Below are 288,358 nucleotides of genomic sequence, written 5' to 3' on the forward strand. Positions count from 1 at the left end.
AATTTTTCCGGGTCCTCTTCATTACCGAGCGCTTCAACGCCTCAAAATCCGACATCTCCAGAAAGGCCTCAAGTACTCCGATCAGATTCCTCTTTCAGAGGAGGCGAGGTGGGAGATGTTATGGTGGCTGGAACATATGGAATCGTGGAACGGTCGAGCCCTATTCGGCACCACTCCGGAGGTAGTGATCGAATCCGACGCCAGTCGGTGGGGTTGGGGAGCCCGATGCGGTCAAGTGTCGACGGGCGGCCGTTGGTCTCCGGAAGAATTGAACCTTCACATCAACTGTCTGGAGCTATTAGCGGGCTCCTTTGCGATTCGTTGTCTCTCTCCCCGCCAGACAAATTGTTGCATCCTTCTCCGCATGGACAATGTGTCGGCGGTTCGATATGTCAACAAGCTGGGAGGGACTCGGTCCCGTCTTCTGGCAGAAATTGCCAAGGATTTTTGGCACTTTTGCCTTCAGAACAGTCTTTTTGTGGTGGCGGAATATCTTCCAGGGTGCAGCAACCAAGTTGTGGATTGGAATTCCAGACATCTCCGAGATTTCAGCGATTGGCGGCTTCACCCTCGAATGTTTCGATTGTTGGACAGGTTATGGGGCCCTTGCCAGATCGATCTGTTTGCCTCCCGACTCAACAAACAAGTTCCGGACTTTTTCAGCTGGCGTCCGGATCCAGAGGCTCTAGCCACGGATGCTTTTCTGCAAGTTTGGCCTCCAGTGCTGTGTTATGCGTTCCCTACGTTTCTAATGATTCCCAGGGTATTGGCCAGAACCAAATGTTATCGCTCAGAATTGATTCTGATCACTCCTCTTTGGAGGGCACAAGCATGGTTCCCGGTACTTCTAGAAATGTTATGTGCAGTTCCGGTTCTTCTTCCCCTTCGTTGGAATCTGTTGTTAGACCCTCTCCAATCTCCGCATCCGTTGATAACATAAGGTCAACTACGGCTGGTCGCTTGGCGAATTTCGGGGATCGTTGAAAAGTCCCTGGCCTTTCGGGAGACGCTACCAGATTTATCAATGAGGCTTGGTCTCCCAACACACACAAACGTTATGCTACAGCATGGAAACGATGGTGTGATTGGTGCTCTTCACGGGATGTGGATCCCTCTGCAGCAGATGTCTCCTTGGTAGTGAACTTCTTAGCGTCCTTAGCCGCTTCAGGTCTTGCTTATCGTACTGTTAATAATTTTCGATCAGCCATCTCGGCAGGTCACGTGGCCCTTGAGGGCAAACCGCTTGGTGAGCATCCTTTGGTGTGTAAATTACTTAGGGGTGTCCGGTTGGTAAAACCTCTGTGTCCTAATTATTCCGAGCTCTGGGATGTCTCCATTATACTTCGTTTCTTGGATTCCTGGCCTGTCAATCAGAGTTTGTCTCGCAAACAGCTTTCTGCCAAACTAGCGATGCTACTTTGTTTGGTATCATGTAAACGCGTATCTGATATTCATGCTCTTGATCTAGCGGGTCGTAGTTTTTCCCCTGAGGGTGTTACTTTTTTGGTCACTAGACGCACAAAAACTAACACCACTTCTGTCACATATCCCGCGTTTCCTGCCAATCCCAAACTATGTGTGGTACAACGTATCCGAGATTATGAGGTAAGTACTGCAGGTTTTTGTCAAGATTTGACTGGTCAATTGTTGATTGCTCTCCAGAAACCTTTTCGTCCAGTGACCCCAGCTACACTGGCACGTTGGGTGCGTTGGCTCATGAGCGAAGCTGGTATTGATGTTTCCAAATTTGGTGCGCATTCTGCTCATGGTGCTATGGCATCTAAGGCTTTTTCTAGGGGAGTCACTTTAGTGGACATTATGAAGACTGCTGATTGGTCCTCTGAATCTACATTTAAAACTTTTTATTATAAACCTATTGTAAATGTTGCATCTGTTGTGGTGGCACAGCTTTGAACAAGAATAATTGGAGCCTCCGGTCCTGACATAGAATTAAAAATTTGCAAACATTCGTGACAAGAATTTTCAATTCTATTAAGGACACGGAGGCGAGGATTATCTCACCCATTCTCAGTATTGTACTGTTTGATTTGCACTGTTTTATAATGCATTGTATATTTATGCTCATGTTTTTCCCCACCTTTTTTGGCTATATCCCTTCTTGGGAATATGGTATTATGGCTTTCTATTTCATTTCCAGGTTCTGATCTCAAGTGAGCTCTGCTGCCCTGTTTTCATCTCAACAAAGGATCTTCGTCGTCTTCTAGGACATTCTGTTCCTTTTAAGTTGTCTTCACGTTCGTTGCTGCCTTTGGCCTTTGGATTCTTTTAGTTGGATGGACTTTAACAGTTTCCTTGCGTTCCAGACTGTGACTATATTTTGCCTTAACTTTTCACACAAAGAAAGAGGAAGTGGTATTCTCTTGTGCTGCATTTAATTGCGAACTTTGCCTACCTGCTGGGGGCCTTTCATTTGTTGTCCTGCTGCTGGCGCTGTCACCGCCGTTCCTGGGTGCCTCTTAGCTGTGTGTCTCCCCTGCCGCCGCCACAACCTCTCGCGGCCGAGAGCGGGGGGAGACTACAGCCCCCAGAGTGCTTTGCGGGCCCTGACGCCATCCACGCGCCCGGAGGCGCATAAAAGAGCGTCGCTCCTTTCGGAGAGTGGGAATCATTTAATTGCGAACTTTGCCTACCTGCTGGGGGCCTTTCATTTGTTGTCCTGCTGCTGGCGCTGTCACCGCCGTTCCTGGGTGCCTCTTAGCTGTGTGTCTCCCCCGCCGCCGCCACAACCTCTCGCGGCCGAGAGCGGGGGGAGACTACAGCCCCCAGAGTGCTTTGCGGGCCCTGACGCCATCCACGCGCCCGGAGGCGCATAAAAGAGCGTCGCTCCTTTCAGAGAGCGGGAATCATTTAATTGCGAACTTTGCCTACCTGCTGCGGGCCTTTCATTTGTTGTCCTGCTGCTGGCGCTTTCACCGCCGTTCCTGGGTGCCTCTTAGCTGTGTGTCTCCCCCGCCGCCGCCACAACCTCTCGCGGCCGAGAGCGGGGGGAGACTACAGCCCCCAGAGTGCTTTGCGGGCCCTGACGCCATCCACGCGCCCGGAGGCGCATAAAAGAGCGTCGCTCCTTTCGGAGAGCGGGAATCATTTAATTGCGAACTTTGCCTACCTGCTGGGGGCCTTTCATTTGTTGTCCTGCTGCTGGCACTGTCACCGCCGTTCCTGGGTGCCTCTTAGCTGTGTGTCTCCCCCGCCGCCGCCACAACCTCTCGCGGCCGAGAGCGGGGGGAGACTACAGCCCCCAGAGTGCTTTGCGGGCCCTGACGCCATCCACGCGCCCGGAGGCACATAAAAGAGCGTCGCTCCTTTCGGAGAGCGGGAATCATTTAATTGCGAACTTTGCCTACCTGCTGCGGGCCTTTCATTTGTTGTCCTGCTGCTGGCGCTGTCACCGCCGTTCCTGGGTGCCTCTTAGCTGTGTGTCTCCCCCGCCGCCGCCACAACCTCTCGCGGCCGAGAGCGGGGGGAGACTACAGCCCCCAGAGTGCTTTGCGGGCCCTGACGCCATCCGCGCGCCTGGAGGCGCATAAAAGAGCGTCGCTCCTCCCACGTCGCGGGACGCGCGCGGGCGGCGCCGGGCTAAGCCCGGGCCAAGGGCGGGACCGTCTGTGGCCATCAGGGGCCGGAAGAGGCCGGGCTGGGCCACAGCTCTTAGTTTATCGATACGGACCATTGTTCACGTGAGACTTTGCCATACCGTGGCCCTTGCCTGACCTTGTGTTGGAGTAATTATAAATGATATTGAGTAGGTTCCTCTCAAAATCAGGACATCCTCATTAGCGCTGTTGCCCCCTTTTGGTTTATTACTGTTGTATTAATTGTAATACCCCACTACTGACCATGCCCATTGGCAAACATGAAAAATCTGCAGCTGGAACTGGTCCAATCGACAACTACCTAGTAAAAGTGGTTAACAAAATCAATAATGACCGGAGAGCTTCTCTTGGTAAAGGGGGCCTTCCTGTCTCTCCTGACATTATCTCCAATTCTGCGGTTGGTAGCCCATATGAGGATACAACTGGTATGAGCACCCAGCCTGTCATATCGGTTGAAGCTCAGGTTTACCCTGAGCCTCTGATGGATTTTCTGGATACAAACTCTATTGATCTAGAGGAAGCTCCCCCTAGTCCTAGACCTGTGAGAGCTTGTAGGAAACAACCGAGCAAAAGGGGGGGAAAGCATACCAAAAAAAGAGTGGAAGCTCTGCACCAAGTCCCAAATAGTATTGCCCATGGAACCGTATCGCAGGAAGGTAATAGCTCAGCTTGTATTAATTTATCACCAGACCAATTTGCATTACTAGTATGTACCCTGGAGGCCAAATTTGAAGCTAAGCTAGCCGAGCACACCCAATCCTTAATGCTTCAAATAAATACGGCTAACATGGAAGTTAAGAGGCTTGGAGATCTCATAGAGAATCTTTTGTCTGGTAGTGAAAGATTTAAGGCACTAGCTACGGGTTTTGCTGCTGTCTCCGAGGGCACAATATGTGATTCTTCTCAGCAACCCACCCAGTGCCCCGTTATACCGGAAATCACCCCCTTTGACTCTATACCACTTAACGGTTTAGTCAAGCAATCTTCTATGGGACAAGGAGGCACATCAACCCTTAGACAGAGATCAAATATTGGCTTTACTAATCTTCCTCCAGACTGCGCGCCATACGTGGTTGTCCTGACAAATGTGCCCGCCTTAGAAAATCAGCATGCCCAGCCCCATGAGGAAACACATGAGTCTTTAAAAAATAAAACTGCGTCTTGGCTCAATAGAAGATGCGGTTTCCCGACATACCTCGCAGACCACATTTTATCTACTAGAAGGACGAAGTGGGTTGGCCCATCCCGAAAAAGCTGTAGTGGGGATTGTGTTATAGTTAATCTTAGATACCCCCAGCATGTTAATACAGTCTTGCTACGTGCAGCTTCTTTGGTGGGTGATGCTAACAGTGTTTGTGTGCGCCCGCTGGGCTATTTTTATACGCACCTAATTAGATCCCCGAGCCGTGTGAGATTCAGACCATTTATTCCCAGGGAGCACCAGACGCCTGTAGCCCCTCAAGTGTCTAATGTTGATAATCATTGTGGGTATGGTCCTAACATCACCACCCATAATAGATTTGGGGCACTTTTGGGCCTGGAGGCCTGTGATTGACGAGAGGTCCCTGAGATTCAGGGAAGTGCCAGCCCGGCTGATTTGGGTTACCGAGATACTGTAGAACCAATAATGAAACATGGAAACTCACAAATTAATTTTGATAGCACTGTAATTGATACAGGGGAAATGGTAAAATTGCTAAGTTGGAACATCGCGGGCTTACGGACTAAAAAGAATGACAGTGGCTGGCTAAATATTCTTAAACAATATGATATTATAGCCCTCCAAGAGACTTGGGATAAGGACTGTGATTTCTGGATTGATGGTTTTACTTCCTATTTTGTTCCGGCCCAGAAATCTATAGCCGGAAGAGATAGGGGTGGTCTCATGTTTTTTATCTCAGTAAACATTATAGGAAGACTTAAGAAGGTTGTATGTACTTCCTATAATTGCCTTATTCTGGAAGTAAGTCTGGCAAACAACACCAAGCTTATATTAATTAACTGTTATAATTCACAGCAAGAAGAGTCTCCTAATGAGCACATTCACTGGCTGTCAAAATTTTTAGAATTCTATAAGGACAATCAATCCACTTTTTGTTATTATATCCTGATGGGTGATTTTAATGTGCATTTATGTAATCTAAATTGCCATTATAGAGATGAGGATGGCCCACAATTCACAACCCCTCAACATTTTGAACATAGTTCCAAAGGGGAAGCCTTGGAGTCCCTTTTGACTAACAATGAACTGTATGAAGTAGGGTTCTCGGACAAGAATTTCTGTGTCCCCACGTATGATGCTAGGGACTGCGAATCTATTATAGATTACATATTTTTATCTGCAGGGCTTTTAAGGTATGTGATTTTTTATAATGCTTTACGTTCCTGTTTTAGTGATCATAACCCGGTGGCAATGATATTAGCTCATGTTTTCCCCCTTATGGATAAACCAGCTCTGAGACCTGCCTTAGTTACCGTGAAAGCTAAAGATCAGGGGAGGAGATTAAAATGGAGTAAAGTAATCCCTGAAGATTTTTTTAAGTCAATTACCTTAAAGGTTGGCCCACATTTAAGCATATGTGCTGATCCGCCATCTTATGGCAGGGATGTAATAACTGCTTTCGAAGCTATTTGCTCACAAGTGGCCAATGAACTCACTACGAAAGGCAGTGTTAATAAAAGTAAACCTGCCTGTGGTTGGTTTAATCATAATTGCTCCGCAGCTCATAATCGACTTAAAAAAGCCCTTAATGACAATCCTAGAAATAAAGGGCTAGTTATCCTCTTAAGGAAAGAGTATTCGCAAGCAATTCAGGCACGTAAAAGGGAAATTAAACAAGATGCATGGGTAGCCCTAATGGATAAAGCAATTCTGAAAGATAGCTCTAAATTTTGGGAAATTATTAATTCCCCTTTGCTATCTGGCTCTCAGAATTCTGGGCTAGAATTGAATATCTCTGAGGAGGATTGGTTAGGTCACTTTGAAAAAATCTATGGGAGTAACCTTGAGCTGGAATCTTTTGTGGTACCAATTTCTAGTCCTCCCCTCCCCCTTATTAGCTTTACTATTGAAGAGGTGGAGAAAGCTATCGAGGGTACGGCCGGGCGCAAGGCGCCAGGCCCAGACGGGGTGCCTTCTGATATGTATAAGGCTGACCCTAAGTACTGGGCTAAAATATTGTTAAATGTTTTTAACTCTGCGGCCGTATCAGCTCTCCCGAAGTCGTGGTCCCAATCGATTATAATTAAGGCTCCCTGTTTTCCGTTTTTACTGATTTTTACAGATAAATACAGACAGAAAACCATTTATTTTCTTGTCTGTATTTATTTTTAAATGCGGATAAAAACGGAAATTGGGTGCTTTTTGAATGATTCTAAATACACTTTGCCATAAAACTTAAATCTGGTAGTAAACATCTGGCACACTCCAAGATACAAGTAACGCTGAACGGCCTGTCCCACACAAAATACTGGCTGCGCCCAGAGTTTGCACCAGGTGGGATGGGATCGTCCACTCGTAAAATCGATATAAAGCAAGGATTTTGACTTCAGGGTGTAATTATAGCACCCGGGAATTCTGTGCTACATGTACATGCGTGCAGTGTGTGGTGACGGGGCTTGTGAAACGATATTACACCCATGCCAGGGATCTAGTCAGGTGGTATGTTAAGTACAGTGCATACCAACATTATAATTAACAAGACAAGCCCGGCGCAGAAAAAAGCTAACGAGGAGGGAGTGGGAGGGGCTTTCACTGAAAGTGACACGGCAGTGAAAGGAAAACAAACAAGCCCGTCGGAGCGTGGCGCGCGCGCTTAGCGGGGCGGGGGAGTGCATTTCAGGCGGGGGAGCGGACCCTTTGAAGTGCTCCCAAGAAGCAGATTGCATGGCGGCACGATGCACGTGATTGTGCGCGTGCTAGCCATGCAATCCGCTTTTTGGGAGCACTTTTCAAACCCGCTTTCTATAGTCTCGCTTTGCGATCGCTTACGCGATAGCAAGGTCGAGACCTAAAAATGAGTTTAGAGCTCGGTTTTTGTTCGTGCTATGTTATTAAACTACCAAAAATTAAATGCTGATTGTCACCATACATGCCAATAGTCCGATTCGGGCAGATAGCATCTGCTTCTTTCGAAGTCAATGGGGAAAATACATTATCCCAACTATTTTTTATTTCCCACTTGCTTGCTCTAAAATGTTGGTATGCATGTTGTTTGGGCTGTGAATTGAAGAGTGACACTCTTGAACGAACGTTGAATGGGAGAGAGTGTGGCTTTACGGGTAGAGCTGGCTGCTTTGAAGCTGGGGAACCGGGTTCGAGCCTCGGCGTTGACTCTGTGATTCTGGGCAAATCACTTAATCTCCCCGTGCTTCCCAAAAATGAATGTGTTGTTGTGTAACGTAACTGGTGCTCGTGTAGAGCGCTCCAAAAGCTTCGGGTCAAGTTCGAGCTATATAAATCTGCAACAAATAAAATGTTGTTTAGGTTGTAGTGAGCCACACAGCTCTGCATGATGTCCTGCTAATCCCCACGAAACCTGATGGCTGAGCACAGCCGCAAAGATATAAATAAAAGAAAAGAGGACAGTTGGAATGTCAGCCCCAACTGTATTGCACTATCCGTGTCTTATTGCCCAGCCTGCTAGCCTAAATCACGGCTCCGCTTAGGCTATCACAGGTGCCACCGAACAAAGAAAGATTAGGTAAGCGTCTCTTTGCATAAACAAAAGACTTTGGGCAGGGTCTAGGACAGATCCAGTCCTCTTTCTATTACTCTCACTCCTGTCTTCTCTCGCCTCATTGTACATGGCCTCACTAAGGGTGTGTCCTCTCTCTATATCGATGCCTACTTCCGGTGGTGACAGGAAGTGCCGCGGTGCTGGGGCTGTCATGGCAGAGGTATGCCCCGCCGCCCCCCCGGGCCCAAAGGAGAAGAAATCACTGCGGCGGCGGCTCTTCCCGCCCCGGCCCCGCGGCTCTGCCTCTCTCATGGGCCGCGTCTTACGCACCCTCACCACCCTTTCCCGGCTAAGCTCCGAGACCCCTCCAGGCACTCCACCACCCACACCTCCCGGACCGCCATCCCCCCGGCTCACCCCTGAGCCAGGTTCCCCGCGCATCCTTGACCCCCCTCGGACCCCGGGGTTGTCCGGCCTGAAGAACCATGGAAACACATGCTTCATGAATGCAGTGCTGCAGTGCCTGAGCAACACCGACCTTTTCGCTGAGTACCTGGCGCTGGAACAGTTCCGGGGGGCGCGGGGGCTTGAGAGCTCCGAAGTGCGCTTGGAGGGCCTGGACGGGCTCGATGGCTCCGAGTCTCTGGACCAGTATCGGGGCAGCACCGGGGGGCGCGGGCCTGAGGTCACCGAGCAGCTGGCCAGCCTCCTGCGCAGCCTCTGGACCCTGGAATACACCCCGCAGCACAGTCGCGAGTTCAAGGTGATGAGGAGAGGGGACCGAAGGGGCGGGACATAAACTAGCCATGTGCTTGGCTCTCTGTGTCAACATATCCTCTTCTACACGGTAGATGAAGTTTAGTCCATACATTGCCAGTGGCATATATCTCTCGTCACCCAGCCATTAATCTTCCAGCCATTCATATTGTTTAAACTGATATGGTTGGCCCATTGCCGCGGGGCCCTCCACTTCGTTCTGCTACTATTTGGTTTGCTTGTCTTCCATGACCTTTCGTTAAGCTAGTGTGCCTCCCCGCTTCCTTCCGATCGCTGCCCACTTCTCTGCATCCACCTGATCCCTCCCGTTATCCACTCTAATGCTTCGGTGTGTTTTGGTTGTTATTTAGTCAAACCTTGCTGTCTGTCTCCTTAATGCGCTCGTCCTTTTCATTTTGTTTTTGTAATATTGGGAGTCTCACAATTGCAATGGGCTCCTTCTGTGATGGGTTCCTATGCCTTTTGACAACCTCGCTGTGTTGTCAGTTGTCCATATTATAAAATATTTATGGCAGTTGAACTGGCTTAAACTACCTGAGATGACCATCGGTCTTCATTTTCTGAGTCTTAATTTAATGTATAGACACCTGTGTCTGTTACTATTATATTTAGAAACAAATTCATAAAGGAAGTGCTTCTTTCCTTTAGGAATGTTTGTTGTTCAGATGACTTATGTTTTGATCATTCAGCAATGAGTCTCCCACAGATAATCTACCCCAGTTGACTGGCTACATGTAAGCTTCATCTGGCTTTCAAACAAGCTCTAACAAATCTCCTCCACAAATTAGAGCTTCACGCTGTCAAATTAGCCTACAGTCAACCAAGAACGTTGTACGAAAGGTCGGATCTTTGTCATGCATTTCTATGAGACACTGCAATTTTTTTCTCCAGGTCTTCGTACCAGCCCTATCTTGCAACTTTCACAAAAGTGCATAGACTTCTTGTGTTCCACAGACATTTTCATGGAGTCTGAAAGGCAGTTAGGGACTTTGTTTTTCACTCAGCTCCTTATTTGCTAGCCTTTTAGACTTCCCTTTGCTGATGTTTAATTTTTAGACGAGTGATCTTACTCTTGCTATTATTCAGCTTGTATTACAACCTATGTATAGTTTTGTTCTGAACCTGGATATGATTTGCAGATTCACCTATGTTTTATTCTTTCATTCCTTTGTGTTTAGTATTCGTTTCTAAGTGGGTTCTGTTGTGAATTGCTCCAACAATGGTGGCAACTTTGCGCTATAGGATAGAGCAGTAGTAAATTCAAAGGCCAAAGAAGAGATGGAAACAGAGCAGTCTTTACGAAAGTGAAAGTATTTTTCTGTGAGTGTGTAGAATACTATACTTTTATGTCTTACATGAGTAGAGATATTGAAGGGTTACATGCATAGCTCAGTAAGACTGTAAATTCATGTCAAGTATTCCTGTCTATCCTCTGTTTTGCCCTATTTGTTTTTGGTGATTGCGTTTATTCTTTGATGCATTAGGTAATCGGTTAACTATTTTTGTCTGTGCAGATCTCCATGATAAGTTTGACCTTGAAACCTGAAAAATAGTATTTTTTCCTAAAATACTGTACTTCCTAAGAGCAATTCCCCTGTTTTTCTTTTCTCGAATTTTTGGTTAAAGAAATTTGAAAGCATATTAACACAATTTATCTGGGCATATTCAAGACCAGGGAATTCGATTCCTGCCAACCTTCAAACACAGTATTATAAAACCTGCTTTGAGCTTTATTTCACTCCTTATCGGATTGCTAAATGGGAGAAGGGGAAAGGTGTGCATTGCCCACGTTGTGCGTTGCATAAAGTAGACTTAGTTCCATGTTCGCTACATGTAAAGAGCTTGGGAAGTTAATTATAGAGATTAATGAATTTCTAAAGGGGAAACTACAATTGCAAATTGCTGTAACCCCTCCCTTAATATTATTGGGCATAACTAATCTGAGAGTAGAGGATGGAGGCGCCCTTGTAAGCATATAAATGGCTGTTTATGGATTATGCATAGCCTCAGCTTGGCTGGACCCTGCTCTTCCCTCGTTCCAACAATGGCTAGCTCGATTATTGGTGACCTGTAATCTAGAGATAACTATATATATGCGAAAGGGAGATAGGTCTAGAAAGAAAGGGATAGGAATTTGAAAGTGCCTTGACAATTGGGTTGGACATTCAGCTGTCTAATTTACACTTGTGCTAAGTTTATATATTATTTTGCTTTATAATTGGAGGATGAAAATAGAAGCAAGGGCCGTCATCCCCATTAACAATATATCTGCTATATATACTACACTATTGCACTTTGAACCTGCTGCTAAAAGATTGTCTGGCCAATAGGGCTGAATACTTGGCTGTTAAATTGCACTAGCACTTTGTGGATCTCTTATGCTGCCATATAACTGATGTATGAAACCAGAATTAAGCATGGCTGCCAGTCTCACTAGTATTATTTCTGCTGCACATACCACACTATTGCACTCTGAATTCTCATTATATCATCTTTTGGCAGCAATTACAGGAAAACTGAAAAAACAACGGCTGACCAAGGTTAAGCACTTAAATCCCAATCAATTAGGGAATTGTAAGCGCGCTACTCACCCATGAGAGTCTCAAGGCGCTGAGGAGGGGGGTCCGCAGATCTGTTTAGCCGAAGAGCCAGGTCTTGAGTCTTCCTGAAGGTGTTCAGGGAGGGGGCGCGTCTGATGTCTGCCAGTAGCTCATTCCAGGTCTTGGCTGCAATGTGAGAGAAGGATCTTCCGCCTGCTCTGGCTCTGTGGATGCACGGGGTTTCGGCCAGTGCGAGGTTGGAAGATCGTAGGTTTCTTTTGGGTACGTGGAAGTTGATTCTGTCGTTGAGGTATTTGGGTCCATTGTTTTGTAGAAGTGAGTGAGGATTTTGAAAGTGACTCTTTTCTCCACGGGGAGCCAGTGGAGACTTCCTAGGTGTTCGCTGATGTGTTCGTGTCGGGCGATGCCGAGGATGAGTCTGGCGGCGGTGTTCTGCATTGTCTGGAGTTTGCGGAGTAGGGTCTTGATGCCGGCGTAGAGTGTGCTCCAGTCTGCAAGGGTGACTGTCTTCCTTGTCTCGGCGGGGGGGGCGGGATCCACTTGAAGGTCTTGCGGAGGGTGTTGAAGCAGCTGGAGGTGACGGCGTTGACCTGTCGGTTCATGGTGAGTGATGAGCCGAGTACGATGCCGAGGTTCTTGGCTTGGTCTGAAGGGGTAGGTGGACTTCCGAGGGCAGTCGGGCACCAGGTGCTGTCCCATGCAGAAGGGGTGGTGACAAGGACTTCTGTCTTCTCGGCGTTGAGCTTCAGGCAGCTGTTGGTCATCCAGACTGCGACGTCTTGCATTCCTTTCTGGAAGTTGAGTTTGGCAGTAGTGGGTTCTTTGGTGAGGGAGAGGATGAGCTTGTTTCGTATAGTGAGGTTCGTTGCAACTACTCCCAGCACCCTCTGTTGATAGGTGCCACTGGTATGAAAGAGTTTATTGAAAAGGAAGGTGCACCAAAAAAATCATTCAGAAGAGCAAGTTCAGTCCGTCAATCTTCTTTATTCAAAGTAATATTTAAAAACTGGCACACAGCCAGTTTTTAAATATTACTTTGAATAAAGAAGACTGACGGACTGAACTTGTTCTGAACCTTCATTTTGAATGAAATCTTTTAGCAGCAAGTTCATAGTGTCTTTTTTTTCTTGTTGTTGAATTTTCATACTGACTATGAAATTCTTGTGATGCACACACCGCACTATTGCATTTTGAATCTGTTGCTAAAAGATGAATTGAAAACAGTGGTGCTTTTAAGCCAAACTTTTCAGTTGTGCAACAAAAATCCACAGTGCCTCTTTTTTTGTTGTCGATTATTATCCACACTGCCTATGAAATTGTTGTGATGTATTAAAATGCAGGGAAGGGTGGGAGGGGAAAGGCTACTGGGTTTGCATTGCAGTATGTGTGGGGGGAGACAAATTGTTTTCTGTATCTTACTCAATACAAATATTTTTAAATAAAGACCTAAAAACTGATGTCAGCCAGGAAAAAAAAGATTGAATGTAAACCAATCTTGAATTACCCTTGCCCTATGAGAGTTTTAGGTAGAACATGGCAGTCTGGTTGTTTAATTTTGGGTGATCTGATGAGGGAGGTGTTTGGTATTTAGGGGGACAGAAATTAATTGTATGTTTATTGTGCGGCAGACTGCAATGTTGGAATTGGAGGTAAGCTTTGTGTAATGCAGCCTCATGCTGCCCAAGTAACCTCTAGCAGCTAGGTTCAGGGGCTCAAACTGGTTATGGCTATTGAGTACAGTGTTATTCTACAATCCAGTGACAGTATTGATACATTGTGCTGACAAAAGAGGTATGTTTACTGCTATGGTGCCTCATGAGGCACAAGCACCGTTTGGCTTTGGGTTATGGCCTAGGGTAGGCTTCTCCAACAAGTAGCTTGTGAGCTGTTAGTAGCTCCCCAACTACCTAAAAGTAGCTCTCCTGTGCATAGCCCAGTATAATAATTTAGAAGTTTGTGATTGGTTGAAATAATATATGTATATAAAAAATTATAAGCATGTATTTGAGATGAAAATGTGTGTATTTTCAGAACTCGGAAGCTGATGTATGGAGAAAAATGATTGAATTTCCAAAATGTATTTAAAGCTAATAATTGAGTGATAAGTCATAAAGCATAGGGGAGAATTGTTAGTGATTACTACCTTAGAAACAGAGACATTGCAGCTATGGCTATTATATATTATCCACGGAGAGGCTTTCCATATTGTCAGAAAATGTTTTCATATTACTGCTGGCAACTGCGCCTGATGAACTGAGGTGGTTGCTAATGGTAATCTTGTATATGGTTGCTAAACACAAGTAGGATTGCGAGTGCACACCTTCCCTTTAAACAATGTTACAGTTTTAGCTGTGACTGCTAATTAATGCGTGCAAAACAGCGCTGTGCTCGTCCCCACACAGATTGCATCTATGAACTAGAGGGCAACAATTGCGTCTCCAGCTGCTGCACTGCTGAAGTGAGGAAACCATCCTCGTAATTGAACCATACTTTTACATTTTGACCCAAGTAATCCATAGTAATCCAATCAATGTTTCCCATTTTTGTAATCCATATACTTCAATGATTGTTTAGTCACTCCAGAGACAGCCAGGTGAAATTAGAATGTTTTAATTTGCATTTTCAAATGTCATATGTTGCCCAAGCTAAAACATGGACACGTGCTTTCAACATTCCTTCGAACAAGACAAAATGAAACCCAATGCATTTCGAACTCTTCATTAGTTCTTCATCAGGGGTCCTGAAATAAATTAGAAAGGACCACGTAAACAAATACCCAAAAATACAAACCATATATTACTGTTTATGAAATAATTCAAATATAACCCATATACCACCTGCTACTAAACTCCCCCCACTAAACCCTCGCGTAACATGAATAAATAAAATCGAATTAACATGAAATATTGCCTCACAACCCCTTGATATTACAAGCTGCCTAAAATCTAACAGTGTTACCTAAGAACCGCAAATGCAGGAGGTCACGGGGTTTCAGTTTAATTAAGGACTCATTGGGAAAATGTGTGTAAGGAGGTTTTAAGAACGGTTTAGGAGGGAGGGAGAAGCTGTTTTTTACGTTGTACAAGAATGAAGACACGCAGTTGAGGCCACCGGTTACGGTAGCGAGGTAAAAGATGTACTGTTTAATGATATAAATGATACAACAGCAAGGGGTGTGGGGAGGGCATTTCATCGGTATTTAGTCTTCGTTTCTTGTGATGAACACACGGGAGGTCGAGTTAGTGGAGGAAGGGTTCTTAGGTAACACTTAGATTTTAGGCAGCTTGTAATATCAAGGGGTTGTGGGGCAATATTTCATGTTAATTCGATTTTTATTTATTCATGTTACGTGAGGGTTTAGTAGCAGGTGGTATATGGGTTATATTTGAATTATTTCATAAACAGTAATATATGGTTTGTATTTTTGGGTATTTGTTTACGTGGTCCTTTCTAATTTATTTCAGGACCCCTGATGAAGAACTAATGAAGAGTTCGAAATGCATTGGGTTTCATTTTGTCTTGTTCGAAGGAATGTTGAAAGCACGTGTCCATGTTTTAGCTTGGGCAACATATGACATTTGAAAATGCAAATTAAAACATTCTAATTTCACCTGGCTGTCTCTGGAGTGACTAAACAATCATTGAAGTATATGGATTACAAAAATGGGAAACATTCATTGGATTACTATGGATTACTTGGGTCAAAATGTAAAAGTATGGTTCAATTATGAGGATGGTTTCCTCACTTCAGCAGTGCAGCAGCTGGGGACGCAATTGTCGCCCTCTAGTTCAATCGTGTATATGGTGCCACTAATGTCTTCCTAACTGTTATAGGCATTGTTACAACACTAATTATTAGTAGCTCGTGGTGATTTTCATTGAACATAAGTAGCTCTTATTACAGAAAAAGTTTGAGACCCCTAGTTTAGGATTTGCTTCCCTGAGACAGTCTTGATGTGATGTGCTCCCTCTAAATGAGCATTCCGAGACACAGGCAACTTTTGGTGGTGGGCTAATTTCCCTGTTCTTTGCTGCCATAATGGGTACCCACCCTGTGGTGATGGAGGTGGGCTTGTAGTTCTTAGACCTCATTTGCATAGATGTTTTATCATTCTCTAATTATGCTCCTACCAATTGCTTTACGGGCCTTACGATGCACAGATATGGAGAGAGTGTGATTTCTGTTGTGAGGCCTCGTAAGACAGGTAGCTATAGTGGTTTTGTTCCCAGCTTTGTGCCCCATGAGGTACGGGCTCCCTTTTGGAGACGATTATGCTTCCTCTTGTATGACCAGTGACTCACAGCGTCCTGTTTGGTAATGAAGGTTTTGAGAATCCACCCCTGCCTTGGCTGGGGCCCACATGACACATAAACCGTTCAAATGCAGGCACGTTCTGTTGAGAGTTAGCTTCCTTCCTTGGCAACATGTCATTTTATTAATGGCCTCTTTCTGTTCCCTGGCTTTGACCCCCCTGAGAGAGAGGAATCTTATGGCGTCGGCGGTTTTACACATCACAAAGATGAACATCCATAAACATGTGCTATCTTCTACATGAGACAGCTATTTTGGACATGTTAGTTCTTCAAAGATATGGTAAATAATTTGAGTGTTTACATAGACAATACTAATTCGATAGACCTTCAGGTTGACCTTGTAGTGGACAGCATAATGTGCCATCTGTGTTGGTAAAATACTTGAGTTCGTTCCTTTAGCCATCACTAGATATTGATTGACTGCCTGATAAATTCCCGACTGGATTACAGTCCTTGACTTTCGCTGTTATTACCAAAAGCTAGACTTTAGCAGCTTTACTTTGTGTAATATTCAGGAGTTCGCATCGCTGCCTGCTTCAGAAGAAGAGGCCATTGGACAATTGTCTAGTGTAACCTGTACTAGGGGGGGGGGGCACTGGAATTATGAAGCAGAGAAGGACCAAATTAAAATTATGCGGCAGGGTTGACTGAGTAATGCCGCAATAAAAAGCAATGTATGTGACTTAATGGAACAAATTGTGTGATAGTATGACTTCATCAGGTTGTCTTTTTTAAATTTTTATTTTTGTACACGTTAACTCAGTGTGGCTAAAGGTTTCACCTCATTATTACAGGTTTAACACCCAAATACAGCAATAAGCAACATAAAGGTGCCCTGTCACTTTTTGAGGGGTCTTCTAATGTGCATTATTGTGTTGCCGTGTTTTTAATAACTTTTGATCCGTTTGAGACAGAAACATTTGTTATTTGTTCAAATCTGCAGCTTATATAGCAGATCAGGGGATTATGTGTAGGGCTCCCGGTTTTATGGTATATATATTTTTTAATATTTCCATCTGTGTTTATCCATATTTATTTTTTGACCATCTCTTTGGTGTTTATCAATATTTATTTAGTGTTTTGAGAATAAATGAGGCTGTAAAATGATATATTTCCATGTATTTTAAAACTCTTTGAAGTGCACTCATACATGGCTGCCTGTCATGTTTTAGCAAATTAAGCAGCCACGTATAACAAAAGACTACACTCGCAGGTACATATTAATGCTATAGTACAAAATATATGTTAGCATATGCCTGTATTTAAGAAAATCTCATCCTGGTTTTTAACTCTCCATGCTGTCTATCTGCTCGGCTGTTGTCTGGAATTTATGAAAGACAGCATGGAGGGTCTCTCAAAAAAGCACCATTTTCAGTATTTTTCAGCTTTTAAAAATAAATACCGGTAGGAAAAATATTGCAAACCTGCAAATTGACCAGTAGATGGTGGATTAGATGGCAAATTCATAACTATGCGGAAAACGCAATAGCTGCAGAACTCCATAATTCTAGTGGCCCTACCTATACTGGCTCTTGGTATAAGACAATACTCCTGCTAAATGCCTCTTGTCTGCTCCGCAGATATGGATCAAATCGTATACCACATATCTGTTGGACAAGATAATGCCCACCAAAGGTCTTGAGATCAGTGGGCTGAAATAGTCTGTCCTTCCTTAGTTTCAAACGTTCTCCTCCAGGTGTTGTGGTTTCGCCTTGATATTATCCTGTGTAAAACTGATTTCTGCCATCTTAATCTTTTGGAAAGGTGTTTGCGATTATTTCAAGCGTATTGGCACCCCAAGACAGTCCAGGTCTCTATTACCAGAGCGTTAATGGAACAGTAAAATTGATTACACCACAATAATTTTATCTCCAGATGCTAAGCAGCACTTGGGTTGTTTGTTCTGTAAGGTCCTGTGCAGGGCCAGTCAGGATTATACGTCTGTTTCAGCCTCGGTCTGCACACCATGCCACTTAACTTTCCATGCAAAGATGCCACTGTGCCATCCACGTTAGTATGTACATGCACAACATAGGCACGTCAGTAATTCGGGTGTCGAATTAGTCCTACCAGCCTCCTACTGGAAGACAGCTACAGTATGCCCATCAGAATCCTCCCTCAACTTTAGTCCATCCTCTCCTGTGTGGCCGCCACAGCCACTTTATTGTGCTATTTTTTGCTTTTCTTTGTTCTGTAATTTGCAGCATTAAAGTCGCTGCAGTGTTTATTTGACACCCCCTTACTGTGCATTTTTTAAACGTATTTATTATATATATTGATGCTTTGTAGTGTTGTACTTTGGAACTGCGGCAGTCAGTGGAGCACTGTGCAATGAACCTAAATCACACGAGAAAGTATCTGAATTCAGGAAAGATTCTGGTCTGTACCTTCAAATATGCAATTCGAGAAAACAAAGGTCCCACTAATTGTAAGCATTACAACGACTACAGAAATGCTTTTGAGGAGACAAAACTACAGACCAGTGAGATATTTTCCACTGATATTCAGACTGTTTGACAATAAAATGTAGGCAGAATTGGTCTGCTATCGGTCCGTTGGGGCTTGACATTGGAGGTTATTGCAGATTTCTAACCCCCTGCATTGTGATCTCACATCCAGTTTTGAATGTCCCAATCTGTAGGTCCTAGAGACGTGTTAAGGTGTGTTACATGCTGTTCTGAGATCCAAGCGGTTTCATTGAGATAAGGGTCTGGTGAGAACCAAGTTTTCATTAGTTCTTCCTATAGTTTCGTGTATATATTGATTATTAAAGGCTGAGTTTTGATCTCTGCCTAGCTCTGTGTGTTGCTGTTGATTTTACTGATCCAGCATCGTAAAGTGTATTTGCATATGGTTTTGCAGGAAAGACTTGTTCGATTGGACTATATAATTCTCTTCTCCAGTCATCATTTCACAGTAATGTGGAGTGCATCGCAGTGGGTGTGTTGCTGTTAATTGTGCTGATACAGCATCTTACAGTGTATTTGCATCTGGTTTTGCAGGAAAGTCTTGATTTACTGGTCGATATAATCCACTTCTCCATGCATCATTTCACAGTATTGTGGAGTGTATTGAAGTTAGCCGTCTTGAATTGTCAGTGAGATCTTTATATCCTGTCTCGCTGCAGTATTTGTAGATGTTCACCAGCCTCCTTTCTGTGGTTCTTGCTAGCTGCTTATTACCATGGTGTTCAGTCTTGAAGCTCTCTCTATGCCTTGGATTAGCTTTTCTTTAGTGTGTACACTAAACTTATGGCCTGACAATATGACCTGCTTAATGTTCTGAGTATACAGTGTTGTCCTTGCCCTGCTGCAAGACACTGTAGCAGCCCCTGAACCAATGTATTCACTGTATGTTTTGCGGTGTCATGATTGTAATGATCCAATCTCTCCTAGAGCTATTTCTCTTTGTGCATGTATTTTGTTCCCTTGGACTTGACTATTGAAAGCTCTCCCTGGAGGCTTTTTGTTCTTCTCTCTGTGCCAGAAGTACTCTTTATAAACTGTCATTGTTTTCAGACATAATGATAGGGCTTGCCTAGGAACTGGTCTGAGCAGCCATCTGCATGTTCCAGCAGTAACCTCTGATGCAGCTATTTGCGTTCCTGAGAGTATTGTGGCAGGATCTTGCGTCTGGTGAAATATAATGACAGAGATGGAGAGGCACGTGATCAATTGCTTTAAAGGCCACGTTCGTTGGAGATCATTTTAAAAAAAAAAACACAATCTTTTAGCTTATCACATTGGTTGCCTCTACCCACACCTCCTTTCCGCTTTTAAGGTCACCTTATCGTTACGTGTTGTCTGCTCCCTTACCATGGCGTTTCTCGAAAGGCTTTAGTTCCATACTTCATTTCACTTTCCCTTTGTAATATTGAAAGGCCTTTTCTGATTGTGGTAAAGTAGTATGTATGATCAAGTGCAGTCTGTCGTTGAACATGAATCAAATATTTGACTGTCACTGATGATTCTTATTAACACAAACATGTTTTCATAGTATATTTGGACAAAACTGCATATTCATCTTTCTGAAGCCCCATATTTCATGTTGTGGCAGATAAAAAAAAAATAAACACTGTTATAAGGGGTACATGGTAAATTTGGCCATCTATGCTGCCTTGCAGGAATAAGGGTGTAAGCACGGATGCGGAATATTCAAAACGTTGCTGCGACACACCCGCCTGTAGATCTGTTTATTTCAGATATAAGAGCCAAAAGCACAAGGGCTTTCAAGGTGATCCGAAATGATAACGGTTGAAAGGAGGAGCAAATGTCTTTCCTTGCCATGAGTCTGTCTAGTTGAGCATTTTGCTCTATTACAGTCATTAAGGACTCCTGGAATAGTTGGATTTAGTAATTTATGGTCCTGTGGCTTTTAATCCATAGCAGATTGTAGGATAGAAGTAACTGCATCTGTTCTGGTAATGCTGTCAAAGTGAGTTGCTGATCTTAGTTTAATGGGTTTATTTGCCCATTTATACTTTTCCTTTTATCAGTTTTTAGGTCGAGTCTGGGCAGTGCATGCGCTGCTCTGCGAGGCATGCTGTGTTGAGGTATGGAATAGAAGCTCCACCCATTTCCCGCTCATCTTTTCAGTTGGCTCCTGTTACTGTCATTTCGAAATCGTTGCTTTTCATTAGTGAATAGGCTTAGTAGTCCCTCCTTGGTGCCGCCTTTTCTGCATTTGTAACCTCCCATAAAGACTAGACTTTTAATTGTGGTGTTACGCGGTCTGCTTTATGTAGTCAGTGAGCGCTATTTTCTTTAACCCCTTCCCCGCTCATGACGGAACCGTTCCGTCATGAGCCACGGTTGCCGTGTGCTCATGACGGAACGGTTCCGTCATGACACGCCCGTTGGCGGCCGCTCCGCCTACGCGGCGCTGTTTCCCCGCCTGTGCGGGGGGACAACGCAAATGGGCGGAGTCATGACGGAACCGTTCCGTCATGAGCACAGGTCAACCGTGGCTCATGACGGAGCGGCTCCGTCATGAGCACAGGCCCGCCGCGCTGCCCCCCTGCCCCCCCCAGCGCTGCAGCGGAATGTCCGCAGCAGCGAAGGGGTTAATGACTTACCTCTATCCCTCCCATGACGTCGCAACACGCCACCCGCTTTTATATTATTTGTTATGTATCCATTTAATTTATAGCGCGGTCCGCTTTACCTATAGTGGCAGCGCTACAGAACATTTCTTTAATAATTGGTTCTTTTGGGGTGAAAGTGCCCCATATAGCTCTTTCACTTTAATGTTGGCCACGCCCCTTTCTTTAGACGCTGCTTACTGTAACCTGAATAGAGCGAGCAGCATCTAAAGAAAGGGGCGCGGCCGCCATTAAACAGCCTTGCATTTGTAAGAGTTTGAGTTATTAGCATTAGAAATGACAATGCCTTTTTATATATGTGTTGCTTTTAAAAACACATAAATAAAAGGCTTTCTCATTTACAATGCCAATAGCTTAAATTCTCGCATATGGGGGAAAAATGCTTGTTTTTGTATAGATGTGTTTCTATGTATACTAATGTCTTTTTCTTTCATTTTTTTTCATGGTGTTGAAAATAATTGTGACCCAGTAACACTTTATTTAGCATAGTTGAACCAATTATCAAACGTACAGCAACCGGTATATTAGGAAAACACTCTTTGCTGGCTCACAAATTGCGTGCAACAATTACTCGACACAGTGAAACATCCCTCCTAATACTCACTGGCCCTTTCAATGTGATTTTGATCTTAGTACACACATTGAACTCGTGGCGTTTTTGGTTTTGATTAAACCAGTTAAAAAAAATGTGTAAAATGCCATAGCATAACCAGTATTTGCAAATGCACAGGACCTAATATGATGTTTAATAAGGATTGAAGGAGTCCTGTCTCCTCCCCGCACTCATCAGCTGTAATAAATTCCATATCTCACTCAACACCTCTGTATATACAGTGTATGTGTGTAGTGTTTAATTCTTTATATTTATCTATCCTTTATTGTACTCCTTAGTTTTGCTATGAATGCGATATTGGTTACAAAGGCTGGTGTCTGAGCAGTTACTCTAAATATCACGTTTTTTGATAAAGATTGGTATTTTTCAAAGATTTTCAGTATGTGGTTCCCAGAAGTTATTAATAATAGTTCCATAATTCTATAAATACAATAATCCTCTCCCCTATGTTCCACCAGCCTTTTAAGAAGGGTTGCATTCTAGATTCAACAGTGTAGAAGATTTGGCTATCTGTTCACTAGAATGTTACATATTATTTGGAAAGCAAATGTTAACCTTTGCTTTCCAAAAGCTTAATCTCTGGTTGTGTGTTTATTCTGGAATGAACTTTCTGATGTTTGCCTGCAGATTATTTATATGGATGGCTATGGGTAAAAGTCTGCTTTGCTGCTTGACCTTGCTTTCAATGACCATTTGTTATTGTATTGGAAGTGATGTCTTCACGTTTCAATATTTTGCCTGGTGTACTGGTTCACTGGCGGGAAGGCCTACTGCAATGCTCTTAATCAGAGTGCAGTATTATACCAACTGGCCGCAATATGATCTCTTACTACATCTAGTTTTACTCGGTCTGCTTAATGTTTAGGCCTCTCCCAATGACTGCTTTTACCTGTCTGTTGTCTAAGACCTTTTTTGTGCAATACCAATACATAGCGTGAACTTTAGTTCAGTCCATTCTTTGCTTTGATAGTTTAACTTGCTCATTATTTGATGGCTTTCCTTCCTCCTGTTGTGTTTGTCCCTTCCTCGGAGCACAGCTACTTTATCATCTTTTTAATTATTGATTTGTATCCTTCCACACATCAAGAAATTATATTTTTATTTAAATTTTGCTCTCAATTGAAGTGCATGTGTTTTCATGCTCTTCCCCATGTGCTGCTTACCACCTCGCATTTTCACCCTCTCCTTGTTCCACACTCCTCCCGGGCTGTCCAAAAAAAGAGCAGTAACAGGTATATTTTTGCTGCGGGTTATCTAAAAAGCAGCCTTTATTGGGTTGGTTTTATTGTCTTCTTTCCACACGATACATGAAAACCCAAGTCTTTTCACACAAAGTTTGTAATCATGGCACTGGGGCAGCGGTGGACTGCTGCGCTCGTCAGCCAGTGTTTGAAGCAGAAGGTGTACTTACGAGTGGCGCAAGCATTTTTTCTAGTTCAGACTCCGCCGTGGCGGGCTTTTTCCTTGAAATGATGAAACTTACTTATTCACTGTATCAGATAACTATTATGTTCTTTTAGGCACCTACAAATAGCCTTAAGCTGTGCCCCATGCTCTACGCTTATAAACTTTGTTTAGCCTTTTCTGTGTGAAGAATATTTGATCTAAAAAAAAAAAATGCCGTATATAATTGAAAATCTGAAATTCAGCGTTCAATTTAGAGATACCTCAAGATGTGATTACTTTAACTTTAGTATTTTGAAATGTTCTTTTTTTACCACTGCTTAACAAACAATCATTAGTTAAGCCAGTAGTTTAGCATTCATAAATGCACGTGACCTATGAGCATTACCAGTACTTGTAGTGTTTGTGCCCATCGACAATACTTTATCTCTGTATCTTTTATTACTCCGTATCTCTTTTACCCATCCTTTCAGGGTAAGGTAGCAGAGATTGTGGGTGATCCTGATCTTTGGAAGGTATTACGAAATGAGTGGGCTATATTCATCTCTCTTCATTGATTAGTTTAGGATACATTTTATTTCCTTGAATATCATGAATACTTTTTAGTGATTGTGGAGATATCTGTGATTTTCGTGACTTCCTGCTTTACCTGGATTCACCTAGGACAAAGGCAAACGTTTTCCTTCTTTAGCGTGCATGCATGAACATTTGCCAGAACTGAATTTCCTAGAGCTAATACAGCTACTATTCGTGTGTTCTTCTAGCTAGGATTATGCCTTGTTCTACAATATGTTCATTTAATACACACAAGTTAGATGCTTTAATATGGCACGTTGAACTTTCCCTCGTCTTTTTGAATCAAGCTTTAGTCCTTGGTACAGAGATTCCTTGCATGAACAGTGTGTGTATAGAAGAATTGCTTCAGAGGTCTGCCTTTTAATATTGGTTGTTATTCAGAACACTGCTTGAATGGCCCAGAATGACATTGGAACAGTTTAGAATAGTCTTGTTCTAAATGCAGCTCGGAAATGGGCTGCCCCCCCCCCCCCGCACCCCCACGCCAGCGTAGCACTAGACTCTACGTCAAAGCACTGTACAGTTAAATTATGGGGATTTATTGGTTTGTGCATTAGTGCAGTTTAGGAATGTACCAGCATGATTAAGAGATATTTATGGTTGTACCACCATTTTTCGAAGCATGTACGGGTCGTTATGTGCTTCAGAGCAGTTCATTTGATTGCATTTTTTCAGAGCAATGCATTTGGTGGTGGACTGTGCTGTAGCGAGAAGCTTGAGAGGTTGGTCAAAGAAAGCCTCAGATGGACTTCTTAATCCAGTTCAACTAGCTCACTGTCAAGTCTTTGAAACTCTGTCACGTCTTTGAAACTGTCACTTGCACCACATCCCAACTCTGAATGATTCTTATGACTGCTAGTATTTGTCAGTGACTTCTTCAATGGGCCAACATCAGTTTTTGTTGGCAGGTCCTAGCCTTAATTTAATTGAGCAACAACGAAAGTGAGCCTCCCTTGGCACCAATACAAATATACCTAGAATAGTACTTGCAGTATTTAAACACAGGATTCCAGAGAGACTGGAAGCTCTTTAATGCTTGTAAGAAGGGATTGAGTCACGTGAGCTTGTTAGCTTAAAATCAATGCAAGTAAAGGCCCCTTAGTGTATTGTGCGCAGCCATTAAATTAATGGAATGAAAGATCATTTTAGCAAAAGGAATTAATACTGAGGACGAAAGTCTGAAGCTGTAGCAGGCAGCTGTCTCGTTGTGCATTTTATTTGTTCCCCAAGGAAGCTCCCTCTTTGTTTTTACTTGGGAATCTTTGCTCACAAAAATCCTATAGTGCCCCTAAACCGCTCTCCTGGAGAGCCCTAAAGGATGGTTTTGCTTTTGCCCACCAGTGATTAATTTCTTTCGCCCGTTATGGGTCGCCTGCTGGTTTGTTAGCGTAACTCCTCCTTACATTGCTCTGAACCCATCACATTGCTCTAAAGTGCAACTTGGCATGACTTGGCTTCAAAATACAACATAATTCTTAATTTGTCCATAATGCATGTAAAGTAACGCTGCTCCTCCCTCAACAAGTTTAATTTAAATCTTGTCAAATGTCATGTTTGATTTTTGCGTGTCCATCACAGTTACACATAGCTTAGCCATGGGTTCTGCCAGCCATTCCAATAGGTAGCTCAGATCTGCAAGAACGTGTTATTCATCCTTGCCTTGTTACACCATGCTGCATTCATACTCATTTGTTCGTGAATTTTAGGTGCACCAGGAGCTTTCGGGCACTGGGTAGTTTGTGGGATCCAGTTCCTGAGATTTAGATTTGAAAGTGGAAAAGATGGATTCTCCCGCTATAAGTTCAGCCTAGTGACTTCCTTGAATTTGAACGAATTCCAGTGTTTTCCACACTGTCTTTTCAGAAACGTAAGGAATATTCTCAGCAACCCATTCAGCAGTTGTTAGTGTGCTGCCGCCTTCCATACAGCTGACCTCTTGGGTATGCAGTGTGCTGAACAAATGCGACACTTCCATATTTTACTCTGATGAATCGTGCTTTTACCTTTCTTAATGTCCAAATCGTCTTGTGAATCTTGAGTGTTCTTTAAGTGGTGGCTGGCGAACTCTGAAATTGGTGGGTGTAATACTTGGCAGTAGTTCTGGTAAGTGAGCAAACAAAGCCAGCCCAATCTTGTCTAGGGGGTTCTATGGGGTTCTCCCGCTTGAGAAACGTAAAAAAAATAATGGGGTAAAGTAGTGCATTTTTAAGCAGAATTTTCACATAAACTTACAAAAAAGGCACAGGATGTAAAAAGCATGTTTCATCAAGAGGGGCGTTTAAGCTATGCCCTGCCACTTGTGAACCACCACAAAATGTCCTTGACCTCTGCACAAAAGACTATGTTTAGCAGTGGTCATGAAAGCACAGTTACTTTTTTCTTCAACACTAACTGTGCACATGCTTCTCTGAGCTGCTGGTGACAGGAGGATGATGCTTACCACGACCTCATTCTCATTTTTTGTATGTAAACTTAGTCTTGTGTGACCCCTTATATGTTAAGAATTATCTCCTGTCAGCCAATGCCAGCATTTTACCATTGGTTCTCCCTTATGCCAAATTAAACCTACAAAATCCCAGTTATAGAATTCTGCCACCGTACATGAGTGATCCATATGCTAAAAATAACCTCCAGTGTGACACACAGAACCAGCTTTTTCTCATGGCTTGGTTCTCGCCAACCTGACACCCTAAGCCAAGAATTATATTAAGTATGCCATGGCCAGCGGCAGACTTGCTAACAAACACTCTTATCCACTCATTTTGTTTCACTGTCCTACTCGCGTCCACTCAAACTTACACCCACTCACAAACAAACATACTGATAACTCTTACTTATACAAGTACACTTAAACTTTCGCACTCTCTAACTCTCACTCAAAGCTGCTGGCGTATATGGTGTCCACTTTAAAGTGGTATAGAGGGGTGCTGCTTTAAAAATGAGCGTTCAGTAAGCTCCTAAGAGGTCTGGACCTGTTTAAACAGCATCTGCTGCACTATTGATGTTTATGCCACTCACTCACTGCCTCCCACACTTACTCATTCTAACTCCTTCACTGACTCTTTACACACACTTTAATTTATTCTTACTCACTCTCCTACTTTCACACACTAACTCCGACTTTCGCTCTCATTAACCCCCCACTAACATGTAGTTGCTCTGTTTCACCCTCACTCAATCTCATTCACTCTGAATCATTCACTCAAACATCCACTGGAGATGTGTGTGTGTGTGTGTGTGTGTGTCGCTGTATGACGAATCTTGACGAAATGTTAAAAACTATTGGTCCACTCACCTCAGCTGCTGTGTTGAATGTTTCGGGGGTAATTCGTCAACCGGGGACAGATGATTTAAAAAAAAAAAAATGCGGGGTGGTCCCAAAATGCGTTTCTCCATGTTAATTTCCATAGGAAAATGTGGACATGGCTACAGCCCGAACAGCTGAACGGGATTACACCAAATTTGGCAAAAAGGTAGCTCTTATTTCAGAGAGCACTCTTTTTTTAGGTCTCGCTGAGCCAGCGCATGCGCTGCTCTGCGAGAAATTTAGTGTGCGGGTTTTCAAAGGGCTGCCACCGCTTTTTGGTGGCCTAGCGCTTGCGTTCACGCGAGTGTGCACGCGCGCAGCCGCCATCTGTCTTTGATCGCGATCACTTTCACAGGCCGCGCGGTCGTGTCACTTTCACGGCCGCGCGCCCAATGCTTTTTGCTCTTATGACTGTCATTCATCATCTCATTTCCCGCCTCATGCCTGTCACTGTCTTGTAAATGTTATCTCCACATTATGACCTTGTGTCTGTTATACCCAACTCAGGTCTGACATTCCCATCCAATGTGTTAGATTTCAGCCTTTTGTTTGTCCTGACTGATTAATGTTTGCTCTTTTTGCCTCGTGCCTGGCATTCCCGTCCTGTGTGTGACATTTCTAGTGTATATCTGTTGTTCTTAAACCAAGTTAGGCATTCTTTCCACGTGCATGTCATGCCTGCCTTGGATGCGGTATTCCTAAACAGGACTGGCATTGCTGCCTCGTGCATGCCTTAGTGCCGCGAGTCTGGTGTTCTCCGCTCAGGCATGTCATTCCTGACTTGTGTCCATCATCCCCACTTACGACAGTCATTCTCACCAGCGCCTCGTACTGCTGTCTTACGTCTGTTATTGAGATCTTGTTTCCAACATTCCTGCCTCTGGTATTTCAGTCCCAGCTCGTGCCTGGCATGTCACCCTTTTCTCTGGTATTTCCATATCACGTCTGGTATTCCCACCTTTAGTTGGTCATTCATGTATCATGATTGTTGTTTGCTCTCACCTTGTGCCGGCCATTACCACCTTCTGTCTGTCATTCTATTGTATAGTTAGTGCATTACGTAACCCGATAAAGCACTCAAGGCGTTTGAAAATAGGTAGAACTATACTTTGTAAAACTAAAAGGGATAAGAGAGCGTGTCTGTGATGTGGCCTTTATGGGTCTTCTCAATGCCCTGCATCTGGCCCAGAGTTGCGCTTTTGACTTTTTTTGTTGCTAAATGAATTGAAGGTGAAATGATGGAAGGCTGGTGTGCTGACGGATGTGAGATGCTGTCATGCAGGCGGTCACTTCCAGCAGCAGTGATTCATGAGGCCTGTGAGCCATCATGCAAGAGGTCTTGCAGACAAATGCATACCAGATGATAGCTCACTCGAGGGCTAGTGGTGCAAATCTGTTTTGCTACATTTTCTATCCCAATGTTATTTTATGTTGTGTTATGTTATGTTGCGTTACGTTATATTACGTCATGTTAACTTTAAAAAGTGTCTCTCTGACTGTCAGAAGTCTGCGGATTCGATGTAACCACCTTGGGGCTACAGACGCTGACTAATAAAGCCTTCAAACTCGAAGACGGAAACGAAAAGTGCTTTTACTGTCAGGCTGATGCGGAGTATGCTAAACGCTGATTTTTCGACACTAGATACTGAATGGCCTTATCACCTGGTTCATTGCACTGAGGCAATTGGTTCTCAGACTTTTGTGTACTCCAGCCTCCAAGCTGTGTAATTCGAGGCTCCTATTTGATGAATTGCTATCTTTTCTGCTTTAAATTTAGGCGGGGGCCAGTTAAATCTCGTGAAATTTCACACATTTTACCTTACGACTGTAAAGCAAAATGCCCGAGATTACACCACCTACAACATTTTGATCGAGTAAATATCCCATTGCAGAAGCACGAGGTTAGCAAGGCAACTGAATACGAGTGGCTAATGTTTAACTCACAACCAATTTTGTGCTACCTTCTAACACGAATTGCATCCTCAGTCACACCCATTTCGGATGCGAGATGCTAGACTGGCATTTAACAAGATTTCGTTAAAAACAAAAACACGCATTGGCATAGCCAATAAGTCTCGCTTTTGGGACCTTATAAGTATTTAGGTATGCAGCACAATATCCTTGGTGCAACAACAGTGACTGTTGCATGGCTAAACACTTATAAGGTCCCAAAGGCGAGACCTATTGGCTATGCCAATGCTTGTTGTTAAATGGTGTAAATCCATTCAGTAGTTCCCGAGAAATGTAAACATTTCTCAGATATACAAATATTGCAGCGGAGGATCCCCAAACCCTCCTGATCTCAAACCTGCAATCTGATTGGCTGCCAACAGTTCCAACCAGGAACTGTTGGCAGCCATCTTGTGACTCAATTGAACCGTCACTAGGAAAAAAGTTCAAAAACATTATTTAAAAAAAAAAATTAAAAAAAGGGGGGCAGGGTAGAAACACCCTAACCCTCTAGGCCTGGTCATGGGGTCCTCAAGGGCCCAAAAAAGCATTTTTCGGAAAACCTTTCAGCGGGATTTGCGAATCCGACTGAAATGTTTACAAAAATCGAAGCGCGGGCTGCCACGCTGCATTTTCTTGAACCCCCCGGACGGGCTAGGTCCCAGGGGGCAATTATCTGAATAGATGCAGGGGCCGCCAAAGCCCCGGAGCTCTTTAAAAGCAAAAAAATGTTTGGGGGGGGGGGGGTCCTGCAGCCCCGGGGACCTCCATCGCCCCGGAGCTGAAGTAATGTAATGCATGGGTGTCCACGCCCCCCCCCCCCCCCCCATCCCTGCTGCCCTGGGCACCACCACCTCCCCGGAGCAAGATTTCAACATGCGTGGGGGCTCCAGCGCCCCCTTCATGCAGCCCCGGGGACCACCACCTCCCCGTGGCTACAGAGAAGAAGGAGCCCTCGATGGGTCTGGGGACCGCCAAGGTCGCTCCAGCAATGTCCCGGGGCGCCCACATTGCAGTCTGCTATGGCATGGTGGGAGCGCTACTCCCGCCATGCCATAGCAAACACTTTTTCGCTTCATGGAAGCAAAAGTAGGAAAAATGCTCTCGCTTCCAGGGAGCGAAGCAGGATTGCTTTTGGGCAGAGGGAGCTGCATGTTTGCATCTTTCTCTACCCAAAAGCAATACCGGCTCCCACAGGAGGCAGTGTGCCAGCAGGGACTGCGGGGGCCTTGAGGCTCCCCCTGCGGTCCCCAACGACCTGGCCATGCCTTGGGGGATAGGGTCCCTGGGGCAATATCGGCCTTATGAGGGGAGCCCTCAGGCCTCCCTCCAAAAAGAAAATACAGACCCTGGGGGATGGGGTCCCCAGTGCCGAAAATGGCCCGGGTAGGGGGGGCCGCGCAGGCCCCTACTCATTTTTATATATAAAAATAAATATAAAGGATGTGGCAATGCCCTGAGGGATGGGGTCCCCGGGGCAATACTGGCCCCCGGGAGGTGGGCCGCGCGGCCCCCTTCCAGTCTTTTTTTCTTCTTTTAAATGGGTCAGGCCAGGGGGGATGCAGTCCTCGGGGCCCAAAAAGTATCAAGGGAAGGGGGGGGGGGGGTCCACACAGCACCCCTTTCTAAAATCGGGAAAAAAACTGAAGCCGGTAACTTGCTGGAGGCCCGCCGCCTCTGCACTACTCTACAAACGCGTCTCCTAGCGCGCTCTGGGTTGGGGGATGAAGTCCCCTTCGATGCGGAGGGTCCTTAGGGGCCAACTAGCCCACATGTTACCTCTAGTAAGCCCCCACACAGTGGGATTGGTGAGAGTTGGCCATGCCCCTTTTTACACCACAATGGAAATGCGCCTCTTGCCGCACTGCTGGTGGGGTGGTGAGGTCCCCTTGTGTCCTGAGATTCTCAGGACTAAAGTGGACTTCATCCCCCCCAAGCAGAAAAGTGGCAAAAGGCCCGTTTACAGAGTGGTGTAGAAAGGGGGTGTGGTCTCTGACCACCTCTCAGCAATCCCACTGTGTGGGGCTTACTGGAGGTAACAGGTAGGCTAGTTGGCCTGTAAGGACCCCGAGCAGCGAAGGGGACTGATTCCCCCAACTAAGATTTCACCAGGAAGTGCATTTGCAGAGTGGTGGACAAGGGGACGTGGCCTGGTATCAGAACTACTCAATCCTGCTGTGTGGGATTTACTGGAGGTAATAGGATGGGTAGTTGCCCCCCCAAGGACGTTCTTGGGGCCAACTACCCCACCTGTTACCTCCATTAAGCTCCACGCAGTGGGATTGCTAAGAGGTATTTGGAGGCCACGCCTCCTTTCTTAACCACTCTGCAATTACTGGTTGGGGGATAAAGTCCACTTTACTTCTGAGGGACTTTGGGGGCCAAGAAGCCCTCCTGGTAACTCCTCTAAGTCCTACGTAGCGGAATTCCTGAGTTGTGGTTAAAAGCCCAGCCCCCTTTCTCCACCACTCTGCAAACGCGACTGCTAGTTTAAAAAAAACACCTTAGAAATTCACTGAAAAAACCACAGGTTTCACGGACGTTCTAGTTCGGAATTAGCATTTCAAAAAACCTTAGAAATTCATGGAAGAAACCAAAGGTTACAGGAATGTTATAGTTAGGCTGACATTTTACTCGTACAAAACCAGAGAAATTCAGCCGTTCTAGTTAGCTGAGCTAACTATAACTTGCGCCCCCGCAATGCGCTGCTTATGACCTCACCTTTTAAATCACTCATGACATGGTCAGTGACATCATCATGACATCTCAAATGACATCACTGGTGATATCAATGATGACATCATCCACAGCATCTCTGACGCACCCACTCACACACCTATAGAGTCTTTGATACAGCCATTGCCACTCCCACACAACCATTCACAGAGCAATACCAGTACTTGCACACCCACTCACTGATTCATGGATCTACACACACATCCGCTCTCTCACCCATACTGCCACTCTTAGACCCACCCACCCACTCACTAATACTGCATTGACATTCACGCATACAGCCATACAGGCGCTCACACACTGAGTAAGTCCCCCATAGAACTGTTCACACACACCTAGACACTCATCCATTCAATCATACAGCCACTTACCCAAACAGTTACACACACACCCACCCACTTACTTACTCATACAAATAGTCACACATATCCACTAAGCTATGCAGACCCTGACAGAAGCATGCTCTCATCCATGTAGCCACTCGCATTCACTCATGCATAGTCACTCATATACCCCGTCACTCACGTATACTAGCTCTCACGTACTCGGTTACTCACCCATACTGACACATGTATTCAGTCACCGACACAGTTATACAGACACTCACTCACCCATACATCTTCTCTCACATGCAACAGTACCTCATACTGCTACTGAGTCACCCACTCACTGATCCATACAGGCAGTCACACACCTCTTCACCCAGAGACAGCCATAGACTTAGTCAGACAACCAATTAATCACCCATATAGCCATTCACATACCCACTAACCTACTTCTACACCCACTTAGACATTAACAGGCAGACAAATACATACATTCACACAACCAGTCACTCACCCATACATTGACTGAGACACCTAATCACTCACTAATGCGGTCAGTCACGCACCCACTAAGTCATCCATAGTCACTCATACATCCACTGATTCAACAATACACCTTGTTAAATATGTTTAACACTCCTAAACTTTGGGGAAAAAAAACAGTCAATGGATGATGCCATCAGTGATGTCACTGACCATGTCATTTGTGATGTAATATGTGAGGTCATAAGCAGTTCATTGCGAGGGCGCGAGTTCTAGTTCGCTCAGCTAACTGAAACGGCCAACTTTCTCTGGTTTTGTACGAGTGAAATGTCAGCCTAACTATAATGTCCGTGTAACCTTTGTTTTTTCAGTGGAAAAAAATCATTTATTGCTTCTTGTGCTTGCAGCTCCTTCTTTCTAGCAGCAGAGTTGAAATCCGACACTGGACATTAGAACTAGCTTGGCATGATTCTCCACCAGGAGCCAGACAGAGCAGCGGGTCCAGGTTTCAAAAGGGGAGAAGACCCACCCCAACCCCTCCTGCGGCTTCTTGATCGGAATGGAAGAACGGCCTTATCAGAAGCCCAGACAGGTCTCTTGAACCTACCCTGGGTGCTTTTTAGGTCTTGGCGAGATTTATTGATTTTGAGGAGTTTTAGTAAAGGTCTATAAGCCCCCGCCCCTCTTTTCCATTTGCTGGCGTCACCGTTTATGCTAAACTGTGGCCAGCCATTGGAAAAGAGCTTTGGATGTTGCCTCTCTTTGGCTTTACCAGACGGCCCACTTGAACGGGCTTGCCTGCTTTCCGTGGGTCGCAAAAGGTTTCTTATCTTTATGGGGCCATGTGTTTAAGCACATGGCCCCATAAAGACAAGAAATCGTCGGCAGCGTGGTCCTCCTTCGCGTATTTTTTTTTGTGTGCAGCGTTTGAGGTCACAGCGCGCGATATGCTGACCGCGCGTATTTTTTGTTGTTGTGGCGTTTGAGGTCGCAGCGCCTGATATGCTGCCAGGAGCAGTTGCTGCTATCAACGCGCTTTGGCTTCTTTGCTGTTCACTCCCTCAGCCAGTCTGCTCGCCTCCTCTATTGGCACCTTCCCTCCCTCGCACGAGGGGGCAGGGCTTAGGGTCAATCTTAGCGAGTGAAAAAAAACAGAGGACTTGGAGCGTGAACGTGGCGGAGCAACCGGTTCCTGCGGCGGGTGCTCAGGTGAACGGGAGCGTGCCCGTGCTCTTCTGCTTGTCGGTCTTCGCCTGGCCCTCTGCCGTGCCGCACAGCTTCGGGTATGAAGTGTTGATCCAGAAGTTCCTCAGCTTGTACGGAGAACAGATCGACCTGCATTGCAAATTCGTCATGCAGCTCTTCGCTGACTAGTGGGGCCAGTACATCGACGTGCCAAAGGGCTTCCTGGTAAACAAGAGGTGCAAAGTGCTACTTGTGCCCCTGCAGATCCAGGTGAGCGCCCGCCTTGTCTTAACGATGTCTATTTGGGGCCTGACAGCTCCCTTGAGACCCACCTCAGTGCACCTGGTGGTCAGGTCTGCCCAGCCTCCAGGATCAGATGGTTCTGTAGTGTCCTGTGCTCACTGTCCCTGAGACCAACGTCATGTGCCCCCTTACTGGGTGACATCCTTGTAGTGTCACGTGTGTCACTACACTCCCGGCTCCCTCGTACCAGTGTTGGTGCCTCTACAAGTGAATGACTGTCCCTCTAACTGCTGTAAATACCCCCCCCCCTCCCCGGGTCAAGAGGTGTGCCCACGAAATCCACGATTGTGCCTTTTCAGCTCCAAATCGGTGGCCATCATACAGGTCTTCATATGCCTGCATGTCCATCCAAGGTGCATCGTATGCTCCGGTCAGTGCACTGTCCAGTCCAAATCTCGGCTGTCCATCTGCAGTAAGTGCTCTTTGTCCTCCAGTCTCTATAATGTCCGTGTCCTGCAGGTTCATCATTGCGCCCTCCAGTCCAGCTGTGCGCATCTTGACCTCTGTGCTAGTGTCTTTCAACAATGCGGGTCCCAGGCGGCACTGATGCCCACATGGTGCCAAGGTGATGGAGGCTGAGACAGCACAATGTGGTCTGTTTACTGTTTGTAGTTGAGCGCAACATGGTATATTTGGAAAAGCGCGTGTTCCAATGACTCTTCAGTCTCTGTCTGCCAATTCCGATTGGGATGCTGTTGGATCCTGTTGCTTTCTTCTCATAAACTTAGCAATAATTGTGTCTGTGAGAAGGAAGTGATGGAAACAGTCCGATTAAAGCCACGTAGGCAGTACAGTGTTTTGGGAAGCAGTCCTCATTTGCCTCTTCCTTAGCCAATGGGGGGGAGGCAGAGCCCTTTTCTATCCCAAACCTCCCACCCACCCAGCCGGTCCCCTCCCTCCCCCCTCTCACTTCTTTTCAAGATCTGTTTGGAGGCAGCTTCTCACTAAATGTTGGTGGGACTGCCTGTAAAGAGGAGCTCCGAGACCCCCAGAGCGGCCCTTTTTCTCTCCACTCTTGGTTTTCGATGTCAGTCCGTGCTGTTAAACAGTGGGTGTGTTTGCCTACTTGGGTGTGGTGATGGGTGAGTGAATAAATTGTTGCTGGTGTGTTTGTCGTGCTGTATGCGCATGTGTTTGTGCTGCTCGTAATGTGTGTTGTCTTGTAGGTGGGTGGTGTGACAGTTTATCTAGTACTGGCATTGTGTAGTGTGAGCTTGTATGTGGTGCTTGGCTCATTGCGTGTGTGTTTGTAAAAGTCTGTGCAGCCCTGGTGGTCTGTGTTGGTGATGTGCGTAATGCTGGTTTAAGCTTAGTTCAAGTTAATTATATATATGTGTGTGTCTGTGTGTGGTAATCGTGTCTGGTGATTGTGTAGTGTGATTGAGTAGTGCGTGAGCGTCTGGTGATTGTGCAGTGCTTTCCGTGGTGTGCTGTCTGGGATGGTGCCGGGCTGTGTAGTGCTGCGCAGTTCTGTGTGCGGGTGTGTAGTGTAGCGCCGATATGCAATGTGCAAGAGGAGACCCGGCTACTGCCACGCTGCCTATGGCCTCAAGCAGATCTCCAAACTAGGAGGGTACGGGAGGTGCCCGGTGGGAGGAAGTGACGCACTTCTTCAAGTTGCTGAAAGTTGTCTTTCTCTCCCGCTTCCGTTCCAGGATGCCGAGCTCCAGATGGTTTGAGAATGTCCCGTCTCCTAGCATTAAACGAGCATTTACAATGCAACGGTCTCGGCATTGTTAAAGTTAGAGCTATTGGCATTGCTCATGACAATGCCGTTTCTTTAAATGTTTTAAAAACAAAAAACATAAACAAAAATAATGTCATGAGCAATGCCAATAGCTCTAACTTTACCAATGCCGAGACCATTGCATTGTAAATGCTTGTTTTTTTTTACTTGGGTACAGAAATTTCAGACTTGCACCCTGGTATTAATATTGACTAAACTACTCCCCTGTGTCAGATGTACATCACAGGAGCCCAAGCCAGAGTGCTTAAAGTTACCTATCCTAGCCCCCTGTAGCATGCCCCACCTCCCTGCCATTTTATTCAACACTAGATTTGGCTGCCAACAGCAGTGTTTTTTTTTTTTTTCTTCAGTTTTATATAGTGCAAACTCGACTCTAAGGTATCCGAGCACTGTACAGGAGCACCAGCAGCATTACAGACGGACACATTCATTTCTAGGCACAAGGAGATTAAGTGATTTGCCGAGAATCACAGGATGTGTGAAACTCCCACCAGACTCAAACCTGGTTCCCCAGCTTCAAAGACAAAAGTCAGCCACTCTAGCCTTTAAGCCGCCTCGAGTCTGCGCTTGCTGCGAAGCAATTTTCTAACCGCCCTAGCCCTTTACAAAACTATACATTGAGATGGAAATAAAGTGCCCTTTGGTACCAACCAGTTAGCCTCCAATGTTTCGTTAGTGGCCTTAGGCAAGTCGAGTATGTCCTGATTCCTTCCATGCTCAGTCCCATCAGTACTTGAAGCTCTCAAGATGACGGCCGAAGGCACGCTGAGAGGGGTGAGTGGCTCGCTGCCTTGGCCTCTCGGTTCCCCATTCCTCCAGCTGCTGCCTTCTCAGCTGCTCTTGGCATCCGACAGCCATCTCTCTGCCCTGCCCTCCTGTCCCTCGCAGCCCATTCACGAAGCTCCCTCTGTCCACTCTAAGGCCGCACCATGACTGTATCGCTTTTCGCATCAAGACCATGCTATGTAAATATGTACTATTTCCCCTCCGTCTGTATATACCCCCTCATGGTGTCCTAAGCTGCACTGCTCAGCATAGCCACTTTTAACACTACCCCTCCCCTGAGCTCTCTCGCTTGGCAGCCGTCCTTGTAATCAGTGGAGGAAGAGGATTGTGGCGATGAGTCCAGCGGAGTGGGCTGTCTAATCACCCTGAGGGACCCCCGCCGCCCCCCTTCCTCGCACACAAGTGTGAGAGATCCTGCCGGGCTGAAAGTAGGGAGAAAAGGGGGAGTACATGGAGAACGGAGGCTGTCACTGGGAGCTGCTCACTACACCCTGGGGCCCCTGCGGCTGAGGGGGGCTTGGCGTGGGAGGGGTGACACCGCAGACTGGACGCCTTGGAGGAGAAGTGAGTGTGCAGTGCCCCTCTTCAGGGTGGGCACCTCGGCCCCGTCTGAGCTAAAACACGTCTCTCTGTGGGTGGCCGGATGGAGAGGGCGACGGGGGCCCCACGCCCCTGTGATCGACCACTTCAGTACAGCTGCAGCGTTGTTCCCTGCCCCATGTCAAGAGGGGGGCTGGGCTTTCAGCCAATAGAACTAAGCATGTTGGGGACTCGAGTTTGTCTATAACTAAACTAACAGCTCACATGTACCACTGTGCCAGCTGCTGTTGGTAAGAGTCGGTGATCCATTGCAAACGTACGTGGTTCACGTCAATGCATCTGGTTCAAAGTGAATGGCGACTACAACCCCCAGAATGCATTAGGCTTTTTCAAGTTCCGCAGCGCTGATTTTGATTTTTGTCTGTGTTCTATCTGTATCGTTCCTCCCCCGCGGTACACGGACCTTCAAACACCGATGCAAGAGAGATGCATTTATATTGAAAGAAAGCGACAAATGATGTACATTCGTATTTTGATGACCAAGAATTAATGCTGTCCCCTGGTAACCACGGAGGCCGGCTGGGGTGTCTAAAGCGAAACTGGAGTCTCCGAGTCGGACGTCCTTGCACAGTAAACAAGGAGGAAGCTGCGAGCTGCACGAACCTGATGCTGGACACCACCGCCTTTCTCCGAGGCAGAGCAGAAATGCCTCGGAGAAACGCAGCGTCCTTTTCGGATTCGGGGGCGTGTTTTGCTGTTATCTCCTCCAGCCATTGGCTGGAGGAGATAACTGAGACTTTCTGCAAAAAACACGCCCCCCCGATCCGAAAAGGACGGGGCATGATCTGAGTGACGGGACCTCTTCTCCAATGGCTGGCCAGCATTCAAGAGGCCAGCCAATGGAGAACAGGGGAGAAGAGGGGCGGGTTCAAGCCCCTCTTCTCCAAGTCATTAAATCTCTCGACTTCCGGTTCTGCCTTCGGCAGACCGGATGGTCCCGAGACCTAAAAAGGTGCTCCTTTTAAAAAAAAAAAAAAGCATTGAAAATGTAATAGGTCTCGCCTTTGATTAAGTTAAAGCCATTTGCTTTGCTATTCAATACCATTAACAAAGCAAATGGCTTTAACTTAATCAAAGGCGAGACCTTTTGCATTTTCAATGCTTGTTTAAGATCCTCATTGGCATCATGGATGCATTGGTGTGAGCCCTGAGAGACCCATTTTAGCAGATAAGCTGTACTAGCTGAGTTATAGTGAATAGATCTACTAAATGTTATGAACTATGCCTTTGTGAGGGGACAAAGTTAAAGTACACCCTCACACCTGTGCAATCCAGACCTACAGAGTGCTCTCTTTTTGAACATCACTCTGTAGATGGACTGTGACCCAGCCCCCTCCTCCACCTGTCATCAGGAGCCTGGAAAGGCTAAGAGAGCTGACCTGCTGGGAGAAAGCATTCATGAAGACGCAAGTCGTCTTTTCCTAAACACTGCTAAATTAAACAATTGGCAGAGGCTCAGGCACGTTGTGTCTCAAGTGCTAGGGCTGGGCACCGACACTCCAGTTGATGAACTACCACTGTTTTCTTGGTCATTTGCAATTGTACACTTTACCTAGCTTTCCGTAGACTGTTCAGATTTTCTGATGCAGCTATCCTCGCATGGTTTCTAGGTTACAACAGCCCGACGTTCTATTGATGAAGCAGGCCGTTAAGAGGAAATGTCAGACCTGGGTTATATAGGCAGTTGCCTACTTTGTTTTTTATTGTGCCTAGTTCTATATACTGATAGTATTGTCTGCACTCCTCCTTTTTTTATTTTTTTATTTAAAGACCAGCGATATGAGAGAACCTTCACCGCCTATGTCTGGGATTGGGCTCTGGTGTGACAAACGTCTGGGACTCTTGAGAGCACCCATGCAGGTCTCAGAAATATTTCTTCTGTTAATCTTTTTTCTAAACTTATCTCTGTTTTCTATTCATTTTGTTTTTATTATTCCTTATTTGACCCTCTGATACCTCATTGCCAAAATCCCATATGTCTTGTAACATGCAAACAAATAAAAAAGATGGTTGATTTTTGCCTACAAATTACAAACTATTTGTTGCTTATTGAAAACTCTCATGTAGAACATAGTTTTGTTTGTTTTTTAAATGCAGATGGTGGTTTCTAAGAATGCACTGCAGTACAAAGGGAACTCCCAGCACGACGCGCAAGAATTCCTTCTCTGGCTATTAGACAGGGTGCATGAAGACCTTAACAGTGTTGTCAAGCACAATGGGGGACCACCCATTAAGGTAAGAACCGCCGCTAATGTATAGGTGATTGATCAGAGAAGCATATGGGATTTGTGGAAAGACTAGGGTGTGGACATCTCGGATGATATCCGTGATGACAACATCCAGTCATTGTGACTGAATCCTATATATATGTTGGAGTTGAGGTAATTGAACATACTACACTTCTGCTCCGTTTTCTATCACAGTCAAGTGATAATGGACATAACCTTTGACACCGCATTCTGGATGTATAGTATAATTTGTCAAGTCATCTACGTTTGGTGGATTTGACCTTATTTTTTTTTTTTAAAACAATGGTATTCACCCACCTAACTAATGTCTCCATAGACTTTAATGGGGTTACCCCCTTTTTAAACGTTGTCCATGCTCCAAAAAGAGCTCATACTGTATTAACCTTAACATCATCACCCTCTTAAAGACTTGACATGAACCCCCAATGTAAGTCTAAAGGTCGACAAATGATGCATTTGACACTGGAAACACTTTGTCAGTCCCTGTGGACAGCCCTCCATAGTTTGCTTAAATAAAAGGGACAGTTTCCTGAGATGAGCACAGTGGCATTAAACTTTAAAGCTGTGCCTACAACTCTGGTATGCATTAAACCACTTAAGTAGATAACCTTATATCCTACAGTATTCAACAATCTGCAGTGCCTAAAAATCATTAGCGAAGTTGGTAAATTAAAATCCACGCCCTATAAACATCCTTGTTGCACCGAATTTGCCCACAGCACTGTATTACAACTATGTAACGTAGGCACGGGCCCAGGCATCCACTGGTGGAAAAGTTATTGTCGACAGAAGTCTGTCAGTAGTGTAACTACCTCCTTCCAGTACTTCCCAATTTGGGGGCAACCCCACATCATGTGACGAAAATCTGTACACTCTATGTTGCATCGCGGGCACTGTGCTGTGACCGTGCCAAAGTATGTGTTAATTTTTGCCAGGGTGAGGTACGCCCTATGCAGTATTAGAACTTTTCAACGCTCGTTCAACCAACTCGGCCCACACATTCTCAGGGATCTCTTCACCCAAGTCCCCTTCCCATTTCTTCCTCAGCACCAGCAATGGAGTCAGTGTCTTGTGTGGGATACGCCTGTATAGGCAGGTGACCGCCTTAAAGGTTCCCCTCTGCCAGTACAACATATTGGCAAGCCTTGAAAGTCCTGGGTTCAGACAGCCCTTCTCTCCAATGCTTTTGGATGGCCGCGACAAGGGCCGAGTGGAGTAAAGTCCCTGCGGGACAGGTCATACCTGTCCTGCAATACATCGAAGGGGAGCAGGGTGCCATCCTCCGAGGTCTCTTAACATACCCAGACCCTTCTCCCTCCAGTCGGTCAGCGCAGCCCAGCTGCCCCCATAAGGAAGAGCAGCGCACATGGCCAAAGGGATCTCAGGGGCATAGGGACGCGCGATCTGCGCTCTCCTGTGGCTTCTGTTCCAACACAGCCAAAACGTCCGCAGCTCAGTGGTGAGTGTCTGGAGCTTCAGCGGCAATTGTAAAATAATTTGAGAGAGAACTTGTCCAGGGACCCGCCAGTCGACCCACTCGTCCGGTCCTCGAAATTCCAACGCCACTGCCTGGGTAAGCCACTGCAGCTGAGCTGCCAAATTATACGTCTCAAAATCTGGCACCGCCAATCCCCCTTTTGCCTTCGGTCTCAAAGTTTTCAGTGCCACCCTCCGTCTCCCGGCAGCCCAGAGAAAACCCGTGAGCATCGATTAAAGTGGTTAAAAAATTGACGCAGGGATCTAGACTGGCAGGGTTCGAAAATAATACAGTAACCTGGGGAGGGCCACTATTTTAAGGAGGGCCACCCGGCCAGTCACTGAGAGAGGCATCGACCCCCAAAGTTCCAAGTTACTCTTAATGCCCCGGATGGCTCTACCCACATTACCCTCCAGTAAGTTTGCCTTCTAAACACGGGTCCCCAGGTATGTCAAGCAACGTTATTCCCATTGCACCCCCTCCGTAGTTAATGGTCCCCCATCCGACGGGGCAGTGGGGAACAGACAGGACTTCACCCAGTTCACCTTGAGTCCCGTGACCTCCTCAAGATCCTGGAGTAAGCGTTTCGCTCCGATGAGGGCGTTGGCCGTATCCGCTAGAAACATGAGTAAATCATCGGCATAGAGCGCAATGGGATGAATGCGTCGTTATACACAAAGCCCCGGGTACCGCCGTCCCGGGCCGCTAAGGGCTCCATGGCCAGGACAAATGAAAGCTGGGAGAGCGGGCATCCCTGCCGCGTCCCACGGCTAACCACGCAGGCATCTAAGATCAGACCCCCTGTTCTAACCCGAGCGGTGGAATATTTGTATAACAGTGTCTTCCACTCCACAAAGGCATCCCCCAAGCCAAAGCTGCGCATGACTTGAAATATATAAGGCCACTATAAACTGTCAAATGCTTTCTCTATATCGACTGCTAAGATGGCAGCGAGAGCCTTCGGGTAGGAATCCGCTTCCAGTAAATGAAGCAGGCGCCTCACATTAATGGCAGTGTTCCGTGCCCGAATAAATCCCGCCTGATCTCTATGCACTAAGTCGGTCATGTGTGGGAGCAGCCGAGTCGCCAAGATCCGACTTAAGATCTTATAGTCAGTGGTAAGCATGGACAGCGGGCGATAAGCAGTCCTATCAGAAGGCAACTTCCCCGGCTTCAGCAGTGGAACAATAATAGCTTCACAAGTGGTGGCAGGCAGTTGTCCCGTGCACCGTGCCTCATTGTAAAGGATCACTAACTTAGGAGCCAAGAGATCAATGTAGGTCAAATAAAACTCGGATCGGCAGGCCATCCGCCCCAGGGGTCTTGTTCCTCGCCATATGCTTGATCGCTCCTGGGATTTCCCCCAGTGTTATATCCTGGCCTAACCGCTTCACCTGCATCCCATCCAGTTTCGGAAGATCAGCTGCGGCTAAAAACTCCCCAAGAACCTCATCATCCAACGCCACTTTACTTTGAAATAGAGTTGTGTAATGAGCAAGAAACTGATCATTAATCCCCTTCTAGGTATACTAATAGCATATTCATATGGGACAAAAGATGTATGGGGCATGCCCTCAAGTGTCTGCATGCTTCTACACCCTGTTCATCATCAATGCCAGTATATAGAGAGCTTGCATCTAAAGCCATCAAAATATACTCACTAGTCCATTCAATACCTACCACTGTCCTAAGAACATCTTTTTCAGTAAGAGGGCAGGGTGTGGACAAAGTCCCTCAAGAAATAATCATTGTATCTGGATACATTTTGTGTCCTTGAGGAAACAATAGGTCTTCCAGGTGGATTAGTGTTTTTTTAATGGATTTTCAGAAGAAAGTAAAAGATAGGAAGAACCGGATAGTTGGATTTCAAATAGAAAGATTCCTCCAATTCTAATATCCCTCTGTCTTTCCAATTAGCGAATGATACTGGGATAATTATATGCCCGGCAGAGAAGAGTGGCAATGTTGTTGTTATGGATTATGAAATGTGTACTAAAGAAGCATTCAGTTAAATATTATGAGAGGATCAGTAGGGAGCACTAGAAAGGTTCTTTGCTTGATGTATGGGAACGCCTTTCAAGTAGGAAAGACCGATGTTTCAATCCCTGTATATTCCTATCTGGGGAAATGAAGGACATTGCACTATTCATGGGTATATCCAAGATAGAACAGTCATGTGATGAAGGCTTGACTCTGAAACACGTCAGGTGCCGACTTAGAATAGACGTTAATTATTGAGCTTCACCTCCAACATGAAAAATGTGTGGTTCAACACACACATCCACTCATACACCGATAGAGCTACTCCCACACCTACTCACTCACCATACAGTCAATCACACAGCCACTTACTCACCCATAGAGTTTCTCTTTCTCTCTCTCTCTCCCTCCCTCTCCCTCTCCCCCTCTCCCCCTCTCCCCCTCTCCCCCTCTCCCCCTCTCTCCCTCTCTCTCCCCCTCTCTCCCTCTCTCTCCCCCTCTCTCTCCCTCTCTCTCCCTCTCTCTCCCTCTCTCTCCCTCTCTCTCCCTCTCTCTCCCTCTCTCTCCCTCTCTCTCCCTCTCTCTCCCTCTCTCTCCCTCTCTCTCCCTCTCTCTCCCTCTCTCTCCCTCTCTCTCCCTCTCTCCCCCTCTCTCCCCCTCTCTCCCCCTCTCTCTCCCCCTCTCTCCCCCTCTCTCCCCCTCTCTCCCCCTCTCTCCCCCTCTCTCCCCCTCTCTCCCCCCCTCTCCCCCCCTCTCTCCCCCTCTCTCCCCCTCTCTCTCCCCCTCTCTCTCCCCCTCTCTCTCCCCCTCTCTCTCCCCCTCTCTCTCCCTCTCTCCCTCCCCCCCCGGGAGGGCTTCTTTGCACCCAAGGTCCCTCCGGAGTAAAGTGAAGTTTATCCCCCAACCAGTAGTGCGCCACGGTTGCTGAGTGGTGGTTGAAGGGGGTGTGGCCTCCGAAGACCTCTTAGCAATGCCGCTGTGTGGGACTTACTGGAGAGAACAAGAGAGGAAGTTGGCCCCCAAGGACATCGTTGGGGGCCAAGGTTCCTCCAGTAGGTCCCACACTGTGGATTGATGAGACCTTGTAGAAGGCCACGCCCCCTTTCTCCACCACTCTGCAAACGCGCCTCCTGTTGCACTGCTGCTTGGGGGAAGAAGTCCACTTTTGTCCTGAGGCTCTCAGGAGGCAAAGTGGCCTTATCCCTCACCAGCAGTTCGCCATTAGGCACATTTGCAGAGTGGTGGAGGGGGTGTGGCCTCCGACCACCTCTCAGCAATTGTGGGGGCTTACTGGAGGTAACAGGAGGCCTTGTTGGCCCCTAACAACCCTCAGCAGCCAAGGGGGCTTCATCCCTCAACCAGCACATCGCCAGGAGGCGGGTTTGCAGAGTGGTGGAGAAGGGGGTGGTTCCTGCGAATTGCTTGCTTTTTTTTCCCTATTTCTATTTTTTAAGGAAGCGCGTCGCTCGACCCCTTTTCTGGACCATTTTGGGCCTCTGGGACCCCACCTACCCAGGGCCAAAATCAATTTTTAAAATGGACGAGGGGCCACGTGGCCCCCATCATGGGCCGTGCTCTGCCCTGTGGACCGCTACAACAAAGGGTTTGGGGCGGCATAACCCCCCTAACCCCCTCCTAGCCATAGATGGCCATGGGGACCGCCACCCCCCACCCCTCCAGGGCCAGCTCCTGCTATGTCCCGGAGTGCCCACCCCAAGGGCATAGCTGTTTGCTGTGGCTTGGGGGAATTTTAACCACTCCCACCAAGCCACAGCAGACGCTCTGCTTCCAGCAGATGAGAGCAATGAAAATGCTTTCACTTGCTGGAAGCTGAGCATTCAGCTGTTTCCTTTCCGGCTGTCAAGCGAGCAAGGAAACTGACAAATTGCTTTCACACACAGGGAGCTGCATGTTTAGCAGCTCCCTGTGTGTGAAGAGGCAGAATAAAGGTCATAAACGAGCAGCCAGTCAGAATAGAGGACGGAGACGAGCATCTAGAGGCAAAATAAAGGTCCGAAACGAGCAGAAAGAGGGAAAATGAAGGTTAGACGAGCGGCAAATTAAAGCTTGGAAACTAGCAGAAAGAGGCGGAATAAAGGTCTGAAACAGGCAAAAGCGGCAAAATAAAGCTCAAACGCGCATGCTGAGAATTAGTCTGAGCCTCTCCCCCTTTCTCAACCACTTTGCACAGGGGCCTTGTGGCATACTACTAGTTGGGGGAGGAACTCCCCTTGGCTGCTGAGGGTTGTGCAGCTGCTGGCGGGTGCCAGTCCAGTCTCGTCACACTCCCTGCGCGTGAAATGATGTGACGAGTGCACCAATTGAAAACAAAATTCAGCACCGCGCTTTATCAGTAACTCCGCATTCCCCGCGGAATTCAGAGTTGCTGAATTCCATAAACTCCGCGAGCAGAGTGCAATTTTAAGCCTAGGCCTAGAAAAAACAAAGGTTACAGCGATGTTAGATATGAAATAGGATTTGAAAAACCTTAGAAATTTACTGAACAAGCCAACGGTTACAGAGATGTTATGGTTAGGCTCACATTTCACCTGTACAAAACTAGTGAATTTGAGCAGTTCAAGTTACCTGAGCTAACTATAACGTACGCCCGCAATGCACTGCTTATGAGCTCACATATCACTCATGACATGGCCAGTGACATCTCTGATGACATCATCCACACAACCACTCACACTCCTGTACGACCTCTAATGCACCCACTCACACATCCATTCACAGACTCGTACAAGTACTTACTCAACCACTCCACTAAAGAGCCACTCGCCCACCTATACAGGCACTCGCACAACCACTCACTCACCTATACAGCTGCTCACACAGCCACACATCCACCCATACAACTACTCACACACCCACTTATTCACCTATTCAGCCATCCACCCACCCACCCATCCACCCATATAGCCTCGCAACACAACCACTCACTCACCCATACAAGCACTCAGACACACACAACCACTTACATACCCATTTGCACATCCATCCAAGCACCCCCACATCTGCTCACTCACCCATACAGCCTTTCACACATAGAAACACTCCACTACAGCCCCTCGCACACCAGTTCACTTAATCAAACAGCCACTCACCCATAAAGCCACCTAAACACCTAGACACCCACCCATCCACTCACCTATAGTCACGTACACACCCACTCATGCATACAACCACAAACTCACCCATACAGCTACCGACACACACACTCACACAGCTAACACACCCACGTATACACACATACAGCCACTCGCACACCCATGCAGTCACCCAGACATCCATTCACACTCAATAACACAGCGACACGCGTAATATGTTAGAAATAGTATCACTCAGTAGTACAGAAAGTATACTATTTTAACTTTTGTATATGTTTTAACGCTCATAATCTTTTAGAAAACTCAGTGGATGATGTAATTTGAAATGTCATTTGAGATGTCATCAGTAATGTCCCCGACCATGTCATGAGGGATGTAATATGTGAGGTCATAACCAGTGCATTGCAGGTTTGTAAGTTATAGTTGGCTCAGGTAACGATAACTACTGAATTTCACTGGTTTTGTACGAGTGAAATGTGAGCCTAATTAGAACATCCCTGTAACCTTTTGTGTTTTTTCAGTGAAATAAATATATATAATCTGCAAACCTTTAATGCGGGTAACGTATGGCTACCTTTACTTATACAAATTAACTGTTAATAACAAGTTCACTTAGAAAACAGTTAAAGAGGTAGGATAACCCTGATTGTAGGAAAGGGGCGTAGACCGCCATTTCACAGATCTATATTGTGTCTTGGGAGAACCACACTTAATATAACCATAAAGGCCTGGTTTTGTCTGCAGAGCCCAGGGCAAAATCTCACTCCACTACATTTAATCCTTCAGCTGTCTGACCTGGATTATGATCATCTCCAGCAGGCTTTCTTGAATATGCTACAAGACTGCATGGCTATTTTGAAAGTGACGCAAAGCATCTTTCTACCAGTTCTTCATGTGCTTTCAAACTGATTCGGTAGCGTAAAAACTATCATCCCAGAACATAGCAGAATAGACTGAATTAATTATGTATTTATTTGTTTTACATTATTTCTTCAATTTCCTGAAACCTAGCAGCCTTCTTCGATTAAAGTTCAGCAGGGTGAAATTGCAACCTGTAGGCAAAAGTCCTTCTCGGACTATCCTTTTCAGAATTCCGCTCATAAAGGACTTCTTTGAGTTCCTTAGAAAAGGTTATCCTCTAAATCTTTTCAATACCATTGACCCTTCCTTTAAATCCCCTTTGACGCATTGCATACATTTGACATTCAGCCTGTCTCATGAAAAATTGCCTTTTTAGTGCCTATTAAGTAGCTTTGCGAATGGCTTCTTCAATTATTTCTGAAAGCACCATATCCAGCAGAAAGATCATTCCTTACCCTCTTGCTATAGGGGATGAATGTATACTCTTTTCACTGTGTATCATTGTCAGTCGACATTGCTGAAGACAGAGAAATGTTACTTATCACAGAAAAATAGAATTACAAGTAAGTAATTATTTGTTTACCGAAGATGTCCAGCCTAGCAATTTAGAGTAATTTAATAATTTAGTGCATTTAAGTAACTTTCTTTGATGTAGGAGTTGATACGTTTAAAAAAGTACATGTACGTGTTGGATCTGTGATCATGAATTAAAAGATAAGAACATTCTTGCCTTCTAAAAGTGAAAGCTGCAAGTACTTTATTTATGGCGTGAAAATTAGTGTTGCAAATGCATGTCTTACATGCCACCACCCTTTATTTCCAGCCACCGTTGGAGGAGGAGCCACCACCGGACGGCCCATCCCTTCCAATTGCTGGGACATTTGTACAAGAACTTTTCCAAGCACAGTACAGGTAATCACGAATAACTTTGTTCTGTGTGCAGGTGTTATTTGTCTTCAAGTCCTCCTCTCACTCTTTTGTAATGATTGTAAATTCTCAGCTAATTTCTCGAGTCACACGCCTCCCTTTCTGTGTACTTGCCACCATCACCTCACCTGGAAATCCTCCATTTCATTTAAATCTAGTTTCCTTTAGTCCTGTTCTGGCGTTAGTCTACCTATTGCAGGCTGTTTGGATTAGCACTTATAGGTATTCTTGTTTCAGGAGCAACTAAGGTGAGTACATTGCATAAATGTGCACTGCTGTGTTACTCTATTTACCTTCAGAATAATGTTATTCTTCTTTGGACGTTGGATAACATGCCCACTCTTGTCTGCTCGATATTGTGCAGTTGTTTGGCTTCTGTCTACATGTGCTGGTTGGTTGGTTTCACCTAATGCATTGATATTTTGAGTGCTGTATTTTTTCAAAGGAGTATATAAGGTGTTGAATACTTGTACTTTGTTTCTCTTTCGGGTCACTGGTACTTGGAGCTATCCTGTTTCTTTATATTTAGCAGCATCAAGTTTTCTTAGTTGTTCGTTTTTGGTCATAGGTCTGCTTTGACTTGCTTGCTCTTTGTAGTGTATCTGATGGCTCCTTTCTTGTTTAGTCTGTCAATCAGAACGGTCCTATTTTATGTATGCACTGTTTCCCGTATTCTTGTCTTTAGTTTAAATCTTTGGAAGCTCCCATTCAAAGTCTGTTTTCTTTTTCATTGGATCCGTGGTGTGATCTTTATTTTGCATTTTTCAAGTGTTTTGGTTCTTAAACCTTTGCTCATTCTTTAAGGTCAGAAGTCATTTTTTTATCTTGAGTTTATTTCTTAAGTTTATCTGGTTTATGCATTCACTCTACTGGGATTTCATAATTGGAGAGTATTGGTTGTGTTAGTGTTTTATTTGTTTGGCATTTGGATTCACCACTGTTTTTATTTATTATTTTACACATTCTAATGTAGCTGGAAATGTTCCTTTTGGCCTGGTAAAAATTGATTTACCTTGAATGACCATAGTATTTTCTGCCAGCAGAATTAAGACTGCAGCTTGTTCATAGCTCTCTCTGCCTACTGATGTTCTACGTGCATCTAATATGCTGGCTTTAGCTTCCCAGTCTCACTTTTGCTCGATTTCCAGCATACGTCTTTAAATTGATATTTGCAGTTCAGAAAAGGTTTGATATCTAGCTTTTAAGCCAAGTGTGATATTTCACAAGTTCTACCTCACTGCAGACATTCAACAGCCTCAACGTTTCACTGCTTTTAAGAATGATCTGTTAGACCTCAAAGTGACCAGTTAATCTGTGTATAAATTATTTTTTAAAATATATTTAATCGCAGGATATTTGTTCCATGTGGGCCCTTGGGAGTTCTCTCAATTGTTTGCAACTGTGAGGATAGATGCTTAAAAGTGACTGTTGTGGCAACTGCTTACGATATTGGGGGAAGAAAGCTGTCCCCAGTACCAGAGGATCTGGCTGTTGCTGGCTGCAGGGGTGGCCAAGTGAAACAGCAAGTGCATTGGGAAGTGTGGGTCTGTCCAGACTAACAGACTAGAAATCCAATCTAGATTGGTGCTAGAGGGCAGAAAAGGTGTTCTATCAAAGCAGGGGCTGTCCCAGGAAGTGGGAAAAGGAGCAGGGAGCTTGGCGAGCCTAGAGAGGATATTGTCTGGGGGGGATCAAGATCCAGGGGGACCGACCACTCTGAATGCTGAAGGGGTGACTGCCATGCCATAAGTGATGGGCTGTAAAAAGTGTCCCTACGGTTATAGTTAACGTTCTGCTTTAAGATTGCCATTTTCCGAAAGCTATGTATATGCTGAGATACTAGTCATATCTTTATTTACATTTTCTGTGATGAGCATGGTTTCAATAAAACGAGTTTAAAATAAAAAAAAAGGTGACTAGATTTGTGGCACCCATAGTGCCAAGAGTTCTTCATTCTCTGGCCACTAGTGCCTAATACACCAGTGATTCAGATGCCACGATTGAGTGTTGTGACTCTGACCGAGGCTTCTAGCTATAGCCTACCTTTTCACCTCCATGGCTGCTAGCTTGTAGATATTTTCAACAGTGGCATGTGAGATTTTAGGTTGACGTATCAGGCTAGTGGTTTTCTCATTGCTCGGACCCGTTTACAATCTAATTCTTGCCACACACTGTTGAGGAAGCAGCACACAGTTTGAATTCACAAATTAGATTGCTTTCCCAGTTACAGTCTCCTCTCGGGCACTACAGCAGACTGCTGTCTTAATTTTATATCTGGAATGTTGACCGAGCATACTTATCAAGTAATTGTCCAGTGCCGTTTTGATTTAATTTCTTTGTAACCATGTGCTAAGTGGCATGGTTTTACTGAAAGTCTCTCAAGAGCTTTCATAAAATGTTCAGTTTTCCACTTAAATAAACCATTCAACTTCCAGGAACGTGGCACTTGCTAGGTGGTTGTGGTAAGTGAAAAGAATGGTAACATAGAGAAGTGCGTTGTGGGGTGAGTGAGATTTGGGAATAATAAAATCCAATTGTAGTTAACCTGTTACTGTAATTATTCTAAAGTGGCACATTAAGTGGTTTGAAAAAATCATAGCATGTTCTCCTCTATATGCTACAGTGTTTTAAAATGGTTTATCTCCTTTTATTGAAAAAATCATAGTATGTTCTCCATTATATGCCTCAGTGTTAGAGACCTGTAGTTTCTCCTTAGTATTGTGTTTTGGGGTGCTTTTGTTCCATTTTTTTTTTCTCGGTTTTCCTTTCTATGTTCTTTGCGTGTTCTTTTCTCTTTTTTCCTTCGCTTGCTACCTTTTTTCTTTTCTTTTGCCTTGTCTTCGTTTTTGTCTTTCTCAGAAAAACTGACCTTTGTTTTGTGTAAATTAGTTTGGTGCCTTCTGTTTCATTCCAGGTCTTCCCTGACGTGTCCTCATTGCCAGAAACAGAGCAATACGTTTGATCCCTTCCTTTGCATCTCTTTGCCGATCCCACTGCCTCACACACGGTAAGAGTTCAATTGTTTCTGGTCTAGGCAGCGCACTGTCTCATACAGAAGAAACTGTGCTAGCCCATCCACGAGTGCCTGTCCGCATGGAAGGCATAAATTATCCAATTTAGATTTCTTTCGACAATCGGGCTAGCCCATTTACAATGTTTTATGCATTCTGTGCATTCCAGTGCTACAGTGGTCTCTAGTTTGTACATCTAAATAGGGGTGGGTGATACATTCCACTCCACCAGCAGAGTTTGCAGTGTTTTGCTAACTCCATATTACGCTTGTAACGCAGACTTCTGGCTAATCTCCGCCAACCGCCGTGTGGCAGAGTTTTTTCTCCAACGGTAAGTTGGTGTTCTCTAGTGAGATTTTCTCAACGTGGGTGGTCGCGACCATTCGCAATGAGAGAGCTGCCACGCTAATTGAAAAAAGAAGCAGCACTCTGATGCGCCATGTTGTGCCGTTTGTTCTGATTTTCCAGTGCAGAACAAGCTCCATGCGCTAAAAAATCGGCACACAGTGCCAATTCCGCCCACGGAGTAAAACCTGGAGTTCCACCCACTCCTGCATCTTAGTGCCACCTAAACATTATTTGATTTACACCTTAGTCGCCTGAATATCTATAAACTATGTATTTCACTGCCTGACTCCCTTTTCTTTTACTCTCTCATTCAAAGCTAGTGTTTTCGGTTTGTAACCAGTAGACCTCATTGTGGCAAAAATTTGCAAGGCTATACCCCTATTGGTAGCGAGTTGTCATACTTGATCCACTCTTTTTTACCCCTTACATGTGACCACCTGCACATCCTCACCAGGCACCATTCAATATCCTATTTTGCTTAGGCATGAGATGTAATTCCTAGTCATTCGATGTCTCTGGTTTTCTGTTATGCCTTGGGTGTTTTTACTCAAGGATTTCAATCCAAGTCGTCTGCTTTTGCCATAATGTGCGTAATCCTCTCAATTTTAGTAATGTCACAGACACTATCAAAAGAAAGTATGAGCCTAAGCCATTTGCCAACCTCCGTTTATAGATCTATGTCCTCCCCTCAGCCCTCTGATCACAAAAAACGACTTGTTTTTGCACCTATTTCTTGTCTAAGAGTTCAGAATATCCTTCACCCAAGTAACACCCCCCTCCTCCGAAGCAACACATTTCTACCATTAGATATATTTTCATCTATGCAGTTTCCTTAGCCTTCTCAAGTGTAGCCTTTGCAGAACTGCAACATGACCCAAACCTTAATTTTTAGTACTATTTAAATTCAACTTGAAAAGATGCTGCTGAAACACTTCTGTTCTTCCACCCTAAAAAGTGCGTTACCATAAAACTAGACTTATTGGCATCAATAAGAGGGATTTTAAAGTCATGGCTTACTAGGGTTTGCCAGAACATGAGTGGATCTTCTCAGCCTTGCATTGTCACAATGCACCTAGATGTCCCCACATGCATCAATTTTGAGGGTGTGCATTGGGTTGCTCTCACTGTAACTTAAGTGTGTGCGTTCCTGTACGTTTCAGATAGCGGATATTGCTTGGATCATGAAGGCTGCTTTGCAGGTGAGGGAGATAATGTCATGGGTAAAGGCCTTTATTAATCACCCTTACCTCTGAATAAAACGGTTTGTTGATGACACTAACAAAAAAGTTGATTGAAACAATTAAAATAAGCACGTCCTAAAAAGATTTCTGCAAAAATTATTTAGGACTGTACCCTTGTTTCAGAGACGTTAGCTTCATGGAGTAGAACAATTACCTAGCTGCTTTTTGCTTTATCATTCTGCTCTAAAACCAGCTGCTGCCTATTTACTCACCTTTTATGTGGTTTATTTTCTTTTAGGTGAGAATCCAAGGGGAGTAGAGCACATTTTAATTTTATTTTATAAAAGGATCAGCTTACAAAACAAGCATTTGCAATGCAATAGGTCTCGCATTTGGACTAGTTTTAGCTATTGGCGTTGTAAATGACAATGTCTTTTACCTATGTGTTTTGGTTTGGAGTGTAGTGGATGTATGTGTTGTGGAATGGAATTATGTGGGTTGTATTGAAATTGTTGTGGAACTGTGTGGGGTGGAATTGTGTGGTGTGGATTGTATTTGTGTAGTGGAATTATGTGGCATGATGAATAGAATAAGGTGAGCACTGCACAGAATAGATATAAAGGAAGATAGAGAGGGATAGGTAGTTTGTGTAGGAAGTGGTGAATTAACCCGAGAAAGAGGAGCAGAAAGAGTGTGCGAGAAACAGAGAAAGAAGGGGATAGCAGGCACAGATTTCCGTATTACTTGCAAAAAACGGCAAAAGTTGCAAAGTTTTACATAAGGTGGCCTTTTGCCTGCACGTAGGGACTGTTTGTGATGCTTTTTGGCCTGGGAGTAATTTGCTATTTAATTCCCTGGTGAGTGTTGAGACATTCATAAAAGCTCCGCAAGGTATGCAACCGTACAAAACACAAGTTACGCATAACATGATTTTATGGTACTTGCTATAAACACATCCGGTGACCGTGCCACTTGCGAGAGGAAACTACTGTCATAGCCACGGGGAGGCTCCGTGAACTGCATGAACACCAGTACTCACGCACTGCGTGACATTCTACACACCCCTAACTCTAAATTACCAGCATTATATGACTTAGAATGAAAGGACTGAGCTCACAATCTTCTATTTGAAATTGGCTGCAATGTTAAACAAGCAGGGGGGAGGAGGAGGAGGAGGCAGCCGCAGCCCGAAGAGAGGGAGCCAGCGGCAGTACCAGGTGAGCCCGCAAGAGTAAAGGAGAGCGTCTGTGAAAGTTAAAGGTCTGAGCCAGGGAAATGCGCATTGAGATTAAAAACAACTAATTAAAAATGCCAATTGTCTCGACAGGGAGTGTGGCGTAACATCCTGAGCTGCCAACTTTGGAACTGGGTTTGAGTCTCGGCGTTGGCACTCCCATGGTGAAACATGAAAGCGGGCATGCCCATTCCAAAATCACACACGCTACCTCCTCGGAAGTAGTGAATAAAATGAAGCATGAAGCACGGTGCCTGTCAATGAAGTTGTGCTGATAAAACAAAATAAAGTTGATTTACACACTTGTTGGAAAATGCAAGCGCGGGCACCGTGCAGATAAACAAGCCGAGGGGTAGGGTTTCCCTCCCTTCCCCTCCGCTTATTGTAAATGGATTTGTCTGCACTTGTATGGGCAGACAGGCATGACTCTTTGTTTTTACATTTCTGGACGGAGCATACACGAAGTTGTTAACGTAACAAATTGTGTCGTTGGTGCTGGAAGTAGAGCTTTGTCCGTCTGATCTCAAGTCGGTGATACTGTCCTGTAGCCATGCCGGTGAAAATGCACGTTGTCTACTGGTAAGACGGCGCAGCTGTGGGTGGAACTGCAGCAGGGTCTGGTGTGAAATGCAGCAAGATGGGGTGTGAAACAGGGCGCTGTGAGCGTTTACCTTCACGCTGGATCCGCTGATGTGAGTGTCCGCCTCCATGCTCTCTCCGGTCCTTCTTGCACTAGGGGGCCTGCAGCTTGTATATGGAGGTGGGCTTTACCGGAGCCCCCGGGGCTTGGCAGCATTCTGTAACAAGCATTATGGGTGTTGTAGTAAATAAATATAAGGCCACGGCGATTGCTGCTTGTTACTCTTTGGGAGGTTTTGTATAACCAGCAGGAGGCGCGTAAACGTGCGGCGCCAGCTATACAAGTGCACATCCACTCGCTTGCAAGTGAATCTAACGCCGTGGTACGCGTTCACGGGCGCGTTCACAATTGCAGTCCGTCCTGCGCGTGCACATGTCCTGTCTCCCTTCCGAAGCAAGTTAGTAACAATAGATGTCGCTAGCGACAGCGCTTTCGCGCTGCGTCGCTTGGCGAGACCTAAAAACTCCATAATGACAAGTGTCTTACCAAAAGGTTATTTGTGAATATTTTCAAGAGTTTTTCCTCTTTAAAATAAGCACTCTGGGATCCTGTACAAAGTTTTAAATTATATGTGTATGATTTTAGTTATCATACCCCTTTGCATAACTAGAATTTCAGTTAAAAAACTATTGCCTCTTAGATAAGACTTTACTGAACATCACCTGAACATCACTGTCTCTAGGTAGATCTTCAGTGCTTGGTTTCTCGTCAAGAAAAAAAAACTTCCTTTCAAAATGGGGGTCTTGAGAGTGGATTGAGGAGGATACGGAGGGGGGTCGCGAGTAATTTTTGTGCAATCATAGAGTGCTTTTGGGGGTTGCTAGGGGAGTATTTGGGCCAGTAGGATGGGCCACCGGGACATCAGAGGCAAACTGCCCCAGTGGTTGAGGCCCAGTAGTCCCTGCTTTCCCTGCGTCTCCCAATCCTTCCTTCCTCACTCCAGACGGGGTCTGACAACATAACACTTAGAAATTCTGTTATACCACATGCTTGTATTCTGCACGGACTATATTGCGTGTGTGCTATGTATGACATTTGGTTGACAAAGCAAAAGAATAGGTCATGTAGCCCTCCCGCGCATCTCTTTATCAGCGAAGTAGGCAGATCTGCACACAGCCTTAACATTCCTGACAGGTACATTTAGGGACAAGAAATTATTGCATCAGTTACTTCCTTTTAGTTCAACTAAGCAATGCTGGCTCCCTAGCCAAGTATTAAAATCTATACATGAAAAGAGCCAGTTCACAGCTATCAGACCTAAGTTCATCTACTCTTGATCAGTCAACAAGCTCTTTGTGCTGATTGATGACTTTTGCCCCAAGACTCTTCTGAATTTTACATCACGAAGGGGCACAGTATCCTTAACTGGTATTGGTGGTATGCCTGCCATTTTCACAAATGTACATATCTACAGTCATAAGTACGGATCAGTGAGACTGTCCTGATGAGGCCTTGGATATCTTAGTTGAGCAAATATCGTTGACAGTTCTAGGAAGGCACTCTACTGCTTGATTAAAAACGTTGGACTCCTACTGAGGTAAAATGAACTTTGGAGAAAATCTAACAATTCCCTGAAATAATTCGGCTTCTTCATTTCCTAGTCTGCTCCTGTCATGAGTGTGGACTTTTTACATGAACTCGAGGACAGAACGTTAATGCTGATAATGGAGTCATTTTTTATTTATTTATTTATTTTTTCACACCAACCAAAGACCGGTACATACAATATATAGTCACTGTGAGAAATGCCCCTTCCAATGTAGACATGCCTTTCTCATAATGCCATTCACCCCTTGGCAAAATGGGGGTCCATGCGAAAAATAATCATTATACATTTCCTGGAAATAATGAAAGGTCAAGTTAAGCATCGGGTGCAAGCCAACAGTGTACAGGGAGCGGGGGATGGAGAGACCCAGAACATTACCCCTAAGGGGGAGAAGCCAGCACCCCTGCCGTCAAATGGGCCATCAGTGCCTGTCTGTCCCTCCGGAGTTCCACCGTTGGTGAGATGCAGATGTCCCCTCTGTATATATTCCATTTCCCCCACTTCTGGTCCCACTTTTTGGGGCAGCCTCTACTCTTGAATACTGCTTTCTTGGCCACCATGACAGTATCCATGTCTTTTGCCCATTCAGCCAGGTGCGGAAATGTGGCCACCCCCCAGTGTTGTGCAATATTCCGCTTCGCTATAATAAAACCCATAGAGGCCCATGTCTGTTCAGCCTGCGTGAAATCGGACGCCCCCCCCATATGTTAATTAGGCACAATTGGGGTGACAGTTGAAGGGATTTACCTCCTGCTCTCCCAAGTTGGCGGGCGATTTTCACCAAGTAGTCGTGCATGTGTGGGCAGTCCCATAGGATATGGAAAAAAGTACCCTCCTGATTGCAATGTCGGAGGCAGAGTGGATCGGGGCACCTGCCCAGCCGGAACAGGAGTTTGGCATCGAAATATGCCCGGTGAAGGATCTTGAGTTGGAGCAGGTGCAAGTGCATAGGGATGGCTATTTCTCGGGTGAGGCTAGAGCGTCCCACCACATGTCATCCTCTATTTCACCCAGATCTTTCTCCCACCCCTCCCTAAGTTTCAACATCGGGTCGGGGCGATTGTTGACCAACTTCTTGTAGGTTAATGAGATGGCCTTACGGTCTATGGGATCCAGCAACAGGCGGTCCTCCAGAGGGGACGAATCGGGGAGAGGACCATCTTGAGGCAGGGCTGAGGACACCGCGTGAGTAATCTGCAAGTACCTGAACGTCTCCGATGGAGCCAGTTGATATTTAGCGTGGAGCTCAGGAAACGATGCCAGCCTTCCCTGAACCCAGATATCTCTGATCGTGGAGATTCCGATCAAGTCCCACTTGTCGAACCCTGGACAGGTGCTGAGATGACCTAAAATATCAGGCTCCCACAGGGAAGTAGCTTTCGTCAGGCGCCTGTGCCATCCTAATTTTCTAGTGACTTCATGCCAGACCTCAACCGTGCGTGCAGTGGGACCTGTCAAATTAAGTTTGCGGGGATTGGTGTAAAGTGCTCTGTTGTAACCGCCCGTCCCAGGAGCCAGTGATCCGTGCGAAATTTAGGCTCGTCGCGGGACTCAAACACCCAGCGATTGACCACCACCAATTGGGACGCCTGGTAATACAGTCTATGATCCGGTAGAGCGATGCCCCCATCATACCAACCCATGCTAAGTTTGATCGTTGCGATGCGCGGCGTGCGGCCCTCCCAGAGCAGTCCCCGCAATATTCCATTGATCTGAGAGAAGTAAGAATCTGGGATCGGGATAGGTGTGTTCTGTAGAGCATAGAGAAAGCGTGGGAGCGCTAGCATTTTAAAAAGGGTTGCGCGGCCGAGAAGAGTTAACGGAAGAGAGCGCCAATGCACAACGTCAGATTTGCAACGCTGAAGAGATCCGAGTAAGTTGAATTCGAAAAAGAGCTCAGGGTCAGGAGTAACGAAAATGCCCAAGTACCGAATACCCCAAGGTGCCACTGGGATATTAAATCCCCAAGGATTTGCCGGGGGGAAACCCCATAGCATATATATCTGGGACTTAGACCAATTTATTTGGTATCCAGAGTGAGCGCTGAATATGTGAAAGATGTGGAGATCCCATTGCAGCGACCGTGCAGGGGAGGCCAGGCATAAGAGGATATCATCGGCATACAGGGAGATGCGGTCTTCGTGAGATTCCGTCCACTTAAGTCCCTGTATCTCCGGATCACCTCGGACTCACACCGCGAGTGGCTCCAAGACAAGGGCAAAAAGCAGTGGTGATAGGGGGCAGCCTTGTCTCGTGCCGCGATGAAGCGAGAAAGTAGCGGAGCGATGATTATTGACAACAACGTGAGCCATAGGTTATGTATACAGTAGCCGAATCCAACAAATGAATTTGGGTCCAATCCCCAAACGGGCCAGAACGGCGAAAAGAAAATCCCACTCGATGGTGTCAAACGCCATTGAGGCGTCCAGCGATAAAAGAATCGCATCTTCCTCTATGGTGTGAAGCCTGTGAAGGACACCATGCACCCGGCGTAAATTCCAAGCCGTATTCCTCCCCGGCATAAACCCGGACTGATCGGGATGGACCAAGTCAGCGATAAAGTGGCGAAGACGGTTCGCAAGAAGTTTGGCCAGAATCTTCGCCTCAACTGTCAACAGGGATATGGGGCGATACGATGTGCACTCCTCAAGAGGTTTGTTCGGCTTATGAATGACCACTATAGCGGCAGTACGGATCTCATCGGGTAGCACACCTGACTCAAAACATTTTAGTATATAGATTAAGCAAATGGGGAGCCAATAGTGTTGACATGGGCTTAAATAGCTCAATGGGAAGCCCGTTGGGGCCAATAGCCTTCCCGGATTGAACATCCTGAATGGCCTTCTGAACCTCCGTCACTGTAATGTCTGCCTCCAAGGTCTCTCTGTCCTGCGATGAATTAGTAGGTATATCGAGCGTAGCCAGAAGATCAGGAGATAGGGAGTCCTGAGAATTGGAGGAGCCAGTGTATACCTCCTCGTAGTGACTAGCAAATATGTTGACTATGCGTTGGGGGTCAGTAATTAAGGACATTTTAAGCTGTAATTGTGAAAAATATTTTTGTACTTTAAAAAAAATGTAAATTTTTTTGGGGGTGTAGCTTTGACTGCACGATATGATAGTTTTTTAATTTATCCCCAGAGGCTCCTTTTCTTTCTTTGCACGCAGTCCTGTTATCAGTCAGTGTTTATCAAGCTCATATTGGGTTGGGTGGTTGAAGACTGAATGTGCTGGGAGGCATTTTGTATCCCACCTAGCCTCACTCTAGAAGTGTCAAAACCCTCAAAGTGGAGCAGTCTTGTCAACCGCAGTTCTGCAGGTAAGTAATATATTTATGATGACATACTGGAGCTACCTTGCAACTTACTCAACCAAACAGTTCATCTTGATCACCAGCTCTTGTATTTTGTACACAATGCATACATCCTAACCCATGCTTCTCTGCAGAAAAACAAAATGGCACCAGTGGTTTTCTTTTGCCCATCCGGAACACTCCCTGTTTGCGCCCTTGATGAAACTGCCCTAACTCCATTCATTAAAAATCAACCTCCAACACAGTAAGTGTATACATCTTTGCAATCAGTGATTGGTGGCAGTGTATAAAGGATTCGGGCTCTATATAGTCTTACGTAATTTTACTGGAGTTAAAGTGATACTCCGTAATTTAACGGAATAGCCAGTGCTTCATGCAGTCGATGCCTAGAAGCTAGAAACTCGGGTGATGTGTGCCCTATGCAAATTCTTTATAGATTTTAAATAGCTCAAAGAGCACTATATGGAATAGGGCCAACATTTGTAAACAAAGATATCCAACTCGCTGGTCTAGATGAAGCCTCTGGTCCAATATACTCTTACAGCTGAAAGTGCCATGTTTCAGCAAAACCCAACTCGAAATTTGCTCTTTTTTAGTCCAAGCCTGCAAACTATGGAACTCCTTCTCTATGCCACTAAGGAAATTATTAAACCATCTCACTTTCCAGAAGGCAGTAGGAAATGGCAGTTTCAATTTTCATATTCAAAATAAGTGATAGAATGCACTCCTTTTTTTTTTTCTTTTTTTTAAAAAAGTTAATATCATCATGAATGTTTTGCTCATGCCTGCATACTCAGCGCATGCCTTGCCCCAATGGCACGCTTGTGTTAATCCATAAGATATGGAGCGCCGTTACGCCCCAGTCGCACAGAAATGTCCATAAAGACGCAAAAATACTCAATTTCAGTAATGTCGTTCATATTTAACCATTTAATTGCAATTTCATCCAATATCTTTTCGTTTCTTTCTCCATCCACATGTAAGGTTTCATGCTTTTCCAGTGCTTCTAATGCTAGAGATATGCCCATCCAGGCCTTTTTCTAAAGCACGTGGAGAAATGCATTGTTCATCCTAGGCAGTCTTTTCCACTTCAACCCATGTATTTCGGGCTTAATAGCCCTTCTTCATGGGTAACTGCAAATTTAAAAACCACCATTACTTCTTTTTATCACATTAGACATGTAACATGATCTGTACTTCTCATTTCGTTGTACAAGACCTCTAAACTATGCATTACAGAACGTAACCCTTCATCTATCAGTGCTCTCTTTTTAAACCCACACCCACTTAGTTTTTCTAAAATTATCCCAAAGTATATCTCCTTTGTGCCTTGCTGATCTATGTTCACCTGTGTCAGACTCTGTGACTAATTATCCATACCGTGTAACCACACTGAGAAACAAAAACAAATTTTAAATGTTCCTGCAAAAGTCTTTTTTCTCCACTTCACAGTAAACTAAAATTATCCGCTATTCAAAACCTCCACTATACCATCTCCTGCATGACCCCCCCCCCCCCCCATTTAGACTCCACCGACGTAACTGCTCCCTCCTGGATAAATTCCAAACTCCCTGTGTAACCACACCATATATACTTCAATTCAACCACACCATCCTCCAAACACAGAAACAAACCAACTTTTCAAAAGTACAGGCAAAAACTTAATCTCACCCTCAACAGAAAAACAGACTTGGCTGCTTTCCAAACCACCACCGCAAAAGTGTTCAACTACCATCTCCCACGTGACAACCTCCATTTCCAACCACGGACCTGACCACTCCCTCCTATCTGCATACTGATTATCGACGTGACTCTAACTACCCAACCAGAAACCGCTTGTGCTGCACAGAATACGAATCCCATGCTTTCCTCCAGTTAATGTGCTGCTGCATATGTTTAACTATTTACACATTAGATCAATGTTTTACATATCATTAATCACATGCCAGTAGAAGATATTTACAGTAAAAAACGAATGATCTTAAAAACACTCTGATGGTTCTCATTGAACAACATCAACTCCCTCTTGTGAACGTGATGTTCCGCCTTACATGTGACATTACATTTTTTTTTCCATTTAATCCATAATTTTCCTTGGTGCAAACAATCAAAGGGGGCCATTATACATTTAATAGCCAAAATAGGTGATAGAATGCACTCCTTTTTACTTTTTTTCACAGTTACTATCATCCAGAATGTTTTGCTCAGGCGTGAATACTCTGTGCATGCCTTGCCCCAATGGCACGCTTGTGTAAATCCTTAAGACATGGAGCGCCGTTTCCATTTTTATACCTCAAATGATCTTTAATCGAACCACAACACGTTCCCCTATCAACCACTGAACTACTGTATCCAAAGAGCAAGGACAGTATAGTAAACCCTCCACATACACTATAAGCATGAGAGCCCCTATCACCAGTGTCTAGTTTAGCACAACACAGCCAGTTTGAGTCCTGGTCCTCAGCCAACTCTATAATCACAAACCTCTCCAGCTAGACATAAGTCTGCTAGAAAGCGCTCTGATCAGTTGGAGTCTGGCGATGCCACTCTACTAGCAGGTTACACAGATGCAAGGTAACGCAACATGTTGTTGTGTTCTCCCTTTAGAGTATTGTTCACTGATAGTCTATGTCCGGCCTCTGGGTTATATATATGCACCAGGGCTGGTTTCTTCTCTTCAAGCCTTTAGCCAAACCCATGAGCAAATGAGTGGTACTGCTGAGCCATAATCTTCCCGTTCCTTCCTTTTAAAGAACATAAACCATACTATACTTTGTTTCATTTATACGTTTATGGTCCATAAGTGTATGGACCGTAAGACTTATGTCTATTCCCAACTCTGTCCAACCACTAGGCATCAGTTACATCAATATCTCTGCTTCCTTCCCATAGGATCTCCACAAATGTGACATTGTACATTGCTGCAGGATTTTGAGTGGTTACTAGGCTGTGCCATGCAGAGCCCGGCTAAAAGTTGTGACGTTTTACCATGCCTTTCCATTTCTGGCAGTGGCAGTATATGTCTGAGTCCATGTCTCAGGACATGATCCCTCGCTATAATTTCACCACGCCCCTATTTAGCTCTCATATGTGTGCAGTCATTGGGCCTGAAGCTTGCCTGCAGCACTTTTAATTCTGATCAGTCCATTCTTATTGGCAAACCAACAGTATTATAGGTTTCTTCAAATTCTTGCTGCTTCTTTCTAGCACAAACTGTAATAATGGGTCCAGTAATTATAAGCTTGATCTTAACATTTTCCAGCAGTGTTAGTTCCAGGATATGTCCATTTCAGCAGCTTTTCACCTCCTCCCTGATTACACAGTATATAAATACCACTACGTACTTAGTTTTGCTTTCCCTGTCTTTTAACAATGCCTTCCTATTCATGGTTTAATTTCTGTAAGGTTTAACAAAGTTTCTTGCCCTCTATCTTAATTTTCATGTTTTACTTGACTTCTCCTACAATTTGAGCTGCCTTCAGTCATGGAAACAAGATCTGTAGTCAGAGGACAAGAAGTACAGTCTGGAGATTCAGTACAGCTGCGAGCTGCAGGTGCAAAGCAAATATTTTCTTTTACGTTGCACTAACAAGAAAATATTATTTTGTACCGTTGCGGAGTAAATGGATATACAGACAGTGCCTTTTGTGCTCTTTGGATCTCTTTTTCCGTCTCCTAGTTGGAAATGCACAAAATGGAGGCCAGCCTAATTACAAAAAAATGGTAAAAAGTGTAGAAAGATATATTTAAGAATTTGAAAATGTCGACCTAAGTTAAAACATTAGAAAACAATTTTTTTTGTTGAAAAATTGCCTTTTGTAATACCTTCCTCTATTTCTTAATCCTGCTGAGAACATGGTGAAGTAGCTCTTTCCTACACAACCTAGAGGAGGGCAGCAACAGCACAATCACACTGCCTTAACATAGCCAACTTAATACCACAGCCCTTGCACTCTCAGTAGCATTGTTTTTTGCACTCCCAAGTCATGGGTTGAAATTCTAGCATGCTTAACAGACCCTGTAATTCTTCATGACCTGTATCGCGTGAGTTGTGACAAACAGAAAAATCTGTATGTTTTCAGTAAAGCACTGTATTTGATACATTTATTCTGTTAACGCTGCACATTGATACTGCAAACTATCAAGCCTTGTGTGAGCTTGTGCACCAATGCATACAGTTAAGATGACCGGCTCTGTTTAATGTATAATTTGAATGTGATATGCCTCTGAAGCACTGCATACTGTTAGGATATTGGGCTCTGTAGAATGTATTACACCCTTGTAAATTGGTGCATACTAATAGAAATGCAGGCTATGTGAAGCAGCCCATATTGTTTGTATCCCAAGTCCTATGTGGAATGTGACAACTCATTTAGGCATATGGCCATGGGCTGCAGAGGTGCTCTGGGAATGGGTGCGCTGAGCATGCCACAGCCCAGGGATCATGCATGTTTGGGGGCGTTGCATGCGGTCCCCTGGTATTGTTGCAGTCTCAGACCCATGCCTATTGTCTCACTTTACTGCAGGCCCTTGTATGTTACTGTGGTATACCAGGGGAAATGCTCGCATTGCATGCGCATCGGAGTGGCTGTCCCGCTGTCTGGAACAGTGGCCCGGCTGCGAGAAGCGGTGTCTATGGAGACCAAAATCCCCCCGGATCAGGTAAGGGTAATCCCAAACCCAAGTGCGAGTTTTCAGCCCAAGCTTTGAGGATGGTACACATCTAGGAGGGCATGTCTTACATAACATATTGAGTACAACACACACGGGGCGATCTAGAATACAATGAGGACAAACCACCTAGCGTTCCCCTGTGACACATAGCCGCAAGTCTGGACAAAACAGAATTTAAGGCAGGGAGCCTGATGCTTTCAAAAATGCAAATAAGCACAAGTTGCTTGCCTTTCAGATTGTAAATGTTGTGGAATGGCCGCATCTTTGACATCTTGTGACTAAACTTACGCTACCGGCATTTGACAACAACAGCACTGTGTTACTAAACACAAAACATACTTTAGTATTTGTCAATAACACTAGAAAGCCTCATGAACGACTTGTAATTTCATATTGGCATGGAAAAGGCCCCAGCCGGTTGCTCTGCCCTAGTGGAGTAGTTATGATCCAAAACATCATTGTATGGTGGAAGGTTTGTGGTCCGAATATGCAACATTCTACACCACGCCAGGAATTGCCTTGGTGTAGCTCAGCATCATGTCATGTGAACTCAGTTTTGTACTGTGGAAATTGTTGCCGTAGTGTAGAATGTGATGAAATCTCCATTTTAGACGATGGCCATTCTGTATGTTACCATTACCTCACAGTCTGTACTTTGAGAGATGTTACATCCCAGCTAAGTATTTACATCAAAAGTATGTTTTTAATTGTTTTACGTTGTGGGCCTTGACTTCGCAATTAAGTATATTATATGGATTGTATATATGTTTAAAAAAAAAAATATATATATATATATTTGCACACAGTCATATGTACACACACTTCAGTGCATCTATACACCCTTTCAAAAACACGTTTGAACAAATTTGCATTCAAATTCAAGAAAATTAATGCATTATATGTAATTAAGTTTAAAAAATGAAATGTATATTTCTTAAAATTAATATTTGTTAAAGAATAATATAGTTCAGTAAGCATTGGTATTTTAAACATCTTTAATTTAGTATACAGTCTTTAAAAAGTAAATTTTAATTGTTATGGGTTTGAAGGTTGGCAAGGGGATTTTGGAGTTCAGAGATTAATTGTTTTTCGGTGTGGTTTGGTTTTTTAGGGATCAGTAGTTTTTAGTAATGGTAATAAGTTCTTAGGGTTCAGCGATGTGTATTATATAGGGATAGTATGGAGTTTTAGGGTTCAGGAATGGATAGTGTATGGGGTATTATGGGATTTTAGAGTGCAGCGAGTAGCACACAACTTCAGAACCCATAAAGGATTAGAGGTGCATTAGTGTATTATACATGTTGAAAAACAAATATATTTTAAAATGTATGTATACATTTACAAATAAATGCATATATTTATATATTAAGTAGATTTGTATATGTTGTAAAGGGTTTATACTACTTAGCATGCGAGGTAAAGGCAGTTTGGATGTAAACCCTGATGTAAAGGCCCTTCTGATGGTAAATTGGTGGTATAAAGTCATTCCTGATGTAATGACCATGATGTAATGATACCAGATGTAACAACTTGTGAAGTAACTACTAACATTCGGTAATTCTTGTTGCTTTCCTTAGTTATTAGACAGGGACTCTGTAACATGCAATTGGTATCGGTAGATGTGTGGGGCACGCTGTTCACCTCGCTGCAGTATGAACTCTGTGTTTTGTAGGGTTTTACTTGTGGTTTTATGCTTTTACGAACATATGGGACTTCAATTTACTTTAATGTTGTTTGAATTTGCTGCCCAGCATATCAAGACTACTTGAAAGTGTGAAGCTGGTGCTCATCATCATATCATCTTGTGCAAAACTGCAGTGTAGGTGAATAAAGGACTGACTGGGTCTCCCCCAGGAATCTTCATTTGTAATAGATCACATAATTGTGACAATAACTCCATGAAAACAAAGACTTCTGTGTTCTACCCTAGCTGTTATCTTTAGGCAATCCTCCAATAAGATTCCCTTCCATGCCCAAATCAGGGACGTGGAATTTAATAAAATATCTACTTGTCCATGCGGCAGGCTGCTTCATAAATATACTTGTCCTGTAACAAAATCCACATTTCCGTTTGCCCCATGTAATGCGGCGACAAATTATGGCAGCAATCTCATATTGTAAGAGCTGTGATATAGCCTCTCTGATTATGCCAGGGCTCATACCACAAGAGTTTGAATACTAGCAATTCCCTTAGCCACGTTTCCGCAGATCTATATTCTGGAGCTGAAGATAGTGGTAAACAATAGTTCCATGGTTGGAATGCTCCTTTGTGTCCCTGCAAATCTGCTAACTTGCATGTTTTAAGGGTTTTCACCAACTTTGCTCTAATTTTTTCCCATACTGAGAAAGGTTGGAAATGTACACCTGGCATTGGCAGACGTAAAACTTCTTCCGGGGTTGGGGAAAAAGTGGTTGGAGGGAAAGTGAACTTGCAAACACTCATATGTTCTCATGAGCAAATATACACATTCATATTTGCTCATGCTAAAATGTAGTTCACAAATACTTTCTAGGAGTAATATTTCTTGGCCTACTTCTGTAAATTCTTGAGAATTCAAGAACGCCGTATATCTGCACTTAATGCAACGACATATACCATGGGTGCACTTTTGAAACTTTCTTTAATAATTGGGCATCCTAATTAAGTGTGGCGTTTACCATGACCTTTTGTGTTGATTAAACTTCTCTCTCTCTATCAGCTGGCTTCACTGTGAGTGACAGTATTCTGCTCTTTCACAAAGAGCATATCAGCACACAAAGTTTTGTTAAGTGCCAGAAACTACTGTGGCAATGTGTTCTTTTTGAGTCCAAAAACATTTTTTGATTTTGCCAATGTTTGTTATAATGGTGAGGGCCAGGCAGCTCCCACACCTAAAAGATTTTCCCAAAAAAACCATGCCAAAACAAGTCACGCATTGACAAAATCAAAAGGCTGGCCACCAATTTCAGACCTACTGGCTTTGCCAGTGTTTATTTTTGTTTCACAGAGTCTTATTGAAACTGGTTACACTGATTTTCCATTATGAATATTTTTGAGAAAATACTAGCATACATCAACACAATTTACTAAATGATGCTGCAAAGAAATGGTACCTAAAATTGTACTATGGTTTAGCGAAATGCTTTTTTTTCCTACTTGCATTTTTTGTGAACATTTTATTCTGAAAGCAAAGAATCATCAATCTTGCTTTCAAGCTTCTGCAGATATTTACATCTAATCCGAGAGCATTCTGTGAGCGTTATACAGAGCTTCATATTGCTAAACTTTGAAGACGTGCGTACACATTGTTATACTGGAACCACTGTCAGTAGTGCAATCTGAGCTTACAACATTTACTTATAGCGCGCACCCTAATAATAAAGGTTTTGCATAAATGAACCATAAACACAAGTTTTAACAGCTTTACCACATGGACACAAATATTACCTTAACTGCAGACAATGCCCTTCCCTGATCCATAATGTGGTTCTGTAAACTGGCAGGCAAAGGGTTTGTGCTGTAGGGGGTCGGGCCTACTTGTACCAAGGACAAAATACACATGAAAACTTGTTGCCCTTGACCCCAAATAATATGCCCTGGGCGTCTTGCTAAAGGAATTCCCCATCCCTGCAAAATATATAAACATAATGTTGTTTTACGACTATGTAGATGAAGGTGTTTTATTGGCACTAGAAGATCTTTAAGGAAAAGTTTTTATTGCTCTTTCCTTGTTTCAACATATGGTTGATGCTGTTTCTGTGTTGTTTCAAGCTTTGCCTGTCATCCATAAGTTTAACTGGTCGCTCCTGTCTTTTGCTTTTATCCTTTGCTATCAGAGTGGTGTGTTTTGCTCGTAATAGCTGACTGCAACCCTTGATATAGCGAGTTCCCATTTAGAGTCTTCAACCTTATGTTGTAATTCTAGTACACTAGATGAGATGCTGTCTCTTTCTGGTCGTACAGGGAAGTGACTGCCCTAACCATTTTGAGACTGCACAGTGCTTAACGTTCGAGGCATATGAGCTGCAGATTACACACTGTACATATATTGCCATCTGGTGTTGTGCCCGGATGTTTGCACTTGTTTTTGTCTTGGAAAGTCTTTGGAAGTCACAAGGTATGTGACTCCTCCTTTGGATCATAGTGCGCATGGGCTTCGGCTCCATCCTCAGATTGTTTTTTTCCGCCATTGGGCTTTGGATATGTTCTCGTGTTCCAGCTCGAAACCGTTAACGGTTTCTCTTTGAAGCGCAATCCTTCCCATCTCAACAGTAGTGTGCGTTTCCAACCACACACGCCCTTCCACTCGAAGTCTTCGATTCCGGCCATTGACGAAGGCCTTCGGGCCGACCAGGGCCTCATCTCCGGCTCATGGAAAGGACGCCATTTAAAAAGTGTCCTCTGTGGGTCGAAGTTTCCCCACACCGACCTACATGAGGTGTGCAACCTCTGCCTTTCACCGGAGCATGAGGCCAGGGACTGTCCAGCTTGTGCCTACTTCCGCTCCAAAAAGACCATCCGGAACGGAACAATGGAGCGCTCGTCATCTTCGATCCCCGACGACATCTTTCAAGAGGGCGTCGATGTTCCGGAGCAGGGTCCAGTCGAGGGAGCCATCATCAGCGCCTCCGAAGCAGACGATTCAGACGTCGAAGACATCACTCCAGCTCAAAGGGCCGTGAGTACAGACGTCGACCCCGACCCACCCACCCCCTCCACAATGTCGAAAAATGCTTTGGTACCACCCCCATCTTCGGGCCCGGGTGCACACCGAGACACTGCTTCCCATGCCCCGCCTTCGGGCCCGGTAAAGAAGCCTGCAAAGCATTTAGGTGACTCGGGCTCGAGTCAGCCTACCCTCGGTACCGACAAGCCAACTCCGGCACCGAAGAAAAAGGCGTCTTCGACCTCATCCACGCCGACCGCTGCTCCCACACCGAAGTACTCGGCATCAAAGGTCGGCACCAGCTCTCGGGCACCGACAACACCCTCGGAACCGACTAAAAGCCACCCACCGAAGGGCCCCGACACTTGCAAATAGAAAACCTCGGAACTGAAAAAACAGCACCCGGTTCCAACTCTCAAAGACACTGCAAAACCACACGGTTCTCTACCACGGGAATCCCCATCATAGTCGTAAGCTACGCTACCACATTCCCCGGTTAGAAATATTACAGATTTCATCCATCTTTACCCAGGATCGTCTATTTCTTTCCATAAAAATGACCTGACCTATCCTGTGGGTCATGATGGGAAATTAGGAATACTGTGAGGCCCTTGAAGGCACACTGCCAGTTTTCCATTCCTATGCTTTATATTGCAGGCTATTGGCTAACAATGTCCCACATTCATATCGTTTAAAAAAGGTTTGTGAAGGATTCTTTTCTAACGGTGCCTAATTTTATATGAAGGACTTCGTTTTAAAATGAAAATTAAATTAGTCAATTTTTAGCCTTTTTAGGATGCAAGCATACAAGTAGTGTACTACGGTACAAAGATATACTTATACATGTTTTAAAGGTGTTATGTGATTATGCGCTTGCCCGGGACTGTTCAATGTTTAAGATTATGATGAGGATTCCCCTGGAAGAGAATTAATATTACAGTTGGGAAACTATTCCTTCTGTCAGAAAATTGATTTCAGAACCCCTCAAATTACATCTGCCTTTTAGTAGCTATCTGATAACTAATTCTTAGACTAGTGTAGCTGGCTATCTAAGACATCAAGAGTAGAGAAATGACAACTTTAAGAGTGGGTGTCCCTTTGTTTGCCTCTGATCTTTTAGAATATCTCATTCATTTACAAGTTACCATGTCTCATAAATGCAGTGGCCCATTTTCAAGAAATTGGAAAATGTATTGGATCAATAATATTTGGTCAGTTGACCTCTGCATATTCATTGGCTAATTCCTTTTTGGAGAAGCAGCTTTTTACTGTCAGAGGCTCATAGAAAAGTTTTTTTTTTCTAAAGGAACAGTTATTTTGAAGCACTGTTCTCAAGCTGATGTGCTGTGAATTGACGATTAATTCTATTTAAAAATGCAACTTGAAAACTCTGAAATTGATACGATGGAAGATCGTGGTGATATATAGAAAATAGGATGTCTGTGAACTCCTCCGAATTAAGACTGGACTGGTGTTCTGCGCAGGGACAGATTTTATGTTGAGGAAAGGTGAGGAGCTCAAATTTCTTAATTACTTTGTGTCCCTGGTCAAAGCTCACAGTCAAGCTAAAAAAAAAAAAACCTCTACGATGAAAATCTTTATATGAGTAATGACAATTACTAATAAGTAATTTAGTGTCACTAAATATTAATTCTGTGTGGCGAGCGTTCTAGTGACCGTGCAAGGCCTGATGTAGTACGAATTGTGAGCCTCTCTTAAATGTAAATTATTTTCTCCTTTAACAGCTTTTAAAGTTTTGTAAACGGTGCAGTGCTCAGAAATGGTCACCGGGGTTTGTAGTCTACATGTCTTAGTGTGCGTTGTCTCACAATGTGGCTCAATAAAATGTAATTTAATTCTGGTCAGTGATATTATTTTTACACATTGTTTTCAGAACATGTGTGCAGCATTGGATATTGACATATTTACCCATCGTACCTAAGTGCATGAATCAGGTGGCACTAAGCTTTATGAAAGGAAAAATATGCTTATCTGATAGCTGTAAGATTTTTAAAAGCTTCCCCTGGGGGAGCATTGTAATGTGTTATTTGTGTATATTGAGTGAAGCTCTTGTTTCTGCCAGTTCGGGGTGTCCTGATGAGACCCCAACCAGTATAAAAGTACTTCTGTCTCTAGAGATGTATACATGGCGTAAAGAAGGCAAACTACAAACAAGACTGACAATCTGCAGCTTTATACTTAGTGATTCCATCCCAGGTGCTAAGCAAGAGAAAACGTATGGGTAACCTGTGGGTTTAACAGCTGTACACAGTGCCATGTCTTTCAATAGTTTTACGTATGCTGCTGTGTTGCAAACACACATGATAGCTGTGCTGTTTTTTCTGTTTTCTGTTTCAGATAGTGTTAACTGAGATGTATTTCGATGGGTTTCATCGCTCCTTCTCAGATACAGATGATTTGGACACAATCCACGAAAGTGACACTATCTTTGCCTTTGAAACACTTGAAATCTTTCGATCTGATGGAGTTCCGACACCTCGAGGTACAGTGACTTTGTTGCTCTTCTGCAAAGTAGCATTACTTGTTAAGTGACTGGTGTATAGAAACACTACACCAGGAAAATTTGTGGTGAGTCCATTGTTCTACTCTTTGTGTTTTGGCTCTACAGGGTGGTGCTAAGGTGTGCATCAGGAATGAATAGCTTAGACCTAGAAACTAGATAGGCTCCCACTCCCTCTTCACTGAATAATGGGTTGACATTGTTTTTGGCGTATTACTTTGGCAAGTCCTGCACCTTGTGAGAAAGATTCTGAAATACTTGGCTATTCTCTAGGAATTATTTACTCCCGTTTCTACTGAAGATTATATGTACTATGACTATTTTGAACTTGCCCTCAATGGTTATTTTTCCTTTGTGGTCTATTATGTGTTAAATTATTATTCTTATATAATGCTTTTACATTGCTTAGTAACCTAAGTCGGAAAGAGATTGGGGTTATAGGTTGATCCCTCATAGGGCCAATACTGTGATGTGCTCCAGGTTAGTAATGTCTTAGGTTGAGTAGTAGAGTTTCAGATGAGGGATTTATCTGAATAGCAAGGTGAGGCAGGATAATTTATAAGCTTGAGTTTGTAACCAGAAGGTGGGGCCGCCTGTGAACGAAGGTTGTCTGTGCAAAGTAGAGGGAGAATGCTCTTGGACAGATTTTCATACAGGACATAATGTTGAAGGATGTTTGAATGAGTACAGTTGGGGATACAGTGATACACACGTTGCAGCTGTGTGGCCCTCCGGGTCATTGACTAGTACTCTGAAAGAGTGAAAGGTGAAGTTGAGTAAATCTTGTTTCTGTAGATGGGAATTGAGCTGTGATATTGTGGACTGTGAAAAAGGATGCAATGAATTTGGGATGCTTTGAAATTAAGGAATTAATCTTCTGATATAAGCTAGAGCCTGGCCACAATGTAGTGAATGTCTCATAAGCATTCGCTCTTCTACCAGTTGAGAGACAGTTGGTGAGGAAGTGATAAGAGATACATTTTGGAAGAGACGTGTAGCTCTTCAAAACTGATTTAACTCCCATTGAGAGAAACAGAAGGGCCAGAGGACTGTGTCTCGGACTATGCCAACTATTTAACATCTAGGCATAAAGCTGAAAACAGCAGGAGAGTTGGGCTAATCCATGTGCATTGCTGGCAATGCTTCCAGAGCATGTCCTTGTTAATCATATTGAAGGAGGTGGCGAGAAGAATGAAGGATAATGGGTTGTGGGGGAAAGGTTTTGCTATAAATATAGATACTTGTGAGAGCCGTCCCAGTGAAGTTCGATCTGCCGAACCCCAGCTGCAAAGGATCATAACGGTGACTTACTGGGTAAGGCTTGGAGGGTGTGGATGGTTTAGCGATTGTATTGTATGGGAATGAAGCAGGGAATGCAGTTCAAATTAAGAGTGGTTAAATAGGGGGCCTAGGTAAGAGTGTAGAAGTGGGTTTCACTTTTGAGGATTTCGGAAGCTGAATGTTTGAGGTGCAGATAAAGCATTAGCTAAGTGGAGAATAGGGATTTTCTCTTAATAGAAACATTGTATTGTATGTCTCAATAACAAAAATAGAGTACACACAGTGCAGGTCCTCCAGGGGAACCTTTCGAAGTCGTGCTGGAAAATCCGTAATCGGTCTCCCCCATCATCCCATAGTATGATCACCATCGACCCCTATCCCATACCCTTGAGTTTTCTTTGCGCACCCACATGCTACATAAATTGTCTATTCCCGTTTAGCACACTCGTCCATGCCTGCTCTCCAGTCTCTCATTTGGGGGGGCATCAAGCCACTTCCAGTTTTTGGCAATGCCCCTCTTCGCCATTAGGGCTCCCACCGTCAACAGGATAGAGCATACTTAGCTGGGGATGTAGCAAGGGAGAGAGAAGAATGTGGGGGATATGTGGTTGGTATCTCATAGAGAGGGAATATAGGTGCGCCTTGAGTGTAGATCATTGTTTTGCAGTCATTCATAGAGACCATGAATTCTATCTAGTGTAGGGATTGTAGCCGGGTGATGAGCCTATCGACGATGTCTGGAAGGAGCAAATGAGAGACTGAGAGTTGGCTGTAATTGTACAGGTGAATGGGGAAAGTGCATCTGTGATTGAAACATGTGACCCGGAGTTAAGATGGAGCTACAATGCACATAGCATGATATTGAGGGTAGGATACATTGAAGTTTGAGCGGAATGAGGTAAAGGGATTCCTCAGTGGGGCAGGTTGAGAGGCAGACATTAATTGGTGTACACATCGCTGTTGAGAAGGGATAGGTGAGAATTTTCATTTAGAATGGAGAGTGGAAACTGGGTTAACGTGATGTCATGTGGAAGGATTTCAGAAAAGGCGATCCAACGGGGGAGAATTTTTGTCAGTTGAGAAGGGCAAATATCAGTGGTTACAGTGATGAAGTCAAGGTGTAGAGTGGTTTGTGTGGAGTGTTAGTCAGTTATACTGTCAAACTAAGGTACTCTGAACCCTGTTTGGTTTGACCAGAATTTGCTGGCAGTGGGATGGATCCTGTAGGAAGCCTGCTCTGTATATGCCACTAGGTGGTTATACCGTGCACAGATTTCAGGGGTTCCCCAAAAGTGTACATGGCTCAATGTAAAACCCGAAGTGCTCTTTTAGTCGTAATGTGGGAAAGCAGCCTTAGGACTTACACAGAGAAGTGGAAGACATTTACTGCACAACATCGACCAATAATTGGACACATGACTCAAAAAGGAGATCCACAACAATTTTAGACAAATATACTTTTCTTTTATTTTAAGACCAAGATCTCTGCAATTAGGTAAGAACATTTTTTAATAAAAATACTTTAGACTTTCAAAAGTCGACACTTAAAACTATTTCTGAACAGTTTAATGTGATCCCATGGTGAAAACAATATTGCGGTTAATAAGTATCACACTTTACTGTTCCAGTCTTTGGGACCAATAGTCATTAAGGGGCAAGGTTCCGGTGATTACCAAAACACCACCACCAGTGGCATGAGGGGGGGGCAAGGTGCAGAGGTCAAAATCCGAGTTCGGCCCAATGCGTTACAATGGAGACTGGGAGTACGCAAAGCCACACTGCTTGCAGGTAAGTAGATTGGTTGCAGGAGCCAAGCTTTGGGGGTTAGAGCAAGCACAGGGGGGGGACCCACAAAGCAGCACCAAACATACACCACCGGCAGCTCAGGGGCTGCCAAATGAAGGGTGCAATTTCAGCGTTGGGCGCCTGTTCTGCTCGGGTTTTCGGATCAGATAGAACCCGCTCATCAGAGCCTCTCTAACCCAGCCAGAACGTTACCCTCTCCCTAGGGCCTATTCACAACAAGTAACCACAGATATATACCACCTAAGGACAGGGAATTCCTACTATATATATATATATATATATATATATATATATATATATATCTAGACCTCTTATAATACAAGTGGCGGCCTCGCGATCCCAGACGGATCCAGGACTTCCTACCCAGACGGCAGCCTCAGCCTCGCGGTCCCAGACGGACCCAGGACTTCCTACCCAGACGGCAGCCTCAGCCTCGCGGTCCCAGACAGACCCAGGACTTCCTACCCAGACGGCAGCCTCAGCCTCGCGGTCCCAGACTGACCCAGGACTTCCTACCCAGACGGCAGCCTCAGCCTCGCGGTCCCAGACGGACCCAGGACTTCCTACCCAGACGGCAGCCTCAGCCTCGCGGTCCCAGACGGACCCAGGACTTCCTACCCAGACGGCAGCCTCAGCCTCGCGGTCCCAGACGGACCCAGGACTTCCTGCCCAGACGGCAGCCTCAGTACAAGTTCATCCTATGATTACCATAACATACAACTATTTATCAGATCACACAAGAACTGCCAGTTTGAGCACAACCTGTTCTCTGGTTCGAGGGGCTCCTCTCTCCCTTATTCAGTTACCACTTACCTGATCAGGGTTAACATCTGTTCATGTCAAGTCACAGCTGACTAGAAGAATAGGCTACCCTCTTATACAAGAACACGCAGCACATGTTGATTCACTGCAAACTGGATACTTTATTACTCATTACACATACAATCACATAACATTACGATATAACACATAACCTGCAAGGAAAAGTGTAAGATTAAGTTGTACACTCTAATAAGAAAGGGTCGACATCACCTTAGTAGTATGTAGCCTGCACTCAGTGGTCATCTAGGCTCCCTTCTCGTCTGTGCCTCGGCTCGCCTGGAATCACCCTTCTCCGAGTCACTGGGACCTCTTCCTTATCGGCTACTCTCTCCTCTCTGGCTATTCTGTTAGGAAAGCATCTGTCTCTCGATTCTTCTCCGCCTTCAAGATGGCGTCTGTCTTCCCTGGAATAAGTAGTAGCTCTACTGCTAACGGCTAGATGCCGCCTACGGACTGAACATGTAACTGCCTCAGACTTTCACTAATATAGAGGTGCATTTCCTCATGGAAAATTCCGGCCCGTAACCTGCCGCCCACCAAATTCTTGTACCTCCCCGTACCAAGGACACGTTCCCAGCCGGCCGGCCTGATGTAGTGTCTTCGGCATGAAGAAAAATACAATCCTTCGATAAGGGCCGGCCTGAACCGGTTCTCTCCAAGCGAATAACACCTCATAACTAAAACATAACTCTTGACCTAGAAGAATCCCAAGCTGCCGGAGCAGAAAGAAAGATGGAGTCTCTCCCGTTTGAGGCCTACCAGGCCTGAATTCAGCACGGCTCCATGAAATACCCTCGCTACAGGACAGGTTATCCCTAATACTAACAAATCTATCCCCTAGGATATGTGTGCAAGCCCTGATCTATGGGGAAGAACACAGGATCATGTCGAAGTGCCTAGTAAATAGGCTCCATTCACTACACTAACCCTTAGACTTGGATGGTAAGAGACTGAAGTCACACTAGTCACCCTTAACACAAAAAAGGCCGGGAAAATCGAGCAGTACATTTCACCCTTGACTTCAGTCTATTATACATTCATTAAACAGAACTAACATCGGTGGAAGAATAATATGAAACAAAACTAACTGATCTATGTCTAGTACCAAGTGTGCAGAATTGAAGTAGTGAAGGAATACACTGAATAAAGCAACAGATAGAAATCAAAACAGCGATAGTAATCAGAATACCTCCTAATATTTGACGTAACAGATATAAATCAGGTAACCAATTAAAGAGCCAGTCAAACCAGCCCTGGTCAATGTGTTTTCTAACTTCTTCCGTCAAGTCATGTAACTTGTCAATATGAGCGCGAATGGATTGTGTATGATCAGACAAGTTAAAACAACAAAGACCCTCAAAATCAGAACAATCGTGTCCATGTTTAAGCAAAAGATAATCAATGGCCGCTCAATTTTGCAAGATAGCCCTACGTTCACCCTGGGCGTCTAATAGCATGTCAGACAGGACTGTAGAAGTATGATTAATGGATTTTACCATCCAGCAGGCCATTTTCCCAATAGATTTGGCATTATAAACCGCCAAAGCAGGAACACCAATAATTGAAATAGCCAGGCTAAGGTATTCAGACTTGGAATATAAATGCAAGGACGAGTCACAATCCTCCTGTAACATCACTGCATCTCGAATCACACGAGAATTGGCATTCGGATGTGACGAGAACATCAGTAAACTGAGTCTCGTAATGGCACAAGGGCCTCCAGAAATATTTGCGGGGACATATGGCCAGGAAGTATTACCATATGAGAAAAGCCATCCGGCAGGTAGTAACATCGTGCGATAATGACTGGGGGTAACTACCAAACTCTTGCAAGTCATATTGTTCTGGACAGAAGCACATGTTTTCGGTGTCCTTTGAAAGCACAAAGTTCGCTCATGAAGGGTAAAGGAAGTAGCACCTTTCAATTTTAGACGCAGACATTCAGAAATTGCACTAGGATTACACGTAAGGGAAAAAACACAAATCTCCTTGTGTGATATTATAGGTAACTATTTGGGACTGGATGGGGGGTATCTGGTCTGGTAGTTCAGTACATAAGGGGCAATACGCATGGGTAGCAAAATCGCCCAGAAGAACATTGGGGCGAGCCTTTGAAATATTAAAAATATGAGTCAAAGTTTCTAGCGAAGCAGGGACAGCAACCAGACAGGTTGCCAAGATGTCGTGTACAGATCTCATCGGTGTCAAACAGAAGTGAGGGGCATCAGTCACCCTTTTGCCAGTAAGGTCCAAAAGTTCGATGACGAATCCCACGCAGCGAAGGAGTGCGACACTCTGGTGCGTAAATCATCCCGGGTTGACGGGATCCCTCCTCTCTCGTCGAACCAACCCGAAAATAGTCCGACGCCGACACATCCTGCAGCAACAGTCCAAAGAATGATCTGAAAGAGAATCAAATACAGGCATTATTCATTCTAGTAAGTAACATTTGTCAGCCGGGACCGCTTCCCAGCTATCTTTCCCTGGTCTCATAACTAAAATGGTATTGTCGTGACCGGTGGCAATGACTTCTGCTTGTTCAGGGGGATTCTTAGGCGACTGCACCCAAACCCTGGCCCCAGGGTTATCTGTGGAGCCAAAACCTTTCTGGCCTCGTACAGTTAGCAAAGTTGGGGCAGTGCCTTTTGTGATCTCTCCACTGAAAACAGGCATTATGAGTAATTGAGCCACTCGGTCAGTTTGATGTATCAGTAAGTCAACCTCACTGCTATTCAGTAGGAGCACCTTAATCTCTCCCTGATAATCACTGTCAATGATTCCTCCAAGCACCTGAATGCCTTTTACAGCCAGCCCCGATCTAGGGGCGATTAATCCGAAATTCCCGGGTGGTATATGAACACCAACACCGGTCGCGATGATGACCCGATCTTTACCTTTTATAACGGTGTCATCCATGGCATGCAAGTCTAAACCTGCCGACCCTGGGGTCGCTCTACATGGAGCCAAAGCTCCGGGAGTAATTTCCCAGTACATCACAGTCTCTCTGATTTCATTTGGCTGAGCATTAACATTCGGAGGAAACAAACGCATAAGTGGAGATTCAGCATTTAGAAAAGGACGGTTATTCAAAATTAATAGCGCTTGGGGCAAAAAGTCTCGCCAATTCTTATACTTGTCATCTGTCAATTTGCGCAGTTGCTCCTTCAGCAGACCATTCAATCTCTCCACAAGACCCGAGGCCTGTGGATAATATGGGATATGAAATACCCAGTCAATATTGTTTTCCACACAGAATTCCTGAACCAATCTTCCACGAAAATGGGATGCATTATCAGATTGAATTTGGAATGGCACACCATAATACATCATAATCAATTCCAATGTTTTAATGGTATTCAATTGGGTAGCTTGCTTACAGGGAAGGGCTACCAACAGGCCACTGTATGTATCAACAATAGTGCAAACATATTGACAATTCCTACTCATGGGAAGTGGACCGATGTAATCAATCTGCCAAATTTGAGCGGGCAGTTTCCCGCGATGTAAATGACCTTTAACAATTTGGGGCACTTTGCGCTGTCTGATATGCTGACAAACGGGACAATGTAAAATAACATTTTTGATTAAATCTAGGGGAATATAAATTCCTCGATCAGCAGCCCACCTGCTAGTGGCTTTCTCTCCAAAATGTCCTGCCTTCTGGTGGGCCCATTTCGCCAATCCCGCAATATCAGAATCTTGCCTGTCCACCACTGCCTCAGCAATTTTAGATTTCTCATCTGCAATGTTATGAAAAAATTTGTCAAGAGAATCTATCGGGGTGTGAGTATCCACATGGAAGATTGTAACAGTACTCTGTGGGAGCATCTCCCAAATCTCCTGCCATAATTCTTTTCCCCACAATTCTTTTGAATGCAATTTCCAATTATGGGAATGCCAAGTCGGTAACCAAACTGCCAGTCCATTGGCAGTAGACCAAGAATCGGTGAAAATATGACGTGTGCCAGGTAACTCTTGTTTCAAAACTTGATAAACAGCATAAAGTTCAGCAAATTGACTGCTCTTCCCTTCACCAGTTGTGCTCAGCAGTTTTTGTGTAATCGGATTATAGGACACCGCCTTCCAGTGCCGTTTCGTCCCTATGAACCTTGCTGAACCATCCGTAAACCAGACATGGTTTCTGTCCTCTGCGGACAAATCATCAAAAGGTCTACCCCACTTGACAGGAGACTCCTGTACTAAAGGTACGGAACATTCACTCTCAGTCTCAGTCGATGGCGCTCGCGCCACCTGCTCATGTAAAGATGCAACTCCTTTTTGTCCCACACGCGCCCTGTCTTGTATATACCATTTCCATTTAATCACACTTGCCTCTTGAGCATGTCCAATTCGGTGAGTTTTCGGCGAACTCCTAACCCACTGCATGATAGGAATTTCAGGTCGCAAAACTATATCATGTCCCAAAGTCAATTGCTCGGTATCCACCAGAGCCCAATAACATGCAAGTAACTGTTTTTCAAAAGGTGTATAACGCTCACCAGCATCAGGTAACTTTTTGGTCCAGAAACCTAACGGTACTCTACTCCTGCCTTGCTTCTGCCACAAACTCCAATTCGCATAAAGGCCCTGTACAGACACATTTAAATCCACATCACCATCACGTACGGGCCATAAATCCAAAGCATGCTGAATTGCCTCTTTTGCTAGGTTGAACGCATCTTGCTGTGGTTTATCCCATTCAAATGCATTCTTTTTACGAGTGACACGGTACAAGGGGGCTAATATTTGACTCAAATGAGGAATATGCTGACGCCAAAAACCAAACAAACCAATGAAGCTTTGGGCTTCTTTCCTATTCCTCGGAACTGCAAAATCAAGAATTTTCTGTTTAACCTGAGGGATCACTTCACGGTGTCCTTCATGCCAATTAATACCCAAAAAATTTACAGCCTGGGACGGGCCTTGTAATTTATCCGGGTTGATTTCCCAACCTTTCTCACGCAGGCACTCAATGACTCTGTCCAATTGGGTCTGAACTTCCTCTTGTGTTTCGCCTTGGATCAAAACATCATCAATATAATGACACATCTGAATTTGTGGATGAACCGGTACCTCAGCCAAATGCTCTGCCACCAGCCGGTGACATATCGTAGGACTATGCACATAGCCCTGAGGAAGACTTCTAAACGTCATCTGACGCCCATTCCACGTAAAACTGAACTGTTCCTGACACTCAGGGGCAATCGGAATCGAAAAGAAAGCATTAGCAATATCAATGGACGCATACCATGTACCTGGATGTTTTTGTATTCTTTCAATTAAAGTAATGACATCCGGTACTGCAACAGTCAAAGAGGGTGTGTGTTTGTTCAATTCTCGATAATCAACAGTCATGCACCAAGAATTATCACTCTTGCGTACAGGCCAAACAGGATTATTCCAAGCAGAAGTAACTGGGGTTATAACACCTGCATCCACCAACTCCTGAATAGTGGTACTAATCTCCTCATGACCACCTGGAATACGATACTGCTTCTGACAAACCACTTTTGTCGCCTGAGGAACTTTTATGGGGGGCATTCTTAAACGACCAACCCGTATAGGCCTAGACGATATATAATGCGTAGTTCCAAATTGGTAACATCCATCATCTAAATGCAAAGTCATTCCTTTCAAAATATCAATTCCAATTATGAATTCTAAGAGTGGCACCACTAGTACAGAGTATTCTTTTCTAGGGATTCTACCTATTCTCATTTCAAGTAAAGTTTGAACTGCCGGAGTTTCCTTTCCACCTAATCCAGTAATTGTAAAAGGCTGACCTGTAAACTTCTTTGATTTTCCATGAATAAGAGTGGCCTCCGCTCCTGTATCTACCAATGCTCGGGCCCTTTGGATTTTACGATGTCTCCAATAAATATCAATATCTACATAGGGTCTATTATCTCTGTGAGCCCATCTGTGTACTGGAGCTTGACCTATTTCCTAGTCATGCTTACTGCATTCTGTGTACCAGGATAAATCAGGATAAAGACTTTCACGTTTCTTAGGTATCGGTACCTCCTGTTCATATCCATTCCCAGTACGAAATGGATTCGTGTCTTCTGCATTGTACTGCGGGTTTCGATCGGCCAAACTATGACGATCCTCTCTCCTCCTCAACTCAGGGGATTGATCCCTATCATCTCTACGTCTGCTGTAAACATAATCATTTCTCCCCCTTTCTCTTACCTCCTCTCTCTCTCCGTCTCTCTCACGACGGGGGGACATATCACGTACATAACGTCGATCATCACGACGAACAGAGCGCCCACGGCGGTCGTCATCACCGCTACCGTCAGAACCACCACGATCACACTCAGTCGTCCGAACACGCCGGGCACCCTCCTTCCGATCCAAGCCACGTTTGCGAAACAACTCCCACAAACGAGCAGTAGTCTCACCGTCAATGTCCTCCCTCCGCACACCATCGGCCAGAAGACCAGAAAAGATATCACGTCTAGTAAGTTTATTGTCACCAGGAGTACGAGTGTCGGGCCGGGACTGACGTTCAGGTTTAAACCACTCACCCAACTCACCGAGTTGGCGTACCGATTCCAATACCGTAGATAACACGTTACCAGTCTGATTAATCAATAAAGTCATCATGACCTGCTTATAGGCAACAGGGGAAGAACGAATGATACGATTCCGCACAGAAGATGTCAACAAACCATCAAGCAACCTGTCAGCAGTACCCAGAAAAATTGCCGTTTTCATCACCTCCTCCTTGAGACGTTGTGCAGCGTCGCGCAAAGTATACCACGGTTTGTCATTCACAGGCCAATCAGACTCAGTAGGATACTTTTGATTACAACCCTCAGTCGCCAATTGAAGTAAAGAAATTTGACCACCACCATTATAGTTACGAAAATGATCCTGTACAGTAGAATCCGAACTCAAGGAACAAAACTTCAAACAATCGCCATTATCTAACATAATGCCAGCAGCGCCCAGTTCATAAAGGCGCACCATCCATGCGAGCAAGGTCTCACCAGCTCGCTGCCGAAATCGCTGCAAAATATCACTAATTTCTTGTTGAGTAAACTCCTCTAAAGAGTCTAAAGAAACACCCTGCGGAGCAGCGGGAGACTGCTGAAACTTCCGACAAACTGGATGCGCCGAGACCGCGGGATGAGCATCACAAGGAGCTCGACCAGTACACGTAGAGGAACAATCAGTGGAAGAAGCATCGACCCCACTCGAAGAACGAGCGCAATCACGGGGTGCACCATCAGAGGCGCAAGAAGCAGATTTACAAGCACGGCCGGAGCGAGAGGACTCGCGCTTGGCAGACTCCTCACCCGAGGAAGGAGAATCACTCGAGTTCCAGATATTACCATCCCATTCATCAGGATTCCAATCCAGTCCGGCTTTCGCCACGACCAGACGCACCTTCCGCGTCGAAACCCGACCACGCCGATTCTTGTATTTATAACGAGCAATTCGCACAGCCGCTCTCTCGGCAATAGTTTGGTACGTCTCAAGTTTGTCAGCAAGCAACTTATTTTGACACCGTAACAAAGTATGAGCATTCTGAATCTCAACAAAGTTCGCTTCCAAATCCTTATGCAAGTTCTGCAACTTCAACAACCTCTCATGGAGAAGCCTGTACGCAGACAGAACAATCCAACCTCTGCGCCCTAAAATGGGAAGCTCATCACCCTTAGATACCGGCGCCTTCTGTAAGCAAGTAATCACATTAGCCGGCTCCGCCAGCTCCAAAAAAGAATTCCAATTCTCACTCAAACCAGTAGAATCAGCCCACTCACGGGCTAAGGCTTCATAAGGCGTTGAATCCCATCCGGGAATATCAACGGGCAACTTAAAAGTAGATTTAGATTTTCTAGAAAACATCGTGAAAAAGAAAGAAGAAAAGAAAGGAAAAGAAAAGAAAGAAGAAGAAAAGCTAGACACACAAGTATACCACAAAGAATATACAAACAAAACCACGCACACGCCGAAAGCAAACACGATACAACACGACGCACACAGGTTTCGAAAACGGTTCGTGACGCCAAATGTTCTGCTCGGGTTTTCGGATCAGATAGAACCCGCTCATCAGAGCCTCTCTAACCCAGCCAGAACGTTACCCTCTCCCTAGGGCCTATTCACAACAAGTAACCACAGATATATACCACCTAAGGACAGGGAATTCCTAATATATATATATATATATATATATATATATATATATATATATATATATATATATATATATCTAGACCTCTTATAATACAAGTGGCGGCCTCGCGATCCCAGACGGACCCAGGACTTCCTACCCAGACGGCAGCCTCAGCCTCGCGGTCCCAGACGGACCCAGGACTTCCTACCCAGACGGCAGCCTCAGCCTCGCGGTCCCAGACGGACCCAGGACTTCCTACCCAGACGGCAGCCTCAGCCTCGCGGTCCCAGACGGACCCAGGACTTCCTACCCAGACGGCAGCCTCAGCCTCGCGGTCCCAGACGGACCCAGGACTTCCTACCCAGACGGCAGCCTCAGCCTCGCGGTCCCAGACGGACCCAGGACTTCCTGCCCAGACGGCAGCCTCAGTACAAGGTCATCCTATGATTACCATAACATACAACTATTTATCAGATCACACAAGAACTGCCAGTTTGAGCACAACCTGTTCTCTGGTTCGAGGGGCTCCTCTCTCCCTTATTCAGTTACCACTTACCTGATCAGGGTTAACATCTGTTCATGTCAAGTCACAGCTGACTAGAAGAATAGGCTACCCTCTTATACAAGAACACGCAGCACATGTTGATTCACTACAAACTGGATACTTTATTACTCATTACACATACAATCACATAACATTACGATATAACACATAACCTGCAAGGAAAAGTGTAAGATTAAGTTGTACACTCTAATAAGAAAGGGTCGACATCACCTTAGTAGTATGTAGCCTGCACTCAGTGGTCATCTAGGCTCCCTTCTCGTCTGTGCCTCGGCTCGCCTGGAATCACCCTTCTCCGAGTCACTGGGACCTCTTCCTTATCGGCTACTCTCTCCTCTCTGGCTATTCTGTTAGGAAAGCATCTGTCTCTCGATTCTTCTCCGCCTTCAAGATGGCGTCTGTCTTCCCTGGAATAAGTAGTAGCTCTACTGCTAACGGCTAGATGCCGCCTACGGACTGAACATGTAACTGCCTCAGACTTTCACTAATATAGAGGTGCATTTCCTCATGGAAAATTCCGGCCCGTAACCTGCCGCCCACCAAATTCTTGTACCTCCCCGTACCAAGGACACGTTCCCAGCCGGCCGGCCTGATGTAGTGTCTTCGGCATGAAGAAAAATACAATCCTTCGATAAGGGCCGGCCTGAACCGGTTCTCTCCAAGCGAATAACACCCCATAACTAAAACATAACTCTTGACCTAGAAAAATCCCAAGCTGCCGGAGCAGAAAGAAAGATGGAGTCTCTCCCGTTTGAGGCCTACCAGGCCTGAATTCAGCACGGCTCCATGAAATACCCTCGCTACAGGACAGGTTATCCCTAATACTAACAAATCTATCCCCTAGGATATGTGTGCAAGCCCTGATCTATGGGGAAGAACACAGGATCATGTCGAAGTGCCTAGTAAATAGGCTCCATTCACTACACTAACCCTTAGACTTGGATGGTAAGAGACTGAAGTCACACTAGTCACCCTTTAACACAAAAAAGGCCGGGAAAATCGAGCAGTACAGCGCCCAATGCTCTTTAATGGAGATTCTGTTTTTGACAAACAGGCTGTAGGCGTTACACAAGAGGTTGCAGAAGGGAGACCAGCGGCAACAGAGGTAAGTAGAGATGTAGGGGCACCATCTGTTCAGCTCAACAAGGCCCAAGAGCTTTGGGTGCAGGGGTGCTTTTCAACGTCCGAGTCTTCTTACCGGAGCCGGTCACGGGAGCCTCTGAATTCACATTGCAGGCGCTGTCGTGGTCAGGACTGCTGGGGGAGACCTCACAGCACAGTTAAGCCACTCTGTGTCCGGCCATGGGTGTTGGGTGCAGAGTGGGCAGGAGACGTGGATCCACCTGGACCCGGGGAACTGGGAGTAGATTTATTTTGGACAGGGCCTCTGTCCTCTGGAGATTGAAAGTCTTTTTCCACAGGCTCTAAGGTGAGGGAGAATCAAGACCATCGTGCTTAGAAGAAGAGGTAGGATAGGTTAATACTTTAGATGTGGAGGGAGGTGCGAATAGTAAGAACTTGAGGTTTTTATTGGAATAGAGAGCAGGAGTAAGTGGACAGGGATGAGGTAAACGTGAGAATCTGGTGGTAGTTCAGGGACAAGACAAGGCACAGAAGAATAGCAGAAGACTGCTGAAGGGAAGGCTGTAGAAGGAATTTGTGATGGAGGTGATAGATGACCTTGTGTGCAGTCCTTATATCTGCTTGTTGGTGGAGCCAACTTTTGAAATTAGTTTGTGGTTGAGAATGGACAGAAGAGTTTACTACACGGGTGGGGGGAATAATTGCACATTCTAAACTACCTGACACCCTCCTCTCTATTTTAAACTTTCTAACCATGGGAGATCTGCACTTTAATACCAACTGATATCCCAGCATTGTAAGTTTTAGGTCTTGCTTGACAGATCAGCTTTGCATTGACGTGATGAAATAAAAAAAGGAGCTTTCCAGAGTATTATATAGAAGTACTGCAGTTCCGACCAAATGTTGGCTTGTCTCCTGAGTGCAGCTTTGATTTGGCCAAAACTGCGTGCTTCCACCAGAAAGAATGCTTAACATCCAAGCAGCTGTAATCAATTGTTTATCAATTCCTTTTGTCATCCACTCAGAAAGATCTTAACATGTCACTCCTTGCAAATTGTTTTTATTTAATTTTTCTTTGAATTCCAGGTTTTCTAGTTTAAAGGTTTATGGGCTTGAGATACATGCGTGTAGAGGCTTTTTAGGCTTCTTGTCTCCCTTTTACTTATTAATCTCTCTACATAAGCCCTGTCATTTTTTACATTGTCAAATTTTACTTTGTGAGTCATTACATCAGCGTAAGTACATTGCAGTTTTTTAGATCTATGGTGCCTTGACTTTGCAAGTAAATATTATTTCTAGCTTTATATCGCAGGTCCAAAAATTGATTTTAATTTTTAGTTTTAATTTAGAATTTAGTTTTTAAAACTTGCAATACTCTTGTGTTTAATTACAAATTAATTTAATATACCAAGTTTAATATAGTGTCATTTTAAGTTTGTCTCTGAACCCTAAAAACTCCTTAGTACCCCTAACTGCTACCCTTCTCTTAACACTACACACTCCTTACTATGAATCAGTGCTACCCTTTCTGCATCGTAAAATGCCATTACTACCCCCCCCCCCCCCCCCCGGATTCTACCCTTCCCTGAACCCTAAAAACCCCTTACTGTTTCCCAACCCTGAATCTTAAAAAGCCCTACTACTCTTTAATGCTACCCTTCTCTGAAATCAAAACATCCTTACAATCCCTTAATGCAGCCCCTGCCAGAACCCTTAAACCTATTTGCCACTCTTTAACACTATCCTTCCATGGAGCCTAAAACCCCCTTACTGCCCTTTACCGCTACCATTCCCTACACCCTATAAAGCATTTACTACCCCTGAATACTACAATACCAAAGCGAAGAAAAACATTTACTGCTCCTTAATAATACTCTTCCTTGAACCCTAAAATCCTTTTACTACCCCTATGCAGTGCATATTCCAATACCCTGAAAAAATTTTCTGCAACATCTCGGGACAATAAAAACCCTTTGTAGCTCCTAACGCTACCCACCCCTGAACACTGAAATCTCTTACCACCCTTAAACCCACAACTCCTTACTACTTCTTAATGCTCACTCTGGGTGAAATAATGTGAATACCCAGGAGTAGAATTACTGATTCCTACAGTAAATTCTCATTTCCAAGTGAATCTTATAGGTCCCAGTTTTGATCCCTGTTTCTATTGCCACCTCCCTGCCTGCAGGTATCCATGCCCCTGGTATCAGTAGACTGAGGTAGAATTACCAGGTAATATCCAGGATGTTGTCATAAATGGTGTTGAGCAACATTGAAAAAACATACCTCTTTAATTAGAGCTACAAGAACATTTTTTGGGCATTAGTGGAAGTACTTACAGGACTGTGGTGTATGGTCTGCTTTCATGTACTGTGGAACTGAAGTGCATTGCCATTTGGGCAAAATGAGCACCTCGCCACTAATAGAGCCCTTTACATAATGTACTTTTTTTTTGCTGTTATACCACAACCAGTAATCACTTTATTACAGCAAATTTAGAGATAAGTGTTGGCATTGTTTCAGTCATTTTTTCAGAAACTGTTGGTATATAATTAGCACCAGCTTTTTGCTTGTGCTCTGCTACTTATCGGCACAGAGTGTAATACTGTTCTCTAAATCCCAGAATAGTTAAATGCACTAAAAACCACTTTGCACACACTTCAGTGGATATTTTTACTGCTTCCCATACGCTTTTAATGACCCCAAAGGTAGTATGTCCATGAATGACAAAATACACCAAATGTTACCAAACTTTCATAACAATAGACTATCTGTGTGAGGTAAACTTCCCTAATTAGGGCGGGCTTCACCGTGCAGCTGCCTGTAGGACATATTTTTTGCTTTTCTTTAAAATATACGTTCGAGGCATATGAGCTGCAGATTATACACTGTGCATAGATCGCCATCTGGTGTTGGGCCCGGATGTTTGCAGTTTGTTTTTCCTCTTGGAAAGTCTTTGGGAGTCACGAGGTCGGTGACTCCTCCTCTGGTTAGTATTGCGCATGGGCTTCGGTTCCATCCTCAGATTGTTTTTTTCCGCCATCGGGCTCGGATGTGAAACTTCGCGCTCCGGTTTCGAACTTCCCAGTTCACCGATCGACGCATAAATCCTCGCTCATCGAGCTTCTTCAAAGACATAAATCATCTTATTCATCTTCTCTTCGGCACTTCTTCGATTCCGGTCGTCGACGGTGGCCTTCGGGCCTATTCCGGCTCCGGTCTCGGCTGATGGAAAGAACTCCCTTCAAGAAGTGCCCTCGATGTGGGTCCAAGTTTCCCCACACCGATCTCCATGAGGTGTGTAACCTCTGCCTCGCCCCAGAACACGACGCCCGAGACTGTCCCGCCTGCAAGTCTTTTCGCTCAAAAAAGACGATTCGAGATCGACGGGCTAGACGCAACATGGCGCACTCCTCGACCTCCGCTCCAGTCGACATCTTCGGGGACGACGTCGAAGCTCCGGGACAGCAGGACATCGAACAGGAGGACGACGACCTTGTCAGCGCTTCCGAGGCCGACGACTCAGATGTGGAGGACATCACCCCGGAGCAGCGGGTCGTGAGTACAATTCCCCCTCCCCCGCCGATCCCGAAAAAGGCTTCGGTCACACCTTCGCCTTCGGGCCTAGGCAAGACCAAGGACACTGCTTCTGACACCCCACCTCCGGGCCCGGTGAAGAAGCTTTCTAAGCATTCCGGAAGCTCGGGCTCGAGCCAGCCGGCCACCGGTGCCGACATACACTCTTCGGCACCGAAGAAAAAATCGGCCTCCACCTCCACACCGACCTCGACACCGAAGTCTTCGGTGCCAAAACCTGCTCCGGTGCCGACCAAACATCATAAGACCCTCGGCACCGACACTCCCGTGCCGAGACCCCCTTCGGCACCGACCAAAAAACCGGAGGTTCCCAGGAAGCACGGCTTCGACAAACCTAAGAAGCTGCCGGCCCCGAAACAGTCGGCGCCGACCGATCAACCGGGGTCACAGGCGCTTTTCACGCCGGATCCTTTGCAGAAAACCCTCACCAAGGATCCAAAGACTGGACACTTGACATTGTCTTCCAAAAAGAGACACTTGGACAAGCCGGCTCCACCTCCAAAGAGAAAGGACATTGCTACCTCTCCTTTCAGGGTGCCTTCCCCACCTCCTCCACCCTCTCCACCTCCACCCCCTCCACCTCATCGTTCCCCCACCTTGTCCCGGACGATTTGGGGGACCCTTACTTTGATCCAGCAGATGTGCCACAAGATCCCACCCCTACTGGATCCCCAGACCCATGGGATAATTATAACAATCCGGACATCCCAGATGTCCCACAGGATGACCTTTATCCATCTAGGCCATCCCCTCCTGAAGATTCCTTGGGTTTTCACCACTTGCTACAAAGGGCGGCACACTACCACGGGGTGGAGTTACATACCGACCCAGTGGAGGAGGACTTCCTCCTTGACACCTTCGATGATACACATAGGTCCACTGCCATTTTACCTATGTTAAAGGGCGTAATTAAACATGCCCCTGAGGTTTTTAAAGACCCAGTCAGGGCCAGGGTCCTAAACCCTCGGATAGAAAAGAAGTACAAAGCCGCCCCCACAGACCCTTCTTACTTTAAGGGCCCTGCACCATTAGATTCCCTAGTGGTATCCACAGCCAGGAAGCGCTCAAATTCTCAGGCGTCAGGCGAAGCGCCCCCACCTGATAAAGAGTCCAAGCTCCTAGATGCGTCAGGGAAGCGCACAGCATCACAAGCGGCCAATATATGGCGTATTGCCAATACGCAAGCACTGTTGGCACGATACGACAGGGCGCATTATGATGAGCTAGAGACCATCATGCACCATCTCCCTGAAAAGTACAAGACTAGGGCTAATGAACTTATTCAAGAGGGTAAAACAATAACTAATACCTCGATACGATGTGCCCTAGATGCGGCAGATACAGCCTCCAGGGCTATAAACACCAGTGTCCTCCTCCGTCGCCATGCCTGGCTCAGGGTTTCAGGGTTTAAACCAGAGGTTCAAGCCTCTATACTAAATCACCCATTCGACCAAGATCATCTATTTGGTCCTAAAGTAGATGAAGCCCTGGAAAAAATGAAAAAGGATACAGACACGGCGAAATCTATGGGGGCCCTACAAACACAGACTCCCAGGCGCTCCTTTCGCCGTTCTTCCTTTCGGGGCACGGGCAGAGGCTACTCATCGGACAGTGCATCCACGTCCTATAAATCCCCCCCTCAGTCTACCTTTACAAAAGGTTATCAAAAAGGCGGATACAGAGGCAATAATAATAAGGGCAGAGGCAAAACAAATACCGCACGCTCTGCCACACCTCCTGCCCAATGACTTTCCCCCGCTCCCTCCAGACCATTCCACTCCGGTCGGAGGCAGGCTACAACATTTCCTTCACGTCTGGGAGACCATCACCTCAGAAAAATGTGTGACACAAATTATTCAGTCAGGGTATTGCCTAGAATTAACATCGATACCCCCCAACTTCCACCCAGGCACCGCCCTATGTCACAAGAACATACTGCGCTACTGACACGAGGTGGTCTCCCTCCTCCAAAAAGGAGCAATAGAGCAGGTCCCCATAAATCAACGAAATTTAGGGGTCTACTCCCTGTACTTTCTGATTCCAAAGACAGACGAGACCCTAAGACCTATCTTGGATCTCAGACCTCTAAACACTTACATTCATTCGGACCATTTTCACATGGTAACCCTCCAACAGGTTCTTCCAATTCTCTCCCAGAACGACTTTCTCACCATTCTGAACTTGAACGACGCATACTTTCACATTCCAGTACACCAATCTCACAGAAAGTACCTCAGGTTTGTGGTAGACGGACACCACTACCAGTTCAAGGTGCTCCCGTTCGGGGTAACAACAGCACCAAGGGTGTTCACCAAGTGCCTGGCAGTAGTGGCTGCACATCTCAGAAGACAGCACATTCACGTCTTCCCCTATCTGGACGATTGGCTCATAAAAGCCACGTCCGACCAACAGTGTGTGCACCATACCGCTGCTACAGTCCAACTACTTCACCAGCTAGGCTTCACGGTGAACCATCAAAAATCCCACCTGGTACCATCACACACAAAACAATATCTCGGTGCCACCATAGACACCTCAAAGGCCATAGCCTATCCCAATCCTGCCAGGATTGCAAAAATACAGGCGCTGCGTCAAAAATTCCTATCCCAACACTCTCTCCCAGCAAGAGTGTTTATGCAGCTCATAGGGATGATGGCCTCTTGCATCTTTATAGTGCCACATGCAAGACTCCAAATGCGCCCACTCCAAGAGTGTTTGGCGCACCAGTGGAACCAGGCCCAGGGGCAACTGACAGATCTGGTGTTGGTAGACGGTCGCACCCATCGCTCTCTGCAGTGGTGGAACACCACAAACCTTTCCAGAGGTCGACCGTTCCTGGACCCGGTCCCACAAATAGTCCTAACGGCAGATGCATCGCTCTCCGGTTGGGGAGCTCATCTGTTACATCTCACAGCACAGGGCACATGGACGCCACAACAGAAGTTACTCCACATCAACCATCTGGAGTTACTGGCAATCTTCCTTGCCCTAAAATCCTTCCAGGCGCAGATTTCAGGCAAGGCAGTCCCCATTCGCACAGACAACATGACTGCCATGTACTACATTCAAAAACAGGGGGGCGCACACTCTCCACAGCTCTCTTAGTTAGCACAGAGCATATGGAGATGGGCAATTCCACAAACGATTTTTCTCCTGGCCCAACACGTCCCAGGAGTACAAAACACCGTGGCAGATCTGCTAAGCAGACAGACACAGCAGATGCACGAGTGGGAACTTCATCCACAGGTTCTTCACCCGTTCTTTCAGAAGTGGGGGCATCCACACACAGACCTATTCGCCACCCACGAAAACAAAAAATGCCCAAGCTTCGCCGCCAGATATCCACACCCATTGTCCAAAGGCAATGCAATATGAATGAACTGGTCAAACAAATTTGCATACGCTTTTCTACCTCTCCCACTAATTCCATTAGTGGTCCGGAAGCTGCAGCAGCATTCCCTAACCCTAATCCTGGTAGCTCCAACATGGGCCAGACAGCCGTGGTACACCACGCTGCTGGAACTCTCAGTGGTACCACACCAAAAGCTACGCCTCCTAACCCAGAACCATGGAGCGATCAGGCACCCGGATCCAGCTGAGCTCAACCTTGCGATCTGGCTCCTGAGGTCCTAGAATTTGGATACCTTAACCTTCCCCCTGATTGCATGAACATTATCAGGGAAGCTAGACGCCCTACTACTAGGGCGTGCTATGCAGCAAAGTGGAAAAGATTTGTTATTTACTGCCACAAAAACACGATCAATCCTTTAAATGTATCCATACAACACATTATATGTTATTTACTCCATTTACAAAGGTGTAACCTAGCATATACCTCCATTCGGTTACACCTCGCTGCCATTGCTGCCTATTTACAGAACAGACAGCACCTCTCACTTTTCAAAGTACCTGCCATCAAAGCCTTTATGGAAGGTCTCAAAAGAGTAATTCCACCCAGAGTGCCACCCTCACCTGTTTGGAACTTGAATGTAGTTCTCACACGGTTAATGGGACCCCCTTTCGAACCATTACATAAGTGCGAGCTGCAATTCCTCACATGGAAGACAGCTTTTCTAGTGGCCATCACTTCCCTCAGACGGGTTACTGAAATACAGGCACTCACAATACAGGAACCTTTTCTTCAGATGCATCACAACAAGGTTGTACTCCGCACCAATCCCAAATTTCTACCCAAGGTCATTTCTCCTTTCCATCTAAACCAGTAAATCGGTAGAATTACCAGTCTTTTTCTCGCAACCCCAAACAGTTGCGGAAAGAGCCTTACACACACTGGATGTTAAAAGGGCTTTACTTTACTACATCCAGAGAACACAACCTTTCAGGAAAACCAAACAGCTATTTGTTTCCTTCTCCCCACCACACAAAGGCAACCCTATTTCCAAATCAGGGATAGCTAGGTGGATTGTAAAATGCATACAGATTTGCTACCACAAAGCAAAACAGACGCTATCGGTTCCCCCTAAAGCCCACTCTACAAGGAAGATAGGGGCTTCTATGGCTTTCCTAGGGAACATACCACTAGATGACATCTGCAAAGCAGCGACATGGTCAACACCACACACCTTCACAAAACATTATTGTGTAGATGTGCAAACCAAGCAACAAGCTAGTGTGGGCCAAGCTGTACTAAAAACACTGTTTCAGACAACTGCAACGGATGCCGGTGGTCGCCGCTAGGGTTGGGTACTGCTATATAATCTATGCACAGTGTATAATCTGCAGCTCATATGCCTCGAACGGAATATGCTACTTACCAGTATGCATCTGTTCTTGGCATGTAGAGCTGCAGATCTATACACGCCCACCCGGCTACCTGTATCCGTTCCAGTCTTATCTTATTTAGATACAATACACATGGGTTTCTTTACTGTTACTACTACGCTCCATCTTTCCCTGCTGGCGAAAAACAATCTGAGGATGGAGCCGAAGCCCATGCGCAATACTAACCAGAGGAGGAGTCACCGACCTCGTGACTCCCAAAGACTTTCCAAGAGGAAAAACAAACTGCAAACATCCGGGCCCAACACCAGATGGCGATCTATGCACAGTGTATAGATCTGCAGCTCTACCTGCCAAGAACAGATGCATACTGGTAAGTAGCATATTCCTTATGTGTGGTTTGGCTTGCCTCCACTCGGAGGAGTCTTACTTTGTCACCTCATGCTGTCAGCTTGAGCTGCATCATTCTGCCTTCCAGGAAGTGTTTCCATTAGATTGCAAGAGGGACCCTTCTAAATCTAAAAAATACACAGCGCAATTCAGTTTGTCACATTCAGTTCTTTTCTCCTATCTGCAGTCTACACACAAAGCAATATTGTTTGCTTTGTTTTCCCAGGGCTGGCATAGCCCGTACGGCAGGCTTAAATGTAATAAGCACATTTGTCCATACCGTGCATGCAAACAGTATTTGTGAATGCCTGGGTTTGATTCTACATTAAAGCCAGACTGGCTGGATTTACCAATGCTTTGTTTAGTGTGGCCTGGCGTAACCCTGTATGACCATATGCAGTCCCAATTTATGGTATAACTAATACCTGGTATCTACATTTGGCCGATTTCCCTGGTCAGAAATACTTTATTTGGTTTTTAGAACATTGGAATGTTGGGAGCTCCATTGAAGACAATGGAGTGCTCCATGCTTTTACGTGCCGGTAAAGGCCTGAAAAGCAACATTCCAATATTGTTTTCAAAGGCCTCTCTGAGCCTGAGGGAATTTAAAATCCCTCGAACTCCGAGAGGCCTTTGTTTTATTGTTGGAACATTCTGCCCTCTAGTGGCAGAATGTTCTAATAGCCTTATAGCCCTTCGTAGCTGTACTATACCGGCTAATAAAGCCCTGCTCCCTTGTTAAAGTCCCTCTGCTTCGGCTCGGGCCTTTAACGCTGGAGGGGGCAAACCATAAAAGCACATCACATTCATAAAATAGACCAGAATAAAAAGCTCATATCTTTATAAATACATATACCCCATGATTAAAAAACACCAGAAGAATACAAATAAAAAGTTATTCACATTACTTCAATGACTCAAGTGTTTTTTCCTATTTCTAAGAACACCAACAAGAAACTGGCCACATAAAAACAAACGAGAGGCAGCTGCTGCATTTGAAGATGGATCAGGGCAGGTTTTTGCCTGCCAAAATCCCTTTCCTCTAAGCAACGTAAAATATAGCCGTCTCAAAATGCTGTAGTGGTCACAGAAAAAGATAAAGTGCATTATGTATTGCGCCGAAAAGATATGACATGAATGACCCTGGGTCTTCCACATTATGATGCCCCTTAGATCCTGCTAAAAGCCACTGCAAGAGGTTGTCTTAAACAAGTTAAAAGGAAGCGATGATGGGGTGATATAATCCCACTTCGACATGGTTCCATAGATGTATTGGGTTTTAAAAGTGTATGAACCCTAACCGTAGATTTTGGAGTTCTTTCTTCTCTATCAGTTCTAGCTCTTATCATAAATTGCTTTTTGATCCAGGTCAGATCTTTTGCATTGATCCTTTCCAGTATCCCATATAGGGCTGGTCACCCCAGTTTGTCTTATGACAACTCCTTAAAGGCTTGATGAAACTATCGTCTTTTGGCCACTGTGTATTTGCCAATTGTCAGATGAAGGTTAGGGCGCTGATCGAGTGTACCCTTCCCCTGCCTAAACCCATACTGCAGGCAAGAAAACCCACTTTTTTTTTGCTTCAGCCTATTTTACACTCTGACCGGAATCACCCTGCCCAGAACCTTAACTGATGACTCAGTGAGGGAAATCGCCCTATAACACCTGGGGTCAGACCTGTCCTTCTTGAACACATGAATGATTTCAGAGCGTCGCCATGAAGCAAAGGGAACATTTCTCCATGCAGCATTGAATACATGTGTTCTAATTTTTGCCCAAATGAGAGGGCCATGTTTTAATAAGTCAGCATGGACCCTGTCTGGCCCTGGGTCTTGTTCTTAGTCATAGTTGTTATGGCGGCTCCAACTATCACCTCTGTGAAACAAGGGGGAGAATTCTTCCTCTGTAGTCCCAGGGATAGGGCAGGCGCAGACTCTGTTGGTCTACCATAAATCTTTGAGAAATGTCTTCCAAAGCTCTATGGAGATAATGCAATCTACTACCCTGTTTGCTGCTCCAGAAAAGAAGGGGCGGGTAATAATTTCCCAAAATGTCGCACTAATGCTAAGAGGGTGGGGTTGTAATAGGTCCTCCCAAGTTCTACCCATGAATGTGGGAATAATAGCCCCTTCCAGGCCCTCTCTTATAGATACCAGATTAAAATCTACCAGGACCTTATCGAGCATGCTTTCTTCTATGGAATGCTAAAAATGGTCGCCCAATTGGAATCTATTTCAAAATCATAACAGCCCAAGGGGCATAAATGTATATTGAAATCACCCATTAAAATAACCGGATAAGTTAATTTGTGTTTTTCCTCAAAAACTTGTAAAAAGTATCTTCAAAGTACATGGGTGTTATGTAGGGGTTACCCGAGCAAAAGAGTTATAAAAGTTTAAAAACAGAATGCTTGTTAGACCCTCAAACTTTAATTGGACGGCCAATAGATTGCTATGACCAGAGACGATCTTAGTTGAAGTACACCTTAAACACAGCGATATCAGAATAAGCAGTTCACCCTTTGCTCTGCCTGCGTCTCAGGGTTTTACCAGTTGGGAGAAAGAAATGTACCCATATAGGTAGAAAGGATTGTCTGGATCCCAGGTCTCTTGCAGTCTCTCAATCTGTTGTTCTGATTTAATCTATCCAGGCCTCATTTTCCCTCTTATTTTCCTACCCACTGATGTTCCTGCTACAAATATTTAGGAAGGCTGGTTGCTTATCAAGATTCTCCACCCCAGGAGTAAAACTACTGGAAATAGGCCTATCCAGGTTCTGCAGGGGGCTCCTAGATGCTGGGTTAATTTAGTTGTTACTGTCCAACTCCCCCAAAGGCTGAAATCTATTCCTCCGCTCCAATGGTAATACAATACCTCTATTGGGAGGATATATCCTTTCCTTATATTGAGGACTCACTTACCTAGGATCTCCTATCCCTTACATTAGAGCAGAAGGGTAGAAGAAATCTAGTGGGCGCACCTGAATACCCAAACCTTGCATCTCTCTAGGTCGACTGAAGTTTAACACAATACATTCTCCCTCAACTTATTTTTGGCCAGGTCCTAACAAGTCTGCTCGTCTGGCCATGATAATATTGTCAGTCGTAGCCACTTGCTCCCCCGTTAAACAGGCATTGGCATAGCCAATAGGTCTTGCCTTTGGGACCTTATAAGTGTTTAGCCATGCAACACTTGATGTTGGTGCACCAAGGATATTGTGCTGGATAACTAAACACTTATAAGGTCCCAAAGGCAAGACCTATTGGCTATGCCAATGCTTGTTTATTTTTCTCTTGCTCCTCCTTTCTCGCTTGTGTTTCCCTCGTTTGCTCTGGGCCAAAGTGTGTTTATGAAAAATAAGCGCTGGTCCCCAAAATTGAATGCCGGTGGGCCCCACCTACAACCACCGGCTCAAATTAAGCACTGGTGTAGCTAATATTACTTGGCAAAGCAACACAAGTATGCCTAATATAGAGAAGATGAAAGGTACTGCTACATGAAACGATTAAAAGAGCAAGGTTTTATTATTTTCTGAACGGGAGTACCGTTAAGGGGTCTCCCGAAGATCCAGAGGTAGAGCGCTTCATAGGGAGAGGGCAAGAACTGAAAATGAGCAGCCACAGCCCTGGCTCTCAAAGGCACAGCACGTTTAAGATACAGAGTTCATGGTGTATAATGCTCTGGCAGGAAAGGGTCCGCTCCGACAAGAGATTAGCTGCTAAAGTGACATTCCTCGAAGGGAATTGTATACCAAATATATTTCCTCAAATGCAGTGCTGGCCTGAATGGGGAACCACTGCAGACTGAAGGATGGGAGAGGCTACACTGACCCTTAGGACAGATGTCACGGTCTCGAGTTTTTAGGGTATGTAGAAGGCTACGGAAAGACATCTTACTTCAAACATTGGATAATGAAAAATGTTGGTTTCCACAGCAAGATAGGTGCAGTAGAAAACTATAGCAGTACGTTGGTAGGCCCATACCGATCTGTATTCCCACTCTGTGTAATGGAAGGTATAGGACAAGGGGTCAGAAGGTGTGTTGCCAAACATGGTCACTCCCGACAAACATTTGCAACTCATACTGATAATTGAATATTCTCCAGCACTGTGGACTGCAGCCTATACACGCACATGCACACCATGGGACCCTGTGTTATGGCTGGGCATGCTACCCTTATTGTTAAAACCCTGGATGTTGGAATTTGAGATGTTCAAGAGACCACTGGCTACATACATTTTTTATCATGAAAGCAGAAGTACGCGGCTCAAAATTAGCATAGCAAGTATGCAAAATCCACCACCTTCCGTCTTGTATGTAGGGAAAAACTTCAGTCTTTTAGTGGAACTTTCTTTTTATTATGTGTTATCAATGTGAGGGCGGCAGGTAACGATATATCCCTTCCCATCTTTAGTTAAGTTCAGATATACAAAGAGAGCAACAACTCTTCGTGGTTAGAGTAGTGAAAGCGTAAACTGCACGTGATAAAAATTAATTTTAAAGAATGTGGAGGAGATACGGCCCTAAACAGTTAAATGAAGCAGCAAGAAGCACATACAGGGTATTACTGCAACTAATGAACTTAAAGATAGATATGGAAGCGCACTACACTTAGAAATATGAACAACTGGACAAGCAAGATTCGAAGGCAGAACCTCCCAAATACAGTACTTAAGGTCACAAGTTTCCTGTTCTTACCCAGGTGTCAATGAAAAGTCAGGATTATCGGTGAGTCCTGGGAAACAGTGCAACAAAACAAGTTTATACGAAGCGAAGAGAGGGGGACAAGATGAGATTCAGGGATGCTCCCATATGATTAAAAATAAGGCATTATCTGTTCAACTATTAGCTGGCCGATATGTGCAGGAGCTAGATCTGTGAGCCTTAAGTCCGAACCTGTTTGTGATTAGCTTGAGTGTAGTACCTCTTAAAAGTGTGTGCTCGCGCTGAAAGTTAAAAAAAAAAAACAACAAAAAAAACAAACAAGGAATGCGCTTGAGAGAGAGGGGGAGCAGGAGGTGAGCCCGGGAGTGGTGCCCGCGCAGTCTGCTCTTTTTGGAAGCACATACTCGTGCTTGTGGCGCGCCCTGCGCGCTCCCGCAAGGTGTATGCCGCCACAAGCACGAGTATGTGCTTTGAAAAAGAGCAGAACGAAGTGCGACCTAAAAAGCACCAATGTTTGGCTTTACGAATGAGTTCATGAGTGGATTTCACCACTTCCAAGGTCGAGGGTAGGGGAGTGGGGGAACACTGTTTAGGATAGCCACAAAAAGAGTAGATTCAGGTGGAAGATGAAGCCTTTGGACAGGAGGACGTGTCTGCCTACGGTCTTGATTAAAAGGGCCCACAACCCTTTGTTTACTATGTTCAGTGGAGAGGGAGAATACCACGGTAGACTGTTGCTGAGTGGAGTTGGTCAGAATGTGCCCATCACCCTCCTTACCACAATTGTCTCATGAATGACCCCTGTCTTCCTGCAGAGGACGTGACGTACATAAGGTCTGTAGTTAAGCTTGGGTTTCTCCAATATTTGCCCAAACGCTCTGAGTGCGTTTCCTCAGAGTCCGTTTGTAGGCTGCTTGCTGTTGTTCTAGACGAATGATTGCTTTCTTTTGAGCACAGATCCCGAAATTCCCTTCCAGTCTTCCAACCTCAATTCAGGGAGTTTGTACAGTGCATAGATACCCGACGGCTTCTCAGCGCTAAAACAGCACACAATGTAGGAGCTAACTCGAATAGAGCCAGGTTTTTCAAGGCCTTGCGAAAGGAGAGTTAAGAAGGTACACGGCTTAGCTCATGAGGGAGAATGTTCAATAACTTGGGGCCTAAATAGGAAAAGGAACGCGCTCCCACAGCGAGATCTTCTTAATTTGGAACATGTCACTATTGGGCATTGGAGGATCTGAGTAGTCTTCCATGTATTGAGGGAGTGGTCAACAATCTTAACAAAGTAGCTCTTCTTTTCTGGCGTGATTTATGCAAAATGCATAGGACCTTGAATTAAATTTGTTGCTTTGCTGGAAGCCAGTGGAGAGAGTGCAGCGCTGTTCCTGCAGATTGATACCTAGGAAGGTTCATTAGTAGCCGGGCGGCCGCATTCTGTATAATCTGAAGCTTATTAGTCACATATTAGGGGCAGCCAAAATAAAGAACATTTCTGTAATCGAGGTAGCACAATACGAGGGACTGGACAATTAGTCTCATTGCTGGGAAGGGGAGAAGATTTGAAACCTTTCCCAAAAGTCTAAGGATCCCGAAGCAGGTGGCAGTAAGTTTTTTTCACATGGTACTCCATGGTAAGATTGAAATCTAGCCACACTCCAATGCTCTTTATCATGCCTTTGGGCCTGGCTAGCCCTTCCAAACAAGCAGGTAGTGAATTTGAAAGTCTTTTTCACGTGTGGAGAGTGAGAGAATGAATCCAACAGTTGCGTTCTCCCAATACAACTTTTTTTCACTAAGGGCAACTGTTGCCTGAGACTGTATTCCCCACCTGGGGTTACAGTTTCTTCCTCGAGATGGTCCTACACTACTTGCGTCAGTTGGAATATCAAAGATATTGACGGAAACGCCTCACTCACATAATAGTGACATGCTTCATCATCGGCGTTACCTCCACACCCAGATAAGGTGATACTATCTGGGCGGACTCAACCATAGATATACCGGGAGTTCTGATAAGTAGGTCACTGGTTAAGAGGCGAACCAGATTTTTTGGTGAATACGCTAAAAATACCTACAAGTGTACCTCCTCTTGATTCTTTATTCTGAGGCACTTGTGATATCGATAAAAGCCTAATAATGGTTTTTTTTTTTGAACATTAGTGTGTTCAATTTTACCCTCTGCTCAATGCCAACATGTTTCGGCCCTCCCTAAATAGCCCAGTCGGGTCTGGGGCCTTCGTCAGGGCGTGGTGTTTATATAGCCTACTTATGAGTCCTAATTCGGGCTTCTTACATGTGTTCCATGCACACCAAATGTGAGGCCTAGTGCACTCACCTGTACGTCTTCTGTTCGAACTCCAGTAGTATTTCTACTGGTGGATGCTATTAAGCATCATGCAGGCTGGAGTGTGTCAATTCGACGGCAGGCGAGTGGTGTACTAGGCAGATCGGCGGTGGCGGATCCTTGACGAATGTGTGACTACAGGACGCCACCTTTGACACACTCCAGCCTGCATGATGCTTAATAGCATCCACCAGTAGAAATACTACTGGAGTTCGAACAGAAGACGTACAGGTGAGTGCACTAGGCCTCACATTTGGTGTGCATGGAACACATGTAAGAAGCCCGAATTAGGACTCATAAGTAGGCTATAAAAACACCACGCCCTGACGAAGGCCCCAGACCCGACTGGGCTATTTAGGGAGGGCCGAAACATGTTGGCATTGAGCAGAGGGTAAAATTGAACACACTAATGTTAAAAAAAAAACCAACATTAGGCTTTTATCGATATCACAAGTGCCTCAGAATAAAGAATCAAGAGGAGGTACACTTGTAGGTATTTTTAGCGTATTCACCAAAAAATCTGGTTCGCCTCTTAACCAGTGACCTACTTATCAGAACTCCCGGTATATCTATGGTTGAGTCCGCCCAGATAGTATCACCTTATCTGGGTGTGGAGGTAACGCCGATGATGAAGCATGTCACTATTATGTGAGTGAGGCGTTTCCGTCAATATCTTTGATATTCCAACTGACGCAAGTAGTGTAGGACCATCTCGAGGAAGAAACTGTAACCCCAGGTGGGGAATACAGTCTCAGGCAACAGTTGCCCTTAGTGAAAAAAAGTGAATTTGAAAGTGCCTTGTTGAGGTTATTGCTCAGCATCCTAACCTTTGTTTTATCAGCGTGAAGCTTGAATTTACAACTGGCCATCCAACTGGATACTGTCCAAAGGCAGGGAGCCAAGTTGTGATGGTTGGAGCTGGGTTCCGGTGAATGGATCTCACCAATTGGGTTTCATCGGCATATGACACTAATGGCAACGCAAAAGAGTGTAATATTTTGGCCAGAAGAAGCATGTATAAATTAAAAAGGGTGGGGCTGAGAGAAGAGCCCTGTGGCCCCCCACCATTTAAAGAGACTATCAGAATACGAGGAGTGACCTGGAAGGTTCTATTTTCCATGAAGGGCGAGCCATTCCAGAGCCGGACCAGAATTGTCCACTTTAGAAATTCTGTGGATCAGGGTGGGGTCGTCAACTGTGTCAAATGCTGCACTTAAGTCCAAAGGAATAAGAGCATAATAAAAAATGAAGTACTAAGTATTGTTGTAGAGTGGGCACGACCAGATTTGTTTTGATTTTCATTTTTTCTTTTTTAGACTCTTCTCCTGGTACTTTTGAACTCGATCACTGGGACACTGCCATGCAGTGGTCCGTAGATATGATCTGTTCACTAAAACATGTTGAAATTGGAATTTATTTATTTATGTATATGGTGTAAAATTCCATCCGTGGCCTGGAAAGGTAAATGCTGTTTGTGGGCTGCAGCAACTATCGCGCGATCCACTACAGTGGCAGTGAAAACATAGCTTCAGGCCTACCCTGTGTAGCCTGACAGCAGCTGCTGTACTCTGCTGCAAAGAACTGTAAAAATCACCCTTTTGCAGGTAAGAAAGCCAGATTTTTAATGTTAAATAAGTCCTGCCTAAGAGCATCTTGCAGCCCACAAGGTGTAAGTGAGGTGCATAATTAAGAGTGGAACGTGTGTGACATAAGAAGTAGCATGTAATTCCAGTGGCTATGGCTTAACCGACATTGTCACATGCCAGGCTGTAGCTGGCACAAAGGAAAAGTCAGATGATAGATTATGCACTTTAATCTACAACGTTTGACCTGTACTGCTACAGAATCCATTCAAAGACTGTTTTAATTAAAATCCAATCTAATGGTAAAGTCAGACTGTTTTATAAATATCTGAGACCTTTTACAAAGTTACCTTTAATCTGTCTGAAGCTGCTGGAGGTTAATTTGCATTAGCTGTCCAGCCTAATACTTGGTCTGAAATTCCTCCTAGGAGTTAAACACCATGTTGACTTAAATGGGCAGAGATGACGACTCTGGGCTCGGCAGTATATACAGGGTAGGGGCTGTAGGCATCCTTTGGACACCAGTGTCAAATCCTACTGTACCGGTCTGTCTGAGCCACCTGCAACACATTGGCATGCTTGAAAGGGAGAGCCAGGACGATTCTTGTGTATCCCTTTTCTGGGTGCTTTAGGACTTTACCTTTGTCTTACAAGACTTGTGTCTACTAGTTTATTGTGAATACAGGGCCTGCTTCTAACTGGAGTTTAGTGCTAGATGTGAGAGGACACTGGGGATTACCATAGAGCACTCTCATACACCCCGCACAACCCTCGGGGTCCAAGTGTAGCGTGGCTGAAGTATTTCGCCATCTTGAAAATGTGCTGGCATGTGGCATTTATAGGCCTGTTTACAGTAAGGCTGACAGGAGCTACTGAAAAAAGCTACTGAAAAAGTGGGTAGGGTTGCTCCTAGTAATATTTACCCCATTTGCTAGCAAGTGCCTAGGTGTGATCCCCACCAACCAGCTAGTTCCAGAATTAAAGGTGGCACCCCATCAAAACACTTTCTGGACCTGTGAAGAACAGAAGAGGATTGGATCTGCTGTCTGAGACCTGCTCCTCCTTGAGCCAAGGGCAAAGACGTGAACTCCACGGGCAGTTTGCCAATCTCTTGTGTGGCTACAGGGACACAAAAAAGCTGCAAGAAGCATGTTCCCTACAATTCCAGCTGGCCGTTTGCAACTGGAACTTGGATTGGACTTTGCTGGTGGCCTCTGCCTGGTGCCTTGAGTTTCTAGGTACACCCCTGAGATCCTAGGGGGGCTTAAATGCATCATGCTGTGATTGCTAGGGCACCTGGAAAAAGTATGGACATTTTTAAAAACGTTTTTTCAAGATGGGAGCTACTGTGAAAAGTACTGGACCAGCAGTCGACAATTCCACAAAGTTGGATTCAATTTCAGAGCAATCGACCTCAATTCGCACCTAGGTTCTTGTAGATGATCATTGACATGTTGTACTTTTTGATGCTATTTTACCTTGAAAGGCTAAAAATTAATATTTCTGGTTCCCGTTATTAGATATTTGTCATTTTGGTCTTACTTTAGTCATCAAATGTTTCTATTCATTTTACAATTGGCTGTGGATTTTATGTTCTGTGACTTTTTCTACTTCGTATGCATTGCTTAAATACTTTACATAGTGCTTTGATTTGAGCCTGATAGCCTTGTGTCATATTACCAGGGATTGAGCCCAGGTTTATTAATTTGTTTGTGTTACACTTCACAGGTAGTTCCCATATTCTTTGGGGTGGACACTTGAACCTCCCCCCAACCCCTCAATAACAATACACTTTCTTACAAGTATCATGGTTGCCTATACCTCGTGCAGCTGAAAGGTCTACTGGTATTGGAGCTGTAATATCGCCCTTTCAAAAGAAGGCATGGTATTCCTCAGTATTGTATTGCTGCCCTTTGCAAGATATGAAACATGTTTTGCCATATAGGATAAAATTGTTCATGTATTTGTGGATTTGTCTCCTACGACTTCCCATAATCTCACATCCAGAATAGTACGAGTGCATGACTTGGGCCATTGCCCTGCCCTTAAAAACTTGCACTACAAGTGCTTCAGATAGCCAATAAAGTTCAATGAAAACTTGTGAATGGGAAAGGGGCAAGAGTTTGACAATACCTTACCAAATATCAAAAGTATATTGTGGGCATACAAAAAAAAAAAAGAAATTGTTTTGAAAAACATGCCCATTTACCATTTGAAGACCATGTGATTGTAAAGACATCTCCTTTCACAGGTCTGCCTTCCTTTACATTTCAAGGTTCCCATAATGATATAAAGATCTACAACACAACACTGTTTTTCCCTATATTGTGCACCCTAAAAAAACTATAAGCAAAATAGCGGGCTATCTAAAATTGAATCACCGAGTTTATAAATCTAAAAAGATCCATCCATATCAAGTAGTAATTATAAAAAGGGGGCTGCCCCGAAACCATCTGAAACCAGGGGCAATCAAACCTATATAGAAAAACGGTTCAGTGTGAAAAGATCAGTTGTGTGCAAATCTGTGGTAATTACTCATGAGCAGAAAAGTAGTGACACAGGCATAATTATTTTTTGCATACAAAGCATTTAATACTTTATGATCCTGCTCAGTGTGCAAGAGTTTTTCCAGTACAGCATATAAGTAACTCGTCTTCTTGGCACGGTCAGATCTCTATTTTTTCAACTACCAATGCATGTCTTAACTTTCGACACATCTTTAGTCAAGATGCAATCAATGATTGTTGTAATTGAAACACTCTAAATAGCATTTTTTAGTTGTCTAGATATATGTAATTCAACAAGTGTAAACAGCAAAGTCATATTGTTTTAATACACCCATGGTACCGTCACCTGACCGAATATGAATAACCTAAAAAGTGCTTTCAGCAGTCTTTAAACACTACAGAGAGGGGCTTTAGTTCCTCCCACATTTTGGTAGCTATGAGTACTCATTTTGATCAGGCAGAAGTTGAATACTTCCACAAAGTGCTTCACATCCACGCAGCTGTCAATATTCTGTTGATCTATTCAGACGCCTGACCTTGAACTTTCAAGGGCATACACTTCATTGTAATACTTTTATAGTGTCTTAGATAACTTGATAATTTACAGTGTATTTTTTTCTCTAGCAGCAGCATAGATGGGAGGAGGGCAGTCATGAGCATTGCTGCCCCATTACCCCATTTTAAAACATTAAAATAAAAAGAGAAGTAAAAAATGAAAGGGGTTCTATCAAAGGAAAACATTTAAAACTAAAGGACTGGCCATCCAGCCATAATTCTGCAGCACATTAATTTTCTGGTGGATGTAGACGTGATCTGAAAATGCAGTCATTCAAAGGGCAATAGAGCCAATGACGGATGTGGACTGAACTATTACTCCATGTAGTTTGGTTTCATGGATGGAGGCATTGTGTAAATGACACTCGGACCATAGCTCTCCAGGCAATGCTAAACAGTTGCTTGCTTGTCGCTCACTTCATCTGCAGCGCTCCACATCCTATATGGCCACTTCCTCTAACTCAGTAGACTACTATAGAATGTTGTTGTCCATAGTCTATCATTGTTTTATCATTCAGAGCTGGCCAACAGGTTCTAAATGGGGTAGCCATGCTGGAAAATTAAAACAACTATTTACAATCCCTTTGCAAGATGGACACCTGCTGCTATTTGGAATTTTGTTATTGCAAACATATGCCGCCATCTTTTAACATAAACATGTTTTTTTTTCTGCTTGTATTTTTTTTAACTTATCTGGCATTTGTCCTCGAGTTTGTGTGTTTTATTAAGGGTGTGTCATAGGGTGAATGCAGGAATGAGTGAAGGATGAATGAATAGATAAGTCACAGAGTGCATGTATGGTGACTTACAGAGTGCCCAAACCCTTCAGTGACACAAAAGGCACTTCCATTCATGAGGCAGGCCTTTTAGTCAATGTTTGTTTAATCTTTACTCGCGGTGTGATCACTTGAGCACTGAGCGCAATCAAATTATTAAGTGTTTTGTATGCAAAACATGTTTTCTGTTCTGCCACTACTTTTTGTGCTGATGAGCAATTACCATTGATTTACACATAATTAAACTTTCCACACTGTAACATTCTATGTGTTTTTCCACGCTTATCAAGGCACCCTGAAAAGTTAATTTGGCATAATGTGGAAAAGCCTGTAGACATCCTCGCTGGATATGGAATCCAATTCATGCTTATCCCTTGATTAGCTTAACATTATTGAACTTCGGAGACCGATCAAAGCAATGGGCAAACCTTCTAATGCTGCACAATCCCTCATGTAAAAAAATTGAATAAAGTCTGCTGGCCCTCTAAGAATGACAGACCTGTTTTTTTTTATAAAAATCCTGTAACATCTGCAGCTCTGAACATATTTCATTATTCAAACAGTGTGGTTATGTTCACTTTTCACTTTTAAAGATGCTACCTAATACAGGAGTAGCACATGTTATTAGCACCCCACTCTCTACAGATTTGATTCTCTATCTGAAAGGGGTGGGAGCTTTTAGAGTTATTTGGATCATCCCAACATTCTTGTGTTTTCCGATAAATGCCAGCGGCCTCCTCAACCTACTAGAAAGGATGGCCACTGACACATTCTGCTTTTCAAAAAAAGAACACCTGTCTTGCTCTCTTTAGAGTTAGATAATGGCTTTTGTGCTTTAGCAGAAAATGTACATTATGTGCTTAGTTTAATTTTGTTTCCATTTTTTGTATAGATCATATTTTCAGTTGCGTTTGGTAGCTTAATCTTTGTTAGTTATGGAGTAGTTCCGAGTGTTTTCCAGAATTTGACAACTGAGTTTACTCTCTACTTGTTGGGGAATTGATCTAAAAAGCATGGCTCATTTTTGGTGGATGGGTCTGACCTGCTGTGTTCCTCATCAGGGAACAACTCGGACGTGCTCTGCACCTCTTCAATGAATGACTCCAACTCACTCTGCTCCTCATCAAAGAAGGCATCTGATGCGTTCTGCTCCTGCTCAGGGAATGGATTCAGCACTTTTAGCTCTATTTTGAGGAATGACTTATGTGCTTTGCTTTTACTCAAGGAATGACTGACATGTTCTGCTGTTGGTTGAGCAGTGGCTGTGAAATACATTCCCTTTTCTAGAATTGCTCTGAAGTTTCTTTTTACAGTTTGCGGAAATACTCATTTACTTGCGTTGAGAATGGATTTGCCTGCTCTCTGTTTGCTGAATGACTCTGATGTGCATTCTCTTTGTTGAAGAATGGCACTAAAGACACTTGCTGTTTTATAAAAGAAGGACCCCGATATGTCCTGTTGTTTGAGAACAAATGATTATTAATGAATGGATCTAATATGCTTTTTTTTTTTGCTCGAGAATGGCCCTGATGCCCTTTTTCCTCTTTGATTATAGTTCGTTTGTGCTTGCCACTGTAAACCAATGCCTCTGATGTGTACTACTCTTTGAATGCTGTTTGCTGTTTGATGTGCGAAGTGTTTGACAGCTTCCACTATTTGTTATTGAAGGTTTCTGGTGCACTCCACTCTTTGTTGCACTGTGACTGATGCACTTTCATCTCTGAATTTAAAAAAAGGGCTCCCTTTGTTGAAGACTGTCTCTAATATGCGTAACCCCTTTGGCATGAAATGTTTTCTTTGTCCATGAATGGTTTGTCTTTGTTGAAACAATGGCTGCTACAATTTTTTCTGTGTTGAAGAATGGCTAATGGGGAAATGCACCATAGTGAAGTGTGGCTTTAATCCTATGCTTTGGGGAATGACTCTGAGGGACTCTGCTGTGTGTGGACAAATGGTTCTTGGTCCTAAAATGTATCTGACCGGCTTTCCTCTCAGAATGACTAAGGCAAGTATCCTGCCTTTGCGAAAGGCACTCCTCTCATTGTAAAAAGAATGACTGATAGCTCCAGCATGTCTTGAAGAGTGACGCAACTGGCTCCAAGGAGCATTGCTCTTTGTGGAAGGTTAGATTTGGTGTGTTTTTAATTGTTAGTTGTCAGATCTAATGTGCTTGCCTCTTTGTAGAAGAATGGCTTTGAAATCATGTACTGTTGAAGAGTAGTTCTAATGTGCTTCCCTCTTCTTTGAAAAATGTTTGCTCTGAAGTATTGTCCTCTTGGAAGAAGGGCTTTGATGACCTCTGATTTTGTTTGAAGTATGGCACTGATGCTTTCTCCTCTTTGTTGAAGGATGTCAGTGATGCATCTCACTTTGTAAATGGATGTCTCTAATGAGCTCTCCTATTTTCAGTAGAATGGCTCCCATATAATCTTTGTTTAGGAACGGGTCTTGTGGACTGATTTTTTTCGAAGAATGGCTCTGATAAATGTATTTTTACTGCAGTATGACTTGCATCTACTTTCTATCAAGAATGAACCGGATACACTTTGCCCTTTATCGGAGAATGTTTCTAACTCGGCTCGCTTCTGTGCTTGGTAGACAGTGGCCAATGTTTTGTTGATGAATGACTGAGTCCCTAAGAATGGCACTTTGTGAAAGAATGGCTTTGGTGCCCTCTTGTTATAGAAGAATGTCTCTGCACTATGGTTGTACATGACATTTCTGGCACTGTTAGGTCTTTGCTGACGAATGGCTTTTGTGCACTCCTAGTTGTAGAATAATGGCTGTGGCATGCTCTGCTGCTTGTTGAAGCATGGCTTTGATGCACTTTTCTATTTGTTGATGACTTACTTTTTTGTTGGTCAATGGCTTTGATAGAGTTCTCTCTTCCTTGAAGTATGGTTTTGATGTACTCCTTGTGGGCAGAGAGCTCTGGATTAATGCTCCTCTTTTGAAGGGTGGATGTGATGTGTTTTCCTCTTCATTGAAAAAATAGTCTGAGTTTTGTTCTAAAAGATTGGTGCCATCTTTTTTTTTTTTTTTTTTAACAAGTAGCTTTATCTTTGTTAATTTTGTTGGAAAATTGCTCAGATCCACTCCTCCTTGTGGAGGGATGAGAACAGATGTGTTATGCTCCTTGAATGGCATTGCTCTGCTTGGCTCCTCCTTTGGGTTCGAATTTAAGGTGCTCAATTCCCTGTTTGGATTAACCAAGTTTCTCATTGGGCAGTCAGTGCATGTATTTTCCATCTCTTTACTATTGATAATTAAACTAAACTTCAAATACATTGATAAAAACTCAATATTTTTTCAAAATGCAGGAACCTGTGTGAATAACAACCCAAGCATTCTACTACCAGGATCAGAGTATTATCGCTCTTCCTACAGGCAGGGCACCGGGAAATCAGGTCGGCTGGAGCTGGGCTCCAAAAGGTCATCAACTGGTGAGAAAATAGTGATCCTCGTATGTAACCGAGCCTGCACCGGGCAGCAGGGAAAAAGGTAAGCACCGGTGCTATAGATAACTTCATTTCGATATTTTGTGTTAATCTCATGCAAATAATTCAAGTTTTCTGGGTCAGGTATGTAGTAGTGAGTGGTGGACATTGCAGTTTTGCTTAGAATGGGGGTGGACAGTCTTCATCTGGGACTAAAATCAGGGGTTATGAATAGTGCTACCAGGATGCAAGGGTGCCACATCCTACCAACTATACAGGTTTCTGTTATTAACGTATACCACATTTTATTAGGTTTGGACAGCCCTTTGTGCTGCACCTCGAAAGAGCTGTTCCGTGGGATATACTACAGAAAGAAATCTTAGAAAAGCTGCAATACTTCTTACGACCTTCTGCTTGTATCCAGGTAGGGTATAGAAGCTAACAGAGACATCTTTTTAGGGGGAAGGGTTCAGTACTTTTTTTGCATGTATGTGGATTGTGTTATGCACTTGTATGTATGAATACAAGCATTTACCAGGAAATGCAGTTCTTTTCAGTGTGAAGGTATGGTTATGGACATCCCCAATTTGAAACGCATGCAAATATACGATTATATTCAGGCCTGCACAAATAAGAATGCATTCTAGGATGGGAGTCCTGTGGCATCCATGTAGGTGCATAGATTTTCGTTTATGGATTTGTGTATGTCCATTTCCATGTTTACTAGTGTGGTGATATGCCACTGATTAACTGATGGTATGTTTTTTCTAAAATCAAATTTACTCTGGTATTAAACATTTTATTTGATGCATGTGTGCTGTAGATACACATGCTTTGCATAAGTCTGCCATCTAGTGTTGTGCTTTAATGATTACAAGTTGTTTGTTCCAAGAAGTTTTCTTCCAGTCACGAGGCAGTGTGACTCCTCCTCTTGGGAATACTGCACATAGTCCTCACCATCTTCAGGTTTTTCTCTGCCGACGAGTTTGGATGTAGTATCTCGTGCTCTGGTTTGAGTCTCCTTTTGGTCTCCCTTCGGTCTGCTATATATCTCAACAGTATTGTCTCGATCGGCATAGTATACATTTCATGATAGACTTTCGTAGCGGGCAAAACTTCAACGTTTCTAAAAAGATCGAGATTGACCTGCTAATGGAACGCAGTCTGTAGTCCATCCTGTTTCTGTCAGAAGTGCCACTCCAAATACCCTCACACGGACCAACATCCTGTTTGCAACTTATGTCTCTCGCCCGAACATTGAGAATACACCTGTCAAGCCTGTAAATCTTTTCGGTCTAAAGACTCTTCGAGATCGAAGGGCTAGACGATAAGAAATGCAGCGTAAACAACTGGACGATGTCCCTGACCTCTTCGGTCGACAAGAAGTCTCTGATGCTCTTCAGCTAGCACAAAAACAATGTACTATGAGTACTTCTACCCCCGCTCCGAAAACCAAATCCTCAGCTTCTACCGAGAAAACTGCTCAGTGGCTGCCACTGCACACGGCATACATTGAAAACATGAATCTGAAGCCTCGCCGTTCGGCTCGGCTCCGAAAGTTCAGCCTATAGCAAGGGACTCTCTATCCCTTCCATATAGCTAGGGACTCTCTATCCCTTCCATCTGAGACCAGAACACCTCACTCTTCAGTGTCTGCACCCAAAAAAATACTTGTTCTTTTGGAATCGAACCTTCCTCCATCAAAGACAAAGCTTCCACCACCGAAATGTTTGGTTTTCGGTCCAAAATCTCCTCCAGAGCCAATGCTCACGCAATTACACCAAAAGCTTGATCGGAAACAGAAAACACTTCAAATTCATCATGGAACAAAGACAATTCTGGTACAGCCACCAAAACTACATACTCCTTAGAAGCAGTCGAGTTTTGGGGAGGCTTTGGACATTCCTGTTCAACGCCTAAAGAAGAAAAGGATGGATGCTGCAGCTAGTCCATTGCACATTCCCATTCCTGCTTCACCTGTACCATAATCCACACCTCCACCTCCCACTCCACCACCTCACTCGGCACAATTATCTGAGGCAGGTAACAGGTCTCCTCAGTCAACAATGGAGGAGAATCCGGACATCCCAGATGGCACACAACTAGGGGATCCTTGGGAAGATTATTATATTGACCCTCATGTTGACACTGATTTATATCCTAGCCATCCATCACCACCTGATACATCAGCTTATCATGATCTCATAGCCAGAGCAGCCTCTTTTCATTAGGTGCCATTATATAAGGACTCAAAAGAAGAGGATTTCCTCTGTGAGACTTTGTCTACTACACAGAGACGGGCACAATACTTACCACTTCTAAAGGGTATGACACTTCATGCAGATGACATTTTTAACAACCTATCAAAGCGAGAATAATTACTCCTCGCATTGATTAAAATATGCAAACCACCACCATCAGACCCCATTTTTAGGTCTCGGCTGTCGAAAGCAGCGCATGCGTTACTCTCAGCATTCGTGAGCTTCTTGGAATCAATACAGATTTCGAAGGTCTCGGAGGCAGAGTTGAAGCCCCGCCCATCTTTTTAATTGGCCAGCGTCTTCTTGCATGCAAAACCCTGGCTTCTCATTGTAAAGGAGGCTTCTTAGTCCCTTTTGTTGCCTTGTCTCCTTTTGGCGTGACACTCTCCTCTTCATTTACTCCCTAAGCACTTCTTTTTCTCTCTCTCAGCTTTGGCAAAGTCAGCCGTGTGTTTACTTTCGCATCGCGCTTAAAGTGAAAGTGCGATGCGAAAGTAAACACGCGGCTGACTTTGCGGTACCGCACTACTGTTGGACTAGGAGAATACAGATAAGGGGTTGCAGAAACGTGTGGATATAGATATTAAGATGGTACCAGTATTGTTATTATGATACTGTATGTAACACATGTGATCCACATGTATTATTTTCATTTTCTGTAATGCCACGTGATTAAAGTAACGCCTGCTCCCTTTTAGACAATCAAAATTTTCACCAATAAAAAGGCAAATGCAGCTAATCTATATCATTATGCGAAAATCGTCACAGACGCATAATTGTATAATTCCAGTGGCCCCGTCTATAAGATGGTGTGAAGAGCCACATTCTATCCGTGCACGGCTGGGGGCGAAACCTTCACCGCCACCCTTTTCCCTGAGCCACGAAACGTAAGCCCATCATTAGAGCCACCATATCTTATCACGCATATGTCGCTTCTACTTCCTGACGTAGTTTAAGTGCAAGCCCCGCCTCTTCAACACTTCTCTTCTGAACCAGTCCCCTTCCTTACTCCATCGTTACCACGGCGCTCGGGAAAGTGCCGTGCCGCGTCTCCATGGCAACCGCAAGGTGGCGGCGCAGGTTTGTGATCGCTGTGACAGGTTGCAGACCTCCGGGCTCGAGCCAGGAACGGTCTGAGGTGAGGGAGAGCGTCATGGGTGAGTGCACCTCATTCACATAATGTTTTCATCCACCTCCAGCTCGACTCTTTCACATGTCTGGCTCTTTTCTCCCTCTTGTCACTCAGAACTCGCATCACTCAGAACCTTTCAGTAATTCACTGTCGCCCATCTATAATTCTATATTTCTTGCAGCAAAAATGTAAAGATTAGTCTAGTACTAGCACAATGTGCCATCCTGAAAATATAATCATGCAACCGTATCAGGAGCCTTAATGTCTGCGGCCAGGGCCCCGGGTGGCCCTAATGTGAAACACGTGGGAGCCTTTAGGGACGGATGTTTTACCGGGACCGCGTCAGAACGTGTATGTGGCCGAGGATAACGGTTAATCAGGACCCTCATCTACTATAACTGCTCGTGTGCAGCCTCCCGCCACCACCACACCGGCAGGAGCCTACTATCACTTGTCCTGCATTCATCAGGACATGTGCTTTGGTCACAGACGGCGCACAATATTTTTAGCTCTTCCGATTGAGGAACTATTGAGTGCTTCTCTTTTGTGGCGAGGCTAAGAGAAAGTGGGAATCTGGGCCGCAGTGTGACAAGCAATGGGAGGATGTTTCCGAGTTTCTGTGCTGTGCAGCGTGGGGGTGCTGCACCGCCATTTCCGGGTATCCTGGTGGACGGACGCTCGCGCTCTACTTCCAAAGACCTGTATCCGTGGCTCTCCAACACTAGACTCTGTTGAACAATTTGTAAACATTAACGCTGCTCTTTGGTTCCCTCTGTGGAGGGGTCGTACCCAGCGCGGAAACGGATCGGCCCTTCCCACAGACGTTCTTGTCTGGGGCTCACATGCCAAAGCATCACAGAGGATCTGTACCGTTGATGGCAGAAAGTTTCTGCAAGGTCAGAATACATCACAACCAGATGGGCTTCTGGTCGCTATATGAATAGCTAACACTATTGCATATCCAGCTGAAACGTTTGTGAACTATACTTGAACTTCGGGCCCTCTAAATCTGTCTTATGTTGTGTAGGCTATCTTGTCTGCTTTTGATGCATGCCATATTAAGTTTCACGTGTCCTGTATCCTTCAAGTGTTAGACTATTTCTTTGTAGCGCACTGACTCTCTCAGGAGGCTGCTTTGTGCTACTTACAGGCATATAAACACCTGAAATGCTGTCTCCGAGGTAGCATTGGCCCTATAGGCTCCCAGGCAAACGGATGCGGTTAACCTTCTATCACAAAATGCCAAAACACACGTTTAGAGAAAACGTTCGAATGGTTACGATTATGCACCCTGAGCTCTCCCATCTCACTCCGGAGTGAATATATATGTAACTATAGTGTTAGGGCAGTTAACATAATTTTTTGTAGTGCACTGTATCGCTGGACGCGCATTTGTAATTCGGAGTTGCATTCTTTGATATCAATACTTTATAAACCTGTTTTTGACAGTTTAAAAAAAAAAAGGGTATAGTTCCTCGAGTTAATGCACCCGCTGCTAAGAGCCGTGTAGTCTTCGCAGCCCGTCATCCTTTCAATATAAGAAATTGTGTACAGATTGATTTGGGAAATGCCTTAAAGGTACATTGTGAATTCAGTGGTAAAGCCCAGCGTGATGTAGCAAAGGCATATTATATTTGTTATTGGACACCTATAAGGGCCTGTCGCTAAAAGCGACAGCAAGCTGTTGTACACGGAAAACCTTGCAGCTTTCTTTTACTTCTAATTAAGAGCGCCATCGACTCTGTTAATTCCTACAGAAAGGAACATGAGCTTAAAATTCTCTTTATTGTTAAGTCTTCCCCAGTGCACTAACTTTTATTGTGTTTCTGTGCAGTCTATCAGGAAAAAACAGCATGAAAAGCATCTGAAACAACGGTGTCCATTGCATATTCTCTCCTTGTACACCTCGCATATATAGTTTATTTGTATATAATCCCCTATGTTGACCAAATGTGCCAGCCATCTGTTTGAAGCGATCTTGACTGGAGTGGGATGCACTCTAAAGTTGACAGCCCGAGGTGCTTGTTGCCGCATGTGCCTGAGCTGGTTTACCCGTGATAGCACGTGCAGTGACGTGCAGTGTGCTGTCTTAACATTCCTTAGCCCACCTTAAGGACCAGTGCTGGAAACTTGCAGAGCATCTGTAAACTTCAGCAGTATCACTATTCACTTGCAGCTGTTATCGATGTCTTTTTACTAAATCAATCATTTTCTCCCTGAGTGAGTGCAAAAAAGGCCAAACAATTGCTAAGTCTCCCTCCCAGACATTTCTACTTTATTCGCCACATGAATGGCAGCACAATATCTCTACAAAGGTCAGTGGTAGAAGTATATCCCGTAGAGAGGGGTCCTCTTTGACCTACTTTACAAGGGTGGGTGCCATGCACTGAGATGCCCCACACGCATGATGGCTGTCAGGGAGACCAATCTGTGCATTGGCCATTCATAGCAATAGACTGATTCAAATGTGAGCAAGGCCTGCCGCCATAAGGTAGCTTCGAAATGCTGAATTTGCTTCAGATTCAACATTGAGGCCGCGCCGATGAGCATTTCGCCCTGCCAATACATGAACATTATAAACAAAGACTTCCACTGGGGGTGATTTTCCACTTTTTGGAGCCTCTATTTTACCTTGCTCTGGATTCCGTAATTGGGAAGCTTGCTAAACAAGCATTGAAAATGCAATAGGTCTTGCCTTTGATTAAGTTAAAGCCATTGCTCTGCTAATGGTATTGTATAACAAAGCAAATGGCTTTAACTTAATCAAAGGCGAGACCTATTGCATTTTTAATGCTTGTTATTATAGGTCAAACTCATGATTCTTCAGTGGTATCCAATGCTAGAAAAAGGGCTATCTCCCAAACAACTGGAGAAGCACCAGCACCACCGCCAGAGCAGAAAAAGAATCCAAACTTATGGATGCCTCTGGTAAAGGAGTTGCGGCACAAGCAACAAATCATTGGCATATAGTCGAGCATTACTAGCAAGATATGAGAGGGCCCATGGGGACGAAATGGAGGGACTTTTCCAACACCTCCTAGGGGACCACAGAAAAGAGGTCAAGAGATTGTCAATGAAGGCAAACTTATCAGCAGCAATTCTATTAAGTGTGCATTAGATGCCACCAACACTGCTGCTAGTAGAATAAGTAACTGTGTCCTAATAAGAAGACATGCATGGTTAAGGGTGTCCGGTTTCAAACTTGAGGTACAACAAACTGTATTAATTCTCCCATTTGACACGGAACATCTCTTTGGCCCTCAGGTGGACACAGTCCTTGAGAAAATGAAAATGTAGACTGAGGTAGTGAAATCGATCAGAGGTTTAGAAACTAACATCTATAGAGTTTCTGCTCGTTGGCCCAATTTCAAACAAGGGGCAAGGACAGCTTCCACAGATACCTCTGGTTTACAATATAAAACTAGAGGACAAACCTCAAAAACCAAAACCTACAGAGGTACTTATAGAGGTAACACTTTTATGGTTTAAATCTGTTTATTGATTTCAAGCAAACAGTGAACAACAACACCCTCAATTCCAGAGGCGCAATACCAACGAGGCAACTGGGTTGCCAAGCTGAGCAAAACTACGGGCATTAGACACAAACCGGGCCAAAAAATATGAAAATAGTAAAATCACACAAACCCCAATGATCCCTCCCCCCTCCCTTTCCCTCGTCCGCGTGAACTGGTCAAGTGAAGGCAGCCTCTGAAGGGTCAACGCCGCCGCCCGCGGCGACCCTGGGAAGTGGCGTTTGGGATCTGCGTGTCTGCCAGGCGCAGTAACTGCAGATAACGGGGACAGGTCAGCTCATGGAATTCAGACACCAGTAGGGTGAGGAAGGGCCTCCATAACTCTGGGAACTCGGATCCCCTACCAGCTAAAGTGAGTGTCAGTTTCTCCATACCCAACACTCCCCAGAGTCTCTGGAGCCATCCAGAGTGTGTCGGGAGCTGGGCTGAACGCCAGTGTATCAGTATGTTTTGTGTCGCTGCGCCTAAGGCGATGGCAATCAGCCTGCCCCTCCGGGATTTGAGTGGGTATGTCAGCGGGTTGGGCAAGCCCAGAAGAATATACGCGGGGAAGTGCGGTAGCTCTGTCTCAAAGTGCAGGTCAATTTCATCCAAAACCTGGGACCAGTATGGTTGTATACAGGTACAGCTCCAGAGGACGTGTTCGAGGGTGCCCACTTCTCCACAGTCCCTCCAGCACAGCGCACTCCGGCGAGGGTCAAAGCGATGCAGGCGCTCAGGCGTGTAACACCAGTAAGTGGCAATTTTAGTCAGAGTCTCCGTGAGACCCATGTGGTATGCAGAGTGCCGCGCTCTATGGTAGATACCGTCCCATTCCTTGTGGCTTAAGGATCTGCCCAGGTCCCTTTCCCACCGAGCCCGGCCTGCGTTATATGTGTGTGCGGTGGAGTCCAGAAGCATTTTGTAGAGGTCAGAAATGATTTTCTTATTGGATGTGCGTGTCATTAGCCATTTCTCATAAGGGGTCAGGAGACGCTGCGCCTGGGGCCTGACCTGTTGGTGGAGTGCCCAGTGTCTGACTTGTAAATACGGCAGGCGCTCTGATTCCGGGAGGCCGTAGTGTTCCTTGAGCTGCTGAAATGTGATTATGCCATCAAAATCGAAAAGATAACCCAAGGACCTACAAGACGAGGAGCGCCAGGCGCGAAAGGCCTGGGCGTCCGCACCAGGACGAAACTCTGGGTTATCAAGTAACGGGGTGAGCGGTGACGGGAAGGAGGTCAGGCGGTGGGCAAGGTTAGTGCGATCCCAGGATTCCAGCACCGTGCTTGTGATGTAGGAAGCGTAGAGATTAGGTGGTCTATGCTGTTTACGAAGGAAGGGCATGCCCTGCAGAGGTCTGGCCGCCACCGCTTGGTCTTGGAACAGCCAGTGTTTCTCCGATTCCAATTGGTGCCATTCCACTAAGTATCTAAGCTGAGAAGCATGATAGTATAGTTGAAGGTCGGGTACCCCTACCCCCCCCCCGTTCCGGCGGGAGAATCGCTACTGCATGTCGAAATCGGGGTTTACGGCCATGCCAGATAAAGCGCGCTAGGTCCGCCTGAGTCTGTTGGATCCAGCCGGGCGGTGGGCGGAGGGGGAGAGTTTGGAAGAGGTATAAGATCTGTGGGAGGACCGTCATCTTGATGGCCGCAATCCTGCCCAGCCAAGAGAGTGTAGAAGTTCTCCATCTGCGCAGTTCCGTACGAATGCGGGAGCGGAGATCAGAGTAATTAATGTCCGCGGTGGCCTGGAGGGTTGGGGCTAGGTGAATGCCTAGATAGGGAATCGAGGCGGCTGCCCAACTCAGGGTGTGTTCTTCCTGGATATAGGCCAGGGTCTGCGGGGAGAGGGAGACGTTAAGTGCAATGGATTTCTCTAGATTGATTTTGAACCCCGACCCCCGCGCAAAGCCGTACAGTTCGATGAAGAGAGCGCGCAGGGCCGGTATTGGATCGGACAGGGAGAGCAGTATATCATCCGCGTAGAGACTAATGGTATGGATGTCGCCTCCAAATTTAATCCCTGTGATGAGGGGATGGCGCCGCACTCGTAGAGCCAGGGGCTCCATATAGAGCGCGAACAGAAGGGGTGACAGGGGGCACCCCTGTCTAGTACCCCTCCCAATGGGGAAGCGGGAGGAAGTGTAGCCATTCACCCTGACCGTCGCCATGGGGGAGCGATAGCAGTTTAAGATCCTGGTACGCAGCTTCTCCCCAAACCCAGCGCTCTCCAGAACCATCTCGAGGTACGGCCAGTGCACTCTGTCGAAGGCCTTCTCTGCGTCGATGGCCAAGAGCATGTATTCTCCTTGCGTATGAGACGCCTTTTCGATCAGATGCAAGATGCGCTTAGTGTTGTCGCTTGTGAGTTAACACTTTTAAAGGAAGAGGAAGAAGAAACCATACTCGTTCCTCAAATACCAATACTAAACAATTACTCCTTTACCTTACCCCCACAACATCAAACACCAGTTGGGGGTAGTCTTCAACAATTTATCCAAAATTGGAATTCAGTTACAACCGACCAATGGTTCTTGGACATTATCCAACATGGTTAATGTCTGAAGCTTATAACAATACCTCCAAATATTCCACCTCGTAAACACAAACTATCCATGCAGCATCAAATCCTTCTGCAACAAGACATAACAGCTCTGTTGCAAAAAGGAGCAATAGAATCAGTTAAACCTCAATTTTATGGCACAGGTGTATATTCACTATACTTCCTTATTCCCAAAAAGGATGGATCTCTCATGCCCATTCTAGACCTCAGACCACTAAATTATTACATAATATCAGAACATTTCCACATGGTCACTCTTCAGAAGATCATCCCTTTACTACAAAATGGGGACTTCATGACGACCTTAGATCTAAAGGACGCCTATTTCCATATACCAATTCATCCTGCACAGAGAAAATGCCTCAGATTTCAATTTCAGGGAAAACGTTATCAGTTAAAAGTTCTTCCCTTCGGGATCACTACAGCACCGAGAGTATTCACAAAATGTTTAGCAGTTGTAGCAGCACATCTGCGCAGAGAAAGCATTCATGTCTTCCCTTATCTAGACAACTGGCTAATCAAAGCAAACACATTCACACTTTGCAAACAAAACACTAAAAAGACCCTAGATTCACTGCATCAACTAGGACTCAACGTTGACCTACAAAAAATCTCATCTATAGCCAGCTCCTCAAGTGTTTCTAGGGGCCATGCTCAACATAAATCTAGCGTTAGCATCCCCAAACACAGAGAGAATACACAATATGCTAGCATTAATCCAACAATTTTAAACAGGAACTCTCATTCCAGCCAAAACATTTCTCAGACTTCTAGGCATGATGGCATCTTGTATTTACATAGTCCCACATGCCAGACTAAATATGAGACCTCTACAAGAATGTCTCTTTTAGCAATGGACTCAGTCACTGGGTCAACTTCACAATCTAGTGTTGGTAAACAGCTGCACTTATCAATCTCTGCAGTGGTGAAATCTACAAAATCTGTCCAAAGGGCGGCCTTTTCATGACCCAGGTCCACAAAAAATTCTAACAGATGCATTCCTAAGAGGATGGGGAGCACATCTCCGCAACCTTGCAATGCAGGGACTATGCGATTCCAAACACAAGAATCTCCATATCAATCACCTAGAGCTGCAAGCTGTCCATCTAGCGATCAACGCCTTCCTAATTCACCTACAGCACAAGGTTGTTCTTATTCGAACAGACAGTATGACCACAATGTATTCTTTACAAAATTGAGGGGGGGGCACTCCGTCCAATGATCTCACTAAGCTAAAAAAAAAATGCAAGTTAACAATACACCGAAGCATTAACCTGTTAGCAGACTTTCTGAGCAGGTCACAACAACCAGTCCACGAATGGGAGATTCTCCCCAATGGTCTTCAACCATACTTTCGCAAATGGGGATTCCCACAGATAGACTTGTTTGCAACAAAAGAAAACGCAAACTACCCACACTTCACAAGCAGATATCACCGCCATCAATCCAAAGGCAATTGCTCTATGGATGAACTAGTCAGGGATATGTGCATACGCTTTTCAACCTCTCCCACTACTTCCGTTAGTGGTCTGGTAACTCAGGCAAACATACTAATACTAATAGCTCCCACATGAGCTTGACGACCAGGGTTCTCAGCACTCCTGGAACTATCTCTTGCCCCCACGAGAAGCTTCACCTGAACCCAGACCTTCTCATGCAGAACCATGGAACATTAAGACATCCCAATCCCAAAGAAATTAATCTTGCAATTCAGCTCCTGAAGTTTTAGAGTTTGGATACTTAAATTTGCCTCAAGACTGTATGAACATTCTTAAAGAGGCTCGTTATCCAACTACAAGACAATGTTATGCAACAAAATGGAAACGATTTGTTACGTTCTGTCGCAAACAAAATTTTTATGTTATAAAAGCTTTCATGGAGAGACTTAAAAGAATTCCTCCTAGACTTCCACCTGCTCCGTCATGGAATTTAAACATTGTCCTAACAAGATTAATTGGCCCTCCTTTGACCCGTTACATTCTTGTCAATTGCTATAGCTTTCATGGAAACTTACCTTTTTAATTGCTATTACTTCTCTTAGAATAGTAAGTGAAATTCTGACGTTAACCCTAGAAGAGCCGTTCATTCAACTACTCAGGGACAGGGTAGTGCTTAGAACTAACCCTAAATTCCTACCAAAAGTAGTTTCCATATTAATCAGTTAATTGATTTATTTGTGTTTTTCCCACAACCAGACACGGTTGCAGAAAGGGCATTACACACTTTTTATGTAAAAATGGCATTAATGTATTACATTGACAGAACTAAATCATTTAGGAAAACGAACAAACTGTTTGTTGCCTTTGCACCTCGTCGTTTAGGAAAAGCAATTTCTAAATTGGGCATTAGAAGATGGATAGTTAAATGCATACTGACATGTTATGCAAAGGCTAAATGACTTTTACCCGTTCCACCAAAGCGCACACCACTAGAAAAATTGAAGCTTCTATGGCTTTTTTAGAGAACATTCCTTTTGCTGATATTTGCAAAGCAGCAACATGGTCTACTCCACACACCTTCACAAAACATTGTGTGGATTTATTTGCATGCCAACTAGCCAATGTTGGTCAGGCGGTACTTTAGTCTCTTTCAGACAACTGCAACCCCAACAGGTTAACCACTAACTAGGGAGAGGGCCTACTTTACAGTCTATGCAAAGCATGTGCATCTACAGCACACATGCCTGAAATGGATGGTTTGTTACCCTGTAAGCATCTCTTCTTGGCATGTAGTGCTGTAGATTCACATGCACCATCCCTTCCTCCCAAATTCTTGTGTAGGTTGCAGTTCATACACTTTATTTCATACACTTTATTTCATACTAACTCATGGACATCTCAATGCTAACGTACACAGCATTCATACATTCTCACCTACCCAAGGCAAAACAATCTGAAGATTGCATTGATGACCAATGACAATATTTCCAGAAGGAGTTGTCACACAGCCTTGTGACTTGAAGAAGACGTCTTGTAACAAAAACAACTTGTAATCATCCGAGCCCAACACTAGATAGCGAACTTATGCAAAGCATGTGAATCAACAGCACTATATGCCAAGAACAGATGGTTTCAGGGTAAGTAACATAATCTCTTCATTTTGTTGCAGCATACATCTAATCCAGATTCGTATGCTTTACAGAATTACCTTTATCTATGGGTTGAGCCTGGAATTCTATTTTGTTTTTCACAAACCGTTTTATTCTGGGTGTTGTCCATAGGCATGTCTTGTTTCATTCATTATGACATTGACTGGGAGCTTACAGTATCCCTCACTGTAAATTCGATATCCAATGTTCATTTTCCATCACTTTCTAAAGCAAATGTCGAGTCTGGAAGAAAGCAGGTCTTGAGCGGGGCTGATAGTTTAGTGACTTAAGCATCCTCATTTATTATAACTTTATAGACCTCTTTTATTCTTTATCCTGCTAGTTAATTGCATTCTTCCCAAGCTGTATGCACTGCCTCTGACAAGAATATGAAAATAGTGCTAGGACAGTTACTGGGTGTTATAGACTGAACAGCTGGTCTATAAAGCTATAACAACATTCAGACCAATTGAGCAGATTGATTTAAAACAAAGGTTCATTGCTGGGAGCCCCAGAGGATCTAAGAAAGACCCCTGAGTAACTGCTGCCCCCTTCATCAGCAGTCACTCAAAACTTTCTAGCCTTTTAGACTGCTGTCAAGTTCAGGAAGTGTAAATAGGTTGGAATTATAGCTTAAGGAAGTACTAGGTTGCTGTGGACATCTGTGGCTACATTCTGAATACGGTGCACTGTCCCACATTGCACTGCACAATGAAGTTGGGCGCAGAGCTGGACAAAGTGGCATTCCATAGCATATGCAGTCCCAGTGCAAACCTGCACCTAAATTTGGAACAGTACATTAGTAAATGACAGACTGACTGAAGCCAGTGGTGTACCTTTCACTGTGCATTTAGAACCAGCATTTCTTTCAAAAGAGGCTTGCTTCCAGAGGCTGCCATTGGGGTGCACACTGACTGTTATACCTCTGAAACACATGATCCATGCACCACCTGATGGCCTTAATGCACATGCAACCCCATCTGTAATGTAGTGTTGGTGCTCAGGATTGCCATTTGCAGGAGTCCTTCCTCAAACTCCATGCAAATGACGGAACACCTTCTTGAGATTGTGCCAACATAAACTTACCGCAGATGTGATCTGTACTACAAAAGGATCCATACAAGCATCTGCAACCCCTTCTATTTATCAAAGGCTCCTCGGTTGTAAGAAATGGGCACAAACACCTGTTGCTGCTTCTGGTATGACATACTGGTCACAAGTTCATATACCCACAATCTCTTCCTCTTTTGAGGTTGATAATTCGAGTACCTTAAAATTGGGAAATAGTAGCACGTCATTTGAAGCACTTGGAACTGGAAATAAATTGGTTTGCACTATCTAAATGAAAATGTATTACATCAAAGTTGCCTAATCTTTGCTTTTCACCTCTTAAGTCTGCTCTCATGCAGCGACTTGGCCAACATGCCTGTAGTGAGGCCGCCAAATAGAGAGTTCCATATAACCAGTATTGATAATGCTCTGTAAAATCTTGCTGCGTGCTATCTTTAGCATATCATTCTGTTCCGTCTGATTTGCAGTTCATACTGATGCTGCCTCTAAGGAATTGTAGACAAAGCAAATATGAAGTGATATGAGCACAACCCTCAAATCAAGAGCTTGTACTCTTGCATTGCAGATTTTTAAAACTTGACTCTCTGGTAAAAAAACATGAAAGTGAGTATAGAACAGGACAAACTATGGATTAAAATAACAGTCAGACATTTAGTAAATTACTTGATTGAGAGCCACACTCCGGTAAATGTTTGTAGATAAACTGTCTGGTACGGACAAAGATTGTGTGGTCTCTATGGACCCAATAACACAGCCAGAGATTGAGCTCCCTAAGAACCCACAAATGCAGCCAGAAATCGAGTAATGCATAGATTGGGCCAGATTTAATTATAGTCTCATTGTTATTTAATAATCTTGGTCACTCAGCAAGACATGGAGTACATGCTCACCAGCATCGCCATACTCTAGCAGACCATAGAAAGGCTTCCAATTAGGAGTTGATGGTGTTTTTAAACTTTTTACTGCACCAAATTGAACTGTTTGATGAAACTAGAGGACGCGTTGATCACAGAAAATGCATTTCAAAATCATTTCACAGTGAGGACATGTGAACCTGTAAATCATTCAGCAGTTTTAGGTAGCTGTAAGTAATGTTCGGCATTGACATGCAGAAAGGTTCAAAGGTTCTGAAACGCAAATCATGCTTTTTAAATAATGCGTCACCTGAGTGAAAAAGCCAAACACACAGCACAGTGTTTTGGTGGAGGCAAGAATATTTTGCCCTTTGCTGATGTTACTAACATAAAGGTGACCCTTTTAAAATCCATGTCATTTGAAATATTCTATCAAAAGGTGGTTCTTTACATAATGACTAATACCTCTGCTGATATACATTCACTCGAGTTTGTTAAATCAGTAAATCACAAATAAAATACATTTTGGGAGCACTATTTTCCGTCAAGGATGTTGAGCAAAAGATTTGTACGGTAATTAAAGGAACTGGTGGATCCTTGACCGAGGTATTTGTAGAGCAGTGGATGACGGAGTACATATCTACAAGACACAGCAGGATGAATACAGGCGTGGATCAAAGGCCTCTCCAAAGAGGATTTGAATCTGCAAATCTCCCAGAAGGCCAGGTGTAAAGGACTGTAACTTGGTGACTAGCAAGATCCCGGGCACAGCTGTAGAGAACAAATCTACAAAGCAAAAGAGATGGGACAGGGCAGAATAGGAGGATTAACAATTGGAGAATATAGATGCTGTGTAAAACTAGTTTGGAAAAGCACATGGGTCTGGCTTTATTGTGATAATGGTTGTACATAGGCATGTACAAGCAATCTTTGCTGGTGCTTATTTTTTATTAAATTTCACATATTGCTCCGACCGTTAGTGCTACAGCCTTTTGAGATTTCCTTGGGCAGCCTCAAATTTAGAGGGGTAAATGCTCATGTTTTTCAAAACTATCAACATGGAGTTTTCTAACAGTCCAGAAGAAAAGAATTGGAGGCAGTGTGGTAGAACAGAAGTAAGTTATGACTGACTTATTATCCTGTCAATCTACATACAATTGCCAGATATTCTCACCTTCAGCTCTATCTTCAGTACCTCACTAGGAGGAAGAGTAATTTTATTATTCCACAACTTAAAAATGATCACTGCTCTGTAGTGTACGAGAGAAGCTGTCCCCTCCACCATATTCTCCTCCAAATTTTGTGTTGAAGTACTTTTGATGTTCTCTTTAGAAAGTCACCCCCTTTTGTGAGAAAGAAATCTACTGGGTCTTCAGTGGGCCTCTGACTAACCCCACTGTAGAGCGTAAAGACAATCCTTTTGCAAAAAGTATTGTGAAACTTTAAATGCTGTACTTTTGCTCCATTGGATGGTTTAACAGGTTAGGAAAGTAAGATCCAGAATATTTGAGATGTGGCAACGGCCTTGCAAATTAAAAAATATTTTCTTTACTTACCATTCCTTCATGTCTTCACAAATTGTTTTGAGGCAATATTAGTTAATTTTCTCAGTATAGAATACATTTTTTCTGGAATTTATAGATATGTAGCACTGTATACAACATTGGTAGGAAGTTACAATGTTGCATAGAATTACTTTTAGATAGTTGTGCATCAGTGAAACGCTAAGGTTCCTTGGCCACAATTTTCCCTATAGACTTGGGTCGTAGTGATGCAGCTGTGAAAGAAGCTACCTCCAGTAACACAAGATTGGAAAAGGGGCGATTGCCTTCATGCAGATCCCTTTCTCATGTAAAATCATACCAGGACCCCTTAATTGCTATACTTTGTTATAATTGTTAGGTATAGCCAGCATGCTAAAACATTGTATTAGTGGAGTTTAAAAGCTGCTACTCCAAGGAACCGAGGAAGAAATATTTTTAGAAGTGTTTTTCAATTTATTATAAATGTATGCAGTGGTTAACATTTTGTGTGAACTCGGAAGTAGAGAGGTTAACAGGGTAGTCATCTCTATAAATCCATAAATCTGTTCTGTTTTTTTTTTCTCAAAGCAGTAAATGCAGTGTTTAAACTTAAAAGCACTTAAAATGAGGGAAGGCAGAATGTCTAAGGGACTTTTCAGGTGTACATAGTATACATTGAAAAACCGTTTTGTCAAATACCTTGGAAAATGCTATAGGAATTGAGTGATACATGTGAATTGGCTGATTAAGCATTCATCCTCATTAAGTCTTCCTTTTCACCCTTCCTGGCATTCATTTGTTCCCCACAAAAAAAGGTACCCTTAATTTGAAGACCACTGGCTTTGTGGACCATGTAGGTGCTGATGGTACATTTTGGTTCAGAGCACAAACTTGAATGACATGGATTTAGATTGGAAAGTACTTGTAAAGTTATGTGACCAAAAAGAGGATTGCTCATGTTTTCAAACTAATTAATTTGAGGGAAAACATCCCTGGAAATTACATCACATGACCTTAGGATACATAATGATATCAGAGGACATCACATGATATGGTACCAAGTTTATAGAAAATGCCCTTGTAGCTTTTGACTTAAAAGCATTGTGAATAATAAGTGCCATGGCATGCATGAGTAACCTATGACAACTGGAGCCATGATTTACCTCACTAACACGTCGCCACCTTATTAAACATACATATGCTGTGTTATAGTTGGTGTCTTTGAGCAGCAGGTTTGAGACATGAATGTGTGATCAACGTATAGGTTTCATATATATTGGTACTATTCTTCCTGCACAATTGCAATCTGCAGTTTGTCCTAAATCTGTGAGACTTCCCGGATAAATCTGTAGCCAGTCTTGTTGTCACCTGCAGGGCGCTACCTTGCAGTTTGCCTTGAGCATCTATGCTTCTGAAGAGCTGGGTTGGTCGGATGAGGCATTTATTCTATCAGGCATTTTCCCAGTGGCCGGTGCAATTGGAGGCCTGTTTGTGAAGGCACATAGTTCCTGCTGATACTGCTGTCACTTTCTCCAGCTCTCTGAGATTGATTGCAGCAAGCATATTGGGGGCTTTGAAGGAAAGAGAGAGATTGTGTGGAGATCATATACATATATATATATATATACATATATATATATATATATATATATATATATATATATATATATATATATATATATATATATATATATATATATATATATATTCGAGGCATATGAGCTGCAGAATTCACACTCTGCATAGATCGCCATCTGCTGTTGGCCTCGGATGCTTGCACCTTGTTGTCTTGGAAGAAGGTTTTTGTAGTCACAAGATGGGTGACTCCTCCCTTGGACGATAGTGCGCATGGGCATCAACTCCATCCTCAGATTGTTTTTTTCCGCCATCGGGTTCGGATGTTACTTCAGCGCTCTGGTTCGGTACCGTGTTATCCAAACCTTTTCGACGCGCACAGCATTTCAAACTTGACAGTATTGTTTTTGATCATGTGCTTCTCGACGCGCCTCTCAAAGACTCGATTCCGGTAGTCGTCGCGGGCCGCTGGGCCTATCGACACCATTCGAGCCTAAGGCTAATGGAAAGGACTCCATTAAAAAAATGCCCCCAGTGTGGAGCTAAATTTTCACACAGCGACCATCACAAGGTCTGCAACCTTTGCCTCAGGCCTGAGTACGACAAGAATAATTGCCAGGCCTGCGCCTCCTTCCGACGACACGTTATGGCGCAACAAGCAGCTCTGGTGCCGGAGGGCATCTTCGACGAAGGCCCTGATGTCCCGTAGTAGGATTCGGAGGATATGGAAATCGTTTCCGAGGCAGGTGACTCCAACTCAGACGACCACATTACTCCAGGTCAATGAGTGAGTACAACTGCCCCTACCCCAACCCCACCTGAAAAAAAGAAGGCTCCGGTCAAGACTTCGCCTGCAGACCCCAGTCGCAACCAAAAGAAAGCTTCAGAAGCCCCGTCCCTGGGCCCGGCTCCGAAGACCAAGGAAAAGCCTACAGGCGGCACGGGACCGACCAAGCCTCATATCAGTGCCCCACAGATACCATCGGAACCGGGAGCGCATCCTACTCCCGCAGTCCCCAAAAAGCCATTGGCACCGAGCACCTCGACACCGAAGGAAAATGCCTCGGATCCGATACCAAAATATTCGTAACAGAAAAAGATTTCAGACTCTACATCGAAGCCGAAAGATCCAAAAACCCCTTTGAAGGCTCCAGAGCAGAAATCAAAACACCGCTTGGACCCGAAAAAATCAGCGCCGAAAGCGACTACCGAAGAGGAAGAACTTTTTCAGCCGGATCCCATCGATCCGAAACAAAAAACTCTTCAAGTAGACCCTGAAACAGGACATGTGGTCAATGTTCCACACAAGAAGAGGAAATTGGACACCCCAAACACTCCTCAGGTGCCTGTAAAAAAAAGAGACTGTGCCACTTCAGCTTTACGACCTTCTCCTGTTATTCCCACTAAGCCTTTCTCTCCTCAAACTCTTCCATACTACCACCATACACACCACCACCACAGGATGATGATTTAGGGGGGGGAGGGGACACCGACGACGATACAGACGTCCCACTGAATGATTGGGATGATTATGATGACCCAGTAGATCCACCAGACCTTCCTGATCCCGATGCACACCCAACTAAGCCATCTGCTCAAGATGACAATATTGGTTTTAGTCAGCTTATAGACAGAGCTGTCCAGTACCATGGTGTTCAAATGCATTCTGACCCCACAGAGAAGGACTTCCTAATAGACACCTTTGCACAGTCCTAAAAGAAGGTACAAATGTTACCAATGTTAAAAGGCGTCATTAAACACGCCCCAGACATATTCAAAGACCCTGTAAGGGCTAGAATTCTCAATCCCAGATTTGAAAAAAATATATAAACCTGCTCTCCATGATCCCACCTACATCAATGGTCAACTCTAGAAAATGTGCCAACACCCAGACCTCCGGTGATGCTCCACCTCCGGTCAAATTATTAGATGCTTCAGGCAAAAGAGGATAGCCAATGCGCAGGCATTACTTGCCAGGTATGATGGGGCTCATTACGACCAGCTAGAAACCCTATTGCAACATTTGCCTGATCAATATAAGGCCAAGGCCAATGATTTGATTCAAGAGGGCAAATTAATAACTAATACATCAATCAAGTGTCCCCTCGAAGCAGCAGACACCGCATCTAGGTCCATTAAAACTAGTGTGTTACTAAGGAGGCATGCCTGGTTGCACATTTCTGGTTTCAAACAGGAGGTACAAACAACTATTCTCAATCAGCCGTTCAATCAGGAACAACATTTTGGCCCAGCTGTGGGTACAGCTTTAGAAAAAATAAAAAATGACACGGAGACTGCTAAATCCATGGGAGCATTACAGTCTCCATCCACACGAGGTTCCTTTTGACGCTCCTTCTATAGATATCAAAAAACAAAAAGTCTGCCAATACTGCACTTTAATCAGATCATAGCTTTTCACAGAGTGTAATGACTGAAACACTAACACTGGTGACTACTTTTTCTGTCAGATTTAATCGTAAATGACTAAAAAAATATCAACATTTTACAAAAATTGTACCAAAACCTAAAAACACATCTCATAGTGATGTCCAAAATACTTTTAGAACACATATTTACTTTTGTGTGTTTGAAACATCTCCTAACATTTTTCAACAATGACCAAATACAGGACAAACACTCAATCAATCACTCATACCCATTCACCCAACCCTTATTACTTTAACACATCTAGACTAACATAAATCGTTAACATACAAATATAGAGACCATCAACATAAATTATATTAGTGGTTCTTTTAGACAATATGTACTCAGTTTAAACTGAGTTCATATTGTCTCAAGTAAATATGTCTCAAGTAAATATGTGTTCTAAAAGTATTTTGGACATCACTATGAGATGTGTTTTTAGGTTTGTGGTACAATTTGTGTAAAATGTTGATATTTTTTGAGTCATTTACGATTAAATCTGACAGAAAAAGTAGTCACCAGTGTTAGTGTGTCAGTCATTACACTCTGTGAAAAGCTATGATCTGATTAAAGTGCAGTATTGGCAGACTTTTTGTTTTTTGATATTATTAGGCTAGGCCTTGCTGCCATTTAAGCCAAGACCCGAGATTGTTTTTTCCGCTCCTTCTATAGAGGCGCATCCAAAAACATTCTAAAAAAACACGCTGCTTCTTCCTCGTACAAAAAACACCACACAAACATCCCCCAACAAGGGATATTTTAGAGGTGGGTACAGGGGAAATAACAAAGGAAGAGGCCTCTCCCACTAATAATCAGTGACTTCCCTCCAGACCATTCCACTCCAGTCGGAGGGAGACTCTCACAGTTCCTACCTGTCTGGAATTCCTTCACTACAGACAAGTGGGTATGCCAAATTATCTAGTATGGTTACTGCCTGGAACTTACAGCTACTCCACCCAACATACCACCCAAGCAGCGTCAAATGTCCACGGAACATCTGATACTCCTCAAACAGGAAATTCTTTTGCTGCTTCAAAAGCATGTAATAGAACCAGTCCCCATACACCATCAAGGGACAGGGGTTTACTCTTTATTTCCTAATCCCCTAAAAAGACGGTACCCTAAGGCCACTGCTGGACCTCAGGCCTCTTAATCTCTACATACAGTCAGATCATTTCCACATGATCACTCTTCAACAGGTTCTTCCACTGCTTCAACAAGGCGACTTCCTTGCCACACTAGATCTCAAGGACGCCTACTTCCATATTCCCATACACCCTGCTCACAGGAAATACCTAAGGTTCACAGTGGACGAACAACACTATCAATTCAAAGATCTCCCATTCGGGGTGACCACAGCACCCAGGGTGTTCACAAAGTGCCTTGCAGTGGTAGCAGCACACTTGCGAAGACAACAAATTCATATATTTCCACACCTCGACGACTGGCTGATAAAAGCCAAGTCATGCTACCAGTGTGTTCACCACACTTATCAAACCATTCAACTGCTACACAATTTGGGGTTCACAATAAATTACACCAAGTCCAACCTTCAACCCTCCTGCATACATTGGTATCTAGGAGCCACAGTAGACACTTCCAAAATCTTAGCATACCCCAATCCAGCAAGGATAGCCAGTATGCAAACCCTCATCTCCAAGTTTCGGCCCCAACACTCTCGCCCAGCACGAGTGTTCATGCAGCTCATAGGAATGATGGCCTCTTGCATTTTCATTGTACCTCACGCAAAACTGCAGATGCACCCTTTACAGGAATGCTTAGCACGTCAGTGGAACCAGGCTCAGGGTCAACTTACAGATCTGGTGTTGGTGGACAGCCGCACACATCGCTTTCTGCAGTGGTGGAACACAAACAACCTTTCCAGAGGGCGGCCGTTCCTAGAGCCGGTTCCACAGATAGTGCTAACAGCAGATGCATCACTCACCGGCTGGGGAGCCCATCTCCTAAACCACACAATTCAGGGCAGGTGGACCACTCAACAAAAACTGTTCCACATCAATTATCTAGAATTACTGGCAATATTTCTAGTGTTAAAGTTGTTCCAAACACATCTCCTCAACAAAGCTGTCCTAGTCAGCACAGACAATATCACTGCAATGTATTACATACAGAAACAAGGAGAAACACATTCTTTGTAGCTGTCTCACCTAGCGCAAAGTATATGGAGATGGGCCATTCCACAAAATATATATCTTCCGGCAGAACATGTTCCAGGAGTGAACAATCAGATAGCGGATCTGTTAAGTCGTCAAACTCAACAGATACACAAATGGGAACTTCATCCGCAAGTTCTTCAACTCTTCTTGTAGATGTGGGGCCAACCAGACATAGATCTGTTCCCCACACACTTAAACTCAAAATGCCCAACCTTCGCCGCCAGGTTTCCACATCCGTTGTCCAAGGGCAATGCGATATGGACAAACTGGTCAGGCAGATTGTGTACGCTTTTACGCCACTCCCGCTCATTCCACTAGTAGTACGCAAGCTCAAACAACAGTCACAAGATGATCCTAGTTGCTCCAACATGGGCACGTCAACCATGGTTCACATTACTACTCGAACTCTCAGACAGATCTCTCAATCTCCCTGACAGAAATCCAGACTCTTATGAGGGGAGGAGAATTGATTTAAAGGGGTTTTTTGTGACCTCCCTGTTCTTTAAGGACAGGCATATCCAAGGCAAGGTCTATGTGGCCAAGAAGGGCCTTAACATTCTTGGTTGGTATCATCAGGGGTTGTTTGGCAAGACTCTCAAGCCTGGCACTCCTGAACAGGTTTCAGTGGTGGGTGAACAATCCGAAGGAGAGAGTTTGGCTTTTTGGTTCAACAAATTCCCCAAAATTTTTGCTGACAAGCTTGGCTGTATTAAAGGGTTCAAGCACTTTATTAAGGTCAAGGAAGGGGCACTTCCGATTAAACACAAACTGCACAATGTGCCTTTCAGCATCAGGGATGACTTGTCGTTGGAACTTAAAAAAATGTGTGAATCAGGAGTCATTGAGCCCATCGAGTCTTCCCTTGGGTTATCTCCTTTGGTGGCGGCGCGCAAAAAAGAATGGGACTCCCAGGGTATGTATTGACTTGCGCAGCCTGAATAGGCAGATTTGGGTAGACTCGCACCCCCTTCCCCGTATCGATGATATCCTTTCTAAATTTGCCAGTGCCAAGTGTTTCTCCAAGATCGATCTGGCATCAGCATACCATCAGGTTGAGCTGGATCCTGTCTGCAAGCACTGGACTGCTTTTGTATCACCTGTTGGCACTTTCCAGTTCAGGAGGACGCCTTTTGGGTTGGCTTCGACAGCCTCAGTTTTCCAGCGTGTTATGGAGAAGGTTTTGGAGGGCGTCACAGATAGTTACCTTTCAAGATGACATTTTGGTGGCTGGAAAGAGCAAGGAGTGGCATGACAAGAATCTTGCTGATGTTTTGGAGAGGTTGGAGGGTAAGGGTATTGTTGCTAACAAGCTCAAGTGTATTTTTGATGTTGAGTCCATTGAATATCTGGGACACCGCATTTCTGGTGACGGTATTGTGCCAAGAGAATGTCTCATCGAGGCTATTTCTAATGCTCCATGTCCTACCTCCAAAGAACAAGTCTCCTCATTCTTAGGTTTGTGTGAATTTTACACGAAATTCATTTCCAATTTTGCTGCCAAGAGAAAGTCTGTTTCTGTCAAGAAGAGTTTTCGCAGACTAAAAAAGAGTTGGGGTCATGCAACATTCTTACCCCTTTTGACCCCCTCTTTCAATGTACGGTGTCTGTGGTTGCCAGTCTAGATGGTCTCGGTGGGATGATCTCCCAAGTCAAGTAAGGTGAAGAGTTCACAGTAGGTTTCGCCTCCCGAACATTATGCCCGAGTGAAAAAAACTACTCGGTCATTGAGCGAGAATTGCTTGCTTGTTGCTGGACTGTTGAGAGTTTCAAATGTTTTTTGGGGGGGGGGGAAGACGTTTACACTCCTTACTGATCATAAGCTCCTCATTCCTATCCTCGAGGGTAGGATTGTCAAAGACCACACTCCCAGAATCGCTAGGTTGGGTTCTAAGTTGCTGCAGTACAATTTTGCGGTGATGCCAAAGGGGATGATGGACAGAGCGTTTGAGCTAATCACTCACCCCCAGTCAACTGATCTGGGTTTAATCAATCATCATTCTTTAGCTCACTCCACCACCCCAGTTCACACATGGCCATATGCAAATCAGTCTGACCCTGTGCCTCATGGGAACAGTCCAGCCCGAACTGCCAAGCCATGTCTTCCCTCGACCAGAAACAAGTATCCTGGGACCAGTTTCGGGTTCATAACCCTCATCAGCCAGGCTATCTTGAATCCAGTGGCAAAGTGAGCAAGGGACCCACATCTGGGCATACCCTGCCAACTTAGGGCGAACAAATTTCCGGTCGAGGGAGGACCTGGCCTGACAGTTCGGTCTGGACTGTGCCCATGGGGCACAGGGTCAAGACTGATTTGCATATGGCTAGGTCCAAACTGGGGTGGCGTAGTGGGCAATCATTGTCCATCATTTGTTTGCTGTAGTACTAGACCTTCATTGCAGACGTGACGCTTGAGGGTGGAGTGATATAACGAGTGGGATTGTGTTTTTAATACTGCCCGAGTGTTGCTATTGATCCACTGTGTCTTTGTTTTTTAAAAAAAAACTTGCTTTTAAATAGAACTTACTGCTGCTGATTGCCGTTTTGCACAGTAAACGCTTCTTTTGCACATTGAGCCGACCTATCAGGGGTAGCGCTCTAGTCTTTTGTGCAGACGCTTATTTAAGCGTCACCCTGAAGCGACCGCGCAGCGGACGCGCGCAGCGGGCGCGCCGGCGGCGCGCCGAAGGCGCGCCAAAGGCAAGCCCGTCTGCGCCCGTCCGCGACCTGACGCGGCCCAGGGCCAGTCCCCCTGGCCACACTGCCGCTTATCAGGGTAAAACGCTGGCATACACGAGGCAAGCGCTTCTTCATTTGCGCATGGTATCGCCACCGTGCTGCGCGCACACGCTACACATGGAGCATAGGCCTTTGAAATGTGCGGGGTGTGGCTATGCTATGTGCAAAGATTTGGAGCTGAGTAAGGAAGGTAATAAACTTGCTTCCTTCTTACTGAATTGTCGATCGCTGAAATGCCATAGTTTGGACATTTATGATCTGCTTATCGACGAAAGCCCGGACTTGGTTTTTCTAACAGAAACGTGGCTGGATGAGCAGTCCCTCCCGGATATTGTTGAGGCCCTACCATCGGGTTATAACATTCTACACATCAACAGAGGGAATCAGAAGGGGGGGGGGATAGCGATTGTACATACAACTAAGCTTACCTGTACTCTCGAGCCGATTGCCATCAATAACTGTGAAGCGGGGCTATTTTCAATCTCGGTGGGTCCTAACTGCACCATCAAAGGCTATCTTATTTACCGCCCGCCTGGTGTCGCGTCGACATTTATTGAGAGCCTCCTTGAGGCTCTAACGCTCTCTGCCCTACGTCATAACAAATTTATGATTGTAGGTGACCTCAATATACATCTAGAGGACGACAACTGTAGAGAGGCGGTAGCCCTGATTAAATCGCTGGAGGCTCTTCTGTTTGTGTTGGCCGGTAAAAAGGCCACTCACCAAGCAGGACATTTGTTGGACCCTATCTTTACGAACTGGGAAGGGATAAGTGTATCTGACCCGATTAAGATCGTATGGTCAGATCACTACCTGATCCCATTCAAACTTAGATACTTGCCCAACAGAGGGTCTTCACTTAAACCTTTGGCTACTAAGCGCAGAGACTGGAGGAAATTTAGCCATGATGGATTCAGTCATGCCTTAGGACAAGGATATCCTAAGCCCAGTAATAACCTTACTGAGGCATGTAGGATATATGACGAGTGGGTTGAATGTGCTTTGAATAAGGTTGCACCCTGGACTCAGAAAGCTGTGGCTCGGGGCATGAAATCCGCGCCGTGGTTTACCACTGAGCTACAAGCAGCCAAATCTAAGTGTAAAGCTCTTGAGCGTAGATGGAGAGCGGATTATGCCCCTTCACTACGCGAAGCATATACGAGTGAACTAAAGGCATATCATAAACTAATCAGGAAAGTTAAAAGAGATTACTACAGTAAGAGGATTGACTGCGCAGATAATACCTCGAAAGAACTATTCAAGATCTTAAAAGAACTTTCATCCCCGTTAGCTAGTTCAGAGGAAGCGAGCCCCTCGACCGAATCATGCAATATGATCGCTGACTTCTTTGTTGGGAAGGTAGACAAGATCTATGATGCATTCCTAACCATCCCAGAACACACAGATCGGCCTAATTCTTACCGTGAAATACAGGTTAAGAATAGTTTGGAGAAATTTGTGGTCCCCCAAACTGAGGAGTTAATTAATATTCTTTCAAATATTCACTCTGGCTCGCCCTTAGATGTTGTTCCAGCGAGGATTCTTCGCAGCCATCTCCCCCAGGTTGCGGAACATCTAGGAAACTTGGCCTCTCTTTCTTTCCAAGAATGCCTAGTCCCGGACGAATGGAAACTGGCCCAAGTTGTCCCGATAAAAAAAAAAGCGCACATCAGTATACTACAACTGGACAATTTGAGACCTATCTCGCTCCTCCCCTATTGTGCGAAGGTAGCTGAGAAATTGGTCAACCGACAAATGGTGAGATTCATGGAAGACAATAAGATCCTTCACTCATCTCAGTCGGGCTTTAGAGCTAAACATTCGACGGAGACTGCTCTCCTTCTGTCGACGGAACTGCTGCGGTGCCAGACGGACGAGGGACACACGACCGCACTGGTCCTATTGGACCTAAGTGCGGCATTTGATACCGTGTCACATTCCGTGTTACTGGACCGTCTGAGTGAGATGGGTATAACTGGTACAGCCCATGAATGGCTGACGTCCTTTCTTAAGAACAGAAGATTCCAGGTGCACTGTCCTCCGTGCAAATCCAGTGTTAGAAGTCTCAAACAAGGGGTTCCCCAGGGCTCGACTCTGAGCCCAACATTATTTAATCTGTACATGGAACCTCTTGCTAGATTAGTGGAGTCATTTGGTGTGGACATTGTCTCTTACGCAGATGATACACAACTGGTGATCAATTTGTCTCGTGACCCAGTTGTGGCGGCGGAGAAATTCTCGGCATGCCTGGTAGCACTGGATGGGTGGATGAAGTCAAACTACCTCCGTCTTAACAGCAATAAGACGGAGGTTCTTATTGTCGGTCCTTGTCCATCCATCTGGACTTCCGCTTGGTGGCCCTTAGAACTGGGTTCTGTTCCGGTCCCGGTGGAAATAGTCAAGAATCTTGGCATACTCCTTGATTCCAATCTTGCCTATACTAGCCATGTGGGAAATGTGGCCGGTAAGTGCTATGGTATTCTAAAGATCCTTAGGAAGATTCTTGACCTTCTGCCTCCTAGCGCTAGAAAAACAATGATACATGCCTTGGTCACCTCCCACTTAGACTATGGGAACTCTCTCCTATGTGGACTAAGTGGGAAAGGACTAATGCAGCTACAGCGTGTTCAAAGTGCAGCTGCTAGGCTTGTTTTGAACCTTCCTAGAAGAGCCTCTGGGAAAAAAGCCCTCCATTCATTACATTGGCTCCCGATAAGAGAACGAATCACATTTAAAATGTTGTGCATTGCCCATCGCATTGCTCATCTAAAAGCTCCCTCTTATCTCCAAGCTCTGCTTCCTGTCTATCGGCCTTCACGCCCTCTTAGATCTATGGGCAATATGCTGTTAGTCGTACCACGGATTTACAGAGCAAGGATGGGAGGACGGTCTTTTCGCTATCTCGCTAGCAAGGGCTGGAATGACCTTCCCATCGAACTAAGAATGGAACCGTCTGAAACAAGGTTCAGACAAATGTTGAAAACCCGTCTTTTCCCCAAAGACTAATTAGTATGGTTCTCCGGCTTCCCTCCTCCGCCTCTTTGGCTACTGAGTGATGTGGGTGGTACTATCAGCGCGGGGACGCACTGTTCCGTGTGCAACCAGGCGCTTAACAAATGCCATAAAAAAAAAAAAAAAAAATTTTGGGGTGGCGCATATCTGTGGTGGGCGAAACACACAAGTGGATTATCTCTCAAGGTCTCTTTAACCCTTAGGAAAATCTGATCATGACGACGATGCAGATGAAGAGTACCTGATTGCTGCAGTTGATGCTTGTGTTGTGGGTTGTTTCACTGAACGTGATTGGTTTTGTGGAATGGAGTCCGATTCTCTACTTTAGAGGGTGAAGAGGTTCATAGTTTAAGGTTGGCCGAAGGAAAATCATCTAGACGGGGATTTACATGCTTTTACCAAGGTCACTGATGAGCTTACCTTGGAGGTTGGAGAGATGATCATGCATGGCGATAAGTTTGTCCCTCCTGAATCTCTCCGGGATCGCATCATCGACTATGGCCACGAGGGACATCTTGGGCAGACGAACACTAAAAAAAGGATTCGCAGTGTGTATTGGTGGCCTTCCATGGAACGTCAAATCAATGATTTGGTGGAGAGGTGTGTGACTTGTTCTACCAGCGATAAGGTTATAAAATAGTTTCACCTCCAGTACAACAGGTCGAGGCACCCGATGGTCCCTGGTTGAAGTTATCCTTCGACTTTGTGGGGCCCTTTAATGTGCTGCCCAATAAATACAAGTTCGCTCTGGTAGTTGCTGATTATTTCAGCAAGTGGTGGGAGGTCCATTTTATGACAGACCCTAACTGTCAGGAGGATATCCGGTTCCTTCAGAGTCTGTTTGCCAGAGAGGGCCTTCCCCAAAGAGATTGTATCTGACAATGGGGTACAGTTTACTTCCAAGGAAATGTCTGGTTTTCTGACCCAGTGCGGTATCACCCACCGGCGTGTGGCTTTATATCACCCACAGGCCAATGGTTTAATTTTATTTATTTTATTTAATGCAATTTTATATTGCGCAAACATTACTCGAAGGTGTCCGAGCGCTTTACAAAAGAATCAGTTGCGTTACGTAAGGACTTTGAATTACATGAGTTACATAAGAGATATAAACAGGAAAATTAATTGCAAATGTACAAGTGGAGTGAAAGGAGGGAAAAATTACAAATGTACAAGCTGTAAAGTCACTCAAGGAAGAGATACAAACAGATAAACTCTAAAATCACATAGGAATGGTACTAAGTACAGAGGTCTACTACATATACTAGTGGTTAGAGATATAAATATATACAAATTGCAAATTCACTCAGGATTACATTTTAACAGTGATTAGGCTGGGACAATTATATATTACATATTTACATTTCATTGAGTACAACAACCGTATTCTGGTTGAATGTTTCGTCCAGAGTTGACATCAAGGAAGCTGTCCAAAGTATGTTGTGGGCACATCGCACTACCCAGAGTTCCATCGCAGGTTCTAGTCCCTTCGCTTTACTTGGGGGTAGACAAGCTTCCTTCCACATGTGTCCTGCTTGGATGAAGAAGTGGGGTTTGTTGTCAAGGTGCCGGGAGACACAGGGAGACTGTGACATACAGTCACTACCTGCGGTCCCGACACAAGGAGATGGTAGCAAGCTTCCTCAACCTGATGTTCCGGATGTGGCCATCTTTAAGTCCTCTGTCTCTGTGGGGGATTGGGTGAGGATTAAGTCCCCTCTCGATGTTCCCAAGGGTCTGTAAAAGTTTGGTCCTCCTCTTAAGGTGGATGCTACCTCTCGCTTTGCTGTAAGAGTCAATGGCAAAAATTGGTGGAATCCATCTAGGATTTACAAGATTCCAATGAAGGTTGTTATGCACTTGGGTCTTGAGTCGAGGAACACTGTTCAGTCCCAATGTGTTCCAAAAAGATCTAATGTTCAAGATAGTATGCTGAGGTCTTCCCAGCCTTTCCAGGTCGGCAAATCCTCTTTGAGATATGTTCCTCCACGAAGGAGTGGTAGGACGAGTGTCCCGCCGAAACGTTTAAATCTTTAGTCTATTTTTCATCCGTAATGTTTAAATCTTTGGTCTATTTTACATTTTTTAATGGATTTGTGGACGCTTTGTTTATTTTATCTACTATACTTTTTGTTATCAATGAAGGTACTCCTTTTGCCTTTCCCTTCTCCTCGTTCTTTGGTTTATTTTCATCATCTTTCCTCTTTTGTTTCTTTATTTTCCTTTACCTGTTCTCTTTTCCTTTATGTATTTATGGAGAGAGAGGAGATGTTGTAGTGTTTTCCCATAAGCATGCTGTCCATCCACTGTGTAATGCTTAGGATGTCACTGTCCTGACAATGGAATGCTATGGTTTGAATCCCAGGAGGTTGTCAGTTCCTGGAAGCTGTGGAGACGAACAGTCAATAAAGTACGTGCTCTTACACTTACCTGCCTGGTGTAATCACATCAAAATGCTATATTTTACTACTAAACAGGCTGCCACAAGTGCAGTTACCTTGCAGACAACAGTCTTGTTTTCAATGGTGCAACAGCACCGGGTCCAAAAGTTGGCAGAACTCTTCCAAAAACATAATATTGCTATATTTCACTACTAAACGGGTAGTCACAATTGCAGTTACCTTGCAGTTAAAGGGGCCTTGATTTGAATGGTGCAGCAGGTGCAGTGGCACCGGGGCACAAATCTCTAGGAACCCCTCTAAACGCAATATATTGCAAAATTTTACTAATCAACAGGCAGTCACTAGTGCAGTTATCTTGCAGGCACAAGGATTGTTATTTGAATGGTGCAGCAGGCGCACTGGCACAGGGGCTAAAAGTTATCAGAACTCCTCTAAACACTAATATTGCTTTATTTCACAACTAAACAGGCAGTCAAGAGTGCAGTTATCTGGCAAGCGCAATGGTCATGATTTCAATAGTGCAGCGGGTTCAGTGGCTCCGAGACCAAAAGCTCCAGGCACCCCACTAAACACTGTTTAGTGCTATATTTTACAACTAAAGAGGCAGTCACAAGTTACGTTATCTTTCAGGCACTAGTGTCATGATTTGAATGGTGCAGCAGGTGCAGTGTCACCAGGTGCAAACGTTTTTAGAACTCCTCTAAACACCTAATATTGCTATATTTTACAACTAAACAGGTATTCATAAGTGCAGTTATTTCTAGCAAGCACCAGGGTCATGATTTCAATTGTGCAGCGGGTACAGTGGCACTGGGACCAACTGCTCCAGGCACCCCACTAAACCCAGATTATTGCTAAATTATACTACTAAACAAGACAGTCACAAGTGATTTTATCTAGCAGGCAATAGGGTCATGATTGAATGGTGCAGCAGGTGCAGTAGCACCAGGACCACAAGCTCAAGGCACCACACTAAACACCTAACATTGCTGTATTTTATTATTAAACAGGCAGCCACAAGTGCAGTTACCTTGCAGACAACCGGGTCATGATTCGAATGGTGCAGAATGTGCAGTGGCACCGGGCCTAAAAGTTGTCCGAACTCCTCTAAACACCTAATATTGCTATATTTTACTACCATACAGGCAGACACAATTGCAGTTATCTTGCAGTTAAAAGGAGCATGATTTGAATGGTGCAGCAGGTGCAGTGGCACTGGGGCCAAATGTTCTAGGGACCTCACTAAGCACAGATTATTGCTAAATCTTACTACTAAACAGGCAGCCACAAGTGCAGTTATTCAGCAGGCACTAGGGCCATGATTTCAATGGTGGTGCAGTGACACCGGGGCCTAAAGTTGTCAGAACTCCTCTAAACACATAATATTGCTATTACATCAATTTATTCTATTGTGTCCCTCTTTCATTCCATTTTTCTAAATTTTGCTATTACTTACCCGCACTATACCACTAGTAACAGCACAATATATTGCCTTTTTTTTACATAAACGAGTCCTAACACTATAAAAGGTTTTCTGTAACTTGTACATCTTATTATTAGTCACACAGGCGAAACCTACTGCATTTACAAATGCTTGTATTAAACTCTTAACTCCAGTGACCAGTCAGCTGGACTATTCTCCCACCCTCTCTAATGACCACAAGTCTGCAATGTGCATTCCATCTAGCACCCACAGCCCTCAGCTATTCTATATTAGTGGTCTGCCATGAAAGACAGAAGCAACTATTTTCTTTGTTCCAAGTACCAGTAGTTCTGAATTTCTTACAGTCTCGAAGCAAACATTCCTGTAATTTACACGTGCAATACCAAGTTTTAAATATTCTCCTGTCGTAGATTGGTTTTCATTCCATTTTATGAACTTGTGATCAAGTGTGTGTATCTTTTATTTTATCTGGAAAATTAATTTTGTTCTTGCGAAAAGGAACTAGAAAAGTATATGTTCAGTGTGCAAGATATTACATGTTTTAGGGGGCAGGCTACTCCTAAAAATTATGGTTTCCTTGTGAAAGTTTGGTTTCTGATTTCATTTGTAAATGTGTCAACCAGTTGTGTTTCTCAGCCTTTAAGCTGTTTGGTTGCCACCCTGGGGCTGTTATTGATTCTGAAAAGGCACGTGAACTAATGCTTGCATTCCATCTCTCTAACCAGAATGGGAGTGCAATAAAAAGTTCTACTGAAACAAAGCATCTCCACATAAATAGTTTCTTCAAAAGGTCAGCTTTTCTTTCTGATTGCGCTGTGTAAGTAGTCGTGAAAGTGGATGTCGTAACACTTCTGGGCAGTAAACTTCTCTGTGAAGTCTGCAAAGCAGCCACTTCATTTATGTAGCCCGATGGCGTGAATCAGTTTTGATTTTAATTCCGATTCTGCTTCGGGTACTCAGGGTTATCAACCTGTAGTCAAACTGCTTCAGGTGAAGGCTTCTTCCCCTTTGGTGATATTCTGGGTTAGCACTGTAGAGTATGTTTCAAAAGCACACGTTTTGCTTATAACAATAGTTCTGCAGTTTTGGACATCCTATGTAGATGCAAACCCATTCAGTAGAATTATGCTTTTGAATCCAATTCCAATGGCCATGGTGTAGGAAGGAGCTTGAGATAATTATACTTCATGTTCGCCGAAACTGGTGATCTTTGGACCTGCATGATGTATCTGTCCTTCATGTGGACATATTGAAGATACAACAATGGTATAGCAAGTATGATTTAGTATAAAAAAGCTTATACCAATGTCCTCAGGATTTTTGGGGAAAAATAATGATCCTGCGTGTAGAGGTATATTGAAAGGATTTTCAGTATTTCGGGCATGGCCAAGAGAAGGATTTGGATTTATGCAATTGGACTGAGGTGGTTTATTTACTGAATTTCAATTCTCAGCATGTGGTGGGACACTTTGTTCTTGCATACTTTCCTGTTCCCACCCCTACATTAGATTAAAATCATCCCTGGATTATCAGGATGAAATAATTGAGATTTAGATTTGATATCTTCCTAAACGAAATGATGTTTCGAATCCAAAAGTTGAAACCTAGTTCTGAGATCATTCTATTGACAGCCACAGATATTCGAAGTCTATACGTGTACAATATTTTTTTGTTCATTTACACGTAAAGTTAAGTGCTATTTGCGTTTGTACACAACATTTACAGAAACTAGCCAGATCAATTTCTAAGGTACATATCATTTGTTTATTGAAGAGTACAGAGAGTGCCCTTTGATCTTGTAGTCCACAAATCCAAAGAGCATATTTTCAGCAACCCACTTGGGTAAAACAGAGAAGGGCACAGCACTGGTCAAAGTTCAACTTTGCCAAAGTTGAAACCTATTATTTTATTGTTCAGATGTAATAGTTTATTCATAAAATCATGTTACTGAAATGGCAGCCATTGTCTTCCAGATGTAGAAAAAGCATATGAATTAGTAATGGTTAAAATAAAAATACATCTGGTTGAGATTTTAAGACATTGAGAAAATCGCATTGTTAGAAATCATTGAATAGTGAAACTTACCAATTTAGATAACTGCCTTATAAACAATTATTTGGCTGAAAAATGTATCCTGTAAAGTGACCTTGGTATAAAATCAATCTGATTTAAAAATAAATAAATAAATAAATCACTAATGGTGAACTACACAGCGTCCTTTTCCATGCTTGTAACTATTAGTATATTGTGATGCTTGAATATAAATGTTGCCTGTTTAGCACTGCCATTTATGCCATATCCTCCCTAATGTGTGATTAAATTGTACTTTACATTCTGGGCTGCTTGGTAGAAGAGGTCCTCACCTTAATTGCGAGTCTACAACACCCCCCCCCCCCCCACCAATCCCCCTCCAAGAAATCAGTAGAAACTGTGCGGATGAACCTCCTGGCAGTAGTTGGAATTAGCTTCCAGATCTCTGAACACAATCAGAAAAAGATACATGAAACCTGTTTGATTCTGGAGAAAAAGATAAACAATCGGGAGTAGAACTGCCTTGTTAGAAACAGCAATGCTACAGGTAAAGGAAGTAGCATAGAAAAATGCAAAGACGATAGTAAAGCTTTAAGTACAAAACAAGCATTTGCTTAGAAATATGCTTCTTCCTCGAAAGTATAGAAAATCTCACTAGGAGAAACAAGTTAAATGTTCTGAGAGATCCGATGGTTTAGAAGGGAACAAAGTTTTTAAAAAAGTTGTCCTTACACTTCTTCAAGAGTCTAAACTAAAAGATGGCCGTAATATCGATCTCGAAACAGAAATAGAGTCCACAGAGATCCATCTAAACTAAATGCTAAACGTCAAACCAAAGGAAATTTTAGTGTGCTTCTAAATTGATTTAGTTAAAGAGCATATCTTAGTTCATTGCCTTAAATAAAAATACTTTGATAGTTGGAGATTCAACATATATAACACGCTCAGATGTGTCTTACTACAGAGGAGAGACCGTGTATACTGGACAAGCGAATGATTGTGCTAAAGCATTTAGCGGGCCACAGTGCATAGTTGGAAACATACTTTCTTCAGTTGATGGGCATCTTTGGCTCCCACAGTACTCCCAATTAGACCAATGTTCCCGACAGATACCAATGACATGTTTTGATCTGGCAGCCAAAGTGCTTCCTTTGCAAGCCGGTAACTTTGACTCATTTGATAGACTCAGCAAAGGGAGCATTGTGGTTGACTGACCGTCTCCTAAATTCCTTTCCTATTGGTAATGATCTTTATAGCCCCACCCATTCAATTTGGAAATAGTTTTGCTTTAAAGGCTTGCAGTATTGATCCCCATTGTCTATACACATTCAGATATTTTCATGATAGGCATTGAAAGAACAGCAATTTAGATTCAAAGGCTTTCATATGTGCCTTGGAGCAAGCTTCTTTATATTCCCAGTACTCCAAAATTGCATTGACCATTCAGGCTTTCATTAGAAGTGACCTCTTAAATACGATGAGGCTGGTAAGAACCTGTGGTAGTTGTGACATGATTTTTTTTTTTCCCTCTGAAGTTTTGTGTCATATATTCTTTCTCAGTCTTCTAATTCATGTGCCATCTGCGTGATCTTTTTCCTCTTGTCTTCTCAAGTTTTCTCATGCTGTGTTTACCTCGGAACCGTAAGGGTAGTTCGTAGCGGTTGTGGACTTTAAGTGTAAGGTTCTTGAGACGCATGATCTGGGCTGTTTATTTTATTTTTTCTAATTCAATATTAAAGCTGGAATTAGTATCTGAGCTCTTCCTCACTCCCACACAACCATTAGTGGCCCCACTGGAATTATAAAATGTTCATTTTCACACACAGATTTCGGCTGCTGAAAAACAGCCTAAATCTGTGTGTGAAAGCCCACAGGAAAATGACGAATTACTACGGGAATAGTGAAAAGGGCTTGCAAGGTTCACAGGTAATTTCCCATTTCTTAGTAGCCCTTCAGCATCCACCTCTTAGTTGGATGGATTTTCCACAGCCCACAGTTGTACCCTGTTTTGATTATTTTTCCCAGAGAATAGCCCTGTTGGCCCTCTTGAAGGCCGCAGTGAAATCCAAGAAGCAGGCAAATAGCCTGCCACCTGGAGTCTTGATGGCAGTTTGACATAAGATGTTGAGCGCAAAAACAATTTCCCCCTTTTTCGTACCCATTCCAGAATCCAGCTTGGTGGAAGGGTAATATTTCGACTACCTTCATTTATAGGTCAGTTTCTTCCAACAAGCTTTGTTAGTTCGGGGGTCCATTTGTAGAAGAGCAGTCAAGTGATAGTTTTGTGTTCTATTGATATTAACTTTCTTAAAAGTGGTTGACGAACTGACCCTTTCCCTGAATTCAGCATTTTTCTTTAGTTTTGGCTAGGTTTGTGCATTTGTATATGAATGCCAGTCCTCTGCTCTTTATGATCTGTCATACTATCCCATTGGCGGAACTGATGTTTGCCGGCAAGATGTGTTGAAAAGTGTTTCAGACTGGATGCCACTGTGGGTAGGGGATGTTGACATATTGTGTTTAGTTGGTGTAATTATGAGCTTGCCATCTTTGCAGGTTAAACACAGTGGATGTGATCATTAAGTGGGAGTTTGCAGATGGAGTGCAGTCCGTGTGATTGTGTTTATTTGCTAATTTCCCTGTTTTTGTCACCTATTTAATGTTTTGATAAAAATTAACCAAGCACTGTGTTGTCGCTTCTCCAAAGTAATGAGAGAAAGCCTGCTATTGTGTTAATGTTTGTCTGCTTGTATCTTCGTGTCACCGCAGGTCTGTCCATTTAGCCTGCGTGTGGTCAGCTTTGTGGGAATAACATACTTATTGCCTCAGGAGGAGCACCCTTTGTGTCACCCCACCGTGGACAGGTAGGCACTCTCAGATCAGAGAATGTCACAGGGAATATCACATTGATTTTATTTATAAAACATGAAGAACTGAAAACATTTTAATGATTACAGCATAAAATATTTCTGATGGGAAGAGTGCTATTTTTAGAAATCTGAGATGAGTAATTTTGAGATGTTGTGAACTTTTAGATGGTGTTTGAGAAGTTAAAGGTTCATCCCTGGATCAGATATTTGCTGCAGTCCGAGATTGTTCTCATTCTTTTCCTATGAAAAGAGCACCCAAGTCATCCCAGCTTATATGGACTTGATTCTAAATTATTGCAGCTTTGTTTGATCTCAAGCAGCATGAAATTGGTAGTGTTTGTGACGGCTACACATCATGCATTCTCACCTAAAGAACATTTATATTTCCCTGCTTCTTTTAGAGCATTGAAGTCATGTGGACTTGGAGGAACACCCCATGTCAAGATTGTGGTGGAATGGGACAGGGAAACCAAGGAGTAGTGAGTATCTCATCCTGAATGTACTTGAAATAATGTGGCACGAAAGCCCCTGGATCTGAAGCTGAAATTTGGAGCTCTGTACTCCAACCCCCACAAAAACTAAACATCCTTCATATCATACCCAGTTGTCTGTTTATTTATAAATCGCCATTTTTCTCTGTTTTTCCATCTTCTCTGGGTTTTAGCATGCTCTTTACTTTGTCTGTCGCCCACTAACATTTATTCTTCTTTCATATCTAGTTTGTTTGGAAATACTGAAGACGAGTATGTCCCAGACTCTGAGAGCGTTCGACTGCAGCGGGAACTTCACCATCAACCACAGACCTGCACCCTGTCACAGTGTTTCCAACTCTACACCAAAGAGGAACAGGTAGCATTTATGTAGGGAATCCAAATGGTGAAAGACCACAGGCTTGTAGAGAAACCAGCAACATTGTAACAGCATTTCAGAATGTTCTTCCATGGAAAAGATGGTACTAGTTTCTGTCCTCCATTCTTGCCTTTAACTAAGCTGTTTTAGCACCAAATGGGCCTGTATGAGTTTTGGAGGTAGCCTCTCACTGTCATACCTTGGTGGCTCATTTGAAGTAGTATTCTGTTGAAGAAGGTACTTGTCTCAGATTAGCTCTCTGTCCCAGAAAGCCCATAGGCCAGGCTGGGTCCAAGGTGCCTTATTCCTAGGGCCTCCACAAATGGTGATTACAGCTTCTGCTTACTCCATTTCAGTCTCCAAGGAAGTCAAACTTCTCTCTCTCTGCTTTGTACTTGTCTGTATCTAGCTTAAATAAACTTTCCCAGTTTTTATTTTTATATGGGCAGACTTCACTTGGAATGATGTCAAAAGCAAGACTTGACATATTAATCTTGTTGCAGCTTTACTCTATTCTGTAAAACTTTATAAACCATTTGAATGTATATATGTGAAAACTGATACGCTACCAAATTGTCATAAAGCAAATGTCATACGATGCACATGGAAACAACACTAAATGCAGTATGCCTAATATGAAATGCAAACTCAAAATAAATGGCAATATGAAATGTATGAAATGCAATGGGGTGGGGCGTTCTTAAGAAGAGATTACAAAGATTACCTCATGTTGCTCGAGTTGCCACCTCTGCAGAGCAGGCTGTTGCATCCTATCACTGGGGGCTCGCCTTTTGCCTGCATTGTCATGCAGGCTTTCACCCCCTTCGGCTCGTGTTCTGTCACGGGGGCCCCTTTCTGCTCATGTTCTGGTGCTCTGTTTTTGCTTTGCATTCTGGTGCAGGAGCACCTTCTTATGTTCCTAACACAGCAATCTCTCCTCAGCTTGCTATGTGATGTGGTTACCTCCCTTCTGCTCATGCTGTGGTGCAGTGGACCTCCTTTTTTTTAACCTTATGGCATGAGAGCCCCTTTTACTCGCATCCTGGCATCATACTCGCCCCTGTCTGCTCATACTTTGGCAGCATCACACCCCTTTGTCCTTTTGCTACATCTTCCCAGTCTGCTTAACTGCCAATCATACTCAGTCAGGGCTGGTCTCTTCTGCTTGCCTTCAGGTGCAACTGCTCCATTTTGCTTTCATCCTGATGAAAATTAACCTCTGCTATTCATGCTGTTTGCATTGGACCACATTATCGCTGTTTATGTGCCTCTTTTGCCATCTCACCTTCTTGCCAACTGGCTTGTCTCCGCTTTCTCTGACTTCCCGATCCCACCTCAGCTTTCTATCCGACTGCCCGCACAGCTGTCTATTTGACTGTCCACCCAGCTGTCTAGCCAACTGCCCCCCCCCCCCCCTAACCTGTCTGTCCGGCTGCCCCTCCCAGCTGTCAGTCTGACTAACCCCCCCCAAGCTATAGGTCCTTCTCAGTGTTTCCTCTTTGACTTTTTATGGCGCATTCTACATCTAGTGTGGAAACCTCGTTTGCCTGACTGATGTCAGACTCACTGCATTATTCCCCCATGTCCGTTTTGTCTTTCATACTGTCTGGATGGCTGGCAGTACTGCTGCATGACTCTTAAAGCTAAATGTGTAGTATTTCTCTTACACTATTGTTTGGTGTATTCCCAGCTCGCTCCAGATGATGCTTGGCGTTGCCCTCATTGTAAACAGTTGCAGCAAGGAAGCATTAGACTGAGCCTTTGGACTTTGCCTGACGTCCTTATCATTCATCTAAAGAGATTCCGACAGGTAATAAAACAAGGGGATTTCCAAGGAAGAGGGAGCATTGTTTGCAGTGCCCTTGAGTCAGTTGTATGCTACATATGAAGAAAATAAAATGAGTGTGAGCCCTTGCAAGATTCGAGAGCATTTTGGAGTATTTTCAGGTGGGCGTGGAGGAAAAAGGCTATGTGGGGTTGCTCTTTCTCAATTTTATTTCGGTGTGCTATAATGTAGTGGGGTTCATCTCCATGTTAATCTCCATCTAAGGCTCCTTCTTGAGGCAAAATGTTATATGGGGCCAAATGGATGCAAGGGTGGTTCTTTGATTGATGCCAAATAATAATTTGATAATGCTGGATATGTCATAACCTTTGGGTATTCAGCCACAAGCTTAGCCTGCCTGTGGTCCCTTGAAAGAATTACCTACAAACTGGTTAAATGTCATAAGGACCACTTTCAGCCAATTCAGTTTTTTTTTTTCCTTAGCTATTAGCACCCACCAAAATGGGACTTGAGGCACATACTATATAAGATATGCAAAACTAATTGTTGCAGATTTCAAAGTGTGGTTGGCTTGACTGCTAAGACGCCTAAGAACTTATGACCAGTTCTTTATATAACTTGCTTTTTATGTTTAACTAGAGCTGTTTTGCTATATTAAGTCACTGTCATTAACAGCTGGCAGGTGGGAAGCCTGAGGCGGTTTTGAGAAATATGATACCATCTCAGTACCTTTCGGGATGTGGGATTGGATCGGGGGGCCCCGGGCAGTGGGATGCAGCCAGGGGCAGTGAGAATGGAGTACCTGTGGGGTTTTGTGGGGTATAGTTGGATTTTAATTGTTTTGTGCTTGTGTTTTTGAGTTTCTGTCCAGAGCCGTCTGAGACATTAGCTGTCAAATACCCTCTTTTTAAACTATGTGGCTAAATCAGTGCTAACTTACTAGGATGTCTATTTCAAGTTATGTTTTTCTTTATTCTTCCATAGCTGATTTAATGTAATCACCAATACTGTAAGATTGTGCCATTTCATATTTTCCTGTCATTTTATGAAGGGGTTTTAAACCTTACTGAAATGCAACAGATTATTAGTTTACTTCTTTCATGCAAGTTCTATTCTTGTACGGTTAATTTCTAAACAGGAAGGTGACCGGCGAATGAAGCTACAGAACATGGTAAAGTTTCCTCTTCTTGGTCTGGACATGACTCCTCACGTTGTGAAGCGCAGCCAGAGTAGCTGGAGCCTGCCCTCTCATTGGTCACCCTGGAGACGACCATATGGACTTGGGCGGGATCCTGAGGACTTTATCTATGACTTATATGCTGTATGCAATCACCAAGGGAACATGCAGGCTGGGCATTACATAGGTAAGCGTACCAAAATGAGGACCACATGTGGGAGGGGAGAAAAAAAAGATTCTGTGATGGGACCATAGGATACTATTTCACTTACAAATCACTATTACAAAAGGTATCGCCCTCTGTTCAATATTTTAAGAGATGATGAACTTGTCCTGTTGCTCCAGTGGAAAATATTGAATATCTTTATTGTGGAACGCTCACACACCCTATTGGTTCATGCTTCATCGTAGGGGGTCTCACCCTGATCTCTATAAACCAAGGTGGGCTCAACCATTTTCTAGGCAGCACTTTGAATAAAGATCTAATCCTAACTGTGAGTGCATATTAAACATACCTTGTGGTTCTCTTTATTTTGGGTACCACTAGTATGGTTAAAATTAATTAATAATTTGATCAAATAGGTGGTGTTTTATCCCTGTATATAAGTTGACATGTTTCGGCCCTTTCTCACAGTCCTCATGGGGTCCCAGGCTTTCATCAGGACTGAATTTCTATCCCTTTTTTTCCAATGCTGTTGTCAACGGTTAGTAGACTGTTTTTGTTGAGACTGACACTTGTTAATAGTCACAGATATAGGACATAGACAATATGCAAAAAATATATATGGTAAAAATAAGACAGTACAGGATCTCCGGAGTGACTCTCGGAGGGATGTGTAAACTTAACTCATCCACATGGTGCATGCAATGTTCTGTATCTTCCATATGGAAGTATTATAGTGCCTTTTGTAATTCATTTGTTTGGTCAGACACACTTTGTACAAAATCATGTGCATATATGCTGGTTGCAGGCTTGTTGTTGCAAAAAGGAAAGGATTCCCCACCCCTTGCAAACTATCAATCATCCATTCATATTGAGTACACAACACATAGAAAACATATAACGTAAGGTTATAAAGAGGTGTTGTCCAGTCATATTATAAAAGTGGTCTGCTTAACGTAATTGGAGTATCTAAAGTTTGTAAAGTTCTTACCCTCCAAAGTGTCTCCAATCACCATATATGGGCTGGTGGGACACGTTCCTGTAGTCACACTCTAGTAAAATGCAGATTTGAGTAGTTAGTATTAACTTGTTTCACCGACCAATTGACCTGACGAAAAAGAAAGAGGTTTATGTCACCACTTCAAGAGTTACGTGTCACCGGCAACCTAGAATTCCCCGCAAAACACCTGTGCTGGTAGCGTGTTGCTACTGCGAAGGCTATTAAAAGTGGTGTCTCCGTATCAAGGAGGTGGTGGGTGGGACTGTGTCCCCGAGGAATGTGATGAAGTTTGTGCGCCATGACACTTCTCAGATGGTTGGGAGTTTTAGTCCCCATACAATAAGTCGCCCAAGAGTTTGGAAGCGGATGTGTAGACCCCTTTCTTCCTATCGCATGGTAATGAGAAGAGATAAAAAAGACGTTTTCGAAAAACTCTAATGAATTCCAAGCGCTACACCTAAAGAGATGTTTACTGATGGCGGTGCCACAAAGCCTGCAAAAAAAGTCTTACATAACACGCTTGCTTCACAATGATCTAGTCGTTAGTGAGAGATATGAAATTGTAAGAGACCTTGAGCACTACACCTTAACGGAGGTGCCAGGTAGGGATGAGACTTTCTAATACTAATCTATGACCATCATCAACCAAAATGGGAGGATGCATTCCTGCATCTCCTGAAAGGTGATGATTGTTAAAAATATCAGGAGATGTTGGGTATATGCCTAGTAGTGGTTGGGCAAAGCGGGCTCCTGTGTCATCAAATGCTGTGCCCCCACCGGTCTTGTGGGGAATCTGTGGGCGATGGACTGACTGGTTAATGGCCATAAGTGGGAAGCACCTTTATTTATTGTGAGTGCCTGGCTAGGTCATTCATTGTTGTGCCTTAACTTACTCAGTTCTATTAGGGCTAAGGTATAATCAGGCCTACTGGAATTATGTGGCAGGGGAGGGTCAAATTGTGCTACAGGGTTGAGTAAATTATGCGTCAAAGCAAATTGTGCAGCATTATACGCATATCTTGTCATTGTATTTCTTCATTATTTTGTATTTTAAGCATAACACTGTCTAGGCTTTAGTTGTACCTCATTGTACCAGTTTAACACCCAAATATAGCAATACGTTACAGAAAGGCGACCAGTGAACCTTTTCAGAGGGCCTTCCACTGCGTGGCAAAACATGTTGCTGCGTTTTACCTGCTTTTGAACCATTTGAGCTAGAAACACATTTATTTTGGTCAAAATCTGCAGATTGTGCGGCAGATGATGAATTATGTGGCAAATGCGGCAAATCTACAATTATGTGAAAATCAAAGCTGCCGTATAATCACATTATTCCAGTGGCCCTGGCTATAATTAAGAGTTGTGGGCACATGGTGTCTTGGGTGAAAATTACTTTGATTGTGTGCAGTTGTGATGCCCCTGATTCGGCTGTTCATTTGCTATTGAAGTATTGATGAGGTTCTTCGGAATCTCATCATTCAGGCCTTGCTTTTGTGTATTCAATCTGTATACCCATCTCTGCTCCTTAGCTGTGAGGGTTTGATGGTATCCTGAGGCGTCTTAATTTTTTTTTATACTGTCCATTTTATCTGGTGATCAGACCAATCAGTGGATTATTGCTTACTAGGTTATGGTAATGCACGTTATAAATTACAAGAGTTTGGCAGAAATTTGTGTATTATGTGATGTATTGAATCAGGCTGGTTGTGGGAGTACAAGTTTTTGACCTTTCATAGCTGTTGTCAGTCTGGAAACCTGAAGACTATGTTATAGGGAGATAGGTAGGGGTTAGGACTATGATGGGAGTGTTCTTTGTGGGAGTAACATAATGATGAAGTGGACCTGGAGAAATAGTCAATGAAGAACGTTAAGTGAATGGTGATAGTATAAAATTGGGGTTGTACGTTGCCATGCTCAAATTTTGCTGTGGTCGATAATACACAACCACTTGTTCATTAATGCAATGAAGAGATCAGCAAGAGGCATCCTGCCAAGTGGCATTTTGCTGCCTATCGCATGGAATGTGTAAGAGCCATCCATCTTTGTTTTTTAGTTGCTGCTGCTTGAGTAGTAACTGTTCCTGCATGTTCTTCACAGCTTACTGCAAGAACTCCGTGGACGGACTGTGGTACTGCTTTGATGATAGTGACGTAAGGCAGCTATCAGAAGAGGAAGTCTGCAGACATACAGCATATATCCTGTTCTATCAAAGGCGGGCTGCGGTTCCTTCTTGGTCAGCCAACAGCTCTTTGGCAGGTAAAGTGCATTCTTTAGCCTGTGTTGCCTCATTGTCTTTGCATACCATTGGGTTTCCGGCAGGGTCCCCAATGGAATTTTCCATCCTTGGCCTGTTGATCTTCATCTTTCTATAGCAAGAGCTGAGCGCTTTTTTAAACACAATCTTAGTGTATTTATATATTAACCTTGGCAGGCCACAAGTTTAGAAATAAATAGTAAGCTAAACTGAATTCCTTTTAAAATTTGTAAACCATATTGAGGAGCGAAATGTAAGAAAATTGAGCAAAAGTGGATGCCATTTCAAGAAGATAAAATAAAAAGAAATAGAGTTCCATCCCCTCATAAATCAGTTCATTTTTAGGTCTCGCCTAGGCAGTGCATGCGCTGTCTGTTCGAGACATGCTGTATCTATTCTGTGGGCTTACAGCCCGCCCACTGCAATGGGAGTGCAAGTCTGAGTGGGCCCATCACCAGAAGACCCTGTTAGATTCCATCCAGTTTTCAAAGGATACTGCAAAAGATCCTCAGTGGTAGCTGCTCAGCCGCAGTAGGACAATTGGCGGACCCCTCTCCCTACCCCTCCCAGAGCTGATTGTGGTGGCGGTTGTGCCACTGCGAGGTTGTGGAGAACATCCACCGATGTTTCACTCGTAAATGACAAGCAGAGCACAGATGAGGGCCAACCATGTGTGCCAATGTCCGTTCCTTTTTTTCCCCTGTGATTCTAGTCGAGGATCTGTAACAACTCCTTGGTCGCTAACCCTTTTTCTCCAGATTAAATCCAGTGTGCAAGGCAAATGTCACCTTCCAAAACTCTACAGGGTTCAAACTGTGTAGGGAGTGCCACAAGCAGATGTCTTTAACATATTTCCACAAGATATACATTTCTTGCTTAGGGTCAGAACATGATTCCAGGTCCTGTGACAACTGTGTCCAGATAAAACCAAGTCAAACAGGGATTGTGAGCCAAACACCAAAGACTGCATGCTGTGATAAGTCGAATGGAATGTGTACCATTCCTGAAGTCATGCACACTGCAGGTATGTCCATTAAGAAGCATAAGAAGTCCAAGTGTGACTTTGCCCCTTCACACCATTCTCAAACCCCAGAGAAGGAATGTGGGCAACAACGTGCCTCTCTTGTCTCACTCCTGATCTCCATTAGAGCAGATTCTGAATGTGGTCCTGATACAGGCCGAATATCCGGGTCAGTCAGTGATGCTGCAGCAGATTGAGGCTTTCTGTGCCTTTTCTGCACCTTACTGGTTCCCACTGGCATCCATTCAGGCCCCAAGGGCCAAAGAGAACCTGTAGTTTGACTTCTGGCAGGTTCACCCATGGGTTCCATCTGGATCCTCGTAATCTGATATGGGTTTTGCACTGGCTCCTGTGCTGACTTCTGTTTCAGCTTTACAACATATGTTCCTTTCGCATCACCGCTGCCGTACGAGTAGGCACAGCCCATCATGCTGTGTTTCTTCCTTCCACGAACTTGTCTTGACTTCGGCCGTTCTTTGAACCCACTGGGGCACAGCTTTTTACAAACCTTCAGAATCAAAAGCACACTGTCTTTGCCATGTAGCAGGGGCCAAGCATTCCATAATATTTTGACACTAAATTGTACAACGGCACTTTTGGTGTCATGGATGAATTTTCCCCAAATATAAAAAGGATAATTTGTACAGGGAATTAGAAAACGCTATTTGCTTGGATACTTGTCCACAATAGAAGTAAAAACGAATATCCTCACAGTGGTCCTCCATACTGGTCAGACACACACAGAACCTCTGTTGCCCTTTATCAAGGCTCTGACAGCCACTCTTTTGAACACGTGCAAAAGCATGCTGTGGGCCCACAGTTAACATAGCTTGGTGGTACAGGCACCAATGAGTAGAGTTAGCTTATTGAAACATTTGGCAAGCGTGTGCTCTCTTTCACCAATCTTGCCTTGTGCTCTGTAAATGCCAGCTGCCTACTTGGTTGCTACTCCGTCCCATTGGGCCAAGTTTTGCCAGCAGTTCTGAGTGACCTCTGGGCGTTGCTAACATAAACCATCCTAGACGGCCGTAGTGTGGCAACATTTGTTATTTGCTGTGGTCTGGTCTCCACTGATTGCCTTGGCTGGGCAATGGGTACTAGTGTGGCAATCAAACGTCACAAATTGATGATGTTTACAGGCTTCTCTGGGGATGTTCAGACATCCTTAATGGATGTGCCCTTAGATTCTGCCCTTCTTTTCGGTGGGAAAACTGATTTGGCCCTGGAATGGCATCAGAAGTAGGTTGTGGTTGCTATTCCAGCTACATTCTGGTGCCCAAGAAGGACGTGGCCTTTATCCTATCCTATCCTAGACCTGCGCATTCTCAATCTCTTTCTGAAAAAGGAGTAATTCAAAATGCCTGTGCAAGTTCTGCCTTCCCTGGATCCGGGAGACTGGATGGTAGCATTGGACATGCAGGATGCTTATTTCTTTATCCCTGTCCTGCCTGTCCACAGATGTTACCTGGTTCGTAGTGGGCCAAAAGCACCTTCAGTTTGCTGTGCTCCCCTTATGCTTTATCAGCGCCTCTCCGGTGTTCACAAAAGTGATGGCTTGGGTTGCAGCTCATCTGCAGAGGTCAGGGGTTCAAGTCTTTGCATACCTCGACAATTGGCTGTAAACATCGGGCTCGTTCTAAGCAGTCATCTCACTTCTCCTTCGGCAAGCCTGCATTCACTGGGATTCACTATCATGAGCCAAAGTCACACCTGACTCCCTCTTACGCTCCTTTTCATCGTAACTTTTCTGGGCATAGTGCACTTTCATGCCTATTCTCCCGAGATGAGTCCAGGTTAGTCAGGCTACGATACAAATGTTTCAGCCTGTATCCTGGATTTCAGTGAGAATGGTTGTTGTGCCTCATGGCCTCCTGTATCCTGCCTGTAGCACATGCTCGTTGGCATTTGAGGGGTCTATAGAGGGGCCTGAAGGCACAGCGGGCACAGCATCAGGGGAATCTCTCTCCGACATGGTCCAGATCTCGGAGAGAACTGTAAAAAAATCTGCAGTGGTGCATGACGAATTGCAAATGGGTCATTGGCAGACCTCTCTCCCTTCCTCAACCTGTGCTTACAGATGCCTCACGTTCGAGGCATGTGTGGATGTACCTACACTTGCTGTGCACAAGTCCGCCATCTAGTGTTGGGCTCATATTATTGCGAGTTGTTTTTCTTCAAAGAATGTCGTAGAGTCACAAGGATGTGTGGCTCCTCCTCCCGGTGATACTGTGCATGGGCATAGACTCCATTGTTGTTTTTTTCTGCCCACTAGTTTGGATGTACTGTCTCGGGCTCCTGTTGAAGATCGTCTTGGGTTCCCTTCAGTTCACAGTTGGTTCCTGTAACTTGATGGTATTGTCTCAGTCATGTAGACCGTCTTCCATCTCGAGCACGGAAACAATCCCTCGACTCACCTTATTAGTTTCTGAGCCATGCCCGACTGGGCCTTTTTCATAACGTTCAGCCCTACCCGAAAGTGAGCTGTTGATGGAATGTACTCTGTTCCTCTTTTGTCCGAACTATTCTAAATACCCCCACACCGACTAGCACTTAGTCTGTAACTCATGCCTCTCGCCCAACCATCGAAGATACTTGTGAGGCCTGCAAGTCGTTTCGGTCTAAAAAGACTCTTCGGGACCGATGTGCGCGGCGTCTAGAAATGCAACACAAAACATACATGCTTAATATCTTCAGCCAATTCGAAGAGAAGGAAGAAGAGGCCTCAGCAGCAGTGGTGGAGTCGGTTTCCATTGCAAGATTCCAATTCCCAGTCTGATAACCCACAAGATCCAGTTCACATGGCGTCGTCCGAAGAGTACACATACCCCTGATCCGTAGCCCAAAAAAAACGCTCCAACAGATAAAATTGCTCACGGTCTGCCACTGCATAACAAACATGGCGCGCACTGATCCATCGATTCGAAGGCCCCACACTCTGGCTCGGCACTTAAACATCGGCCTGCAGCAGGGGCCTCCACTTTAAAATCTGCCTCAGAGCCTTTGCACAGAACCATACCCTCTGGTTCAAAAGCTAAATCCCACAGCTCTTCGGCTCTGACCACTCAGGCACTGAAAGCAAAACAGGCATCCGCACCTAAATCTTACACCTTAGGACTGAAAAAAACACCTGAGCTGGTTCTTGGAACAATGCAAGAATGGCTCGATCCGAGGCAAAAAAATCTTTTCAGCCTAGCAGTGCCTCCACCATCTAAAAGACACCGGTCTTTCAATGAAACCATTAATGCTCTTATTCTGCCCACAAAGAAGTGCAAAAAGGACATAGCCACAAGCCCTTTACATGTGCCAATCCCTACCTCTCCCACTCCACCATCGCCATCTCATACTTCCACTCCTCCACCTGGCTCACCACAACAGTCGGAGGAGGGTAACATTACTCCTCACACACATTCACCCATTAGGGATGACCAGGACGACGTGGAAGAAGAAACACAGCCTACAGACCTGTGAGATGTCTATGACATAGACCTGCAGGAGGATACAGACTCTGACCTCTACCCAGCACGTCCATCCTCACCAGATGATGCTGCAGCTTATAAGGATTTATCCGCTAGAGCTGCAGCATACCACCAAGTGCCCTTACTTAAAGACCTTCTAGAAGATGACTTCCTTTTTGGGACCCTCATGTCTGCTCAAAGGGGCTCACAATCTTTACCCATGCATAAGGGAGTTTTATGCCACGCTGATGGTTTCAAAGATACTGTAAGGGCAAGAATTATAACTCCAAGAATAGACCAAGTACAAAGCAGCACCATCTGACCCCATATACATCAAAGGTCAGTTAACACCGGACTCATTAGTGGTAGCTTATGCAAGAAAAAGGGCAAACTCCCAGACAACAGGGGATGCCCTTCCTCCAGACAATGTATCAAAATTAATTGATGCATCTGGTAAATGCATAGCCGCACAATCAGCTAGATACTGGAGAATAGCTAACGCGGTACCCACAGACTTTGTGTGTCAGGCAGCCAGCGGTTTGCCAGTCCACCCTCTCACCCTCCCAGAAGCTGCTGCTTCCAAACCCTTATAGTTTGAACTCTTACTATCATGGACACCCAGTGGGAGGCATGATACACCATCACCTGCCCCCCTGTCGGTCTATAACATCAAACCGATGGGCTCTTCAGGGGTGCCAATCTTCCCCTACGTCGATGACTGGCTGTTGAAGGATCGCTCCAGACTATGGCAGACCTCCTGCATTGCACTGGGGTACATTGTCAATGTGCCAAGTCAAATCTGACTCCCTCTCAGACGCTACCTTTCATTGGCACGGTGCCGTTTTGGGCATATCCTCCCGAACAGCGAGTCCAGTATATTCGGACTATGATACTAATGTTTCAGCATCTATCATGGATTTTGGCGAGACTGACTCGGAGGATTCTGGGCCTCATGGCCTCCTGCATCCTGCTTGTGACATACGCCTAGCGGCATATGCAGGCTCTTCAGTGAGACCTGAAGTTCCAGTGGGGCAGCATCAGGGAAATCTCTCCGACGTGGTGCTGATCTCGGAGGGAACTGCACAAGACCTGCAGTGGTAGTTAACGAACCACTATTGGGCTGGCGGCAGACTCCTCTCCCTTCCCCAACCATCCCTGACTTTGGTGACAGATGTGTCATTCCTGGGATAGGATGGCTATCTGGGAGAGGTGGAGATCAGAGACCTCTGATCTCCAGCGGAATCTGGGCTCCACCTCAACCTTGTGGAGCAATGGCAATCTGGCTGATACTAAAAGCCTTTCTAGCCTCCATCAATGGAAAGCTAGTGCAGGTGCTCATGGAGAACACCAGTGCCATGTGGTACTGCAACAAGCTTGGCGTGGTGGGGTCACGGACCCTTTAAGAGGCCCTGCATCTGTAGACGTGACTGAAATGTTAGGGCATTTCCCTTGTGGTTCAACACCTGGCGGGCTCTCTAGACGCCAGGGCGGATGAACTCAAAGATGCCTAGTACATCACAAGTGGCGTTTCCGTCTGGCGGTGGTGTAAGGTCTCTTTCAGCATTAGGAAGAGCCTTGGTTAGATGTGTGCCACTGCCGAGAATGCGCAATTTCAGAAGTTCTGCGCGTTGGGGTTCTCAAGCTGGCTCTCCCTCTGAGATGCTTTTCATCTCAAGTTGAGCTTAGTCCTCCTGTACGCCTTTCCGCCCACACCACTCCTGCCCAGAGTTCTCAAGAAGATCAGGAATGACTGGGCCCAAATCCTTTTTGTGGCACTGGACTAGGCACAGAGTTTGGTATCCTGAGCTGTTGAGCATAGCCATTGGTGGTCCTATCAGGGTCACCTTCCGGAGGATCTTCTGTCGCAGCTGCAGGGGAGGGTTCTTCACCGTAACCCGTCAACACTCCACCTTCCTGGGTGGCGATTGAGCCGCAACATTTGACCGCTTTCGACCTATCGCCTATCTGCAGTTTTATTCTGGCGGCCAGGCAGCCTTCCACCAAAACAAAATACACCTGTTGTTGGGGCAGGTTTGTGGCATTGTGTGCAGAAAAACAGGGTGACCCCCTTTCTGCTTCCCTCTGGGCACTGTAAAGGGCTATCTTTTTGCTATATCAACCTTTCTGCGTTAGCCTGACCATCCATCCCTCTTCCAAGCCCCTGTTGTGCCTGGGTTCTTGAAAGGTTTGCAGCATGTTTCTTCCTTCTCCATGCCTCAGTGGGACTTTAATCTAGTCCTGACATTCCTGATGGGTGCGCCATTCGAGGTCTTGAACAACTGTCCTCTCTGGCTCCTTACCATCAAGACAAGCTTCCTTGTGGCAATAACGTATGCCTGGAGGGTTAGTGAACTTCAGGCTGTGTCATGGAAGCTTCCATACTTTAAAATCTACCCAGACATGCTGGTTCTACAAACTAGAGCTTTCTTTCTGCAGAAAGTCATCACTCCTTTCATGTAGGCCCGTCCATCAACCTGCCTACCTTTTACACTCCACCACATCCCTCTAAAGAAAAGGAGCCAGTTGACCAAAAAGGGCTTGCGTGCTCATTCCACAGCCAAGGCTACTACCACTGCGTTAGTGCACGGGGTCCTGGACATCCGCCAGGCCTCCACCTGGCTCTCTCTGCACATGTTCACAAAACACTACTGCCTGGACATTCAGGCCTGTCGGGATGGACACTTTGCTAATTCTGTCCTGCAGGACCTTTTGGTATGAAATTGTTTCATAGGCCCACCTCCGAGGAGGTATTGCTTGGGTATCTGTTCCACGGTAAGGGATTTGCAGCTAAAAGTCTCAATCATATGAACAAGTTACTTACCTTCGGTAAAGCCTGATCTGGTAGAGACTCTATCTAGCTGTCGATTACTTTCAGACACACCCACTCTGTGATCGGATTTCTAGGGACCTGGTTTTCCCCTTTCAGGGCCCTAGTTTTCCACACCAGTGGTCAATGTTTTTTGTGTCTCCGCATAGCTAAAGCAGCTAAAAGAATTTGTCAGCACGCCGGGGTTGTGTCTATATAGGCACCATGCACGTCACTTCTGGCACGGAACAACTCTGACGCCGCCCCTCAGAGCCGATCAGCGCCACCTACCAGTGCGCAGGTGGGGGTTACTGCTCACAAACAATATCTGAATCCAGTCTGACTTCTGTCTATAAATCTAAGGTAAGGAGTCTGCGACTAGATAGGTAACGTCTTATGTGATAGAGGCTAAGATAAGTAACTTGTTCAACCTGTCTGGAAGGCCCGGGCATTTTCCTGGTGGTTCAGCAGCTGGCGGGCTCTCTGAACTCTGCCAAAGATGCCTAGGGGATCAAAAATGCTGTCTCCATCCGGAGGTAGTGCAAGGCCTCTTTCAGCAGTGGGGAGAGCCTTTGATGTCCACAGTTTTGCATGCTGGACTTTCCAAGATCGTTCTCGCTCATAGATGCTTTTCGTCTCGAGTGGAGCGCTGGCTTCCTGTATGCCGTTCCCCTATCACACTCCTGCGCAGAGTTCTCAAGAAGATCAGGCACAAACGGGCCCATGTTTTTCTTGTGGCCCTTGATTGGGCACGGAGAATGTGGTGTCCCGAGCTGTTGAGTAGTACAATCGGTCCCTTGATCAGGCTGCCTCTTCAAGAGGATCTTCTGTTGCAGCAGCAGAGGAGGGTTCTGCACCCGAACCTGCCCACATTCCAATTTCATGCAGGTATATTTAGCAGCGACAGTTGACAGCTTTCGATCTTTCTCCCAAAGTCTGCGATGTTGTTCCGGCAGCCTGTCATTCCTCCACTAAGTCTGAATACGCCTGCCGTTGGGATATGTTTTGACATGGTATGATTCTCATGACGTCAACCCTCTTCCTGCACCCCTATCAAGGTTCTTCTGTTTGTTCTATCGTTAGTCAAGCAGGGCTCTACTCTAAGCACAGTTAAGGGCTATTTATCCACCATTTCGGCATTTTTGCAGTTGCTGAATCAACCTTTTTTATTCAAGTCACCTGTTGTGACAAGGTTTCTCAAAAGCTTGCAGCACATGTTTCCTCCCAGGCCATTTATCATCCCCCAGTGGAATCTAAATCTTGTTCTCACCTTCTTGATATGTGCACCATTTGAGCATCTGCACAATTGCCCTTTTAGGCTACTGACCCTCATTACTGCCTGTTCGAGGCATATGTGCTGTAGATACACATGCTTTGTATAGGTCCACCATCTTGTGTTGGGCTCGGATGATTACAAGCTGTTTTTGTTCCAAGTTTTCTTTGAGTCACAAGGCTGTGGGACTCCTTTTGGTAATACTGCGCATGGTCATCGCAGCCATCTTCGGCTTCCACCTCCTTTCCATCCGAGGCCTTATTGCTTCGGTCTTCGGTCTTGACACCGAAACAGAGACTCCATGTTTTAGAACTGAATATTCATTTGTTGATAACCATGCTTCCGCCACCAAAATTCAGTTTTCTGTCCGAAATCTCCCCAGAGCCAATTCTTGAGCAATTTCATCAAAAGTTTGTTCTAGAACAAAAAAGACTGCAAATTCAGCCTGGAACTAAGAAAATAATGATACAACCACCAAAATTAACTTCTAAGAAGCAGTTGAGTTTTGAGGAGGCATTGGACCTTCCTGTTCAACCTGTGAAGAAGAGAAAGGATCCTGCAACTATTCCATTGCACATTCCCACTTCACCTATACCACAAACACCTCCTCCACCTACACACCCACCTCACTCACCGGGTTTGTCTGAGACAGGTTAACGTATCCCCTCAATCAATAGTACAGGAAGATCAGGATATCCCGGTTGATACACAACCAGCAAATCCTTGGAATGATCATGAAATTGAACCTCGAGCAGACACTGACCCTGAATTATATCCTACTCGCCCATCACCAGGTGACAATGCCTCTGCTTATCAGGACCTAATAGCACGTGCAGGCACATTCCAGAGGTTCCTCTATATAAGGACTCAATAGAGGAGGATTTTCTGTTTGGGACTTTGTCTAATTCACAGAGGGGCACAATACTTAACAAATATAATGCGTAATTCGGACGCAATATTTAAAGACCCAGTCCAAGCAAGGATAATTACTCCACACATTGATAAAAAGTAAAAAGCAGCATTATGAGACCCCATTTTTATTGAAGGTCCACTAACCCCAGATTCTCTAGTTGTGTCAAATGCAAGAAAAAGAGCTAACTCCCAAAAACTGGAGATGTACCACCTCCACAAAAAGAGTCCAAGCTCATAGATGCCTCTGGTAATCGAGTTGCAGCACAAGCATCTAATCATTAGCGTAAAGCCAATAGCCATGCTTTGTTTCAAGATGACTGGGACGAAATGGAGGGGCCCCTTTTTCTATGCTCTCAGAGGAGCATAGAAAAAGGGGTCAAGAAATAGTAAATGAGGGTAAACTTATTACTAACAATTCTATTAAAATTGCACTAGAGGTAGACGACACTGCTGCTAGAGGTATAAACACCAGCATTCTATTCAGTAGGCACTCATGGGTAAGGGTGTCAGGATTTAAGCCTGAAATACAGCAGGCCATACTAAATCTCTTGTTTGATAAAGAACATCTTTTTGGAACTCAAGTTGACCCAGACCTTGAAAAAATGAAGGACACAGAGGTAGCAAAGTCATTGGGAGCTCTAAAAACTAACATGTACCGTGGATCTTTTTGTAGGCCCAATTACTAACCAGGTGCAAAAACAGGAATATAGCACTTTACAACGCGCGTTTTTTCTACGCGGTATTTCACAACGCACTGCCATTACTACGCACGTCGTTACATCAACTTGCAGTAGATGGCGCCGTAACATTAGAAATGTATGATTTACTATTCCAACTCCAGCCTACGTAACAGTAGGGAAGGTGTTGAATAGTAAACTATACTATTCCTTATGTTAGAGCGCCATCTACTGCAAGTCGATGTAATGACGTGCGTAGTAATGGCACTGCGTGATAACAACGCAGTCGTTGTAACGACTGTGTTGTGATTGCATCGCGGTGTAAAATCCGTGATGTAAAGATTGTTTGCCCAAAAACAGCTACCACAGATACCTCTGGGTCACAATACAAAAATCAGGGACAAACCTCTACATCTAGAACCTTCTACAGAGGTTCTTATAGAGGAAACAAATTTAAAGGAAGAGGCAGAGTAAACAATGCCTGTTCCTCAAATGCCAATAACAATGACTTCCTTACCATTACCCCAGAACACATAACACCTGTCGGGTCGTCTTCAACAGTTTCTCAACAGTTGGATTCCAGTCACAATAGACCAATAGGTCTTGGACATTATCCAACATGGTTATTCTCTGGAGTTCATAACTCCTCCAAATATCCCACCTTGTAAACACAAACTATCTACACAACATCAAATCCTTCTGCTACAAGAAATTACAGCTCTGTTACAAAAGGGAGCAATAGAACCAGTTCCACAGCAATTTCAGGGAACAGGAGTATGTTCACTATACTTCTTTATCCCACAAAAAGATGGATCCCTGCGACCCATTCTCTATCTCGGACCATTAAATCATTATCAGAACACATCCATATGGTCGCTCTCCAAGAGATCATTCCGTTATTACAAACAGGGGACTTCATGGTGGCTATAGATCTAAAATACACCTATTTCCATATACCAATTCAGCCTGCACACAGGAAAGATCTCAGATTTCTATTTCAAGTGAAACATTATCAGTTCAAAGTTCTTCCCTCTGGGATTACCACTGCACCACGAGTCTTCACAAAATGTCTAGCAGTGATAGGAGCACATTTGCGTAGACAAAATAGTCATGTCTTCCCATATCTAGACGACTAGTTAATCAAAACAAACAACTTCAATCTTTGCTGACAAAACACTCAAAACACCCTAAATTTGCTCCATCAACTAGGATTTGCCCTCAACCTACAAAAGTCTCATCTACAACCAGCCACTACTCAGTCGTCCCTAGGGGCCATGCTCAACAGACACTTAGCGTTAGCATATCCAAAGACAGACCGAATACACCACATAGTAACGTTAATTCAACAGTTTCAAACCGGAAGTGAAATTCCTGCCAAAACATTTCTCTGACTTCTGGGCATGATGGCATCCTGTATTCACATAGTCCCGCATGCCAGACTAAATATGCGATCTCTACAACAATGTCTCTCTCAACAATAATAACTCAAGCACTGGATCAACTTCACATTCTAGTGTTGGTAGACAGCCACACACATCACTCTGCAATGGTGGAGACCACAGAATCTATCCAAGGTGTGGCCATTTCAGGACCAAGTTCCCCACATAATTCCAACAACAGATGCTTCTCTAACAGGTTGGGGAGCACATCTCCACAAACTCAGTATTCAGGGAATATGGGATTCCAAACACAAGAATCTCCATATCAATCACCTAGAACTGCAAGCTGTTCATCTAGCAATCAAAGCCTTCCTACCTCACCTACAACACAGTTACCCTGATTCAAACAGACAATTTGACAACTATGTATTATTTACAAAAACGGGGGGGGGGGCACATACACCAATTATCTCACTTAGCACAGAAAATATGGAGATTGGCCACGCAAAATGCCCACACTTTGTAAGTAGGTATCCACACTATCAATCCAAAGGCAATTCTCTATGAATTAACTGGTAAGGGATATTTGCGTACGCTTCTCCGCTTCTCCCACTACTTCCATTAGTAGTCCTTCAAACTCAGGCAAACATCTCTCACCATGATGTTAATAGCTCCGACATGGGCTCGGCAACTGTGGATGTTCAACACTCCTAGAACGGTCTGTAGTCCCTCACGAGAAACTACAACTCAACCCGGACCATCTCACACAGAACACTAAGACATCCCAATACCAAAGAAATTAATCTTGCAGTTTTGCTCCTGAAATTTTAGAATTTTCTTTCTTAAATTTATCTCAAGAATGTATGAACATTCTTAAAGAGGCTCGAAAACCAACCACAAGACAATGCTATGCAGTAAAGTGGAAGCTATTTGTTATGTTCTGCCACAAACAAGATGTCAACCCTCTTCATGCAAAGGTACAAACAATTTGTTTTTACTTCTGCATTTACAAACTGCAGGGTTGACATACACTTCTATACGATTACATCTTGCAGCCATTGCAGCATATCTGCAAAATATACAACACATATATCTGTGTTTAAAATTCCAGTTATCAATGCCTTTATGGAGGTACTTAAAAGGGTAATTCCTCCTAGACTTCCCCGTACCCCAACATGGAGCTTAAACATTGTTTTACAAGACTAATGGGGTCCTCCCTTTGAGCCATTACACTGTTCTCAATTGCAGTACATTTCATGGAAACTTGCCTTTTTAATTGCTCTGCTCTTAGAGTCAGTGAAATTCAGGCGTTCACTCTCGAAGAGCCTTTCTTTCAACTACACTGGGACAGAGTTGTGCTTAGAACTAATCCAAAATTCCTACCAAAGGTGGTTTCCAATTTTCGTATTAACCAATTTATTGACTTACCTGTCTTTTTCCTGCAACCAGACACAGTTGCAGAAAGGGCATTACACATGTTAGATGTCATAAGGGCACTAATGTATTCCATCGACAGGACTAAATCATTTTAGAAAAACAAAACAATTTTGTTGCTTTTGCTCCTCGTATGGTAAAGGCAATTTCTAAATCTGGCATTTCAAGGTGGATAGTTAAGTGTATCCAAACATGCTATAGAAAAGCTAAACAACTTTTACCTGTTTCCCCAAAGGCTCACTCCACTTGAAAGATTGGAGCTTCCATGGCTTTCTTAGGGAACATTCCTATTGCTAATATTTGTAAAGCAGCATCTTGGTCTACTCCACACACCTTCACAAAACATTATTGCGTGGATGTATTTGCACGCCAACAAGCCAATGTTGGTCAGGCAGTACTTAAAACCCTTTTTCAAACAACTGAAAACCCCTCAAGTTAACCATTGCCTAGGGATAGGTACTGCTTTTCAGTCTATGCACAGCATGTGTATCTACAGCACACATGCCTCAAACTTATTTGTTTTTTTACCCTGTAAGTATCTGTTCTTGACATGTAGTGCTGTAGATTCATATGCGCCAACCCTCCTCCCCAATAAATCTTGTGTGGGTTGCAGTTCATACACTTTATTTCATACTAATGCATGGACATCTCATTGCATGCATATATAGCATTCTTACATTCTCACCTACCCACGGCAAAACAATTTGAAGATGGCGTCGATTACCATGTGCAGTATTACCAAGAGGAGGAGTCATGTAGCCGCATGACTCGAAGAAAACCTCTTGGTACAAAACAACTTGTATTCATCCGAGCTCAACACAAGATGGCAGACTTTTGCAAAGCATGTGGATCTACAGCACTACATGCCAAGAAGAAATGCCTACAGGGGAAGTAATATAATCCTTCCAGTCTTCATAACAGCAGCCAGGAGGGTCACAGAGTTGCAGGCACTCACTACACACCCTCCCTACACCACCTTCATCCTGGACAAGCTGGTCCTGAGGACAGTGCCTCCTTCCTTCTGAATGTTGTGACTGCCTTCCATGTTGGCCAGAACATCACCCTGCCTACTTTCTTTGCACTGCTTCACCCCTCCAAAGATAAGGAGAGACTCCGTCTGGACCCAAAAAGAGCATTGTCGCTCTACCTTCATCGCAGAAAAGAGTTCTGGATAGGAATTCAACTCTTCCTGGGGTACGTAGGAGCTAAGAAAGGAGGCCCTTCAGAAATGGACCATGTAAAGATGGATAGTGGTCCGCATCAAGATCTATTGCGCATTGGCCAAGAAGCAACTCCCTGCTTGCTCATTCTACTAGAACTAAGTCTGTGACCACTGCTTTAGCCCACAGAATCCCTGTCCTGGACATCTGTCATGTAGCAACGTAGGTATCTTTGCACACATTTACCAAGCACTACTGTCTGGACAGTCAGGGCCGTCGCGATGGGCACTTTGCCCTTTCTGTCCGGCAGGTCTTTCTGGTTTAAATTGGATTCTCAAATCCACTACTGGGGAAGCATTTCTTGGGTATCTGTTCTAAGGTAAGGAAACTGCGGCTAGAAGTCAGCTTCAAATGAACAAGTTAGCTACCTTTGGTAATGCCTGATCTGGAAAGGACTATCTAGCTGCAGATTCCTTACTGACCATCCCATCCTCCCTGCTCTGCTAGCAGATTGTAGTGTAAGGGACACCCTGCTCAGGACCTTAGTATTGCACACCAGTAGTCACTTCTCATTGTGGCTTTGTTCTCCTGGTGTGGAAAGTTGCCTAAGAATCTGACTTCAGAGCGCCAGGGTGACAACTGTATAGATAACACGCACGTCATTTCTTGCACGGAAGGTTCTGCTGACGCGGAGTCAAATAATGCCACATAGCGGCTCGCAGAGGTACTGCTAAAAAACTTCTGGATCCAGTCTGACGGCAGAGGAATATTTATGGTAAGGAATCTGCGGCTAGGTAGTCTCTCTACCAGATAAGGCGTTGCTGAAGGTAATGCAGAGGTTTCTTCTCTGCATTAAAATCTGCTTCTCCTTGAGTAAAAAGTAGCCTCTCGAGTGCTTTCTGGCTCAATCTTCTAGAGTCAAGACTGCTATCACAGCGTTGACACGCAGAGTGCCTGTTCTGAATATATGCTGGGCAGCTACGTGTGGTTCGGTAAATGCTTTCACGAAGAACTACTACCTCGACAGTAATATCTATTGAGGGGGTCATTTTGCCCTCTTTGTCCCAAAGGACTTCTTGGTCTGAGGGAGTTCATGAATTCACCACCTGTAGAGGTACTTCTCTGGACCTGTTCATTGGGTGAGAAATCTGCGGTTTAAAGTATACATCAGAATAACAAGTTACTTACCTTTGGTAATGATCTTTCTGGTGGATACTCTAACAGCAGAATCTTCACTGACCTTCCTTGTCCATTTAAAAGGTCCCGAAGTAGAGATCTGCACACTGGTAATGCCAGTCTGTTGTTGGGTTCTTCCGCTGGGGCAACCTACTAAAGCTTGTGATCTCAGCGCACATGGATGGTTCTTATGAGGCTCCGCTCATCACTTCTGGAGCGGAACAAAGTCCAATAACTGCATTCAGGAGTACTGACGGACTCAACTGTGAAATATGGGGAACGAGGTTTGTAATGCGATTAGATAAAGTATCCACCAAAAAGATAGTTGCTGGAAGTCAAGAAAATGAACACTACCAACTTGTTTATTCATATTCATTTTCAATCTATGGAGGGACGTGCATCCTTTTTTTCCATTCCACAAAAATGATGACCACAAACAGTATACCTTCTTAAAGAAATGAGATGGAAAATGTGTAGGAACAGAGGATTATACATCTAGAATAGAAATTAGTGTCATCTTAATGAAGTCTATCCTATCTCACCTTGGCAGACAAAAGGGATTCCATTTGGTAAATATGACTCAAACTTTACTAATATCATCCATTTTTTATTTAACCGTTTCTTTTATGGAATGGACCAAGCAAAATCTTATTTTTTTTTTCTGGCTGCATGTGGAATTGGAAGCATTGAAAGTCTGTTTCCAAGAATCGAGCTTATGTCGTGAAACCAAGGAAAATTAATATACTTCTACCATACAAGCTGGTAAATACAGTTCCGGATTGGACATAAAAGGTTTATGTAGACAAGACACAACCTTGTCTTATCCCTCCAAGTAGTTTAAAAGGTGAACATATGAATTCATTGGCAATAATAGATGCCTGGGATGATGGGTATAACAATGAGATTACGTTAATAATTTTAGAACCAAAGCCAAACCATTTAAGGGTTTGAAACATAAAGTTCGGTCCAGTCCCTGTGATCAAACGTTGTTTCTGCATTGAGCATTATGGCATCTAATGGAGACTTCTCTGTATTTGATCTACTGACTGTAAAAAAAAAATATATATATATATACATCTTGTGTTATCAGAGAGAAGTATTCCTTTGACAAATCCAGATAGTTCTTACCATAGTAAATTAGGTTAAAAATGCCTCCCCGCGAATCCTCCAGTTCAGGGGGCCTGGAGTTGTTTAAATGCCCCCTTTTGCTTTTTGCTGTGTGTAATATATATCTAATGAATTGAATCATATAAAGTAATGGGTTTAGTCTCGAAATAAGGAAATTATGTCCATTATGAAATTACCTGTTATGCACTACTTGACTTGTGTATTTTAAATGATTTTATATTTTGTGTTTTATTGTATATCTTATTTAATGATCTGATGTACGTTTATGGTTTAAATACCAAGTAAGGTAATAAATGAATGTGTTTTTTTTAACAGATGTATCTAGAATTTTAGTCTTTAAAAACTGATGATTGATGCATGTGTGCCTGTGGATACACTTTTTGTGCATACTCCTGCCATCTGGTGTTGGGGCCAGATGTGTGCAGGATGTTTTTCTTTGAAGAACCCTTTTGAGTCGAAAGCTATTGAGACTCCTCTTGTTGGTAATGTACATTGCCATCAACTCCATTGCTAGTGTTTTCTTTCTGCTGTCCGGTTTAGATATGTGCTTCCATGCTCCAGATCAACACAGTCGCAGTGCTCTTCTTCGCCTTCACTGTCTCCTCTACCTCTGTCTGTATTGTTGCCGCTCATTTTCATACTACTACCGTTTTGGATTGACGTCTGTTTCTTGTTCTATATGACTCTTCAGTAGTTTTCAGCCCCATGGGGGTCTCGTCAATCTCATCTCAGTCTTCTAGACTGTGAAGGAACGTGCGCCCTTCACATACTATCCTTGCCATGTTAAGTACCCCTTGACCGAGCTGCATCAGGTCTGGAACCTCTGACTCTTGCCGGAGTACCTCGAGGATACCTGCAGCTCCTTCCGCTTGAAGACAACTCTCTTTGACTGCTTGAGTGGAAACGACACCCCAGTCCTCTTAGGCACTCAAGACCTCAAGGGGGAACAAAATGCGCAGCCTTCGGCTGCTGATGAGATTTTCTTGCCCAATCTAAGCTCCGGCTCAGACTTGGGAGATTGCGAACATTCCGTTGGCACAAGTGGTTGTGAGAACGGCTCTCCATCCCCCTCTACACTGCTCTTATTTCGTGCAGTCCTCTGCAAATGTATGTCCAGCCTCTCTGGACTCACAGAACTCTGCCTCTGGGCCTCCACTGCCTTCGAGCCATGGTCTGCACCGAACCTCCGTGTCGGATGCAATGGGTGGCCGTAGCTCGGTTCCCAGGAAGCCATCTAAGTCGCTGCAGCCTGATCTGGGCGTCTGTGTCAACCTAAATCGGTGGCAGTCCAAAAAGACCACACTTGGCTCTGAAGCTTTTGTTGCCAACGTCCGTCAAACCACTCGTGCAAAAACTCCAGAATGAGATTGACACTTGGCCTCAGAATCTTGTGATACATTCCCACACGGGCAGGATCCACACCCTCCTATCTGTGACTGCTCCACAAGCCCCAAAAGCCAAGTGAGTTTTGAGGTAGCCCTTGATGTACCTATTGCAGCAAAACACAGGAAGAAGTCGGACAAGGCCCCCAGCCATGTGCTGGCCTTCGGCCACCACCACCCCCTTCTTCTCCACCAAGACCATGGTGTTCTCCATCCTTGCATGACTCACCACCTGACCCCCTCTCATTTACACCCAAGGGGCCACTTCACTGAGATACAGGGAAACACGGGGAGGGGTGATGCTCAACATACACCGCCACATGATGATTCCTTGGTTTCATGTGATGTGGACCCTCCAGGGGACCCTTATCCTGACTTGTACCCAGCCCGCCCCCTCCTGATGGCTCCACTTCTTACCGTGAGCTGGCAGGCAGGGCAGCCTTGTACCACAATGGCGATATGCATGTCGACCCTATAAAGGAGGATTTCCTTTTCAAGACCCTCTCCACTGCCCACCACTCCATGCCCAAGGGTATGCTCCGTACAGCCCCTGACATCTTTAAGGACCCAGTCAAAGCCAGAGTTATCACTCATCAGGTGGATACAAATTTAAAAGTGTCTCCTCCTAACCCATCTACATTCGGTGACAACTACACCCCGACGGCACATACTGCTCACAAGCGGGTGAACTCTTGTGGTACCGGCAACACCCCTCCACTGGAAAAAGAGAGTAAACTAATTGATACCTCAGGCTAAAGAATTGCGGCGCAATCAGCTAATCGTTGGCACATCGCCAATTTGATTGCTTTGCTCTCCCTCTGACTGTGCCCACTGGGAGCTCCTCCAATATCTCCCTGATGAGCATAAAGAAAGAGGGCATGAGATAATATCCGAGGGCAAACATACCTCTAACACAGCCATTCGTGTGCCCTTGATGCTGTTCACATCGCCGCCAGAGGCGAAAACTGTAGTGTGCTTCTCTGATGGTACGCTTGGCACCGTATCTCCGGCTTTAAGCTCAGTAAGCTCAACATGCCTTTCGACGCAACACTTGTTTGGGCTGCAGGTTTACCAAATGCTGGCAAAGATAAAGAATGATCTACTAGAGTATTATCAAACCTCCATATTTCATCACTTTCGGTAGTGGGCAGCAAATCGAGATCCAAAGTAACAGAGCATGATGAGAAATCAATATTGAACAAATTTGTGCCTGAAAATGAGTGGGGAGAATTTTTTAAAAGAAATATATGATCAGTTCTGGTTTGTCAGAAGTGGACCGGTGAGAAAAATGTGTTCTCTTAGAATGGGATTACAAAGTCTCCAAATATCAATGAGCAATCTTTGACATCACACAGTAGTAAATTGTTTTAGCATTAAAGTGCAGCTATACATAGCTTTAGAAAATCTAGCTAACATGGTATTGATTATTTTCCAACAGTCTCCTTCAAAAATCAGATAATTAGAAAACTCCAATTGTTTTTGGTTTAAGTAATTCCAAAATATCTTAGCTGGTTGTGTGAGACCGTATACAGAATATTGAGTAGTTATTGACATTTTGTCCCTTGTGGAATGCCCTTCAGTATGCTTTTCCTAAAAAGAAGCATAAATTAGCAGAAAAAATAATTACACCGTCCCCCCCCAAAAAACGGGCGAGAAAAGCCCATTACCTACACAAACTTTTAAGTTTTAGTGCTTCTGGTTCTGTCCAATGTGTTGCTTTTAATAGTTTGAACTTAGATAATATTATCACTTTATTGGTCAGACAAGCTCCTTGACATTCCAAGAAGTAACTCTAAAGGCTGAAATTTTAATATACTACTATTAAAGAACACTTACACGTTGTAGTGAAGCAACAAGATAAATACCATCAGAGTCAACAGACAGTGAAATATGATAATTAAAGGAAGAAGCTAAAAAGGAACTATAAACCATGGAAATAATAAAAAAAAAAAGAAACCTGAAAAAACAGAGAACAAAGTAAAAGAAGACCTGTACATTCAGGAGAAATAAAGTTGACGATGGTGAAGCCACATGACATGTTGGAGCTCCAGGGCTGACGGGGGACACATTATTACAATTGGATAACACACTTGATAACACCACTTACAAGGGAATAGAATAACAAGAATACATGTCAACCATGAGAAATAAAACAGTATTAGCTATACAAAAGAATGAACTTCATAGTGAACAAAATAAAGCATCGAACAAGAATAAAGCAATTCATGTGGTAAAGGTTCTAGATCTTTGTCTCTTCCTTCTTAGAGGCATAGATGCTTTTTTTTGTTCAACAAAGCTAAAATTTAATACATTGTAATCGTATTTGTAAATGTGAGTTTAAGAAAGCATGGATGAAAAAGTCCAAATTGTGCTTCATGAGCTCTAAGAGCTAGACACATTTTCAAAAATGTATTTCTTATGATGGTGGCTTTGGCAGAATCGTGGGAAAAGACAAATCTTTTCCCTGACCAAAATATTTTTTGTTTTTGTTTGCCATAATGACTTTAAGTAGGCTGGTATGTTTCAAGGAAAAGAATGATCACTCATCAAGGTTTTGATGTTGAAGCAGTTCTGTAAGTCAGTCTGTGTTTTTTTTTTTATGTTTAATGAGTAGAATCGTGACGTGCACAGTCTTGGTAAAAAGGATTGAAAGGAGGAAACTGGATAATTTCCCTCCAGACCTTCCGGCAGGCCATAAATTCGTAGGCTGTTTCTTTTTATTCTAATTTTGAGCTTCTGAACCGTTTTTTAGGAATTGATATCCCCGATTGTAATAAAGATATGTTTCATAGCACGCTGTAGCTCGCCCACTTGTTGTTCGACTTTCATGACTGTTATCTATGTGAGACCATTTCTCTTCTTAATTTTGCAGCCTATTAGTAGTCTCATAGGGTTGAAGCTCTCTGATTTCCTCCAATAGTAACTCCAGAGAGATGTTGGAATTAGATTTTACTGCCAAAGTAAGGTTGCTTAATTTGTATGATTATTAGAATTAATGGTTGGCTTCAGTATTTGCTTAGCTGATTGGGCTCCCTAGCCCATGGCTTCTATAGCCCAGAATCTGCAACAGTACACAACCTAGCTCTTTAATTACAGAAGTACAGGAGGTCCTTTCAATCCATCATCACTATACGTCACGTGCACCAAAGCATTAGCTCCCAATCCAGTGTGTCTGGACCAGGAATCTGACACTAGCATAGAGGACACTCTATCCCAACATCATTACTTTTCACAGGTATCAAGATGTGAACCCACACTTCTGGCAACCTGCCTTTTGTTGACAACATCCAGGAAACTGACCTCGAGTGTTAAAAATCAAGCTAAAAGTCGCAGATTGCAAACTGTTGGTTTGGCAGTACTTGCCAACTTTGTCACTTCTGTGTGGGGATAGCTTGTAACCCTGCTGAACATGCTCTCCCCTTATTCTATTTCCATTCTATGTGAGAGAAGCCTGTATAGCTGTTGACCCTGCCATGCATGAGGCCAGCATGCACACAACTGCTGCTCCTATTCTGCATGGAGTCTGCATAATGATGGGGAAAATGGCAGTGTGGCCCTCAGTGCATGGGAATGGAAAACATTTGCAGTCAACCTCTAATTCATACCAGTATAACTTGCAGAGAACCCACATTGTCTAGTAGCAGTGTATATAGCCAATCGGTAGACCTGTCAACGGGAGCCAGGAACGGATTAGTGAAGCAAAACATTTCATTAGCCCTTAAATATGTTGTTCCTGTGCATTGTTAGATGTGCAATATAGTTACCTTGATAGGAATGGCTTATTTCACTCTCCTGCAGAATCAGTGCACAGTAGAAGAGGATAATGACACTGTTCGTACCTATCAAAATAATTTAACTACCCAAGCTGAGGGGTAAATTGTAGATACCACCCACCTCATTGTAGCCTGAGCTCATGTGCAGCACAATGATCTTAGGAGTGGCAAATTATGTGCTACATTTGGGAGTACACTTACACTGTTGGACTGAAAATACTGTTTGCACATAGCTGCCAAGCAGCCCCAAGCTGTTTTTTCACCCATTCAGGCTGCCCAGGCATTTTAGGCAATAGTACTTTGCACAACTTCGAGGCACTTGCTGCCTAACACTATTAAAATGGAAACAGTAAGGTCCAGAGCACACATTGCTAATGCAAAATGCAAGTATGTGCCAACCGCGCCTCAGGTTAAATTGTGTTTACGTGGCAGCTATGTGCGCACCTTACAATATTTAAAAAATCCAAACCAGAAAAGAGGGAAATGACTGTGCTAGATTTAGAAGAAAATTTAATTTAAAACTTAAAGCGGGGTGGGGGAGGTAGGGGTGCTTTGTTAGAGATTTGCTTCAAGCCATGGCCCTGCTTCAAATTTAAAGATCAGACAGATTTATGTTTTTGGTTTTATAAAGTTTTTATTAAGTGGACATAACCTGAATAAAGAAGCAGATTATTGCATAATGATATTATACGTTTGACATGTATAACAGTTTGTTGTGAATTGGCGTGCGGCCCCCTCCCCGAGTCTTATTAGGCTCTATGTACCCCACCCCCCCGGGCCAGAAAAAGGGATGGGGTATCTGTCCCACCTCCCCAAGCCGTTTTAGGCCCTGGGACCTCAATCCAGAGGCTAAAATTAATAATTAAGTGGGGAGGGTTGCGCTCACCCCGCTCACTGAGCCTTCTTGGGCTCAGGGGGGCCTCATGCCTAGGTGCATCAACAAACCACAAGTTGGGGGTAGTGGGCGGAGCCTCAGGGCCCCCTCCTTCCCAGCTGGCTCCCTGCATACTGCAGAAGACGGCACTGCTCCCCCTTGAGGTGCTTGATCTCTCCGAGCAGGAGCAATATATATTTCGATGCCCGCTGAAGTGCAGGCAAGAAGACAGAACTCTGCTCACATCCTTCAAGAGCATGTTTAAGAGGCTCAGGGCAAAGGGCCGCATGGCCCCCATCCACTTTAAATAACTCACACCCCCATTCCTTACCCCCCCCCCCCCCTTTTTTTTTTTTTAAACAAATCAATTCTGCCCCAGTGAATGGGGTCCCCAGAGCCTAATAAAGCTCAGAGAGGGGGGGGTACTTAACCCTCCCACCCAGGGCATTGTGGTTTGGCATGGTGGAAATGTAAGGGCGTCTTCCGCTTTAGGAACCTGCTAGGCCGAAAAGAGACTAGGGGTTCGAAATTCTTCCCCTATTAGTTCAAGAACCAAGACTTTGTGACTTGTTAAATGATGTGCACTTCTGTTCTTGATTTCTGTAAGCCTATATGGTCTTTGACGTTCTGTGAGCTCACTGGACCCAACACCATTGGCTCTGTGTTTATTCTTGGTGTAGGGCTTACTTCTGGTGGGCCTCATGGATTGTGGTTTTGTGAGTACTCTTATGAGGGCGTGAATTCCCTCTTTATGGGCCTAGCCCCGCTAGAATTCAAATTAAGTTAAACTGTTTATTTAATCGTCTGAGCTACCTTCCTAGATTAAGATTGCTTGACTGCTTAGATGACCGCTTTCATGATCACTTGTATGACATGGTCTCTTAATCGTAAGCATCCTTTTATTTCTCACTTCTTTTTGCTTAAAACTCATGCATACAAGATAAGAGCACAAATCTGGTCCTCATGCATGGCATTTACACTCCCATTTTACTTTTTTACTTTTATTGAGTCTAAGATTAGGATAGCTTTAGGCATCCAGGTTTTTAGATGATGGTTAGGCAGGTCTTCAAGTGTTGACCATTTTGACCAGTGAAGTGTTTAGGTAGAGCTGTGTGTTCTCTGCACCCTGATGTATCTTGATGTCCTTATGTGGTGGGACTCCGAAGATCTCCATTCAGGCAGTTAAGATCACTGCTAGAGGGATTGAGTTTTGTGAAATGCTGCAGACAACAAGGATGGGTTATAATCAGGAGGTGCCCATCTGTTTGTAAAGTATGACTTAAGTCACCGCAGTACAAATCCTTGAATGCTCATCCTGGCACAGAGAATGCTGAAATAGGTCTTGGTGGTGGATGGTGTCAAAGGCCTCTGAGGTTGAAAAGACTGCAGTTGATGTCTGTTGGGATATGGCGTGCATTGTCATCATTTGCATGTGTCTGACTTTTTTCTACACGGCAGCCTAATTCTAGATGGGAGGCTTGCCCTATTCTGTATTGTTTTAAAAAAACATAAGATGAACCTAGGCTGAACCAGACCGAGCAAGAAAACAAAAACATAAATGCCAGGATTACACATCCACATTCCCAGAGGAGTGTTCAAGTAGAATATACTGTGAATCATTTGGTACAGGATTTTTGCTAAAGCTTTTCCACCTGTACATTTGTTACAGAAGGTCAACGGGAAGGTGTATGACAATGAGTCCGGTAACCCTAGCATGGTCATATCACATATGGTACAGATAAGTTATTGATTGTCTGTCGCTGAGACTTCTCCAAGCATTCCACCTTTCTCATTTGCCTTTCGCAGTATAATGTGACCGGTATGTTTAGACTTGGGACTTCTGCTGACGCTTACAAGACTTGAGCTGCACCTGATAGAGTATGCCTAACTAGACTTAAATTGGCCTAGCATTGTATGTGTTCCTGTTTAGAGGAAACCTGGCATGGTACCTTGGACTAGACTGCCAAAGCAAGACGAAGTCTGATTTGCTTAAGAGGGTCCTATTCTGATGTGGCATAGTGTACAAAAGACTATAGACTCTATTACTGAACCAGTGGATGACCAGTGACTGAGATCTTTGCAAGCATTCCAGCAATCACCTTTGTGTTTTCTTCCTTTCAGTGTCAGCTGATCAGTTTGTGTCAGATGGCGTCCATCTCCCTTCTTACCCATCTTTTCTTAAACCCTCTACCTGGCGCCCTACCCCCCAGGAAAAAAAACAACCCAGTCAACATTGAATCAAGGGCCAGGGAGATTAATATGCTCTTACCCTAACTTCAGTGTACCCAATTTGCGGGTGGTGTCGGGGTATTAAGATCTGCCTAACCTAAAGATGTGCAGTAAGTAATTTTTTAGACCAGACACAAGGGTAGTGTCTGTTCTCCAGAGCATGGCTTTGGAATGTTCTATGGAACGATTTCTTCGCCCGAACACTGACTGCTGATCTGAGGGAGACAATTAATGGTCTTTAGGACTGAAGGACCCCCACCCTGCCTGTGATTGTCAAGATACGCTGAAAGTGATCCCCATAAGGATCCTTCTAATACCCACAAGGGGTTCCCTGCTCCTGTAAGAAAGAGCGATACAGTTGTATGACGCACACCTTCGCCTCCTGCATATGGTCTTTATTTTAACCATAGGCTGGCCTGCTTCTTCTATGCTCAAACTCATCTTCCCAAACAAGTTGGTTACCTTTGGTAATGCCTTATCTTGTAGAGACACTATCTAGGCGCATATTCCTTGCCTTTGAATATCCCCAGGCGTCAGACTGGATCTGGAAGATTTTCAAGCAGTACCCTGCATGTCGGTAGGTGGCGGCATTTGGTACCGCGGCGGCGATGCCCAAAGTGATGTGCTCGGTACATATATAGGCGCCACCTTGGCGCACCAACATTAGTTACTTTCGTGACTTTCTACGCCAGGAGTGTGGAGCCTCAATGAGAACTGACAACTGGTGTGGAAAAGGCTAAGACCATGAAAGGGTTGTTCTTCATACCTGAACCGGATAGCAGAGCGTGGAGGATGGGAGGGTTGTTAAGGAATCCATGGCTAGATAGTCTCTACCAGATAAGGAGTTACAGAAGGCAAGTCATTTGTTAATCTGATTGACTTCTAGCCTCAGATTCCTTAACTTTGAACAGATACTCAAGCAATACCTCCCCAGAGGTGGGGGTCTGCGAATTTCATTAAACCAAAAAATCCTGTAGGACCGAACAGGCAAACTGTCTGTAATGGCTGATCTAACTGTCCAGGAAGCAATATTGTGTCAATGTGTGCCTGGATGTCCATGTCGCTATCTGACGAATATAAAGGAGAAGAACGCTGCACCCTAATGCAGTGGTCGCAGCCTTTGCTCTGGTAGAGCGAGGAGGTTTTCTTGGCCATTCAGTAGCAGATCTTAATACACAGGACAATCCATCGAGAGATGGTTCTTTTCTGTGTGGCTTTAATTTTCTTTGCTCCCATATAAACCACATAGAGTTGATCATCCACCCTGGACTCTTTTTGTGCATTCAAGGTAGCACGACCATGCTCTTTTTGGGTCCAGACAATGGTGTCTCTCTTCTTCTTTGGAGGGATGAGGGGAGCAAAGAAAGTAGACCGGATGATGTTCTGTCTTGCATGGCAAGGAGTGCCAACCTTTGGTCCTACAGACATGTGCATTCTCTCTGTCAGTTTGTCTGGGTAAAAGGTATTCTAAGGAGGGTGTGCCGAGAGCCCTTGGGGTTTGCTGACACTCCTGTCCGATGTAATGGCCACTAAAAGGGCAGTTTTGATGGTCAACAGCCTAAGAGGCTATTGTGTATAGCTCAAAGGGGGTGCATATGAAAAAGGTAAGGACCTGCGTTAGGTCCCACTGAGGCACAATAAAGGGCTTAGGTGGAAACATATGTTGGAGGCCTTTAAGGAATCTTGCCACAACCAGTGGCTTATAGAGGTTTGTCCGGCAACTGCGACAATGCTGAGATGGTAGACTGGTAGCCCTTAACTGTGGCCAAAGCAGAGTCCTGCTGGGCCAAAGGCAGTGCAAGCAAAATAACTTGTGAAAGAGATGCAGACACAGGGTTCGACATTGTGGGAGGCACACCATTATACAAGCTTTTCCTAATGGCAGGCATATACATTCGTGGTGGAATGACGTCTGGCTGCCGGAATAACATCACAGACTACGGGGGAAAGATTAAAAGCTGTCAAGTGTCCCCGCTAAATATCTACGCAAAGAGGTGGAGGGTACTCAGGTTCGGGTGCAGGACCCTGCCTGGTTGCTGCGACAGAAAATCCTCCCAAAGAGGCAGCGTTATGGAAGGACCAATGGTAATGCTCAGAAGCCCAAGATACCAGGCTCTGTACCAAGTCCAGAGCCACAAGAATGACTTAGTTCTGGTTGTTGCTAATCTTAAGGATCTTGGATTCCCTATTGGGTGGAGTGGTAGGGAACACACCAGTGTGAATGTAGGATGAGGAGGCTTAGACCACTGAACTGTCCTGGATGGGGTGCAGGTTGAGGAGACTGGGATCTCCAGTCACAGGCAATGGTTCTACAAGTATAACACCCTTAAGGGCTTCTTTAAATGGGATTTGAGGTTCTGAGGGGGAAACTCTCGGCTGAACACCTCTGCCAAAATGTTTGTTTTGACTCCGAGGGCAGGTTAATGTCCAGGACCTTATCCGCCCTGCCCACCACCATAGCAAACGAGGCTCCCTCCTCCATAGCCACAGTAGGTGTGGAAACCAGGCCAGTGTCAGGTGAGGTGTCTAACCCACTGGCCTCACCCAGTTTCTCATACCAGTTGTCCTCCTCAACCTCCGTAAGGGTCCATAGACCCCTCCAAACGTCTCCCCCTCCAGGCTGATCTATTAAATAAGTCACTGGCTCTGCTCCGGGTAGGGTTTCCATGGTCCGTGCTGGGCTTGGAGTCTGAGGACAACTATCCAGCTCAGTGTCGTACTCAGTTAAGTAGGAAGAAGGAGATGGTGCCGCATTGGGGGTATTGGAAGTGCCAGGGGCATCTTCACTCAAGAGAGTGCTGAGGAAGGTGTCGGTCTCGCCGGAAGCTTCGTTTCATATCCACCAAGGGATTCTTGTGGCCCGACTGGCGCAGAGGATGAACTCACCGGTGTGGTTCCATGCCTGTGTGGCCCAAAGCCGCCAGGCAGACCAAAAACGGTTTATAGCCTCATAAAACTCCTTTAACTGGGTGGGAGTCGCTCCAGCTCAGAGAAAAATCAGTGAAGTGCGCAGCGGATCCAGGTTCAGACCCCTCAGACTCGTGGGTCCGACGCGCTGGCGCTCCCATGTCTCTTTGGATGGCTTCGACAGACATGGGGAAGTCGCAGAATGCTTGGACTTCTTGTGCTACTTATCCGTGTTCCCCGATGACTCAGAATTTTGATGAGAAATGTCGGGACGGGCTGCACGAACGGTCCCTGGAACTCCCATGTGAATGGAACTCCAGCGTCACGGAGTTGACCGACGTCTGACATTGAGGAGCTTGAGGGACCACTCCCTCAGCGCCTTCAGGTACGTGGCTTGGCAGTCGTCACACGCCTTAGAGACGTGTCCCTGCTCCAGGCACCAAACATACCAAGCTGGGAAGTCAGACTTTTGCCTGGGACTGGCCACACAGGGTTTGAAACCAGCCAGTTTGTTAGGTAACTTCCTCCAACAAGGAGAAAAATCTCAGTCGACAAAAAAATGTAAAAAAAAAGTGATAGAGGTGTAGCTCAACTTGGATCAGGGCTATCTGGCTTGAAAATAAAACAACTGACGTCAACGCTCAGTGGTGCGCCTATATAGGTACCACGCATGTCCCCTCTGGCACAGATACTGCTGCTGAAGCGGAACTTAGAGACAACACCTACCGGCGTGCAGGAGTACTGCTCGAAAATCCTCCAGATCCAGTCTGGTGCCTAGGGATATTCAAAGGTAAGGAATCTGCCGTGAGAAGCCTCTATCAAGTATACGTTGACAGTGCGCTGTCCCTGATTGCTGCGTTTAATCGTGTGCCAGTACATGAACGTGTGAGGCAGAACCTTGTTATGTGGTTGCCTTTTTGGAATATTAGTATGATGCTGTGAGGCAGTGTCCGTCATTGGACAATAGAAAACGGTACTACGTGATAAAATGGACAGGCTGATGGTTGTGACCAAAATTGGAGTATTCACTAATTCATTGAAAAATGACATTTGGGTGCAAAATGAGTTCATTTTTGGAAAACTACTCCTGTTTTAGGGATACAAATTATTTTTCATGCTAAACTTGAATGCTGTTTGTGGCGGACAAAAAGGGGATTTTCAGTAAATGAGACATGGCGTGTATCCACTAACATTGAAAAGCTGACGTTTGGGAACAAAATCTTTTGGTTAAATAGGAGTGGCAATCTAATATTTGGGGACAGCATTTCTAAAATATTTGAAGAGGTTTGCATAGTTATTCAAGCGGAATGTGTGATTATTTATGATAACACTTACTGACAATAATATGGATTTATTTCTTTTGTGTTAAAATGCACTTTCTTGCTGTATCGAAATTCAGTCTATGTTTTTTATTTGTCGAATTTTAATGTTAATTGCCCCATTCTACCAGCTTTTTGCCTAAATTGATGTGGTATAAATGCTTGCCCCGTCTAGCAGAGGGTGGCCCAGGACAAGTACTTGCAACTCACCAGTTTTAAAGTTGCAAGCACCAACTGGTTCCCAGTAGTAATAACAGCTACACATATATAGCAGAAATAACAATTTCTGTCCTCTGGACAGCAGTTATAGCTGTTAATTATAATCCAACCCAATGGTACTTATTTTGCCATCCTCGAGTAGATCAAATGCTAATTGAACAATGTGTGATTTTGACCTGTGACCTTCAGGTTACACGCTTAACTCTCCAGTGCATTAGTTCACCGTGCCATCTTCCTGGCTCTCGGTGGGGGAGGGGGGGGGGGGCAACGGGGCATAGGACATGTCTTTAGGGCCACCAGTTTGAAACTTTGCCAACATCAACAGGTTCCTGTGCTGAGCACTGCAGCAGGGTTGCCATGCCTGACATTGGTGTGCTGAGCTGCTCATCAATTTTTGTGTTCTTCCAGTCAACTGATCGATATTCTGAGAAGTTAGGTTTGTTTCAAAAGGGGTTGTGCTGTTCTAGCTAATAGAAGGTAAACCAACTCTCATGGCTAAGGAGGCACAATGGATGCTGCTGCACAAAGTGGTTTTTAATGAGTTTGAGAGACTGAGACACACCATGAAAATATGCAGCTGATCTGAAACGCAATCTTTAAAGCTATGTGCAGACTGTAACAGGCTGAGCAACTGGTCTGGTAGGTTTTTTGCAGTTTTAAATAAAGGTACACAAGGATTTTGCTCAGTGTACATAGCAAGGCATGATGACGTCAAGCATCTAATCCTTGTTCTTATCATTTATAGGTTGTGTACATGTGTTTGTAGTTTGATCAATTGGCCTTTTGTGTGACTTAAGTTCCCTTTAGTTTATCTAATGGACAATCCAGAATGTCCTCTTATGGTTGACTAGCTGTAATGGGTCTGCAACTGCTCGCCCTTTTCTTTTCATGCTGAGTTAGTTATGGAGGGGAGAGTAGTTTGCTGTGCATTGGTAAGCAGTCTGTTTTATTGTATGCCATTTGAAAGCTTTGCGCTGACAGCCTTTCAGAATGATTGAGAAATCGCTCATTTTAAGCACTTACACTGGAACCTGCAATTTGCGTCCTATGTGAAACTAAATCGTTGGCTTTGTTTTTTGGAATAAAATGAATCATCTTTTTATAACCGCTCTGAATTTTTATGGTGATGTAGTAGGCAGGATAAATGTCACAATTTGTTCTTTTTAAAAGGCAACCAAAAATATCACCATCATTAAAGTAGAAAAAGCTAAACTCTGGAGTTTTGAGGGCAAGTTATATGCTTCCTCATTGCAGAATAAAAATAAATACCTGGTACATTGGGCAAGACGTTTATAGGGTTTAATTCTCTCGGACATCTGTTTCTTGGAAACTCACTTCTCCATCTTCAAGTTTTTTGTGTAATAGTTGGAATATTTCATGTCTATTCAGTTGGATTGCTGAATAATTTAAAATGAATATACAAGTTTAAATTACACCTATTGGTTCCCATACTTTGAGACCAAACCCGTGGATGACAGACAATGCATATCCTAGTCTGCTCAGCACTAGTTTCAGTCCCAATGGGTACATACTTCCTGTTAATTAGATATATCTTGCACCTGCCCGCCCCTGCCATTGCTCATGGTAACCACTGACTGACCTCAGTATAGTTGGGAGTTCATTCTGTCAGTAACATGTGGGATAGGTCAAATTCTTGCGTTTGCAGAAACAGGCTGGACCTGAAGGCAGTCAGTCTTCCTGGCATTTAAAACCTTCCTTCCTATGGTGTAGCTCTGAGTGTTGATGTTCCTTATTTGTAATACTTCAGGCCTCGCTTCGAAGGCAACAACAAGTAACCCTAAGCTCTCATGTTGGACAGGGGCTCTTTGAAATTTGGACTTGCAACTCCATATGTTCCTACAAGACTCCCGGATTGCTACACCTCAAACCAATCAGCCAGTAGCCATGAAGTCCTGAACCTCCACAGTGGGAAAAGATGGCAGAGGGGCAGGAGAGGCCGCGGCCGAAGGAGAGGTCCCACCCAAGTCCACTGGCAACAGGACGAAACAGTGGGGGACAATACGCGGAGCAAGGCTCAACGAGCAGGCCCCAGCAATCAACAAGTTTGATCACGAATCTTTCTTCAGTGATCCTCACGGCTGACGAGACCTCAGTCCTCGAAGGGGTTAGGTTTTATACCCACAGCCCGTTTTGACCGCTTTAAACTTAAATGTGAACTCTCTGAATTTTTTAGGAAACTTAAACTTAAGAGTTTCTTTGAAAAACAGCCTCCAGATAACACCCAGCCCCGTGTGAGCGATACAGGGCTTAAGGTTAAATCTACTTTTACCCCACCCCCTTATGCAGTTCCGCCTGAGATTACAGCCTTTGAACAGGCAGTTTCCAATGATATTGAAGCATTCATTGAACCTAACCTCTTTAAGAACATGAAGGCTAGCGAGTTCCAAGCTTTACATTCCTTGCAATCCAACACTAACATCGTGATAAAATCAGCTGATAAAGGTGGCGGTGTAGTAATTCAAGACACTGTTGCATATGACACGGAATGTAGACGCCTCCTGGATGATCCTATTAGTTACACTCCCCTAGACGTGGATCCTACCCAAGAACTCCAGAGTATTATTCATGATCTGGTTGAGGACGCAGAACTTCAGGGTTTTATCACGAAACAGGAAGCTACTTTCCTTACAGCCAGTAAAGGCATCATCCCTTATTTCTATACGTTACCTAAAATGCACAAGAACAGAATACCCCCACCTGGGAGCCCCATAGTGTACGGGATTGGTTCACTACTGGAACCCCTGTCACGCTACTGCGACTTTTTCTTAAAACCTCTTATCCAGTCAACCAGCACCTATTTGAAGGATACTAAGAGTCTACTGGCACTTCTACAGGAGATCATCATCCCTGATGGAGTTTCCCTACTGGTGACTATGGATATAGAAAGCCTCTATACTTGCATTCCACAGGACGACACCATTAATGTCATCAGGAGCACTCTAGAGTCTAGCGCTTGGAGTTACACAACTCCACGTGATTTGGTGGTCACTTGTGCTGCCCTCACATTGAAAAGGAACTTTTTTGAATATAAGGGCGATTTGTTCCTACAGTCAACTGGTACATCGATGGGCAGTACCTTTGCGCCTTCGGTAGCAGGGTTGTATGTGTTTGATTTTGAATGCAAGTACATCCTAGCTCTACAGAACCCTTTCTCGTCAAATATATTTTTTTGGAAAAGATATATCGACGATGTACTGATCATTTGGCAGGGATCGGAAGAATCCCTCCTGGAATTTTACAACTGGGTGAACGCTTGTGATCCTCACCTCAAGTTCACGCATACTCATGATAAAGATGAGATGATTTTTCTGGATGTGGTCATTACCAGGGTAGGCAACACTCTACAAACCAGAACCCATCATAAACCTACAGCAAAAAATAACCTGCTACATTTTTCGAGCTACCACCCTCGCCCATTGAGGGAAAATCTCCCTTTTGGCCAATATCTACGTCTCCGAGGTAATTGCAGTGAAGTTTCTACATATAAGAAACAAGCACAGGAACTCACTTGGAAGTTGAAAGATCGAGGCTACCCTGATAAAATCCTCTCAAAGTAACAAGCGAGCCCGCAACCAAAACAGGGAGGCCCTATTGGAAGTTTATGCTAGAGAAGACCAGGACTTCATACCTCTCACATGCGTTACCACCTACAACGCAGCATCTAATGCATTAAGCAAGTCTATCAGAAAACATTGGAATATACTGACAAGCAACAAACACGATTGGGAGAAACCCTTGTTCTCTTACAAAAGAGCAAGAAGCATTAAGGATTCTTTGGTACACACTCGCCCTAAAGCACAGGACAAGAATCAGGACCAGTCCATTGCCAGTGCGTGGGGCCTCCGCCCAGTTGTTGGCCACTACCCTTGTGGTTCATGCAGTGTCTGTCATCTGACATCCCCCTCTAAATACTTAATACTTGAACAAGGAAAACAATGGATACAGAAAATGCATACCCATTGCAATTCCACTGATGTGGTCTACCTAATAACTTGCCCATGCGGACTGAAATATGTCGGCATGACAAGTAGGAAAATTAAACCGCGTATTTGCGAACATCGCAGTACCATTCGTTGTCGCAAAGTAAGCACAAGACTCTCAGAACATTTTTTACTGTTGAACCACACAACAAATGACATGAGGTGGTCAGTCATTGAAAAATTGAAGCCTGGACCGAACATCCAACGGTTACTCTTTGAGAAAGAACAATGCTGGATTTATCGTTTATCTACTCACCTTATTGGATTGAATGACAATATCCCATGGAGTTCAATATTAAAGCACTGAGTTGTTGACCCAGCCGACCCATTTGGAATACTGCCTGAATAGCCTCTGTTTAGCTTAGCTTTAAACATCTTTTGATTGCTTATTTCCCTCACCAGCCCCCAACACTAGGGCAATTGAGGATGCTTTTATACTCGCATACCCCTAATGAAGTTTTTATAAAAATTTTTTTTTCATGATTTGAACCTTATTCTCAGTAAGTAGTCTCAATATGGTAATGAGCTCCTTCATTAACCAGACGCACTATCTATCTTCCGGTGTACATAGTAATGTGGTCCCGATTGATAAAGTTTGTCTATTCAATTGTTTACACAATGCTAAACGCCTTCTTCCCTGTGACCCGATACGAACGCACGCATTGGTTTTCATATTTAAACACCCGCCCCCAACCGCTGACATCACACGCTTACGCACGTAGGGGAAATCATGTGACGGGAGCCACGGAGTATTTACTTCCGTGTTCCACATTACTCACCAACATCCGGGCCGAGCAGGACAGATCCAGGTTGATCGCGGGAGTGTGCGAGCATGGAAGTAAGTTGGGGACCCCCTTTCACAGCTCTAGTAATTATCTGTTTGCTTTCCACCCTTACAGATACTTTAGCTCACTACCCCCCTCTCGGACCCATGATGTTAGTTGTACCAAGTACATGAGTAAGAGGATCATTTTTTCCATGCTGCTGTTTTTAATATCTTTCACTGCTAGACATGCACTGGAGCAACGGCGCCTGGCAAACACCATAGGCGCACGTTTTCAGCATGCCTACCACTTTCACGAGTCCGCTACCTTTCCGGCATACACAGCGGCTAAATAGCCACTACTATTGCACAATGTCTGCTGAATTCACAGAATACCATTTAGAGGACGCAGGCACAACTAGTGTACTGAGCTTCATAGAAACTCCTTTGTTGTTTCTATATGCTCCCTGCCAAGACGAGTAATACTCGTATTTAGGCGTTTTTTGGCTGGAATTGCTATCTGACACCCACTCCCGCTCCACAGCACGGGATTACCAAATTATTTGTTCACTCAATCGTGTAAAGGACAGTAATGTAATCAACAAAGTCATGTCTCTTTGTTCTTTATGTGTGTTTTGTCTGTTCTCTTTCCCTTACAGACCTTACTAGCCCCGGAATACTAGGATGGCTTTTCGGTAGAACTGTATGTTTTACCAGTTGATCTCCACAGGTTAGGGTGCGCCTTAGCGTGCACATACCGCCGTGGGGGTCCATGTGGTCCTGATGAATGCTTAGCCAACTGGGCATGACAAGCAGAAACATGTCGACCTTATTATAAATTGGACGAGCTTGGGTTAACCTAACCAACCGGCTCCAGTCCATCTCACTTGTTTTTATTGGTCTTTGGTTTGCCTTGTTAAATGAGTTGTTGGTTAAAACCATTTACCTTTTAAATTCACACCCACCTTCCCATTCAAAAACCAGCTCCGCTGTAATTCAGGCTTCGCAGCACACCAGGGAGGCACTCTGCCTCTCTGGTGGGAACCCAATGATGAAGCATGTCACCAACTAGGTTGGTGAGTGAGGGTTCTTTTAACAAATCCTTTTGGTTTTTGCCCACGCTGTTGCTCTCTTTTTGTTCCTTTTCCATGGTCACTCTTCTGTTGTTTAAATAATTTCCTAGGGGGAACAAGAGTGATTTTCCCTCACCCTCTCTTTGTTATTGTGGTGTTTATTAGCCAGCTAACATGGCCATGAAGCACTTTTCCTTTTGTCTCTCCATCCCTGCGGTATGGGACCATTTAAAGAATTGTGCGTATATTTTAGAAAGACATGCTGTATACCTCTGGATGATGCTGGAAGCAGATTAATCATTCAGTGGCACTGGAGCTAGTGGATCAGGGCAGTGGTAACAGGAGTCTATGGCTGCTCACTTTCATGCATTGATCAGAAATGGTCGAGCACACCCAGAGGGGGCGGATGCAGATTTGCTTGTGGCCCTGACACAATGCAAGATTAGTGGTGAGCGGCTGACTTCTGTAAAGGCATAGACCCCTTCACATTGACTGGTACTCCATCTTCACCACACCCAGCCCCTCAAAAAATGGTGCGGCAGATGGGGAAAAACTGTATTGCAGAGACAGTCTCCAGGTAATGCCAGTTGAGTGTTTTTTTGCAGGGTTTGAGTGGGGCAATAATTATTGAGAAAAAAAAATAGCCATGTAATGGCTTAGTGAACAGCTGCCAAAAAATTATAAATTGACCCAGGGCATGGTAGAATGAGCCACAGAGAAGGAAATTATCACGAAGCTCACTAGAAGCGATGCCAAATTAGCAGAAGATCTTACGACATGGGTCGTAATTATTAGACTGCTGCACGATCCTCCGCACAGCAGTCCACAGTGAGTGCCCTGCAATTCTGTCTAGAAAGACTAGAGACCTGTACAAGCAATAGATTAACACAGGCTCTACTTCAGACGGGTGCTGGCCAGAGTAGTTGGAGTAAAGAGATGTGTATGTGCACTATGTTGTGGGGTAGACATGAGAGGATGAAAGAGGATGGTTGGTAAGTTTTTAGGTCTCGCCTGGCGAACGCAGCGCATGCGCTGCTTTCGCCTTGGCGAGACTATTGTTGTCGCTTTCATTCGGAAGGGAGACAAATCATGTGCGCGCACGGACAGTCGATGTGCACGCGCATGGCGTCTCCCCTCTGGCTTCATTCAATGCTGCTCGCACGCGTGCACATCTCCTGTCCCTCCCTGTCTCCTGTTCGCTGTGCCTGCGCGGACAGGGGATGTGCACGCGGAGACAGCTTGTTTTTATTTACATCGCGACCGACAAGGTGCACCAGTTTCCCAAGCCGCACAAACCACAACACTGAGAAAAGTATGCTTTAAAAAGGCACAGGAAGCTTCTAACCACAAAATACTTGTTTTAAAAAGGGTAAATAACGTGAAATGTTTTCTCCAGTAACCGATAACCTTATTAATGTGCACAGACAAACCATTTATGTACTGCGCTCCTTAGCGTGAACCTCTTAAAAAAAAAAAAAAAAAAGAAAAAAAAAAATGGCTGTTATTTGTATACAAAAATATTTTAAAATATGGTAAATTCAATTAATTATTTTCACATGCAGTGTAAATATAAATTATTTCCTACTAGAAGAACCAGCAACTTACTACAAGTATGTAATCAGTGTATCATAAATCAAAAACACAACATTTTATACCTATACAAGTAGGAATACACGTACATATCCACAGAAACAGTTCGTGTCATCTCAGTATTTCAGTATCACACTATTGCACGACAACATATATGATCTCCCGCCATGCATGCAGGTGGTCACAGGTTTTAAAACCTCTGGACTTCTCCACAACTACTCCAACTCAGTTCACTAGTGACTTTCAATTAAACCTCAAATTTTGGATCTTCTCCATCGCTGCGTAGGACTTTGTGGGGTTGACTCCGCAGTCTTCTACGCAGTGCTGCTCTGAACGCAGAAATCACCCTTGGAAAAACATGCAATAACAGCCCATATGGCGCTACGCAATGATAACAGTCAACCATGTGTAGGGTGGCTAGGGGCTGTCCCCTTCTAAAAGCATAATTCTGCGGCAGACGCAAAAGCAACCCAGCCCTTTTTAGATGGCATGGCCCAATTACTTCTCGATTCCCCTTCTCCAGCTAAACATTCCTATCCAAAAACAAATTCCTAACCAACCATAACCCCGCCCCCATTCTATTCACCCATCCATCCATTTATCCACTGTCCATCAGTCCATCCATTTATTCATGCCTTAATTTATCCATCTGTCGTCCAATTATTCATTCATCCATCCATCCATCTATCCACTGTCCATAGCCATTCACTCTGCCCATCCATCTATCTACTCGCTCCGTCATCCCTTCATATATTCATTCATCCACTGTCCATCCCATCCATCAGCCTTCACTGTTAAGCCCTGCCCCAGGACATTACCTTCGCTCACACATCTAGGCATAGAGGTATAAAAAAAAAAAAATCACCGCTGAGATACCCAGTAGATTATTAGCACAGAAAATAGACTCTTAAGTAAAGTTGGAGGGTCACAAAATCGGCAACCACTGTACCAAAGTAGGGCAAACCTATCATACGCCACCCCCCCAAATGTACGTTCTCATTACGGAGTGGCTTGGGAAATCGCTGTTTTCTGTGCAACCCTGCAGATGCACCACGGATACCACTAATTCCAGAGGCAGGGACAATTCCACCCATTACAGTTTGGACCACGAGTGTCCACTAAAAAACACAAGCATTCAAAATGCAATAGGTCTCGCCTTTGATTAAGTTAAAGCCATTTGCTTTGCTAATGGTATTGTACAGCAAAGCAAATGGCTTTAACGTAATGAAAGGCGAGACCTATTGCATTTTTAATGCTTGTTTCAGGTTACTGCTAAGATGGGACAAAGTGGTCCTGTCATTGGGTGTGAGTGGTGAAGCAGAATAAACAGTCTTCTGACTGGACACTGTCTGCAGTTATCACAAGAAACTACGTGGAGAACTGACTTCATGTAAAGTGGTTGGGAAGGGCATTTATGTGGATTAATGAAGTATGCAATATTTTGCCTGTTGAGGTTTAATATAGTTTTGTTATACACTGATGATGCCAAAATTGAGCATATTGGCTTGCATTTTTTTTAATTAAATGTGGAAACTATGGAATAACTTCAAATAAAATACAGTACGTTTATCAAGAAAAGAATAACCCAACAAAAAATGTGATTAGGTGCATATTTAGACATTGTAAAAATAGCAGCTCTTAACAGAGGAAGAATAAATAATGGGATAGAAAATGCAATAATAGCTTTACTGGGGGAGGGGCAGTATGTGTGGCCAGAATTCCTCTTGAATTCTACTGAAAATGATTTTCCAATTATTTTAGAAGTCCTCTTGTCCTTGGGCAAACTACAAGGCTCTTTTTTCCTCTCTCTTAATCACAGGCACTGACTAAGATTATAATATTTATAGAAAAAAAGAAGTCTATTAACCCTGGTTCTTATAGATCTAGTCCGATAATTAACACCAATCTAAAAATGTGTTAAAAAATGATGGCCAAGCGACTGATCAGAATTATTACCTAAGTAATGGCAGCAAGGTTTGGTTCCTGGTAGAATTGATGACCTTAGTCGATCTTTTACCCTTTTACGATTACGGGTCTTGCTAGCTCCCTTTAGTGCTTCAGTTCGACACACTTTGTTAATGATCCTGCTTGATGCAAAAAAAGATGTTAATAGAGTAACTTATTTATGGCATGCTGTGGAGAGGAATAGCTTTTATCAAATGCATTCAGATTCTTTACAGCTTCCCTTAAACTAAGGTGCAGTGTATGGGGGAAAGAATCAAAGATTATAAAGATAGCATGTACTCGACAAGGACACTTCTCTTTGCCATGTGTTTAGAAACCTTCATATGAAAGCTTTCAGACTATAAGATCAATCCAATAGAACATATTGGTTATTTAACCAAGGTATAGTGGTGTTTGCTGACAATATCTCTGTAATGAACTTGGCTTTAGAAGTATCTATTAAATAGATACAGTGAGGTTAAGCTCTTCAGGGAAATCTCGGGGCATCTGCTAAACTAAAACCCAAAACAAAGATTCTGCCAAAAGCAGGATTATAGAAAAGCAGAAACCATTACATATCTTGGTGTAAACCTGATTGCTGATGTTGATAAATTGGTATCACTGAAATGTCCCACTAATCTCGAAGACAAAAAAAGCTATGAAATGTGGAATAGTGTGTATATTCAAGTATTATTGGCTGCTGTAATGTCATCAAGAGAACAATATCCTTTGAATTCTTATATTAGCTCAGAGCAATTCCATTAGCTCTAAGCATGGTTTAGTACAATAAACTATTTGATATTGCCGAACACCATACATTCAGGGCAAAATTTCCATCGTTAGTATTCCGGGTTTTATGGTTGTCGATTTGAGAAATGCCACAAAATTGAAGCAATTTGTTAAACATGACTAGCGCTATATTTTTCATTATATCTACAGGCTACAAAGAGATATTGATGGGAGGTTTGTACTAATAAATAGCCCTGAATATGCAAAATTAAACCTAGTTTGTATGTGTGCACAAAGAGACCAAATAAGTGCATGTAATGTGCTTGAAGGCAACTGTATAGCAATTTAAAAAGCCCTTGCTCATGCATATCAGCAGTGGAAGGTTAAATATCCCTAATCTTTTTTCTTTTTCTAACTTCTAAATGTAACCTGTTGGGGAGACACTCCAATCAACTTTAGTTCGAGGAATGTGTGGCTGTTGATACACATGCTGTGCATACTCCAGCCATCTAGTGTTGGGCTTGGATGTGTGCAAGTTGTTTATTCTTAGAAGAATTCTTCTAGAGTCACGAGGTAGTGTGACTTCACCTCTTACTTCCAAAGGCGTGGTCATCGGCTTCATTGTTAGATAGTTTTTTTTCCCCACCATTGGGTTCAGACATGTGCTTCTATGCTCCGAATTGACTTGGTTGCAGTGATCACTATAGAGTTTTCTTGTTCCCGATCTCACCATCAGTATTGTTTATGATCGTATTGGCCCCTTTCTTGCGTACCAAGTTGACGTTCCAGTTCAAGTTTGGAGCAGAGCGCCAGTCTGCTCCGGCGGGCCTCAGTTGTCGTGCCTTTTTTTCCATTGGTGTGGTCTGCCCTCAACATGTCTTCCCTGTGATGGAACGAATGCCTTTTCGATACAGCCCGTAGTGTTGTGCGAAATACCTCTGGGCCGATCTCCACCAAGTCTGCAATCTGTCTCCCATTCAAGCATGACGAGGCCTCTTGCAACACATGGCTCTCCTTTTGGTTGAAGAAGACTTTTCAAGACTGCTGGGCCTTCTTCTAAAGATGCCGCACAGTAGTGTAGAAGATACCCCAGATCTCTTTGGCACCCAGGACCTTGATTGGGGTGTAGGAGGCTGGCTCTGTATATACTATACCAAAATGAAGTATAGTGTGCACAGTCCAGTGGAACCCTAAAGGTAGGCAGAGGTAAAAGTAGATAGCACCTTACTCTCTATTTGTGGTAGTGTGGGCGGGCAGTAAGCCTTTATCCGAGGGTAGTGTTAAGCATTTGTTGTAAACACTCAGGCAGCAAATATTGTCATACACTCAAAAACTGAACTCAGACCAATTTGCATAAAAAATATTACTTAGTTATATTTATTATCTAGAACCAAGCAAACCTGACACAGGTAAGTGTAAATGGTACTTTACAAGACAAGTTGAACAAAACAAGCAAGCTGAATGAAAATGACTTTGTTACAGGTTTGTAAACACTTTGAATACAGTTGAAATTACTGTTAGATTACTTTTGATTACTTTACAGATTACTTTATGGATTACTTTTTCTACTGTGTGATATGCCTAGATATCACACTCAGACATTTCCTAGAGAAAAGGTAAGTAAAGCAGTTTTTAGATAATTTGCAGTTTTTCAAGTTCTCATACAAAACCAACTCAACACTTGGAACAATTTTCAAGGAAAAACAGTTGGTGTATTCCTATGGAAAAAATATGGTTATCGGTTAACAGGTAAGTACTTGGTTGTGGCAGTTGGTATTCTGGGGTTAGAGCCAGGGTTCCCCCAGGGTAAAGGATGCACTCTTGAAACACCCTCAGCGGCACTAGGGCGGCCGGGTGTAGAGTGCTGAGGCCCAATGTGTCCAATAGGGGCTGGGGGCCTCCGGTTGGCAGCTGCTCACAGCAGGCCACAATGTTGTGGGAGCAAAACTCCTGGTGTTAGGCTCAGGGCAAAGGGGGATCTGAGTTAGCACCCAAAGTACACCCGCATCGGCGGCTGGGTGCAGGGTGCTGTTTTGGCATTGAGTACCCTGTTTTCAATGGGATTGCCGGTTTTGTTTTTTGGCTGTAGGCTCAGTCCAGGAAGTCTTCCAGGAGGAACCAACAGCAGGGCTGGTAATTTGCAGGGCTCTGGGACGTAGATGCACCTCAGGTTCTTTTCTCCAGGGCGCAGGTTGGCTGGATGCAGGGGTGTCTTTTGAGGTTGGTTTCATCTTAACGGGCCACTTGTGGTGGCGGGGGGGTGGGAGGGTCTCCGTGCAAAGGCTGCAGGCGTTGTCTGGGAGTCTTGGAGGGGTCTACCCATGGTGGACTCGGACTCTGGAGCGCTGGGGTACCTCACTGGGACCAGTGGGCCACTCGAACTCACGCCGTAGGCGACTGGTGCTGTGGAGGTTTCAGGCGTCTGGTTTCTTTGTCCTCAGCAGATGCCCTCTGAGTGCAATTTTCATTAAATCCCACACTGGCATCATTGTGGGTTTAATGTGCTGAGAAGTTCGATACAAAACTTCTCAGTTTTCAGTAAAGCCATTATGATGCTGTGGAGTTCGTAATGACAATCTCCCAGCACCATATAAACTTAATGACATTGCTGCACTTACAATGTCTAAGAATTGGTCTAGACACTGTAGGGGTACAGGGCTCATGCACCTGTAACCTCACCACTGATCTAGTGCCCCCAGCTAGAGGGGTGGCTGACCTATGCCAGGGCAGTGGGTTGTAGGCACAACACACAGGGATATGTGCCATGCGACTCTTCACTTTGTTTTGCACCAAAACACGCAGCCTGCAATGGCTGTGTGTGTGTGTGTGTGTAAGTGTGTGTGTGTGTGTGTGTGTAAATGTGTGTGTGTGTGTAAGTGTGTGTGTGTGTGTGTGTAAGTGTGTGTGTGTGTGTGTGTGTGTGGGGAAGTGTGTGTGTAAAAGTACAGGGCCTCTAAGGGTGGCACAATAAGTGCTGCTGCCCTTAGAGGTCTTTCCTGGCCACAGTGCATTTGGTACCCATGGTACATTTTACAAGGGACTGACATGGGCAGAGAGGTGCCAATTGGGGATACAGGGTACAGTTTTGGAAAGAACACAGGCCCTGGGAACCTGATTAGCAGGGGCCCAGGGCACATCAAGTCAAAGTGCATTAGTAGTCTGGCAGAAAGTGGGGGTGTTACTGCAACAAAAACCCAGCTTCCTACAGGAGAAACATCACCTAACGCCTTCTGTTGCTGATCTGGAGACTTTCTCACTTGAAGAAAGTTCTAGTGCGACTTCAAGATTGATTATCTCCTGCTGGCTCAACAGGTCGGGATTACAGCTCCCCACCACACCCTCGACACTTCTCCGAGATTCTACCCCCAAGGGGCATTTAGACGCTCTAGGCCCAAAGATGCAGGCTTCTGATTGCCACTGCCTTCTGGTCATGGCTGGCACAAACAGTGAATTTTGGATATGCTCAGGGGCATCTCGGTGCCGAAGAAAATCTTTAAAAATCAAAGCCCTGAGGACACCCCACTCCTGGCTACTCACCAACCTGACCATCGGATCCGAAACCTTCAGTCTCGAGTACAAACCAATGTTGATGCCGAAACACACTGCTCCAATTGGTAGACCAGCCCACAAACCTCTTGAACCAGTCTTTCAGAGTTTTCAGGAGCATCTTGAGGCCCAACAAAAACAGATTGTCACCCACCCTCAAACGGGCCACATTCTCACACAGCCACCGATGCCAGATCCTAGGCCTTGCAAGACACAGCTTAGTTTTGAAGAAGCTCTGAAGCCCCCTCCTCTTCCAAAGCAGTGAAAAAATCCCCAAGATAAAGCCAATAGTCCTCTTTTGGACACCATACTGCCTCCACCTTCTTATGCTCCACCCAGACCCCCATCATCACATCCCCTCCACCTTCTTTACCTGACCCACTATCCTACACTCTACAGGGGTCACCACACTCTGACACAGGGGGACATGCTGTGGGGGACACTTATGATGTACTCCCACATGGAGACCCTTGGGACGCATGATGTAGATCTGCCTGCAGATACTGATCCCGAACTCTACCCTGCCCAACCTTCTCCACTGGATGATACCTCATCTTACCACGAGGTTCTATGTAGAGGTGCTGCTTATCACAACGTAGAGATTCATAAGGAGCCCATTGAGGAGGACTTCTTCTTTGAGACTGTCCTCTGCACACCGCTCCATGAAGTATCTGCCTATGCTATAGGGATGCTGAAGCCAGCCCCTGATATTTTCAAGGAGCCAGTTAAAGCCAGAGTCCTCACCCCTCTGGTTGATAAAAAATACAAGGCCTCCCCTTCAGATCCTCTATGTATTAGAAGCCAGTTACTACCAGATTCCTAGTGGGTCTCACCCCGCTCTTAAAAGGGTGAATGCTCAGGACACCAACGATGCTCCTTTGCTGGACAATGAGTAAAATAATATGTGCGGCTGGTAATCAAGTTGCAGACCTGTCTGCCGACCATTGGCATCGCCAGTTCCATTGGTTTACTCTAGATATGACTGGACCCATTGGGCCGAAATGGAGGAACTCCTCCAACCCCTGCCGGAGGAGCACTGCACCAGGGGCAGAGAGTTGGTCACAGAAGGCAAGCTGATTCCTAACACAATCATCACATGTGCTCCAGCTGCTGCTGACACTGCTGCTTGGGGGATTAACTCAAGTCTCCTCCTCCGCAGTCATGCCTGGCTCCATGTCTTTGGCTTCAAGTCAAATGTAAAGCAGCATCTCCTCAACCTGCACTTCAATGGGGAACATCTCTTTGGGCCTAAGGTTGACAAGATGCTGGAGAAAATAAAAAAATCTATAGAAACAGCAAAAGCCATGGGCGCCTTAAAGACTCCTTCCTTATTGGGGTCTTTTCCTGCTCTGCTTATCACGGAGCCACCAACACTACCTCCCCTAAAGCCTCTGTGTCCTTCCAGAGTCGGCCTGCCCAACCAACATCCACCAGGGGCTACTTCAGAGGTGGCTATCGCGGAAATAGCACCAAAGGTAGCCCTCCTAACGGTGCCACTCAGCGAAGCAATGACTTGCTACTCCGCCCCCGATCACACAGCACCTGGTGGAGAGGGATTGGCTGCAGATGTTCTTCCCCACTTTGCAACACGTCACTTCAGACCAGTGGGTGTTAGATGTCATCCAACACGATTACTGCCTAGACTCTCCTTCACACCACCCAACATACCAACCCTCAGACCTGCCCTCTCCCCAGAACACCCTCTGCTTCAGGAAAAGGTCCAAGCTCTTCTCCTCAAGGGCCATAGATCCTATCCCACAACACCTACTGGGCTCAGGGGTGTATTCCCTATACTTCCTTATTCCCAAGAAGGATGCGTCTCTCACGCCCATTCTGGACTTCAGCCTCCTAAACCAGTAACACTTCCATATGGTCACCCTTGAGGGTGTCATACCTCTGTTGCAGCAAGGTGACTTCCTGGCGGCACTCGACCTTAAAGATGCCTACTTTTACATTACGATTTATTTGGCACTACCTCCGGTTTGTGGTAAGTGGTCGACATTGCCAGATCAAAGTTTTGCCTTTCACAGTAACCACTGCACCCATTACAAAATGCCTTGCAGTACAAGCAGCGCATCTGCTAAGACAGGACATTCATGTATTTCCATACCTAGATTATTGGCTGATGGAGCGCAACATGACTACAGTGTTGTGAACACACAAACCGCAATAGACCTACTACACAAATGGGGCTTCACCTTCTATGTTGTAAAGTCCCATCTCCAGCCCCTTCAAGTTCAACTGTATCTGGGAGCTATCCTCAATTCAGATGTCTGCAAGGCATATCCCAGTCCTGCAAGACTACAGTATTTCCAAACATTGTTGCCTCTTTTTGCCAATCAACCGGTCACACTAAGGACATCTTGCGTGGTTTGATTCTGCCTGTTCAACAGCAAATAGGGAACTGCGTAGGGCACTAACCACCAAGCCAAGGAGCACAGCAGAGGTACAAACAGCCAGGAAACACTACAAATAAAAAATAGCTGAAAGGGATGCTGCATTACTGACGGAACAGTGGGAATTGCTGGTTGGAAGCGCTAATTTGAAGAGCAGCGGCCCCTTCTGGTCAGCCGTCAGGAAAATGCGAGACATGGGCAAACATCTATCCCCAATTAGCTGTAATATAACCAGCAGCATTTGGGAGGCCCATTTCTCCAAAATATATGCTGCCCCTCCCGAGGAAGTAACTATCTCTGCCCCTGGACAGCTGCGCGACTTACAGATTGACCTTTATGAGGTAGAGGTAGCCATCAGAGAGAGCCTTGGTAACAAGGCCCCAGGTCCTGATGGACTCCCTATAGACGTTATTAAGCACAGTCCGGATCTATGGGCACCAATTCTTCTTAATGTTTTTAATAGCCTGCCAACAGTGCCCATGCCCAAAACTTGGGCCACCATTATTATAGTCCCAATTTTTAAAAAGGGCGACAGATCAGATCCAGTTAACTACCGCCCGATCTCGCTCTTGGATAATACCTTAAAAATTCTCGGTCGAGTTATCTATAACAGGGTGGTAGAGTGGACCGAAGATACAGATCTATTGGACCCGTGCCAGATGGGATTCAGGAGCAAGGTGGGCACGGTGGAGCAATGTTTGAACTTAAAGTTGATAATTGATAAAGTATAACGTTGCTCGATCGTCCCCTATTTACCTTGCATTCATGGATCTCTCATCCGCTTTTGATTTAGTCAATAGATCCAAATTGTGGGCCATGCTTCTTAATTATGGACTGGATGAGGCCCTTGTAAATTTCCTGGCTTACCTTCACACCGATCTTAAGGCACAAGTCAGGATTGGGATGGGTGGAGAAGTATCCGGAGCCATAAAAATAGGCAGGGGGGTCAGACAGGGGTGCGCTTTAGCATCCCTGTTGTTTATTATTTATATTAACGGCCTAGCTAAAGCACTGAAACAAGTGACCAAAGACGTCCCAATTATTCAGGGGCACCCATTGCCAGTTCTATTATACGCAGACGATGCGGTCTTTATGGGCCGCACTCCAAATGCCCTCCGTTTGCTTGTTGAAACTTTCGTTCAACACATGGAGGCCCTAGATCTGCGTGTAACTTTAAAAAAATCTTTTATTATGCCATGTGGGCCTGGGAAACGATAGCTCAATACTATACATATAGGGTCAGATAAATTAGAATCTGTAACCTCATTTCCATATCTAGGGTTGGTTTTCGCTGCGAACGGCTCATGGAGTGGGCATTCTGCCCACGCCGTGGGCAAGTTCTCGAAAGCCACCAATTCTATATTGAGACTTTCACGTCTAAAGAAAATAGGCGCCATTAGAGCTATTTTAAATTTTTTTAGATTATAGTGCATTCCTGTAGCCACATATGGGGCTGAGGTCTGGGGATCGGGGAAAAGTCCCGGAATTCAGCGTGAAGAGAGTCGTTTTTGTAGGAAAATACTGGGCGCCCCAATTTCATCTTCTGAATTCATTTGTCATAAAGAACTAAACCTCCCCTATGTTTGCGACTTTATTAGAACTAGACCAGCTCTATTCTGGATTAGGATCTGGAGGAACAACTCAGCAACTTTAACACAGGACATTATAAAAGACTGCCTCAAATATGACCACGGCTTATCAATCCCTTGGCTTGCGGGAGTTTTAAAAACATTGCGTGCCGTGGACAGAGGCGATCTTTTCTCCGACCCATCCAGAGTTGAGCCTAAAGACAAGGTTGAGGTCAAACAAGCACTATATGAACTTTTTAATACAGAAAGAATGGGAAGGGAAATACTTAAACCTACTGTTGTTACATACATAGGGAATGATCTGTGTAGGCAACCACTTCCACCCTACCTTACCCTCCCCATGTCCAACTGGGAAAGGTCCTTGTTATTTCGTCTTAGGGCAGGCTCTGTGAAATTTTTATTGGGCTTTCCCCTGGGTGATCACCACACAACACAATATAACCCATGTCCGTGCGATGGCATTAGTACACAGAACGATTTGCACTTTCTATTCTTCTGTAAATTTTACTTAAAATATATTAATTGGTTTTTAACCCCTTATTTTAGAAAACAAAGACCCCTCTCCTTGGGGGAGTCTTGCTCAATGCTATTTTCCCTGGATACAGATGAATTAATTTTTCGCACTAGCACTTTTTTGAGACTGATAACACGCGTACGTAAAACGATGGAAAACCCCTGAAAATTGATTGATGAGAGCTGTATTGGTTTTTAATAACTATGAAATTGTATTTTGATTTATTGCGAAAACGAATTGCTCTTATTGTTGTACTTTTATGGATTTTAAGAAATTCGAATAAAGGTCTCTTGAACTTGAACTTGCGTGGGGGACCATAGTACCCCACGCAAGATTGCACATGCATTCGCTGCTGGAATGCTTAACGCAGCAGTTGTAATGCTTAATGCACCAGTGGTCATTGGGAAAATCTAGTGTTGATCAGCCCCCACGCCTCTCTCACTTCAGTGGTGGAAAACCAACAACTTGCTACGGGAGCTGCTCTTTTGTGATCCAGTTCTGCTGATCACTCTCACCACTGAAGCATCCCTCCGTGGATGGGGAGGTGCACTTACAAAATCGGACTGTGCAGAACCAGTGTGGTCCCACTCACATGGACCTCCGCATGAACTATCTGGAGCTGCTAGCTGTCAATGTAGCTCTCAAGGCCTTCCTTCCCCACATAGTGGACAAGGTACTCCTTGCACAGACAGGCAACATGACCGCCATGGGGCACCCGCTCCTCATAGCGTTCTCAGTTAGCTCAGTCCGTCTAATGATGTGCGCTCTGCCACAGGATTCACATATTGACGGAATACCTACTGGGAGTGGACAACAACTTTGCTGACCTCAGCAGGATGCGGGAGCAAGTCCATGAGTTGTAACTCCACCTGGCAGTCCTTCTTTGCTACTTCCAGCGATGGGGGTTTCCGGATATGGACCTCTTTGCCACAGCAGAATGCACAAAATGCCCAAACTTCGCCTCCAGATTCGCACACCCATAGTCCATTGGAATGCATTATGAATGAACTGTTAAGGGGTATTTGCCTATGCTTTTCCACCTCACCCCTCATTACATTCCTGGTTCGGAAGCGGAGGTAGACCTCCCTCATCCTCTTCCTAGTGGCTCCCACCTGGGCCACACAACCATGGTTCACCACTCTCCTTGAACTTTCGAAGGTTCTGCACAAGTCTCCCCAACAGGCTGGACCTTCTCACTCAGAACCATGGAGAAATCGGACATCCCTTGCAGCTTGGCTCCTGAGATCTTAGAATTTGGCTATCTCAATCTACCCCCAGAATGCATTAATGTTCTTATAGACGGGCGCAGGCCAACTTCTCGTGCATACTGTGCTTCCAAATGGAAGAGATTTATCTGTTACTGTCCCTCAAACCATATTGACCCTCTGCCAGCCAGAGTTCAGAACATCGCCTCCAATTTTGGTACTCCTGGCAGCTATGGCTGCAAACCTCCAAAATAGGAACGTGTCGCTATTGAGAATTCCAGTCATCAAAACTTTTATGGAAGGACTCCAGAGTATTTCCTCCCCGGGTACCTACAGCCTTGATGTAGAACCTTAATATTGCCCTCACAAGACTTCTGGGTACCCCGTTCGAGCCCCTCCAGATATTTCCTTTACAGTTCCTTTCTTGGAAGGTAACTTTTCTAATAGCCATCACATCACTCCTTGTTAGTGAGCGCCAGGCTTTAACATTAGAAGAACCTTTTCTTCACGTTTATAGAAATAGGGTGGTCCTTCGTACCAACCCTAAATGTCTTCCATTCCACTTTAATCATTCTATAGAACTTCCAGTCTTTTTTTCACAACCTGACTCAGTTGATAGAAAGGGCTCTTCATTCCTTAGACGTCTAACAAGCCCTAATGTACTTAATAGATAAAACAAAAGGATTTAGAAAGACTAAGCAACTGCTTGTTGCTTTTTCTGAACCACATAAAGAAATGGCCTGATTAAGATCAGGCATAGCTAGATGGATAGTCAAAACCAGCCAAACTGGTTACACGAAAGCTAAGAGGTTTGCAAGCTCAACCCTAGAACCCATTGCACCAGAAAGAAAGGGCCTCAGTGACCTTTCTTAGCAACATCCCAATAGATAACATTTGTAAAGAAGATACCTGATCTGCACCACACAGTTTCACAAAGCACTACTGTGTAGATGTATTAGCCCGCCAATGAGCAAATATTGGCCAGGCTGTACTATATGCTAGCCAACGCTTAGGGAAGGACTGCTTTTCAGTCTGTGCACAGCATTTGCATCTCCAGCCACACATGCCTTGAACAGAAAGTGTTACTTACCCTGTAAGCATCTGTTCGTGGCCTGTAGTGTTGTAGGTTGACATGCGCCCTTCCCCGGATGCCTTTGGCTGTTGCGGATGCCATGACTTTCTGCCACCCTTGTATGGTCAACTCTCAATTTCTCTTTCCTGTGTTACTCTGCTCCAGGCATCCTCACCCGTTGTGTGGAAAAACAATCTAACAGTGGAGCTGATGACCATGCCCATGGCAAGTAAGAATTCTTCGAAGAAAATCAACTGATACACATCCGAGCCCAACACTAGATGGCAGGAGTATGCACAGCATATGCATCTACATCACTACATGGCACAAACCGATGGTTACAGGGTAAGTAACATTTTTCTTTTTGTGGAAGCAGATGGTTCTTTCTTAATCTTTCAAAAGAAGGCTAAAAGCAAAACATTTTTTTGCTCTGAAAAAAACCTGTCATAGTAGTCCCTGGAACTGAAGAAACTAGTTTGTGTAGTTGTGCTTCTTGGGAAAGGGTAGAATGTCATCATTCACAATAAAGTTAGCCAGTGGCCGAAGTGGGCTGATCCACTGCCCCATGCTCTAGGCTGAATTAAAGCCCCTGTAACTTAATAGATTACAAATATTTTGAATAAAATCAAAAGGTCTTTGCTAACACCATGCCTAAAATTATGGAGTCTTCAGCAAACAGTGCGATAGGAAGAATGGTTAACTTTTTAATTCTAAACATTTGACTGACTGGTTCAAATTCATCTGTGACCACTGTCAAGCACACTTATCACACTTTCACCTTAACTGTACCCACCCCTGACCCCTAATACCACCCTTACCTCCCTTTTCTTCTGTCTACCTCAAGCCTTAAAGTCACGCTCACCTCCCTTTACCTCTACTCCCCCCTGAACCCTAAACTCTCCTTTACCCCCTTTACATCTATCCACCCCCGAATCCTCAAGTCACCCTCACCTCCCTTTACCTCTACCCATCCCTGAAATCATTGTATTAAATAACGTAAAAAGTATGCCATTGAAGAAAAAAAATAGCTACGTGTTCAAGTACTGCGTATAAAACATATAAATACTTACCAGCGTGGTACTGATCTGCATGGTAAAAACTACATGATCAAGGTATTGCTTGGCAAAGGATGGTTTCCATCAGGCAGAACACATTCCTCCCTCTCCCTTCCTTTCTTAAACACTCTCCTGATTTCACCCTAGCGCCCATAAATGTTTTGGTGGCATTGTTGGTTGTTTTATGCCGTTCAGTTTGGCTGGTGGGCACCTTCGCCTCTGACAGTCTTTCCCCACCCTCCCTCCACCCCCCACACCCTATACTGTAGGTCTCACCTGTAACAAAGCATGGGCTGTTTGCAAGAACGACAAACGGTTTTCTTCTTTTATTTCCTTAATCTTCTTTGTTCTTTCTCAAATCTTCTCCACACACTCATATGAAGTCAATCCATAATGACATATTGGCATCAATAAAAACGCCAAAGTGAAATCAGTAGCCAACACGTGTTTCGTCTCGGGTGAGTTGCCGGGCGACTTCCTCAGGGCTACAATAATAACAATAAAGATTGTTCTATTCAGGACATTTGTCACTCATAAATAATATTCTCACAAAATCTGAGTGCAGAAAAGGCCAAGCTAAAAGTGCAAGTGTGACTCAGATAGAGGGAAGTAAGTGACCATAATCTATTAGCTAAATAAAAGACCCTGATATATTGTTGTCTGTGAATTCCCATCTTAGATAAATGAGAGCTAAGAAGCATTTTGAAACGTAAAGTGTGATTTTATGACACGTATCGGACAACAGAACCTATACTGTGTCTCGTAGGTTATCCTCTAGACATACTGATACGAACATATTTCTTAGTTGTGTTGGCTACTGATTTCACTTTGGCGTTTTTATTGATGCCAATATGTTACTATGGATTGACTTCATATGAGTGTGTGGAGAAGATTTGAGAAAGAACAAAGAAGATTAAGGAAATAAAAGAAGAAAACCGTTTGTTGACCTATCGGACTCTAAATCATTTTTTCTATAATTGTTATTGAGAATTGTTGTTTATAGGCTCAACTGCCTGGCTCATGCTCGGGAACGTCTTTCTGTATTTCAGTTTTTTCCTTTTGTTACTTCTGTGACGGAGGAACATTGGGGCATAGGTGGCTGTTCCCCGTGATGTCCCCTAGAGCTTCTTTCAGATATTGACTTATACTACAGACAGGATTTTGGATGTGCGCAAGGCTGTAACCCTGCCACGGTTTGAAGTTACATTGTTTGCAAGAACGTTTGTTTACTTGGAAGGAGCTTTGTCTAACTTTCAGCCAAGTTGCACAGAAGCCCAGCTACTGTACTACATGGCTAGAAGAATTTGACAAAGCCTGTGGCTCTCCCGTAGACAAGTCCTATTGGCATTGCCAATGCTTGTTACTCACAGGTGCATGCACCATTGATTGAATATTTCAGAAGCAAAGGCAGTCTGGCAAAATGCATAAGCAAAAAACCAAACCTGAACTGAGTTGCTGTTACTGATGTCTACTAAAGATGTTGCCTCATTGCTTGCTTTCATTAGTGCTTACTAACCTAGTCATTGTTCCCTTGATGCAACAGTGTGATATTGGTAAAAAGTTGTAATCGCCACATGCATGTTTTTCGAATTCAAAAATTTAGCGAATCCTATTTGCAAAACAACATCAAGCTTTTATACATCTGTTTTATCATTGTTACCATCGAGTTGTTCCACGGTGTGAACAGATCGTGTTTGGAAGAGAATATGCATAAATATTTCTGTGATTTAAAGGACTTGACATTTTGATTTCTGAACCATTCCTAAGGGATTACATTGACAAGGAAGTAATGGGTATTTCACAACTAAAACTTGGTGTACACCACGCCACATACCCAGTTTTAGTGACTGCAGCTTCAAGAGTACCGCGCCACAAATGAGTCTTCTTGATTCTGAGCCCATCAGCATATCAAGAAATTATTGGGGTTTGATTCCTCAAGCTTGTCCACGAAGTTTGCTTGAGCTCTCCACCACCGATTCTCTAAAAATGTTTAGTTTTAAGTTCTATAAAACTATGTCATAGCCATTGTGCTGGACACACTCTTTTGTTCCTTCTTTGTTGTGTCTCACAGTTCAATTTCTCATGGTTGTCTCTGTGAATATTTTAAAGTTTGTACACATGTGCGTTCTAATAATTCTTTTCTCAGCTTTGTTTGAACAATCCTCTCCACCCCTGAAGTAATGTTTCTCTCTTTCAGGTTCCACAAGCTCTTCTCTCTGTGACCACTGGGTGAGCAGGCTTCCAGGTAGCAAACAGCCTAGTGTTACCTCTGCAGCCTCCTCACGGCGCACCTCTTTGGCCTCACTGTCAGAATCAGTGGAACTGACAGGCGAGAGGAGCGAAGATGATGGTATGTATGCATAGCACAAGGTTTTCTAGTTCAGAGGCAAGTTTTTGTGTGCTTTACCTACTTATTATGAGGAATTATAGACCACAATCTTAGCTGGTTACTACAAACATTAGGCCCTTTTCTAAAGTTTTTTTTACATTTGTGTATTGGGTTGGTCCTTAGCTGTCTGCTATAAACCAAAATTAATAAAGGCAATTTAGAGCAGACTTACAGAATACAATGGCCCTGCAGAATTAAGAGATGTGATTATTTTTCTCCTTTCTCTTCTCAAGTGACTGAAGCAGCATCAGGGAATCGAAGGAGAAAAGCACAATTTTTTTTTCATTCCTTCAGTAAAAAGGAGCAGGATGAAGAATTGAGGGGGTGGGGTGGGGTTAAAAGGATGTTCTAAAATATCTTCTTCCCCAATATGTTAGATGCTTCAGGAATTTACTTGTCCTGTTTAAAAAAAAGACATCCACTAGTATCTCTTGTTGCCATGCACTGATTTGACCCTTTATGGCAGCATTCTACTCATATCAGAGATGAGAGATGTGTTGATAGCCTCGGATCATGTAGGGATGATTACGTTGGATTCTAGCAAATCTGTGATCCTACATCTTTGTGAGTATACTGGACTCTGAGCATACTAGGGCTTTATTTATATCAAACCTTAAATTCTTAACACATTCCATATGCATAGGCTTCATGCAATAATGTGCTCTGCTTAGGCTTCCTTTCAAATTATGATCAACCTTAGAATATTCCATCTCAGTCTTTTTACTGGAGATCTGATCATAGCACAGTTCAGGATGTCATTGCTCTCTTTCTTTAGTTTGAGGAATCATGTTGAAAATTGCTCTGGCAGATTTATAAGCATTCACTCAAGTTCAAAAGTGTTACTGTACATTAACTTTTATTCGACTTTCTTTCCACTGCTGAGGTTGCCAACTGAGGGTCAAGGAGATCTCCTCCAGTCTAACATTTTCCACTTCACCACATTGAGTATTTTTTAGCAAATCACTTCATCTCATCGTGCTTATTAAGTGCCACATCAGTGACTTAACATTTGCATTTCACAACTGTATAACGTCTTCTCAGATTAGAAGTGTTACTGGCTGTCTATGCAAATACGTTTGCCTTACTCACACAAGTTTATTTTTTTACTTACAAAACGATTTACTTCATGATGGTTGTGTGAGAAAATCGACACTCTGGCTGGAAAAAGGTAGAAAGGGGGTGTTACAGGGCATGAATATCCTGTGTTTGTGCACACCCGTAGCATCCATTTTTAGGGATTTTTACCAACTCCTCTCACCCCTTCTGCTGACCTGAAAAAGGTTCGGTATTTACTTGTGACAAGGTCAAGAATAAAATCTTATTTTTTAGGGTGGGAAGGAAGTTGGCGGTTGAGGAAGGGAGTCAATACATTTTAACAAATCTTTTTATGATCAAATATATGCATGTATAGTTACGAATGTAAAAATGGAATTCACAAACGTTTGCTAGATTTAAGTTTAGATGCCTGCAGTTGTCAGTCTTCCAGGCCTGCTTCGACGCTTGAGGTCATGAAAGTTGTGAATCTGCACCAATACAAAGTGAGAGACTTGCAGATGCACTTCTGTGACTTTCTTTAAGAATGGAAATATTCCCCTTGTGCTGGTAAATGGCGCCACATGTTTCTGCTATGTCTGCATTCTGGCCTTGAAATGACAGTGCTAACCTGCATATAAGCGCAACCTTCTGCACTGATGTGAGAACCTTGTTTTTTGCGCCCTTCTACTTGGACCCAGAGCTGCTGCTCTCAACTTTGTTGGCTCCCAAAATTCACAGGCAGTTGTTGATCTCACAGCAAATTACAGCCTATGTTGTGCTATGAAATAGCTAAGGCACAACCAATGGTTGTACTTTCTGATCCTCAGCCTCTTTCTTGGCACCAGCACCCACTGACAACACCGCGAAGAGACATGCAGTTAAAGACGTAGATGTATATACAGGAGAAGGGAAACCATGGACCAAAAAAGTTAGAGTTCTAGTGCCTGAATACCGAATAATGATTATCCCATCTTTCACTTGGGGATAAAAATGTTGACGGATTATTCACCTTGTAAATATTTCCCCAGTTGGCTTATTGTATCCTGCACACCGGTAGGTCATGTTGTGTGGCTCCTCGTCGACCTGCTCCAGAAGTGATGAGCAAGGCCGCATACAAGGGCCACTGATGTGCTGGCGTCAGTTCCTTTCTTTCTGTGCCTTCCAACAACGATTCAGAGCTGCTACTCTCGTCTTTGACAAGTCGTTTTTTTTTTCACCAAATGTTTGCTTTTCAGTAGGCAAGGGACAACGTATGACCTCTCAAAATGGCACAGTTTAAACCTTGATCCCTATGAGATATGTCTGTGGTGCCTGGGGCAGGAGCATGAGTCCAAGCCTGTGATGACTGTCCCCAAATGACCGTAAAGGCCATACGATACCATGTGGCAAAACTTTGTTGCTAACCTCAGAAGACTCAATGCTGTGACTGATCAAAGACTAATGGAAGGTCCCATTCCTGTGATAGGTCCTCGCCACGGGTCGAGGTCTTCGAGGAAGTCTATGAAGAAGTATAAGAAATCTAAGCTGGAATCAGCCCCTTCCCACTGCTCTTGAAATCCAGAAAGGGTGCAAGGGCATCAGTGTGCCTCCTAATTTCACTCCCGAACTCCTGAGGAGCCACCTTAGAGTTTTGTCCAGATGCATCTTGAATTTCCAGGTCTTTCTGGGAAGTCTTAGTAAATAGAGTCCTTTAGGGAAGCCATGCTGTGTATTTGTCATGCTTCAAGCTCTTTCTGGTGCACCTTTAGGCCCCAAGGATCCAGCCGAGATCACACTGGCGGGTCGAACCTTAGCATCGACTGTGCCTCCTGAACCTGCACTGGGCTCCGGACCGGGTTCAGTGCGACCTCCATTCCGGCCCCGCTGTGCGTCAGTTGCTTTCTCATTGCTGCTGGTTGAACTGATGCCCACAGTAGTTTCTGACTGAGTCTTCATCGATCGATGTAAACCTAGTCTGAAACCGCATCCTTTGGGGACTAAGTCAATAACCAGTTCCTGAGACTTCCTACCATGCAGTAGAGCTCAACCCTACATCGGCTCCTTGAGTCAGATTTTGATAATGACTGATGAAAAAGACAGATTTGCCCTTCAATATGATGAGGACAATTGATAGGCTGAATTGCAGGATGCCAGTGGTCTGGACACTTCTCTAGACACTGTGCGTGTCTGTCCCCCTGGTTCTGCAACTGACTGGAGTGCCTCTTTTCCAGTGGGCATGAGATGGCCTGCAGAGACCCTTGACCTGCGACTCTCCACAGTGGAGGTCCAAATGAATATAACAGGCTTTCTTCAGCCTGGCCAGCACAAATATTGAGCCTTAATTGAATTTAATGAGGCCAAAGCAGATACACTTTTAGGCACTTGGGCAAAGGTATGTCTAGGCCTCAGTTAAAAGACGGGTAGCTCGTTGCCACTGACCAGCACAAGCCGATCCTGTTTTAAAAAAAAAAAAAATTTAATACAATTCCCTACAGTACAGAGATTGGTGGTCTAGGCATCCAGCAGCCGAGTTAACTCTTAACGCCTTACCCATGACTCCTGCTGATCGTGAGTCTAAGTACTTTTGTCAAGTGCAGGTGTTTTTCGGCTAGGCGTACTTTGCGCTCAGTCAGTGCCAGCTGCCTTCTAGGCTGCTACAGTCAAGCTTTGTGGGATGCAGTTGGTCAAATTTGACAGTTCCTGAAGGCTTATAGGAGTCTTTATCCCAAACTATACAGGATCGTGTGAGAAAGTGCCCTCTTTCTTGCATGGTATGCCCCCACTTTTTGCTGAATTGCTGATGTGCTTTGAGTGAGTGTGCCCTGGGCTCCTGCCAATCAGGTACCCGGGGCCTGTGTTCCTTCCCTAAAACTGCATTGAAACCTAAACCCAATTGGTATCTCTGGCCACATGTCAGCTCCTGGCAAATGGTACCATAGGTACCCAGGGCACTGTGACCAGAGAAGGCCCCATGGTGCTGCAGCACTTATTGTGCCAGCCTTAGAGGTCCTGTACCCTGACACACTGCCTTTGCAGGCTGAGTCTTGTTGCAGAACAAAACAAAGAGCCGACATGGCACACATCCCTGTGTGCCATGCCTACAAACCACTGCCCTGGCATACATCAGTCACCCCTCTAGGGGTGCCCTATGCCAGTGGTGAGGGTACATGTGCATGAGCCCTGTACCCCTACAGTACCCAGGTCCACTCCTGGGCCCTGCAAGTGCAGTGCTGCCATTAAGAGTATATGGTGCTGGGAGGTTGTCATTACGAACTCCACAGCACCAAAATGGCTACACTGAAGATTGGGAAGTTTGGTATCAAACTTCTCAGCACATTAAACCCACACTGATGCCAGTGTGGGATTTAATGTAAAATGCACCACAGAGGGCATCTTGGAGATTCCCTCTGAAATACGACCAACAACCAGTGACCTGACTGAGTGGCTGCACAGGCTGCCACCACCAGACATGTTTCTGGTCCCCTGGGTCGAGAGCCTGCTGCTCTCGGGGGCCTGAAACAATGCACATCTTGGGACGAGGTGCCAAGCCGTGCCCCCCCCCCCCCCCCCCCCCCGCAACGCCCCCCACCCCCTCCAGGATGGGCAGGGTTCACAAAGGAGAAGCTTCAAAGGCATGCCGCCTTTGTGAGCCTCTCCAGACCATTTGCTGCTTTTAGCAACTGGTCCCCACTGGTTCTACCCCCCACTTTGGGCGGGAGAACCGGCGGGAAAAACAAGTGAGGAAGAGAGGTGTGCTCACCTCTGCCAACTCCACCCCTAAGATGGGGCAGGCGAGCTGAAGCACAACCTCGAGTCCCCGCCATCTTGAGGATGGGGGACCCAGCCAACCAGGGACAGGCTCCTGCCCCCTCCCACTGGAGAGTGGCAGAATAGGGGGTGTACCCACCCCAGGGAAGGGACCCATTGGTCCCTGCCCTTTACCTACCTGTAAAGCCCCTACATTTAGTATTTAGGGGCACCCTGAACCTTCCTTCCCCAGATCCAGCAACCACAAGAAAAAAAAGAGAAGGACGAGAAGCCGTGCAGAGCTAACAAGAGGACGACGCCCACTGACTTGGCCCCAGCCCTACAGGCCTGTCTCCCCTTGAACCTGCTCCTGCAAAACCCCGGCGTGTCCAGCGGACAGCAACCTCAAGAACCCCGGAGGACCTGCCTGCCTTCACTTTCCAAGCTGTTTCTCCCGTGAACACCGGACGTTTTGGAACTGCAGCTTCTGGTGCCAGCCAGGAACCGCGAATCCAGCCCACTCTGCACCCACCGAACCCGGCCCGAGCTAGAGTGGAAAAATACCATGAAGAGGTCCCCCTGGCGATCCTTACCCGACATCTGGCGAACCCTGACCTGCCTCAAGCCTCCAGACTAGGCCTGCAACCTCAATCCAGAGGACCCCCGTGCCGTGACCAGAGCGGGTAAGAAAATCCGATGTCCCAAGGCACCCCTGCACCCGACGCCCCACGGCCTTGTGTGCCCAACCCAGCAGTGCCTAACCAACCCTCAACATCCCAACTTACCCCTCGAAGTGGTGGTCACTCATGGAAGATCCTCGTCCCCAAGCCTGCAGTGTTTCTTTGTCCCAGAGAATCTCCATTGAAATCAACAGGGCACCCGACCTCAAAACGGCACCCTCCACCCGTCCGCCCTAGTGCCGCTGAGGGTGCCCCTTTGGTGCTAACTTGGACCCCAACTTCCCTGAGCTTAACCCTAGGAGCTTTGCTCCCACAACCCCGTGGCCTGCAGTCCCCCTATCCTCCATCGGATAACATTGGGCCTCAACACTCTGCACCCGGCCGCCCGAGTGCAGCTGAGGGTGCAACAACAGTGCATCACTGACCCTGGGAGACCCCTGAGTCTAACCCCAGAACCCTAACTCAAAAGACAGATTACTTACCTTGAAACCAATAACCTGTTTTTCCTCATAACATTGACACTTTTTCTCCCAAAACGTTTCTAAGTGTCGACTTTTGAAAACTAAGAATATTCCTTAAAAATCACACAAATAACCAAAGCGCATTTTCTCAACTGTTTTCAGGAAATGTCCCAGTGCTGAATCTAGGTATCCAGCACCGAGTAAGAAAATGTAATGTTAAAGTAACTTACCTGCAAATTGAATTTCCTTCCATAGAATAACTTTGGAAAATTATATGTGAAAAAGTTTCGAAGTGTCAACTTTTGAAATACAAGCATATTCTTTAAAATTCGTACAACTAACTAAAACGCATTTATTCAACTGTTTTCAGGAAATGCCCCGGTGCTGGATCTAGGATCCAGCACGGTTAGTAAAAGTAATCCGAAAAGTAATTTAATTGCATTTTACTGAAAAAGCCTATTGATTCCTATGTACTGAGTCTACTAAGTTTGTGCATTGCATTGCAACCCCTGTAAACTCGAATTGGTACAAAGTCCTACTGTATTTTTAAAGTATTTAACAAAAGTACCTTGTAGCTGAAAAGTATTTATATGCTTACCTGTACCAGGCTTGCTTGGTTCTAGAAATAAAACATTATATGTTTTTTAATACAAAAACAATTGGCTTACAGTTCAGTTCTTGAGTGTGTGAATAAATTTTCTGACTGTGTACATCAAATGCTTAACACTGTCCTCTGATACTGCCTTACTGCTCGACCAAGCTACCACTTTAGAGAGTAAGGGTCTAACTAACTTTAACCTCTGCCAAACCTCTGGAGACCCTTGGACTCTATACACACTGTACCTCACTTTGGTGCAGTATATATAGAGCCAGTTTCTTACAGATGGCCATGATGCAGCTAAGTTTGTGAGGCGGTCTAGCCTTAACACAACTGACTGCTTGTCTTGCGCAATTGGCGTGAGTGTGTTTCGGTGATATGCCTGGCTGAGGTCTACAGGCTTCTTAGAGGATGTCCTGGCATCTTTGGTGGAAATACCTTTTGATGGCTCTTGCCTTTTTGGTAGAAAAGCGGGGTTGGTCCTGAAATGCTTTTAGGAGAGTTGTGCCTCAGTGTATTCCCCTAGAGCGGTCTGTCCCCTCGAGAAAATGCCCCCTCAATGTTTTCCTGGGGAAGGATAAATTTAAAAGGCTCACACTGGCCCAGGTGTTCTCACCTGTGTACAGGAGACTGGATGCAGCATTGCACTTGTAGGACTCTTATTTTCATATACCCATCTTGCAGGTCACATACGTGACCTGCAGTTCGGAGTGGATCAGAAGCATTTCAAATTTACGGTGTTCCCCTTTGGCTTTACCGGTGCCCCGCATGTGTTCACCAAAGTGATGGCAATAGTCGCCGCACACCTTTGGAGGTCTTCGATACCAGTCTTCCCGTACCTTGACGACTGGCTGTTGAAGGTGGACTCTTCCCAGGCAGTCGTAGACCACTTTCTTATGAAGACAAACCTAACATCGTTGGGTTCACTATCTACAAGCTGAAATCATTCCTGACTCCTTTGCAGACGTCCCAGTGGGTACAGTGTTTTGGAAACCGATCTGATTACTTTCAGGTTTTGGAGGGGACTGCAAAAGATCTGCAGTGGTTGCTGCTAGACCGCAATTAGGCCAGTGGCAGACAGTCCCCTCTCCTTAAACCAAACAGAGCTGACCATGGCCACGGATGCATTGCTGCGCGTTTGTGGGACCCACTACCATGTATTACTGCAACAAGTGGGGTGGAGTGGGCTTTTGGGTCTTGCGCTAAGGGGCCTGTGCCTCTGGAAGTGACAGACTCGCCAGGGCATTTCTCTGGTTGTGAACCACCTGGTGCCATCTTTAAACACCATGGCAGATCAATTCAGTTGCCGACTCCTAGCGCATCATTAATGGCTGCTTGATCCGGGGGTGGTGCTGGATGTTTTAGAGCAATGTGGAGAACCATGGCTCAATCTTTTGTCACCACTGAAAGCAAAAGGTCGTCGCTTTTGTGGGTTGTGCGCAGTTTCCAAGGTATTTTTCTGAGACGGCTCTTGGCTTGTTATCTGGAAGATCAAGACTTACCGTGCCCAGGTCATCCGGGTGGCTTCAGATTGGGCCAGGAGAGTGTGGTATCCAGAAATCCTGGGCATGAGCATCTGTCCTCTGCTCAAGCTGCTGCTTTAGGAGGATCTACAGTCTCCGCAACAGGGGTGGGTCCTGCACCCGGGCCTTAACACTCTGCACCTCCATGAGTGGAGAGTGAATGGCAGCAGCTGGTTTCTTTTCTCCCGAAGTTGTTGTGATTCTGGCATCACTCTACAAATCAGTGTATGCCAGGCACTGGGACAAGTTTATAGCACGGGCAACAACTCTCTGATTCACCTGCTACAAGCAAGTTGTCCGAAGTGTTTGTTTTGTTATTGGCCGTTCAAGGACTTATGTTGGGCATTGTAAAAGGCTATTTGCTGGCTTTTTTTTAGCTTTTTTGAGGTTGCCGGTTCAACGTTCTTTGTTTAAATCACCTGTTGCGATGAGAGTTCTTAAAGGTTTATAGCATGCTTCCACTGAATCCCCTTGTGAGACCTGAATTTGGTTCTCACTTTTCTAATGTGCACTTCATTTAAGCCAGTACACAGCTGTCCACTAGAACAAGTTACCTTCAGTAACACTCTTTCTGGTGGGTATGTTTTTTAACTGCAGATTCCTCACTGACCCTCCCAGCTCCTATTCTGTGGAATAGACACTTTTCCCATCTAGAAAGGTCCCAGCCTAATGACCTGCACGCCGGTTGAGCAATTTTGCTCATGGGCTCAGCTTCTGAGTGTGTGGATGAGTCTTGGAAAGCAAATGATGTCAAAGCGCCCGGTGGGAACTTATATGCAACCTCTATCATCACTTCCAGAGCAGGTTGACGCAGAGCTGCACAGTGCCACCTGCTGGCTCGCAGAAGTATTGGTTTTTAGGTTTCAAGATCCATTCTGACACTCGGGGGAATATTCATAAAGTGAGGAATCTGCGGTATCCACTGTGAAGAGCATTACGAAAGCTAAGTAACTTGTTTGCTTTGTCTTAACTTCATCCGGTTGGTACCCTTTTCAATATATACACGTCTTTCAATACACCTCTTTTGACTATGGGAACTAAGGTTTGGGAGCCGCTCCTTCTCGTTCATGGCCCCTCATCACTGGAATCAGCTGCCCTTGTCCATCCATGCCTGTTCTTATCTCACTCTTTAAAAACCCTCCCTCTTGAAAACTTGGTTATTCCACCTATAATCTCACCTTTGTACCTTGTGTCATCCCCTGCTGCCAAGGCGGGGATAGTTTGTTCGCCTAATATATGTATAAATAAAGGAACACCAAGCACCTTTAATTTGTGCACTTGTTTTTTTTAATGCATTTCTAATCTATGGCAGGCCGATATGATGTATTCAGTTATGTGAGAGGCCTTTTTGATTTCGGTGTGATGATTTATTATAATTGTTCTATTTTAAGCCTTGTTGTGGGTCTTTACGTATTCCTGGCATATACATGGTTTAACAGATTGCTCCTGTTGTGATTACATGTTGTGATGTAAAAATCCGCGGAAGACCCGTGATTTGCAATTGCCTACTCTGGAAATTATAGAAAATGTATTGAGTGAAGTTCGTCATTCATGTACATCTTGATCTGAGCCAATTCTATCATTTACCATGGCCCTTGCAAACACTTTCTTGGCCACCTTGTCTAAATTATGCATGGCCCCTCCAGTCAGTTGATCTTTGGCGGGACAGCACAAGCCAGGCGCAGAGACCCCAACAATTCCGCACAAAAAAAAACAACGCCTGATATCTGTGCTGAAGGTGTCCTCATGTAAAGTCAGTTCAAATGCTCAAAACATTGATGCCTTTGGCAATAAAATGTTTTCCGCACCTAGACCGACGTAATGCTCTTTGATGCTGTGTGACTTGTGGTCAGGTACACAGATGGCATATGGGACATGGCCAAAGATCTTGCCCCACCATTCCAGAGGGCCTCAGGAACTCGCTGGCCCAATATCCAAGAAGCACAGGGTGCAAAATGCGTCGCATGCAGGCCTGGACAACACTGACTGCATGGACTGTGCTGTTAGCATCAGTGTAGTGTTTAGAAGGCATTTCTGAATGTGATAACCATGTTTTGAAGGGATGTCCAACCGTCCTTTATGGACATGCCTCCTTATGGATTTAGACTGTAGAGAAGGCTGACTCCGCCCTTGAGCAATTCGAAGATGGTTGCACCACAGTTCAAGCCTTGGATTTCCGTAGTCAGTCACAGATCACCTTGGTACAATAGTTGTGCTCTTTATCTCCTTGGGGTTTTCCATCCATGAGTAAAACTCCCTCCTGAGCCTTACATGAAGGATTCCCTTCATAGAGACTGACCTGGACATGGTAGCATTTAATGCCTTTCCAACAACACATTGAGTCTGGGACACTCCATTAAAGATATGATCTCAACATTTCAAGCTCGGCTATCTGTCTCGGTGAGGATGGTTCTGAAGCTTTTTGGGCTCCTGGCCTCATGCAATTTCCTCGTCCAGTACGCCAGATGGTACATGCGGACCTTGCAATGGAAGTGAAGTGTTCAATGAGCACTGCACTGTGGTTGCCTCCATGACTTTGTCCAGAGTTCAATAGAGAATTCTGGGGTTCACATGTGGTGGCAGTCTAGTACCAATCTAAGGATTGGCAGGCCGCTCTCTCATCCTCCTCCAGAAAGTCCAATTGTAACAGATGTGTTACAGGATTGGGCAGGGCATCTAGGGATGATGGAGTTCAGGGGCATGAACTGAGAGCCAGCTCCACATCACCCTTTCAGAGCTTAAGGCCTACCATCTGGCCATGAAACCCTTTCTACCGGCCATGAATGGAAGGCTGATGGGCAGGTACAGGTCCTAAAGGGGGCAGCACGACTTCCACATGGTATTGCAACAAGCTTGGCAGGGTGAGATCCACTACTATGTGGCGCTACGTCTCTTGAGGTGGCTAGACTAGCGGAAGATCTTTATATTAGCCAGTCACCTAGTGGGATCTCTGAATGCGACTTAGTAATACCTGAGCAGATATCGGCTGGCACACTATGAGTGGTCTCTCCATGCCAAGATGGCAAAGAGTATCTTTGATCAGTGGGTCATGCTCTGATTAGATCTGTTTGCCACCATTGAATGCTCTGTGTCAAAGCTTCTGCGCACTGGTGTTCCCTCCAGAAAGGGTTTGGAAGACTCATTTTGCTTGCGATCCTGTACAGGTTTTTGCCACTGCCTTGTTTTCTTCAAGTGCTAAGGAACAGACCAGGTGCAAGTAATCTTGCCTCGCACTGGGCCAGAAAGTGTGGTAATACGAGTGGGCAAAATATTCCGTTCTGCCGACAGAATTTTTGCGACTCCGCAGTACTCTTGTAACGCAAAGTTCTGGCCAGATTCCACATGGCTTGATTGTTTTTGTTTGTGACTCCAGGATGGCAAGTTTACGAGCGAGAATTGCCATCCATTAGCGTGATTTCCAGTCGCTAGGAGAACAGCCAGCAAGTGGCAATTTAGGGTCAGAGGGCTGCTGCTAGAGTACAAAATCTACTCCAGTGGCAGCAAGATCAACTCCATTAGCTACACCCTCTGGCATGCCCTGTGTTGCCATTCGCACTGATTTTTCAGCATGGAATGGTGCTAAATCACAGGCAATCAGCACAACATACCGATTTCCGCCTGTTGGCGGGACTCCGCAGAATCTCGCAGAGTTTTTAGGTCTCGCCTTGCTATCGCGCAAGCGATCGCAAAGCGAGACTATTGTAAGGGGCTCCCAAAAGTGCTCCGAAAAGCGGATTGCATGGCGAGCACGCGCACAATCACGCGCATCGTGCCGCCATGCAATCCGTTTGGCATCACACTTCAAAGGGTCCGCTCCCCCGCCTGGAATGCGCTCTTTCGCCCCCGCCAAGCGCGCGCGCGCCACTCTCCGCCGGGCTTGTTACAATTGTCTGACATCACTAAGCGCATCAGTCGGAAACCATTGCTCATATTTTGTGGCATTGTTGGCGGTTTTTATTGTGCGCATTAGTCATTACATCGTCAGAAACAAGCACTTTTGTGTTTTTAATGTGCTGCAATGTTTATGTTGAGGCGGTACTTTTAGATTAGCTGCTTCATGCTTTACTTCTCTACTGAAGATCGCCACGTTCTCTTTAAAACGAATTGCAAATACTTTGGCAGGAAATGAATGGATTTTGTATTTCCTTTTTTGTGCTCAGCCACAAAATGCACTTTTTTCATTATTCGTTTCGTAAGACCTACAATTTGTCGTGAGTCGCGCTTGACAGCTTTGAGTGTCGGAGGCGGTGACAGCACAATTGTGAGGGGAGATTGCACACTCAGCTGAAGTGGAGCGCTCGGCTGCCTTCAATATCACGGCCCCTTCACATCTATTGAGCGACTCGCAAGATGGCCGCGATCACCTGGATCCGGAGATTGTAAACATTGATCACGCGGCCTTTTCAGCTTGAGTGCTGCCCATCAAACAGTCTGGTACTTTAGAAGTGGTGGGCTGGTAAGGGAAGAAGTGTAAGGCACCCGTGCACTTGAGTGGCTTACATCACCACAGGCATGTTTTTCACAAATGCACAATGTATCCCCTACATGGAAGAGTGCAATGAATATCTATTCATGTTGACAGGGAACAGAAGAGGGCTCTGTCATCACCATGAAAGATATTAGACGTGGCCAGTGTGGCTGTTGCCACACCACAAAAAGGCTTGGTGCATAGAGGATGTTGAGGGGGGAGGATGGGGGGGGGGGGGTTAGATCTGTGTGCCCTCTCTGCGCTTTACTCTTCAGATGGCCTGGGATGGGGGTGCTCTCCTGACTCATCTCATTGTGAATTTGGAGGAAAGCGATTTGAATTTCCAGAAGCCGGCCTCTTTCATTGCCTCTCGCTCCCAATGTCGCTTCTACTATTGAAACCACCTCCGTTTCTGATCGAACACCCGCTAACATGCCACGATAAGTGGGGTGCAAAGAGTGGGCAATGTCTTACTGACCTTGACCCGGACAGCTCCACTGCAAAAGAGCAAGTTGGGCAGTAGAAGGGTCTAGCTCAGAACTTTGCTGTTTCTGAGAATTCTGTCATTATTGTGCCATTCTAGCTCTACACTGATCCTAGGATGATCCCCACGTTTGGCCGCTTAGATCTTTCCTCGGTACCACTATCTCTGCTCTAGTTCCTTCCCTATGACTTTATTTTATGTTCATGGTCAAGCAGTATGGATGTGATGTTAGGTCCAGTGTTTAGGTCACATTCTTCCCTGGTGGACTTTTTCATGGAACATGCTCTCCGTTGTGTAGGAAAGTTCAGAAACCATAATTTCCACAACAGGTTTAAAACAAGCACTGGCATAGCCAATAGGTCTCGCCTTTGGGACCTTATAAGTGTTTAGCAATGCAACAGTTGATGTTGTTGCACCGAGGATATTGTGCTGGATAACTAAACACTTATAAGGTCCCAAAGGCGAGACCTATTGGCTATGCCAATGCTTGTTATGTAATTCCGCGGAGTCCAGTTCCACAAGTTCAGCTAGATCTCCTGGGCCTGAGCATTTATCTTTTGATCTGGCGTCTTTGGTGAAGCCTTCTTTGTCAGCAACGAGGGAGAGTTCTACCCCAAATCTCCACCTCCATGGCTGGTGTTTGAGTGGTGGACATTAAAATCTTTGGACAGGACTGAAGTGATATGTCATTCTTGTAGCCAGATGCCTGTCCATCTAAGCAGGACGCTGGGAAAGTTGGTTGCCTGCTGTATGGTACATCATCTTGACCCTTTTATGCCAAACTTTTTGATGTATTGTATGTTTTATCATTGGCCCAGCAGAGCCTTGCAGAACACACAGTTCAGATTGACTTGCATGCCTTTGTGGCTGTTTTAAGATTACCTGATCTATCCTTTTGCCATAAATTACTGGTTGTGATGCGTTGTCTAAAGGTCCTGATGCATAGGTTTCCTCTAAAGCAACTAATCATGCTTCAGTGGGACCTAAATATAGTTCTAATATTGTGTGTGTTCCTATACGGGCCCGCCTTAAACCCGGCATTCGCAATGGACAAGATGCTCCTGCCAGGTGGCGACTACAATCGAGCGCTTTATTCTAGCGCGCCCGACACTCGTCTGACGGGCCCCACGCGTGTCATGGTGCAAGTGTGGCACGCGGCCAATGCAGCTATGGGGTGGAAGGACCGTTTGACCCGGGCGTCACCACTATACGCGTCTGAGCGGTTGGGCTCCCTGTGGACCTCTAAGGGCTTTGAGAAGTGGGACATAATAGGCATCAGTAAAGTGGGGGATCTCTGGACGAGGGGAGGATTTAAAACGTTCGATATGCTGCAGACGGAATTTCAGTTGCAGGGCAGTGAATACTTTCGGTATTTGCAGGTCCGTCATGCGCTGGGCTCCGTCTTTTCGGAAGTTGCCTCCATCCCGGAATATTCCCCCCTGGAGGATAGAATGCTGGATGGGCACGTCCCGGACAGCACGATCTCACTGATATACAAAAAGCTGATTAACGACCGCTCGGGCCTGTTGACTGCCCTTCGTGCGGCTTGGGTTGCCGACGGGCTGGAGTTGGACGACGAGGACTGGACCTCCGCTGTGGCCTCCCCGAAGGAGGTGGCCATACCGGCTCGCCTTCGCTTCGTCCAGCTCAAGATACTCCACCGGGTCTACATGACGGGGCCAAAGCTTCTGCGTATGGGCTATGCTGAAGATGGGTTGTGTAAGCGTGGGTGTGGTGCTTTGGGGACCTTTCTGCATATTTTGTGGGAGTGCCCGGAGGTGGAAGGGTTCTGGCGTGGTGTACATGAGGTGCTGCGACTGGTTACGCATGTGGCGCTGTTGCCTGAAGCGAGGAGATGCCTGTTGAATGTGTGGGAACCGACTGATTACTCGGCGCCGCAGACGTGGTGGGTGACTCTGGGATATATGATAGCCAAGCGTGATATTGCTCAACTGTGGGGATCCCAGAGGCCCCTGACGGTCTCGGCCTGGAAAGAACACATGGACTGGTGCATGTTTCGAGAAAAAGTGGTGTATGTGGCGAGGGGTAAGCCTGGGACATGGGTGAAAGTATGGGGCCCCTGGAACGCCTACCGTGGGGGTATCTGTGCACCACCGTTGCTGCCTGATACCTCGCCAGCCCCGTCCCCTTAGCCGACTCATTCCCCCGATGCCGGGCATTGGGTTCCCCCAGTCCTCGCTCTGCTCTCTTCCCCCTCTTTAGACTCCTGTGGATAGTTGGGATCCCCCCTCTAGGGGAGCACGTGCTGCTATTTCCGATTGTGGGTTGCCTTGTGGGTGTGGTTTTCTTGTTGTTCTTAATTTAAAATGAAACCGTATAGTGGGGTCTGGCTGATGTGGCTTTTGACGTTGTTACCTCCTGAGCATGCTCCTCCGCAACACCACGTGTTCCATAAATGTATGTCGTATGTTCCTGTCATTGCTAGCGGCCGGCCGGAAGGTTGTAGGCCCATACTTGTATATTCTTGAGACTTGTAATAAACGGTTTAAAAAAAAAAAAATAATAATAATATTGTGTGTGTTGTGTGTTGTGTGTTGCGTGTTGCGTGTTGCTCGCAGGTGTCCTGTACAGCTACTGACAAAGTTTTTCTGATCGCCATCACTTCTGCATATCAAGTGAGTGAACATCAGGTGCCCTCTGTGAAACCTCCTTACACAATTTGGTTCCCGGACAAGTTTGTGCTAAGAACTCGGGCTCTCTTCCTTCCAAAGGTGGTCTCATCCTTCGACATGTATCAATCAATCACACTGCCTGTATTTTTGGCTCCGCTGCACTCCCGATAGATTAGCCGAGACGCAATCAGCTTGCCAGAGAGCTTTGTGCTTCTCCGTTGACCATGCAAGCGATTATCATGTGGATCTTCAGCTCTTTGTCTGGTTCAGTGTGGACAAGCTACACATGTCGGGGCAAAAGAGAACTTTGTCAAGGTACTGCATTAAAAAATCTTAAGTGCCTAATCTCAGTCCTCTCCTCAGACTCTACACCTTTGAAACTGCAGTGGTATCTATTCTAATGGTGAGGAATCTGCAGCTAAGTGTCCATCAGAAGTATGAGTCCCTTCACTTCAGTTTTGCTCTTTCGGGTGGATACTGTATCTAAAGGCAGATTCCTCTGCCCTCCCTTCTCCCAAGTCTGTGGAGTGGGAACTTGTACATCCTAAGTTTCTAAGTTAGAATTTGGTACCCTGCCATTTGTTTGTTGAGCTCTGAGACTGAGGCCGTGGAATGAGAATGATTAAGAAGTTGTCGTCCGCATACAGGCTGGCGCTTACATGCTTCTCTGCGCCACTACTTCTGGGACAGTGAAGCCATTTGGCACCACCTACTGGCATACAGGGAGCATTGCTGGAATAATCTCTTTATTCAATCAGGTGGCTGAAATATTCTAAAGGTGGGGAATCTGCAGTTGGAGTATCACCAAGAAAAGCTTTACCGTCAGCCTTACATAGCAAATTTCTACGTTTATATATTTAAATTTATGACTGATTGACACCTCGCACAACACAGGTTGCCCAAACTAATCTAAAAGAAATTAAATACTTCAGTATATGTGCATTCACCACCTCTTAGAATGTTTTCCAAGTCCCAAAAATGTAGTCTTTCGAGCTAAAAGCTATCGACGTCTGTGCTGCAGTTTTAAAGAATAATTTTCTTTTTTCTTTCAGGTGGATTCTCTACACGCCCATTTGTCCGAAGCGTGCAGCGTCAGAGCTTGTCCTGCAGGTCATCTGTCACAAGCCCTCTGGCCTCTAATGAAAACTGCTTCCGGCCATCATGGTCCTTATCTGCCAAACTGCTTATGCGTTCCAGCTCGCCCTCCCCTAGCCATGCTGCTGCATCCACTTTGACCAAAATCGGGGAGACTGCTGCTGACGACGACAAAGTCTCAACATCCTGTTTTGGCAGTTTGAGGAATCTGTCAAGCAGTTACTTGGATCACAGTGATAGCAGTAGACGTGAAAATAAGGGAGCTGGGAGAGCACCACTTGCGGTGATGGAAACAACATTGCGGGATGAAACTAATGTAAAGAAGCCCAGTGCTGGCCTCCTTGACGTGCAGAGCGTAGGCTCAGGGCAGCATGGCAGGAAAAGCCCAAAGATGGATCTGTTTGACAATAACAATCAAATTGCCTTTGTTGATCAGAGTGACTCGGTGGAAACCTCGCCAGTAAAAGAAAGCAGACCCTGCAGTACTGTAGGCTTAGCGGGTCAGAAAGGGGACACTGTCTCCATGGGTATGTCAAGCACCAACAAAGAGCATCATCAAGACAAAAGTTCGAAAAAAGGACGGACGCTTGTGACTGATAAAGAAGCCGCTCATTCTCAGCCTTCTGTCACCCCTCTGCCAAAGAAGCCCCAAAAGGCCTCCAGTTCTGGAAGCAAAGGTGACTCTTCAAAGACAGTTGCACGGCGTACATCATCTACGTCTGCCTCTGGGTCAGGGACGCCGAAAAAAGGTCCAAGTAATGCTCAGGAGACCGCAGCACCAGCTGCACCGTCTAAACAAAAACCGTGCCCAGCCACAGCCTCTCCCTCTGTATCACTCAAGAAGACTGCGTCGGCAGCACCATCAGCTAAGGGCGCAACTGGGCCTCCTTCCTCTTCTATAAAGGGCCGAACATGCGAGAGAGCTCTTAGTAGAGAAAGCTCCAAAGTTAGCCTTGGGCCTGAAAAATCTGTTGCTCCTGGCACGCCGAAGTTGGCTACAAATTCCCCTAGGACTTCACAGCCCAAAGCAGTAGATGGGAAAGCGGCAAGCACGCAGCTTAGAAGCTTGTCGATGGCAAGCCTACGGTCCTCCAGCGTAAGCACTAAACCAAGCCTCAAGAGGGATAGCAAGTCTGAGGACAAGGGGTTGTCTTTTTTCAAATCTGCCCTTCGGCAGAAGGAGACACGTAGGTCAACTGATCTTGGTAAGACCACCATGCTTTCCAAAAAAACAGCTGGTGGGTCTTCCAAGTCAGACAGCAAATCTTCAGTTGATGAGAAGTCTGAAAAAACCAAGTCATCGTCTTGCTCGGAGCAGCCCAGCATAAACCGCACTGCAAAAGAGCGCCTGTCGGCTAAAGCGCAAACACCCACAAGACATTCTTTGCTAGGATCACAGAAGTCAAAGTCTTCCACATCTGACACTACACAACCGGTAGCCAATGGGAAAAAAAATGTAACCAAGCCTTTGAAAAAGCTTTCTTCTAGCACCAATTCTTCTGTACAGTTAGCCCACAAAACTCAGTGATGGTATCTGTTACCCAGGTGCTTTCAAAGTCAGCACTACAGGAAAAATGACTTCTCTAATAGTTTGACTATAGTATGTCTGCTGTTCTTAATTTATTGAGCTACTCCTAATGTTGCCTGTTTGCGCACACCCTTCCTCCAATCTGATATCAAGCCAAATAAGAAAGCCCAAATGCCATGCTCATTTTTACCAGTCCATTATACCCTCACTGCTCTCTTTACATAGGTTTTTTTCCGCTGTGTTTTCAGAATTACATCTGTGGCACAGAGCTGCATTCATACCTCATTTGTGTTGCGTGGAAAGCTGGATACAACCACCTTGTGTGTTTGGCTTCAGTAAAAAAGGGACCAGGCATTTGGGAAATCTGTGTGAAAGGGCAATTTTGTTTCCTCCTGTCGCTTTCCAAAGCACAACTCTTTGCTATCTTGCCCACTGTTTAAGTGAAAGAGAAAGATTTGTTTTGGTCAAAATGCTGCGGTTGATTGAAGGAACGGGGCTAGCCCTTTGTAACTGAAGGGATGAAATTCTAGTTCAGAGAATTACTGCTTGCGTTTGTAAGAAAAACCCAGTGGTGACGTAAACTAACTAAAGTATGGAAAGTCAGTAGTGTATCACTAGTATAAAAAAAAAAAACTACTGCTGTGGACCATTGTGACATGAGAACACAGTTTTAGAGATGTTAAGAAATCACTCGAATGGGGAACACTGGCATGTGACCAGAATTAAGATCTAAAGAAATTGTATTTTGGAATGGAGAATAGGGGTCCCATCTTGGTAATCAATCAGCTATTGGATGACAGAGAAGGGTCCAGCTTTATACATTTAATTGATAACAAACCAAGTTCTGGAATGGTCTTCACTCAATTGGTGCCGCATTGATAGTCTGTGCATGGTTGCATTGATATTCTGATGAGGTTTGTGGTTATTAACTTAATGGGCATTACAAAGAAGAGTATGGAGTGCCTTTCGATAGTTTATTAAACATGTAAAATTGTTAGGAAGAGATGGCCAGTATTAAATTGATGTCACATAGGAGTTAAAGAAGGGAATCTGGGTACAGGGAACCTTAATGGCTTGCCAGAACTGACTTCAGAGGTGTAGCGAAAAGGGTGTCCTAGAGAACAAATGAAGGTGCAATAACTAGAAGAGGTTTTAAGCACAGATGGATACAAATAGTTTGAAAATGAGGGGAAGGTCTCAGATTATGTGCATTAATTAATCCTAATGTTTGTTAGGAAGCAACAATGCTGAATTCTTCAGGCTTGCTTTATGCATCGGTATGGCTTGCAGGTCTGTGATGCTTTTTTGCTTGGTTTGCCTTCCACGGATTTCTACTGCATCCCTTTCTAAGATACCCCACTTCTAGCACATGTCTGCCAGTAGGTTGTACATGTGCATGCACACTCTTTGGCTCACACATGAATGAATGCATGCCAACATTCTTGCCAAAGGAGATATTCATAATAATTCATGCCTGCTGATGTGTTGGCCATGGCAATCATTGACTGTCGACTCCTATCATGGGCTCGTGACAGACGTACTGCCACCCACCCCATGTTTTGCCAATCTTACTTTGCCCATAAGGGAAAGCGACTTGAGTGAACTAGCCCTGTTCTCCTAGGGATTTGCCAGGCTGTGGTCGTTTTAGAACCGAACTGTGACCCTGTCTATTTTGCTAACTACAAATACAATGTGAAATCTGTTTGCTAATGTTGTATGCGACAATATGGAAACAAATGACAGGAAAATCAATATTCAACGCTTTGAAATGAGAACCAAAAATACCCTTCCCTTCTCATAAATAATAGATTCTCATGGTTCCTTAGTCTCTTTAAATATTGTATGAAAACAGGCTGGACCTATGAAGCCTTTCCTTGTTGGAAATAGAAAGCAAGTGCGGTGCTCTCCCTCCAAATTCCAAGAGATTTTGCCCAATATCTGTTGCACCTCAGTTGACATTTTTGTTTTCAGAGTGGCAGTGGTGCTGAACAGCTATTTGAAGTTTTTCAAGTCTGGTTGACTATTTACTCTTTTTCTATGATGTATTTCTCATGATGATGTTTTCAAAGTAAGATGGACAGCTTCAAAGGTTGCAAGGAATGTGGTGGGAGTTGTGACTGCCTTTCATATCCTAACGTGGGATTGATTTTGCTTTGGAGTGCTGGCTACCCAGCTCATGAGGGTCACAGGCAAGCACTGTTTTACTCCCAAGGAAATATTCATGTTCGAGGCATATGAGCTGTAGATCATATGCTATGTATAGATCGCCATCTAGTGTTGGGTCCAGCTGTTTGCACTTTTTTTTTCTTAGAAGAAGTCTTTCCAGTCACGAGGTAGGTGACTCCTCCTTTCAGTGATAGTGCGCATGGGTATCGACTCTATTGTTAGATTATTTTTTCCTCCATCGTGTTCGGATGTGTATTGCTGTGCTCCAGTTCGGCACAGTTTCTCGGTTCCCTTCCATGCGCAATCAACTATCCTCAACGGTATTGTTATCGAACGCAGTTCTCCATTTGTCGCGTATCGTCTCATCTCGAAAAAACTTTGATCGGAAAAATCGTAGCGGGACGTCCGGTCTACCTGTGCCGACCACACTTGCAGTTGATGGAACGGACTCCCTTCAAGTTCTGTCCTGGGTGTCGTGCTAAATTTCCACGCACCGACTTGCACAAAGTGTGCAACTTCTGCCTGTCCCCGGGACACAACGAGAACGACTGCGACGCGTGCCGATCGTTTCGATCGAAAAAGACACTTCGTGACCGTCGAGCTCAACGCCATGAGATGCAACACCAGAGCAGCTCTGCACCGGACTTCTTCCGGGAAGATTCCGACACAGAACAGCAAGCTCAAGGAGCCGAAGAGTAAGAACATTTCTCCGAGTCTGAAGTAGACTCCGACATAGAAGAAGAGGAGCAAGTTACTCCGGGTCAAGTACCGTGAGTAAAGATACCCCTTTGCCCCCTCAACAACCTAAAACAAAGGCTCCAGTCCCTCCTCTGCCTTCGGGCCAAGGTCGGCACCGACAAAAGGTATCCGATGCCCCGCCCTCGGGCCTGGCTCCGAAACATAAAGAGAAGCCTTCCTGCTCAGGCTCAAGCCGGCCCCACGTCGGTGCTGAAAAAATACCTTCAGCACAAAACAGAAATCTAAACATGTGACGGTCACAATCACACCGTTGCTGAAGACTCTATCTTTGACACCGAAAGGCTCGGAGCCGAAACCTCTGACGCAAAAAGGCTCGGAGCCGAAACCTTCGACGCCAAAATAAACAACTAAAGATAAAGATACTCTGTCTAAAGAGCTTTGACCCAATGCCCCGCCTTCGGATCCGAAGCAGAAAAAACTTGTGATCAACCCTGATACAGGACATATCCATGCCACTCTTCCAAAAAAATGGAAGATAGACCAGCCAGTGGACCAACCAGAGGACTACCACACGCCTCTCAAAAGCAAAGGTGTGGGCACTAACCCTTCCTTACCTTACATTCCTCCTCCTTCCCCCACTTATCCAAATGTTACACCATCAAATTCACCACCACCACCACTTGCACCTGACCCACAGAATGAACGGGATGAGGATGAAGATCAGGATAGGCCATTGACCCACGGTAGGATTATCGTACTGACCCAAGCCCAGATAATAACCCTGATTTGTATCCATCTAGACCCTCCCCACCTGACTATAACATTGGGTACATTGAACTCCTTAACAGGGCTGCTCAATATCACAGGGTGAAGTTGCATAAAGAGCCTTTAGAAGAGGATTGCCTCTTTGAGACACTTAGTTCCTCTCAGAGAGCCACTCATACCTTACCTATGCTAAAAGGTATGTTGAAACACACGGACAAGATATTTAAAGATTCTGTAAGGGCAAGAATAATTACACCTAGAGTGGAAAAAAATATGACCCTTCACCCACCGACCCGGTATACAGCAGAGGTCAGTTGCCTTTAGACTCTCTGGTGGTATTCAACGCTCGCAAGAGAGCTAACTCACAAACCACAGGTGAGGCTCCTCCTCCTGATAAGGATTCTAAGCTTATTGATGCCTCGGGCAAAAGAGTGGCCTCACAAGCAGCTACTCGCTGGCGCATTGCCAATGCTCAAGCTCTGTTGGCTAACTATGCTAGGGCTCATTACGATGAGTTAGAAAAACTCATGCAATTTTTACCTGATGAACACAAAACTAAGGCTAATGACTTTAACCAAGAAGGTAAACTTATCAGCAATAACTCACTCAGGTGTGCCCAGGACGCAGCAGATACAGCAGCTCATACAGTAAACACCAGTGTACTCCTACGCAGACATGCTTAGTTGAGAATCTCAGGATTCAAGCCTGAGGTGCAAACCTCCATCCTCAACTAACCATTCGACAAAGAACATCTCTTTGGCCCAATGGTTGATACCTCACGGGAGAAGATGAAAAAAGACACAAAGGTCGCAAAGTCCATGAGGGCTTTGCAATTGCCTGCCACTAGGGATTCCTTTCGCCGCTCTTTTTATAGGGGTGGTTCCAAAAATGTATCCACCGAAAACCCCTCCTCCTCTTACAAGGGCAACAACCAATCCCCCTCTACAAGAGGTTATTTTAGAGGTGGTTTCAGAGAAAACAACGGTAAGGGAAGAGGCAGAGGTAATTTCACACGCACTTCCCCCCGCAAACAGTGACTTCCTTCTGTCCCCCCCGATCATTCCATTCCTGTTGGGGAACGTCTCTCTCAACTCCTACCTGTCTGGAATTCAATCACCTCAGACATGTGGGTACTACAAATTATCCAATATGGTTACTGCCTGGAGCTTACACACACTGCCCCAGATATTCTTCCAAGATCAAATGCAATGTCACCAGAGCATCTTGCCCTTCTAAAGCAAGAGGTTCTCTTTCTCTTCGAAAAACACTCTATAGAACCAGTCCCATTACAATATCAGGGGACCGGGGTGTACTCCCTGTACTTTTTAATTCCCCAAAAGACGGCTCTCTCAGACCCATACTAGACCTTAGAGAACTAAATCTATACATTTAGTCATACCACTATCACATCATCACACTTCAAGTGCTCCCACTCCTTCAGCAAGGCAAATTTCTGTCCACTCTGGACTTAAAGGACGCCTGTTTCCATATTCCCATTCACCCCGCTCACCGGAAATACCTCCGGTTTCTGGTAGATGGCCAACATTATCAATTCAAGGTCCTCCCATTTGGAGTAACTACAGCACCCAGGGTTTTCACCAAATGCCTGGCAGTAGTTGCGCCTCATCTAAGAAGACAAAAGACACACAATTGATGGACGGAATGTCGAACAAATCAAAACATTCACCCCCAGTTAAGAGATCTGGGTTAAATCCATCATTCTTTTGCTCACCATGCCACTCCAGTTTAGACCTGGCCATATGCAAATCAGTCTTGACCCTGTGCCTCATGGGAACAGTCCAGCCCGAACTGCTAAGCCAGGTCCTCCCTGGACCGGAAACAAGCATCCTCGGACCGGTTGCGGGGTTTCACCCCTCATCAGCCAGGATAGCTTGATTCCAGTGGCACAGTGAGCCCAGACAGCACATTCACGTCTTTCCTTACCTAGACAACTGGCTCATAAAAGCCAGCTTGCAGCAAAGTTGCCTATGCCACACTCAAAGAACAGTCCAACTGCTTCACAACCTTGGGTATACTGTGAAACTCACCAAGTCTCATCTCCAACCATCCAATACACAACTGTATCTAGGAACCACAATAGAGACTCAAAAAGCTCTAGCGTGTCCCAACCCAGTCAGAATCCGCAACATGCAGACTCTAATCTCAGTTTCAGTCTCAAAACTTGTTACCAGCTAAAGCGTTCATGTAATTGATAGGAATGATGGTGTCTTGCATTTTAATCGTTCCTTATGCAATACTCCAAATGCTTCCCCTCCAGGAATGCTTAGCACGTCAGTGGAACTAGGCTCAAGGTCCGTTATCAGATCTAGTGTTGATAGACATCCGCACTCTTAGTTCTCTGTAGTGGTGGAATACAAAAAACCTTTCCAAGGGGCGGCCAATCCTCCACCCTGTTCCACAGATAGTGCTAACAGCAGACGCTTCGCTCACTGCTTGAGGAGCTCATCTGCAAAAAACATACCATTCAGGGCATGTGGACTCTTCAACAAAAGCAACTCCACATAAACCATCTAGAACTGCAAGCAATTTTTCTAGCGTTGAAGGCTTTTCAACTTCATCTAGCAGGCAAAGCTGTCCTCATTCGCACAGACATGACAGCAATGTACTACATACAAAAACAGAGGGGGACACACACTCCCCAGCTGTGTTAGCTCAGAGCATCTGGAGATGGGCTATACCTCACAAAATATATCTCCTTGCGGAACATCTTCCAGGAGTAAACAACCACATTGCAGATCCACTCAGTCAACGACAACAGATCCCCGAATGGGAACTCCACCACCCTCTGGTTTTCCTCCCGTTCTTTCAAATGTGCTGCTTCCCAGACATAGATCTGTTTGCCATCCACTTAAAGGCAAAATGCCCAAACTTCGCATCCAGGGATCCACACCCATTGCCCAAAGGCAATGCACTATGGATGAACTGGTCAGGGATATTTTCTTACGCTTTTTCGCCTCTCCCACTCGTTTCATTAGTGGTTCGGAAGCTAAAACAGCACTCCCTGACACTAATCCTAGTTGCTCTCACATGGGCCCGTCAACCCTGGTTCACAACCCTCTTTGAGTTGTCAGTAGTTCTCCACCAAAAACTCCATCTCACTCCCGATCTCCTCATTCAGAACCATGGAGGAATAATGCATCCAGATCCCAGTTATCTCAACCTCGCGATCTGGCACCTGAAATCTTCGAGTTTGGCTACCTCAATCTTCCCCCAGATTGCATGAATATCATCAAAGAGGCTAGATGCCCTACCACAAGGGCATGATATGCATCAAAATGGAAGCGATTTGTGATTTACTGTAATAACTATCCAGTCAATCCGCTCGACGCTTCAATTCAAAACATAATTTGTTATCCAATACATCTACAGTGTTCAAATTTAGCATATACATCCATACGCTTATATCTTGCTGTGATAGCCGCCTATCTGTAGAACAGAAAGCATTTGTCTCTTTTTAGAGGGCATGTTATTAAGCCTTTCATGGAAGGACTCAAGAGTCATTCCTCCCAGACTTCCACCTGCTCCGGTGTGGAATCTCAACATCGTTCTTACAAGACTCATGGGTCCGGGTTTTGAGCCTTTGCATAGATGTGAACTGCAATTTCTGACTTGGAAAGTAGCTTTCCTCATAGCTATCACATCTCTAAGGAGAGTGGGTGAGCTTCAGGCACTAACAGTAGAAGAACATTTTTTACAAATACATCAAAGGAAAGTGATTCTCAGGACTGACCCCACATTTCTACCTAAATTCATTTCTGCCTTTCATATCATCCAATCTGTTGAGTTGCCTGTGTTCTTCCCTCAACCAGATTCTGTGGCAGAACGTGCTCTTCACACCTTGGATGTAAAAAGAGCGTTACTATATTACATTGAAAGAACAATCTTTCAGAAAGACTAAGCAACTTTTTGTTGCTTTTGCTCCACCACATAAAGGCAAGCCAATATCAAAATCCGGTATTGCAAGGTGGATAGTTAAGTGCATTCAGAAATGCTATGCAAAAGCAAAACCAACTTTAACAGTTCCCCCAGAGCACATTTTACGCGCAGACTAGGAGCTTCTATGGCATTTTTAGGAAATATACCCATCGATGACATATGCAAAGCTGCAATATGGTCTACACCTCACACATTCACAAAACACTATTGTGTAGATGTGTTACCAAGGCAACAAGCTAGAGTGGGCCAGGCAGTTTTTCAAAACTATTTCAAACCACTGCAACAGATACAGGTTAGCCACCGCTTTGGGAGATAACTGCTATACAGTCTATCCATAGCATATGATCTACAGCTCATATGCCTCGAACGGAAAATGCTACTTACCCAGTATGCATCCGTTCTTGGCATTTAGAGCTGCAGAGTCGTATGCGCCCACCTGCCTCCCGGGATACCTGTACCTGTTGCAGTAACATCTTACTTGGATGCATGCATTCATGGACATCTCCTTTTACTACTCTTACTAACTCCATTATCACCATCTGCGGGAAAACAATCTAATAATGGAGTCAATGCCCATGCGCGCTATCGCCGAAAGGAGGAGTCACCTACCTCGTAACTGGAAAGACTTTTCGATGAAAAACAAAGTGCAAACATCCGGACCCAACACTAGATGGCGATCTATGCATAGCATAGGACTCGACCGCTTTATATGCCAAGAACAGATGCATACTGGGTAAGTAGCATTTTCCATTTGTCACTTTAAGAATAACATTGTGTTATATAAACCCCAACACACACGCATTCCACCGCCACTACCACCACTTATTGTAAAGTATACTACTGCAGAAGCTCACTTCTTCCATCCCCCAGATTCTGTCTTGAACTTCCACTCAGGGAATTTCTCTACACTGCAGAGCATTGCAGACTGAAACAAAGATTCTTTTCTCTTGCGACCTGAGACAATTTATCCAGGCTTTTGGCTGGGACTACTCCACCTTCTTCCAACACAGCTCCGAAAGTCTCACCTTCTTGTTACTTCTTTCATCTTAGAAATTGCCCTTCACAACTTTTCTATTACAGTACTACATATCCTTCCTTTTTAGACATTCCCTTGTTTTACCCCAGCTGTTCAGCTGCCCCTTCAAATTAGACCTCTTCCCTCCCTTCATTCATCCTACCGGTCATCATTTCTAGCTGTAAAATTCCTGTGTGGCCCCCATCAAATTTTATGTTACCAAATTCAGTTGCATCGCCTTCTGTATTCCTCTGATGAGCAGCCAGACCCCTTGTTCACGTTAACACACTTCCCTCTTCAGTTTTTGGGTGGTCCCTTGTTGGCCCTTCCTAGCGAGATTTCCTGCATCCCATTCTCCAATAATGTTTTGTCTTCTTCCAGTGCCTGCTCTGTCTCAGCTATTTTTCTTCATTTCGAGCAGCAGCTTCACTAGCTGCTAAACCCGTAACGGATAGGTGTGATGAACCAGTTGATTTCCATAAGGCTAGTATCCAGTTACAGTAGACATACTGCCCCTGTAAATTGAACAGCAATACTGGAACGAAAGCTACATTTTAGAACTTCTCAACGGTGTATGGATGTTACATCCTAAACACGGTCAGCGATATGTGCTAAACCCATGCCCTGCATTTTTTCATTTCTAATACTTATTATATATTTAAGAGAGAAAAAAGTATAAGAAGAAAGAAAGCAAACCAGTACATTGTGCACATTTTGGAACATGCATTATTTGCACATTTTCTTCTGAGATATGATGATGTAATTGGGTTTCCAAATAAGGAAAAGTTGCATATAATAAGTTGACAGTATAACTTTACTTTTTACATGAATTTCTAGAATTCCCCCTCACTGCGTACTGCTGGACAGTACCTGATTCCCAGAGGCTTTTAGGGATTGCAAATCTGCTTATGTTACCTCAAATGGGTTGAGGGTAAAGCTAAAATAACTGTTTTGCTAAAACTGCTTACTCCAGAGGTGGGGTGGATACCTTTCATGGCACTAATATCACAGCATGGCAGGCCATTTTTTCTTTTTTACGTGAACTGAATGCTCTGTTGCATGGCGGTATAGATTGCCGTTGCTGGAATGTGCACGCTCTTTTTTTAACTATGCAAATGACTGATGTGAATCATGCACTACCCTGCTTGGGTTAAACTCCTATGAATGGGCAGGTTTGTGAATGCTTTTTGGTGCTGTATAACTTTGTGTTTTCTCTACTGTACAGGGCATGCTTGGCTCGCCTTGCTTGCTAAATTTGCACAACACCCTTTTCCCTCCCAGTCTGTTTCTGTATCTTTCAGCCAGTGGGATTATCGAAGTCCTCCGTAAGTGATCTTCCGTAAGTGACTGAAAGATCCCAGTGATTGCCTCAGAACTTGTACAATTCAAAAGTGTTACATGATAATTACACAGGTGGTAAAGACTCTGGATGGTTAATCTGTAAACCACATTAACTACTGGCTGGTTGGGTGCCCCGAGGACCAATTTGAAACCCGTTTGGACCATAGTGTACACGGCATGATGTAGAAGAGGACTTTGGTTTTTTTTTCATCTTGAATCTGCTATCTTGACTTTTCTCCACCCACCACCCCCTCAAATCCCCCAACAAAAAAAATAAAAACTCTGCCTTCTCTTCATAGTGGAAGCTTGACATATAGCCTCCAAAAAGGAAAGAGACCCTTGAACAAATAGTCTTTGTAAAATTTCCATTCTTACTGAACTGCCAGAATGAACTGTTTGATGTGTAACTAGAATGTTGAAAGTCTTACATTCTTTGGTTAAGAAATAATTTGTAGTTTCAGCCAGTAAGTTGTGAAGGTTCCACTTGACTTGTGCATTTTTAGGGCCCTTGGACCACATAAGCACACAGTGATGTGTTTTTCCACAAACATTTGTTGCTGTTAGCTTGGTGTATTTGGCTGGGGATTATTTAAAACTGACATTAGATAGTGATAGTCTTGGTGGGCTGGTCTACTACAGAAGTTTGAATGCTTCAGTTCCTTCCCCAACCATTGTTTTGATGCTGGAACTTTGATATTGTATTGCTCAGAATATGAAAGATAAGTGAACATGTGCGTTGCATTGGTGACACAGTGAGGTAATCATGGCAGCCATTGACTTTGAAACAGTGTGTTATAAAAGCAGACTACCTCTTCAATGACTGCTAGATCTCCCTCAGGCTGACACCCTGTATTATTCTATCCATGGTTTTTAAACATGCTCTATTTTTCTTGTTGAGCGTTGTATTTTTTGTGCCCTGTTCTTTCCCTCTTATGTACCGTTTTTTTGTCAGATCTGCCACTGGGAATTGATGGCGGATATCATTTCCTGAGATTCCCATTCGCCCTTTTGTTTTCAATCGCAAACTCATATTCATGCTGTTATGTAGTTTTAATCTCTGGTGAGCGCACATTTCATCTGCTTTATTTCATATTGCAAAGTTATTAGTAACAGTTATGTGTAGTAACATTCCCCAGTCTCTTAGGATAGCCTCTTCTTAAATATGCATTGCTGCTCTGTTATTCTAACAACTCCCTTTTCTATTGGACTTTTCACTGGTCTTTTGAGGGTGGACTCCTGCTTCTCTTTTATTCTTGTATTAAACTGTCAAATTTTCCCCAAGGAATTTAGTGCTTCTCAGGAAGTTCAGCTATCCAGCGAATCAAGCCATGTTCCTTTGCAATAGTTGTTTGTCATTGACTTCTTGGATGCACAAACGGGAATGCCGTTCAGGACATTATATTGCACTAGGTTTTGAAATTGTTGCAAAGAATACCAGCATGTACTAGCATACTTCAGTACGACTCCTTTTCGGAGCCTGCAGAGTTTGCCAATTTTTCCTATCCTGTATGCTGAACCAGCTTTTCCACAAAGCTGTGTGTTCTACTTTTCATGTCAGACGTGCTCATTCTGATGATGGGTAGCCTTTCCGTAGTAAAATGTACTTTCATATCAAATGACCAAGCAGCTAAATCATACCCGATTCCAGAAGTCCTGGCACTGTATTGCATTAATCATTGTGGTGCATCTATTGATCGGAGATGCCTTATTGTAGAGAGTATTCCATTATTGTGGATGTTCCACTCCAGTCCCATCTTGCTACAAAGCTTGAATATATCAGAAGCATTGTCTCGCTATCGACAACATTTTAGTTCCAAGGTGGTCTAGTTCGAGGCCATTTCGACTTTCGGTGGGTACCTCACTGTAGACCAGCCCTCATTTCTGGTGCAGATTTAGTCTTAGTCACATCTCATAACAGGTGTCCCATCTCATTGTAAGCTACATCTCATTCTCTGGATATCTTGGAACATGTAATGGTGCTGTCCAATTCAAAAGCATATTCAATGCATTTGTTTCTCTGGATACATCCCATTTTATAACTGTGTGGCTGAATTGTAGACTAAAATGTTCTAATGTATACTGCTGACTCCACATGGTATTTTGTTTCCAGAGAGGTTTAGCTTTAGTTTATCTCTTTGAGATGCCTTAACTGTAATACATTACTAGGGGCAAAGAATGGATGAACCCCCAACCTTTCCTCAGATGGTGCCATCTTGATCGTAGACATTGCGTTTTGTACAGCCTAAGATCTTATGCCTCATGTTTTCAGCATCATCTCATAAACAATTTCATTCCAGGAAACACTCAAATCTTGCAGTTGTCCACACATTACACATCACCACCTATGCGGACTCTTTTACCAGCACTAGCTATATGTACTTTTGGTACTTTGTAGAATTTTTCATGGCCATTTTATTTTGTTCCGTTTTGTGGGTGACCTGTTCACTTGAACTGCTGTACTATATAATTTACTCATTGTCGAGAGTAACTGTCTTTTGAAAATTATGCAAAAAAAAAAAATGCTTCTGTTAGGGACTCCAGCCCTACATGGTTCTGCTGCCTTCCATTCCTTTTGTGTATGTTCCCCTTAATCAGGCAGGACCTGGTTAAGAAGTGTTATGGTATGTCCAAAGCCAAAATTCTTAATTTCAGACATTTTATAAACTTTTAAGACCTGTTTTGGATAGATAAATATTGTTTTTAAGCTTCATGTTTAAATATGTATATATAGATATGTATGCATACTGAATCGAGGTGTCGTCCAGCTCCCTTTTGCTGTAAATAGTTTTCAAAAGACTTGTCATGTACAGAGGCATAACATGTTTCTGTAAAGACTTGTCTGTATATCGAAAGAGACTTGCACAGCCCTCTCCTTGCCTGACACTTCCTTTTACAGTTAGGAAGGGTCTTTTGCTACAAGGGGTGCATTCATCAGACCTGTGCTCTTTCTGAGGAGCAGAGCCTCGGTTTGGTGTTCAAATTATATTGAACTGGGAGTCTAGACTCCTGCGTTCATCTGCCTTCTCTGCTATTGTTATGTGGACTTGACAAGTTGTGTTAATCTATTTATGGATGATCAAGTTTAATCCGCAGTTTGCAGGGGCAGAGATGAATCGTGTTGGCTTGGATTCAGTATTGAAATACTAGCATATCAGCTTTGAAGCTCTTATTGTGAGTTGGAGAAAATAAATCTTGTCAGATGTAGCTATGTCCCGATAAAATAAATATTCAGGTTTACAAAAAATATCAGAACATGAAAATGCTGCTACTGTCTTCTCATAAATGTACTGAATTCTGTAAACCTTTGGTGGGTTAGGCAAGCTTGCAGTGTTATGGGGATGTGCCTCACCATTGATTAAAACTCAAGGGTCTCGGAGTCACAGCACAAGAGAAGCAGATCAGGAATGTTCCTGTCTGTATGTACACTGGAATTTCTGGGCCACCTGCCAACTTGCATGTCCTAGCACTGTAAATTGCGAATGCCGGGAACCCACGCCCACTTTTTTAGTATTTCCTCTATCTGTTTTAAAGGTTTTTGAATCATGCAGCCAGAAGTAAAGGTAATGGGCTTCTTGGTTGGTGCATGAGAGGGGAAACCAGCCTGCCATTGTTTCTTTTTATGTTTTCTTATTCCAGGTGTATGCACTTTTAATATGCAGAATTTATATTTTTATGTTCAAGAATGCTTTCTGGGGGGGGGAAACCCTCCTTTGAATATCTGTAGTTGTTAATAGTATGCTAAAAAGGTGTACAAAGTAATTAAAGACACAGTTTACCACAAGCTATTGCGTCCAATGAACTTGGTTTTGTTTGCGAATGGTAATGTCCTGAACTAGAATACACTCGCAAGCCCTGGTGGCAGGGCATTCAACCATATTGCATCATCCATTTCTACTCTTCTCATTCCCCACCCAGGTCATTGTGAGTTCCCGCTGTCAAGAAAGATGCATTTGGGATTCTTAGCCCATGGACTCTCTAATATCCCTGTATGATATATGCATTCGCCTCACTTCCCAGTTGCTACCAAACTGTGGTGACTGAAAACTTTGAAATTGCTTGTTTACATTTTTCACTGCCATAGAGGGAGGAGTGACTTGTAAGAACTAATTTCCCAGAAGAGATCCCTAGGCGATCATTATTTACAAGCTGTCAGAATTGGACCTATTGTCACTTAGACCACAATGTTCAAGTGATTAGTAAACAATTAATAGGAGCTGCAGGACCAAGGAACTATGTAAGAATTGTATAGATGTAGATTCTAACCACTACCTTATGGCTTGGGTCGAAATATGCTCTAGGAAATCTTCTGATGAACTATAGAATGTGCCTTTTACCATCTTGGCTAGAAGACTATCCTTGCATACACATTTGACACAATGTTAGATGGTTTTGAATTGTTCAACTTAATATAAGTAGTGCCAGTTGTGTTGCAGTATGGTTGTCTTCCAATCATTGCCTGTTGGATTATATGCCCCACACACAGCACTTTAGTGTGGAGTTTGGTGGAAAACAATCCGATTATCGGTATGAGGCGAAGAAGGTTCTGCTTTAACAGTGGTGTTGGGAGTTTCACTTAATGTATGCACAACTGACCATTGCTACTTAAAAAAAAAAAAACAGAGTTTTGTGTGTGATCAGAAATGGTGTCTCGATTGTTTACACCTTTTAATATTTGTAAGTGATAGACTCTCCAGCATTGGATCTTTCATAGTCGTATGCTTCAATCTTTCACTGTTGTCGAGTCAGAAGTCCCACAGTAATTTCCAGTAGTAAGAAACTAACATCCTGAAAGCTAATAAGCAGTGTCCGTTTCTTAGCACAATCAATTTATTGAAAAACACCCAACGTGCTCTCAACTCCACTCCTCCAGGGGCCGCCATAGGTCATATTTGCATTGAACATCATGTGTGAAGATTTGCTAATTTTGTTGACTTCTCATTTACAATTTCGATATTGTTTCTTTGTCTATCAATTTCTCATATAAGAAATATGCCAAGACACTTGATGAGTAAAGATTCAGAGGCAACAGCAAGTGAGATTAAGATATTAAGAATAGAGAATCCAAGTGATGTTTTTTGCTCCTATTTTGGAAAAATAGTATTCAAGTAAAATCTTTAAACTAAAATTCTCTTTACTGAAATAAGTCATTAACAAATATTTCCTATTGTTGGCACAAATATTAGCTGACCTCTCATCATTTTTAACATCCGGTTGGCTTCCTTACTTAAGACCTTTAAAAAACTGTCCTCTGTACAGAGTGATGACAGGCAGTGAAGAGAGCTTTGGAGTGACAGTCCCTCTTAATTTGAGAGCAAATGTAGTGCATCAATGCTGACCTAACGCTTGCCAGGCTCAAAGTGTCTACTGTAACCTTAAAGCCTACAACATTGAGGTGTAGGGAGATTAAAATCACATTTAATTAAATGCCCTTCTGTACTGTTATAATTAATCCACTTTTTTAAAGCAGATAGTCTTCAGAAGCCACTACTTTTGCTTTCATCATTTTTATATGATCATTGCACATTAGCAGTCTGGTAAACATAATATTCAAAAAAAGTATATTTGAGATAGATACCTCTAACTTCACATTCCTTCCATTAGAATTTTCCCAGGCTTCAATCTGGATCCGAAGAATTCTCAAGCAATCCCTTCTGCATGCTCCTACATAGTACCAGTTTGACTGGAAGTGACTGAGCATAGCCAAATATATGCTGACATCTGTTCCTTTCTTTTTGTGCCTGAAGTCTGATCTGCAGCTCTGCTACCAACTTTGTCAAAATGTAAAAATGTGTGCTATGGAGGAAAATGTGTCCCACCAAAGCCCCCTCCCCAATGACATGCCCCAGGGCTCTGGTTACTACTTTTGTGTGATTAGTGCTCTCTGATGCACCTAAAACTGGTCAGAGAGCACAAAAGTTGTATTTTGCAGACAACAAGATTCGACTGCTGTCCCACTTAAGGACACTGAGCTGCTTCTGCTCCAGATTGGGGGTCTGTTCCCATGCTCAATCCCAGGGTGAGTTGAAGTCTCGGGCATATCAAAAGTGCTTCTTGGCGGAGCAGGATTTGTCCTCCACTTGCCCCTTAAAGTCAAACAAGAAGGTCCAAAGTTGGTACTCTAAGTGCCATTCTCCTCCAGTGTGGTCAGACTCCTAAGCCGTTTTGCAGTCGGTCCCAACAATCCCAAAGTCCCCGTACCTTCATCAACTCTGCTAGGCCATGCTTCAACTTTGTATCTTTTTATGATGCTGCTACGCCTCTGTAGTGCCTTTGGGCCGTAGGGTCCCCCAATCGCACTTCGGCTAATGGACTCTGCCCTGTTACTGACTTATTCTGTAGGACCGGAGCCTGGCCGCATGCCAGCGCCTTTCCAAACATCCACTCTGGTTCCTTCCATGCTGGTGCCGCTACCAACTCCACCCGTGCCCCTGACGGATCCAATCCCAGTGTCTAAACCAGAGCATACATCAGCCCACATCACACTATGAAATAACCAAAGCATAGACAACCACAGTTAAACTTGACTCCCAGCCTCTTCCATGACAACCGTTCAACCAGAGGTGAAAGGCCCTGTTCAGGTCCGTTGCTGACCCAGTCCAAAGGTTGCAGACCATTCAACATAAAAATGATATGGGCGGCTTACTGCACCCTCCCAGAAATGCAGGACTCTGGACCACACATTCATGAAGCAAGGTCTGGCAGGAGGATAATTTTGCCTGGTCGATCCTGCAGGACTTTTGGCTTGAGCCGTACCGCAGAACCACCATCCTGAGAGGCACTGCTCTAGTATCTGTTCACGATGTGAGGAATCTGCCAGAAGTATCGATCGGAAGAACAAATTACTTAACTTTGGTAACACAGTTTCTGGTTGATACTTCCTATAACCACAGATTCCTAATTGCCCTCCCACCTTCTCTGCTCTGTTCTATTTTAAAATAGTTCCCAATATAGAGATCTGCACAGTCTGATATGTTTAATTATCGGGCTCTACGACCAGTGCCGTAGGCAGAGTAAAGAAAGAAACTGACCTCAGCAAGCAGGGGTGGTGCTTATATGCGGCTCAGACCTCCTTTCTGGAAAGAGGTGAAGCCGCACAACGCCACCTGCTGGTTTGCTGAAGCAATGCGGAGAAATTTCCAGATCCATTCTGGCACCTGGGTCTTATTTAAAAGAGGAGGTATCTGCGATTAGATAGTATCCCCCAGAAAGAACATTAAGTAACTTGTTCTTCAGGGACTACTCAAGAGACCTGACACAGACAGTGGCATCTCAGCTTGTTCAGCAACCGGCCCTGACCTTTTGCGAGAGCGGTGGCAGCCAAATCTGTTCATATCAGCAAGGTCCGCAATCTTCACCTCCTTATCTCCTGCTGGTATGGCCATCATGTTGCTACGATTTGCCCTTCCAAGAGCACAGCCAGCTGGTAGGGGCTTGGGGCATGTTTAAAAAAAATAAATAAAGAAGTTTACTTCACAGCTGTGAATCGATAATTTCAGATTGATGGGTGTTCTGTTGTTCAGAAGGGCTACACCCTACCATTTTTTCATGGCCCCTCCGCACATTCCTCCCTGTGCCAAGACGATTCTGACTTGACCATGCCAGTGTCTTTTTGTGCAGGTGATCAATGCTCTCCATGCCAAGTGTGATTATATGAGGGTTATGGTGGTGGTGATGGGTGGACTCATTAGCCTTGCTACTTCCTTGCACCCAGGACGGATAAAGGGCTCAAACCCATTCTTGACCACTGGATAAACCCTCTTAAGAAATGAATTTCAATATGCTCACACTTGCTCAATTGCTTTCTGAATTGGACAAGAAAATTGGATGGCAAACTTTCAAGTACCTTTCCTGTAGTACCAAGGAAGCTACCTGCTGTTGACCGTGGGGTCAGAACACTTCAGTTTGTCAATGTACCTTTTGGCCTCACCTAAGCCCCTGAGGTGTTCATGCAAGTGATAGCGGTGGCTGCATCTTATTTTAGAAGGTCTAGGATGCATGTATTTCCATACCCTTAAGACTGGCTGTTCAAGGCATGTTCAACACTGGGCTTTCACCAACCACCTCTCGATGGAAGTTACCCTGGAGTCATCCTTGTGCTTATCCATTAGTGTACCAAAGTCTTACCTTGTGCCTCTGCAGAAGATTACCTCTATAGGGGCTATCCTGGAGATAGTGTCATTCAAGATCACCAAAAATGAGATGTCATTCAGGATGTGACCTCATATGTTTTGGGCTCCATCCTGGGTATTGTTGAGGATAGTTCCTAGCATCCTTGCATCCTCCTCGTCCCGTGGGCCTGAAGAAATATGTGGACTCTACAGTGGAACCTTCAATTGGTTCAGAACCGTAGCAAGATTTTCTGACACCTGCCATGTCTTGTGGATGACACAGACCTTCAGTGGTGGCAAGCAGGCACCAACCTAACTTGTGGCTGGTGCTCTCTTTACTCAACCCATAGCTCACTGTAAGTAGTGATAGATGCATCGTATCTGGGTTGGGGCTAGCCCTAAAAGACTTAGAGGCTAGTGTAGGTCCGCTAGGTCAACAAAATCTCAATGCAGTACTGCAACAAGCAGAGTGGAACCTCAGATCCTGTGCCTGAAGGCCCTGTCCCATTGAAAATTATTGGATCAGCAGGGGATTTTTCAGATGACCATCCACCTGATGACCATCCATCAGGTGGATGGTCTGACAGTCCGAGAGGACGAAGTGAGCATGCATCGGTTGATTTATCACAAATAGCCTGTCATGACCTCTTAACTCGTTCCGTGCTCATGACGGAACCACGCCGTCATGAGCCACGGTTGCCGTGTGCTCATGACGGAGTGGTTCCGTCATGCTGCGGCCGTTGGCGGCCGCGCCGCCCACGCAGCGCTAATTCCCCGCCTGTGCGGGCGATTAGCGCCGCGGGCGGAGTCATGACGGAACCACTCCGTCATGAGCACAGCCCAACCGTGGCTCATGACGGAGTGGCTCCGTCATGAGCACCGCGCCACCGCTCTGCCCCCCCCCCCCGCACCCTCCAGCGCTGCTGCGGCGGAAATTAGGGGTTAAACCAGTCTGGCATGCTTTTGTTGGTTATTTACGCCACTGCTAAGAATGCAGTGTCAAGACTTCCACAAGCTGAATTCTCCACCAGGAATGTTTTTACGATATGCATTCTGCCTGTGATGGATGACAGGACTACTGTAAGCATTCCCCCATTGTCTCTCCTGCCACAAGCTCTGAATAAAGTCTTGAAATATTGGTGCCCAAGTCCTCTTGATATCTCTGGATTGAGCCAGGAGAGTGTGGTACCCATATCTTGTCAATCTGAGCATTTTTTTATCCGTTCTCCATTTGGGAGGACCTTGTGAGTCCTGTACTCAAATTTTTCCAATCTAAACCTCTGGACATGGAGACTGATGGTGACAACTGAGCAGTTTTGATATGCTATCTGAAATCGTGGATATGATCCTTGCAGCTGGACTTCCTTCAACTAAATTCAAACATGCAGGACGCTGGGAGAAGATTGTTACCTGGTATCAATGCTATCAACTTGATTTACTAATCGGCCAAGTTATCAGTTGTCTTATTGTTTTTGTTGTTAGCCCAACAAGACTTTACAGTCGAAATAGTTATAGGTAACATGTCGGCCCTTTCAGCCATTTTGTGTTTGCCAGACCAACCTTCTCTCTTCAAATCAGCTGTTGTGATTGGTTTTCTGAAAAGCTTGATGCGGATGTGTCCCGAAACCCATTCAGCATGCCTCAATGGGAACTTAAATTGGCCCTAATGTTTCTCATTGTGTACACATTTTGAGCCCATCACAGGTGTTCCTTGTGACTTCTGACCATGAGGACTGTTTTTCATATTGCTTTCAATTTCGTACACCATATCAGTGAACTGCATGCGCGGTTAGTTCAACTTCCATACACCAGCTTCTTTCCTGCAAACTGATGTTCAGTACCCTGGCCATCTTTCTGTCTAAATTAGTGTCAGCCTTTCATGTGTGACAGTCCTCACTCTTTCAGTGTTTTTTTGTCAAACACATCCTTTCGAAAGGGGGGGGGAGTTTAAACTTCATCGACTTTATCCCAAGAGAGCGTTAATAGTCTAAATTGAACACATTAAGGAGTATTGTGTTGATCAGCTCTTTGGGAGGTTGCAGGTGGTAGGACGAGAAAAGTGTTATAAAAGAGAACTCAGGTGGATTGTCTAGGTTAGTGTCTGCTTGCCACCACTGGAGTGCCCTTCCCACCAGAGAGGATTGTACATCAGCAATGGCAAAGAGAGTTCTTTCCTTGGATATCTGTCAAGCTGCAAACTGGGAATCAATGCATACATTAGCAGGTACTAATGCCTTGACAGACCAGTCTGTAAAGAGGACAATTTCCCTGTTCAGTTCTACAGGACATTTTGGATGGAGTCCACTGGTCCATCCCTTCATCCTTTTGGGTTGTATCTGTTCTAAAAAAAATACAGATTCTGAAGTAAGAAGTATCCATCATGAGAACAAGTTACTTTACATTGGTAACCCTTTTAAGTGGTTTATCTAATTGCATATATTTCCCAAAGCCTAGTTGTGTGTAGTGTACTCTTGTTGATAATGTTTTGAGACACTATCATCTGCAATTAGACTGAGTTGAACAGTGTCAAGGGGAGTGAAAGGAGAACAATGCAGAAACTCATCAGTGTGCAAGGGTGGTACCTTTATACAACTGGGCTCCATCACTCCTTAAGCAGGACAAGGCCATTGTAAAACTGGATAGTGCCACCTAGTGGAGTGCTGGAGCTTTTACTTGAAAATGATCAGGATCTAGTCTGGTGTCTTGGAATATTTTAAGTGCGAGAAATCAGTGGTCAGCCAGATAGGACATCACAGAAAGCAAGTACATTGTTCTGAAGTACTATTTCCCTACCACCGCAATACCAACAAAACTTCAATGTCTTTTCCCATGAAGGGAAATCTTGCTTTTGGATAGATTTGTTACTGGCTTATTGACCGGGCCATAATTCTGAATTACTGCAGTTTTCCTTTGGAGGCTAGAGGTTTCAAATTTAATCTGTGTTGTCCGCTAATAAAAGGCAGTGCATTTGATGCACATTTTTTGGGGGGGGGGGGGAATTAATTAGTGTCACTAATTGGACTTGGGACACCGCAGATAAAAAAAAATTAATATTAAAGGTGATAAAAGGCAGCATTACTTGAGAATGTTCTTAGTACTAAATGTATTATTTAAGTTCCCCAGTTATAAATATTTCTAGCCTTACACTAAGTTTCATGATGTGACATTTGGATTGTGCACAATAGTCCTGATGGATTCGTTCAAGTTATTGATTTATCCCATGAAAGGCCACAATCTAGGGATTCAAACAGGTTTTAAAAGGCACTTAAGCAGATTTAAAAAGCCAGGTTAAATAAAGATTAGCTCGGTTACATCCCAAAGAATATAGCATTGGTCCATTGAACAGCTGTTGGCGTGAAAACCGGCTTGTTCAGCGAGGATTAATTTATCGTTCTGAGGCCCAGGACCTCAATCTATTCAGAATGAAATTTGAGAATGTTTATATTCATTCATCCATCCATCCATCGTGGAAAATGATCTGTAGCATAATTAATCTTATTCCCTTACTTTCATTAAAAAAAGGTATCTGATAGAGACACCTAGTCACAGATTCCTTACCTTTGAATTTCCCAGGCATTCAACTAGATCCAGAAGATTTCCCTTCGAGCAGTACCGTTGCATGCTGGTGGGTGGCGTCGGTCAGTGTTGTCTCCACCTTTGTGACGTTCATGTCACCTATATAGGCACCACCTTGGCGCGCTGTGAGATCTCTTCTTTCTGCGCCTGCCAGCGCAGATCCGTGAAGAGAGCTACCTGCTGTCACTTTTTGACAGGCTTTTTCTGACCTTTTGTTGAACATTTTTTGGTGTGTAGCTTTTTCCAACATGTTAAAGGAGACTCTTGGATTTAAATTATGTGGCGCCTACCCCCGCGCCATGTCGGTGACTGATCCACACCTGATGTCTTGAGTGCCTGGGATGCAACCACAACTCTAAGTCTTGCTCTGTCTGCCGGGCCTTGGCCCCTAAAGCTTTAAGGGAGTTGTCCATAAAGCTGCTTGCAATGGGCACTCGGCACCACGACGTTCGCCCGGAGGTCTTGTTCTCGGTCCTGGTCGAGAGGAAGGTCCGGGCACCACTCGTGAAGTCCTAAGTACTCTCCCTCGAAGTCGTCGGGTAGGTCAGGTAAGAGGCATAAAACACACAGGAAGTGGAACTGTGCTTTGAGTTCTCCCCGTCTGTCGACTGACGTGATGAAGTGTCTGCCCTCCAGGCCTCCCTCTGTGGAACCTGTGCCTGGGTCGGCTCCATGCTTCCCGCAAGCGGGAGCGATCCCCCACCCAGCTCAAAGAATTTTGACGGCATGTGCCTCATATCTGGGCGGCCTGACCCTCCCAGCGTGCCTTTGGCCCGAAGGCTCAGAGGGGGTTCCATAGAGTTCCACGCTGACAGCTCCGGGGCCACTGCCAATAATGGATCCAGTGGTGGATTCGACCAGACACCGGTCACACCACTGCGACCTGCGCCGGCCCTGTTGCAGAAACTACCGACCCCAGCCCAATTCTTATCACTGACAACCTGGAGTCGGGTTGGCGCCTACTGATTCAGTTCCAGCGCCTATAGCACCCTTGGGTCCTAGGTCGGTTCCTCAGCCTTATTTTGAAGGGCTAGGAATGGAGAAAGATTGGGAGGGGTCTCTGGACCCTTTACAAGACCAGCCTGAACACGAAATGGACTGGTTTGAGGAATTGGGTAAGGCCAGTGGACTGGATACCTCTCCATATTATGGCCTGCTCTCTCCCCCTTCCGTGGCAATGGTGGTGAGAATTCAAGACGTACTTCTTGACGGAGGTCTTTGAGTCAGGTGTCTCCTCCTCGGAACCTCTCCTGCCATTCAATGAAATATTGACTGATGTCCTTCTGGGAACCCGGTCCAAGCCCAGCACAGGGGCTTCTGTGAATTGGACGATCTCCCGCCACCATCGCCCTGTACCCGGTGACCCAAATTTCCTCCCCAACCACCCTACCCCAGAGAGCTTGGTGGTCCAAGTCTTTACCTCACAAGGTGCGTTCCCTTCTGCACCCCCGGACAGGGAATCCAAGAGGCTGGATAGATGGGGTAAGAAAATCTTTTCTTTTCTTTCACCAGCCTTGCATTGTGGTCGGTGAACACTGCATGCCTTTGGGAAATGGATGTGCAAGTTCCACCACAGGTTCCTGAGGAGGCCCTGGCAATCCTCTCCAAAGCAATATCAGATGGGAGGGATGTGAAAAGTTCGCCATTCATTGTGAGCTTGAAGTGACAGACTTACTGGGCAGAGCTATGACACCGAGAGTGGCTGTTCGATGCCACGCCTGGCTGAGAACTTCTAGCTTTTCTGGGGATGTCCAGGTTTCCCTTAAAGACCTACCCATCGGAGACAAAGCAGACATAGCCCTAGAATGCTATAAGGGCTCACTGGCTATGGCCAAGTCCTTGGGCCTCTCAGTGACCACATACCCCCATCTGCTTTTCGCCTATTTTGTGTCGACAGAAGGGGCGTTCAGCCACACCCCAGCACAAGTTCAGTGAATTCTCATTCCGGCCCCGTGGGTCACGCGGCCAGAGGTCAGGTCAGTCCACCACCCAGCTGCACCTCAGCCTCCAATCCCTCCCATTCCAGCCCTTTAAGATTATGGGGGGGGGCAGTTGGTGGCAGGATCAGCCATCACCATCACTGGCAAAACTTCACGTCGGATAGGTGGGTTCTTCAGATGATTCGAAGTGGCTGCACCCTCCCATTCTAAACTACCCCTCCCTTCATGCTTCCAACTTATGACTGGCTGACGGAGGATCACCTTACTTTGCTTCAGGAGGAAGTCCTGGCTCTCTTGGCCAAAGGAGCCATAGAGCGGGTTCTGGCACCAGAAGTAGGCTGTGGCTGTTATTCCCGCTACTTTCTGGTCCCGAAGAAAGAAAAGGGCCTGCACCCTATCCTAGATCTGTGGGCCCTCAACTACTTCCTCATAAAGGCAAAGTTCAAGATGATCACTGTAGCTCAGGTCCTGTCTTCCCTGGACCCAGGAGACTGGATAGTAGCGTTGGACTTGCAGGGCGTCTATTTTCACATTCCTGTCCTGCCTGCGGTTTACGGTAGGCCATAAGCACTTTCAGTTCACTCTGCTCCCCTTTGGTCTTACCAGCACCCCTCTGGTGTTCACGAAGGTGATGGTGGTGGTCTCAGCTCATCTGTGCAGATCAGGGATACCAGTCTTTCCCTATTTCGACGACTGGCTGTTGAAGGTGAGCTTGCTGTTGTCTCCCACCTCCAGACTAGGGCGGATCTTCTGCATTCTCTGGAGTTCACTATCAACATGTCTGTTACCCCTTACTCCCTCTCAGACTGTTCCGTCCACAGTGCGCTTTTGGGCCTATCCTCCTGGGTGGTGAGTCCAGGATATTCAAGCTAAGATACCGATGTTTCAGTCTCTATCCAGGACTGCGGTGAGAATGTCTCTGAGGCTGCTGGGCCTCATGGCCTCTTGCATCTTACTTGTGACAAATGCAGGTGGCATATGCAAGCTCTGCAGTGGGACCTGAAGTTCCAATCGGCACAGCATAATGGGAATCTCTCCGCCATGGTCCAGACCTCTGAGTGAACTGCGCACCACCTGCAGTGGTGGCTGACCAACTGCAGTTGGGTCACAGGCAGACCCCTTTCCCTCCCCACCCAGATCACACAGTAGTGATGCGTCATTCCTGGGATGGGGCAGCCATCTGGGACAGGTTGAGATCAGAGGACCTTGGTCTCCAGCAGAATCCAGACTCCACATCAACTTGCTGGAGCTCCAGGTGGTTCCCTTGGCATTGGAAGCCTTTCTTCCTTCAATCAAAGGAAAACTGGTTAATTGAATGTGCGTGGCCAGCAACATGGCTGACTAGACCCAACCGCTGCTGCCCCACTAAAATCCGGACAATAATCCTGCCTTCAAACACGACTTTAATGGATTAATCAAAGTTCCGAAGGCTCACGGTACCTGGTGATGCTGTTGTGGGAAGATTCCGGGATCTGAAACCTTATGGGAAAGGGCTCGGACAGATCTGCGGCCGAGAGAGGAGGTAAACGAAAATGTCGGCTGGCTCTGAGATGATGCTCAGAGAGACGAGGCGGCCTCAACGCACTTAAGAAAAAAGACGCTCAAGCCCAGCGGAGGTGGTGTATGTAGCAGAGAAGGGGAGCTGTTCGTACAAAGAAGGTATCTGGAGAAGCTGGTAGCAGCCATGGGTTTGCAGAGGCTCTAGACCAGTGCTGAGTGAGCTAAGCCCTCCGCGGCCCTCCCGAGAGACACTTATGCGGTGGTCCCCGGTCGTGGCTCGGCAGACCCGGCAGAGAGGAGCTAGGACTCGCTGAGGAGAGCCGACGAGGAACAGCCGAGTGCCCTGTGTAAGGAGGCAGTGTGAAAGCTCCCCCCCCCCCCCCCCCCATCTCCCGTAAAGACCTGAGAGAGGCTGGGTGCCGGCTGGAGAGCAGTGAGGCAAAGGAGAGGCAACCAAACTACAGAAAGCCAGCGCCCTGCGAGTAATTCAGTGGGCTAACCTCTGGCCCGGAAGCACAAGCAGAGAGTATCAAAAGGGTCCCTCTTCTGGCCTGGCTGGAGCTGGCTGCGTTGCGTGCTGGGGGGGGCTCAGGCGAGAGACACCGGGATCAAGTACGGCCGCCTCAACACGAGGCGAGTGGGAGCAAAGATCCCCCACTGGTCAAGTAAGAGTCTGAGGCAAGCAGGGGAGAGAACTGGGGTACCCCTCCCACTTACAAGAGAAACCCAACGCTCAATAGAGGGGTGCAGAGGCAACAAATAGTAACCGAGCATTCCTACAGACGAAAATACTACACAGAGCTCCTTGGAGGTCTCCCAGTTTAGAGCACCTCGAGGCTGACCAGCGGAATTTGGAGGTGACGAAGTGGAGATTCAGGCGGGAGGCGAGAGATTACCCATAGTGACACCACGTAGCTTCACCAAGGCGGCCGAGAGAACCACCAAGGAAGCAGCAAACTCCATTAAAGAACCCAGGCAGCAAACAGGTAAGAGGGGATACGCAACGGCACTCAACAACGTCTTGGTGCCCTGGCGAAGGCTGTGTAATTGGCCATGTGGTAGTGTTAGTGGGGCCGCCCGGTACTCCGACGTGCTCAGATTGTCTCACAAAGTCACGAGATAATAGAGACAAAATATGGTTACGGGCAAAGACCCCATGCCCCACAGAAAATGGACAGATATACCAAAATGGTGACTCCGCCGCCTAAAGCGACGGATGAACCCATCTCTATGCTGGACAACGCAGCGCTCCTGTGAGCAATATAAGCATCAAGGGAAGAACTGGAAGGCAGGATAGCTGAAGTACGCACCAACGTGACACTGCTAAGACAAGACTTCCGCACGTGGCAAAGAGTGACAGGCAGAACAACGTATCTCGGAAACGGAAGATGTAACACATACCCTGAAGGGAGAAGTTACCAAGTTGACTTCCTCCTTGAAAGAGACTATGCAGAAAGTGGATGACGCCAAAAACGGGCAAGACAAAACATGCGCATCATAGGTTTCCAAGTGGGAATCGAAGGGGCAGATATGGAACATACCTCCTCAAATGGCTTAAAGATACTCTCACAAGTGCCCAATTCTCCACCTACTTTGTGATTGAACAAGCACACAGAATGCCTGCCTCCGGCTGGGGCACCCCCTAGACCAGTCATAGCTCACTTTTTAAATTACCAGGATAGAGACTTAATACTGCGTGAGATGAGACGCCTGGGAGAGGTCCGGATGGAAAATGAGGAAATAATGGTGTTCCCGGACTACTCTAGGGAAGTTCAGAAGCAAAGAACCTTCGACTCGACACAAAGAAAAATTGAGAAACCTCCGAATCCAAAACATGCTGCTTTTCCCGGCCAAGGTCAAAGTAATATTTCAAGAGAAGACCTTCTTCTTTCAGACCCCCAAGGAGGCATGGTCATGGATTTAGGAGAGATCCCCCAGGGTGCTAAGTACAGAGCAGAGAGACTCTCAGTACTGGACTCCAGAGACAGTAGTAAGGCCTAAAACTATGAGAGCTAAGATCAAATGCCGCCTGGGGCGTGGGCCTGAATGTCACGGCAGCACACCCAGAAGGTTTCAAGTGACTGCTGAGCGAGCGAAGCAAGACCTAGACTCGGAAGAGGACTCAAATCAAGGGAACTGTCATGAGCTGGAGGTCGACCCAGGAGGCAAGCCACTCCGGACACTCTGGAAATGGAGCACTTGGAGGGATTGGATAGCAGTCACCCGTTATTGCAGAAAATCAATGGGCTAGAAGAGCTGGAGGTGGAAGATGGCATCAGAGAGACACTGTGACCTACATCACCAGATGGGACTGAAGAAGGCTGAAGATCCAGGGCACATCCGATGCCGAAGGCACAGTAAGAGAGCACTAGGCGCCCATAGTGACTTAACTAGCCCAGGCTGGGAAAAATCTGAGTTCGGGCCTGGAGCCCTGCGGGCCACCTCGCTCCGATTAGTTAATTAACTTAATTGTAGGGGGATATAGACCTCTAAGGCTAATCCTAGTGGCACAGTTGCCATGTTGACATTTGGGGGAAAGTGCATGGAAAGTGGGAGTGAGTGGGGTGGGTGGAGTTTGGGGGAGAATTTAAAGGGGGGACACAAATGGAGGAAATCCAAATTCTACCAATGGCACAGAGGCATGTAAAAACACATCAAGACAAAGGCAGCAAATTGGGACGCTACATCCAGTGCAGATATGTCAGGGACAACCCCACGGGATATGGCTGAAAAGGGCTACACAGTAATGGCTTGGAATGTCAATGTGCTGGGACACCAAATTAAAAGGGACCTGGTTGCCAAATACCTAAAGAGACTGAAGCCGGACATAGTGCTCCTCCAGGAGACACCTTAGGGGGACATGCTGCACTTTCCTGGGGAGGGGCATATATACTACCCTAGCCCATGCAAGATTTACCTCTGGTTCCAGGGGAGTGGAAATACTCCTCAGGAAGACTATACCCTTTCACATCTCCAACACATGGTCCGACCGAAGCGGTACATATGTGACGGTACAAGGAACATGGGTCACAGGAATATTACACTAGTCGGTGTTTATGCACCCCCACCGCTACGACAGACACTAGAAAAGGTGACCGAGGTTCTGCTGGCTGCGGACTCCCCCCTTGCACCTAGTGGGTGGAGATTTTAACGATGTGGCAGACCCTGTCCTGGACCGATCCGGAGGGACTGGTAGCAGGAAGGGAAACAGTACTGGCTGAGTTTGCCCTCGCCCTGGGGCTATAAGACATCTTGCGCTGACACCACACCGCTGACCGGGCATATTCCTATTTCTCAGGCGCCCACCTGGTATTCTCCAGACTATATTATTTTTATTGTCCCAGCAGGGGAACTGGGTATGGTGACAGGGTGGAATTCTTAGCGGGAGGAATGTCAGATCACTCCCTCCTGTGGCTCACGTGGGTGAGGAGACCTGTGGCAGGACGGGGGCATGGAGGCTAAAAGCTTGGGATCTTAGAGACCAAAGGAGGTAACTATAGAATCGGAGCTGTACTTTATAGAAAATAAAGGCACATTACCTTCAGCAGTGGTCCTATGGAAGGCATTCAAGGCTACACTTAGAGACAGAGCTCAAAACGCGAAAACATACAAGAACAGAAAAGAGGCACAGGGTATAGTGGCTCTTGAGAGCAAATTCCTGCAATTGGAGCAGTCAGTCCACCCTCCGTCAGATAGTCACCCGCGCAGAATATCTATTACTGGCATGATGGGAGGCGAAACAGCTGTATTTTGCCTCGAGACATCGCCTCTATGAAACGGGGGATAGGGCAGGGAGGCTCCTGGCGTGGTTGGGTAGGAAGGAGACGGAATCCAGATGGGTGAAGGCCATCTAAAAAGAAGGTAAACACCTCACCACAGCACAGACTTTGCCAACGCCTTTGCAGACTATTATGCTGACTTATACAAAGGAAATAAACAGGTGGGGGGGCATTCAGATCCAGGAATTTCTTAGTGAAATAGACCTCCCAGTCCTGTCCCTGGAAAACTGGGAATCCATAGAGGAAGAGATTACACTCGAGGAGGTGACAGGGGCTATTGACAAACAAAAAACGGAAATCCCCAGGGCCTAACCATTTGCCTGCTGAACTCTTCAAGGCAAACTCCGCATTACTCGGACCCCACCTACTCGAAGAGGGCATTCTATCCCCCGAATTGCGAAAAGCAACAGTAGTGGTGATTCACAAGCCCGGCCGATCTCTCTCCTCAATGTGAAGGTATTGGCTTCCATCCTAGCAAATAGATTGGCCTCTGGTCACGTCTCTTATACACGCCGACCAGTCGGGGTTCATGCCCAGGAGAGCGACAAAGTTCAATCTACGGTGCCTAGTAAATTGGCTGAGTACGGTCCAAGACCGGACACAGCCGCATATGTTGCTCTCGTTGGATGCAGAAAAGGCCTTTGATGCATTCCACTGGCCTTTCATATGGCAGATGTTAGAGGGGTTTGGCCCCAAATTCACTACCTGGATCGAGCTGCTCTACAGGTCACAAATGGCGAGGGTGCAGGTTAACGGGGCAGTGTCACAGGAGTTTGCAATTGAAAGAGGCACTAGACAGGGGTGCCCTTTGTTCCCGATGCTCTTTGCTTTGACCCTGGAGCTGCTAGCGTGCCTCGTAAGAGCACACCCGAAGGTGAAGGGGTTCACGGCAGGCAGAGGGGTAAAACTCATCTTGCTTTACGTGGACGATGTCCTTTTGGATGTCACCGACCCATTATCCACGATTCCGACCCTTTTACAAGTGTTAGGGACATACAGAGAGCACGCTGGCTACAAGATTAACTGTGGCAAATAAATTCTATACCCGGTGGGAAGGTCCCCCCGAGATACTAGACCTCCCCAGGGAATTGCAAGTAAATATTTGGGGACGTCTGCCCAGTAGTAGCTACATGGTTATCCTTTCAGACTTTTGCTGAGCACTACTCCCTCATGTTTCCGTCATTTAGTGAATGGGTAATTTGCCTGTGCTGTGTGCAGTATTTGCTAGTGGCACTACTCATTCCCACTTCGCAGGTAGTTATTGTTTTAGGACTTGTTGATAAGATGTATCAAGATAAAATTGCTTACCTTATATAACATTATTTCCTGTGGGAAACTATAAGATACTGGGTTATTAGTTGCGAAGGATGCGAGTCCTTCACAAATGATAGGTCCACAATTGTCTTACTACTTGGAACAAGTAACCTATGGCAACACTTTACTCTCTTAGGATAGAGAAGCAGAACAGTCCAAGACCTAGTCGGGCGAGGTTATGTGGGCTAGCTGTCACAATATCCTGGCACACACCACCACCACTCAATAAATTAACTTCCAGTCAGTGATTTCCTTTCAAAAAGGAAAAGCACTTTTATCGCACACACTACTAAACACTATGCATTTATTTACAAATTAATGCATCCGGTAGATGGAAATACCTTTTGCTGACACCCTTATATTGCCTTATACCCTTAGTGGCTTTTGAGCCCCATAATCCTAATAGCCCCTACCTTACCAGATGCTACATCACCATATAAGGGTGTGGGTAATTTTAAATAAGGCAGACATACTGGCTTTGCCATAGGTTCACCACATTAATATAGACAACCACGTTATCCTTTGTCAATATAGCACATTACAATGGGTGTCTATATTTAGGGGCAGGCTTACTGGTTTTGTCAGGGTATCACCTTATTAAAATCAGCCACATGGTATCACTGAACCTCATATCACCATTTAAATCAATGGAAACAATACTATTAGTCGTAGGCGTTCATTATATTGGCAAACGTTCACTGATCAATTACCAGACTGTCAATAAAGCATTTAAATTCAAAATATGAGTGTCTTTCTTCACAGTCTACAAGCCACAAAATGAAACCATAAGCCTGCCCACCAGGGGCCCTAGTACAGATAGGGCATGCTTTTCCTGTTTGGCAATAGTGCACTGGGTGCAATTAGGGAAAGTGTGCCCTATTGGGAAGAATGCACTGCCCTCAAGGCAGTCACGAATTTGCTTTGCCGCCAGGGCAGCGCATTCAAGAGAAATATGGAGCAGCTGTTTAAAAGCTGCTCTGTGTTTCTCTGTGCAGACGGCAACCCGTCTGCACTCTCAAGAGAGAAGAAAGATCCCCCTTACTGGTGGGTGCAGTGAGTGACTGCACCCACCTGCAAGGGGATGTCTGGGAAGTCTATGGGATCCTCTTTTTCCCCTACAGAGGTCTGCCTTTAGGAGGTGCACTGAAAAAGTACATCCCATTTTTGTGGCGTACTTCCAGTGCGGCTCCTAAAGGTATGTTTGCCTCTGCGCACTCGGTAATCCAGCGCTGGCGCAGAGGCCAAAGGTTCCCTAATTTGGGTGGGGCCACGGCTCCATGGAAATTAGGGGACACCCTTTCTCGATAGCGCTGGTGCTAAATGTGCGCCAGAACTAACTATTACAGAAGGGGCTACACAAGCCTCTGTGGCCCCTTTTTTAATACCAAAGTGGCCTGGGGGCACAGAAAGTGGGTGCAAACCCCTGTTGCACCCCTGGGCACTGCTGTAAAAAAAGGTAATGGGATTCCTGAACTTCAAGCCTTAAAAGCAAACGGTCCACCTATAGGAGTCCTTAAATTAATGGGAAATCCCTACTGGAGTCATGCTTTCAGTAAGCCCTCAAACATTCTAGCCTTCCTGCAGCCCCTCACAGTACATTTAATCCTATGTATAACCTATTTGATAAGACATCAGGCCGTGTCTTCACTGTGAGGCTTCATGCTGTGAGCATTTTTTCTTTTCATGCTTTATTTTCATGGTTCTCTGGTCCCTGGTGGGGCACTCACAGCCTAGATTTTATTTTGACAACAGGGGGATCCTCCAGCCTTCCCTCTTGTGCTGCGCAGAAGCCAACAGCTTTTCTGCTGCGGTTGGAACAACTACTGTTTTGCTCCGGTCCACAGGTGGGAACTCCTGCATTTTCCCCTGTCCTCAGTGAGCATGAACGTGGAGTTCACCAGTCGGCATGACCCACCCCCACAAGGCAGGGGGCGGACAGTGTGCCATATTCATAAATTCACCCTCCAGTATGTCCGGTGTAATGAGGTTCATGGGGATAGAGGCTAGTATCCTGTCTAGAAATATGCCCTTTCAGAACAAGTGAGTTGGTGTGTGAAGTGGTTTCTCTGGGAGGAGTTCTTTTTAAGGATGAGAACCCTCACTCACCCAAGGGTGACATGCTTCATAATTGGGTCCCCTCCTCACACCCGTACTGCAAGGTCCGTGGTGTGGGCTACAACTCCCAAAGTGGGAGGAGTGGAGGTGTTTTAGATGAGCAATGGAAATAGTGAGGGACCAAGTGCATTCAAACATTATATTTGGTGTAGGTTAAAACTATTTCCAGAGGGCCAAAATGTTTTTGTTCAGTAGGTCCAAAGGAGTAGGATTAAAAAGAGGACTGGGGTTTCCTAACAAATATTCCCCTCTTGGTGGTCATGGTCAACATGTTTCTGCCCATCAGCGGCCCCCAGAAGGGGTTCTAGGTAGTCATCAGGACCGTTAAAGGTTAAGTCACTGTTAAATGTGCTCTTATTAACCAAAACACAAAAAATATTATTCCTTACACTGGCCCGTCATAGGTCGAAAGAACCAGGTCGGTGGGCCGAATGTTTGGGAGGGTCCAACGTCGTTCCAAAAAAAATAAATAGAGAAAAAGGAGAGAAACGACAAATAAACATTTCCTTCTCACGCATGTGTGTTTAATTTAGAAAGGGTGCAAAATTTTATATATATATATATGGTGTCCAACAAAATGCCCAAGAGCTCTTAGGGGCGCACTCGCAGCCAATTCACCATCCGGCTTTCTCACAGGGAAAAACCACTCCTTGCTGCTCCCGGTTATGATCTGCTGACCTCACGCGTTTCAAGACCGTCCGCCTCTTTATCAAAGGTCTTCATGCAATGACACTCACAGGCAGTTTCCTCATCATTCAATTTTATTGACAAGCCACGCCCTCAGTGGGCCGCGCTGGTGCACGTCTTGCTTTCTGGGAATAGTAGTTCTTTTGGGAAACAAAAAAAATCATCTCCTTTAGTAGGTCCTGTGAAGTTACCACATTCAACACACATACTTAAACCCCAAATGGGTCGAGAGCAGCACGTTGGTTTGCATTGTCCCAATTAACTGCACCGTATACGGGTCACGATACAGTTCTGACCCACGGCCTCCTCAATAGTTGAAAGGATGTAGCTGCCCCCCACGGTATGAGCGCCGTGAATATAAAGTGTCCAACAAAATGCCCAAGAGCTCTTAGGGGCGCACTCGCTGCCAATTCACCATCCGGCTTTCTCACAGGGAAAAACCACTCCTTGCTGCTCCCGGTTATGATCTGCTGACCTGACGCGTTTCAAGGCCGTCCGCCTCTTTATCAAAGGTCTTCATGCAATGACACTCACAGGCAGTTTCCTCATCATTCAATTTTATTGGCAAGCCACGCCCTCAGTGTCTGCACTTGGCAACGCCCACTGAGGGTTTGATTTTGAAATAAATTACACCGGAAATGATGTGAGCCAGTGATGCGTTTTTTACCAGCAGCCCATGAAGAATAGGCCTTGAGCCTTGAAACGCGTTGGCATTGTATGTTTTATTTGGAGTTTGAAAGGCGAGCTGCATTCCAAAGCTGAAAGGCGAGAACGCTGGGAGTGCTCTCCCAATGCTTTTGGGCACCTTGGTGGATGATTAATTGACACGGCAGTCCAGCCGTGGGGAAGAGCACCATCACTGCAAGTGAGGCTGAGGATTTGAAATGTTCAGAACCGTGACCACGCAGCGTTCCACATGCATAATTAGCCCGTTTTTCTACACTGCAAAATCCTACTAAGGACTTGAAAAAGCTTAATTAATTAAATGCGCATCAACCTACTAAAGGACATGGAACTATATATCCCATCATGCATTTCAGATGTCTGCACTTGGCAACGCCCACTGAGGGTTTGATTTTGAAATAAATAACACCGGAAATGATGTGAGCCTGTGATGCGTTTTTTACCAGCAGCCCATGAAGAAGAGGCCTTGAGCCTTGAAACGCGTTGGCATTGTATGTTTTATTTGGAGTTTGAAAGGCGAGCTGCATTCCAAAGCTGAAAGGCGAGAACGCTGGGAGTGCTCTCCCAATGCTTTTGGGCACCTTGGTGGATGATATATATATATATATATATATATATATATATATATATATATATATATATATATACACATAGCAATTTCAACTATTGTCAGTTCTATTTGTTCAAGACTACATACATCTTATTCAGAAAGCACTGATCCATCCTCGCAGGGGTTTGCTATATTATGTGATGGATAGCTTACCTCGTCGCGGAATCAGTTGTATCCACCCTCAGGCCACTAGGTACATCCAGGAGCGCCCAACTGAAAAGTAAATCCTAACCAGCAACAGGGCCTAGCTGGTTCTTTGTTTGGTCGTTCATGATATTGACTTCATAAATATGACATAGCCAGTCTGTGAACCACCCAGTCGCTATCAGCATTGTGATCAGGTGCTCTAACTCGTGTCTAACAAACAAGACTCTATCGCCCAAGCATTGGGGAGAGAACGCTATGCCTATCTGTCCATTATTGTTACACTGCAACAGCGAAATGATACAACATCATTAGGCTTTCATGTTTTCAGTTTCTATTTGTGGTAAATTCTGGTGGGGTTTTTTCAGTGTTTTCAAGTGATTTCAGTACCTTAAAAAAACAGTGGTTGTCAGTGGTTACACATTTTCACGCCATTAAAAACTTAAACAGTATTTTTCCGGTGTTTATGGAACTTTCTGCTTTTATTATTGCTTGCTTTCTGCACTGATAGTGCATGGTATGTAGACAGTGTACGTACAGTGTAAATGAGGTCCAAATAAATTTGTACAAATCAAACTTATCGTGGTACACCATACAATACTTCTTCAGTAAGTCTTTGGTCATGCACGCTCGCTCATTCCTTCCAATATAAACTTTTATCCGTGAGAAGAACCTCTTAACATTGGCACTTGAGACCGGCAGCGCCAAATTAGCTAGTATACAATTTGCTAACTCTGGGCACGCACATAGCTTTCCTTGCCAATACTGGTGTACTTGAAGATTGTGATTCTTTGCGACAGGTTCTGCAACATATGCTTCGAACTGGGCGCATATGACCTCAGAGTTATTGAAGCCGTCAAAAATGAGGCTGCACTTTTGAAACTCCTGAGAAAATTTAATTTTACAGAAGGGATCTAATATATATAACTTGTGCAGAGCACCACAGTGAGGCTTCATTGACTTCAAATGCTGTGGTTGGTTAAGGGCTATTTCTCATATATTGTCAAATAAAAGTTCCTGAATTGCTCCTCAACATTTCTTTGTTTACCAAGTGGCAAGCACTCTTACATGGAATATGTTGCAGTGCCAACGTCACTCAAATTGTCGCCCAGCCTACTCTCAAGGAGATGTTTTACATCTACACCAATTATGCTGAACACTTGGTAGACACAGGTGTTTTCAGACTCCAGTGTGTTTTTTATTATGTCCACTACAGCAGTCATGCTTTCCTGTAAAAATCTAAGAATGCAGTAGGGTGTACTTTTTTCAAATCACTATCAATATGTGATCAAAGATCCTCACATTTCTTGCCTTTGGCATCAGCACTCAGCAAAAGTTCTGTAAACACTTGCCACATGGATAATGTAGAATTCATGGCCTCTAGGACTGAGAACCACCAGCTAAGTGACACAGTTTGGAGGACTCTTTCTTTGATGCCACACAAAGCACAAAATAAGAAATATTTGTTAATTTGTTTTCATGCATAACAAAACAGTTCACCAGAATGGACTAAAAAGTCAATAGCATTCTTCATTAACCCTGAAGATTGTAAAGATGCTTTCAGCATACCATCTAACAAGTGGCAAGGATCTCTTACAGGGAAGCACTTTAGCTCCGGTATCAATTGTGACAGGTGTGAGAAAGTGGCTCTGAATATACTGTTCCCAAATAGGTACAGGGTGTACAGAGTCCACAGTCCCCAGAGGTTTGGCAGAGGCTAAAGTTAGATATAACCTTACTCTCTAAAGCGGTAGCTTGGTCGAGCAGTAAGGCAGTATCAGAAGACAGTGTAAAGCATTTGTTGCACACACTCAGTCAGCAAATGGTCTCACACACTCAATAACTGAACTCTAGGCCAATGGTTTATATATAAAAATATATATGCTTGTTTTATTTTAGAACCAACAAAAGGTATTAAAATATACTTTCTCAGAATGAGATGCTTTATATAAATACCTTTTCAATATGCAATTGGCTTTTGTAGAAAGTTACAAGTGGTTGCAATAGGCAACACAATTTTAAACACAATGTATTGGGTTCAATGGAAGTTTCATTTTTTTTGCAATAGATTACTTTTAGGATTAATTTTGTGATTCCAGGACTGGATCCTAGATTCAGTCCTGGGACAGTACCTAGAAACAAGTGATAAAGTCGACTTAGTTACTGTTATGATTTTTAGACAATATTTTGCTATTTTAACCTCTTTGCTGCGGCGCAAATTCCGCCGCAGCGCTACCGCAGTGCTGACATTCCGATCGCGGGCATGGTCATGACTTCTCCCGGCCGTCGTCCGCACACGCCCATCGTGACTCATGACGGCCGGGAGACGTCATGAGCATGGAAGAGGTTAAAAGTTGACACTTAGAAAATATTTCATAGAAAACAGTCAATGATTCCCTATGGCAGAAAACTCAAGTTACAGGTATAGTATGTTCTCGTTACTTTTGTAATCCAGTACTGGGTGCCTAGACTCAGTACTGGGACCTTTATCCAAAGCAGGTAAGTAATTACGTTTTCAGATATTATACGATTTTTAAAGAATATTTAAAGATTGCAGAAATTGACACTTAGAAGAAATTTCACAGAAAAACAGTCAATTGTTTCCTATGGAAGAAAATTGGGTTACTGGTAAGTACGGTTGTGAATGTTTTTCAGAGTCAGTGCTGGGTACCAAGATCCAGGACTGGGAGCTCACCTAATAGCAGGTGAGTATTTTCGTTTTCGTTACTCGGCTGATTTTTGGTGAATATTTTAAGTTTTGAAAAGTCCACACTTAGAAGAAATTTCAGGAAAAACCAGTCAATGTTACCCTATGGAGAAAATTGAGTTATCGGCTTTAAGGTAAGTACTCGACTGGCAGAGTTAAGGTTCTGGGCATAGACTCGGGGGTCTCCCAGGGTCAGGTAGGTACAGTTGTTACACTCTCAGCGGCACAGGGGCAGCCGGGTGCAGAGAGAGTTAGGTCCAATGTTATCCTATGGGAGGCAGGGGGGCCTTGGTTGGTGGCTGCTGACTAGCAGGCCACGCGGCTGTGGGAGCTGGGCTCCTGGTCACTTGCTCAGGGCAAATGGGGAAGTAGGTAGGTGTAGAGGTTACACTGCCAGGGCCACTTGGGCAGCTGGGTGCAGCGTGCTTTTGAGCCTTCGGGCGCTCGAATGATTTCAATGGGAAAGCTCCGGTTTAGAGAGAGACTGCAAGCTCGGGACGAAGATTCTTCAGGTGCCACCACCACTTCGAGAGGTAAGTTGCGTAGTTGGAGGATAGGTAGGTACCCTGGAGTTGGGCACAGGGGGCCGCGTGGCGCCGGGTGCACGGGTGCCTTTTGGTGTCGGGAAATCTTACCCTCTGTTGATCGCGGTTGGGGGGGCACCTGGTTCTGAGGCTGCAGGTGACGTCAGGAGCGTCGAGGGAAGTCCTTGGGTGCCGGACTCGGGGTCACAGTCGCCGTGGGGTCGTCCTCGTGGTCTTTGTTCACTCAGGCACAGGCCGGGCTTGGCGGGTGCAAAGTGTGAAGGGTTCGCGGTTCCGGGCTGATGCCAGGGATTAGAAGCAGATTTTGAGTAGAGCCTCTACTCATGGGAGTCCCAGGGGCTTAGAGCCAAAAGGTAGCCAGGTCCTCCGGGGTTTGTGAGGTTGCTGGCCACAAGAGATGCCGGGTTGGAGCAGTAGCAGGTTCGAGGGTCGACAGGCCGGTAGGGCTGGGGCCAAAGCAGTTGGTGTCTTCCTCTTTTTAGCAGCTGCAGGGCAGGTCTTCTTTCTTCTTGCTCTTCTTTGTATTTCGGAATCTGGAATCTGGGGCAGGAAGGTTCAGGGTGCCCCTAAATACTAGATGTAGGGGCGTTACAGGTAGGTGAAGGGCAGGGACCAATGGGTCCCTGTCCTGGGGTGGGTACACCCCCTATCCTGCCTCTCTCCTGTGGGAGGGGGGCAGTAGCCTAGTCCTGATTGGGCAGGGCTCCCCATCTTCAAGATGGCGAGAGCCCGGATAGGTGCTTCACCTCGCCTCCCCCACCTGAGGGGTGGGGTTGGCAGGCTGGCACATCCCCTGTCCTTATTTGGGGTTTCTGGCCAAGCTTCCCGCCAGAGTGGGGGGTTGCAGTGGCCTGGGGAAGCTCACAGAGGCGGCATGCCTTTGAAGCTTCCCCCTGCCCATCCCGGGGGAGGAGATCTAGCACCTCGCCCAGGATGTGCATTGTTGCAGGGCCAGGAGAGCAGGGGCTCTCCTACCCAGGGGTCCAGCAACATGTCTGCTGTGTGGCAGCCTAGGCAGCCTCAGAACAGACGTGGAGTGTAGGATAGGTTTTAGGGGACATCTCTAAGATGCCCTCTGGGGTGCTTGGTACATTAAATCCCACACTGGCATCAGTGCGGGTTTAATGTGCTGAGAAGTTTGATACCAAACTTCTCAGTCTTCAGTGTTGCCATTATGGTGCTGTGGAGTTCGTGTTTGACGAGCTCTCAGCACCATGTACTCTTAAATGGCAGCACTGCCCTTACAGTGCCCAGGAATGGACCTGGGTACTGTAGGGGCACAGGGCTTCTGCTCCTGTGCCCACACCACTGGCATAGGGCACCCAGCTAGAGGGGTGGCTGATGTATGCCAGGGCAGTGTAGGTGGTGGGCATGGCACACGGGGATGTGTCATGTCGACTTTGGTTTGTCCTGTACCCAGACACTCAGCCTGCAAGGGCAGTGTGTGTGTGTGTGTTAGGGTACAGGGCCTCTAAGGGTGTCACAATGCATGCTGCAGCCCTTAGAGGCCTTCCCTGGTCACAAGGCCCTGGGTACCTATGGTACCATTTACCAGGGGCTGACATGTGACCAGGGTTTGCCAATTTGTGTTTTGTGTTTTAGGGAAGGAACATAGGCACTGGGCACCTGATTGGCAGGAGTCCAGGGCGCACTCAGTCAAAGCACATTCAGCAATTCAGCAAAAAGTGGGGGCATACCATGCACGAAAGATGGCACTTTCTCACAACAGGTCATCACTCAACTTTTTCATATACGTAGCTGAATCACTGCAAATACAAACAAAATCACTCCAATATTTGTTGAACTTGGTTAGAACTTTTTGCAGCAGCATTCTAAGTGACACTGCGTTCCGTGTTTTCCAAAAGTCTGGTGTCACGTTTTCACCAGTATCCCAGATCTTTTGTGACTGCACTCTTTTAACATATTTGTCACTATATCTTGCATTGAATGTTTAAAGCCTGGGGTGTTTGGCAATTCACCCACTATCAATACTGACTCACTAGAAAAGGGGGCTGATGTATCAAGGGTTTTTACCCCTTCTCTGTGGGTAAATGTGATGGCACATATTGTTAAAGATTCTTATGAAACCTACATTTTTCCTATCAGTGAGACTCAAACGTAGCAAAAAAAATAATCAAATATGATTTTGATATTACTTGATTCTCTAAAATTTATAAAATAAATAAATAACACCCAAAACATGCTTCTAACTCTTTAGAACAAAGACCACAACACTGAAAAAAGGAAGAAGAAACAATATTTTAGTGACATCCCTAAACAACAAAACTCAAGCAGAATAGTGTTAGCCCAGTCTTCCATATTGCTACCTTATATAACCATTACATTGTATTGGCCGCTTCAGGAAGAAATAAAAATGACTTTCACTCTCCTTTTCCTTACTTTGAATGGCATTTAGTTTGTGGTTGTGCAGGTATTTTTTCAGTGTTTATATGTTTACACTGGCAAGGGATATTTCCCTTCTGGTGTTTTTTTTTAATCAGTTATAGGTTTAAACCTTAAACTGGACAGCCTAAATATCATCAACTAGCAAACAGAGTCTCATAGCTGAGTCACCCTGGCTGGACTCTCATTATGGCATAGACCTGTAAAGGCAGTCAAGTTATCCTACATCTCTGCAGAAGGATTGTGAAAAAGGAGGCATGGCTGGAGCCTTTCAATACACAATTTCCAAACTTGGTTATGTCCCTAATAAACATGCAGCGACAAGCACTCGGCATGTCTTTGAATAAGAAAGTTGGGTTTCTGGTTGGGGGAACAAAAAAGGTTGCATAAAAGGACCCCCTGCATTTGGAATGTCCAGTGTAAATTAGCTCTCCCGATGTGGATCAAGGAGACTGTGGTATTCCCCGTTAGCAGGTGGAAAAACTAGTAGGTATTGCGCTAGTTCTATAAAGCAAAACCAAGCCCGTCCTTATCAAGACGTCTACTGTAAGGTTGCTCTCCCGAGGTAGAGCAATGAACCTCTGGCGCCCCCCGGCAAGCGGGTGGAACAACGGGTGGGTGTTGCGCTATAAAGCAGCGAGTCTTACTGGTCCCTGGGAGACTCAGTCCTTCCCGGAGTCGCAGTGAAGGTGAAACCGGCGAGTCCAGGCTGCAGTTATCAAAGCGGGAAAAGGGACACGCCTCCTGCACGTAGTGTACATCACAGGTGTCTACGTGCACGTGGTGCATGTAGCGTCCACGGGTTCTTGGGAAATGTGGTTTAACTGAGAAGGAGTTCCCCTTGTGTTCCTATGAACAAGCTGTACCTAAAGTGACAGACTCCTTCTCGCAAAACACAACAAAAAATGTAATTTGAAGTGTGCGATAGACTAGTGGCTCTAACTCGGATCTGCTGGTTCTTGCAAATAACTTAGCCAGCAGGCCATATTTCCAGAAATTATTTTTGTGACTGCCGGTTTCTTTCATTCTTAAGTGTTTAGAAAGGCTGCTTCTCTGCTGGAGGGTGGGGGAGGTCTCGCGCTCTCTCTCACGCAGGTCAGGTTTTTATCTCAGATGCCTATTAATTCGTGCATACAGAAAGCAGGAACTCGTTTTCACTGCTAATCTCCACAGTAATGACGCCCCAGGATTGCTGGCCTTTGGTGAGGTGATGCCTAGGCTTCGAGTAATGTTAGTGACGATGACTGGCTGCCAGAGGACATGGTTGTGTAACCTACGGGCGGCAGGGCCAACTAAACCTTCATCCTCTGAGGTTCATACAGTCACCTCCCTTTACAGGATAACCAGCACAAGCTCTCCCTTTAGTAAAGAAACATGCCCGGCCTTTCCCACTCTGCACATTTAGAGTCCGTTTCCACCCTTGCATGTGTGGTGCTGATTCTGCAGGCGGCAATGAGTAGCCGAGCAGCTCTAGACGGAACATCGCTCTACCCTCGAAGAAGCCGTGGCTCTATCCTGCAGTCAGCTGTAAAGCCACACGCCCACTTCTCGAACCCTCCCCACCTCACCTCTGTTCCTCTGTCAGCCGCTTCTGTACGAGGTTCTCGGCTGCGGCAGCCGGAGGGACCTCTGAATATCAATGGGAAAAGGTTATTCAACGGTCGCCGCCGCAGCACCCTGGAGGCACCGTCCCATCAGGCCAACAGAGAGCCAGTTCTTGGTAAGGCGAGCAGCCCCGATTTCCGAAAAGAGTAAAAGATGAACTCCAAGAAGAATTCTGGTGCCCACAAGGGACCAGGGCCACGTGAGCAGTCCTCAGAGGCAATCGGGCAGCGACCAAAAAGTCCGAAGTCTCTCTCGCAGTGGGGGCAGCTTGCACCAGGAATCCCCAGGGGCAGGCAGGCAGCAAGTGCCTGGACGTCCCTACCCCCCATTATCACACATCGTTACCTCCTCTCCCACACATTGCTCCACTCCTGCTGCCATATGAACTTTGAGCAGGGGGACATTATACTCCTTTGGCTCCACCAAGTGGCCAAGAGGTGCAACAAATATGGAAATAAGTGACACTCTGTTTAAACCGGGTCAGCTGATTTTCAGTCGGTAGGGTACTGTCGGGGACAATCTGTTTTAACCGAATTCCAGACAGCCTAAATATCAGCCAGGTGATATCGTTCTCAGTGTGGGCATGCTCCGAAAAATACCTAGTCAGTTTTGTGTTTTTCTTACACCGCAAGGAGTTGTGGTGATCGACGATCCTTGTGCGGACCTTGCGTGTTGTCATCCCAATGTAGTTTAATCTGCATGGGCATCTCAACAAGTATATTACCCGTTCTGTGTTGCAGTTTGTATGTCTCAGAAGTTCCCAAGGTATGCGTAGGCCCAAATCAATCTGAGTTGTTGTTATTGTGTGTGGGCATCCTGAACATGAACCACATGGGAAGTATCCCCTCACCGGTGTTAGAGACCATAGTGTGTTCTGTCTCAAGTGGGTCTGTTCTGTACGCGGTCTCGTATGGACTACTATGTCTTTGATGTTTTTACTGCGTTTGTGTGCAAAGAGTGGTTTGTTCAAATTATTTTCTCCTGTATTTAGTATGGGCCAGTTTCTTGTCACAATTCTCTTAATTGTATTGGTCAGGTGACTAAGTCCCTACACATACAACTCTGTCGTCACGATGTTTGACGTGTGTCTCTAGGTGGGCCTCTCTATTATTTCTGGCCCGCTTGGCTGTTCTGTTGATTACATCTTCTGGAAATGCTCTTTGGGATAAGTTGTTTCTTTTTTTTTTTTTATTAATTTTATTGAGAAAGGTTCATGACAGACAATCTTAAATTATTGACAGATATTCTTGGCAGTTGCATTCATCATTCTATACGTTACATGGGTTAATAAACAGAAATTTCAAGAAATCACATCTCTGTCCCCGTTTCTACGCATTTCCAATTCCACCATGGGTGGTACACACATCTCTCCCCTGTAGGTGTTCCATTTGGACCATTTTTTATCCCATTTCTTCGGGCACCCCCTGATTACAAACATCTCCTTCTCCGCAATCATGCATTTGTCCAGTTCCTTCAGCCATACCGATACAGCAGGGTGGTGCCACTCCACCCCAGCCCCTAGCAAACTCTCTTTTCACCAACATGTATCCCAACGTCACCAGTTGCTGTTCAATCTCCGTCAGGTCCGAGTCCACCTATATGTTTAAGAGGCCTAGACGGGACGTCAGGTCCACTGTCTTCCCCAATGCAGACTGCATATGATTCGTGGCCCTCTCCCAGATACTGCGCACCAGCTGACACTCCCACAGCGTGTGGTAGAAGGTAGCCTGGTGTTTGCAGCCCTTCAAACATAGGTCGTTGTGCCTCGCCCCGATTTTAGCAAGAGTTATCCCCGTCATATATGATCGATGCAGAATCCTAAGTTCGATCAGTCTGAATCGAAGCGTGATGGCCGCCTCCATAGGTGACATGAGAGCCAATTGCCAATCGTCCTCTTCAATCAACCCCAGGCCTCTCTTCCACTGCTCCTTGAGCTTGCCAAATTTATCTGGCAAATTGTTACTGAGTTTTTTATATGTCAAGGAGATCGCTTTGGACTGTAGTGGCCCATCAAGCAAGCTATCCTCCAGAGGCGACGAGTCCGGTATGTCCTCGCAGCCCTTAAGGCATGTGTTATTTCCAGATACCTAAACACCTCCCCTGGAGCCATCTGGTAGATCTGCCGGAGATCTTCAAATTTAAGTATTGCCCCCTTTTTAATCATGTATTTCATTGTCGAGATGCCTATCATATCCCACCAGTCAAACCCCGGTTGATAGCATAGCATGCCTAGTTTCTGAGTGTACCATAAAGGTGTTGCCTTGGTGAGAACATTAGCCCATCCCAACCTTGAGTTTGCCAGACGCCAGATTTGTATTGTGTGCAGTGTTGGGCCAACAAATTTTTGTCTCTTGGTTCGGGAATACAGGGCGCCCAGATAGCCCGAACGGTCCATCTGGTATCTGTCCAGGGTTTTGGTCCAGGTCCGTCGGCATGGCGTACATCCAATAATTAACGGCCACCAATTGAGAGGCCCAGTAGTACAACCTGAGGTCGGGCAACGCTATCCCCCATTGTACCATCCCTTTGTTAATTTCTGAAGAGCGATTCTAGGGGCCTTACCATCCAACAACAGCGTGCGTACCTCCCCTTCAACCGCTGCGAAGTATGCATCCAGAATACGGTGTGGGCAGTTCTGAAGGACATATAAAAATCGCGGGAGCGCCAGCATTTTGAAGAGGGCAGCACGTCCCACCAAGGACAGAGGGAGCGATCTCCAGTGTTTAACGTCTGCCCGCAATCTGGCCAGTGGGGTCGCCAAATTATGGCTATAAAAAGTGCCGGGTCCGACGTAACAAAGATTCCCAGATATTTAAAACCGCCTACTGCAACCACTAATGCACAGTCTCCGGGGAGACACAAACAGCACCGACTTACCCCAGTTGATGGCATACCCCGAGTATTTCCCAAAGTTTATAAAAATGTTAAGGACAGTACGCATGGACATGTACGGGGATGCAAGGTATAACAGTATGTTATCGGCATATAAGGATATTCTATCTTCACATTCCAAAGTCCATCGGAGGCCTCTTATCGTAACATCACGACGGATCCAAGCCGCCAGGGGCTCCAGCATAAGGGAAAACAGCAGTGGGGAAAGTGGACATCCCTGTCTCGTGCCCCTTCTAAGCGTGAAAACCCGGAAAGTATAGCTGTTAACTCTGACCTGCCCCTGTATGTCAGTGTATAGTAGTTTCACCCACCGAATAAATTTAGGGCCAAGTTCGACCCTCTTGAGAGCTTCAAACAAATATGGCCATTTGATAGAATCGAAAGCCATGGAGGCATCTAAGGACAATATAACTGCATCTTCCTCTAGAAAAGCCCTGCGCGCCATCACATTATGCAGTCGGTGTATATTAAGAGCCGTGTTTCTTCCCGGCATAAAGCCCGACTGATCTGGGTGTACCAGGGAGGAGATCACTGTTCCAAGGCGCGAAGCAAGTACTTTCGCCAAAACCTTAGCTTCCGCATTTATCAACGAAATAGGCCTGTAAGAGCTACAATCATCCATAGGCTTTCCTGACTTATGAATGACAACAATACTAGCAATACGCTGGTCTGCCGGCAGACACCCCTTTTCATAGCTTTCCTCGTACATTGCCCGCAAATGTGGGACGATCTGAGAGGCCACGACTTTAAGGAACTCTATGGGGGTGCCATTTGGCCCCATCGCCTTCCCTGATTTAATGTGACCGATAGCTTTCTGGATTTCCTCATTAGTCAGGTCCGCGTCTAGTGCAGCTCTATCGAGCTCTAAGAGAGCCGGCACATCACTATCTGCCAGAAGTTGGCATGAGTCCTCTTCCGTATATGCTGTGGAAGGGGAATATACTGTTTCAAAGTGACCCGCGAATGCCTCCGCGATATCCTTGGGGTGACGGAGAACCTTCCCGTTGGGCAACGTTAGTCGAGGCACCCATCTTGTACTCTGCTCCCTCCTCTCCAACAATGCCAGAATCCTCCCGGCCGATAGCCCATTTCATATATTCTATGCTGAGTAGCACTGTGGGTGGCCATCATGTGTTCACGCGCCTTGAGCCTGTATTCGTCTTGTTTTAAAGTAAGTCTATGATGTGCATCCCCGGAGGGGTCCCGTGCATACTCTGCCTCAAGCTCTTGGAGTTCCTCCTCTAATTGAACCAAAATTTGACGCCTTTTCGCGACATACGTAGTTTTTAATGACAAGGCATACCCCTTTAGGACCACCTTATATGCCTCCCAAATGGTCTGTGCAGAGTCTACCGATCCCAAATTTTCAGCCAGATAATTCCCTGTTTGTACACAGAGTTCTTCTTTAATATCCGGTATTTTTAACAGCCGGGGGTTAATGACTATAGTATTGCGGGCCTGTCGCTCTCCATGCATGAACTCAATTCCCACTGGGGAATGATCCGAGATTCCTCTGGGCAGCGTTCGTGGGCGTCCAAAGCTACCAATGGAGGCCGTGTGTGTTAGAAAATAGTCAATACGGGAAAGACTGCAGTGCGCACTGGAAAAGTACGTGTACTTGGAGTCTGCTATTTGTAGCTCCCGCCCCACATCTGAAAGGCTTAGTGCCGTGGTGAATTCTACCATAAGGTCATTAGGTCTGGCCCCCTGCCTCTGTGGGTATCTATCGATCGCATCATCCATAGTCAAATACCCTCGGGGAGTCCCATCACCATTCTACCAAGGTCAGCCAGTGCCACCTTACCCAGTGCCGGTGGCAGGTAAACTGAAACCACATTAAGGGCTCTTCCCTCCCATTGGACTTCCACCACAGCAAATCGCCCTCCCGGGTCTGCTCATGTCTTGTGTATAATCAGGGGCTTGCTTTTTTGAACCAGAATACACATACCTCTGGAGCCAGTGGTATAATCAGCATGGACCAAGAGCTTGTATCCCCATCTAGTTAGGGCCTTGCTTTTGTTACCCACCAGGAGAGTTTCTTGTAGCAGCACCAGATCCGGGGACTGCCTCTTGAGATATTGTTGGACAATCCCCCTCTTTATTTTGTCACCCAGTCCGTTAACATTCCAAGATAGGACAGAGAGTGTTCATTCCCCATCACATAGAACGCAAATATCTACTACCTCGCAGGTCAACAGTACGGCATATATGTCGTAATGCACCATACACACGAGAGCAACTCCATCATTTTTGTGTCTGTCACTTCCAGAACCAACATGAATAGCATCACATAGCAAAACAATACAGCTACTTTTCAACTGGCTACGAAAACACCCCCCTCCCATCCAATAGCGCGCCCCCTCCCTGCCCCCCTGCCCGTGGATTTAAAACTACCCACCCCCAAACGTGGCAGAGTGACTCTCTCCCTCCCCAGAATGATGAAAATGTGCGGGGCAGTGAGTTCCTTCCCCGCATCTATATATCACAATTTATGAGTCTTGCCATCCACAGTATGCAATCCCTTAAGTCTTGGGCGAACCATGTCTTTAAATCCTCAATACTTTACCAGATTACCATCGCCCACCTTCAGTGTCCTATGTGAGGTCGCAGCTGGAGCCATGTCTCTGCTTCACCACTCTTACTCTGCTACTTGGGCCAAACGCCGCCTGGGCCCCCTAAGGAGTGTCTCATTCCTGCTCCAGAGCAGGACCTCCTGTGTCTGCTGAGTCGCCGCCCTGCACTTCTGTACAGCTGTTCCTTTGCAGGCCCGATCTACTTGCCCGGTCTCTTCTTTGGCTTCCAGCATTGCTCCATCCTTCCATCCAGTCCCATACTTCCTCCGGTGACTCGAAGAACCACGTTTTGCCATCCGATTCCACTGTCAATTTCGCCGGAAAGAGCATTGCATACTTCACTTCACAGTCACGGAGTTCTCTTTTCACTGCCTGAAAACTTCGACGCTGGGCCTGGACCTTGGCTATGAAGTCCGGAAAGAAGGCGACTTCATAATTATCCTCCTTCAAGGGAGGACTGGACCTCGCCGTCTGCAGGATAATGTCTCGGTCTCGAAAGTTGAAAACTCTGGCTATTAGGGGCCTTGGGGGGGGCACCAGCCTTGGGCCTTCCCCCCCGGCACTCTGTGCGCCCGTTCAATCGAGAAGTAGCTGGACAATGTCTTGGGCTTGAGATACGCAGTAATTAGTTCTTCAACAAAGAGATCAGCGGCAGGCCCCCGTTCTGGAACCCCCAAAATGTGTATATTATTGCATCGGGCGCGGCCTTCATAGTCGTCCAGTTGTTGTGCCATTCGATCCTGCTTATTTTGCATCTCAACCATCTGCGTTTGGAGCTCTGACGTATCTGTTTGCAAGGCCGTAGTAGCAATCTTCAGCTCCTTCACCCGGTCGTCCATCTTCCTAAAGTCTGCCCTGATGAGAGAGACTTCCACAGTGACCGAGTCCAGCGACGTGCGCACTCCATTAATCGCCGCCATGACGTCATGTAGCGTCGGCTCCGGTCCCTGTTTGGGGACAGCAGGCCTGTCTTCTTTCTCCATGTAAATCAAATTAGAAAGGTGGTGAGGTCTCAATTGCGCATCGTCTATTGGTTAATGTAACTGGCTGGGTTCACATTAATTGCATCAAAGGGAAACAGCTACCACCCCAAGCTGAAATTATACAACTGCAAAGCAATTGTTGACATAGACAAATTATTCCCTGAGCAATAACAAATTATCTATCCTTATAATTCAAAAAGAATCAAACTCCAGATTAAAATTGTAGTAAAGTCCAAAGGAGTAATAAACAGAGTCTTGATTTTCAAATTCCGTGATTCTTCTCCAAGACTTGTTTGTTCACGATACCGTCACATAATACAGCCAATTGTTATTTGAATTAGTACAGTCGTATGCACTGTCGTTTTCAACTCATACAACCCAACAGCCAACACGTGTTTCGTCAATGGTAAATTGCCAAATGACTTCCTCAGGGCTGTAAATTAAACACTTAATACATTGATTGTAAACCCCCTTTACTAAATAAAATTTAGTATAACCTCCACCGAAAAGATGAAAAATGAGAAACAGAAACCGAGAAATATAAAGCTACCACCATGTCGTGTATAGGATGCCATCCCCCAAGAAGAAGATATAGTCTACACACCATGTTCTTGCCCTCAATTCCATAATATCCATAACGTGAATATAGAATGACGTGAATCCAAAATTCAAAATAAAATCAAACGAAAACCAATAAAAAACTCACATGCATAACCATTCTCAATGTAACGCTACTGACCTTAGACGGATAAAGTAATATACGCACTACTCATATTCGTAAGATCTAAAATAATGAATAGAACACCAAAATTCACCATCAGTTATAATCCTGATATTGTATTACACATATATATCACTTTTATTATATCTCCCCTCATCGTTTAAACATCCACTCACCAAAAGTTTTGAGAAATTCTCACTGTCAATTCTGTGTAATCAGTATATTCAATTCCAATACCGGTCCAAGGCGCTTTCCGTCTAAAGTCATCTAATATAAAAAATACAGTGTTGTTTCAACCATAAAGGTCGTCATAAAATATGTCGACTACCAAGCCCATTCAAAACCGCCCTAATTATTTCTGAAACAAAGTCTTACGAAAACACCTTAAAATCATATCTTTCTCGAACATATTTAATCCACAACCACCTCTGGCTCATAACAAATTTTAAAATACAACTTTCGACCCTGACTTTTATGTACTCACCTCCCGTGACGGGACAATAATAAGCAGCGTGTTCTGCCGAAAAAGATTTGGCATGTTGCACCAGTGCCATGTTTCCAACCGCATTTATTCAATATAACGGAAACAAAAAGCGGACTATCCACTTGCTTCGCAAACAAGTACCGCAATAGTAAATGCCACTATAGAACAATACGAGTGTTTGCCATAATACTAAAATTATTTATGAAATTTGTAAAAAGGGAGTATTAGAGGTCGAATAGTTAACCAACACATATTTTTAACAAGTCCAAAATTACTATAACAGTTTAAGCTAAAAGGAAGAGCGATATAACGCTTACTAATTATGTTATTGTTACCCATATACGGGTGCCATCTTGAAACGGTAAAAACTTATCGTAATTTAACCAAACGATAAGAGAATATCAATCAAATTCATCAAACCACCTATTCTTACTAAGTCTACACGACCATAAGTAATTAGGCTAAAATTCAAACAACGAGCAAAGGTAGTCCTACCTGTTCAAACGTCCTACTTAGAATATCTAATTCACAACAATTGAGTAGCACAAGAAGGAAACAAAAATAGAAAGGAAAAGGAAAACTAACAAAGCAGCAGCTCAACCCATTAGAGAGAGGCACCAACACCGCAAAATGCAAGTGTTAAACAAAATAATTTTTACAGTAACATATATTATTGTTAAACAGTTCCCAAATAATAGAGCACATTATATCACTTTTTTACATATCCACAAATACTTACTAGTGTCTTACTATTGATGTACCAGATAATATAGAAACCATATTCAGATTCCATAACTTGACCATCAGATAAATGCCATTATTCTGCGTTTGTCATATAACAGTAATAGCATTTTATAGCACTCTCAATGTCATAAATAACATATAGTATTGAGATCTGTCAGATGGCCAATAGATCTATACTTTACATTCCATAACCAAAAATTGCAATGTTACATGCGGCCAAATATCATATAATGATATCTATTGATATAGGTAACAGATTGGCACAAATTTATCATTTTCATACAGAAATGTCCAACAATTTAGTACCCCAAAAAATACTGTAGCTCAGAGTCAACATTAAGTCCCTGTTCCACAACATGGAGATTCAAAATCCATCTTGCTTCACATTGGCGTACCTTGAGTTCCCTATTGCCTCCATGGTTATCACTCATAACATTCTCTATCCCATGAAAAGAAAAGGATAGTTTGCCACTCTGGCTTAGGCAAGTCCTAGCATGATTTACAAGGGGGTATCTCAAGTCCAGTTTTTTTAAAGCTCTGAAATGCTCCACCATTCTTTCTTTTAAACATCTGATAGTACTACCCACGTAGATTTTAAGGCATTTGCATCGTATGGCATAAACAAAATATTTTGTTGAACAGTCAATATGTTGGTGGATCTTATATTTAACTGAACCATTATATTGAAAATCCAATATTCCATGTTCTGCAAATTTGCACATACTACAGTGCCCACATTTGAAAGAGCCTACGTTTAGTTTGTTTAACCACGTATAGTCAGATCTTTTATTTTGGGGATAACTTGGGCTAATCCGATTGCGTAGTGTAGCACCTTTTCTATATGAGATACTTGGTTTGTTATAAATGTGGGCATTTGTTGTGGAATGACGATTCTCCAATTATCATACAGAGAGAATCTTGATTTCATTAAAGACAACGAAGGTTGACATTATGCAATAACTTTTATTGCTGCCCAAGATATGCAGCCCTTCAAAGTGTAACCATTACATCATAAATAAAACATTCTAACACAGCATAGCAAAGCGCCATAGCAACCAAGTGTCTTCCTCTTAGAGCTGTGAAACGTTAAGACAACTTCATCCACGTTGAACGATGATCAAGATTTATAAGGAAGTTGAATCTGGAAAAGAAAATAAATTTGAAAAGCAACAAGGTCAAAGATAAACAACCACCAGAGGAGCGGTGGGAGGGATAATGTCAGTCTCCGTTGTCTTTAATGAAATCAAGATTCTCTCTGTATGATAATTGGAGAATCGTCATTTCATTACAAGACCGTAGGCTACATTATGCAAGTTTAAAGCTTTGCAATGCTATGTTGCTTACATGTTCTACAGGCTTAAGGTAAAATTTAACAAAGGTTGAAGCATTTGACCAATCAGCTGCTTTGAGGATATCTGAAAGTGAACCTCCACCCCAGAAAACCTTGCTAGCCATAGCTCCACGAGAGGAGTGAGCACCAAATTTTGAAAGGTCAATACCGGCATCCATCATCACTGTTCTAACCCATCTAGAGATAGTAGCAGAAGAAACAGCTTTGTAGGGTTTAACAAAGGAAATCAGTAACTGATTCTCATTAGTAGGTCTCAAAACACTCATTTTCTCTTCATAAACTTTCATACAACTTACCACACAGAGTTTGGGACAGTCAAAAAAGGAGGGATAGAAAATATTTTCTGACATAGTCTTAGTTCTTTTCCAAACTTCAAACAACACGCCATCAGGAGAATAAAATCTATTAGAAATCTCTAATGCTTTAACGTCTGACACGCGCCTGAAGGATATAAGGCATAATAAGGTAGCTAACTTAATGGAGAGTTGCTTTCTTGTTAGTGAAGAATTATCAGGCCAAGAAGAAAAAAGTTCAAAAACGAGGTTTACATTCCATAAAGAATCCTACCTAGCTTTAGGAGGGCGTTTGAGTTTAATTCCCTTCATCACCCTGCGAATTAGGGGGTCAGAACCTATTGAAAAATCATTTAGTAAAGAATGTCCTGCGGAAATTGCTGATCTATAACAATTAACCGTTCTATAGCAAAGGCCTGACTTAAATAATTCTGCTAAGAAGTTCGCCACCTCAATTACAGGTGCATCCACGGAATCCAAGTCCCGTTCCAGGCACCAACTATGCAATTTTTTCCAAGAACCGGTATATCTTCTTGTTCCTGGAGCCCAAGATTCATCCAGAAGAACTTTAGCTTCTCCCGAAAGGCCAGAATATCTTCTTGAACCCCTGAAATCTTCCAAGCAAGAAGGTTCATTTTTCCTTCTGAGAGAAGAGGGTGTACTTCCCCATCTGGGCCCTGAAGGAGATCCAAACTCCCTTGGATGAAACGTGGAAAATCTATTGCCAACTCCATCACGGCTGGGAACCAAACTTGAGAACTCCAAAAAGGAGTGATTAGAACATTGCAGCAACGCTCCGTTCGAACTTTCAAGAGTACTCTCTGAATTAGTGCGAAAGGAGGGAACGCATAACAGCTGGGTGTGTCCCATGATTGAAGGAGAGCGTCCACTGCAAGAGCTAGAGGGTCCGGTCTCCAACTGAAAAACTGATCTATCTGAAAGGTTAGCCTGCTCGCAAAGAGATCCAGGTTGAAAGGACCCCAAAGGAGCTGTAGTTTCTGAAAAATCAAAGGACTGAGTTTCCAATCGCTTGAATCCTTCAGGAACCTTGAATTCCAGTCTGCTCTTGTGTTCAAATGGCCTGGGATGAATTCTGCTCTTAGAATTATTTTTTGATTCCAACAGAAGTACCAAATCCTTTGTGCCAGGTCCGCAAGGATTTTGGATTTAACTCCACCCAAGCGATTGATGTAAGAAACAGCTGTAAAGTTGTCTAGCTTGATAAGAACTACGCTGTTTTTCAATATATCCTTGAAACTCATTAGAGCGTTCAAGCTGGCCATCATTTCCAGACTGTTTATGTGTAAGGAAAGTTCCTTCTGGGACCATCTCCCTCCAGTTTCCAAACTCCCTAATCTTGCACCCCAACCCAGACTGCTTGCATCTGATTCTAGTGTGTTTTCCGGAATGTTCCCGAAAATCGCCTTTCCATTCCAGCTGTCTAGGTTGTGGCGCCACCAAAGAAGATCTTCCCGGGCTTCCAATGACAGGGGGAGAAGGTCTGAGTACCAAAGGCCTTGTCTTAGCCCTGAAGACTTCAGCCTCTGTAAGGCCCTGTAGTGTAAAGGCCCCGGAGAAATCGCTTGAATCGAGGAAGATAAAAGACCTATTATCCTTGCTAATTCCCTTAAGCTGACTGATTCCCTTGAAAGGACATAAGAGACCTCCTTTTTTTATCTTTGCTAACTTTTTCTGTGGAAGTTGTAACTGAGTTATAGGGGTGTTGACTTGAAACCCTAGGAACTCTAGATTTTGTGAAGGGATCATGATGGATTTCTCTACATTGATAATGAAACCCAGACTCTCTAAAAGGTCTATAGTCCATTTCATGTGGGTCAACAATTCGTCCTTGCTCTGGGACATCAGTAAGATATCGTCCAGATAGATAATTAGACGAACTCCTCTTCTCCTTCGGGATGAAACCACTGGTCTCATGATCTTTGTAAAACACCAAGGAGCCGAGGATAGACCGAAGGGAAGACAACGAAATTGATAAGTTACGTTTCTCCACACGAAACGTAGGAATCTCTGAGATAAAGGGTCCATAGGGATCGTAAAATACGCATCCTTCAGGTCCAATTTTATAAGCCAATCCTCTTCTTGCAGGATGTCCCTCAAGAGGTGAATTCCCTCCATTTTGAAGTGTCTGTACACAAGGAAAGAATTCAAAGCCTTTAGGTTTATAACCGGGCGCCAACCCTTTTCTTTCTTTTTTACCAGGAAGATTGTACTTACAAAACCCACACTTGTGTCTGAAATGACCTGGATCGCCCCTTTGGATAACATCTGTGAGACCTCTATGTCTACTAGTGAAGATTGTTCTTTGGTTAGGGAAAGTTCCCTGGGCACTCTCTCTTGGAAGGGAGTTGTGATAAAATCTATTTTGAAACCCCTGACGGTCTCTAGGACCCGTGCGTCTTTGGTTATGGTAGACCAATTGTGACTGAACTCTAAAAGTCTTCCCCCTACCCTTGGGAGGGAAGAACCAACACATGGACTTACCTGGTTGTCCTTGAAATCTTCCGTGACTGTTCCCGCCTCGGGCACAAGAACTGCGGCCTCTCTGGGGGTAGAAATTGTTGTTTCCCCGATAGTATCTTGACGAACCTCGCTGAAAGGGGTTGTAAGAGGACCTGCTGAAACCTCGGCTGGCAGACGGTCCTCCCCTGCCAGCCCTTCCAAAAACTCTTCCGCCGAACAATCTCCTCATATTGCTCTGTGCTCTATTAAATGCGGAAAAAGTTGAGATGTAATTCCCCAATGTTTTGATAAAGGCCTCACCAAAGAGAAGGCCATTGGGATCCTCTTGGATGTTTTTGTTGGCTAAATCTCCCAACTTTGGGTTCATCCGCATTAGGATGGCTCTACGCCTTTCCGATGTTAGGTTTGCGTTTGCGTTACCCAGAAGGCAAATAGCATGTTGACTCCAACCTCTGAGGAGATCTGTATTGACAGGGGAACCATTCATTGCAGATTCCTCAGCTAGATCTAGGATTCTAGCGAGGGGACCAAGGCTGTCCAATAACTTGTCCTGAGATTGTTTCAGACAACGCTCCAGACCTTTACGTGGGTCTCTCCCAGACTTGAAGAGAAAGGTGAGTAATTCTGGATCTAGGTTTGGGGTTAAGCACGCTTTATTGTCTAGAAAGGGTTTCGGACACTCCGACCTCATTAAGTTTCTAATATTACTTTCTAGAGGTCTTCGGATCCATGCCTTAATGAACTTTGCGACATGGTCCATGGGCCACCAATCAGAACGCCTTGGGTGTGAAATTTTAGAAGGGTTAAACATCTCGGACCCAGAGGGGTCCCTCACGATGTTGCTAGGATGTGGAATAGAATCCCCCAAATCTTGGTCGAGGTCAACCTCCATTTTTTCGTGAGGGTCAAAGACGTATTCGTTTGCGTCCTCGGTCATATCGTTTGGAGACAGGTATTCGTCGTCATCAACATCAAGGTCAACCGTGCTGAGATAAGCACCAGATCTTATAGTGTCGCGGGGGACACCCAAACTCTTTGCGCCATTCAGGTCGCTCTTTCTTTGCGTGCCGCTCGGGGCACCCAGGTCTTTTGTAGCGCACAGGCTACCAAGAGATAAGATTCTGCATCTACAGGAAGCGCGTAGACTAGCTGGTTCAATGTGCTTCGTTTTTTTGGTGGCTTTTCCGCTTTTAACTGGAGCGGGGTCATGTTCTTCATCCGAAGATGAAGAGCTCTCATTATTCGCATTACTTCTTTTCCTTTTACTTAAAGCTGACTCTACAGCCTCCTTTAGTGTATTTTTAATTTCCCTCTCGAAAAGGTTCATTAACGAGGACTCAGTAAGGCTTGAGTCATTGGTAGACTGAGCGTCACCTTGAGACATAGTAAGATCCTATTGGGAGGAAAAAAAACCAATATTCTTCAGATCCTATGGGGAGCAAAAGACCAAATATTCTTCCCTTTTATTTTTTTTAAGGGATTTAGCCTTGAATATCAAAAGGAAAGCTCGTTTCCAGAGTCTGAGAAACTATTATTCCAAGATTTGGTTTAGAAATCAGCCCAAGCGGGTAGTTAGCAGGCGTGTAAGCCAAAGCGGGCGTAAAAACGGCAGAATTTAATCATTTCCAATGTATCTGTCCCAAACAAGCACACGCGAGTAACGAACAGCTGATCCAATCGAGCAAAAACAAGTCCGTTGGATCGGCTGTCCGTTCCCATGGCAACGCTCGTGGTTTCGTCTAATTTTCACCTCTCGGGTCAAATTTTTTGGCAGGGCGGGTCCCACTAAAAGGGGACCCGGAAGGAGGTAACGCCAAAAACAGAGAGACCACACGGCAAGGTAAAGTGAATCGCACTGCTCCGCAGTAATTCAAATGAATGCACTCGTCCGAGACTCGTTGACGAGTCCCGGACGAAGATAAGACTCACCGTGCCCGCATCCCGAAGGGAGCCTCGGTGACACGATTGAGAGGGGAAAATTCGGTCCATGTACGGAGATGTACGCGAAGGAGAGCGTCAGCTCTCTGCTTCTTCCGGGCCTATGAGGGGGGCGGGAAGGACATGGCAGATCGCGATGCGGTAGAAAAGGAAAGAAGCCCGACCATAAATTGGAGGGGTAAGGAGAAAGAAGAAAACCTACTTAAGCGGGAAAAAACCTTGAAAGGAAGGTACAGGCAAAAAGGTATGTACAATATAAGAGCAAAGGCGATTTAAAAATTTGTTAAATCATGTACAGATATTAAACAGACGATGAATAGTCATTATGCAGACAGTCATTATAAAAAACAGTTGAAACAACTATCTTAGCTAAAACATGTTATAAATACTGAAAAGGTAAAGAGACACTGAGAAGTTGTACTTAACTTGTCCAGAGCAGCGAATAACAGAGGAAGACACTTGGTTGCTATGGCGCTTTGCTATGCTGTGTTAGAATGTTTCATTTATGATGTAATGGTTACACTTTGAAGGGCTGCATATCTTGGGCAGCAATAAAAGTTATTGCATAATGTAACCTCCGGTCTTGTAATGAAATCCGATGTTAATAAATGCCAATGTTTTTGAAGTATATTATAAATCTTATGGGACCAAGGGTGGTAATTTGTAACCATTCTCACACATTGCACTTTGTTATCATCTCGCTGTCTTTTAGATTTCAAGGTATCCTGTCTTCGTAATTTAAGTGATCTCTGTTTCGCTTTACAAACGGTGTCCTTCTGATAGCCCCTATTCATGAAATGCACTTCCATTTCTTTAACACAGCTAAGAAAGTCCTCGTCCCTACTATTGTTTCTACGTGCCCTATATAATTCACCATAGGGTATTGCATTTATCTGAGCTTTAGGATGTGCACTAGTCGCATATAATGTAGAGTTACAGGAGGTACTTTTTCTATGAAGTCTACTGTTGATTTTACCATCTGCCACAAACAATTCTGTATCGAGGAATACTATACTCTCCTGACTAAATGACATAGTGAATGACATATTATATTGATTATCATTCATGTAATCAAAAAAATTTTGCAACTCCTCATTGCTTCCAGTCCAAATTATGAAGCAGTCATCTATGTATCTTCCATAATAGACTATATACTCCTGCCATTTTGCACCCCCGGAACCCCAGACGTGCTCCATCTCGAACCTTCCCATAAAGAGACAAGCCAGAGACGGCGCAAATCTCGAGCCCATCGCTACTCCGCATCTTTATCTATACCATTCATTCTTAAACAGAAAGACATTATGCTCCAAAATTAGACGTGACATAAAAATCAACATGTCCGAGTGTTCCAGCATTTCAATTGGTCTCTTATAAAGAAAATATTCAAGAGCCTGTAATCCCTGGTCGTGTTTAATGTCAGTATACAGTGATACCACGTCTAATGTTACCAATGTCATGGTAGCATCCCAATTCAAGTCCACCAAAACATTCAATACATGTTTGGTGTCCCTAATAAAGGAAGCCAGATTGGATACATATGGCTGTAAAAAGATGTCTACAAATTCTGACACTTTTTCCATAGGGCCCCCCATACCGGACACGATCGGTCTTCCTGGTGGTCTAGCAGCATCTTTATGAATTTTTGGGAGCATGTAAAGGCAAGGAAAGCGTGGTTTCACAATACTCAAATATGCATACTCATCATCATTCAGTAGGCCTCTGATATTCCACTTTTTAAGTTCTGAGTTGACAATACGGGTTATCTCAAAAATGGGGTTATTAGCCAATTTTACATAGCATTGTTCATTAGATAATTGGCTAAATATTACTGCCTCATAATCAGATCTTTCCATAACCACCATATTTCCGCCCTTGTCGGCCTCTCGTATGATAATGCTTTTATTAGTGCGTAGCATTTTAAGGGCAATTTGTTCACCTTTCGTAAGGTTGTGGGTTTTGGACAAAGAGTTATGTTTACTTCTCATTACATTTTCATATTTATCGAGTTCATTGATCACCATCTTGTGAAACACCTCAATTTTAATCCCGCTAGGGAGTTGCGGTGTCCACCTAGATTTAGGATTTAAACCACTATCTACACTAGCATCTGTACGGTGTTCTAATTCTTCCAAGACCTGACTTAAAGTTATTGGATCATATTAATTCTCTGTAATTGAAAGAAGTAATACAGTATCTCGAATATCTTGAATAGATTGGTTACCCACACTCACTTGTTGATACTCTATAGATTTATTCACAGGATTAGTTGCAAAATATTTTTTCAATTTCAAATTCCTGATAAATCTGTTCAAATCAATTTTTACATTAGCCATATCACATTTTGGAGTAGGGCAAAAGCTCATCCCTTTACCCAATACCGAAACCATATCCTTAGACAATACCAAATTTGACAAGTTAATCACCTGAATTTCATTATTATGTATCATCTCTACTGTTTGCTCTTGTTCCAGGAACGGGTATGCATTCCTTCCCTTACCCTTGGATTCCTCCCATTCACCCCCCCCCCCACGCCCCCCCCCCGGGTCCCTCTTTTTGTCTTTGACGCCCCTCTCAGGGTATGATGCCTGGTTCTTTGTTGCCCATTCGGATTCTCTGAATCTCCCGTAAAAAAGAATTTGCAGGGCTGCCACCTATTGCACCTTCCACTGTCGCCTCATCACCCAAACTAGAAACTAGATACTGTACTAGATGAGGCAATACTATGTCCAATAATGATGTTTTACTTCCAACTCTCTGCAAATCCTGTTTAACCAAATTATCAAATTTCTTAGCAAATGTAAAAACTCTTCCGCTACAATAATCCTTTTCATCTCTTTTTAGTTTGTTCTTTTCTTTCTTTAATATCCTGCTCATATTTACCCAAAATCTCCTCTAATATGACATAATTCTTTTTGGTCAATTCCTCCAAATTTAACTCCTGGATTTCGTTCTCCAACCGGTCTACCTCCACTGCTACCTTAGAGACTTTCCTGTCCGCATTTCAAATTAAAATATTCATCAAACGCATGGAGTTTCCTGTTAATTCTTTCTCCCATAATAGGAGAAGATCTTCTTCCAAATCGTCATACGTCGGGAATATTTGTGCTCTTAAACCCCTAGGAATTCTTTCTAACCTTAGGTACTCCCTTTAATGTAGCTCCATCCCACCATTTGGAAATCTCGGTTTTCCTTAACCTTTCAAGTCTCACAAATTTCGCCTTTATCCCTTCATTGGGCCTATTCCCTGAATTGATTGCTTTATTAATCGACACACCTGCATGAAGATTTTTAAACAAGTCCTCTGCTACCTTACTTCTCTCATTCCTAGAGCACATTATTTCAAATATTAAACACCTTAATGGTGAACCTCAAGACCTGCTGCAACCTCAAACAGATAAATCAAATTAGAAAGGTGGTGAGGTCTCAATTGCGCATCGTCTATTGGTTAATGTAACTGGCTGGGTTCACATTAATTGCATCAAAGGGAAACAGCTACCACCCCAAGCCGAAATTATACAACTGCAAAGCAATTGTTGATATAGACAAATTATTCCCTGAGCAATAACAATTTATCTATCCTTATAATACAAAAAGAATCAAACTCCAGATTTAATTTGTAGTAAAGTCCAAAGGAGTAATAAACAGTCTTTATTTTCAAATTCCGTGATTCTTCTCCAAGACTTGTTTGTTCACGATACCGTCACATAATACAGCCAATTCTTATTTGAATTAGTACAGTCGTATGCACTGTCGTTTTCAATTCATACAACCCAACAGCCAACACGTGTTTCGTCAATGGTAAATTGCCAAATGACTTCCTCAGGGCTGTAAATTAAACACATAATACATTGATTGTAAACCCCCTTTGCTAAATAAAATTTAGCATAACCTCCACCGAAAAGACGAAAAATGAGAAACAGAAACCGAGAAATATAAAGCTACCACCATGTCGTGTATAGGATGCCATCCACCAAGAAGAAGATATAGTCTACACACCATGTTCTTGCCCTCAATTCCATAATATCCATAACATATTCTCATAACATTCTCTATCCCATGAAAAGAAAAGGATAGTTTGCCACTCTGGCTTAGGCAATTCCTAGCATGATTTACAAGGGGGTATCTCAAGTCCAGATTTTTTAAAGCTCTGAAATGTTCCACCATTCTTTCTTTTAAACATCTGATAGTACTACCCACGTAGATTTTAAGGCATTTGCATCGTATGGCATAAACAACGTATTTTGTCGAACAGTCAATATAGTGGTGGATCTTATATTTAACGGCCTTCCCCCCGGCACTCTGTGAGCCCGTTCAATCGAGAAGTAGCTGGACAATGTCTTGGGCTTGAGATACGCAGTAATTAGTTCTTCAACAAAGAGATCAGCGGCAAGCCCCTCTGCCCGTTCCGGAACCCCCAAAATGTGTATATTATTGCGTCGGGCGCGGCCTTCATAGTCGTCCAGTTGTTGTGCCATTCGACCCTGCTTCTTTTGCATCTCAACCATCTGTGTTTGGAGCTCTGACGTATCTGTTTGCAAGGCCGTAGTAGCAATCTTCAGCTCCTTCACCCGGTCGTCCATCTTCCTAAAGTCTGCCCTGATGAGAGAGACTTCCACAGTGACCGAGTCCAGCGACGTGGGCACTCCATTAATCGCCGACATGACATCATGTAGCGTTGGCTCTGGTCCCTGTTTGGGGACAGCAGGCCCGTCTTCTTTCTCCATGTGTTACGGCTCACCCGTATCCCCTGCCTTAGACCAGGCAAACTTGGCCAGTTGCTTCTGAGCGTTCGCTTTAGGGCCTCTGCCGCCCGTCGCCATGTATGCAGATCGGCGTCACGGGGGCCAAGAGAGACCCCGGGGCTACCACGGCTATCGCCAGACGTCAACGTTGCCAATGAGCAGCCCAGCACCTATCCAAACAGATTCTCCAAGGCTTCTGCCTCCGCCTCCCAACCCGCTGCCCGCTTTTCCAGCGGGAATGGCTGCCGGCTCCGAGGCACCGCCACTCCGGGGTATAGGGCAAGTCCGATTATATTTCACTCCCGAGTTGTTCCGGGACCCAGAGACGGGCAGTATTTCTGCGGTCTCAACACAAATCACTGCAGGGTGCCCCCCAGGGGGTATGAGTCACTACCACGCAGGCACGTCCAGGCCCTATGGGGGCCAAAATCTAGCCCTTCCCGCAAAGTCCAGAGTGGCCGCTGCTTCACTCACCCGGCCCCGCCACAAGTGCCCCCGGTACGTCTATCACGGCCCACTGCTAGGGCCTCCAAGCCTCCATCGACCGTGCTTCGTGGCGTAGGGTCCGATCTTGAGGGTGCAATTTACATCATCGCCCCCCCCCCGGAGGACGTCCGGTACACTGGCTACAGAGGAGGGAGGATGGGGGGGGGTGGGTTCCAGGTATCAAATCCAACCTGGAATGCATTTTATATGCAGACACGGAGAGTCAGACCTCCAACCCTCTCCAATCTCCCAGAAGCTGTGTGCCACCACCCAACTCAATCAGGCCCCGCGACCGGAGCCTCGCGTAGCAGGGCCCACCACCGTATCTCTTCCAGGCCTCACACTCTCTTCCGCCGCCGCGCGCCGTTTCCTCCAGCGCGGCGGGCAACACAGCCCAGCAGACCTCCTTTCGATGCGCAATGCCCTGAATTCTGCCGGAGTACCGGGCCAGCCACCAGGGTCTCGCCGGCACCGCTTCCCGCCCGGGCTCCTCACTATGTCTCCGGGAGATCGCGCTCAGCTGGCCTCCACTCCAGGACCCCAGGCCGAGGCGTCAGTCACCCAGCTCTTACCGCCACAGCCCCAGCTCACTCGCGGTGCGACCATCGGTTGTCCGCCGCCTCCCTCACAGCCATCAGGGCTCCGCTGGGCACATCGGAACTGCCACACGCCGCAAGAGACTGCCTCCAGCCGTAGAAATCTGCCATTGCTGCTGCCGTCAGGGCTCATGTAGTAGGGTCCCTAATGCCCGCTGTTCGCCCTCAGGATTCACCAGCCTCAATCCCACAGGTAGAGAGTTCGACGCCACCTCTCCGTTGTGTCTTTATGTCCATGGATGGCACAGGATATATCGCTATATCATGCGGGGATCGGGAGCTCCGTTAGGCAGCGGCCATTCTTGACGGCTGCTAGCCAAGCCCCCTGGGATAAGTTGTTTCTGAGTGTTGTTTTTTGAATTTTGTCACTTCTGTACAGTTCCTCCTTAATTGCAAGAATTGCCCTACTGGCAACTCATCTCTTAGTGCGCGAGGGTGGAAGTTGTTGTAGCTCAGAAGGGAGATAGTCACCATGGGCTTTGTGTAGAGTTCTGAGTGAATTCTGCCATCTTTGGGGTATAGCAAGAGATCCAGGAATGGTAGGGAATCATTACTGTATTCGCAGGTAAATCTTAGATTGGGGTTCCTGGTGTTCAGCCAGTCTGAGAATGCGTGGAGTGTCTGTGTCGCCTTCCTAGATCACCAAAATGTCATCTATATACCTCTCATAATTTTCAGATTCTCAGTGTATGTTTTTTTTTGGAGGGTAGTTGCATGATGTTTAAAAATTGTGCATGTATAGATTTGCCATGCTTGGGGCAAAGGTGCTCTCCATTGAAGTACCATTAATTTGCCAATACAGGTGTTCTTGGTACTGGAAGAAATTCTCCTTCATTGCGATAGTTGCACATTCTAATATGAACGAGATTAGTGTCATGTCCTCTTGTGTTCTGGAATCAAGTAGATCTCTAATGGTCTTCAGTGTGTCATCCTGCGGGATATTGTTGTATAGAGATTATACATTGTAGGAGACAAGTAAATGTCTGGTGGGATCGAAAATGATGTCCGTCAATGTATTCAGAATATGCTTCGTATCCTGGAGGTAGGGCGGCATCTGTGACACCAAAGGTCGTAAGAACCAATCCATGAATTGTTATAAAGGCTCCAAAAGTGAGCCGATCCCAGACACTATCGATATTCCAAGCGGTGGTCTTGTAGGTTTGTGAATCTTAGGGAGTATGTAAAAATATGGAACTTTGGGATGAGTTGGTTGTAAAAATTCTGATTCACTCCTAGTGATCCAGCCCACTTCGTTCCCTCTCTCCACTAGTCTTGATGGTTTTCTATAGTCTGAGTTGGGTAATTTTGTAAGGTTTGGTAATACCGGTGATCGCTAAGTTGGCGGAGGCATTCCTGATGGTAATCAGTGCTGTTCATAATCACCATGGCTCTGCCCTTATCCGCTGGTTTAATAGTTGTCTTGTTTGATCCTAGATCCTTGAGGCAGTCTTTTTCTGTCTTTGTGATATTAAAAAGGGTTTTTTCCCCTTGGGTTTCTGTTCAAAATCCTTAATGACAGCTTTCTCGAAAGTGGCAACTTCTGGTGGGACTAGATGTAGTGGAGGGTTGAAGGTGGATTTGTTCCTGAGTCCAGTGTTGACATTGAGGTCAATGTGATCACCGTCTTTCTTGTCAAAAAAGAATGACAGTCAGATTTTTCCTAAGAATTGAGAACTCAATGTGTGTTGTGAAATCATCACCCAGATGCAGGGGCACAAATTCCAGGCCCTTGTTAAGGACTTCAGTCTCAAGAGGGGTCAAGATTATCTAGCTGAGATTCACTATTAAGTTGATGTCTGGCTTGTCGAGGGCGGCAGGCCTTTGGACATGCTACTTGTCACCCATTGCTCGATCGCTGGGTCCCACTGTATGTGTGGTCTCTGTTGGTCTACTTGATCTGGCTGTGTTGCCCTGGTTCATCGTCGTCTTCCACGGCCCTGCCCAAAAAAAGGCTGATAACCCATGCCTCCAGAGTGAGGTGGTTAAAATGGTTGGACCGGGTATCTCCAGGGTTGTGGTGGCCACCACGGGTTGGGCGGTGGTGGCGGATGATTGTGCTCAAAGAAACCCCTGCTTCGATGTTTTCTTGGTCTTGATGGTTCACTTGAGCCCCTAGAGTCGGACTCCTCTGTGTTGCTCCAGTCATCCAAGTTTAAGGTCTACTCATCAGTACCTTAGCGCCATCCTTTGGTTCCTCTCTTGGTGTTCTTTTTTGGTACTATTGTC

The 288,358-nt window shown here is 44.8% G+C and overlaps 1 protein-coding gene and 1 long non-coding RNA gene across 2 annotated transcripts; both read left to right on the forward strand.

The window, feature by feature from the left end:
- The first annotated feature begins 8,483 nt into the window (after nucleotides 1-8,483).
- On the forward strand, nucleotides 8,484-225,975 carry USP31 (ubiquitin specific peptidase 31). Its single transcript, XM_085629506.1, has 16 exons — nucleotides 8,484-9,056; nucleotides 39,160-39,297; nucleotides 47,566-47,654; nucleotides 50,584-50,676; nucleotides 63,469-63,604; nucleotides 70,621-70,765; nucleotides 108,939-109,119; nucleotides 109,368-109,479; nucleotides 145,638-145,732; nucleotides 146,140-146,217; nucleotides 146,458-146,587; nucleotides 148,278-148,397; nucleotides 149,512-149,737; nucleotides 152,811-152,969; nucleotides 205,766-205,918; nucleotides 222,618-225,975. The coding sequence occupies exons 1-16, from the start codon at nucleotides 8,505-8,507 to the stop codon at nucleotides 224,186-224,188; spliced, it is 3,978 nt and encodes a 1,325-aa protein (XP_085485632.1). The 5' UTR covers nucleotides 8,484-8,504; the 3' UTR covers nucleotides 224,189-225,975.
- On the forward strand, nucleotides 14,709-15,241 carry LOC146796784 (uncharacterized). Its single transcript, XR_014969668.1, has 2 exons — nucleotides 14,709-14,758; nucleotides 15,096-15,241. It is a non-coding gene; the product is annotated as an uncharacterized LOC146796784 (long non-coding RNA).
- Nucleotides 225,976-288,358: the final 62,383 nt, after the last annotated feature.

This window comes from Triturus cristatus, chromosome 10 (assembly GCF_964204655.1).
Source record: "Triturus cristatus chromosome 10, aTriCri1.1, whole genome shotgun sequence".
NCBI classification, from domain to species: Eukaryota; Metazoa; Chordata; class Amphibia; order Caudata; family Salamandridae; genus Triturus; species Triturus cristatus.

Excerpts from the sequence above, each read along its gene's own strand:
- USP31 (XM_085629506.1), top strand. The coding sequence starts at position 8,505 with ATGGCAGAGGTATGCCCCGCCGCCCCCCCGGGCCCAAAGGAGAAGAAA. Across the intron at positions 109,120-109,367 it reads ACCGGGCAGCAGGGAAAAAG|GTTTGGACAGCCCTTTGTGC; the intron begins GTAAGCACCGGT and ends ACATTTTATTAG. Across the intron at positions 109,480-145,637 it reads GACCTTCTGCTTGTATCCAG|GTCTGTCCATTTAGCCTGCG; the intron begins GTAGGGTATAGA and ends GTGTCACCGCAG.